At 37.8% G+C, this 260,335-nt stretch overlaps 56 protein-coding genes, 3 long non-coding RNA genes and 1 other non-coding gene across 94 annotated transcripts in view; 27 read left to right on the forward strand and 33 right to left on the reverse strand.

Annotated features, from left to right (window-relative positions):
* Positions 1–1,840, reverse strand: part of LOC111809146 (programmed cell death protein 2-like) — a 3,649-nt gene extending 1,809 nt beyond the window's left edge. The window contains exons 1-6 of one of the 3 annotated variants that reach the window (XM_023695510.1): positions 1,570–1,840; positions 1,359–1,460; positions 1,198–1,275; positions 979–1,076; positions 595–881; positions 1–14 (exon numbers count right to left, since the gene is read on the reverse strand). The exon at positions 1–14 is cut by the window's left edge and continues 218 nt beyond it. In XM_023695510.1, coding sequence (XP_023551278.1) covers positions 1–14; positions 595–881; positions 979–1,076; positions 1,198–1,275; positions 1,359–1,451 — 570 coding nt within the window. In that variant the 5' untranslated portion in view covers positions 1,452–1,460; positions 1,570–1,840. Of the gene's footprint in view, positions 15–594; positions 882–978; positions 1,077–1,197; positions 1,276–1,358; positions 1,487–1,569 lie in introns of all 3 variants that reach the window. The other 2 variants (XM_023695511.1, XM_023695512.1) reach the window with 2 other exon arrangements.
* An 825-nt stretch (positions 1,841–2,665) lies between these two features.
* On the forward strand, positions 2,666–7,299 carry LOC111808026 (protein ENHANCED DISEASE RESISTANCE 4-like). 5 transcript variants are annotated; one of them, XM_023693795.1, is made up of 5 exons: positions 2,666–2,867; positions 3,416–3,609; positions 4,270–5,334; positions 5,437–5,544; positions 5,674–7,299. In XM_023693795.1, the coding sequence occupies exons 2-5, from the start codon at positions 3,489–3,491 to the stop codon at positions 6,951–6,953; spliced, it is 2,574 nt and encodes an 857-aa protein (XP_023549563.1). In that variant the 5' UTR covers positions 2,666–2,867; positions 3,416–3,488; the 3' UTR covers positions 6,954–7,299. The 5 variants fall into 5 exon arrangements, with proteins under 5 accessions (XP_023549563.1, XP_023549561.1, XP_023549562.1 ...); XM_023693793.1 differs by having other exon boundaries at positions 4,270–5,544; positions 5,671–7,299; XM_023693794.1 differs by having other exon boundaries at positions 4,270–5,544.
* A 339-nt stretch (positions 7,300–7,638) lies between these two features.
* On the forward strand, positions 7,639–17,170 carry LOC111809230 (E3 ubiquitin-protein ligase SHPRH). Of its 10 annotated transcripts, none has more exons than XM_023695635.1 (20): positions 7,640–7,849; positions 8,258–9,088; positions 9,196–9,402; positions 9,524–9,585; positions 9,706–10,128; positions 10,539–10,725; positions 11,205–11,460; positions 11,700–11,940; positions 12,066–12,235; positions 12,311–12,898; positions 13,194–13,357; positions 13,459–13,675; positions 13,758–13,958; positions 14,151–14,267; positions 14,443–14,685; positions 14,851–15,055; positions 15,196–15,404; positions 15,893–16,044; positions 16,388–16,658; positions 16,769–17,170. In XM_023695635.1, exons 2-20 carry the CDS (start codon positions 8,265–8,267, stop codon positions 17,018–17,020), a joined length of 4,989 nt encoding a protein of 1,662 aa, XP_023551403.1. In that variant the 5' UTR covers positions 7,640–7,849; positions 8,258–8,264; the 3' UTR covers positions 17,021–17,170. The 10 variants fall into 10 exon arrangements, with proteins under 10 accessions (XP_023551405.1, XP_023551403.1, XP_023551406.1 ...); XM_023695634.1 differs by having other exon boundaries at positions 7,641–7,849; positions 9,706–10,189; positions 10,525–10,725; XM_023695636.1 differs by having other exon boundaries at positions 7,641–7,849; positions 8,258–9,041; positions 9,257–9,402; positions 9,706–10,189; positions 10,525–10,725.
* Positions 17,144–22,130, reverse strand: LOC111809231 (transcription elongation factor TFIIS-like). The gene is made up of 4 exons (XM_023695645.1): positions 21,933–22,130; positions 19,107–20,118; positions 18,697–18,894; positions 17,144–18,359 (listed from the first exon to the last, which is right to left on the reverse strand). Exons 3-4 carry the CDS (start codon positions 18,856–18,858, stop codon positions 17,391–17,393), a joined length of 1,131 nt encoding a protein of 376 aa, XP_023551413.1. The 5' UTR covers positions 18,859–18,894; positions 19,107–20,118; positions 21,933–22,130; the 3' UTR covers positions 17,144–17,390.
* Positions 22,131–25,390: 3,260 nt separating this feature from the next.
* Positions 25,391–29,065, forward strand: LOC111808797 (probable LRR receptor-like serine/threonine-protein kinase IRK). The gene is made up of 2 exons (XM_023694981.1): positions 25,391–27,246; positions 27,335–29,065. Exons 1-2 carry the CDS (start codon positions 25,802–25,804, stop codon positions 28,782–28,784), a joined length of 2,895 nt encoding a protein of 964 aa, XP_023550749.1. The 5' UTR covers positions 25,391–25,801; the 3' UTR covers positions 28,785–29,065.
* A 1,785-nt stretch (positions 29,066–30,850) lies between these two features.
* LOC111808188 lies at positions 30,851–34,628 on the reverse strand. The gene is made up of 4 exons (XM_023694027.1): positions 34,257–34,628; positions 33,954–34,149; positions 31,848–31,966; positions 30,851–31,680 (listed from the first exon to the last, which is right to left on the reverse strand). Exons 1-4 carry the CDS (start codon positions 34,386–34,388, stop codon positions 31,231–31,233), a joined length of 897 nt encoding a protein of 298 aa, XP_023549795.1. The 5' UTR covers positions 34,389–34,628; the 3' UTR covers positions 30,851–31,230.
* Positions 34,629–35,635: 1,007 nt separating this feature from the next.
* On the reverse strand, positions 35,636–37,114 carry LOC111808023. Its single transcript, XM_023693786.1, has one exon. It carries the CDS (start codon positions 36,398–36,400, stop codon positions 35,738–35,740), a length of 663 nt encoding a protein of 220 aa, XP_023549554.1. The 5' UTR covers positions 36,401–37,114; the 3' UTR covers positions 35,636–35,737.
* A 1,722-nt stretch (positions 37,115–38,836) lies between these two features.
* On the reverse strand, positions 38,837–40,757 carry LOC111808839 (RING-H2 finger protein ATL74-like). 2 transcript variants are annotated; one of them, XM_023695039.1, is made up of 2 exons: positions 39,670–40,757; positions 38,837–39,625 (listed from the first exon to the last, which is right to left on the reverse strand). In XM_023695039.1, the coding sequence occupies exon 2, from the start codon at positions 39,586–39,588 to the stop codon at positions 38,980–38,982; it is 609 nt and encodes a 202-aa protein (XP_023550807.1). In that variant the 5' UTR covers positions 39,589–39,625; positions 39,670–40,757; the 3' UTR covers positions 38,837–38,979. The 2 variants fall into 2 exon arrangements, with proteins under 2 accessions (XP_023550807.1, XP_023550808.1); XM_023695040.1 differs by having other exon boundaries at positions 38,837–39,636.
* Positions 40,758–46,575: 5,818 nt separating this feature from the next.
* On the forward strand, positions 46,576–47,934 carry LOC111808838 (expansin-A8-like). The gene is made up of 3 exons (XM_023695038.1): positions 46,576–46,772; positions 46,859–47,171; positions 47,316–47,934. Exons 1-3 carry the CDS (start codon positions 46,640–46,642, stop codon positions 47,617–47,619), a joined length of 750 nt encoding a protein of 249 aa, XP_023550806.1. The 5' UTR covers positions 46,576–46,639; the 3' UTR covers positions 47,620–47,934.
* Positions 47,935–48,698: 764 nt separating this feature from the next.
* LOC111808149 (reticulon-like protein B16) lies at positions 48,699–50,984 on the reverse strand. Its single transcript, XM_023693965.1, has 5 exons — positions 50,665–50,984; positions 50,059–50,239; positions 49,782–49,923; positions 49,441–49,510; positions 48,699–49,144 (listed from the first exon to the last, which is right to left on the reverse strand). Exons 1-5 carry the CDS (start codon positions 50,774–50,776, stop codon positions 48,978–48,980), a joined length of 672 nt encoding a protein of 223 aa, XP_023549733.1. The 5' UTR covers positions 50,777–50,984; the 3' UTR covers positions 48,699–48,977.
* Positions 50,985–51,924: 940 nt separating this feature from the next.
* LOC111808080 (40S ribosomal protein S26-3-like) lies at positions 51,925–53,703 on the forward strand. The gene is made up of 5 exons (XM_023693875.1): positions 51,925–52,064; positions 52,145–52,237; positions 52,582–52,666; positions 52,750–52,883; positions 53,418–53,703. Exons 1-5 carry the CDS (start codon positions 52,062–52,064, stop codon positions 53,493–53,495), a joined length of 393 nt encoding a protein of 130 aa, XP_023549643.1. The 5' UTR covers positions 51,925–52,061; the 3' UTR covers positions 53,496–53,703.
* Positions 53,704–56,124: 2,421 nt separating this feature from the next.
* LOC111809405 (mini-chromosome maintenance complex-binding protein-like) lies at positions 56,125–60,677 on the forward strand. Its single transcript, XM_023695856.1, has 15 exons — positions 56,125–56,357; positions 56,644–56,757; positions 56,846–56,953; positions 57,082–57,213; positions 57,716–57,760; positions 57,904–58,014; positions 58,121–58,279; positions 58,545–58,619; positions 58,750–58,863; positions 59,017–59,219; positions 59,344–59,479; positions 59,575–59,802; positions 59,907–59,974; positions 60,062–60,177; positions 60,267–60,677. The coding sequence occupies exons 1-14, from the start codon at positions 56,139–56,141 to the stop codon at positions 60,174–60,176; spliced, it is 1,827 nt and encodes a 608-aa protein (XP_023551624.1). The 5' UTR covers positions 56,125–56,138; the 3' UTR covers position 60,177; positions 60,267–60,677.
* A 653-nt stretch (positions 60,678–61,330) lies between these two features.
* Positions 61,331–63,339, reverse strand: LOC111808216 (adenine/guanine permease AZG1-like). The gene has a single exon (XM_023694062.1). It carries the CDS (start codon positions 63,250–63,252, stop codon positions 61,525–61,527), a length of 1,728 nt encoding a protein of 575 aa, XP_023549830.1. The 5' UTR covers positions 63,253–63,339; the 3' UTR covers positions 61,331–61,524.
* A 1,135-nt stretch (positions 63,340–64,474) lies between these two features.
* On the reverse strand, positions 64,475–66,806 carry LOC111809436 (WEB family protein At2g40480-like). Of its 2 annotated transcripts, none has more exons than XM_023695899.1 (2): positions 66,342–66,806; positions 64,475–66,054 (listed from the first exon to the last, which is right to left on the reverse strand). In XM_023695899.1, the coding sequence occupies exons 1-2, from the start codon at positions 66,573–66,575 to the stop codon at positions 64,675–64,677; spliced, it is 1,614 nt and encodes a 537-aa protein (XP_023551667.1). In that variant the 5' UTR covers positions 66,576–66,806; the 3' UTR covers positions 64,475–64,674. The 2 variants fall into 2 exon arrangements, with proteins under 2 accessions (XP_023551667.1, XP_023551666.1); XM_023695898.1 differs by having other exon boundaries at positions 64,475–66,057; positions 66,342–66,801.
* Positions 66,807–69,595: 2,789 nt separating this feature from the next.
* Positions 69,596–70,539, forward strand: LOC111809043 (putative protein TPRXL). The gene has a single exon (XM_023695367.1). The coding sequence runs from the start codon at positions 69,726–69,728 to the stop codon at positions 70,317–70,319; it is 594 nt and encodes a 197-aa protein (XP_023551135.1). The 5' UTR covers positions 69,596–69,725; the 3' UTR covers positions 70,320–70,539.
* Positions 70,540–73,583: 3,044 nt separating this feature from the next.
* On the forward strand, positions 73,584–75,953 carry LOC111809108 (LOB domain-containing protein 15-like). Its single transcript, XM_023695459.1, has 3 exons — positions 73,584–73,819; positions 73,889–74,138; positions 75,239–75,953. Exons 1-3 carry the CDS (start codon positions 73,806–73,808, stop codon positions 75,677–75,679), a joined length of 705 nt encoding a protein of 234 aa, XP_023551227.1. The 5' UTR covers positions 73,584–73,805; the 3' UTR covers positions 75,680–75,953.
* A 597-nt stretch (positions 75,954–76,550) lies between these two features.
* On the reverse strand, positions 76,551–78,569 carry LOC111809148 (peroxidase P7-like). Its single transcript, XM_023695514.1, has 4 exons — positions 77,914–78,569; positions 77,594–77,785; positions 77,362–77,527; positions 76,551–77,102 (listed from the first exon to the last, which is right to left on the reverse strand). The coding sequence occupies exons 1-4, from the start codon at positions 78,253–78,255 to the stop codon at positions 76,708–76,710; spliced, it is 1,095 nt and encodes a 364-aa protein (XP_023551282.1). The 5' UTR covers positions 78,256–78,569; the 3' UTR covers positions 76,551–76,707.
* Positions 78,570–79,012: 443 nt separating this feature from the next.
* LOC111809149 lies at positions 79,013–81,889 on the reverse strand. Its single transcript, XM_023695515.1, has 4 exons — positions 81,279–81,889; positions 80,809–80,932; positions 79,923–79,983; positions 79,013–79,310 (listed from the first exon to the last, which is right to left on the reverse strand). The coding sequence occupies exons 1-4, from the start codon at positions 81,652–81,654 to the stop codon at positions 79,170–79,172; spliced, it is 702 nt and encodes a 233-aa protein (XP_023551283.1). The 5' UTR covers positions 81,655–81,889; the 3' UTR covers positions 79,013–79,169.
* A 1,035-nt stretch (positions 81,890–82,924) lies between these two features.
* Positions 82,925–85,032, reverse strand: LOC111808161. 2 transcript variants are annotated; one of them, XR_002817037.1, is made up of 5 exons: positions 84,928–85,032; positions 84,720–84,821; positions 84,139–84,405; positions 83,050–83,448; positions 82,925–82,967 (listed from the first exon to the last, which is right to left on the reverse strand). It is a non-coding gene; the product is annotated as an uncharacterized LOC111808161 (long non-coding RNA). The 2 variants fall into 2 exon arrangements; XR_002817036.1 differs by lacking the exons at positions 82,925–82,967; positions 83,050–83,448 and having other exon boundaries at positions 83,965–84,405.
* LOC111808160 (BTB/POZ domain-containing protein At3g56230) lies at positions 84,187–85,424 on the forward strand. Of its 2 annotated transcripts, none has more exons than XM_023693981.1 (3): positions 84,187–84,412; positions 84,645–84,824; positions 84,897–85,424. In XM_023693981.1, exons 1-3 carry the CDS (start codon positions 84,245–84,247, stop codon positions 85,356–85,358), a joined length of 810 nt encoding a protein of 269 aa, XP_023549749.1. In that variant the 5' UTR covers positions 84,187–84,244; the 3' UTR covers positions 85,359–85,424. The 2 variants fall into 2 exon arrangements, with proteins under 2 accessions (XP_023549749.1, XP_023549750.1); XM_023693982.1 differs by having other exon boundaries at positions 84,229–84,386; positions 84,580–84,824.
* A 2,006-nt stretch (positions 85,425–87,430) lies between these two features.
* On the reverse strand, positions 87,431–88,495 carry LOC111809011. Of its 4 annotated transcripts, none has more exons than XM_023695311.1 (4): positions 88,312–88,495; positions 88,064–88,177; positions 87,809–87,976; positions 87,431–87,548 (listed from the first exon to the last, which is right to left on the reverse strand). In XM_023695311.1, the coding sequence occupies exons 1-4, from the start codon at positions 88,387–88,389 to the stop codon at positions 87,450–87,452; spliced, it is 459 nt and encodes a 152-aa protein (XP_023551079.1). In that variant the 5' UTR covers positions 88,390–88,495; the 3' UTR covers positions 87,431–87,449. The 4 variants fall into 4 exon arrangements, with proteins under 4 accessions (XP_023551079.1, XP_023551077.1, XP_023551078.1 ...); XM_023695309.1 differs by having other exon boundaries at positions 87,809–87,979; XM_023695310.1 differs by having other exon boundaries at positions 88,064–88,180.
* A 3,595-nt stretch (positions 88,496–92,090) lies between these two features.
* On the reverse strand, positions 92,091–95,085 carry LOC111808113 (pentatricopeptide repeat-containing protein At3g16610-like). Its single transcript, XM_023693924.1, has 2 exons — positions 94,908–95,085; positions 92,091–94,806 (listed from the first exon to the last, which is right to left on the reverse strand). Exons 1-2 carry the CDS (start codon positions 94,983–94,985, stop codon positions 92,593–92,595), a joined length of 2,292 nt encoding a protein of 763 aa, XP_023549692.1. The 5' UTR covers positions 94,986–95,085; the 3' UTR covers positions 92,091–92,592.
* A 246-nt stretch (positions 95,086–95,331) lies between these two features.
* Positions 95,332–99,812, forward strand: LOC111809262 (alpha-soluble NSF attachment protein 2-like). Its single transcript, XM_023695694.1, has 9 exons — positions 95,332–95,659; positions 96,716–96,765; positions 96,856–96,928; positions 97,811–97,890; positions 98,062–98,213; positions 98,594–98,753; positions 98,838–98,885; positions 99,213–99,293; positions 99,530–99,812. The coding sequence occupies exons 1-9, from the start codon at positions 95,515–95,517 to the stop codon at positions 99,608–99,610; spliced, it is 870 nt and encodes a 289-aa protein (XP_023551462.1). The 5' UTR covers positions 95,332–95,514; the 3' UTR covers positions 99,611–99,812.
* Positions 99,813–101,373: 1,561 nt separating this feature from the next.
* LOC111808936 lies at positions 101,374–103,712 on the forward strand. Its single transcript, XM_023695185.1, has 2 exons — positions 101,374–101,459; positions 101,836–103,712. The coding sequence occupies exons 1-2, from the start codon at positions 101,447–101,449 to the stop codon at positions 103,500–103,502; spliced, it is 1,680 nt and encodes a 559-aa protein (XP_023550953.1). The 5' UTR covers positions 101,374–101,446; the 3' UTR covers positions 103,503–103,712.
* Positions 103,713–107,211: 3,499 nt separating this feature from the next.
* On the forward strand, positions 107,212–108,088 carry LOC111808929 (wound-induced protein 1-like). Its single transcript, XM_023695178.1, has one exon. The coding sequence runs from the start codon at positions 107,483–107,485 to the stop codon at positions 107,807–107,809; it is 327 nt and encodes a 108-aa protein (XP_023550946.1). The 5' UTR covers positions 107,212–107,482; the 3' UTR covers positions 107,810–108,088.
* Positions 108,089–109,251: 1,163 nt separating this feature from the next.
* Positions 109,252–110,096, reverse strand: LOC111808930 (protein EARLY RESPONSIVE TO DEHYDRATION 15-like). The gene is made up of 2 exons (XM_023695179.1): positions 109,722–110,096; positions 109,252–109,638 (listed from the first exon to the last, which is right to left on the reverse strand). Exons 1-2 carry the CDS (start codon positions 109,981–109,983, stop codon positions 109,478–109,480), a joined length of 423 nt encoding a protein of 140 aa, XP_023550947.1. The 5' UTR covers positions 109,984–110,096; the 3' UTR covers positions 109,252–109,477.
* Positions 110,097–111,725: 1,629 nt separating this feature from the next.
* Positions 111,726–116,357, reverse strand: LOC111808032 (biotin carboxyl carrier protein of acetyl-CoA carboxylase-like). The gene is made up of 9 exons (XM_023693804.1): positions 116,149–116,357; positions 115,108–115,296; positions 114,288–114,355; positions 113,753–113,806; positions 113,179–113,433; positions 113,014–113,076; positions 112,376–112,444; positions 112,229–112,274; positions 111,726–111,977 (listed from the first exon to the last, which is right to left on the reverse strand). The coding sequence occupies exons 1-9, from the start codon at positions 116,180–116,182 to the stop codon at positions 111,913–111,915; spliced, it is 843 nt and encodes a 280-aa protein (XP_023549572.1). The 5' UTR covers positions 116,183–116,357; the 3' UTR covers positions 111,726–111,912.
* Positions 116,358–118,295: 1,938 nt separating this feature from the next.
* Positions 118,296–120,696, forward strand: LOC111809161 (laccase-12-like). Its single transcript, XM_023695537.1, has 6 exons — positions 118,296–118,440; positions 118,525–118,676; positions 118,751–118,843; positions 118,937–119,088; positions 119,161–119,289; positions 119,415–120,696. The coding sequence occupies exons 1-6, from the start codon at positions 118,333–118,335 to the stop codon at positions 120,506–120,508; spliced, it is 1,728 nt and encodes a 575-aa protein (XP_023551305.1). The 5' UTR covers positions 118,296–118,332; the 3' UTR covers positions 120,509–120,696.
* Positions 120,697–121,629: 933 nt separating this feature from the next.
* Positions 121,630–123,940, forward strand: LOC111808198 (dehydration-responsive element-binding protein 2C-like). 2 transcript variants are annotated; one of them, XM_023694041.1, is made up of 2 exons: positions 121,630–121,830; positions 122,348–123,940. In XM_023694041.1, exon 2 carries the CDS (start codon positions 122,366–122,368, stop codon positions 123,656–123,658), a length of 1,293 nt encoding a protein of 430 aa, XP_023549809.1. In that variant the 5' UTR covers positions 121,630–121,830; positions 122,348–122,365; the 3' UTR covers positions 123,659–123,940. The 2 variants fall into 2 exon arrangements, with proteins under 2 accessions (XP_023549809.1, XP_023549810.1); XM_023694042.1 differs by having other exon boundaries at positions 122,422–123,940.
* A 945-nt stretch (positions 123,941–124,885) lies between these two features.
* LOC111808212 (abscisic acid receptor PYL12-like) lies at positions 124,886–125,729 on the forward strand. Its single transcript, XM_023694057.1, has 2 exons — positions 124,886–124,967; positions 125,117–125,729. The coding sequence occupies exon 2, from the start codon at positions 125,127–125,129 to the stop codon at positions 125,727–125,729; it is 603 nt and encodes a 200-aa protein (XP_023549825.1). The 5' UTR covers positions 124,886–124,967; positions 125,117–125,126.
* Positions 125,730–126,206: 477 nt separating this feature from the next.
* LOC111808209 (UTP--glucose-1-phosphate uridylyltransferase 3, chloroplastic) lies at positions 126,207–133,214 on the forward strand. The gene is made up of 17 exons (XM_023694054.1): positions 126,207–127,166; positions 127,294–127,474; positions 127,548–127,697; positions 127,806–127,967; positions 128,080–128,252; positions 128,338–128,404; positions 129,070–129,236; positions 129,538–129,696; positions 129,844–129,935; positions 130,029–130,123; positions 130,392–130,469; positions 130,884–130,979; positions 131,263–131,337; positions 131,463–131,554; positions 131,632–131,794; positions 132,541–132,601; positions 132,728–133,214. The coding sequence occupies exons 1-17, from the start codon at positions 126,463–126,465 to the stop codon at positions 132,838–132,840; spliced, it is 2,628 nt and encodes an 875-aa protein (XP_023549822.1). The 5' UTR covers positions 126,207–126,462; the 3' UTR covers positions 132,841–133,214.
* On the reverse strand, positions 133,107–135,507 carry LOC111808210 (U-box domain-containing protein 1-like). Its single transcript, XM_023694055.1, has one exon. It carries the CDS (start codon positions 135,376–135,378, stop codon positions 133,279–133,281), a length of 2,100 nt encoding a protein of 699 aa, XP_023549823.1. The 5' UTR covers positions 135,379–135,507; the 3' UTR covers positions 133,107–133,278.
* Positions 135,508–136,374: 867 nt separating this feature from the next.
* LOC111808214 (LOB domain-containing protein 21-like) lies at positions 136,375–138,347 on the forward strand. Of its 2 annotated transcripts, XM_023694059.1 has the most exons (3): positions 136,375–136,787; positions 136,833–137,987; positions 138,090–138,347. In XM_023694059.1, the coding sequence occupies exons 1-2, from the start codon at positions 136,414–136,416 to the stop codon at positions 136,978–136,980; spliced, it is 522 nt and encodes a 173-aa protein (XP_023549827.1). In that variant the 5' UTR covers positions 136,375–136,413; the 3' UTR covers positions 136,981–137,987; positions 138,090–138,347. The 2 variants fall into 2 exon arrangements, with proteins under 2 accessions (XP_023549827.1, XP_023549826.1); XM_023694058.1 differs by having other exon boundaries at positions 136,375–137,987.
* An 883-nt stretch (positions 138,348–139,230) lies between these two features.
* LOC111808211 (transcription factor bHLH51-like) lies at positions 139,231–141,716 on the reverse strand. The gene is made up of 4 exons (XM_023694056.1): positions 141,611–141,716; positions 141,360–141,490; positions 140,334–140,871; positions 139,231–140,150 (listed from the first exon to the last, which is right to left on the reverse strand). The coding sequence occupies exons 2-4, from the start codon at positions 141,410–141,412 to the stop codon at positions 139,698–139,700; spliced, it is 1,044 nt and encodes a 347-aa protein (XP_023549824.1). The 5' UTR covers positions 141,413–141,490; positions 141,611–141,716; the 3' UTR covers positions 139,231–139,697.
* Positions 141,717–142,591: 875 nt separating this feature from the next.
* On the reverse strand, positions 142,592–155,468 carry LOC111809413 (clathrin heavy chain 1-like). Of its 2 annotated transcripts, XM_023695864.1 has the most exons (30): positions 155,168–155,466; positions 154,601–154,805; positions 153,901–153,989; positions 153,711–153,789; positions 153,478–153,605; positions 152,802–152,900; positions 152,613–152,721; positions 151,954–152,033; positions 151,607–151,834; positions 151,433–151,498; positions 150,743–150,859; positions 150,103–150,300; positions 149,895–150,011; positions 149,455–149,514; positions 149,014–149,100; positions 148,713–148,796; positions 148,492–148,626; positions 148,332–148,394; positions 148,149–148,253; positions 147,928–148,040; positions 147,582–147,834; positions 147,337–147,473; positions 146,953–147,231; positions 145,865–146,867; positions 145,146–145,631; positions 144,877–145,047; positions 144,621–144,806; positions 143,994–144,116; positions 143,221–143,331; positions 142,592–143,111 (listed from the first exon to the last, which is right to left on the reverse strand). In XM_023695864.1, the coding sequence occupies exons 1-30, from the start codon at positions 155,210–155,212 to the stop codon at positions 142,944–142,946; spliced, it is 5,124 nt and encodes a 1,707-aa protein (XP_023551632.1). In that variant the 5' UTR covers positions 155,213–155,466; the 3' UTR covers positions 142,592–142,943. The 2 variants fall into 2 exon arrangements, with proteins under 2 accessions (XP_023551632.1, XP_023551631.1); XM_023695863.1 differs by having other exon boundaries at positions 148,149–148,394; positions 155,168–155,468.
* A 1,465-nt stretch (positions 155,469–156,933) lies between these two features.
* Positions 156,934–159,556, reverse strand: LOC111808354 (protein ESKIMO 1-like). 2 transcript variants are annotated; one of them, XM_023694284.1, is made up of 6 exons: positions 159,301–159,556; positions 158,625–159,193; positions 158,381–158,552; positions 158,022–158,221; positions 157,691–157,849; positions 156,934–157,462 (listed from the first exon to the last, which is right to left on the reverse strand). In XM_023694284.1, the coding sequence occupies exons 2-6, from the start codon at positions 159,155–159,157 to the stop codon at positions 157,114–157,116; spliced, it is 1,413 nt and encodes a 470-aa protein (XP_023550052.1). In that variant the 5' UTR covers positions 159,158–159,193; positions 159,301–159,556; the 3' UTR covers positions 156,934–157,113. The 2 variants fall into 2 exon arrangements, with proteins under 2 accessions (XP_023550052.1, XP_023550051.1); XM_023694283.1 differs by lacking the exon at positions 159,301–159,556 and having other exon boundaries at positions 158,625–159,276.
* Positions 159,557–161,677: 2,121 nt separating this feature from the next.
* Positions 161,678–165,993, reverse strand: LOC111808380 (protein SMAX1-LIKE 7-like). Its single transcript, XM_023694312.1, has 4 exons — positions 165,919–165,993; positions 164,628–165,822; positions 163,957–164,200; positions 161,678–163,735 (listed from the first exon to the last, which is right to left on the reverse strand). Exons 2-4 carry the CDS (start codon positions 165,797–165,799, stop codon positions 161,810–161,812), a joined length of 3,342 nt encoding a protein of 1,113 aa, XP_023550080.1. The 5' UTR covers positions 165,800–165,822; positions 165,919–165,993; the 3' UTR covers positions 161,678–161,809.
* A 5,502-nt stretch (positions 165,994–171,495) lies between these two features.
* On the reverse strand, positions 171,496–172,898 carry LOC111808381. The gene is made up of 2 exons (XR_002817062.1): positions 172,729–172,898; positions 171,496–172,413 (listed from the first exon to the last, which is right to left on the reverse strand). It is a non-coding gene; the product is annotated as an uncharacterized LOC111808381 (long non-coding RNA).
* Positions 172,899–175,048: 2,150 nt separating this feature from the next.
* LOC111809063 (dual specificity tyrosine-phosphorylation-regulated kinase 4-like) lies at positions 175,049–178,214 on the forward strand. Of its 4 annotated transcripts, XM_023695393.1 has the most exons (8): positions 175,049–175,574; positions 175,810–176,266; positions 176,351–176,494; positions 176,710–176,989; positions 177,075–177,182; positions 177,265–177,543; positions 177,616–177,759; positions 177,835–178,214. In XM_023695393.1, exons 1-8 carry the CDS (start codon positions 175,271–175,273, stop codon positions 178,009–178,011), a joined length of 1,893 nt encoding a protein of 630 aa, XP_023551161.1. In that variant the 5' UTR covers positions 175,049–175,270; the 3' UTR covers positions 178,012–178,214. The 4 variants fall into 4 exon arrangements, with proteins under 4 accessions (XP_023551161.1, XP_023551160.1, XP_023551163.1 ...); XM_023695392.1 differs by having other exon boundaries at positions 175,810–176,494; XM_023695395.1 differs by lacking the exons at positions 175,049–175,574; positions 175,810–176,266 and having other exon boundaries at positions 176,367–176,494; positions 176,663–176,989.
* A 191-nt stretch (positions 178,215–178,405) lies between these two features.
* On the reverse strand, positions 178,406–183,133 carry LOC111808850 (NF-X1-type zinc finger protein NFXL2). Its single transcript, XM_023695052.1, has 13 exons — positions 181,912–183,133; positions 181,678–181,791; positions 181,546–181,601; positions 181,351–181,417; positions 180,776–180,868; positions 180,371–180,456; positions 180,122–180,284; positions 179,839–180,012; positions 179,536–179,726; positions 179,366–179,447; positions 179,065–179,271; positions 178,842–178,931; positions 178,406–178,754 (listed from the first exon to the last, which is right to left on the reverse strand). Exons 1-13 carry the CDS (start codon positions 183,040–183,042, stop codon positions 178,596–178,598), a joined length of 2,613 nt encoding a protein of 870 aa, XP_023550820.1. The 5' UTR covers positions 183,043–183,133; the 3' UTR covers positions 178,406–178,595.
* A 1,440-nt stretch (positions 183,134–184,573) lies between these two features.
* Positions 184,574–185,960, forward strand: LOC111808852. Its single transcript, XM_023695055.1, has 3 exons — positions 184,574–184,939; positions 185,019–185,284; positions 185,800–185,960. Exons 1-3 carry the CDS (start codon positions 184,663–184,665, stop codon positions 185,866–185,868), a joined length of 612 nt encoding a protein of 203 aa, XP_023550823.1. The 5' UTR covers positions 184,574–184,662; the 3' UTR covers positions 185,869–185,960.
* Positions 185,961–186,790: 830 nt separating this feature from the next.
* LOC111808851 (anthranilate synthase alpha subunit 1, chloroplastic-like) lies at positions 186,791–190,740 on the forward strand. 2 transcript variants are annotated; one of them, XM_023695053.1, is made up of 11 exons: positions 186,791–187,040; positions 187,260–187,432; positions 187,519–187,708; positions 188,508–188,659; positions 188,783–188,898; positions 188,975–189,221; positions 189,295–189,351; positions 189,431–189,583; positions 189,848–189,928; positions 190,016–190,102; positions 190,213–190,740. In XM_023695053.1, the coding sequence occupies exons 1-11, from the start codon at positions 186,824–186,826 to the stop codon at positions 190,534–190,536; spliced, it is 1,797 nt and encodes a 598-aa protein (XP_023550821.1). In that variant the 5' UTR covers positions 186,791–186,823; the 3' UTR covers positions 190,537–190,740. The 2 variants fall into 2 exon arrangements, with proteins under 2 accessions (XP_023550821.1, XP_023550822.1); XM_023695054.1 differs by lacking the exon at positions 189,848–189,928.
* Positions 190,741–190,970: 230 nt separating this feature from the next.
* On the reverse strand, positions 190,971–194,642 carry LOC111809031 (probable LRR receptor-like serine/threonine-protein kinase At3g47570). The gene is made up of 2 exons (XM_023695349.1): positions 191,734–194,642; positions 190,971–191,628 (listed from the first exon to the last, which is right to left on the reverse strand). Exons 1-2 carry the CDS (start codon positions 194,411–194,413, stop codon positions 191,171–191,173), a joined length of 3,138 nt encoding a protein of 1,045 aa, XP_023551117.1. The 5' UTR covers positions 194,414–194,642; the 3' UTR covers positions 190,971–191,170.
* Positions 194,643–195,758: 1,116 nt separating this feature from the next.
* On the reverse strand, positions 195,759–200,591 carry LOC111809032 (flocculation protein FLO11-like). The gene is made up of 5 exons (XM_023695350.1): positions 199,835–200,591; positions 199,638–199,755; positions 198,153–198,264; positions 196,539–197,594; positions 195,759–196,367 (listed from the first exon to the last, which is right to left on the reverse strand). The coding sequence occupies exons 1-5, from the start codon at positions 200,163–200,165 to the stop codon at positions 196,110–196,112; spliced, it is 1,875 nt and encodes a 624-aa protein (XP_023551118.1). The 5' UTR covers positions 200,166–200,591; the 3' UTR covers positions 195,759–196,109.
* A 330-nt stretch (positions 200,592–200,921) lies between these two features.
* On the forward strand, positions 200,922–204,939 carry LOC111809033 (arginyl-tRNA--protein transferase 2-like). 2 transcript variants are annotated; one of them, XM_023695351.1, is made up of 6 exons: positions 200,922–201,086; positions 201,403–201,611; positions 202,001–202,042; positions 202,294–202,444; positions 202,826–203,962; positions 204,266–204,939. In XM_023695351.1, exons 2-6 carry the CDS (start codon positions 201,470–201,472, stop codon positions 204,699–204,701), a joined length of 1,908 nt encoding a protein of 635 aa, XP_023551119.1. In that variant the 5' UTR covers positions 200,922–201,086; positions 201,403–201,469; the 3' UTR covers positions 204,702–204,939. The 2 variants fall into 2 exon arrangements, with proteins under 2 accessions (XP_023551119.1, XP_023551120.1); XM_023695352.1 differs by having other exon boundaries at positions 201,420–201,611.
* Positions 204,940–205,034: 95 nt separating this feature from the next.
* LOC111809037 (protein yippee-like) lies at positions 205,035–207,091 on the reverse strand. 2 transcript variants are annotated; one of them, XM_023695357.1, is made up of 6 exons: positions 206,834–207,091; positions 206,561–206,667; positions 206,150–206,193; positions 205,724–205,832; positions 205,579–205,634; positions 205,035–205,343 (listed from the first exon to the last, which is right to left on the reverse strand). In XM_023695357.1, the coding sequence occupies exons 2-6, from the start codon at positions 206,654–206,656 to the stop codon at positions 205,244–205,246; spliced, it is 405 nt and encodes a 134-aa protein (XP_023551125.1). In that variant the 5' UTR covers positions 206,657–206,667; positions 206,834–207,091; the 3' UTR covers positions 205,035–205,243. The 2 variants fall into 2 exon arrangements, with proteins under 2 accessions (XP_023551125.1, XP_023551124.1); XM_023695356.1 differs by having other exon boundaries at positions 206,561–206,658; positions 206,834–207,085.
* A 650-nt stretch (positions 207,092–207,741) lies between these two features.
* On the reverse strand, positions 207,742–211,757 carry LOC111809034 (probable zinc metalloprotease EGY2, chloroplastic). Its single transcript, XM_023695353.1, has 12 exons — positions 211,376–211,757; positions 211,212–211,296; positions 210,825–210,956; positions 210,318–210,368; positions 210,106–210,216; positions 209,637–209,711; positions 209,439–209,544; positions 209,250–209,343; positions 208,867–209,020; positions 208,499–208,706; positions 208,226–208,386; positions 207,742–208,119 (listed from the first exon to the last, which is right to left on the reverse strand). The coding sequence occupies exons 1-12, from the start codon at positions 211,528–211,530 to the stop codon at positions 207,871–207,873; spliced, it is 1,581 nt and encodes a 526-aa protein (XP_023551121.1). The 5' UTR covers positions 211,531–211,757; the 3' UTR covers positions 207,742–207,870.
* An 80-nt stretch (positions 211,758–211,837) lies between these two features.
* Positions 211,838–215,037, reverse strand: LOC111809036 (auxin transporter-like protein 1). 2 transcript variants are annotated; one of them, XM_023695354.1, is made up of 8 exons: positions 214,808–215,037; positions 214,551–214,736; positions 214,369–214,481; positions 214,099–214,282; positions 213,911–214,008; positions 213,248–213,455; positions 212,750–213,007; positions 211,838–212,323 (listed from the first exon to the last, which is right to left on the reverse strand). In XM_023695354.1, exons 1-8 carry the CDS (start codon positions 214,982–214,984, stop codon positions 212,114–212,116), a joined length of 1,434 nt encoding a protein of 477 aa, XP_023551122.1. In that variant the 5' UTR covers positions 214,985–215,037; the 3' UTR covers positions 211,838–212,113. The 2 variants fall into 2 exon arrangements, with proteins under 2 accessions (XP_023551122.1, XP_023551123.1); XM_023695355.1 differs by lacking the exon at positions 211,838–212,323 and adding an exon at positions 212,330–212,439.
* Positions 215,038–219,168: 4,131 nt separating this feature from the next.
* LOC111809400 (nematode resistance protein-like HSPRO2) lies at positions 219,169–221,024 on the forward strand. Its single transcript, XM_023695850.1, has one exon. The coding sequence runs from the start codon at positions 219,377–219,379 to the stop codon at positions 220,805–220,807; it is 1,431 nt and encodes a 476-aa protein (XP_023551618.1). The 5' UTR covers positions 219,169–219,376; the 3' UTR covers positions 220,808–221,024.
* Positions 221,025–221,275: 251 nt separating this feature from the next.
* TRNAK-CUU lies at positions 221,276–221,348 on the reverse strand. Its single transcript has one exon. It is a non-coding gene; the product is annotated as a tRNA-Lys (tRNA).
* Positions 221,349–221,468: 120 nt separating this feature from the next.
* On the forward strand, positions 221,469–224,413 carry LOC111809382 (eukaryotic translation initiation factor 3 subunit F-like). The gene is made up of 6 exons (XM_023695833.1): positions 221,469–221,791; positions 222,259–222,338; positions 222,900–223,129; positions 223,560–223,681; positions 223,753–223,866; positions 224,244–224,413. Exons 1-6 carry the CDS (start codon positions 221,570–221,572, stop codon positions 224,331–224,333), a joined length of 858 nt encoding a protein of 285 aa, XP_023551601.1. The 5' UTR covers positions 221,469–221,569; the 3' UTR covers positions 224,334–224,413.
* Positions 224,414–228,095: 3,682 nt separating this feature from the next.
* LOC111807987 (WUSCHEL-related homeobox 5-like) lies at positions 228,096–229,356 on the forward strand. Its single transcript, XM_023693739.1, has 2 exons — positions 228,096–228,799; positions 228,904–229,356. Exons 1-2 carry the CDS (start codon positions 228,370–228,372, stop codon positions 229,134–229,136), a joined length of 663 nt encoding a protein of 220 aa, XP_023549507.1. The 5' UTR covers positions 228,096–228,369; the 3' UTR covers positions 229,137–229,356.
* Positions 229,357–229,543: 187 nt separating this feature from the next.
* Positions 229,544–231,197, reverse strand: LOC111807988. The gene is made up of 2 exons (XM_023693740.1): positions 230,954–231,197; positions 229,544–230,574 (listed from the first exon to the last, which is right to left on the reverse strand). The coding sequence occupies exon 2, from the start codon at positions 230,386–230,388 to the stop codon at positions 229,795–229,797; it is 594 nt and encodes a 197-aa protein (XP_023549508.1). The 5' UTR covers positions 230,389–230,574; positions 230,954–231,197; the 3' UTR covers positions 229,544–229,794.
* A 1,064-nt stretch (positions 231,198–232,261) lies between these two features.
* Positions 232,262–234,119, reverse strand: LOC111808115 (BAHD acyltransferase DCR-like). Its single transcript, XM_023693927.1, has one exon. It carries the CDS (start codon positions 234,052–234,054, stop codon positions 232,558–232,560), a length of 1,497 nt encoding a protein of 498 aa, XP_023549695.1. The 5' UTR covers positions 234,055–234,119; the 3' UTR covers positions 232,262–232,557.
* Positions 234,120–239,998: 5,879 nt separating this feature from the next.
* Positions 239,999–245,144, forward strand: LOC111808350. 2 transcript variants are annotated; one of them, XM_023694274.1, is made up of 5 exons: positions 240,585–240,724; positions 240,839–240,881; positions 241,070–241,185; positions 243,098–243,338; positions 243,600–245,144. In XM_023694274.1, the coding sequence occupies exons 2-5, from the start codon at positions 240,864–240,866 to the stop codon at positions 244,926–244,928; spliced, it is 1,704 nt and encodes a 567-aa protein (XP_023550042.1). In that variant the 5' UTR covers positions 240,585–240,724; positions 240,839–240,863; the 3' UTR covers positions 244,929–245,144. The 2 variants fall into 2 exon arrangements, with proteins under 2 accessions (XP_023550041.1, XP_023550042.1); XM_023694273.1 differs by lacking the exon at positions 240,839–240,881 and having other exon boundaries at positions 239,999–240,724.
* Positions 245,145–246,207: 1,063 nt separating this feature from the next.
* On the forward strand, positions 246,208–248,801 carry LOC111808484 (LIM domain-containing protein WLIM2b). The gene is made up of 6 exons (XM_023694486.1): positions 246,208–246,398; positions 246,620–246,898; positions 247,033–247,132; positions 247,228–247,262; positions 247,349–247,438; positions 248,361–248,801. The coding sequence occupies exons 2-6, from the start codon at positions 246,764–246,766 to the stop codon at positions 248,568–248,570; spliced, it is 570 nt and encodes a 189-aa protein (XP_023550254.1). The 5' UTR covers positions 246,208–246,398; positions 246,620–246,763; the 3' UTR covers positions 248,571–248,801.
* A 543-nt stretch (positions 248,802–249,344) lies between these two features.
* Positions 249,345–251,709, reverse strand: LOC111808483 (probable sugar phosphate/phosphate translocator At3g11320). Its single transcript, XM_023694485.1, has 5 exons — positions 251,576–251,709; positions 250,882–251,453; positions 250,659–250,762; positions 250,323–250,551; positions 249,345–249,839 (listed from the first exon to the last, which is right to left on the reverse strand). The coding sequence occupies exons 2-5, from the start codon at positions 251,320–251,322 to the stop codon at positions 249,687–249,689; spliced, it is 927 nt and encodes a 308-aa protein (XP_023550253.1). The 5' UTR covers positions 251,323–251,453; positions 251,576–251,709; the 3' UTR covers positions 249,345–249,686.
* A 1,455-nt stretch (positions 251,710–253,164) lies between these two features.
* Positions 253,165–256,066, reverse strand: LOC111808482 (syntaxin-81-like). The gene is made up of 9 exons (XM_023694484.1): positions 255,895–256,066; positions 255,498–255,596; positions 255,285–255,378; positions 255,006–255,089; positions 254,779–254,883; positions 254,521–254,664; positions 253,829–254,071; positions 253,576–253,707; positions 253,165–253,404 (listed from the first exon to the last, which is right to left on the reverse strand). The coding sequence occupies exons 3-9, from the start codon at positions 255,360–255,362 to the stop codon at positions 253,261–253,263; spliced, it is 930 nt and encodes a 309-aa protein (XP_023550252.1). The 5' UTR covers positions 255,363–255,378; positions 255,498–255,596; positions 255,895–256,066; the 3' UTR covers positions 253,165–253,260.
* Positions 256,067–256,531: 465 nt separating this feature from the next.
* Positions 256,532–257,447, reverse strand: LOC111807992. Its single transcript, XR_002817013.1, has 2 exons — positions 257,360–257,447; positions 256,532–256,996 (listed from the first exon to the last, which is right to left on the reverse strand). It is a non-coding gene; the product is annotated as an uncharacterized LOC111807992 (long non-coding RNA).
* A 465-nt stretch (positions 257,448–257,912) lies between these two features.
* Positions 257,913–260,205, forward strand: LOC111808933. The gene is made up of 2 exons (XM_023695182.1): positions 257,913–258,661; positions 259,761–260,205. Exons 1-2 carry the CDS (start codon positions 258,273–258,275, stop codon positions 259,894–259,896), a joined length of 525 nt encoding a protein of 174 aa, XP_023550950.1. The 5' UTR covers positions 257,913–258,272; the 3' UTR covers positions 259,897–260,205.
* The last annotated feature ends 130 nt before the right edge of the window (positions 260,206–260,335 follow it).

Consider the following 260,335-nt stretch of genomic DNA (forward strand, 5'->3'; position numbering starts at 1 on the left):
AAAGCATGGTACCACTGCAAACAGACAGATTTGGTACAACATTAAAAGTGTTTCAAAATCCACAAATGAACCAAATAAATCGCCCGTAGATATTGTTCTCTTTGGGCTTTCCCTTCTGGACTTCACCTCAAGGTTTTTAAAACGCGCCTATTAGGGAAAGGTTTCCACACCCTTATAAGGAATGCTTCATTCCCCTCTCCAACCGATGTGGGATCTGATCTCACAATCCAACCCCCCTTGGCGGTTAGTGTCCTCATTGGCACAACGTTTAGTGTCTAACTCTGATACCACTTGTAACAACCCAAGCCCACCGCTAGAAGATATTGTCCGCTTCGGACTTCCCCTCAAGGTTATTATTCCTAGCTCAGTAACTTCCTTGCCTGATAAGGGATCTCTTATCCCTTCCTAGTATCTCCTTAAAATCGCTAATGTCTGACATTTCTTGGTTTCTATAAAAAAGAATTGGATAATCCAATTACACTATACTATCCTTGGTCACGTTTATGCTCTGCAACAAAACCAGTTCTAAAACCAACGAAATGAAACTAAGCGACGAAGTTTGTAGAGATTTTTCTTAGTGTCCAGACACCATACCTGGTGTTTTCACATCAACCACTCTTGCTGAGCTCAAATTCGAACTATTTGAGACAGTCTTCGAATGCGATTTACTAGGAGTTCGCTTGGCATGAGAAGGTTCAGTTGCAACCTCTGAAAATGCCCTTTCTAGCTCCTCTAAATCCACTTCTTCATCGTTTTCGTCATCCAGTTGCTCCCACCAGTTGGTCTTTGGAGCTGAAGTTGATGTTGTCAAAGGGCCAATTTCTTGAGAAACTTTCGAGAACTCCTGGTCGGGTACCTTTTGAACACGAAGAACTCGCCAACTGCACACCCCAAAAGAGGAAAGCCAAAAGGCATATTAGAGCTATAATAACTGATACTCCATCAGCCAAATAGATTCAGGGGAAAATTAACACTGACCCAAGTGAACTGCTCCCACATTCTGGAGTTAGACAACCAAAAACAAGGAGGAGACGCTCATCTATCCTTGTTCTTTCTATGGAAACTGGAGCATAAATCTTCAAGGAAGCACAACTACCATAACTATAACTACTTATATATGTATATATATGTGTGTGTGTGTGTGTGTGTAAGGGGAAAATATAAGTTACAAAATTTAAAAACATGAGATAAAAGCACCTGTAAAACAAGACATAATTTATTTCCACACTGAGAACAGTCTAGCAGAGTGGGATTGACATTTTGAAAAGGTAAGTCCTGTTGAAGCAATCATCAAATTTACCATTAAAAATATATATATACATCCATACTTAAGAATATCATGTACACCAGCAACTTACAGGAAGCCCCCCAACTTTTGTAGTATAATGATCAGAGGCCTCAAGATTATCATCAGCCCAAGGTCCTGGAAAGCCTAGAATCACTTCACCCATCGCTTACCTCTGCTAAACAATTAACAAAAAAAACTCTTTGCTTCTTGATTTTCTTCTTCGAAGGCGAACAGAATAACCAACGTAATACAAAAAAAGAAACAGAAGAAAAAATCAAAACCTCGGGTATCTAAAAGATGAGATGCGGCAGTGCTATCTCACCAACGGCGCGGGTTAGGGGGCTGAGCCACTATGTTTCTGAGAAAGAAAACGAAGATAAATAATTCTGATTGGTCGGAGAGGCGAGAGAATGTGAGAGGGAGGGAGCGGCGGCAATTTCGTCGGAAGGATGAGACTACGGCAGCAAAAATTGCAGCGACACGGCGTGCCGCGGAGCAGTGTGCAGCGGCTGGTAACAGAAGGGATGGGGCGGGTGAGAAGGGTTTAAGAGAAAAGGAAAGCTAGGATGGTTAAAATAATTTTAAAAAGAAATTAATTTAAGTTTAAATTTATTTTCAGATTCCATTTAATTTTTAACACAAAATTATTTAAATAAAATCGTTTTTCCTCGAAAATAGTATTAAACTTAACCCAAAAAATCACCTAATTTTTAAATAAATAGAGTAAAAAATAAAAAAATAGAGATGAAAAATGTATTGTATTTTTAGTTAGAAAGAATATCTGTAAATATTATTTTATTATTTTTATATTATTAATTTATTTAAATTTAAAGTCAACATTACAACAGCTGTGTAAATTTAATGTTTAATGTTTAATTTGATGAATTTAGAAGTAAAATTTAAAAATTCAAAATTATTAATTAAATTTATTTTATATCGATTTAATAGTCAATTTATTCCATTAATTTGGGTCCAAGGTTTTCATTTATTTATTTATTATTATTATTGAAGTAACAATAATTTAATTTTATCTCATGGCAAAATTTGTGGCTAAGCCACCAAGAATTCCAAACAATCGGTATCATTATTAAATAGCAACCGATTTTCCCCTCACAAGCTTATCAACAATTTTGGAAAACAACTAGGAGGTGGAGTGGTCCCCACGATGACGTCACCCATGTACAATCCCGAAAACACTTCATTTTGTAATATAATAATATTTTTTTAAGTCTACGAGGCAAATTTACTAATATCTTAGGCACGTGGCAGGAATCGATTGGATTCCCTGGGTCCAGTCAACCACGATATTTTTTCCCATTTTTTCCGTCTGAAAAGGAAAACGGCTCCGTCCTTTGACTTCAATCCCTCCCATAGAGCTTCTTCTTGTTCTTCTTTTGCTGCGGGATGGGCACTGTTTGTCTCTTTCTCGGAGGGAATGATGAACTCAGGGCCTCGACTTATCTCTCCTTGAGGAACTGCGAGGATTTTGGAAATTTCGTTTTGGTTCGTCTTGTTTTTATGCTTTGCGTATAAGAAGAGAGTTTCATGCAAAATTTATCGTGCGCTCTGTTGTCCACAGGTTCTTACCTCTCTCTCTCTCTCTCTCTCTCTGCGAAATCTTCCGTTAACTATATTGTTTTGTGTTGGTCTCATCTAGTGTACAGATTCCTGTTTGATTTTCCTCGATCTGGTCAATGTTCTTGGAGCGTGTTCTGTTTTTCAATTTCGGAATTGTTTGGATGGCGTGTTGTTTTCTGGTTTTATTTGCTCTTTTATTCTCATTTCTTTCTGAATTTTGTGGATTCTCTTCTGCCCTGCTCATGTGTTGGAAATGAATTCGTCGTTGTTTTAGTTGTTCTTGTCTCATTTTCTGAGGTAATGCTGTTTAATTCGAGAAGTAGGGATAATCTGATGGTTTATGAAATTAGTGCTTATGTTGTGTTAAGATTGAATTGGTTATTGAAGGTTTGACTTCTCTTTATGATTTCTGATAGATTGAAACTATCCTAAATTATCAAATATGAAATTGAACTTTTAGATTTGGTATGCGAAATGGTTTGGTGGTGATTTAAAACTTTTGTGTTCCTTTATAGTTAAGTAAATGTTTAAATGCTTATGTGACTGCAGATTTATGGAAAGTCTTCATTTATTGCTGAGGTGTGGGCATTAGGTGTTTGGAGTGACCAGTGTTTTGAGCATTATGGCCACTGGATTGACTGCTAAAATTCGATTGGTGAAGTGTCCTAGATGTCATCGGCTTCTTCCGGAGTTGCCTGATATTCCTGTTTACAAATGTGGTGGATGTGATGCAATTCTCGTAGGTAAATACTCCTCCGCATATCTAACAGCTTAGGTAGCTTTCAGGGGAACTAACTAAAGCCACTGACCTTTCATTTCCATTGTGCAAGTATGTTTCGGATTTTGATGCTTGAAGTTTGAAAGTTTTAGGATAAGGGGGGAAAACGACTTTGATATAGGGCATTTTGTATGAACACGTCTTGAGTTCTTATATCTTTTCTATCCTCTGCATTTTTGTGAGATCCCACATTAGATGGAGAGGGGAACGAAACATTTCTTATAAGTGTGTGGAAACCTCTTCCTCGTAGACGTTTTTTAAAAATCTTGAGGGGAAGCCCGAAAGGGAAAGCCCACAAAGGACAATATCTGCTAGCGAAGGGCTTGAGCTATTACATATGGTATCAGAGCCAGATACCGGGGGGCGTGCTAACAAAGACGTTGGGCCCCGAAGGAGGGGTGGATTGTGAGATCTTACATCGATTGGAGAGGGGAACAAAACATTCTTTATAAGGGTGTGGAAACCTCTCCCTTTTTTAAAAACCTTGAAGGGAAGTCCGGAAGGGAAAGTCTAAAGAGGACAATATCTGCTAGCGGTGGGCTTGGGTTGTTACAATTTTACCTACATGTGATAACTGTTATTCTTTTTTGAATCTCTTGTCGATTTACCTTGATCCTACTTGCAGCTAAAAGTCGAAGAGAGAGTTCTCACGACACGGAATTGGGCTCACAAAACAGGGATTCTGCCCAGAGGCGTGAAGTTGACCCCCTTTCTGTGGAGAGGCAGCCTAGCATTTCAAACCACGAAGCAATTATTCCACCCCATGACGAGTCTACTTCTGGCTTAAAGAATGGTAGAGATGCAAATGAATCTGGAGAAAGGAGTAACGAGGAGCTTGTTCATTCATCTTTGAGTGTGCAAAGGAATGCTAGAAATGATGATGGATCTCATCATGAGAATGACGAACTCTCTGATGGAGATCTCTTAAAAGCAGAGGTAGCTAGCATTTCTTCATCGAGTCATGAAGCAATTATTTCATCCTCTGGCGAGTATGTCGTAGATCCTGATGTTGAGGAGGTCCAAGATGAATCTGGAGATAGTTGCCTCGAGCAACTTGTTCATAGGAAGTTGGATGAACGCCAAAGCTATGCTGGAAACAACAATGAATCTCGTGCTGGTAATGGTGAGTTCCCATGCAGAGATGCTCCAGAACCAGAGGAATATAGCATTTCAAGTCATGAGGCAACTATCCCATCCTCGAGTGCGAAGGATTGGAAGGAATCTGCAGGTGTTAGTCAAGAGCAGCTGGCTCATATTAAGTCAAGTGAATGCCTAAAGAATGCTAGAAGCAATGGTGAATCTCAGGCTTGCCACGACGAGCAGCTGAGCTGCTCAAATCAATCCTATTCTAGAACTGAATTTGCTTCTCATGGGAATGATGAACTCTCAGGACCAGATCCTACAAAAGCAATAGAAACTAGCACTTCAAGTCATGAAGTAATAACCGTCCCATTCTCAGGCGAGTCTGTTTCGGATCCAAATGATGACAAAGATCAAAAGGAAGAAGAAGAAAACCACAGCGAGCAACTTGTTCAGGTATCTTTGAATGAAGGTGTTAATCGTGAAAATGACAAGCTCTCAAGTGGAGACCCTTCAGAAGATGAAAGGCTTGATGAGATCTTACTGTCAGGAGAAGGAAGTCCAGAAGCTGATGATAGGAAGGAGATTCATTCTAATTTAGAAACCTCAGGTATTTCGATTGCTGTAGCTACGAGTTCGATTATTTATCCCGATACAAAAGTAGGGACAAGTATTTCATCTAAGAATCTTTCTCCTCTTGCTGAACGAGCAGAGGCTCCTGAGGATACTATTAGCCATGATTTTGATCATCACATTCCTGTAGAAAATTTTGGATGTATGGAAGTGAATCAATGCTCTGAACCTAGTGGTGGCCTTCCTGGTATGGTCAAATCTTTAACAACCAAAAGTGACTTAGCATACGATGGAATGGATGATCGGTTTTCAGACCGTCATCGACGTTCATTACAGAACACTCATGAAGCTGTGAACTTTCTTTCCACTGTAGAAGGTCCAAGAAGGCAAGAGTCGTTGATGAAAAATAACGCAGTGGTGAGAGATTCTGACTTTCCAATTGAAGCAGGGAGTTCCCAGGAAATTTTGCCTCACGAAAAGCATTACGACGTAGCATACCTTGAAAGGAATCAAAACGATATGCTGCAACATAGAAGACATGGTATTTCAATGCAAAGTAGAAGCAGGTTAAGACGAGAGAAATACCAAAGTAAGTCGTTGTTGCTCAGAAGCAACCTCGAAGGTGACCGTGAAAATGGCAGTGCTTCGAATTCCACGATCAACGAGCTCCATGATTCAAGAATGCATTCATCAGAAAATTTTGTAGACCCTGATGAGGAAAAGGTTAGATTGTTGAGAATGGTTTATGAACTGCAGGATCGGCTAGAGAAAAGCTGCAATCTAAATACGAACACCAGTGGACGGGTATCCACGGGATCCGTGCAGAAGGATACATGGGCGCCAATGTACAACAATCAGCAGATTTCTCAGGAGGAAAGCTGGCATGAATCAGAACATCCTTATTACTTCCGAAGAAGTGGACCTCAAACTAATTATCCTGGACAACATTCTTTGTCACGGATGACTTCTGCTGCAAAGGCTGTCAGTGGTCCTCAAAATAATTGCTTCAGCATGGAACAGTTCCCTGACAACATCCCTCCCTCGATGCAGCGGCGTTCATCTGAAGTCTGGCATAATCGAGGGGCCCGTATGGCGCATATCGATCACGACTATTATAGTCAATACAACTCATGTGCATCTAGTCCCCAACATTTTCATTGCTCGCAGTTGCCTGCAAGGGGCATTCAAATGCAGTCTGATCAGTTGAGTCATGGAAATCTTGAGATGAATTATTCGAGAGAGAGAAGACATTTGGCCAAGCATCATCTACGGCCTATGGCTGGAGGCGCCCCTTTTATAACTTGTTACCACTGCTTGAAGTTACTGCAGATTCCTGCAGAATTTCTCTTGGTGAAAAGGCAATGCAATCGGCTCAAGTGCGGTCATTGCTCGAAGGTTCTCGAGTTTTCTCTTCGAAACCGAACGCATATTGTTCCATATATACAGAATGTTGCAGAACCCCCACCATATGAGGCTGAGGAACGCAATGACTATGCAGACAGACGTGATACAACATTAAAAGTGTATCAAGAAGAGACCGATAAGTTGTCGTCCAAGTCAGTTCCCCCTCTTCATCGGCTCATGGGGTATTCTTCTCCAAGCCAAGTCTTTAGAGGTTTAGATGCATCAAGAAGAAGCATGCAGAGGGAATACTAAGGTAGTGTTCGGTTGACAGATAAAATGAGAATGAAAGTATGAAAGGAATGGAATGGTAACTAGATATTAGAGCTGAGGAACTGATGAAGCTGAAACGATCGGGATCTGCTAACGTTACAATGCATCACGAGCTCGACAATGTTCTCCGCTCTCTCCCACGTAGAATAATGTATGTAAAAATCCATTACTGATATGAACTGAAGAGGGGTGTCAATATGTTCGTTAATAATAGAGACAGGAATCAGTTATGTAAAGGCTATGTATATTACATTCTTGTTCTTATGTAGAAGGGAAAAGACAATTGTATTTCACTAATTGAGCAATTTACTGGTTATTTATATGGGTTTATATGAAGAAAAAAATCATAGTTTTTATTTATGTTATAAGAAACTAATATTGCGAAAAAAAAACTACATATTATTTGAAACATTTTTAGAAAATAAGAAATTAATATCAGAATGGTTACTAAACATTTTTGTTGCAATATAATAATATCATAATTATAATCAATATTATGAAAATGCTAAANAAAAGAAATAAATTATTAAAAAAAAATAAAAAAAATAAAAAAAGAGCACTGAACCCTAAAAATAAGATTTAAAGAACCGGGTAGGGTCATTTTTGTAGTTATGTCGTGGAGGCCGAACCAAACCGACTCTGCGTCACTGTGGCGATCGCTTAAATGATAGATTGGTCGAAATCGAGTCGCTTACCCAAAACGACGTATCGAACAGTGAATCGTAGTTTAATTCATTGGTTTCCTGCGTCTCTTGTAACCCTGCAGTGTAGGCTTAATGTATTTTATCTGTAATTTTACATGAATATCCTCTCTCAACCGGAAGAATTGGGCATGTTCATCATGGTCGCCCGCCAATAATCAAACTCTTATCTTCCAGGTCCAGTTTTTCCTTTCCGACACTTTGTTCTAAATTTTTCTTGGTTTTATAGTTGTCGGACTTCATTTTCTGGTGATATCTTCTTCAATTGTATGGCTGTTTCCCAGGTTCAGGTTTTGTTTTATGTTCTTTTCTGACATCCTAGTCTAAATTTGTAGTATTTCTTGTTCCGGTGAAGTTCTGGTGAAGTTCTCTTGAATTCTATGATTCGGGTTTGGTGGCTGTTTATGGTGCAGATGCAACGCTTCTTTCTCTATATATGTCTGCATATTTTTGTTATGTATTTACGAATATACGTTTGCATATTTGATTTCAGTTTTCCAACTATATAGGATTTTGTATGTGTAACTTATTGGTTCCAAAATTACATATTGAAACCTTTAGTCCTCTCTATTTTTGTTAAAATAGTTATAGAATGGGTAGAAGGAAGCAAAAGCAACCTCATCGCTCTGGTGGAATAAGATTTGAAGATCCCGTGAATCCCAAGACACAGGTTGATATTCATGGGATTGTGGAAACTGTAGAATCATCCGACATCAAACTTGATGAGGTTAATGAGCCATTTTTTGTGGAAGTTGATCGAACTGGATGGCATTCCAATGAGCACCATGATATTTCTGAAGTTGTTCTAATGGATATAAGGTTAGAACACCCTTTTGTTGGTATACGATCGGAAGAAATTTTTTGTGAGAGCTCGAGATACTCGTTAAGGTTTCGTTTGTGCAATGACAATGGGTTTCTCCTTGATCGTATTAAGTTTGGTCATTGGCCGGTTTTATCTTCAAATGAAATATCGTTGGAACTAATTGAGAGACGCGTAGAGGAAGATATGAACGGTTGCTTGGTGGTGTTATCAGGTAGTTTTGATGGACCTGATGAGGCCATATCTGGCCTTGTTCATCTTGCAAATTTGAAGTTTGTGACATTGAGGCCAGTTATGGGTGTTTCCTTTTCCCAAAATATGGGATCTCTCCGGTTGAGGGTGGAAATATTATCGAGTGCTTTTGATGCCTGTGGGTCAATATTAGATAGTGGTCGGCAGCTGTGGAAAAAGAGTATGATGAATACCATTGCTTGGTTGCGTCCTGAAGTAGTATCATCAGAGGTCAAGTATGGAGTTGTTGAATCAACTAATATGGACGCTCATTTGCATCGTGAGACAGGGGATGATGCATCCAGCTCCAGGAAACATGTAAATTTTGATTCTGTTGCCTTTTATGATGCCATTAAGCCATCAAAGTGAGTATAATTAGTGCTCATGTACTTGTGTGTTCTGTTTCTACTTTATAGAACGTTTACATTTCCCCCCCCAGTTTGGCACTACTGATGACATAAGTTCATTGTAGAGATGATCCCATGCTTGATGAAGACATACCCAATTTGCTTCCAAAACTAAGACCTTATCAGCGTCGTGCAGCCTACTGGATGGTACAACGGGAGAAAGGATTTTCGAGAAATTTTGGTGTGGGAGAAAACGTGCAGCTTATTTCTCCCCTGTGTATGCCCCTGGAATGTCTTGATACTCGTTCGAGAATGTTCTACAATCCTTTCAGGTATCAACTTCTTTACTTTTGAGCATGGCTTTGTGAAGTGAATAAAGTGGAAAAATATGTGCTTGTCTATGTAGTTAGGAACACCTACTTCTCCTGTATTCTTACTTAAGTTTATCTCCAGTGGAGATCTTACTTGGAATGCAGAGCAAACTTTACCGCATGTTTACGGGGGCATTCTAGCTGGTAAATGCCACTAATTAGAAATCATTGCATTTTCCAAAACTAGGCATTTCAGCACTTAACACTGATGCAATTAGCTATTCTTATGGTCTTTATTTTGTCTGAATGATTCGATGTTTGCAGATGAAATGGGTCTGGGAAAAACTATTGAACTACTGGCTTGCATACTTTCTCATCCGATGTCAGTGTTCGAAGATGGAAAAGGTTTTGATGATGAAATGCAACAACTTGTTGGAGATCAGAGAACCAAATTTAAAAGATTAAAGAGGGAGCGTGTTGAGTGCGTGTGTGGAGCTGTTAGTGAAAATCACAGATACGAAGGGTTGTGGGTACAATGTGATATTTGTGACGCATGGCAACATGCTGACTGCGTTGGTTATTCACCTAAAGGAAGAGTTCTCGAACCCGTTGACACTAAGGATGGGAACTGTAGAAAGGACAAGAGAAATAAAAGGAATACAGTAAATGTAACTGTTAGAGATGAGGAACATGTTTGTATGCCATGCTTAGAGCTGATGCAGGCTACTGATTCCCCAATGACTACAGGTGCAACTCTAATTGTCTGTCCAGCTCCCATATTATTCCAGTGGCATGCCGAGATTTTACGGTATACTCTCATTTGACCGTATTTTTATTTATCTCATTTATGAGAGTGCCTTTGCATTTGATTTTTTGTACACCTGCAAGTATACCACCTCTATTAACTTAGAAATGTTGTGGCTATCATGTTCGATTAGTGATAATATACCTTTTTCTTCCAATAAGAAACACTGGATTTCTTAATAAATTATGGCTGCACCTGTTTTTGTTTCATATGCACGCATAATTCTTTGATCGGATGTCTTTGTAAAAATATTATCCATTTTGACATTAGTTCACTTGATAGTTCTTCATTTCCACTGGTAGTGCAAGCTGACTTTCAATTGTTATTTATCATCCCAGTCATACTCATCCAGGTTCAATAAAACTACTTGTATACGAGGGAGTGAGAGATACTTCTCTTTCAAACACATTGCCTGTGCAGATCAACGATATCATCAATTCTGATATAGTCTTAACATCATATGATGTGCTCAAAGAGGACCTATCCCATGATTATGATAGGCATGAAGGCGATCGACGCTTCATGAGATTCCAGAAGAGGTCTGTTCTTGCCTTGCTGAGGAATGATCCTTATATTTATGTAATTGCTTCTTTCTTACTTCATAATTAGTCCGTGAAGGATTTTTGGTCAAGGTGTACCATATTCTTTAACCAATTGCTTCTAGAGATGCTATCTTTTTATATCCTCGACATATGAATCTTTATGCCCTTAATATCTGTGTTTAAATGCATGCTAACAATTTGACTGTGTATTGGTATGCTTGTGTTTCTACTTTCAAGTTATCTTGAGTTTTTAACCTGGTCGGTCATTTTTTCGAAATAGCTTTTTTGTTTAATTCTTTTGGCAACCCGTTTTCGTACCTCTTAAATATGACCACGGTGCAACCTTTATTATGCTGTTTGATTTATTTTCATTCGGGGAGATTAGGGGAAATTTCTTAAGGAAATATTGACGTGTTCTCTTTGCATCTCATTTGAAATTGCGAAATTTGACTATGCATGTGGACTGTTCATTTTAGGTACCCTGTTGTCCCTACTCCTCTCACCAGGATCTTTTGGTGGAGGATTTGTTTGGATGAGGGACAAATGGTCGAGAGCAATGCTACTGCTGCTACTGAAATGGCTTCACGGCTTTATGCTAGTCACCGCTGGTGCATTACGGGGACTCCCATACAAAGGAAACTTGAAGATTTATTTGGATTACTGCGATTTGTGAAAGCGAGTCCATTTAACGTTCACAGATGGTGGGTTGAAGTTATAAGAGATCCATATGAGGTACGTGGCATTCAATGATTTGTTTAATCGTAGTTAGGGAGAAAGAGCAAAGAAAGAGAGACAAAATGCCACACAAAACCTTTGTTATCACAACTCATTCTTAGTTTTTTTGTACGTTCTCATTTATTACTTCTTCTTTAGGTACTCTTTTGGGATTGCTTCCTAGCTATTTTTTACGCACGTTATTGTTCATTTTTGACATATCGGGTTTCTTTATCTTTCACCGACGACTTTTGCAGAGAAGGGACCCTGGCGCTATGGAATTCACACACAAATTCTTTAAGCAAATAATGTGGCGTTCTTTAAAAGTACATGTTACAGATGAATTGCAGCTACCTCCTCAGGAGGAGCAAGTCACTTGGCTGACGTTTTCACCAATTGAAGAGAACTTCTACCAGAGGCAGCATGAAACTTGTGTGAGTTATGCCCGTGAAGTTATTCAAGGTTTGAAAGATGATTTTGTCAAAAGGAAAGTCCCAGGTTGTTAGTGGTTGATTATGACTTCATTCAAGAATCATATTTCTTTGTTCATCACTATGATCCACATCATAAGCGAAGAGGTGGTTATTATGACTTAACATTATTGTACTGCTAACTTTTTTCAGGATTTGTTTCTTCTGATGTTCCATCTGATATTCTTATCACCCATGCCGATGCTGGAAAGCTGCTGAACACACTTTTGAAACTTCGCCAAGCTTGCTGTCACCCGCAAGTAGGAAGTTCGGGACTTCGCTCATTGCAACAATCCCCAATGACAATGGAGGAAATCTTGATGGTATTCCTCAAGTGAAGATACGAGTTTTCACGAAATCTGGTGTAAAACTTTACTCTAAGTGGTTTCATTTCTCAGGTCCTTGTTAGTAAGACCAAGATAGAAGGAGAGGAAGCTCTGAGGAGGACAGTTGTTGCTTTAAATGCACTTGCTGGAATAGCTATAATCGAGAAGAAATTTTCTGAAGCCCTCTCACTGTATAAAGAAGCTCTGGAATTGGCAGAGGAAAACAATGAAGATTTTCGCGTAGATCCTTTGTTGAGCATTCACATCCATCACAATCTTGCTGAGATACTACCATTAGCCATGGACCAGATACAATCTCCTTTAAAAGACCAATTTTATCCAAGAACTTGTGAAGTGAAGGCCTCCAAGATGGATGATTCTGAAAAGTCCGATAATCATATCATAAAGAAACAAAAAGTCAACGGGACCCTGTATGTGCCTTGTAGTGATACGGAGAAGATCATCGACAGTCCTCTTGAGTTGACAGGACAAGATGAGAACGCCAAAAAGGAGGAGAATTACGAGCCTCATCGGTCAAGTAGTTACTTCAATGATAACTATTTAAGAAAAGCATGCGAGGCTATGAGGCAGAAATATCTAGCTGTCTTTTCCTCAAAGCTATCTATTGCCCAGCAAGAGTTCACAAAGTCCTACGTACAGGTATGTTTCTATGTCCTGCTAACTTACTCTAGGCTGTTACAATGTGCATCATCATTCATGATATAGTTTTTTGTAATATCTTTTTACAGTAAAAATTGATGGTATGCTACCATTATGTTCTACTATTGAGTTGCTTATTGATCCTTTTATTCTTTGGACACTTAAGATGTAGTTTATTTCTTTCCAATGGATAGATTTGGTGTATGTTTTATTAGCAGCTACCTTAGTTTGTTCAGCCATTTAGTGACGATATATCTCTAATTTCCATGCCTTATTTTTTCAATACAAAATGAAGGTCTGCAATGAACTCAAGAGCAGGGAAAATCTTAACGAAGTTTGGTGGTTACAAGCAGTTCACCATGCTGAACAGAACAAGGACTTCTCGCACGAGTTGATAAGAAAGATTGAAGAGGCTGTATCTGGAAACCTTAACAATTCGAAATCTAGAGTGGGATCTCGGTAAACGATTACAAACTCTATGCATTCTGTCATGAATACAAATTAATTTTTATGGTATGTATATTGCATGAATACTAATGAATCTTTTAGCTTGATAACAGTTTCCGCAGCATTGATGCTTTGAAGTATCATGTTCAGACTGGTTTGGACCTTTTGGAAGCTTCGAGAAAATTGGTGCTTGGTCGACTTTTAGAAATTGATCAGACCATGGAAAATCCAAAAGATGAAGATATTGAACGTGTTCGATACTGTCAAAATTGTCAGGCCGACAGTAATGGACCACCTTGTGTTCTTTGTGAACTAGACGAACTATTTCAGGTTCTTCTTCCTGATTAGACCAATTTCCTTGATGCTTGCTCTTTGACTTGCATTATGAATCTATGCTCTCTTCTCCTTGTAGGAATATGAGGCAAGACTTTTCCGGCTCAATACAGTACAGGGAGGAATGGTTACTTCTGTTGAAGAGGCAGTTGAAGCTCAGAAGAAGAAGTCTGCACTTAATCGTTTTTATTGGAGTCTATTGCAACAAAATAAAAACTTAAGTTCATCTAGAGATGGATATGAAGAATCTAACAAAAGAGATGCTGGAGAAAGAGTTGTGGTTTGTTTTTCTTCTTTCCTTACTTTTGTCTTAGAAGTGCCTCAGATTGGTCACATCTGCCTTATGATATGATAATTTAAAGTATCTCGTGATGGAAATCGTGAGCGGTTTGATTTCTTGGCACTTTTTCTTTTTAATATGGCTTATGATATGCAAGAAACCTTATTCAGACTTTGTTGTTCTGATTTTTAGGTGTCTAAGCATCCTTCTGAATTGGAGGTTGTTCTTGGTGTTATCAAGAACTTCTGTAAGACACAGCTAGGAAAAGAAAGTATAGCAGCAGCCAACAAACAGCTACACCTTCTGGAGGTATATATTGTGTGAGAAAAATGCCCTTTTAATGTCCTATGTCGATTCCTATATGCTCAATATAGGCGTAAATCATTTCAAAATTTAAGGATAATTCATGTTCTTGGATTTTTCGTGCATTGATATGAGAACCTACTGGATTTTTAACGTTGGCTTGATTGCTCAATTTGTCTAGTACATGCGAAAGGAGTATGGACATGCAAGGTCCTTAGCCATTGCTCAAGCTCAAGTTTTGAACGCTCACGACGAAATTAAGATGGCAACCACGAGATTATGCTTAAGGGGCAATGATGATGACGACTCAGCTTATGCTATTAGTGAGCATGAGCTTCCTGCAGCTAGTGTCCAATATTCTAGCGATAAGTTCGTGTCCTTGGCTATGTTATCGCGTGTCAAAGGGAAACTTCGTTATTTGAAGGTTAAAACGTTTACCGATTTGTTTACTGCATTGAAAGTTTCATATTTAGAATCGTTATGAGTACACCGTGCTTAGGCCTCTGATCCAGTCTTTTTTTTTTCTTGTTTTATTATCTTTCCATTCGTATTCTACATCGTTGTTACTCATAATTTCTATTGTTTCCAGGGTTTGGTGCAATCTAAGCAAAACATACCATTAGGTAGTTCTAGTAATCCAGCATCAACTCAAGTACCGGATATCACATCTACATCAGTGGAACAAAAAAGTGAGAACACATTGAAAGCTGATGAAGAATCATGCCCTGTTTGCCAAGAAGCACTAAGCAATCAAAAGATGGTTTTTCAATGTGGACACATGACATGCTGTAAATGTTAGTATTGATTTTTACATCAGTGCTTGTCTTTTGAGTATCCAGCACTAAATAAAGCACCATGCATACCTAAAAACCCCCTTTTCTGAATGCTTAGTACATTATATATTGCAACTTGTAATGGCATTTGTTTCCCACAGGTTTGTTTGCAATGACTGAAAAGAAATTGCGTGATAGTACAATTCAAACCAAATGGGTGATGTGCCCAACCTGTCGCCAACACACAGATTTCGGGAATATCGCTTACGCGGATGATAGTAAAAATGAAACACTCGATCCTTCAACTTTGCACAAAACTTCCAGGGAGGATGAAAGGTCCATTAGAGTTCAGGGTTCCTATGGAACGAAGGTTTGCAGTCCTACTTAACGCTTCTTAATTCAATTTACTTTAATTCACAGTTTGCCTGATGCCTAATCTGGTGCATGAACAATATTGGGGCAATTGTGTGAGATCCCACATCGGTTGGGAAGTGGAAACCTATCCCTAGCAGACGCATTTTAAAAACCTTGAGGGGAAGCCCGAAAGGGTAAGCCCAAAAAGGACAATATCTGCTAGCGCTGAGCTTGGGCTGTTACAAATTGTGTCCTTGTTTTGTTTATTGTCTTGCTTGCATGTTTCCCTTTAGATGTTCCCATCCTTATTCGGTTGAATTTGTTTCTTGTGTTTACTCGTTCACAGATGGCTCTCCATTTTTATGCTGTCACTTTTCGAGTTAAGGTCCTTCAAACAAAAAAAACAAAAATAAGATAGAAAAACTTCATCATATTAGTCTTTGTATCATTTGTCCAATTGTTTTTCTGTTAAAAATAATACTTGCTATCTACAACCTTCTGTAGATTGAAGCAGTTGTAAGGCGAATCTTGTGGATCAAGTATACAGATTCCGAGGCCAAAGTTCTCGTTTTCTCTAGTTGGAACGATGTTCTTGATGTTTTACAATATGCCTTTGCTGCCAACAACATTACCTTTGTCAGGATGAAAGGAGGCAGGTGAGATGATATCAGATGCAGTATGAAAATTGAATAGATCAAATTCAATTGTGTACCGTACCTTTTCTTTCCAAATTTCCACTCCCTTTGCATCATCTGCAGCGGGTTTTTTCTGGGGGCGGGGTGGGTTGTGGAGCTCCATAGCAGGTTAGTTTACTTTCAAAGCGGGTTAGTCCCCGAAAATGCTTGTTCCTCCGACGTTGGGACTGATAATTCACCTTGTGACTCATTCCTTTGGTCGAGCGTTCTTCAGATGTCGATCATTCTATTACAAGCCGCTCTGTCATTGTCTAATTTTTCAACGTTATGCTGTAATATTGACGATTGGATTTTGCAAATGCAGGAAATCTCATACAGCCATTAGTGAATTTAGAGGACAGAAGATCAATACAAAAGAAAATCACAAGAAACAGCCATTGGCAGAGGTTCCAGAATTAAGATCTGCTCAGGTTTTATTGCTCTTGATTCAGCATGGAGCTAATGGCCTGAACCTTTTAGAAGCTCAACATGTTATCCTTGTGGAGCCACTGCTCAATCCAGCTGCAGAAGCGCAAGCAATTAGCAGGGTACACCGAATTGGACAGCAAAACAAGACGTTTGTTCACCGCTTCATAGTATGTACACCTCCCTCTTTTTACAGTCCAATAGAGTTTTCACCAAAGCACACAGTTCAAATGGCAGACATATAATTAAGTTTTGGGTTCTCTTTTTGGGGTCATTATAGGTTAAAGACACAGTGGAAGAGAGCATACACAGGCTTAACCGAAGCAGAGAGAGTTCTTCCTTCATCACTGGAAATACAAAGAACCAAGATCAGCCCGTTTTTACGCTTAAAGAAGTCGAGTCTCTGTTTGCATCAAGACCATCACCATTGAGGGAAAGTGATGAGAAGGAAAGTGAAACGCTAAGGCATTTGGCTCCTTCCATGGCTGCTACTATTGCAGCTGAGAGGAGACTCAAAGAGCATACAACGTAGGATGTTTTATTAATGGATTCTAAATTATGTTCCTTCTTTCCCTCTCATCAAACATGGGAAGTCGCTAGAATGCCTTTCATTTGTAAACTATTAGGATCGTGTACATATTGGAAAACAGTTCAATGAAGACTAGAAACCGATTGATTCTCAGTAAATTAGCAAATACCAAAGGAAATAACAAATAAAACAAGTTAATACAATGGATTTCTCAGTAAATTAGCACTTGGAAATCCTATAGTAGAGAACCCTCTACGTAAATGTAACGACGTGGAGCGGGATTACAGACTGTAGCAACCAGTGTCGAGGCAAAACAACTCTAGCTGCTCGGTAAATTGTTCCAAACAATAACATTTTCGTCAGCTGAAGAGACTCAACAGAACTTCCAATGGTTATTGCAGTTTACACAAGTTACAAAGGTGGTCATAGGTTCATCAGCACTCCGCGTCTGCAATTGGTAGTAGGTTGTTTTTCGCTGACCGCATCGACCACACTTGAATTGATCGGTAGTAGCTTTTGGAGCTCCTGCACGCTCACAATCGAATAAGGCTTTCTGTTCAATCTCTTCATTTTCACGTTTTCTCTGGTCGCTTGCCATATCAGCTGTGCTCATATTGATCAGCCTATCTGGCTTTACAAGTCCAAGAAGAACTTTTCTTCGAAAGTCTGGGTTCTTCGGATCCTTGAGGTTAAACATTATAGATCTGTACTTGGTCTTCTGTGAGCCAGTAGAACCTCCCCAATTTTCAAACATCACGGATTCTACCGAAACAGCAACCCGAATCGGATCACTTGCATTTACTTCATCCATAACATCTTCATCAGCCTCACTAGGAACTTTGGAGAAAGCCTCAAAGAGAAGTTCTCTTATTTTGTCTCTAGCAGCATCTTTTGATTTAATCATGGAAGTAAGCTTTGGAGGTGCATCAGTGCCACTTGATGATGGTTTCTTTTCTATTGAGATTCTCTTCTCCTCTTTAACTATCCTTTCAACCTTGACCACTGAATCAGTTTTCTCAACCTTAACAGAGTTTTTCTCCGAGATGTCGCTTTCCGATCTGGAAAATTTTGCAGAGCTTGTGACACCATTTCCATTGAATTGCTCGACCCGGGAAACTCTCTCAACCTTCATGGAAGATGATTTTCTAAACTTCTCCACCTTAACGGACTCTGCACTGGGAGAACCAATTTTAGGCGACTCTTTACAGTCGATGTTCCCATTTTTCTTATTCTTGTTAGTCTCCTTGATTACTATTTCCTTCCATATCTCAATCAGGTCAGAAGCATAGTTCTGTATTTTCTTCTTGGGGTGCTTAGTGAGGTGCCGAAGGCGCTTCCCGACCTAAAGAAGACAAGATACAGGAGCTATCAACGCCGGCAAAGTGACCTCAATTTCACAGGAAAAGGTCATAGCAAGACATAAATTATCTCCCCAAAACTTAAAAGGGTCACAAGTTATAGATGGCTTCGTTATATGGATGTGAACAACTCAAAAAACAGATGAAATAGAGTGAACTCGCCTCGTCATGAAACCAATTCGTAAACGAGCAAACAATGAATTTAGGCTTAATTTATGATAGAAACCATGTATGATTTATGAACAAGTCGGCTGTTTACATTTTCACTATCCATCTACCATCAACAAAAGAAACGAATTTGGAGTCAAATGAGAAGAAAACCTGAGTGGAAACAAGGATTTGATAAGTAACAGGAAATTTCTTGAGCTGACGTAGGGCATCTAGGCAACGACTTTCTTCGGCTCCCCCATCATTCGATGGTGCTGCAGCGGCGTCTGCAGCCTTCTTCGCCGCTTCAAATAACTCCACCAGCTCATTCTCCATCGACTCACTGCCAACTTGGGATTTTTTTTATATTATCTATCCAACACATTCGAAGAAAAGAATAATCAGGTCCCAACAACGACAAGAAAACGGAAAGGTACAAACATATACGCATACAAAATCGGGTATTGCAACCAAACTCGCATTTGACCTCGTTTGTCAATGAACAAGCAAAAGAATAGCACGAATTAAAAGACATTCAACTGCCGATGGCAAAGAATCGATATCGAATGAGTATCATCACTTACAGAGAACTGAATCGCCAGCAGAAAACCGCTCGCAATCCCACAGTAAATCAAAGAAAACCAAAACAGAAAAGGGGAAACTCAACCACAATCGGCTACAGGAAAAACCCCCTTTTCAGCAGAGAGACGGCGGAGACAGCAGAGAAATAAAAATTAACCCTCGAGGAAGAAGTAGATGAGCTAGATCCGACGGCCACAGCCCAAAAACGTGGCGTACAGGATGATGGTAAGATCTACCCATTTATCCATAGACTGCGAGAGAAGAGGATGGGGTTTTCGGCAACGACGTCGTTTGTCGGATCATCTCTCGCCAATTCAAGGCACCGAGTTTTATCGCATCAAGATCATCGAACTTATTACATTTTTGACCTTTACAAATATGCCCTTTTTCTTTTATATATGCTTAAAAAATTATGTGGAGAAATGTATTAAAGAATTCAGCATCGATAAATTTAAAAGTAAAAAAAAATCAGCATCTAGTTTAGCTTAGCCAATCATATAATGACAATACTCTAGCAAATAATTAAACTTAACCATTACTTGATTCACCTATTCGATATGTTTAAACAAATTTGAATTTATTTCTGTTTTTTAAAAAATAAATACATCTCTCAAAAACTAGTCTCTACTCAGCAAAAATGGAATTTAAATTCTTAATTGTTCAACGAAATTCTTTTCCTAAAAAAATGTGGAAATTTTATTAAATTTTTAAAATTGTTTTTATAAAGTAGACAGAAGCTGTGGTCTCTAAGGCATGGGAAAAGGAAAAGGTCCTAGAAAATAGAAGCAAATAGGGATAAGAGAAAACATCAACCACACTTGAAAACGATAAAATTCCAACTCAGTTTAATGAAAAACAAAGTCTATTACAAAACATGTTATTCCAATGAACTCTGCAGTTTACCCATTTGCGGCAATCAACTGATACTTATTAACAAAAAGCTGGGTCGAGTCAAATAACAATTTATGCCTCTTGTGGCTTGTCGAAGAACGTTTTCTTGATCCAGTCGAATGGCTGCACAGGGTTTTTTCAAAAGAGAAAAGGGAATGGTTAGATTCAAAACATATTAATGGTACCAAGAAAGAGGAATGATTGTATACACTTAATTCTCTACAGATAGATATATAATGGTACTGAAATCTCCAGCATAACACAAAAAAGAAAAAAAAAAAACCCTTTTTATCAACAAAGAAAATAGCACGGTACAGAATCAATTGAAACCAACTGTTTGAACGAGAATGAATATTTCAAAACTCAAAACAATTTAGTTTGGTTGCAGCCTCTTGAGACAATTAGGAACAATGTACAGAATTATGTCTTTTTCTAGCACACAGCATAGCATTTCCAATTGAAATTGACATTAATTGTTAAAACTTAAATCCAATTGTATGGGCCCTATCAGCTTTGGCATGAGCCCTCCAATTTTGGGGATTCCTAGAGGAAATTAGAAAGTGGATAAAACATATGATTGGTTGATAGAAGGAAGATCAAATTTGAGTTTGATAATAGCAGAAATGCAGTGTGGTCTTTACCCTACGGAGAGGCTTATAAAGCTTCCTATGCTAGAAAGAAACATTGTAACATTGTGAGAGAAGGTGATTCGATAAAAAAATGAAATAGAAAGAACATGTTTTGAGCATGCCAATACTTAGATGCAAAATGAGTGCCAGATCCAAGGAGTGATTGATAGTCTTGATGGCAGTCAGGATTAGGATTTTGAACGGCAGAATCACTGGAAATTTGCACCAGTTACTGGAAAGTTCACTACTGGATTAAACCAAAGGTAGAAGCCAATTACAGTGATGAAACTATGGGACGAGGGAAGGACTGTAGAAACAGCAGGGGGGGGGTAGAGGATCAAGACTATTCCACAGGTAGGATCTTCAGCCTCCGTGAGCAGCTAAAAGCTCCATAACATTTTAGTTAATTGAACTTGGGACTGGATTCGGAAGTATACCACACTTTCAAATGTGGAACCAGAGAGTGTGATCATGGGGATGGCAAGACGTCAAGCCACAGATAATGACCTACTACAAATTTTTAGAAACACGAGAGATTCAAGGCCTAATATGGTGTTTTATATAAAGAGATACGACGTTACTTGAACAGGATCTATATTGAGACATTCAATGTAAAGCAACTACATCCAAATGTTGTCATTCTAGGAAAGGGCATGTCTTTGGCGGCATGGTTACTTCATTCTGATCCCATCGGAGAATGTTTTGAACTTGGAAGAGAAAATAAATCTCCTAATCTTTGTTTTCAATTTGCTTCATACTAGAGAGAAAAATAAGAAATGATTACCTAACACATAGATATACACACAAATATGCTTTTCGAAAACACGGTGTGAAGAAACCCTGAGAGGCTTGATAATTCAAAAAGAGTTCCGACAGGGCCAGTATAATCTTGTTCTCGATCAATGACAAAAGCGAAGAAAATAGTAAAAGAAAACAAATATAAATAAATAAATAGCTCTCTCAGATCCTCACGATACGTATTGCCCATAGACACCATAGATCATACGAATACATTTCTTCCAGATCTCAACTGCGAATGGCCAGCTGAAAATGATATCTAATCCCGTAACCAAAATTAACGCTGGTGGCAAAATAAGTCAAAGATGAATTGTGAACATAGAAATCACAAATACGCTACGGTAAATCGTCCAAGACTAGAAATAGAAATCGTTAACGGAATCAAGAATCAACTTTCAAGAAGATCGATGCATCCTTTATTCTAACATAGAGAGTCAAAAAATTCACTACATAAATCTCCGAAAACCAGAAATAATAGTACAGATCAATGAATTTAGGGAAGGAGAAAACCTGAACGACCCACAGAGCAGTTGTTGCAGCGGCGACACCCCAGCCGGCGGCGGCTTGGATGTCCGTGGATTGGAAACGGCGTCCCGGGCTCAAGAACTTGAACAAAGTCGATTCACCTGCCATTTTTTCTCTCTGAATTCCTCTTCCAATTCTAATGGTAAACCTAATACAAAAACCATGAAGTTTTTATAACAAGAATTCGGTTCTAGCCACCATATCAATCGGGAATCAATTTTCGACCGTCTGATTCTTCTGATGAGGTGGACTGCACCTTTTCCAAATCAGAATGCTCCACGTGTCATCGTGATTGATTGACAATATGCTCCTCCATTCTATTCTTTTTTCCTACATTGTAAGAGGGCAAAATAGTCATTTAACTTTTCAATATATATGAACAGATTCACAATGAAACATGGGATAATTAAGGTCGCTTGAATATATGGGCCTATAGCGGATCGCAACCCGAGCCCCAAATCCTAATCTCGGCCCATTTATCGTGCTTGAATATATGGGCCTATAGTGGATCGCAACCCGAGCCCCAGATCCTAATCTCGGCCCATTTATCTTGAGCGGCCCAACTATTTGAACCTCCAGGCTCGACATGGAAATACTACTTTTTGTAGCCATTTTCTTGGAACAGTTAAAGGTATACANAAAAAAAAAAAAAAAAAAAAAAAAAAAATCAATAATGTAATAAAATGATGTATTTTTAAATATTTTAGAACTTCGACACATGCAACAATATGGTATTGACCTAATCGTTAACGAGTTGAAAGACAAAAAAAATTGGATGCACGTGTTGGAACCCATCGTACGTAGGAACATAAAAATTCTATATGAACTTTTATATTTAAAATACGTGAAGTTGACTATTATCAATATAGTTCTGTCGATAAAAACATAATTTATATTTTAAAATGATTGAATTTATTTTGTGCATAAATACAAGAAATAAATTAATAATTCAATTATATACATGCCTAATAAATATTTATTCGTGATAATAATATTTTTATTAACAGGATTATATATTTTTGGATATTTTTTAGTAACAAAAAATGTAATATATTTTATTATATTAAATTTAGATGGGAGTGGGATATTATTGCTGGCACGTATTTTAACACGCCAATGGTAAGAAAAGTAAAGGCCAACCGTGAATTGGTTTGTCGTCTTGTTGTCCGGAGTTTTGCTGCCTCGTGAGAATATATAAGATTTTTAAATTATTTAAAAATTAAATTTTCTCTGTATTTACAGGAAATTTTATTTATTGAAAATATAAACATTTCTCACCACTTATTCGATTATGGGTATACCCATAGATTATCCAACTCGACCCGACCCGGCCCACTTACACATCACATTCTCCACATTCTGTTTCTGTTAGTCCTTGGAATTGGCATCCCCTTATCGGGGAACGCTGAACGGCGTACCAGGCTGTCGGCGTCAATTGCACGCCGTTTCCTCACGCCGTTCGAGTTCCCTTGGGCCCCACCACTTTAAATATTTCGCCTATTTTTGTTTTTTCCTTTTTTATGATTTAACTGCTCTGTTAACTTTGACTTTTCTTTATTATTAAAGTACGAGAATTTCGTTGGCATTTTTTTTTTCTCTTCTTTTTATTGACATTATATGATTTAAAAATGATCAAATTTGAATATTTTAAGAAAATTACACGTGTCATGTTTTAGAATTTTTAGACAAAAAAAAAAATGGCGGTAGTTTACAGTAGAGGAAAAAATAAAAAGAAAAAGGGGAAATGTTACCTTTTTTGCTCTTAAAGCATGCACTACATGTCGTTGGTCCCTCTGACACTGTCATCCGAGCGACCCAGTCGAGTTACGACATGTCGGTTACCAACCCAAGCGAGGATGAGAGAGAAGGCAGATAAGGGAAAAATGATGAGATCCAACTTCCATGAATGATTACATATGAGGGTTTAGATTAATATTGTACTAAAAGCTTTAGCTGACGTCATAAATACATAAATATTTTCATTGTATACCAATATACGAAAGTAATTGAAAGAAAGGGTAAGTTTAATAAATTTTTTTTTAGAATTGGAATAATAAATGCATTCTATAATGATTAATTAGAAGGAAATAAAAGATGGTTTAAATAAGAGGAAGCAAAAGGGAGAGAATGGAGGAGGCAGTAGGGTTTGGATAGGGGTGAGGTCCCCTCTGAGACTGACTGCCCTCTCCCCTGCCCTCCCTCTTTTAAGGGAAGCATTTAATTCAAAAGCTGCTCAAAGGACTCACCCACCTACAATTTTCCCCTTTTCTTTTTATTTTCTCATTTATTTTACCAACAAATTTCTATTTTAATTGCTAGATAAACTTTGGGCAAAACAACAAACTCCATATAATTTAAATGGATGTTTTGAAATAAGAAATTTGGGGCAATGGCCCGAAAGCTCACTTAGGTTAGGGCTTAGGTGGTTGAGAGCGAGGTGAGACCTTCACCTTCGGCTCTGGGTCTCACATATCTCAGTCCTAGAAGATCTAGGTTAACTCAATTCAACCTCTTTAGACCTGGTTCAGAAGGGAAGCATAAATTCTAGGTCAACACTCGTATAAATAAGTTTGTTAAGTTCTTTTCTTTATAGATCTTCGATAGACATTTAGACGGTATGACAAGCACCACACTTAGGTCCAAAGGCTACAAACCCTAAAGAAGAAATCCCTTCATATAAACTCAATAACTTTCTACAAAATCCCATCTTCACCGCCACTCTACTTTCTCCTTCCACTTTGCTTTTATTGCACTTATTTTCTAAATACCGTTTCTACCCCTCCCACCGCCCACTATTCCCACCAACCTGCTTTTATGGCTGCTTTCTTTCTTTTCCTTTGCTTTATTTTCATATCACCTAACTACACACACACCCAACTCCTTTTCCCTTCTCTACCTTTCACCTCCAAATTCGTCAATTTTACTTAAATTGCCACTGCTCCTTAATTATTATTAACTTCAAAATTAAATCATATCCGAAAGCAGACGAGATCATAATAGGACATGGATTTTATTTATTAAAAAAAAGAGTTAACTATTTAATTAAACCAATCAAGGTTGAATTAAATACTAATGTAATTATCATTAGACAATTCGGGAATTAATTGTTGTTAGTTTCTCGTTAATCTTTCCTTCTTAATTAGAATTTTGTGAGATGACAAGTCAGGTGGTAAAACGGTAATTATGTGAAAAAAAAGAAGGGTGCTTGCGTAGTTCGTCCATAATTGGCATTCCAAGTTCAGCTAATGAAGATGTGCCACGTGTACCACCATGTCAAAAGCCATTTTGGCTTAAAAAGACTACGTGTTTGCCACATCGGAGGCCTTACCACTCTGGCAGAACCACGTGTCCATAATCTGTATTGATTGAGACCTCGTCTCCCCCTCTGCGCCCCACTTCGCTTTTTTCCGTTGATAAAGAATAAAACTTCCATTTATTTTTCCCTTTCAGAAATGGATTACAGAGCGAACTAGAGAGAGAAAAGAGGAGAGAGAAAGAAAGTGTTAGTGAAGGAAATGTTTAGATGCTATATACTCTGGTTCGAGCTGAAGCAACTTATTTGAAGCTCTGAGTTAAAGGGCTTCTTTCTTCTTCGTTAACCAACTAGGGGGGTCTTTATATTTCTTCGTTCCTTTCTTTGCTTCTGTTCATGTGATTCTTCTTGCTAACTCTAAATCTAGCCGTTCGAACCAAATTTGTCGTTTCCTTTTTACATTTTTCTTTGTGGGACGGAAATTTTTGAGGTCTTGTAGCTGGGGATACTACTGATTTTTGGGTGCTCGGTAAGGTTTTGAGTTTTTGCCATGGCTCTGGGGTTTATTTGAAAGTAGCGCATAGTGGTGGCATTTTTGAAGATGAGAAGGCTACTGGGGCTGTTCGTCTTGTTCGTTGTGGCTCCGGTGTGGGTGAGATCTCTGAACCCACCTCTGAACGACGACGTTTTGGGGCTGATTGTGTTCAAGGCTGACATTGAAGACCCTAAGGGGAGACTCGCGTCGTGGAATGAAGATGACGATAACCCCTGTAATTGGGTTGGTGTAAAATGCAACCCCAGATCCAATAGAGTTGTTGAGCTCGATCTTGATGGCTTCTCTCTCAATGGAAGGCTTGGCCGTGGTCTTCTTCAGCTGCAGTTTCTTCGTAAACTATCTCTTTCCAACAACAATCTTACTGGAAATTTGAGTCCCAATAATGCTCGCTTTGAAAATCTGCGAGTGGTGGATTTAAGCGGCAACAGTTTTCATGGGATGATTCCGGACGATTTCTTCCGGCAATGTGGGTCGTTGAGAGTAATCTCTTTGGCTAAGAACAAACTTTCAGGGAAAATCCCCGAAAGTTTGGGCTCTTGCGTCAGTCTTGCTGCTGTTAATTTATCTTATAATCAGTTTTCTGGTTCATTACCTTCTGGGATTTGGTCCTTGACTGGGCTTCGGTCCTTGGATTTATCTGGTAATGTTTTGGAAGGTGAAATTCCACTGGAGGTGAAGAGTATGAATAATTTGCGAGCTATTAATTTGGGGAAGAATCGGTTTTCCGGACAGATCCCAGGTGGGATTGGGAGTTGTTTGCTCTTGAGGTCTGTTGATCTCAGTGAGAATTCTTTCTCCGGCGACATTCCGGCGACAATGCAGCGGCTTAGTTTATGCAGTACTCTTAACTTAAGAAGAAACCTATTTGAAGGGAAGGTTCCTGAATGGATTGGTGAAATGGAAGGCCTTGAAATCTTGGATCTTTCAGGGAATAGATTTTCTGGTCCGGTTCCAAGTTCATTCAGGAAACTTCAAAATCTGAAGGTTTTGAATCTTTCTGAGAATGGTTTAATTGGCAGCTTGGCAGGGTCCGTACTTCCTTCTCAAAACCTTTCAGCCATGGATCTCGGCCACAGCTCTCTCACCGGTGTGCTTCCGGCCTGGATTCTGAAGCTGGGTTCTCAAAATGTATTGCCTTCTGATGTCAAAAGAAGCTCTCTTTCTACACCTGTGGGAAAAGCTCTTGTTAATCTTCAAGTGTTGGATTTGTCTCACAATGCACTTTCTGGTGAAATTTCACCTGAGATTGGGATATTAAGTAACTTGCAGGTGTTGAACCTGTGTAAGAACTCATTTGCTGGGGCTATTCCAGAGAGTGTTGGAGGCATGAAGGGCTTGGTTTTTCTTGACTTGAGTGAGAACCAGTTGAATGGAAGCATTCCCGAAACGCTCGGCGGAGACGAATCATTGAAAGAATTGAGACTGGAGAAGAACTTGCTGGAGGGTGAAGTTCCAAATTCGATTGGGAACTGTTCTTCACTTGTAACTTTGTAAGTGGTCTTTGCTCTGATGTTTCATTTGATTGTCAAGAGGTACAATGTGAGAGTCTTGCTCTTAGATATGGGTTAAATTTTGCAGGGACATATCGGAAAACAGGTTAAGTGGCTCCATACCAGCAGCATTGTCTCAACTGACCAATCTTCAAGTTGTGGACTTATCAGCAAACAATCTCAGCGGTGCACTGCCAAAACAGTTAGCCAATCTTCCCAACCTTCTTTTATTCAACATTTCTCACAACAATCTGCAGGGAGAACTGCCGGCAGGTGGCTTTTTCAATACAATTTCCCCTTCCTCTGTGGCGGGAAATCCTTCTCTTTGTGGTTCTATTGTCAAAAAGTCTTGCCCTGGTGTCCTTCCAAAGCCTATTGTTCTAAACCCCAACTCATCTTCTGACTCCGGTTCTCCTTCATTACCTTCAACTCTTGGTCACAAAAGAATCATTCTCAGCATCTCTGCACTCATTGCCATTGGTGCAGCTGCTGTTATCCTTGTCGGTGTAGTTGCGATCACCGTCCTTAACTTCCATGTTCGGTCATCTGCAAATCGTCCAGAAGCAGCCATCACGTTTTCTGGGGGAGATGACTTCAGCAACTCTCCAACTACAGATGCCAATTCTGGCAAGCTGGTCATGTTCTCGGGAGATCCTGACTTCAGTACCGGTGCACATGCCCTCCTTAACAAGGATTGTGAGCTTGGCCGCGGAGGATTTGGAGCGGTTTACCAGACTGTTCTTCGTGATGGGCACCCGGTTGCAATAAAAAAGCTCACAGTTTCAAGTCTTGTCAAATCTCAAGAAGAGTTTGAAAGGGAGGTTAAGAAATTGGGGAAGGTTAGGCACCAAAATCTTGTGGCTCTAGAAGGTTATTACTGGACTCCATCTCTGCAGCTCCTCATATATGAATTTGTTTCTGGAGGGAGTTTGTATAAACAGCTTCATGAAGGATTGGGTGGAAACATCCTTTCATGGAATGAAAGATTTAACATAATCCTCAAAACCGCGAAAAGCTTGGCTCATTTGCACCAAATGAACATCATCCACTACAATATAAAATCAAGCAATGTTCTGATTGATGGTTCAGGGGAGCCTAAAGTTGGAGATTTTGGCCTAGCAAGGTTGTTGCCAATGCTTGATCGGTACGTGTTGAGCAGTAAGATACAGAGTGCACTTGGCTATATGGCACCCGAATTTGCCTGCAAAACAGTTAAGATAACAGAGAAATGTGATGTGTATGGATTTGGAGTTCTGGTTCTTGAGGTGGTAACGGGGAAGAGACCTGTAGAGTACATGGAAGACGATGTGGTGGTACTCTGCGACATGGTTCGACGAGCGCTGGAAGAAGGTGGGGTGGAGGAATGCATTGATGGGAGGCTCCAGAGAAATTTCCCATCTGAGGAGGCCATACCAGTAGTGAAACTAGGATTGATATGCACCTCACAGGTGCCATCAAACCGACCTGATATGACAGAGGTTGTTAATATATTAGAGCTTATCAGATGTCCATCAGAAGGCCAAGAAGAATTGGGATAAATCCAGTTTGGTTTCTTATTATAAATCTCAAGGGGATTCAACACAGGTCATTCGGCGAAGAAGAATCCGGTCTGTTCGGTCGATCTTAAGGTAGATGAAAAACATTAAAAAAAAAAAATGTTTGAGAGTTTTCTGTTTCTTTTTCTTTTGTTCTAGCTCTGTTAATTCCTGTTGTATTTAGTAGTTTTCTTCTGTATGTTTTGAGTTTTCCGGATTCCTCTTCACCGGCTTCCAATTCGGGTCCCTAATCGAAAATCTTAACTGTTCACTTATCTTTCATATCATCTATCCATTTCAAGATCTTGATAGGAGAAGCATCAGCTTGTACAATCTCCTTTGAAAGTTGTTAGATTGGTATAAACTCAGACATAATCTACATTTTGTTAGTTTTTTCCCTTTTAGAACAAAAAACAACTAATCTACATTTACATTTGGTTAGTACTTTTAGAGGGAGGAGAATATCTTAAAGATCAAACATCACATCTTTCTGCAACATTCTGCCTTTCCTGGAACGACTTTAACAGAAAAATGCAGAGAGATAACAGGCAATAAGAATATATAAACTGTGCTATGAGAAATTTTAGAAGATGCTGTCTTGCCTCAGCTCTTTACTTAACACATGAGATTGAATTCAATTCTCATTGTAATATAAACCCATATTCAAATTTTATCAACTGAGATCAGAAGTTGAACCAAATTTCAAATCTAGGGTGAATTATTTGTTCTGTTTTCTTGTATAATTATTTTAAACCAAGATCATAAGAACAGGGTGAAGCTTTTGTTTTGGTTTTTTTCATGAAGATCATGTGAGAGAGAGAAGAATAAGTAAAAGCAGGATGTAAAAAGGTCAAAAAGTGAAATGAGAGTGTAGGAAATGTCATAATTCTCAGCACCCACTTGGGACCAAAAGGGGTGTGAGTACTGAATGGAATAACCCAAAGTGCTCAGAAACCACAGTTTCTTGTAAACAGAGAAACCCTATTGCCACTGAAAAAGTTTCCCTATACAACACCACACATGAGAATCAAGATCTCTCTCCCATTATTCATGTTCTTCCTCGAGTATCTTTTTTGAAATCTTTTGGGTTTTTTTATTTATTTATTTATAATAAAGTTCTTCCATTATGTCATTGTGTCTGCCCCATAATCTCAGAATTTGAAGTTTAATAATGCTACTAATGCTTTTCTGTGTTATCAATGTATGGTTTTGGGGGGAAAGGCTGCCATTATCTTTAAAATTCTTCCTTGTTTTTACTTTTTGATGTCCCAATTCCAAAGCAAGACTCATTCCACTTTGGAGCAATCAATAAGGGGAAAGTATTTTAACAATTATCTTCCAATGCAATAATAATAATAATAATAAACTATAAGAAGGAATAATAAATAATGATGATATCATAGAAGGAAGGGATTAAATTGTTTCTTAATTTAATTTGAAGCATACATAAGACTGATGATGGCCATGTGCAGAGGCTGCACCATCAATGCGCTGTCCAAAAAAGTGAACTAAGACATGCAACTAAATAATTAAGTATTATGGGTCAAGCAAAACTTCACATTTTCATGCATTAACTAAGATGGCCTTTGGCACATGCTCTTATCATTTCTTTTTCAAGCTGAATTACCTTTATATCCCTTTTTTTGATGACATCAAATTTGATGGAGTTCTTGATTAAATGGGTAATAAATTCATAAACTTTTAATCAATTTTGTATCTAATCGTCCTAATAAAAAACTACCTTTAAAAGAAACAAGGATTTTGATTAAGAAGAATTCTTCATATGGTAGCTATTTCTGAGATGTCCAAGAATGTTTGTATCACCGAGGAGCCAATATGAGCATAGCTTAACTAACATAAAACATATATTTATCGATAAATATATCAGATACTTGAATTCTCCGCCTACTAGACTAGAAGGGTAAAGAGTTTATGAGATATTTGAATATTTGAATTCTCCCCCACTAAAGAAAAGAGTTGCATTGGAGAGAATATTTGAGGGATTGAGTATAACTTGATTGCTGAACAAACATGGAGCGGATGATGAGGAAGTGGGGAACAAAAAGAACTGCGCACTTCAAAACCTTTTCTCTTTAGGTTTGCACATTATTGAGGGGCCAAATGATACCCTCTTGATCTATGTAAGCACGCTAGCACTTAAGATTACAAAGCAAATAGTCTTATCATTGCAATGCTCTTTCTTAAAAACCTACATTATTGCTCTTTCCAAATTCCAATTTCCATCTCTACTAACAGGAAAACTGAGATCTATTCTGATAACCATACATTTTCTCTCTTGTAATTGAACAATAAAAAATTGGCTCACAGCTTTTTATCACATAGAATTTTCTTCTTTTCACTATCCTGTTGCTAAAAAATTTCTATTTTCACCAAGTTTACTGACCTTTCAACATTGAGGAGCACGTAGATTTTTTAGCTGTTTATTGCCTCAATCGTCCCAATCATTTCCCCATCCATTTCTCTCGGAAGTTCTTGAGTTAATACCATTTGATCCATTTCCCTTTATGTCAGAATTGGATTTATTTGCAGGCTTCGACTCGTCCCAGTCGTCGTCCCAGCCTTGATCCCAACCTTCTGCTGCTTCCAAATCGTTGGTTGGAGAAGAGTCATGCTCTGCCAATTCAAGCTCCTGATATGGGATTCCATTGGCATGGCGTTCCTTGGTTCTCATTTTGCAGCATGCCCAGACACCTCCAATGATCAAAATAATTGAAAATAGTAGGTAGGATCCGGATATGAGGTTTAAATGGGTTACATAGGAAGAGGTCTGCTTAACAATGCTGCCGTTTTTTGTTGGTGATCCTACGTGAATTACACACTTCCCATTTCCAGCATCTAATATAATCGTTGAAGTTTCTGGAATGTCTGAAACATTAACCTGAAATAGAATATGGAGCATAAATGAATCTTACACCCTCTAGGGTACGAGAAACCAAGACTTACAGAAACCATTGTGTTGCCTTGGGTAGCAAATTCCTGACTGTTATCCTAACTAAAAGAGAAGTTAACTATTCTCGTGAACATCCAACAAAGGTTAACGAGTACCTTTTTAGCATGATGCTCAGGAACTTGTACATCCTTGTATTTAGCATCGGAAACTATAACATTCACTTTCAGAGAAGTCTCTCCATCATTTTGGATCAGAAGATATTGTTCCACCATCGCTGTGAGAAAACAATCTTTTAGCAATACTGGCTTCGGAAGGCTAACATAAACTAAAGTTACACTGAATTTTAACTCCCCGAGGGGGGAAATTGTTTGAAACAGTCATCTCATCAACGTTTGAAAGACAGGTATGGCATGGAGGTGATGTTAAAAAGGGCTAAAGGGGGGGAAAGCACCAGTTAATGAAAACACGAACCTTGGTATAAAAGAACATTAGTATTAGTGTCAGGAGGTTTTCTGAGTATGGAGAAACAAGATTACGAAAACAATCAGTTTGAAGTAAAAGTATTAAGTGGTATAAGATAAAAGGACCAAACTAGCACATTAAGACTACTAGTACTTCTTTTAGGATACAAAGCTAGCAACTACTTGTTTCTGCCTCCAACACTTCATGGTCATGGTGTATTTTTTCCTTCACGCTTGACCTCCCACTTCCCAGCCGTTCAGCTTATTAGAACGCACGAAAGACATCACCTAAATTAAGTAATTTTGTGAGACTGCACATCATCTCACAAAATTACTCACATCCCCATTTGCAGCTAGATCAGAAAAATCTTGTTGAAAATGAAGGTCACTAATGAACTGCTCCTGAGCAAAGTTCTTGGCAAGCATGGTTGGTTATTTTGAATGAAAAACTCCCAAATATGTGAAAATTGTCATTATCAAGCTGCTTACAAGACTTCCAAATGATTAAAAAATCATCATCGTGACTCATGAGCATACAGTAGTTTTCAAACAAATCAAGAGCAATGCCTTCTCCTTTCAAAGTTAGCAATAAGATTATTTCCCGCATTTTCAAGTTATTGGCTCCAGATTGATGTTCGATCACAAATCTAATATATCCAAGAAAGCCTGTCCCTAGACCTTGGAATTTTGGAATCTTGGTGAAAAACATTGGACAAATGGGATTTAACTTACTTTTTGCATTAAATAACTTTCCCTTTCGTTGAATGCCTAACCTAGACCATACAACAGTTGATTGTAGGTGCTCTTGTCTGTTGCTCAGCTGCCCACATACAAATACCAGAAACCATCCTCTTGCAGTGAAAAGGTTGGCACTTGACCAAGTTCTAGCTAGGCCAAATAGATGGGTCAAAAACCCATGTCAAAACCAACAACCAACCAAAACTGAAAAACTAACAGAATTTCAGTTTGATTAGGTACCAATAAGGTTAGTTATAGTCGAATTTTAAAATAGAAAAGTCAAGTCAATTTCAGTTAGTTGGATTTTGGTCTGTTTAATTGGAATTACAACTTAGCTTTTAAAATTTTTATGCCATTATGGTTAGTTCAGCATTGCTTTTNAAAAAAAAAAAAAAAAAAAAAAAAAAAAAAAAAAAAAAAAAAAAACCTGAGGAATTGAACGAGCAATACCCTTAAGGCAAACCCATCAGCAACACCCTTAAGGCCTGTAACGATATTTATATTCAAACTCTAGCAGTTGCCTAAGTGCATACTTGCTAGGACCAATTCTTAAGAGAGGTGGCTTGGAAGCACTAAACCTGGCACCAAATCCATGAGATTTTTCATGTCTTGCAATTACGGCAGTCCATTTGGTATTTCTATAATGACATTCCAATATTTCCTTTCAACCAAGGTTTCCTTTTATCCTGCCAACCTCCAATACAATCTTTAAGGTTTGAAGTTTTTAACCACTATTCTAAGCTGATATTCGTTCCAAATTTCAGAAATCCTTGGCAGGAAACTATGCTTCACAACATAGCTATGATATTGGTAAATAAGGCCCTGCCCGCTAACTATCTATCCCTTCTGGATTTCCATTCTTACCCCTCCTGTCGTAGGCATATAGTGACACGGAAAAGGACATTCCATGGGTTTTTGTAGGGGAAAGTAATCAGCGGTGTGGAACTTTGGGGAAAATTGTCGCCTGGGAGGAGAGGAACCAACTCTCTCGAATAGGTTTAATTTATTTGCAGAGAAAAGCAACTCATGATAGAAGCTAAAAAGGAAGAAAAACGCAATTACCTTGTTCTGCGAACTGAAGGCATGCAGTCATTTTCTTAAGGTCGTGGCAAGTCTTGTTCCTGTCGCACTTCTCTAAGGTAAAACCATCAGTTGAACTGGGAAATGGAGGAATTGCAGGAGTTGGAGAACTTATCGGGACGCCCCCAATCAATTTGCCATTGATAACAGAGCTAGGACCAGGAGCTGGAGCTATACGCTAAAAAAAAAACGAAAAGGAGAAATATAAGTTTCAAAGTACAATCCAAAAGATGCATTAAAATCAATAGATGGAAAGAGGAGATCCAGAATCCAATTCAAACAGACCTCGGGAGAATCCTTCAAAAGCGAGAAGCGGAGATGAAGATTCCAAATACGGTCAGTGAGAGAAGCATCGGATCCAGGAGAGACGAGAATGAGAACAAAGAACACGATTACGAGCACGAAATCACGATTCATCGCCGCGAAAGATCTGCCGCCTTTCTACGACGGGCGAATCAAGCAGAACCGCGATAAACTCGAGATGGCGGAAACACACCACATTGTTGAAGATTTTGAATTCAACGAGGAAAGTACGTGGAAGGAGAAGTCGTCGATGGAAAAGTCAAATCAACGAAATATGGAAACGCGGGTACAGTCTCTTTCCTTCTTCCTCGTTACGTCCGGAGAGACGGCTAGGTCCGGTGAGGCTCCGTTTTAAAATTATTTATCACGAAAAAAAAAAAAAAAAAAAAAAAGTCAATCATCAAAATTAAAAAATAATAATAATAAAATAAAATTACATTTTTTGAGTTCGGAAATTCAAGAATTAAAAATGTAAAACTTGCCAATAAAATTGTTGAAAATTCAATAAATAAATTATTGAATTTGAAAATCCTTATCAGACGAACATTTACAATAGTATGATATTGTCTATTTTGAGTGTAAGCCTCCAAACGGCCTCAAACCAATATGATATTGTCTACTTTGAGTGTAAGCCTCCAAACGGCCTCAAACCAATGGAGAGGGTATTCTTTGAATAATTATTGAATTTGAAAATCCTTATTAGACGAACCTTTACAATAGTATGATATTGTCTACTTTACTTTGAGTGTAAGCCTCCAAACAGCCTCAAACCAATGGAGAAGGTATTCTTTAATTATAAACTCACGAACATTTCTAATTAGAGATCGGACTTTCATCGTCCAATATAATTATCTGAAAACATTATAATTTATCAAACATCTATTTAAGACCTTCAACCAAAAAAATATATTTAAAATTTGATTAAAATATTTATTTAATTAAAAAATTAAGATGGTGAAGGCCCAAATTAATGACTTTTATATTGGGTTGACCAAATTAATTAACTATTATGAATAAATAAAAGAATTAATTGAATCTAAACAGAACTATACACAATAATTCAATTTTATTATAAAAAAAACATATTTTTTTTTTAGATTATTTACTAAATACATTTAAAATTACAACTCAATATTTAGTTTGCTATTTGAGCTTATTACAAACGAAAAGCCAGCTTGGATGAGAAAATAAATAAGGTTGGAAATAACTAATTAGATATTAAAATTAGAGTAATTAACAATAAAAACTAGAAATAACTAATTCTCTCTCTCTCTCTCTCTCTCTCTCTCTCTCCCCTGCTTCCGTCTCCCATGAGAGAGAAGAAAATCTGGGGATTGCTTTTTCGATCGAAAGGGAGTAGGGAAATAAAAATTGTATGAACCATTATTACTTCACAAGTGTGTGTTATTACGTATTGAATTGAATTGGAATTATGAGTGTAGCAACCGCATCTGCTTCATCTCTTACTGATTCTGCACCAACCAACAATTCTGAAGCTGCGATTTGGTCGTCTCTCTGAAATTCTTAACCCTAACCAGACAGAAATGCGTGCACCACATCCCTAGCCCCGCCGCTCTACTCGTCTTCAACAGGTAACAAACCGGCGCACCACGTTCAACGCCTCTACCTTGTATTACAATCCCCCACGCTTTCGACTCGCCGTCCTCGTAATCCTCGTCTTCAAGCTCTTCAACGAACATGATGCCTTCCGGCGTCGGCGCCGATCCGCTTTTCCATTGCTTCTCTAAGATCGGCCAACGATCTTCCTCCACCGCCTTCTCCGTTTCGAATCTCGCCGCTTCGCCGTCCTCATCCGTCGTGTAAACTCGTAGAAACAGAGGCGCTTCTCGAAGATTTTTTACAATGTTAACTACCGATTCCTTCATCCATTCATCGAACTTATCGCGAGAAATCACCTCGTTGCTGTCTGTTCTCTCCTTCACATGGCGAATCACCGGCTGCAAACTCTTCATCGTAGAAACGGAACTGCTCGATTTCCTCAATCCTCCGGTGGAAACCGCCAAAGAACGAGGGCATGCTTTCTGATCACATCCGTCGTGAACATTCACATAACGACGGTCTAATACACCGCAATTTCCTCCACATCGAATTCCTAAAGAAGCCATTTGATATCTGGAACTCTGCAGCGGATTGGCAAAAACAATAAATTAGCAATTGGCCGATGGGGAAGACGATGGCCTTCCCTTCTTGGAATTGCTTTTCGATTGAAAACGATTGTGGTTGAAGCAGACGGCGTGGTGGAGGCAACGAGACTGGATAAATCGAAGGGATTAAATTCAGTTCCGAAAAGGATCAAACCAATCGCGCAACTCGAAAACGAAACTAGAAATTTGTTGGCATTTAAATGGTCAAGTTTGGTTTGCTTTTTTTGTTCTGATTTTGATCAGAGAGAAGTCCCGGTAGTCTTAAACTCGTCGGCTTCGGGTCTTCTTCCACCACTCGGAATTCCGACTTTGTTATGCTTCTCTGTAATACGCATCATTTTATTTCCGTGCAACCGCCTTCATTTCTCATTTCAAATGACGATCTTACCCTCACGTTGTCTTGGTGTCGAATGGGATTGGTGGAGTTCTGGTGATTACGGTGGAGTTTGATGTAGGGAATTCATGGCGTGTTCAGTGAGGAAACTGCCACGAGGTCCAGCAAAAAAGAACGTGGACTTGGGGGGGTTTCCACGAGTTTTACACGCGAAAATAAGGTGAATTAAAAGGAATTTAAAAGGGTAACACGCTGAGACTTTTGATCTTGGCCGTTGATTCATTAGCGATGAGTGGGTCCTACGTGGATGGGGATGAGTTGCTGACATGGCGCGTGGTGGCATGAGGAATATGCATGGAGTTCAAAAGCGCCCACGCTTCTTGGCCTCTGCCTTCGGTGAATTCTGACCAATCAAATCTGTTTTGAATCCACGTCGGCATATCCATGCTGACTCATCAGCAGTGATGGAGCTTGCACAGAAATAAAGATATCAATTTACGCTTTTAATTTTAAATTTAAAAAAAATATATCCGAATTTTAATCCATCTAAAAATTTATTGTTTCAATTATCAATAATTAATAACACTTATTTAATATTATCAAATTAATCTAATATTAAAATTAGTTCTTGAATTGGCAAAAAAAAAAATTGAAACTTATTTAAGGCCTTTTCAACGTGTGGGCTTTATGGAGTCTATGGGCCTGAGTGTGGACATATTTGAGTTGAGGATTATATATATATATATATTAATAATTATTATCCATTTTATTGTTCCTTTAATTTTGTAATTTGCTTTTGTCCTTTGGTTTAGGGTTTAGAGAAGGGTATGGTTGGAAATGGGTTTCTCAAATAAATCCCATCGATGGAATGGCATCCCATTTATGTTGTGTGGGCCCCGTGATGCCATTTTCTTTTTCCAATTTTTGTATTAATGGTTGTTAAATTTGAGCTTATGAAAGACACATTTCTACTCACCAAACTACATTAAATTCAATTAATTATACAACCCTATTCTACTTTAATTATGTTTATTTCATAAGGATGTGTCACAATTTTAAAATTCTTTCCCTCCCTCTCTAATTCGTCTAAAGGTTATGTCAATCTAACTATATATATATATATATAATAAATGTTTAGATTTATATCAACTTGAGTATAATTCAATTAGTTAACACATCATATACTCACTATCAAAAATGTTTGTAAGATCTCATATCAATTGGAGAAGAGAACAAAAATATTTCTTGTAAAGGTAGGGAAACCTTTCTCTGACATAGACATTTTAAAATCGTGGGGTGACGGCCAAACATTATGAGCCAAAGCAGATAAGATTTGTCAGAGATGGCATTGGACTGTTATAAATGGTATTAAAACTCGACATTGGACGTTGTGCCAGCCAAGACGTTGAACTTTTAAGGGTGGTAAATTGTGAGATCTCACATCAATTAGAGAGGATAATGAAACATTCGGGTATGGAAATCTCCCATACCAAAAACGTTTTAAAAACTTGAGAGAAAATTAAACATAAAAGTCTAAATATGACAATATTTACCAATGGAGTTATGAGATTAGAAAATTTAAACAATAATGAAATGGCATGTTCCTACGGTTCACTATTTATTTATTTATTTTATTATTATTATTATTATTATTATTATTTTTGTCTAAAGGAATCCACATTGGCCTTTTTCTCAATCCATGGTCAAATTTTCTTTAAAATAATTTTAAAAAATATTATAAAATAACAAAAAAAAAAACGGATTGAATATATACATATACACACTTTAATTTATATAACCACACATTGAACTTTATGAATTAAAATAATACCTTATTTTATATCGAAGTAGATTGTCGAATAATTATTTAATTGCTATTTGAAGTATTGAGCAAATATGCCAATTTCTCGGTCTCTTAAAACATTAAATTCAATTAAAAGCGTAAGATTTTTAAAATTACAATTTTATAAAAATGTCATTAAAATATAATGATTATATTAGAACATAGCAAGTAATTTAGAACGACAGATCGAATGAGTTTGAATAATCTAATTTTCTCAAAATTTGGAAATTATATTTATTGTTCACAAGGCAACCATCAATTATATTGATTATTGTATAATCCAGATTATTACCCAAAAGAAGAGGCTAAAAACTGCAAACAATTAAAGAATTTATGTGCAAATGGAAATGGCAGCCCTTGAAATCAGCTGATTTGATCTATGGGTATCGAGATCTCACCTTGGCCGCTAGCTGATGAATTTCCGGCGGGTCGGTTGCCGGCGTCGGCTTCCGTTGATTCAGAAGCTGACTGTTGTTCGAACAGCGATTGACGACACGTCGGACACGACGAGTGGGAAGCCAACCAGGTATCGATACATCGGACGTGAAATCCGTGGTTACATTTTGGAAGCACTTTAATTTTCTCTCCGGCGATGAAATCTCCCAGGCAGATAGGGCAATCCGTTTCTCGAATCCCTAGACCCGACTCCGACCCGTATACGGTGACCGGAAGTTTGCGTAATGCGCTTTTCTTCAGCCCTGTTGCGGCGAGGCGCGAGGCTGTGCCGCCGCCTGTCTCGAAGGAGAATCGCCGGCTGCAGCGAAGGGCACAGCGAACGATTGAGTTCAATCCTAGAGCGCAAATCAGTGCGCAGAGTAACGCAGCAAGGATTATCACCATGTTCGTGTCGAAATTGGCTTCGTTGGTATACGAATTTCGCGTTCTGCTTCCATTCGACGGCGCCTCCGTCGTATTGGCGTCGAGGAGGAGGCGGTGGGGACGGGGACGGTGGTGATCGGACACCATCGCCATAGGAGCAGCTAACAACTTCAAAACAACTTCAAAACAACTTCAAAACAACTTCAAAACAACTTCAAAACAACTTCAAAACAACAGCAGGACTGATGCTGCCAAAGGTAATTCTCTTTAGATCTTCAACCTGTTTGATGAAATTCCGCAGTGAAACTTGATAATTCAAAACCCCTTAGTTCTTTGATGAGCGAATCTAACAACAAGAGAGACTGAAAATAGAAAGTTCATATCACTCATGTGCCAATCAAACCCTTGTGTTCTCTGTTCCTGATCTGCCTTCAACTAGAAAGGACGATGAACAATGATCCTTTAAGAGCTAAATCAATCAATTCTTAGTATTCCAACGAAGTTTCAAAGCATCTTACAAGTCAGTGACCACTCAAAAAACCAATACACAAGAACATGCCAAACAATAGTATCCATGGCTGCAAAAAGCTCTACTTCCCATGGCAGACCTTCTCAAAGGAACAAATCAGGATAAACACCAAAAGAACTGAAAAAAACGCCCAAACAACCCCACTGTAAGAAACTAAGAACTCCCAGATAGAATTTTGCAGTGGCCAAAGAAGAGAGGAAGAGAAGAAAATCATAGAAATGAGGTGGGGGTATTTGAATAGAAGCAAAGGAGAGAGAGTTGAGTAGAATTGGGATATGGACAAGAAAATTAACAGCAAAAAAAAGGGTTTATTGTAGTGATACATAAAGGTAAAGGGGGTGAGATGGGGTAGGCAATAATTAGAAGAAAATGGAGGTTTCATTATTAATTGAGAAGAACAGAGACAAAAAAACTGGGCTGTAATGGGTACCCGATCCTCGATTAATCAAAAGATTAGACAGTATAAATAAATGCTGATTCTTAGCACAAAATCTTTCTCTTACTCTTCCTTTTTATTATCATCTTTTTGCTTTTAAACTTCAAAAAGTTGAAGTAAGCTGTCACTTTGGCTTGGAGCAGTGGCAAATGTTCCACCCAAACTCTCTGTCTGGGTAACATTTGATGTCCTACTAGGTTGTTTCTTTCTCTGGATCATATGGTTTTTACTTTAAGATTACATTGCCTTTCCTTTCCTTCCTTTCCCTTCTCTTACGAGACCCATATCAATTGAGCAGGAGAACGAATCTTTCCTTGTAAGAGTGTGAAAATCTCTTTTTAATATATGTGTTTTAAACGACGATACGTAAGGACCAAAACGGATAATATTTGCTAGCGGTGGGTTTGGATTGCTACAAATGGTATTAGAGCTAGTTAATGTACCGTACGAGACACTGCTCAGAATAGGGTATGACCCTCTTCATAGTATACGCGTTTTAATACGTGAGGCTGACAACAATACGTAACGGACCAAAACGAACGATACTTGTTAGCAGTGGGCTTGAATTGTCACATTCCTCCCGCATCCACATCTAACTTTGTATGGAAATAACATGTTTATGTGAGGAGAAAATGAAAAAGGCAAATTTGATAAGTATTTATGGGATGGAGTATTTTATTGATAAGGACTAATGTGAGAAAGGGAAGACATTTAGGAATCAAAGGGCAATTGATGAACGGCTGTGGGGCATTGTCGATGAAACGAAGCCAAAGAGGCACATGGGAGGTCACGTGGCTGAGGGAAGCTTTGTCCATGGCTCACTCAATATTCACTCGGATTTCCCACCCACTTAAAGGTAAATAAATCTCTAATTTAGTTTGACTNTATTTTTTTTTTTTTTTTTTTTTTTTTTTTTTTGCCCATTTGGAGTAATTTGATTGGCTTTCAATGAAATCGATCATGGTAATATACCAAGTTATTTGTGGATGTTGCGATATTTTGATAATTTGATGAGTGGGGATTAGGAACGTGTTGGAGTATTAATTTTTTAGTAGCCCGATGCAACACAATGTATGAAATTTTCTTTGCAGTCTTTGTGTGTTTTAGGGGCTACAAATTTCACTTATGACTTCGGGTGTGCATGCCTGCTTCATAATTGAATGTCAGTCTTTCACTGGGTCTCCAATGAGACAAGAGTTGAACCTAATTGTTAAGCTCGATGGTTGTGCATGTACCCTACTGGGTAGAACAAGGAATCGTAGTTAAACATACAAAGGAAAGGGATAGTTGTCTTCGGGTAGAGAGTCAACCTAGCTAACACGCCTACTATAACATTCAACCACCAAAATTCAGAAGAAGAAAAAAGAGAGGATCGAAGGCTCGTTTTATGACCAGATAGAGAAGACAAGTTAAAACATTCCAACATAAACAGTGCAGTCATATTTTGTAGTAGGAAANGTAGGGAAAAAAAAAAAAAAAAAAAAGTCGATCATCCTCATCTTTAAACACAACTAAGAGAAGGAATATGTTGACTAAGTCTACATTACTTTAAATATGATTTTGTAAGTTTATTTGATTTTTGGACAAAAACTCTATCATTCTATAAATTTTATGTATCACATCCATAAACAAATTGTTGAGTTTGAATTGAATTCAATTAATGGTGTGAACGTTCCTTCTACTATAATTTTAATCAAAACATAGGAATAGTAAGTAACTCTTCCAAAAAATATTAGGTACTACATTTAAGGATGTCACATTCTATCGCACTGTCTAACCAATCTCTTTCAAATAAAACGTTAAGCAAAAGAGTTAAATAAAGTTAAAGGTTCGAGTGATATTTTGTCTTGTCCATTTTTTTTTTTTTATAGATAAACGTTAAAAAAATATATATATGGAAAGTGAAAGATACAAGTGGATGAGGTTGTAAAAAAGATAAAGTGAAAGAATAAAGCGACAAAGAAGTGAATTTTATGAATTTCTTACCTCAAAATTATGATAAATTTAGACCGAATAATTTAATTACCAAACAAAATACAAAAGGGACCATTTTTAAAGGTTCCAGAAATCAATTGGAAGTAAAGGCATCTAAAATTGATGAATTATTTATTTATTATTTTTTATTTATAATTAGTTGGAATTGGAGTGGGTCCCTACAACCAACCTCTTGCCTGCGGAAGTGGGAAACTATAAACGACAATAGTTTCAATGTCATCATTTCTAATAGATGTTATCTTTACAAAATAATTTCTATAAATATTATTTGTTTTCTTTTCTATTTTAAAAGTACTTTATTTCTTAAAGGCAGTGTTGAATATATATACATATATATATATATATATATTATGTTTTTACTATAATTATTTCTTTGTTTGGTAAGACATTAAAATTTGGTTTTATTTGAATAATGATGGTGGTTAGCTTTTGTAATAAAATTTGTTATTATTTAAATTCGTTTAAATGTAGATTTATTGTGCATAAATTATTTAAAATAAAAATAACAAAAAAGGCTGTCGTTTCCTTTATTTTCATATAAAAACAAAATTTAAAATGAACTTCCTGCGTTGGCCGTTCTTTGAACTCCCCAACAAAGAAAGGGGTTAAATGGTAATTTCAATCTTGGTCCCCTTGATGGGCTCTATACAGAATGGGCTTTTCTACTTCTATATTGGGCTACATCATCTAGGCCCAAGTTTACTGGTGAAATGTAATGGGCTTCATACCCAAGACTGAGTTTGTGAACTGGAAGTAAAGATTCTTGTAGTTGCAGCTATAGGCCCAAGGTATCATTTTGGTCAAATTACCCATGCTTAGTCACTAAAATTTTCAACTATTTACTGTTAATTTTCTTGCTAATACGTTGCTGTAATTAATTTTAATCGACTTTCGTTAAAAATTATGTATATATATATATAACAGTCCAAGATCCAACATCGGTTGGAGAGGACAACAAATCATTTCCTATAAGAGTGCAGAAACTACTCTCTAGTAAACGCGTTATAAAATTATGAGGTTGACTGTGGTACGTAACGAGTCAAAACGGACAATATTTGCTAGTGATGGGCTTTGACTATTACAAATGGTATTAGAGCTAGACACCGAGTTGTGTGCCATAAATGACACTAGGCCTCCGAGGGGGTGGATTGTGAGGTCTCACAAATTCCTTATAAAAGTGTAGAAACCAATCGTGAGACTAACGACAATACGTAGCGAGCTAAAATCGACAATGTCTATTCGTGGTGGCCTCTTCCATTATTTAAAGGGTTGAAGTTTAAGAAAAGGAAGCAAAAATGGATTGGAAAATGAGAAGTGGGGGGGGGGGGGTAAGGGATGGTCCTAGAAAGGGTGAAGACCTAAGTGGCACAGAAATAAATGCACATGGGGTTGTAGGGCCGCATGCCCTTTTCCATGGCCCTCCCAAGATTGCCGTTGTCCCTCAACTGGGAGGAGTTGGTTAGTTTTGGTAGGCTGAGACAGCGTCCCTTCCCCGCTGACCGCTGTCTCTGTGAACCAAATCTCACTCGCCCAACTTGTTCCCAAATGGGTCACGTCCCTTTGCTTAGGCCACTTTCAAATCCCCTTTTCTTGTTGGATAAACATTGCCCCTTTCCCTCCCCACATGCCCTTCCTGTGGATCTCCTTTCTCTTCCTACTTCCATCACTATATTATTATTATTATTATTATTATTATTATTATTATTATTATTATTATTAAAGCTATATTTTAAATATATGTTACTTACACGAATCTTCCTTATTATTTTAAAATCTAACAGAAAGGGATTTCTCTTCGTAATAATTTTATTGCCTAATTTTAAAATATTTAAAGTTAATTTTGATTTATTAAAGTGCATTATTTAAGGAAAAGACTTACCATAAGAGTTTTTTACCATCAAAGTCAAAACATGTTTCATTTCACTTAAAACAGTAAAAACCAACAGACAGTTCGAAAAAGTTGGTCTCTCTTTGTCACATATGTTGTCTTCGTGTCTCCCCCCACATTCTTATTGCCATATATATATATATATATATATATTATGATGATTTCTTCACCTCCTCATGCACAAAGAGACACACTTTATGGAAGATTTTGTTTCTCGCCACCGATCTATTAATGTTCTTCCCACGTGTATTTTCATCTTTTTACAAAATCAATTTTACGTAACTCTCCATGCCTAAGATTTGAAACATAATTCAGAATTTGAATCCGTCACTTAATGATCCCGACATTCTCCTTCATCTCCTGCGACATGATTACGTTACCTACTCCTCGCTTTTTAAAAGTGAAGACTATCCTTATAGACCAACACGAATCTTCCCAACATGCTTTGTACTCACTCAGGTGCATCTCAATAAAATTCTTAAGAGATTACCTAACATAAAATTGATTCAAGTAAAACACATTTAATCATGAAATTCTTATGATGAGCCACAAAAAATGGAGGTTCACCTGGTTGGCATAGATAGTAACTTTCACCTCCTATCCTAGTGTCACTCTCTTTCGAAAGTTCACCTTTTTGCTCGTTCATACGATAGTTTTCGTTCTAATATACGAGGAAAATGTTTCAAGACACATCGAGCATATGAATTGACTACAACCTATCAACTTGAAATGAGCGTTTATCGACAAGTTTTATATAACGTCACATAAAAAAATCATTATAATATTACTTCCTCTTTAACTAACATTAAGTTAAACAATTCATCAACACCGTATTTTTCGTCTCTTTTACGGCATAACAAATGATTTGAAAACAGACTCTCATTCGTTAGATATAAGTGATCATCAAGATTTTATGATTGGCGTCGAGCTTATTCCATCTAATTCAACGGGCATTCTCAATATTAAACCAATATATAATTGAATTACATGAAGAGAGCGAGGCAAAAATAGAACCCAAAAAAAAAGTAAGAATATAAAAGGAGAAAAAAGGGGAAAAAATGACGTGGCAGGGGAAAACCTAGGAAAAAAGGGTTAGTGTTGATGTTGGTGGGGATTTAAAATTTATGTCACAACAAAAGTCGGTGTCCGACAATATATATGTTTTGATTTGTCTTTGAAATATGGGCGCTAATATCGCCCCTTCCATGTGCCTCCCTAACATGGTAGACCCCTTTATTCATATACCCCTTTCAATTCATTTTATTATTATTATTATTATTATTTTTATTTGAAAGCTCTTAAAATAAATTCCATAAATCAACTTCAACTATTAAAATTAATGAAATCATAAACTTATTTTTTTATAATCAAATGCATAAATATATAAATTTAGACTTTCGAGATCTAAAACGTGACAAATTTATGAAAATCATAAACTTAATTAATTAATTTTTTTATAAAAAAAGTCAAAATAAAAAAAAAATGTAAATATTTACGAGTTCACTCACGAGAAATAGCATCAAACTCATTGATCCTAGCAGGTCATCATTCCCACGGTACCCAAGTAATATTTTTTAGATTAACATCGAGGTGTGGGATTCGAACCTTAGAGTTTTTGGTCGATGATATATACTTTATGTTACTAACACAAGCTTCGAGCTGGTTGGGTGCTAACGTAAACGACCTTAATAGAGCCATCAACTTAATCAAACCCTCTATTTTAAAGTTGGAGTTAGTTGAATTAATTGAATTAAAGAATCAAATAAATATTCGTAATTAATTAAAATGAGATAATGGAAAAAAGTATAGGGGACCTAAATCAAGGGGCTTTTGTTGTATAATTCTAATAAATAATAATAATAATAATAATAATAAGCGCAATTTTAGGTATCCTAACGGCACAGATTCCAAACTGCCATTTCCCAACGAACAAATATGAGCCACGTGGAAATTACGTATTCCCCATCCAAGAAAAACAAAAAGCATGTGCATGTGGGCCCCACCTGTTTAAAGAGTTGGTACTCCATTTCAGACACCTCCCATGTGCCTTTCTTTCTTCCTCCTTCCCTACTCTTTTAATTATATTAAATTATCTTTATTATTATTCCTAAATTATAAGATTTTGTGTTTAATTAAAAAATTATAATTAATTAACGTTGTGGTTTTACGATTATACCCCTCATTTTAATTTCTTTATTTTTTTTTCGATTTTGTCCCAATCTCCACCACAATTATAGCCAACTTGTAATTTTCTCCAACTGCAAACCTTTTTCCCTCTATTTAAATAAACCCTTCGTCTATTTCCCACTCCACACTACAAGTTCATACAAACCTCATTCCTTTTCCCTCTCCTCCAATGGTTTCCTCACCAATCTCTGCTTTTTCTGTTCTTTTCCTACTTTTTATCCCTGCAATCTCCGCCGATTACGGCGGAGTGCAGTCCGGCCACGCTACCTTTTATGGCGGTGGAGACGCCTCCGGCACAATGGGTAAATAACTGATAATCGAGCATCTTCATTTTTTGTGTTTTGTGGGTTTTTGTGGTAATCGGGAAATGGGTATTTGTTTTTGTCAGGTGGGGCTTGTGGGTATGGGAATTTGTACAGTCAAGGATATGGGACGAACACGGCGGCGCTGAGTACGGCTCTGTTTAACAATGGGCTGAGCTGTGGGTCTTGCTATGAAATCACTTGTAGCAGTGATCCCAAATGGTGTCTTCCTGGAAAAATCATTGTCACTGCCACTAATTTCTGTCCCCCAAACTTGGCTCTCTCCAACAACAATGGCGGCTGGTGTAACCCTCCTCTGCAACACTTCGACTTGGCAGAGCCTGCTTTTCTACAAATCGCTCAGTACCATGCCGGGATTGTCCCTGTCTCCTTCCGAAGGTCTTACACCATTCTAACTAAAAACCAAATGATTCCATAAATAAAACATGCTCTGTTTTTTTTCTTCTGATGCTCTGTTTTTTTTCTCATGCTCTGTTTTTTTCTTTAAAGTCAGATTTTAATGAGTGGTTTGATGAATTACAGAGTACCATGCGTGAAGAAGGGAGGGATAAGGTTGACGATAAACGGCCATTCATACTTCAACTTGGTACTGATTACCAACGTGGGCGGCGCCGGCGACGTCCACTCGGTGTCAATCAAAGGGTCCAAAACTGGATGGCAAGCGATGTCCAGAAATTGGGGACAGAACTGGCAGAGCAACAATTACTTGAACGGACAGAGTCTCTCTTTCCAAATCACCACCAGCGACGGCCGCACTGTCACCAGCTACAACGCCGTTCCGGCCAACTGGCAGTTCGGCCAGACATTCGAGGCGGGCCAGTTCTGAAATAAACTTCACCCATAAATTGTGCTCGAGAGAGGGTAAGACAGGGTAGAGTAGGAAGATCTCCGGCACCGTCGCGACGGTGGCCGGCTATTGCAGTGGTGGTTGACTCGCACCCGCTAGCTCTTTGGGATATCAAAATACATATATAAATATATATATAGAAAAATACTGTGTGTAGTAAGAAAAAATAGTTAAGCAGTAAGTAGAAACGTGGCATATTCCCATTGGCTATTTTTAGCAGTGAATTGTTGACTTAGTCCTCCCAATTTATTAATATGAGGATATTGCATTACTGTCTTTTCCCCTTGGGAATCATGTTTAAATTCAAAACTTCTTTTACTTTTCATATCATTAAAGATAATTAATGAAAGTTTAACGTAATAAATGAGTTATAATCCATCTATTAATCAAGCTTAAGGACATAGTTACAACTTTTCATAAATATTTTAAAATTAACGACTAATTAAGGTATGTATGTTATTGATTGCACTTTAAAGTCTAGTTTTAATTCCCTTTCTACTTTTTCTAAGTTGAATTAATGTCGATGCTCATAGTTGCATGTTACGTACATCGTGGAGCTTATTTACTATGCCCAAAGTAACGATAATAAAGGCAAATTTGGAGAGATAGATGAACGGAAATGAAAGCAAGGAATACTAAGTTAGGATTTGAAATAAAATGAGGAAAAGGAATAAAGTTGGAAAGTTTGGTAGTTTGCATTTGGAAGTAGAATTTGGGATGCAAAGAATAGACAAATGAAAGAGTAAAAAGAAAGGTCGACATGAACACGACACTTAATGGACGAGACATAGATTATCATTTTATCTACTTAATGATTTGATTCTTAGTCCTGTTAAATCAGTAAAAGAAAAATAGAGATATCCATGTGGAGTGGCGGGGACGAGAAAACTTCACCATCTCCATTCTCGAGGAATGAAATTTAGAAAGTCTCTCCCCACTTCTTTCCTCATTCTTCGTTTAAATGGGAAATCCCGACCCCATTTAGGGCAGNAAAAAAAAAAAAAAAAAAAAAAAAAAAAAAAAAAAAAAAAAAGAGGGAGAGAAATGGAGAACAAATATGAACTAAATGATTTGGGGTTGAGTATTCAACAATGGGCCCTTTTGTGGGTTGGTCCATACTGGACCAAAAGGAATTCAACCTCAGGATTAGATCCAGACCAACCAGATTCAAAAGCTTGCCCCATTTACAAGTATTCATAAATATACAGAAATAAACATGTTCATAGGTATCCAATAACCTTCAAGAATCCAGTTAACCAGGCATTCATTTGTGATGAAACAGTAATACAATTATCCCGTGGTTTAGTACAACTGCAGAAAACTATAGGTAGCATTATTCATTGATGTTTATCCTTCGACAAACTACCAGGGAGTCTGCTGAAAACACTCTCATCCATCACTCTATAATGCTTTCTAAATTGTTGGCGGATCATTCCGCAGCATCTGTCAACGTGTTTATCGTATTTGCTGTACAAGGCGGGGACAGTTATCGAGATGATTGTTCCTGTCATCGAGTTAAATGAACAAAAAACAATATCACAGGTTGGGGGAGGGGAGTATAATTACATTTGCTAGATCGGTAAACTGAGTAAAAAGCATGAAAATGAAGGTCATGACAATGAGAGAGCATTAAAGAACATGGTGAATGGACCAGAAACAAACCAAATTCTTGAACGTTTACTCATTGACAAGGATCAAAAGTAAACTACAGGTGGAATGATTGCCATAATTTACCCACAAATGAAACTTATATGAACTAAAAATATGTCATACTAAGCGTTTTAGGATGTTCGTACGTACCGATATATGCAAAGGTGAAGAAAGAAAGGTAGCTACCAAGGACGGATAAAAGCCACAAACAGATCACCATCTGCAAAGGTGTTTGCAAGGTTAGCCAAAAACGAAGAACAGAAAAGCAACATTATCAGGTTGAAGTGAAGATCGAGTTTATGTATTCTTTAAACTGTCCTGTAAGCATTTGCTGCCTCAGGCTTGAGCAACACTTGGTTGCCAATCCAAATGGCGTCGATCGATGGGTGTATATCGATATCGATCTATTCTTTTCAGATGAAAAGTACTTAAAGCCAATGAATAATTTTCAGTTTTGCCCATATAATTCAAGTATCCAATAAACTACTAACCCTGAAAAAGAGTTTGAAATCATTGCCAAGTGTGATATCATGAGCTACAAGTAATGCATTATTGATTTTCGCCCGAAATGATGCAGCGACATTATCGACGAATTCCTCGGACAAGACCAGCTGTGGTAATGTTTGAAGCTGCCTGCACAGAAGGAAAATGAAGAAGATCCAACAGGAAAAACACATTATCTGCTGGAAAGAAGAAAAAGGTATTCTGTAAGAGATCGTAAGCAAGAACTTGAAAGTGAATCAGAACATAAGTCAGCGAAAGCCATACTTCTTTCGAAACGCAGCAAAGTTGGCACGAAGAAACAATAGGACGACCAAAACCAGCAAGACATCCGAACATGTTGTCAACAATGGCAATCCAGAGTGCTCAATTAGAAGCCAAAATACTGTAGCAACAACAACAATGCCGAAAGAAACATGCCGCTGTTTCCATAGTAGAATATCAGCCGCTAAGCAAAAGAAGGAAGAGTTAAATTCTTGATTATCCAAACAGAAAGGGGATGTCGTAATTTTTTGTTCCTTCTAAAACACAAAGAAAGAATCTGAAAAACTGGAATAGCTAATGTAGAATCTGATTCCCAAAGCAAGAGGTAACAAAAACTCCAAGTTTCAATCGGTCGAAGTCTTAATTCAAATGCAAAAAGGGAAACAGATAAATGAATAGAACATGGACGAATCTGGCAAACCATTTCAGAACATACTCGAAATCAAGCTTCATATTATCCTATGTTTCGTAAACAATCAAAACCCTCAACCATCACCGATTGCAACAAACAGATTCAACGCCGATTCTCGGAAGGGAAGCGAAGGAATATAATTCAGAAACACGAAATTGATCGAGAAACAGAAATTTAGCGGACGGAGAATTAAATACCTTTGCCGCCACCCATGGACTGGTGGAGTGAAGCTGGGCGGTCACATGAGGTGCAGGCTGTGTCTTTTCCGTCGGCGTCTACGTTGCCGGCGCTGTCGCAATTATCGACCATTGCACTTCCGAATTGTCCGGTCAGAAGATTCAGAGTCAAAATTGAAGGTTGAAAAGTTGTGAAGGTTTCGGTATGATCGAGAATTCCCAAGGCAAGGCTCGAAATGGAATTCACGCAACTCAAGAATTTTTTATTTCCATGTTCAAAGCCTTCCCTCTTTCTTCTGCCCTCCGACGCTGAAAATGAAAAAGTCGCTTTTTTTATTTATTTATTTATTTTATTTTATTTTTTTCCCTTTCTCCTTCCTTTTGGTAGAGGGGGTTTGGGTCTTCTTCTATTATTTTAATGCAAACCTTACAGCTGTTTTATGCTTATTATTATTTTCAAGATATATATATAGAACTCCAAATTTATGGAAATGTAACATAATTAAAAAAAAAAATTGAGGGACGACTATTTCTTATAGTTGGTCCGCATCTTTAGGAAAGGGCCCGAGTACATAGACGAGGCGGTCTTGATAATGGGAGGATGAACTTTCCCATTCGAACGGTATCTGCTCGAGGAGCCTATCCATGCCTGCTTATCCAAACCAAACAGTAACCTTTGGTCCTTCGACCTGAGGGTCAAGGTAGAAATCAAGGGTATGGATTGAAGCTGTTCTACTTATTGGGAATGAGATCGCACATGACAAATGAGACTTTATCAATGGCATTGCCCTAGACTTGTTCTAAAAAAACTCGAGGCATTGAGCAAGTGTCAACCCCCCTACATGGTCTTACGACTTTGCGGAAACTTATGTTTTTTGGCAAACAGTCGCTCGAGCTTAGTCACTGCGACCCCTATGTGAGGATGCTAGCTATATGCTTGCTAGCGCAAATGTATTAATATTAAATAATAGACGAAAATATCCGAAAAAGATTGTATAAATATTTTAGGAAAATTACAATTATAAAAAAGTTCATAAAAACGTCTAAAATAACTTTTATTAAATAAGTTAAATTTATTATTATTAATTTATTATTTTTTTATTTTTTTACAGCCCATTGGCCCATTTACTTCGGCCCATTTTCATGAGATGTATTTTTTAGGAATGGGCCAATGGGCTGTAAAAAAAGAAAAGGCAATGGGCCAAAGTGATGAACCCATGTTTCGGGGAAAAGAATGAAAAACAGAAGAACATTGGGGGTTATTTGCAAATATAAGAAATTAGGGATTTCATTTGCTAGGTCACCTTCTGCGTCCTCTTCATATAAAAGGATCACTACCACCAATTCATAAACCCTATTTCAGCCGACGAGCTCTCTGATTCTCTCTGGTTCGCTCGGTCATCTGAGACACTAGAGCTATGGTAACCTGATCTCTCACCACTCTGCTTCGATCCTTCGTTTTCGATTAATAATTTTCTTGACAATCTCTCTTTTGGTTCAGACTTTCAAGCGTAGGAATGGTGGACGCAACAAGCACGGACGCGGACACGTGAAATTTATCCGCTGCTCCAACTGCGGAAAATGCTGCCCCAAGGTACCTAGGGTTTTCTTTTTCCTCTTTCGATGTTCAATCTATTCGTATATGTTTAGCGTCGACGTTGCTCTCGTTTCTATCTATATCTGCTAAACAATATATAGCCATCTGAAATTCTTTCGCGACGCATTTACAATTTAGTAGCTACTGATTTCGTCACATCATTGAACTAAAAAGCGAGCAATTCACCGCCGGTTTTTTACTTTTCCTGTTTCGTTGTTGATATTCTTGGTCTATTTTGTGTTCTAAAGGTTGAGACTCATCAAATGCAATTATCTGTGGAATTTTTCTTCACTGTTTGGTACAGAATATCTAATTATGTTAACTCTTATTGGCTTGAATAGGACAAGGCCATCAAGAGGTTCCTTGTTAGGAACATCGTGGAGCAGGCAGCTGTTAGAGATGTTCAGGAAGCCTGTGTCTATGATCGTATGAGCCTTTTTCTTGATCGCATTCTTTCTTTGCCTTCCATTTTAACAATTCGTGTAATTTCGATATTTGTTTTGGTACAGAGTACACTCTTCCTAAGCTATATGCCAAGATGCAGTACTGTGTTTCTTGTGCTATCCACTCTCACGTTGTGAGGGTTCGATCACGCACTGACAGGAGGAAGCGTGATCCTCCACAGCGCTTCATTAGACGCAGGGTATATCTTCCTATCCACTCTCATTTTGCTAATGATTAATTATGCAAGTCCATATGGGATATTCATCTTTTCTAGCTTTTGCAGATGCATGATTAGCGTATCAACATTAATTTTTTGCAACATGAATGATGAGAATTGACTTTTGAGTTATGTAATAACTGTCCTTACCCAGAGTTATAGGTCGATTCATGAGACTACTGTTTATCATCGTGGTTATTGATAGCCACGATTAAGTAGCCTTGAATATTCATGGGTAACGATTTGTTATCTTGGTGTTTCAATAGTCTTGTCGGACACATGGCCCTTTTTAAAACAAAATCTCACACTTCAAAAATTTGAACATTGCTATTTTGTTTACATGGTAGTTAATAGTATTTGAGATGATAAGTTTGCTGTTTTTTTAGTTTGATATATGGATTATTTATGTTTGTGCGTAGCTGCTCACTAATTATGAATCCGTTTCTCTTGCTTCTCACGAGTACAAATCCATATTGTCTGTTCTTATTTGGTTGAATTCTGTCCATGTTTTCTCAGGAAGATGCACCAAAGCCTGGACAGCCAGGACAGGCTCCTCGCGTTGGAGCTGGCCCTGGAGCTCCACCCCGTGCTTGAAGGAACGTCTTACTTGCTATTTAATTTTCTCATGGTTTCCCAAATTTCGCGGACTTCAATTTTATTAGGTTTTTCAAAATAGTTTGAGGCTTTGTTTTGAGTATCAAATTATGTTCTACTGTTGAATTCTGATTAATTTTTGGTTGAACGGGGTCTACTTGAACATTTTCAATGTTTTTGTAATGGCTCAATTATCTATCATTCCTGTCTCGCATCTCTTTTTTACTTCTAACTCACAATTCTGAAGTTCATTCAGGGTTAGAGAAAAAAAAAATGAAAGTTCCAACGTGTATGTCGTAGCAATATCCAATGTTCAGATGGGTTCTTTGTGAGAGCTCCTCCCTTCGCATGATTTAAAGCTATCACTGAATCGTATGTTCAAATTTAAGTTCAAATAGTTCCGTCCATTAGGAATCCCGTGAAGGTTATTTTGATTTTATTTGAAGTTGTCTAGGAGGCTTTAAAGATTTGTACAATGCCTATCGTAGGATGAAGCTATCACAAATCTATGGTGGGTCGTTCCTTTCACAACACAAATTAACCAATTTTTATAGACCCATTTGTTGGAATCATATAAAACTATTTTTCATACCTTAGAGACTAAGCATATCAAAATAACTAATAGTGAACCACATGACCCAACTAGAAACTAACCCTATATACTTCAGGGAACATGGTTTATTGCTTGTTATTTAATTTAATTTTTTTTTCCAAAATTGACCATTGAGTTGCGAAATACAAAATTATGACTATATTTTGCAAAATTATAACATTTTAAAGAAAATAAAATGTTAAATGAACAATCAAAACAGTTATTTATAATATATATGAACTAAAATATATTACTCTTTTTGTAGTGAAAACAGACATTGATTAGCTAAGCATTTGACATTTGTTGGCAAAAGCATCACATTTTTGGTCATTAGAATTTGCATAAAGCAATGCGTTGAATTTGTATGTAGAACTTAAATGGGGTTGTCGTGGATCCAACGATTGAAAACGTTGTTGCTTAAATACTATATTTTATAAACATTTATACTGCTATTTTAATTTTATCAATGAAATACCTTAATCAATCAGTTATATTCAAATTAATTCTCAAATTCCGTGACAATTTTTTTATTTCCAGGGATCCAGAGCGGTGTATAGAACAACAAACACAGTAACTAACAGAAAACATAATAATCGAATGATTTAAGTTAATGAGTAAACGTTAATTAATAGTACAAATGATTTCATGATAATGAAATAATGAATGAAATATCAGACCTCTCCTTCTCTCGATCTACATCGCTTTTAAACGAGTATTTACATTTTACGTAAAAAACACCAACACAGATATCGAAAAAAATCCAACAAAAATTCTAAGTGTTGAAGTCGTTGGTCCCTTTGCTCGGTCCCGACGGCGGAATTCTCCCCTTCGGCAGAAACCCAAGAAGCAGAGGCCCATACTCCCTCGAAAGAGCCGCCGGGATATCAAGTTTCAACTCCGGCACGGCGGCGGAAAGAGATTGATCGCGCAACAATCTGGCTGAAGAAGAAGAAGCAGAGATGAAAAGAATCAGAGCAACAAGAAAGAACAATTTTGGGACTTTGAAGAGCTTCGCCATTGATGGATGAAGAGAGAAAAAATAAAAATAAAAATTGGAAAATTGGAAAATGTGAAGTGAATGTGGAGTTGGTTTGATTTATGAAGCGTAATGAAACAAAAAGGAGGCTATTTTTGTTGAAAAGGTCAAATGTTTGATTTTTATTAGTTTATTTATTTAATATTGTACCACACTCCCAAAACACGCGCCATTTTCCACGCTCCTGTGTTGGGGGGTTGAGAACACGTGTCAGACGGAGATTGGCGGGGGTTTGATTTATAATGTATTACCATTATATTTGGTACAAAAAGTCACCAATATTTATTTATTTATTTTCCAAAAGTCTTCTCTTTTTAACTTTTTTTCCTCATTTTCCTGTGACTAAAATTTTATTTGGAGGGTGAGGATTTAAAAGTGAATTTTAAGTGCTTAATCAACCGTTAAAATTATTATAAAAAATGAAATATAATATTATAATTTTTTTTTAAAAGGATGATATTTGAGAAAAAATGTTTAATATTTTTTTTTCATAAATTTAGCTAAGAATTTAAAATAGAGTGAGGAAAAGAAAATAAGTTGGTTGAGGTGGGATGTGAGAGAGACGCGCGAGAGCGTGAAAATTAGAGAGAGTGGAGAAGTTGGTTTGGTTTTGGCATAACAGCACACGTCATGTTGACTGGACAAATAGATGGGCCACAATTTGACCATTTCAGTCCACATGGGATTTTTAGTGCTGCGCTGTGACGGTGCTACGCGTTTTGAGCGTTGTGTAATGCTTTGGCAGCAAGTTAAAAAGGTATATTGCCGAGTCTAAGCCAAGTGGCAGCCACTAATCTGAATTAGCTTTGGGCTGAAAGTTGGGAGCCGGTGGCCCAATATCTGTTAAGGTAAGGCCCAATAAGAACACTAGGCCCAGGTAAGGCCCAATAAGAACACCAGGCCCAAATTTCAGTTACAGAGACGAGAAAAATGGCGGGAACTAAGAAGCGTAGCCTGTGCGATATGGCGGGAAATCTCTCTACCTGCTTCATTCTATTTAGGGCGCTAAGTTAAGATGGTGGACAGGAGAGAGATAGGGATAGAGAGACAGAGAGAGAACGCAGCCATGGTTGGACTACCGTACGATTTCCTTGTTAATCCACTTGGCGCTGTGAGATCCACCTTCGAGAAGGCGATAACATCGGGTTCTAATCCTGCGTCTTTTGATGGCAAGGACTGGGGCGCGCTCGAACCATTTCGCCACTTCCTTTTCGACCAAAATGGTCTATCTAAGGTTCAATTACTCCCAAATTGACTTATATCTGTTCTATGTAAGGAAATTTCTTTAGTTCTTGAGGCGATCGAGTTCTTCTCCGCTGTGTATTTGATGACTAGTTGATTTGCTTTCTTTAATTACACTGATGCTCTTGTTGTGTGGATGTATTTCAATTATCGCTTTTTTTGGTCTTCTGGAATAAATGTTATCGGAGAAATTTAGGTTTTATTTGGCATTGAGTAAGAATTAAGGGTTTAGTTTTATTAGTTTTTGGAATCAGTCGTTTGATGATAGCGTTCTGTAGGTTCCAATTCTTAACGCTTCTAGCGTTAGATGTGTTCAGACCAACACTCTTGTTCGGTTCCGGGGAATGATACAAGATATGCTGGGAAATGAGTTCTATGTTGGCGCTTACAAGGTTATTTTATTTATATTCTACTCACCAATTATTTGTTAAAGATGTTGCTGTTTTCATGTGTGTTAAGACTTTCTCTGGTATTGTGAAGGATGGCACCACTTGGAAAACCACCAAGTATACGGATTCGTTTCAATGTCCAACTGGAGTTTCACCAGATATGCGTATCTGGGAACGCCGTTTGCTATACTGTGTGCCTGTGAGTTCTCAATAGAAATCCGGTTTATAAGCTGTTATTGCAAAGTTTTCTACCTTTAAATTTGAGCATAAGCAAATCAAAATGCTTGATGACTTATTCTTTAGTTCTTTCTGTATCATTTTGTTCAGGTTCCAGGTCAAAATTCTTGGACGGAATCATCAAGTTTAGGAGAGATCAATCACAGTGCTGAGGGGACATCCGAAACCAGACAAAAGCGTTGCAGATTGGATGAAAATGCCGTTGATCATATGGACTTACATGTACTTTTTCCTCTATGACTTGCTCTTGTTTTATTTTAAACCTTAGGCTGTTCATTTCATCCTTACTGCATTTATTAGATTTATTCATGTGCCAGGGATGGGGCTGCATAAAAGTTCTGCCCCTCCCGCCCTAAATTTAATTCTTGGCATTGTCCCTGCTTGGAGCTATATGGAGTTATCGTTCTGATAGATTTCTGACATTTGGCCGGAAAGCTTGAATAGTTATAGGTACTTGGCTCTAAATGGAAAGGTCTCTAGTTGGAGTTTCCATCCTAGTCATTTAGCCTTTGAGAAAGTCTGCATGGTTCCAAACAAGACGAAAACAGAGTTATTCCTTGGAATTTTGATTTCATAGAGAATTTTTCATGGATTTTTGGTATTTAGTAGACTTTAATTCTGTCTCTAACTACAATTTAATGTGTGGATCAGTTACTTTACTTCTCTGTTTTATTATAAAAGGAATAGTACCCGCTGCTTTTCTGACATTCCATTTAAATCACAGGCTCCAAGTGATGAGCTTCAAAATTCTTCCAGTACAAAAAAGCTGGTGAGCATTTTTTTTTTCTAATACTAGTTAATTTTCTATTGCATGGGTGCAATCATGTATATTGGTTCACCTTATGCAGTTGTACCTGTCTCGGTTCATTCTAATTTGACTATTTATTCTGTTTTCGTCTCTTTCTTTCATAGAAAGACGAGCAACTTTCTCTGGGCTTACAGTCCCAGAATATTTCAACTGCGGCTACTTCTAGTCTAAGCACTCTTTGTGCTGAAAGGGATTTTCTTCCTTGTCTAGTTAAGGTAAGTACCCCACCTATCCCGTGTCAGGTTTTCATATAATTATTATCAATTGTGTAGTGGGGTTGGAAGTGTTTCTTAATTTTCAGAATATCTATTTATATTGCAGGTATATGATACAGTGGAGTCTGAGTTGAAGTTGAATGACGTTTTTGAGTTTATTGGAGTTATTACCCTGGGCACAGAGCAAAAAGCTGAAAAGGATGATCATGATGAGTTCTCAGATGGTTTAAGTGAGGACTTATCAGTTCAATTTCCTCCGGACATGGTATTGATGCATTTTGAACGTTTGCCATTTTCTTTTATCTAGTTGACTACCATTGGAAGTGACTGTTAACTAATTCTCATATACGAATTAAAGAGGTATAACACATAATGTTTACTCCTAATAATATAAGGTTCATTAGCGGTTTACTACTAAAATTTACAGCATGTTTTCCAGAATTATATAATGTCGAGTAAGCGGTAGTTGAAACAACTTTTAAGCTATTCTAGATTAATTGATGTAGCATCAATTTCCTATTGTGGTGTAGGTACCACGTCTTCATTGTGTTATTCACAGGAAACTTGCTGTTCATGACTTTCTCCGCACTAGCCATGTGTTAGAGGTACTCTATAACTACAAGTGATGTTTGATTTTATCCTCTTGATTTCTTTTATGCTGTCACCAGCGTTGTTTTTCTCTGCTTTTTCATTGTGTACTGCTTATGTATACAATCTTATATTCTTATCTAACAGCCCACAACCCATCGAATTAAAGAGATACGTGCAACTCTTCTGAATCACCTGACCGTTACTCTTGGCAATGATGGACTTGCAGCCCATTTTTTGTTGTTGCATCTTCTGTCCAAGGTTAGGGTTAATTCCATGGCGATAGTTTTTGGCGTTCTCTTAGCCTTCATAACCGTCATCTAATTCTATCATATATTAGTCGCGGTGCTAATTATTTTATCACCCTGTTTGCATGTGTGGCTTTAAATTTTGATGGACAAATTTCTTGAATAGGTACATGCCAGGGTGGATTCCATGGCAGTGGGCAAACTTTCACTAAACCTCACAGGTTTTAACAGAGAAAGTATGTCCATTTTTGGCAATCAACTCAGGCTTACCGTGAAGAGCCTTCTTCCATTCACGGAATATATACCTCTCACAGTGGAATATCTAAATACTGCCTCACTGGCACCGAAGAAGGATTATGAGATAAACAGGTAACTTAATGGTCAATGACTTTTTCTCTATCACATAAACAATGCTGAGAGTTGTTGGTTAATGCATGCTTCTCTGATTTCATTCAAATTGAAATAATTGGTGTGATATGTTGTCAAATTACAGACTGGTTCCTGGCGTACTTCAACTGGCAGAAGGCACACATTTGATGATTGATGAAACTCAATTAGAAGTAGGTACACTGAGTTCTCTTGGAGTTGAAAATGCAAGGTTACTGAAAAATCTAATGGAGTTGCAAAAGGTATTGTGTTAATGCAACTATTTGTACATACACGTTGATGAAATATTACCGGCTCCTCATCATTGTATTGATTAAATAAGCCTTTTCTCCTCCAGGTCGAATATGATTTCAAATACTACAAAATGGATATGGCAACCGATGTCCAATTGCTAATTTTGTCCGAGGGCAAATCAAACATTTTGCCAGCTGATTTGGTTGTGCCTTTCCAACCTTCATCAGTAGGTTCATCCGCAATTACTGACATAGATGCTTTAGAAGCATGGGGGTGGTACTTATCTAATGTAAGGTCATTGCCACATTCCATTGGGTCAGAAATGCAGCAGGTACATATTAGGTTAACTCGAATCTTGAAAGCGAGCTATGTCAAATTGCCAATTGTCCTCTTGCGCTTGAAAGTAATGTAATGTTGGGATCTACAACGTGACAGGTTGTAGAAAATGACTTGGTGGCAGTAAAGCAGGCAGATAGGAGCTTAGGCAGCCAAGACTTAAGCAGGCAAGCAGTACATGATTACTTGCTAGGTGTTCATTTCTGATTTTGTCATTTCCTCGTATTATTCTTAACCTCTGTAATTTTTGTCAGGTTGCTAACGATAGGACGCCTGGTATCTGCGAGTTATGGAGAAACCTCCCTGTCATTGGAACATTGGCAGATGGTGAAGGAACTAGAAAGGCTGAGAAGGGAGAGGCTCACATGAGGTAATCTTTACAACCCACTTGGCGCTTCATTGTATCCATTCCAGCCGATGGGAGGTTTTGACTTGTTTTATCGTAAATCATATGGTTAGCAATACACCAAACCACATGAAACAATTAGACAGCGTCTAATACTTTGCCAACAAGAGGAGTTAAGCGAATTTCCAACTTCCAAGTAGGAGAAATCCAATTCCCACATCTGTTCAGGATTTAACCTTTTGTCACCAGTAGTAGCCTCGGACACTTGTGTTGGAACTTACCGCACCAAATTCAACAACGGAAAATCCTGCCACTGTCATACTTTAGCGTGTGCTGCCCTAAAACACTTGTAATTGATATTTTTCTTTTTGGGGATTTTATTTATATGACTGACTTTTACCCCTTGCGGTAAATTTAATTGTTAAAACTAATGTAGAAATTTGGGATATTAAAGTAATCTATTTTGTTAACATAGATATGAGAACACAGATATTTGATCAGTGTAGGTGCGAGATTGTACAGAATTGTCCAAAAATATCTTTTAACTTGTGGCATAGTTTGGATTAAATTTCTGTCGCGTGAGATTGATTTGAAAAGACATCTGGCTGAGAGATGAGGCTGTATAGTTAACCCATTGGCTAAGTTGGTTGAGATTTTTATAAATGTAAGGGTGTCTGTGGCAGAGTAGGTAGCTTCGTGGTTACTTCCCTGTGGATTGTGGTGACAATATGCGACGCTTTCAAAAGTCCTTTGACTCGTGTTGTGGACCATGTCTTGTCTTGTCTTGTCCCCAATTGCCTCAAAAGCCATGTCGGTGTGGGTTCGGTTGGCCTTCGGGCACACATGAAAGTGAAGCGAAGAGGCATCACCCCATGCTTTTGGTGGCAATGCCTCATCTTGTTCCTTCCAATCCCCAAAGCCACCACACATTTATCATCTTATTCTTTATTTCCAGTATCATCTTTTTTTTCGATTTAAATACTACTTCGAGCTCTTGTTCATCTTCGTTCATGTACTTTCTGAACTTTCAAATGATATAGAAATGATGATACAATAACTAAATATTTCTAAAAGTACACGGCTCAAAATTGAATGTTACAAATGCAGGTGTATCCCATAATATGTTTTCTTGAAATTTTATTAACATACGAAGATACCTAAGGTCAAAACTGAAGAATGAGGCAACGAGCTGGCATTTTGATTTATTATCAATGAAAGTCAACCTTTTGACTGCAATATGTTGGCGCTGTGCCCGTGCCCTCTCATGTAGCTAAGCTATGCTAGCAATATGAATATGTAAAGTTGAATTAAAGTTAAATGATTTTAATTAAAAAAGTTATTACAACCATGGAATAATACTATATACTAATACTATACTTCGGGGTGTACGGTTTTCCGAAAAGGACCTTCTTCAGCCAGGAGCTGCCCGTTATACCCGCTGACCTCACTCCTGGATTTCAAAAGTCCACATTTTTTCAAACCAGCTGAAGCCCAATCCCATACATGCAGCACCATGTAAGTACCAATTCCACCAATCAAACCATACGCTATGGAATAAGTCAACGGCATCAAAAGCAACGTCATGAAGGCTGGAATTGCCTGCCGCATATCATCCCATTCAATATCTACAACCGCTTTCATCATCAAAACCCCCACCAGTATCAACGGCGGCCCAACCGCCCACGCCGGAATCGAGGCCAACAACGGCGTAAAGAAAAACGCCAGAAAGAAATAAACCGCCACTGTCAAAGCTGTCAGCCCCGTCCTGCCGCCCTCCCTTATCCCCGTCGACGACTCACAGAACACCGTCACCGGCGAAGTTCCCAACAAGGAGCCGACGACAATGGCCGTAGCATCAGACATAAAGGCATAATACTGACCCTCAAAATCTCCATTTTGATCAATAAATCCGGCAAATCGGGCCATTGAATAAAGGGTTCCAGTGGTATCTAAAATATCTACATATAAGAAAGTGACAATGGCCTCCCAAAGGTAAGGCTTCCCCAAATCCTTAAAGCTAAGTGCTCCAGCTGTGCTCTTAACTGTGTGTATGTCCACAACTTTCTTAAAGTAGTTGTACGCCGCCTCCCCTGACGGCGTTTCTGGAAACGCCGTCACACTCGTTTTCCGAATCCACGAAACCGCCGTCACGAATATGATCCCGTAAATCATAGCCCCTTTCACGTTTTTCACCAAGCAATACGCGATTATTACGAATCCCACTATTCCCAGCCACATCGTTGGGCTTTCCATTCGCCCGTTCAAACAGAGGAATTTGTCCGATGCCTTTCCTCCGGCCATTAGACCCACCGTTCCGTTCAGGTAAGTCACCAACGGCGCCACCGACACCCGGGAAGATTCCGGGCAGCCTCCGATTGTCAGTAACGTCGACGGGCTGAAGCCAATTAGACCAATTCCTTGGCTGCCCTGCAATCCGATGAAGGCTAAAAATAGCCCAATTCCGGCAGAGGAACTGATTCGGACCGGCTTTGGGATTAATTTGGCTAATCTTGCACGAAACCCAATTGCGGAAATTAGTAAAAAAATTAGCCCTTCCATTAGAACGGCGGCTAAGGCGCTCCGGTAGGATATATTACCGGAGCCATGAAATCCGACGACGGTGTAAGCGAAATAAGCATTAGTCCCCATTCCTGGCGCTAAAGCGAGAGGAAGGTTCGCAAAAACGCCCATTATAACAGAACCAATGAGCGACGAAACAATCGTCGCTACAATCAAGTCTCTACGGACCCGATCGAGGCAACCGGCGTAGCCGGGATTGACAGGGTCGAACTTGCAGGACTCGTCGGGTTGTATAACCCGGAGATCCAACCCAGTACAGTTAGAGATTGAAATTGAAGGGTCGGAACAGAGAGGGACACAGTCAGATTGGGAACACGTGGCGCCGGAGTCAGCAAGGATAGAGGCGTTGACAGCTAAGATATAGGCCATGGTTAAGAAGGTGGCAGTGCCAGCTCGGAGCTCGGTGGTGAAGTTGGAGTTCCTTTCGGTTAATTTGAACCGCTTTCCGATCCAGGTTTCGGCCACGGCGGAGTTCAGCCGGTTCAGACGTCCGGGTTGCGGCGTCGGTTCGACTTCCATGAATAAGGGAAATTTAGAGATGGGGAAGCTGTATGTACCTACGAACACATAATTGGTTCAGATATAAATAAATTTGAAAAAAGAAGAAGAAGAATAAGGAGATGCAGAGGAACACTAAATTAATATATATATATATATTTAAAAAAGAAAAATAATACGGAAAGTGGTTGAGTGAAGAAACAAATCACCAGTTTTATTATTATTATTTATTTGTTAAAAAAACATTTTTAAAACATTTTAAATTTCGCCTGTGTTGACTTAAATTCAAAACTTCCACTTATTTTATTCTTATTGAGAATATTATAACTTTTAATTGAGGGTAAGAATTTGATTTATTCTCTTTTGAATTCTATATTTACTTTCATCCTAACTACCGTCAGCGACCACCACCCGCCACCATCAGCCGCCAATACCCAATGGTCACCACCATTTGACTGTCAGTGCCCATCGCTGCTACCGCTGACCACCACCACCTTCATTAGCAATCGATCTCTAATTCTAATTGCTAGTTTATTAACCTTTGTTCCTTGTCATAAAGGATGGAGATCAACCACCACTGACCCATAGAACTAACTCTACCAACCACTCTCATTCGAAGTCCTCTCCTTTGATTCAATGTTCTTTGCAAAACCAGCTGCTGGCAGCTTCTTCCAAGAGCCCGTTTCAATGCTTGAACAAGATGACTGTCAGATTTCATATCGGTTGAGAAGGAAAACTAAACATTTCTTATATAGGTGTGGAAATACATTCCTAGTAGACGTATTTTAAAAATCTTGAGGGAAAGCCGAAAGAGGATAATATGTGCTAGTGGTGGGTTTGGGAGGTTACAAATGATATTAGAGCCAGACAACGGGAGATTTGCAGCGATGAGGCGGAGCTCCAAAGGGGTGGACACAAGGAAGTGTGCTTAAGCACACTGGGCCCCAAAGAGAGTGGATTGAGGGGTCCCACATTGATTGGAGAAGGGAACGAGTGTGAACAAGAACGTAGGACTCTAAAGGGGGTGGATTGTAAGATCCCACATCTGTTAGGTAGGAGAACGAAACATTCTTTATAAGTGTGTGGAAACCTCTCCCTAGTAGATACGTTTTAAAAACCTTGAGGAGAAGTCCGAAACAAAGACAATATCTAGTAGTGGGCTTGGACTTGGATTATGAGTATTAACAGAGCATATGGCATACAAAAAGGCTAAATTTTAGGGGGGGAAAACACAATTCCAACATAGATCACCTATCACGCATTATACTCATGGACCAGGAAATTTAAGCATCAACCAATCACTCTACAAAGCCTCAAACCTAAACATTAAACAACCAGTGATGAAGATCGCTGGAACTTATTGAATATCACAAATGTGTTATTACAACAACACATCACTCAGAACCGATACCCACTAATGAATGAATAAATATGTTAGATTGTTCATGATTGTGCCTTTTTCTTGCTCTGTTTCTTCATGGGGAGAGCTATGTGGATGAACCCAAACCTCTTTCTTTCCGTTGGCACATTCTTTGGCTCATCTCTTTCATTCTCTGTTCTTGAACCAAATCTTAGATCCTCTCTTAATGCATGCAGATGGAGCATTTGACTCAACCCAACCTTCTGCTTCTCAGACTGCCTATCCCTTTTGTCTCCAGATAAACCTTGCTTCCTGCTTAGCACATCTCGCATGGAAATGGTCGATCTTAGAACAGGTTTTGAGTCCTTATTTACTACACCATCTGCCCTACTCATGCTGTGCAGTGGAGAGCCTTGAGGGTGGAAATTGTTGAGGCCACTCGGGTAGTAAATGGCAGGCCCCTTATGATGTTCTGGTACCCATCTTCTAAGGCTCTCTTCAGCTACTAATTGCTTGCTATTTGCAAGTTCAACTCTGTTTAGAGCCTCCTCTAAGGCTTTCTTACCAAGATTAAGCTCTTCTTTTGCTTCCTTCAACTTCTTTTCGATGGTTGATTTCGAAGAATTCGCCTCGTCGAATCGATACTCTCCCGGTTTCAAGAAAGATTGCTGTTTGAAGTTAAATGCCACTGTCTCTGGGTCTTGCAAGGAAAACCCAGCTGAACTATCGATGCTACTTAGAGCTTCAACTTCAGCTAGAGCCACTGCCTCTGCTGCTCTTGCAGCTTCCTCCATCTTCCTGGCTGCAACCAACCTCAACTCTGCAGCCCTCAAACTAGCCCTTTTGTGCTCATTTGTGTTCTTGAGTTCTCCACCCTTTGGACTCAACTCAGGAGGTTCCCTCAATGAATTCTCAGACACATCTTTAAATTCAACATCGTTAGTCACTTGGGACTTGACTTGAGTTGGGTTGAGCTCCTCCTCGTCCAATGTCGATCGACCCGAAAACTTCGGCTTTAGCCCGACGTCATCTCGTCTCTTAGCCAGCAAGCTCTTCTCCCTTTTCATTTTCCTATTAAGAGATTCAACAGAAGTTTGAATGACACCCAGATCATTTATAGTCTTCCCAAGGTTCATTTTTGCTTGTTTCAACTCCATTAAGATGATATCAGGTGAAGGGCATGAATCTCCTAACACATGCTCGTGATTGTTAATGAGATCACCAAAACTTTCCTCAATTTCTTTGACATTAGGACTTGAAATCTGTTCCCCTGAATGGAAATTTGGAGCTGGAAAGCATTTCAATGCTTCGGTTCGAAGCTGCCTTTTTAAATCCTCCACCATTCTCTTTGTTGCACCAAGTTCTTCCAATACATCAAGTGTTTCTAATTCTTTAACTATCAGATCCTTCTCCAACTCAGCTGTCTGTTCTTCCATTCTCTTAATATCAAACTCCTCAATCCCCTGCTGCTTTGTTATGATAGTTCATACTGAATTAGAACTCATCATAGAAATAAACATGAACAAGCCATAACACAAGTAGGAAATGCAGCCTGGTAAACTGATTCTTGTAGTTATGTTCAAAAAATGAGACAAAACCAGGAATGGGACATAAGCCCATGTTTCCTCGACAGGTAAACGACAAGAAATCCAGAACGAAAAACGAAAACAGCATTATAAAAACTGTTCTAGAGCTGAAGCTCCAACCCAGAAAGAAAAAAGACAAAAATGTAGAAAAATACATCAGTTACCTTGCAAAAGGGTATCCATGGACCGCTTCCACCGAACCGGGTCACGGCCTCTTTGACTGACCCGAATGGCGGATTAGTGTCAATTACAGCCCTGAAATTCACCCGCCGAATCCCAGGCGCTGGAGTCGAAGCGCCACTTCCGGTGGGTCCGAGCCCAAATGGGTCAGAATCGGAGCCCATTTGGGGTCTGGTTTCAGTTAGTGCCTCGGAAGCCGGGTCCGGTGGTTCCGCCATTGAAGAAGAATGGGTTCTGGTTCAGGTTTCGATTGTGATTCGGGTTATGGGGATTTAAAGAGAATGTTGGGTTGGACTTTTTGGGGACGAGTCCATTGATGTGAAAGCGATCCTCGAAACTATAATGCTTCGTGGAGGATTAATGGAGGCAGAGATGATGATGATGATGATGTTTTGAGGAGACCGATTCCGCAACTCGTTCCGAAAAAGGCTTCACTGAGTTTCAATCCCGAGTTCGCTCAATCGGGTCCACAATAATTCCCCTCTTGAACACTCCGGCTTTTCCTCTCCTTTAGGGAAGTTCCTCTGCTTCTAAATCCACTGATAAAACCAACGTGGGCAATTTTGATTGGGTAAAGGAATCATAGTCAAAGTATTTGGTGGTTTGACCGTTGAAATTTGGACCTGAACGAATTCTGATTGGTAGGTTTAGAGAGTGATGTAGTGGATTAGAGTTGACCGATATTTTGATTCCGAGCGTGGATTGCGGTTAAAAGCGCTAATCAGTGGTTGGCGGTTACAATGGCCCATCGTCTTCAGATTGAATCCCGCCGACATGTCGTCCATAATTATTAATATTACATATTGTTCTTTATTTTCTAAATGCTAATTTGTCAATTATTATCAATTAAAATTAACTGTGATTTTTAATTTGAATATATTTTGAAATGGAAAAAGAATAATTAATATGAAAGTTTCTTTATTAAGCATATATTTTTTTCAATCTTAAACAAAAATAATGCAATTTCTTTTCACTTTATTATTTATTATTTATTGATTTTATATTTTTTTCCCTCTCAATTAGTGCTTTGGTTCTTTTCTTTTCTTCTTTTTGATACTTTTGTATTTTTCAAATTAAAAAAAAGCATAAAGTAAAAGATTTCTTTCAACAAAGAAGTTTCGAGGAGTGTGACAGTCTCTCCTACGTACAAAACTTTATAGCTCGCTTAATAATTAGTTCATTTCGCCATATTTAGCTATACGCCATAGTTTAAACAATAAGTAATAATTATTTTTATAAAACTTATATGTATTTAATTTTTTTTAAAAAGTTTGCTTTTGTAAATTAATTAATTAATTGATTATTCAACATCCATATAAAAAAAATTTTAAATTAGACTATATATAAATATAGATATATGATTATTTGGAAGAAAAGAAAAATAAAGGAAAGAAAAAGGCAATAGGAGAATGATTGCGGACAGTGCACCCCTTTTCCTTTTCCACAACCAACCAATTTCCTTTTTCTTACGACGTCGTATTCATCAACCATGTTTTTGTTGCAACAATTTTAATCCTTAAATCAAAGCTTGATTTATTTATTATTAGTATAGTTTAATTAAAATATTTAAAAATAAAATTAATTAATAAAAGCTATTTGGGCCGACATTTTCACGAGCCCAATTCGTCTTAACATTTTCATTTAGCCCATCATGTTTATAGCCCAACAATATGATGTATAGTCATTGGTACAACCAAATGTTTTTTTTTTTTTAATAATTAAAAAATAAATGTGACAGACTATATTAAAAAATAAATTACTCTCTAAAAATAAATGCCCTTTGACATCTTCATCGACCTTGGGTCTTGATAGTCAACGATCGTCTTCAATTCAATCTCACGAGTCGACATAGAGGCTCTTGTTTGTTTAAACATGTGGGTTTGAAGNAAAAAAAAAATCATTAAAGATGGAAATATAATTACAAACAGCTATTAAGAATGGTTTTCGAACTATTTTTAATATGATGAAATTATTTTTGTCGTTCCAAAAGCATATGACCTTAAATTGTACTGAACATTCATTCACCAACCTTATATGATGTTGTTCAGTTTTTTCGTAAAACTCCGAAAAATTTAATAGTATGTATCACACGAGGTTTTAATTGGAGCATTTCGTCCTGCCTTGGATTCAATAATTGTTACACTAATGTTTCTATCTACCTATGGACCCACCAATATTCTATCTCCCTCCCTCCTTTTTAAGCCCTATCCATCTTTCATCTCTACGTATATTTAAAAAGGCTAATTTTGACACATTTATATAATTTTTTACGTTTATCCTAAGATCTATAGATTACGAACAACATGTGAACTCAAATCATGTGATATTAAAACTTGTTCTCTTGTCATTTTCAACCGAAACAATCATCTATAGTGACATGTCATTAACAAGGAAGGACACGTCTCATCCTTCATGCCCCTTGTTTTTTTCTAAGATATTTAATAAATTAGTTATACGTCTCATCTATTTTTTAAAATTAATTTTTTTTTTGGGATAAATTAATAAAAATTTAAAATTTTCACACTATCTAAAAGGATCATATAATAAAAAAATATTTTATTTAATTTTCTTCACTTATATCAAATCAAACTATATAAAATATATCAATCACGAAATTAAATAATTTCAATATCTAGCAAATTAACAATCGCCACACAGACATGATATTTTGAGGGTTTTAATGATCTCTCAATGTCTCTCCAACCATCTTTCTTTTTTTTTAAAAAAAAAATCACATTAAAGTAGCAAGCTTTCTGGCACGAATCATATGGACCACGACCATCTCTCATTTATTACACCATCTTCACCCTCCTAAACCCACCTTTCTGGTTAAATTACAAGTTTAGTAGGTAAAAGAATTTCTATTTAATCTCTAAATTAATATTTTTAAAAATTTTAAATTATTAATTTTATATTTAATAAAAGGTTGATGAAATAATAATATTTTCCCTCTTCCTCTCAACTGTCTTTTAACATCATGCCCTCATTAATTTGTTGATTTGCAAAAGGGCCCATCTTCTCTCCCCATATTAAATTGGTACCCACGTATTGAACCAATAAACTCTAACTAATTATGACCCTTTTAATTAATTTACAACCAAATCACTAAATGGGGTTTGGTTAATTCTAATTATTTAATGATTACCATGTTAATTGCATTGATTCAAGCAATAAAGACAAATTCCTGATATCAATATTTATGTCTGTCAACTTCAATTTATTGCACCTTGTTGAGCTACACACAGCCTTAGCATTTAGACCCCAAAATCAAATGCCTTTCCCTTCGTATATATCAATCCAATTCAGCTGCTTTGGATCTTGAAATTCACCTCTCAGATCTGTTCAAACAAACCCTCAGAGATCTCGACATGGAAGCTGGAAACTACCACCAAATCTCTCTCAAGGAGGCTAACTCCGCCGCCAACTCCTCTTTTAGAGTCTATTACGGCGGCGCCACCGGTGCCATTCCGTTCAGATGGGAGTCACGCCCAGGCACTCCTAAGCATACTTATTCAGACACCTCTATCCCTCCTCTTACTCCTCCACCTTCTTACTATTCCTCTTCGCATTCTACTTCTAAAGCCTCTCCCAAGCCGACACGTTTCACTTCAATTTTTAGGAAATCTCGAACCGCCTCGTCTTTCTCCTTCTCCTCGTCCTCCTCTTCCTCGTCATGGTCTTCCTCTCGCTCGTCGCCGTCTGCTTTTGTTAGACCTAAATTCTTCAAACATCGTCGTTGCTTCTCGAATTCTCCAAGCTTGCCATTCGAGTGTAGCTTCGACGACAACGAGGGCGACGAGGCGGTGGGGAGCCCCGATTCTCCTACGTCGACTTTGTGCTTTGGTGGTGGTTCTTCTTCACGTAGAGCTTCATTATTCCGAGGTTGTTACCAGTTAGTGAGTGTGAAGAAGGCCTTGTTGTCCATTGTCGGACATGGATCTGCAAGCCGAGGTACTCATTAATAATTTGTTGAAATGTGCATGAAAATCAGTGAATTCCCATAAGCCGTTTGTTCTGTTTTGTCACTTTGTTGAGTATTTTGTTAGTGTATGTGTGTGTTTGGAGTGAAAAATGTTGTAATTTTATGGAACATATGGAACACAAATGTTGTTGAATTGGCATAGCTCATGTCAAGCTTCAACAAGATCAAATCTTTTTTAGCTCTCATGGTTACTTCTTCCATTAATATTCATTTATTTTGGTGTACTCTTTCAATCTTTCACCAAGCCATTTAATGACTGAAATACAATTCTTTTAAAAACCCTAAACCCTAAAAAAAATTTAATTTTTTTATATTCAAAATCATTTCGTAACATGTTTTTAACGAAACCCTTTTGATCTCAAACTTGTCGAGATGAAGTTGAATCTATAAATGAGAATATGAACCGAAAGGACAAGGTAGAGTAAGGAAGCTGCCGTGTGGTTGGAGGAAGCTGGGAAATTAATGTTACAACATTACTGATTGTCTAAAGAGGGTAGTGTCCAAAATACATCCTTTTTCACACGTTAAAACCAGTCTACTTTGAAATAACTGCCAATTTAAGTTATTTTTGGTTGCCCTTCACTGGCTAGAGATTTGTTCTCCTTCCCAACCAACGTGGGACATCACAGGTAAAGTGTTAAAAGTCTCCGTTTAGTAGATGCGTTTTAAAACCATGAGATTGATGGTGATATGTAATGGGTAAAAACGAAAGATTCCTTATCCACGAGGACACTGGACCTAAGGGGATGAATCGTGAGATCCTACTGTTAGAAAGGAAAACGAAATCTTCCTTATTAGTGAGGACGCTAGCTCTAAGGGAGATGGATTGTTGTAGAGGAGAACGAAATATTGATTATATAGGTGTGGAAACCTCTGTGTGAGGCTAACGACAATGCATAACGGACTAAAACAGATGATAAATGTTATTTATTATTACAATAAATAACTCAGCTTTCTTTATGCATTAATGGGAGACGGGAAGTGATGAGTACACAGTGGAAAGTTAAGAGTGTTTGAACTGTCCAATCCAAAGTCATCTAATGACATTTTCCCAGAACTTGCGCCAACTCAAACCATCAAATTAATAACTATGTCTTCCAATTAATAACTATGTCTTCCACGTGGATATCAAACTGCTCTGGATTCTGTTTTCCAACACAAAATTCAACATAAATATTTAAGATTTGACCAAAAATTAAAAGTTTATACAAAGACCTTGGAGTCCAAATGACGGTGCCTCATTTCTTAATTAATTATATTATCTTCATTCAAATATTCCTATTTCTATTATTAAAAATATTTAAAATAAGTCTAATTCACAATAATAGTATTCTTTCGAGCGAGACATTAATTTAGTGACACGTAATCAAAATAAGGAACTTTAGAATATGGCCCAAAAGTAGTCTCTCAGAGTAGTTAAAGGCCCAAAATTCATATGGCCCAAAAGGCCCAAAAGGTGGGCTAACATCATTAGGCTGAGGCCCATCTGCCAGTTTGCACTTATATGCACTAAACCGGCCTTAACGAGCTGACCCCTTTGGGTCGAGCCGGGCGGTTCGGTTCAAGGGCAGGTCAACCCTCGAAGAACACCAAACCGGCCTTAGGGTTTTCATATGGAATTCCAAGGATTTTGTTAGAAACCTAGATGAACACAACCTTCTAGGGTTAAGTCAAAAGTGTATTAATTTCATCGATTTTAGACGGTTTTTGTGTCACCATTATTACGACTCAAGCTCGCTCTAAATTGACTTGACGTGACACAAACTCAACCACTAACTAATGGGTACATAACAGATCTCGATGTCCTATCAATATATGTAAACGACAATAGAACGTGTAAATAAAAGTTTATGGACGGGTAGGTGTTCAGAATGCACATGATTGGAATTTATAATTAAAACCCAACAAAATTGAGAAGGAAAGAGTGTATTTATGGAAGCATCTAGGGTTTGGTATGAGGAGAGAGAAAGTTAGGTTTGGGGAATGAGGAGAGAGAAGAAGGTGGCGAATTGTGAGGCTGAAAAAAGGGGTCAAACAAGGAGGGATGGTGCTATGTTTGCTTGCAGTCTAAGGATACCATTTTATTTTATTCACACTCTTCTCTCCTAAGTCCTAATATGCATTTAGTATCAATAGTTTATGTAAGCTTTCCTCTTTCCCTCACTTTCACCACCCACTTTGACACAACCCTCCTCAAATTCACACACCCAACTAAATCAATCTCTTCCAATTCAAAGTTTAGCTATTCGAACCGATTAAGCGTACTGCTAGTAGATATTGTTGGCTTTGGCTTGATATGTATCGTTGTCAGCCTCAGTTTTAAAACGCGTCGGTTAGAAAGAGGTTTCTACTCTATTATAAGGAATGCTTCATTATCCTCTCCAACCGATATGAAATCCCATAATCCACTCCTTTGGTGCCTAATGTCATCGCTGGCACACTGCTTGATGACTGGCTCTGATACTATTTGTAACGTCCAAGCTCACTGCTAGAAGATACTGTATGTTTTGGCCCAATACGTATCATCGTCATTCTCATAGTTTTAAAACGCGTCTATTAAGGAGAGTCTTCAATACCCTTATAAGTAAAGTAATGTTTCATGAAATCTCATAATCCACTCCCTTGGGGGCCCAACGTCCTCGCTGGTACACTGCTCGATGTCTAGCTGTGTAACGACCCAAGCCCAAGCCCACCGCTAATAGATATTGTCCTCTTTTTGCACCATTCTAAAGGGGGTTTTGTTCTCCTCCTCAACCAATGTGGGACATCACAGGTTCTGATACCATTTGTAACCGTCCAAGCCCACTGGTAGCATATATTGTTCACTTTTGCCTAATACGTATCGTTTTCAGCCTCACAGTTTTAAAACACATCCGTTAGAGAGAAGTTTCTATAATTTTGTAAAGAATATTTCGTTCTCCTCTTCAATCCAACCAATGTAGGATCTGACACGTATCCATTACGAAGCAAAAGGGTGTTGAGTCATTTTCTGAGTGAGAAATGTTGAGTGTTTTAGTGAACGATGTGTTGTGGATAGTCACCAACAATCACAGCTACATCACTTACATTATTATTATCAAAACCTTGAAGGCAACCCATTTGTTGTAGGATTCTGATTTTGACATGAAACTACTACCAACCTAATTTCTACTCGGTTCGAAACCTTTCAAACTTGGATACAATTTACATTGTTTATACCATAAATCATCATTATAATTATACATATACATTGACATGTTTCCCAGCTATTATCTTCCAGAAACAAATCAAAAATAATGTTCACATGGATCCAAAGTCAAAATGCATTTAAGAACCCACACGTGAGGCTGCAGTCCTATCATATTTATAACTCACCCCCTCTTCTTCTTCTCCTTCTTCTCCTCAGCTAATTCTCTTTCCTTCCTTTTAAGCAAACCCTTGTTCTTGTTCTTGTTCTTCGATTCGGGTTCGATTCGGGTATGCCTGAATGTCAAGAGAAAGGTGAGTAAGTATGAAAATGATATGCCTAAATGCTTGTTTTTGTTAATGATTTGGGGTTTGTTTTGGCAGAGAATTGCAGGAGGTTGATGAGATAAAGAGGGAGGTGGTTGAAGGGTTTTATCCATTAATGGGAAGAAGGCAGATATTGAGTCAAGCTGGGGCGTTGAATACCATAACGCCATGTGCGGCCTGTAAGCTATTAAGAAGAAGGTGCGCTCAAGAATGCCCATTTTCTCCATATTTCTCTCCCCATGAACCCCACAAGTTTGCTTCGGTCCATAAGGTTTTTGGTGCCAGCAACGTGGCTAAGATGCTCATGGTAAGCATCAACCCTCACTCTTCATTTTTCTTGTTCAAAGGGATGTGCTTAGATCCATTGAGGCCTATATTAAATTAATAAAAATAGATCTCGGTTTTCAATTTCATATTAATTATATTTTTGTCTACCTAATATTATAAAATACATAAACACATATGGTACATCTCTAATTTTGTCTACCTAAGTTTACTACTATATTTTATAAATTTTTTAATCAACCCTCAATTATTGTATCTATTATTACCTTAGCTCAAATTAGAGATGTCCACTCCGCCGAGGAAGTGGACAGGGGCGGGGTGGGGGAAGCCTTCTCCGTCCCTATCCCAGTCACCTATTGTAACGACCCAGGCCTACCGCTAGCAAATATTGTCCTCTTTGGGCTTCTTCTTTCGGGCTTCCCCTCAAGGCTTTAAAACGCGTCTACTACGGGAAGGTTTCCACACCCTTGTAAATGGTGGTTTGTTCTCCTCCCCAACCAATGTAGGACATCACAATCCACCCCCTTCTGGGCCCCAGTGTCCTCGCTGGCACTCTTTCCTTCCTCCAATCGATGTGGGATCCCCCCCAAATCCACCCCCTTTGAGGCCAGCGTCCTTACTAGCACACCGTCTCGTGTCTACCCCCTTTCGGGGAACAGCGAGAAGACTGACACAGCGTTTTAAAGCCATGAGAGGAAGCCCGAAATGGAGGTTTCCCCTAGAGGACAATATCTACTAGCGGTGGGCCTAGGTCGTTACACCAATTTCATTTTCTATTCCCGCAAAATTTCTCAATTATTTTTGCGGGGACTGAGTCGGAGATTCCCCACGAAGAATTTGTTGGGAATGGAATTCCCTCTTAAGTCATTTATTATTCTTTTTAAAAATATATAATTATTTTAAAATTTTTATTCAAATAAATTAGGAAAGAATCCTAATAAATAGATATATTTGATAAGCAAACGCATGTATTTATATGACAATTAGGGTTTCAAAATTAACTAATATAACCGAAAATGTATTTATATGAGGTGGGTCGGTGAATTGAGCATAGATCGGGACAAAAAATATAATCTTGTCTGCACGGTTCGAATTTGATGTTGAATTTGTGAAAATTTGTAGGAAGTGCCGGAGAGTCAAAGAGCGGACGCCGCAAACAGCCTAGTGTATGAAGCCAATCTGAGGCTGAGGGATCCAGTGTACGGCTGCATGGGCGCCATTTCTGCTCTCCAACACCAACTTCAAACCTTACAAGCTGACCTCAACGCTATAAGAACTGAGATTTTGAAGTACAAATATAGAGAAGCCATCATCCCTTCTCCTTCCTCCTCTTCCTCTTCCCACATCGCTTTCATTTCCGCTACCGGGCTCGTATCCACCACCGCAACCCCGCCTACTGCCCCGCCAACTCCGCCGCCTTCTCAGCCACCTCCGCTCTCTCTTCCCCCGCCTCTTCCTCCCTCCTCCTCCTCCTCCTCCATCTTTTCTCCGCCCATCAGCACCACCACTGCCCCTCAACTAATTAACCCTATCTCAACCCAACATATTCCTTACTTTGGTTGAGCTTCACCACCTTTAGCTATTGGGAACTGATTTTTATGGCTTTTGGGCATTGCTTTTAGTGCAACTAATAATGTGTTGTTGGTTTGAGACGATTTTTGAACGAACGAACAAACAAACAAAAACAAAAGGGCTTTAATTTTATGTGAAAATAGTTAGTAAAAGCTTAGTAAATTTGTGTTGGCGTGCAGCCTTGTGCTACTAATCAGTGTTCCTCATTTGGGTTGACTTCATAAACAGTGAGTCGCACATGCATGGGGTTTAGTCGGTGTTTTGTTTAATATATATTACATCAATGAATGAATGAATGATTAATTAAATCATTTGTAAATGGGTTAATTGAATGAAGCCTGCTTTTTTTTCTTTGCTTCACACGCCTTCACATGCTCTTGTTGCGAGATAAGCTGGGTGTCACGATCATACTTGTCCGAGACTCAAACATACACTGACATTATCTATGAAGTTAGAATTTTTCACAGCTGACTTGTTGTTCCGCTGTTATAAAAGTGCGATTGTGAAATTGAATTTCATTTGGAGCTAAAATCAACTCAATCCAGCCTAAACGACCGGTCCCGTGACTATGCCAACTTTCAAGTTGAATTAAATGGCAATGAATGAGGTGGGAGACTTCATTGGAACCCTCTCTAATTAATGGGGAATTTGGTATAGTGTCATGGATTGCTTAAAGCTGTGGCATCTTCTCATATGTATGGGTTTTGTCTTGTTCTTATTTTTTGCTAAGTTTTTTTTTCATTGGTTGGAGATGGGACAAGGAGTTCGTAAGTACGATATTAATTGGAGTTAATGATGTTTGGTTCCACAAAATGTCAAATTATCAAGAAATCTCACGTGAAAGAAGGGTTTAGTAATAAAGTTCCAAGCAAACAGCCAACAGAATATTAGTATTAAAGTTCTTTAATCATCACAAACCTCTTGTAGACGCAAAACCCATATCGAAAAACGCTTCAAATTTAAATCTTTGACAAAAGTTATTCTTTCTTCAAGCAAGAACATAAACAGAGCAACATTGGTTAATTAACCTTCCGGCAGTTCTTCCTAATTTCGCCATTGGAGCCAGTAAGAGGACTGATGTCGCTCATCCGGACCATGGCGGCAGCAAAATCAGAGAAGAAACGGGCAGGGGCCTTGGCGTAGTTTTGGACAGTGGAGTCTGTTGATCCGCCATTGAAGAGAACTTGATCTGATTGTAAGAGGCCCTTGTTCTGAAGAAGGTTCTTGAAGTAGTTGTTGTCAAAAGAGTTTGGAGTTAGTAAATCCAGAGGAGCCAAATTGTTGTCGCCGGAGCCTGAGGCACTGGGGCAATTGCCTTGCCTTGTTGTTGCAAATGAACTGTCTATGTTTGTGGCATTGCTATAGATTCTACCCCTGAATGTTGTGCACCTTGCTTGTCCGATCGTGTGCCCGCCTGTAAAAAGTTATTCAGTGTGACCGTCATAAGATAATTGATATCAAATTCAGATTGTTAGGAATCATAGATTTCTACAACGGTATGATATTGTCCACATTGAGCACAAGCTCTAGTGGCTTTGCTTTGGACTCCCCAAAAAACCTCATTACCATTGGAGATAGTATTCCTCACTTATAAACCCATGATCTTCAACTAAATTAGATAGCGTGGGACTCTTTCCAAGCCATCCTCAACACAGGTATAAGGAGATATGAACCTGAAAGGGCGACCAAGTCTGTGTTGGAGAGGCCGAGAGCGCTGAATCTAGAGGTGAGTTGGCTAAGAGTTGAAGTTGGCCCGGGGATGTCGCTGTTGGCTTGGGACTGGCTCGCAGTTTTGGCGTCTCTTCTACCCAACTTCACATTCCAGCTTGGCCCTCCTAGCTACAAACGTCATGTATGCTCAATAACCAAATTAAGTCCAATTAGACTAAAGTTGTAAGGACTTACAAGAACAACAGAGTCACGAGCAGCAATGGCGAGGATATCAGCACAAGAAACAACGCCAGGGCAAGCATTCTCAACAGCGGTTTTGATGTTATCAATGACATCGAAGCCTCTAGCAGAGTTTCGGTTCGGATTAGCATTTTTCTCTCCAGTGAAGCTCGACGTATCGTCCAACAGAATTGACCCATCGCATCCCTAATCTCCAAGCAAAACAGAACAAAAGCATATAATCATTGAAAAAAAGAAAAGCATCCTTTAGAACTTAATAGTTAGAAACAAAAGAAAACGAAAAGGGGTTTGAAAGAGGAATGGGAGAAAAGTACATTGACGAAACAGTCGTGAAAAAACAAGCGAAGAATGGAAGACCCCATGCGAGCCTCTTTGGAGACAGCAGATCGAACAGAGGTTTTGACAGTGGACAACAAATTTGGACAAGAAGAAGAGTAAAAACCAGTAGAGAGTTGAGCTGAGGCAGTGCCCAAAAAGAGCATAAACAAACCCAAACCCAAGCTCTGTAACAATCCTGAATCAGCCATTGCTAAGAACCCACAAGCTCTGTAACAATTTTCCGAGTAGTGTTGATGAAGAAGGAGGGAGTGTGGGGGGGTTCTTATAAAGTCGATGGCTTTGGCAGGTGAACCTAACTCATAGAAATGGAATTGCATGGGGGAGCCAATTTTTTCAAAGTTTCAACACTTGGAATAAGTAACAAAAACCAGAAAGGCAGAGAGGGGAGATGGAGGTAAATTAAGAGGTTTGAATGAAGAAGAACGGTGCTTTTGATTTGGAAGATGTTTTTTTGTCAAAGAACACTGCCAGTTTTAGTATAATGGGAATGGTAAAGTCAAAAGGAAGAGGTCCCATCAGGCATTTGCATGGGAATAATGTTCATAAACTGCAAGGAAACTTCAAAGATAGGGCTGTGTTGAAAAATGGAAGAGATGCCCAATTATTTTTCTAGACACTTAAAAGTGATTGATTAGAGAAGTAGAAAACTGAGGGAATCAAGGCTTTTACTTTTGAATGGATGCATGCGTTGATTGTGTCATGATTAAATATTTGATTCTCACTTGTTTTTAAATGAATGGGATCATTTCAAACTACTTTTACTTCCAGAAAGGTCTGCACCAATTCATTAAGAAAACAGTAGCGTCTAAAGAAAGGAGATGTGATGGGCAATGGATAAAGGGCTGAAAAAGAAGAACGTAGGCATGCAGGTTTATACTTTTCTGAGCCGATAAAATGGAAAAGAGAGAGGGATTAGGTAAGAAATATAATCTTCCAATAATTAAAGTTTAACAGCCTGCAGAATAGATTAATAGTTAATCAGATAAAGATTACAAAGTCAAAAGATGATGAAGTTTAATTTTTGTGTAGCCCTTAAATGCTATTATTGATTAATTTTTAGACTTGACAAAACTATTGATAAAACTTTATGGCGTTAGTTTCATGCTTCCAAAATTACACTGTATATTAAATGAATGACAGAACAGAGCAAACCGTTTCTATGAGTAATGAACAAGAACTTAAACAATACAGACTACTAACTTGAATGGTTATAACTATAAAAAACCGTCGTCTACTCCGAGTCGGATGATTTAGCCTCCTCTGGTAGTTCAAACGCATCTACTTCTGAAAAATATGCCTTCTTCTGTTCAACAAATTCCCGTGGAAGCTCAACATTGGACTCATCTTCCCCATACATTATGGCACACTGCCTCTGAAAAAAAATAATAGCTACTCATCATTAGATAATTTTGTTGAGGTAATGATTTCAAACTTCCAGTAGCCGACTGCTAACAAACAGTTATTGGCCAGTGGTAAACAAGAGAAACTTTTCTCTGTACAATTAGTCAATTACCATACCATAGGTAAACTCATATTGGCCAAAGTGAAAGAGAAGGAGATGCGGTGATCTTAACAGTTAAGCTACTGAAAGGGACTCTTGTTTCATAACAAGTATTTACTATTCTTTAAGAAGTAGAAAAAAAAAAAAAAAAAAAGTCAGCCTCTATCTAGCTAGTTAAATATCCCGTGGATATAGATAAATAGAAGTTGGTGAAATATTGCCTAAGCCATGACTAGGGTTAACCTAACATTCATACAATGGGACCAATTAATCAGGAACAGAGCTCATTAATTGTGGTACAGATAAGTACAGATAACATCACATTTTTGAGAGAAAGGTCAGAACTCCTATTTTGCTACCATAAAGAATAAGCATCAAATTAAAGCCTAAACAAGCAAGGAGCAAAGATAAGGATAAAAGTGTACCATAATTTTAGATTGACAGATAAAAGAAAATGGGCAGTACTATTATTTTCAGACGGACCTTGTTATAAGGAACGGTTCTTGCTTTGGATGTGCTACTGTATCCATCTCTTCTTTCACCCCTGCATAAAAGCAGGGAACAATTCACAAACAAATGAGTAATAAAGAGTAAATGAGAAATTAGGTGTAACAACTCTTTGTATGTAAGGGCTTAAACCCACCGCAAGTAGATATTATCCTCTTTGAGAACCCTTTTGGGTTTCCCCTCAAGGTTTTACAACGCGTCCACTAGGGAGAGGTTTCCACACACTTATAAGAAATAGTTCATTGCTCTCTCCAACCAATGTGGGATCTCATATTAGGAGACATATTTCTTGTATCATTAATCCATATGTTTAGAAGAAAAACAATGTCGTAGTAGTACTGTCAACATTCGTGCCCACTATCTTAAGTTTACTTTTCCATCAAATCAAATTATAAAATAGTAACAAAAAATAAAGCTTCATATCTAAGGCAGTCAAACAATTGAGGCTCGACAAATCTATCACAAAAAATAAAAAAACAAAAAAATAAAAAGTTGACAAACACGGTTTTAGGTGGCTGCAATTTTTCCTCATTGTAGATAAAGTAAGAGTAATACCAGATTAACCCAGACCAGTAATTGTTAGAACACTAAAAAATTTCCAAAAACAGGACCAGAGAACCGTTTAATTTTTCCAAAAAGTAGGGCAGGGGCCGCCCAGGTTGATAATTATTGCAGATAGAAGGCAACTTTCTCCTATGAAACTTAACAACCATCGGATTCCCAATAGCATCGTAACACCATCATTAGGCATTGTAAACCCACAATTAAATCCCTCTGGTTGAATCCACTAAGCACATAAGAGATTTAATTGCGAGAGGAGATTTTGTCTCAAATATGGGGAAAAGTGCAAAGAGCTTCATACCCAGTTTGGATTTTCGATGCGGTAGAGAAAATAAATGGTGGAACTGCTATCTCAACGCTCTTCCTTTTATTCGTAGGGCGCCTTCGACTGTAGAAGGACTGGGACTCCGGAACGCGATCGGTTCCTGACGTCAAAGCGTAATATAAAAAATTGAAGATAAAATCGAAGATAAAAAATCCCAAATATTGAATTTCCTAGTACATATAACCATACGTATCAGAAGAATACTCTTTCACAAGCAGAAATTTCAACACCGCACACAAGAAGCATAACAGTAAAACAACAAATCTCCTCTACCTAATATTTCTAACAATCCCAAAATAGCTTGTAATCCTTAATTCCAACGTAGTATTTCAAGTAAACTGAACTATTTTGAGAAATAGGGAATAACAGTTGCTGAAACTAAACCGACCAAAAGAATCAAGGACCAAACAACGATAGCGACGAATACCAGAAAGTACAACCATTACCTGAACTAGACGACAAATCAGTACGCCGCGAAGGAGTGGAGGCTTCCGTAGGAAGACGGCGAGAACTAGGTTCTGGAGGAAGAGAATCAGAAGTAGGGCTTGTTTCTGCAGGATTAAAATCAGAGCTAGGTTCTGTAGGAAGAAAATCAGAACTAGGGTTCGAAACTCGCAAATTAAGGGATGTAGATTCAGACGCAAAACTTGGCTCGCATTTCTTCTGAATGTTGACAACATCTTTAACCGCAGACTTAATTACACGCTTGCGCGGTTTGATCGGAGCGGAGAAATTGGAAGCCGACGATTGCGAGGAGATGATGGTATTGGTACAATCCGAGAAGGGTTTTCGAGCACTGAGATTTTGTTTCTGGGATTCCATCTCTAGTCCTTCACATTTCACAGGGGGAGAAGGAAGTGTTCAATAATCTTCATGGTGAAGAAGATGCGCTGAAGAACTTGAGCGGAGGAAGATCGAAGTGACAGTGGCGGGAAAATGCTATTGAAATTGAAAGTTGGACGAGAAGAATTGCGAGGGTGAGTGTAGTCGGGCGCGAAATGAACTTAGCGCTTCTGCCTTCTGGCCTGAGAGGAATCTTATGTTCGTCATCCGATGGGCCAATATTATGGGCCTTAACGTACGTTTTGGGCTTAACCATTTTGTCCAAAGCCTGGGCCTCACTATTAACTTTGTATGAATTTCAAAAAATCTAATAATTCATTTCTACCTTTAAAATATATATATATATATATCTCTTACATTTAATTTTAAATAGAAATAGTTAATATTTTATTTTTAAAATACATTTAAACTAAGTTTCAAAAACATATTAAAGTTTGATAATACCTAAAACATTTTAAAAACTTCAAAAAAAAAAAAAAAAAAAAAAAATAAAAAAAAAAAAAAAAAAAAAAAAACTGTTTAAATTTTTTAAAAAGTTCATAAATACTCTTAAAATTAGTATATGAACGAAACTAAGTTAAAAAAAATACTCATAAACTTTTGAATGTACTATTAATATCCGTTAACTAACAAATAAATAAAAAAATTCACCATTAATATCCTTAAAACGGAGGTGGGAGATGATCTATGAGATATAAATATATGATTTTTGTCAATATATTGACGGGAATAACTTTTAAATATTTTTTTTATAAAAAGTTAAAAATGTTGGTATTACTCCTTCAAATTTATGAGTATTTTTTAAATAGGGATATGACTCTAAATAATTTTTAAAAAATTTATATATAAAAAAAAAAGAAGAATATGAATAAAAAAATTAAATAATTAAAATTGTATTTGAAATAATACTAACCATTTTAATCTAAAATTAATGGATAATAAAAAATTTAAAAGTTTTTTTTATTTTATTTTATTTTTTTATAATTATTGTAGCCTTGCATTTATCCGCGGATGAGATAAAAAAAATTATTTATTTATTTAAAAAAGAAAAAGAAAAATGTAGAAAAGGTAGCCTGGATTGGCAGAAACCATGGTTTGGAGGAGCATCCAAGGGCTGAGAGTGGGATATGAAAGTGGTAAAGCCTCTTGTTTCCAAGAAAAACAGAGGAATCTCTGTAAAACCAAGGGGCTGGGGCCGCACCCCTCAATCTCTCTCTCTCTTTATATATATATATATATATATATATAATATAATCTTCTTCTCTTCCTGCTTCAGTGCTGCTCACTGCAACCTGCACACACATCTGAGTTTAAGACAACAAAAACAACAACAATGGAAGCTATTCAAGCCTGGGTTTCCCAACACAAACTCACCAGCATTGGTAACTCTTCAATACCATCTTTAGCCTTATTCTAGGTCCCAAAATACTCCTTTTCATTCAATCCCTCTCTGTTTTTTCTTACAGGAGCACTGTGGGCATCTGGGATCGGAGCATCCCTCGCCTATACCCGATCAGCAACTCCCCTCAAGCCAAGCCTCCGACTAATCCACGCTAGGTAACATCCCCCCCCCCAAATCTCTCCTTTCTTTAAAAAGAAAAAACGTTTAATCGGAATCTTTGTTTTGTAGGATGCATGCTCAGGCATTGACGTTGGCGGTTCTTTCCGGCGCCGCCGTCTACCACTACTACGAGAACAAATCCGCCGGCGTCCGATCTGAAGCTCCAACGTCCGCCGTCGTACCGGGAGGACAATGAAGTGGATAAGCCGAGACTGGATTTCCAAGGGATGAATCATTTATTGTAAATCAAATGAAGAATATTAGATTCCATCCTTTTAATTAACGAGGATTACAGAGTTTGAATTAAAATCTGAACGGTTTTATAATTTATTGTTAGAACTCGGACATATATAGTAATAATAATAAGATTCATATCCATAAATTAAAATCACATAACTAATTATGTATTTTTTTTAATCCCTTATTGCTTTAATTAAAATAGAAAGTTACTTACATTAATTTTAGATTTTATTATTCTTTAAACCATAAATAATATAAAAATAGTTAAGAAAATAAAAATAAAAAAATAAAAATAAAAAAATAAAAAAAGAGGAAAAGACGTGTTTGCCTCAAAGGTATTGGCTGTGGTGAGGTTGGAAAGTCCTTTTCCATTTCCAACCCTTTTGTTTATTCCGCTTCTTTAAAGCGCACTCAATCACCCAACAAGTTTGAAGGGCAGGATGGCCATTTCACTAAAATTAAAAATTTAAAAAACATATGGAACCCAATTAAGTCAATCATTAAATTAGATTCTTCTTTATAATTACAGGATAAACCAACAAACATTATTCAATTTCCATTTGTTCAACAATTTATTTATTTTTATGCCTTTAAGTTGAGAGCACCAACTAAATAAAATAAAATAAATAAATAAATAAAAAAGGACGGAGATAGACAACCACCTTATTCCTGTTTCTTTAAACCCAAGACATCGGGTTTCAAATTCAACCCTCTTCTGGTTGCTGCTGATTTGGAAAATTCTCTCCGTAGAAGAAGGAGGAGGGGAATATGGACTGCTCAATCTGCAGCTCCTTGCCGGTGATATTGCGGCCGCCGCGGAATACCATTTGTGGGTCGTGCTACGACGGAGCTAAGTGTCTGATCAATCTCATAAACAAGCTTCAATCTGATAAACCAGCGAATAAAGCTACCATTAATGTTGCCTCCTCCTGCAAGGCAAGTTCTTCCCTTCTCAATTTTGTTCTTAATTGAGTTCATCACAAGTATGATATATATGGGCTTTTCTTTAAGGCCCAGTTTTTGTTAAATGGGCCGATGTTGTTTCATTTTAATAGAGAAATTAATTCTAAAAAATATTAAATATCTCACGAATTTAAAAAAATAAAATAATTGGAATTCAAAAATTAATAATAATGGTTTTCTACGTTTGTTTGATCTTCTTCTGCAGACGCTCATGAATGCTTCAAAATGGATAATAGATTTGAAGAACAGAGAAGAAGAATTAGAAGAAAAAATCGTTTACCTCGGCGAGTTTTCGGCTGCTTTCCGCCACCGGATTCACACCGATATTGAACTCAAATCCGGCTTCGCCGCGTCCCCTTCCGTTTCCGCTCACAGAGCCCTACTGGTAATTGAATCCTCTTATCCATCAATCCGATCCAAATCCTTAATAATCGCTAAGAAATCGCTACAATTACAGGCGACAAGATCAGAAATCTTCAAAAACTTACTCGAATCGGACGGTTGCAAAGCGGCTCCAATGGAAGCCATTACGCTGCCGGAGTTAAGCCACGAGGAGGTGGAATCGCTTCTCGAGTTCCTCTACGGTGGCGATTTGGCGGAAGAAAAACTGGAGAAACACGTTTATTCATTGGCTCTAGCCGCCGATAAGTACGATATTCCATATTTGCAGAAGTTTTGCAAGCGGTACATGTTGAGATCGATGAACTGCGACAACGCTCTGGATGTGTTGGAAATTGCAGAAGTTTGCTCGTGCAGAGCGTTGAAGGAAAACGCCTTGGATTTCATTGTTAGAAACATGGACGAAATCGTGTTCTCCTCTGGATTTGAGGCCTTCGCCCTCAAGAATCCCCATCTTTCCGTCCAGGTTACAAGAGCTTCATTAATGGACGCCAAGAAAAACAGACCCAATTCCGCTTGAATTCAATAGGTTTCTTTTTCTTGATCCAAATTTTTAGGGTTTTTTTTTTTTTTTTTTTTCCATATATTTTATAAATTCTAAATATCATTTTCTAATTAATAATAATAATAATAAGACGCGCTTTTGCACAGCTGTCCTTGGTGTGGTGACAATTGCAAAAAATACCTTTTATTTTTGTATAATTAATTAAAAGTCACATGTGTGGATCATTCTCATAACCTATTTTTTAATTTTGTAATCATTTAATAATACATTGATTACTAGACCATATAAGTAAATTTAGTGATTTGTCCAGTGAATCATGTCATCGTGAAATAATCAAATACTAACCTAGTATAAGATTCAAATGAATTAAATACTAACTCGATATAAGATTTAATTATGTTATTATTATTGATGAACGCAATGTTCAAGATTTTGCACCGACCACGCAATCGTTTACCGTCCCTAATCTCATTCTTATAGGCTTAATAGGGTTTGTTCAGAAGCTTAATAATTTAATTACGTTCCACTGTCCTTTTCAATATGGGATTCCTTACCCATATAAAATTCTATTAATTTATATATAGTATAAAGTAGAACAATTTCCATGTTTCCTGGAGATGAACTCACTCTCATATGCATATGTTGTATATAATTTCCGTACTTAAATAATTACTCATATTAATTCTTTTTAATTATCAAATAATTATATATTAACGATGGAATAACCGGCAATGCTTTACGGCATTCACGACGGTTACTTATGATCTCGTTAATCCATTAATCTGGTATAAAACACGTTTGGTAGAAACAAATTTCCATACTTGTTATAAAGAATGCGGGTTCTCTTTTTCAACCGACGTGGGATCTCACAATCCAATCCTCTCTGCCACACTGCACGGTGTCAGCTCTGACACCATTTCAAACAGTTCGGTACACTGACTTGGGAGAGGTTTCCGCACTCTTACAAGGAACATGGGTTCCCTTCTCGAACCAACGTGGGATCTCATACTCCAATCCTCGCTAACACAACTGCATGGTGTCTAACTCTAATACCATTTGTAACAGTCAGACACACCGATTAGGGAGAGGTTTTCACACCTTTATAAGGAATGCGGATTCCTCTCTCTAACCGATGTGGGATGTGGGATCTCACAATCTAATCCTCGTTGGCACACTGCACGGTATCTGACTCTGATACTATTTATAACAGTCTTAGTGCCGGACTCTGATACCATTTGTAACCGTCTATAAGTCCATCACTATCGGATATTGTCCTCTTTTTCCTTTCTAAGGCTTCCACTCAAGATTTTAAAACGCGTCTTTTGGGGAAGGTTTTCACACTGTTGTAATAAATGTTTTGTTCTTCTCTTCAATCGAGGTGGGATCTCACATAAGCTTTCATAGCTTCGTTTTTGGTTTACTAAAAAAGTTTCGTGCCAATGAAGATAGTATTTCTTACTAATATACCTAGGATAATTTCTTAACCAGCGAACTCGAACGACAAACATATGATATGAGAGAGATAGGAGAAGATGTCAGAAAATGGTAGCCAAAATGAAATTTGTCGTGAATGCATACTCATTTCACGTGAAATGCCTTTTTGATGTTCAGAAAGCATGGCAATGAAAAAAACCAGTCTCTTCTTCTGCTTCGACCNAAAAAAAAAAAAAAAAAAAAAAAAAAAAAAAACATGAACAGTAAAATTATACCCACAATTCTTGGAAACATCCCCATTTCTTCATGATTCAAACCCTTTCTTTCTCTCTTTATTTCTACGTACCCTTTAATGATGAAATGATATCAGTTCTATAATGATGAAAAAGCTCCCACCTTTACAAACCCAAAACCAAAAATCATAACAAAAATGGTTCCTTTTCGTACTTCATCTCCAAAAATGACACCTTTCATGATTTTCAACAACCCATGCGCATGAATCTTATAGTGGGAGTTACCATGTTCATATCAATATTTTAGATTAAGCAATCGGTTGTTCCATTGATCACTTTTTACTGCATTACAATCACACACAGGTAAGAACAAAACCAAAAAAAACAGCCGCAATTGGAACAAATTGGAGNTTTTTTTTTTTTTTTTTTTTTTTTTTTTTTAATCTTGTTCACCGCTTTGGCTCCAGATCTTTATAGCTTGAACTACTGCTTCTTTCACAGCTTGAGCATCAATGGCTTCTTCTCCTTGTTCCTCAATCTATAAAATTACAAACACCCATTTTAATCCACACATTAAANATAATTGAGTGAAAAGAAAATAAAAAAATAAATATGGCGGTGTGAAAACGTATGATTAGATGGAAAATTCCATTACTTTAGGTAAATATTCTTGTTAAAATGAATGAATGATTGATTTGACTTTCTTGACCATGGAATAATAATAATAAATATATGTTTTTATAATGATGATGATTTATATGCATAATTATAGAAAGATGGAAGCTTGGAGTATCTTACTTCTGCAATAGCTTGTAATTGGAAACTATCTGTACAAGAAACCCTAGCTTCAAGAACATTCAGCCCCAGCTCTTCAAAGGCTTCTAATATCGACACGAGCAGGCCTTGGCAGCTCTTTTCTGAAAATACATTAATGGAAAATCCCTTTGCTAGGCTTTCCACTGTCACCTGCTATAATGAACAAATGGGTATGTTTTTTTTTGGTTGTTCTTGAATAATTCAAAGGAAAAAGTTGTTGTTGATTGAAGAAAATACCATGGGATGGATTGAAGTTTGAACCGTTGAGATATCTTGATTCAATCTTTCTACTTTTTGTTTAAGCTCCTCGATGTATTTTGATGCATCCACTATAATCGAGGCCTTGTTGAGCTGCTACACACATAAAAATCATAACTTTTCACGAATGAATTGAGAATCGATTCGAAAAACACGAAGAACACAAAGAACGCGAAGAACGCGAAGAACGCGAAGAACAAAATGAAGAGAAAAGAGAGGGAAATTACAGCATGAGAATTGGTAATAGAGCGAAGTAATTGGAGGTTGTGATGAAGAGATGCGTTGTTGTGCTCTCTAGAAACCATGGATGGATTGTAGCTTTTTTGTTTGTGTGTTATATGTTTCTTTTTCTTGTGTGTGTTTTTATAAGGGCATGGTGAGGCCTCAAATCTATACCAACTTGTGTTGGGTAGCTTCCTCTACAACCATATATATATATATATATATATATATATATATATATATATATATATATATATATAAAAGACATGATTTGAATTATACGTATAAGCTTCCTATTATTCGAGCAATAATGTTAAAAATGAGTATATAAAAGATGTGGGGGCAGAAATGAAAAGGGGCTCGTGATGGGAGTGAAAAAAATGGGCATCGAAAGAAGCAACCAAAAGGATGTTTAGTTGTGGGTTTTGAATGCCTCCAAACACTCCTCACGGGGGAGTTTTCATTTTGAATTCTCTTCATATTTCTTCTTCCTCTCTCTACACGTGCCCCTCCCTTCTGCGTTTCTTCCTTTACCTTCATACTTCTTACGATCATCATACCCTTCTTCTTCAATCTTCTTCCTAATTCATATCATTAATCTCCTCATCCATACGTTCGTTTCGAAGTTAAGTAATCTGCGTTTAGGAACTTAGAAAGAACGTAATTGAAGAAGAAAAGGAAACAATACTACGAGATCCCAGAGAATGAAGCACCTCTCCCTAATAGACACGTTTTAAAACCTTAAAGGAAGCCCAAAAGGGAAAGCCCAAACTAAGGGTAGACCGAGGCTATTACAACCCTAGTATACGCGTTTTAGCTATTACAACCCTAGCAAACGCGTTTTAAAAACTTTGAGGGGAGCTCGAAAGGGAAAGTTCTTGAGAGAAACCCATAAGGGAAAGCCAAAAGAGGACAATATCTACTAAGGGTAGACGCTCGAGAGGGAAAGTTCTCGAGGGAAGCCCATAAGGGAAAGTCGAAAGGGAGGGAAGCCCAAAGAGGACAATATCTACCAAGGGTAGACTCAGGCTATTACAACCCCTTGGTAGATGCGTTTTAGCTCTTACAACCATAGTAAATGCATTTTAAAAACTCTAAGGGCTCTTACAACCATAGTAAATGCATTTTAAAAACTCGGAAGCTCGAAAGGGAAAGTTCAAAGAAGACAATATCTGGAGTGTGGGCTTAGGCTGTTGTTATAAATACACTTGAGGTATCTATTCTCTATTCACATGTGTGCCCTTTAATCATTACAACAAAACAATACACACGACACACCAACCTCTTGTACTTCTACAAAATTTGTGGTACAATCCAACTCGATCTATAAAGTAAAATAATATATCATTTAACGACGTAAAAACGAGGGTTTCGATGTTCATATCAGGCTCTCTCAATCAATTTTAACCACGATATTGATTGGATTGAGCGTGACGGGATACTTATCGATATATATATGATGAATTATGGAAAAAGAGGAAGGCAACAAAATGAACACAGATAAGCTCTTTGTCTGCACTTGTTTCGATAATAACACTAACGCCTATTATCATGACTGTTTCTTCAACAACAAAACAAACCCAGCTTGGAATTATAATTTTTAAAACTGCTCTTTTGTTTTTCCTTTGATTTGATTTTTCACATGCCTGCTTTGTTCTACAGTCGTCGACCCAGACACGATCCCCCCCGCCCCCGCCCCCGCCCCCCTCAATAATGCACGCCCCCAGACACTCCCCTTTTGATCATCATCTGCTTTGCTTTACTGGGTGGCTGGATTCAAGGATGTTCATACTGTAAAATGACACTAAATTTGTCACAATATAAGATTGAAACAAACAAAAGATACCCTTTAATTCTAATCTTGACATAAACCTTAAAAAGCTTTCAAAGAAAAGGTCAACAATACAACACTTTACAACTTTACAACTCAACTTTCGATGTTAATCTCACATTCTAATCAGTTTTCATTATCAAAATACGTGCTTAATTAGCATTAAATTATTTAGATTTACCTTTTCTTCCACCCCACCTTCTATGTTCCTCCGTTGCAATAAAGTGGGAGAGACCCTCGTGGAATGAAACACATTGTACTTGACGGTGGGTGATGTAATTGAGAGTGGAACTGTAACAGCTTAAGCCCACCGTTAACAAATATCATCCGTTTTGTTCCGTTACGTATCACCATCAACCTCACGGTTTTAAAACATGTCTGCTCGAGAGAGGTTTCCACACCCTTTATAAGAAATGTTTCGTTCTCTTCTCCAATCAATGTAGGATCTCACTGAAAGATACATTAAAGTTAACATGTAATTTTGTCTGAATACTACGAACGCACTGAATAAACTCCTCGATGTTGATGATATATAACTTAACCACATCCGATTCTATTTTCAAATATTCAAATTTTCAAATTTCTATGTGTGTGAGTGTATATAAAATTATAAAGTTATCCGTTTTTGTGGAACAAAGTTATAGGATTCTTGTGACTTGCTACAAAAGCTCACGTGAGTTGCTCTTCGGGAAAGTACATTCACATGCAAATGTACAATGGAAACAAAAGTTAATAAAAGTATAAAGTTAGTGATAAGTGCCTCTCTTGTTCACTTTGGTTGGCAAGAATCTCTACAAGGATAATATAAACAACAAAGACAAGCAGCAGTTTGGTTGGGTCACACAGCATGCTAAGAACATCATATGGTATACATAATGAACACTTGATGACCTTATTCTAAACCCAGATGGGTCATTAAATATCAGGAGAAAATGTGGGAAAGGAGAGATTTGAAAAGGGTCGCTCTCAAAGAGCCGTCAGTCTTAGAATTGTAGCAGCTACTCTGCTATCGTCATGAACATATGACAGCTATATAAGTTTTGTCTTGTATGTTCAAACCCAGCATCTTTTTTTTTTTCTTTCTTTTTCTTCCTAAATGTATAAATAAATGTATCTATTTAGATGGAAACAGGAATTAGGGTGGCCCAAGCAGCAAATAACTCTGTATAAGTAGCAACAAAATGCATAGCATTGAGTTAGGAGACGTACCTTATTGTTGCTATCCTCCACTGATGTTGACAGAAAGATTTCAACATTTCAGGTCACGGGGGCGGTTTGTAGGCTTGGAGATGCATACATTTTCAGTACATATATACATACATACATGCGCACTGGAAGTCGCTTGTCCCATCTTCTTCTTCACATGTTGAGGAACCTGCATATAAATCCAGCAAAGGACCACATATAATGGCACAACAAGCTAACACACCCATACCCACAACACATTTCATATAACAGCCTTTGTTTTTTTGGATAGCCTCTCTAAGGCACACATTAACTCACTAAATGCATTATCTAAGAACAGACCCTGTTTTTGCACTCTTTTTCTTTTACTTATATGCGAGCATGCGAGCCTCTTGGAGGGAGTCCCACATTGGCTAATTTAGGGAATGATCGTGGGTTTATAAGTAAGGAATACATCATACCATCCACGGATATGAGGTCTTTTGGAGAAACTCAAAGCAAAGCACAATATCATATCATTGTGGAGATCCGTGATTCCTAACATAATTTACCTTCTGGGACAGTAATTAAAACACAATCGAATTCTTCTTATGGTAAAAAGGAAAAAGCAATAATCATAATAATATAGAACAGTGAACTCATTTCAGCTAATTCACGGGAGAAATAGTAAACAGATCCTTGGCATGATAAATAGAACAACTAGGCCACGTTTCCAAGGAAAAAAAGGAAGGATAAAAGACAAATTTAGAGAGTTAAAACAAAAATAAATCAGAGGGAGAAATTTTTCCCCAAACTTATTCATGTAATGTAATAATAATTTTTGCTACTTTCGAGTACGACGAGTTCGGTAGACCCCAGTAAGATCATAAGCAGAAAGGCTCTATGATTCCATATTAGAACACCATAACAATGTATTACTATAGAAGAGGTCAAACTTCTGAAGCCTTCACCCAATAAAGCAATCATATTGTCAAAAAGTAAAAGATCTTCATAGAACCAAGCATGGTCTGTGGCGCTTTTCGTCATTCCCCTAATCCTAATGCTGTACATCATCATACATATTTCAGAACCTGCAGGAGATGAATAATGCAGACAATCATATCTGTAAGTCCCATATACTTTAGCCCCAAATTTAGTTCTTAAGCACTCATTTGCCTTCACTGTTTAATTTGATATCTTTGGCTGATGCGTTTATTTTTCTCCATAGAGATTTGGTCGAGAGGACCGGGGCTTCCATCCGTACCCGTATGACTTAACCGAGGTCCACGTCTTACAGCTCGTAACTCAAATCTGGTACATCATCCGAAGAATTGACCTTCAACCTCAACTCTTCTAGCTTTGCATAAATTTTATCTTTTTCTGGATGTTGTTGATCACCTGCGTAAAATTTATGTAAAGTACCATTCACAGCGATCCAACTACATCCTGGTTCCTTTTTTACGCCCTGCTCTTTCATCACATTCCGCAAACTAAGTCCGTCTTTGTAACTCCCTGATTCGATATAGGTGTTGGATAAAAGAACATAGGTGGCGGAGTTTTCGGCTTTGAAAGAACGTATCTTCCGAGCAGCAAGCTCTCCCAATTCAACATTACCATGGACCCTGCATGCCCCCAACAAGGTCTGCCAAACCATTTCATTCGGCTCTATGGGCATCTTACTTATAAATTCCATTGCATCATTTAGACGTCCCACACGACTTAAGAGATCGACAATACAGGAATAATGCTCCATCCCTGGGACCAAACCATAGGTTTCCTTCATTAGCTTGAAGTACTGTAGGCCTTCCTCTACCAGACCTCCATGGCTACAAGCAAATAGAACACACAAAAAAGTAACAGCATTGGGCTCCACACCTAACTGATCCATCCTCCTAAAGAGTTGAAGGGCGTCATCGACCATACCGTGTTGAGCATGACCTGCTATTATAGCAGTCCATGAAATTGTATCAGCATCAGAGATTTTATCGAAAACCTTCTTCGCCTCAGCCAGACTGCCACATTTGGCATACATGTCAATCAGAGCACTTTGTATGCATTTGTCCATATCCAAGCCAACCTTGCAAATGACCCCATGGACTTGCTGACCGTACTCGAGTAAGCAAAGGCTAGCACATGAAACAAGCACGCTAGAAAAGGCAAATTGATTGGGTGCAAAACCTTCTTCTCTCATATTTGAGAAGATCTCTATTGCTTTGTCCCATTCAGAACATTGAGAGTAAGCAGTCACTAGGGTGGTCCAAGATACTAAATCTCTTTCTTCCATACTGTAAAAGACCTTCCTTAAATCCTCCAGCGATCCACATTTAGCATAAGCATTAGCCACTGCATTGGAAATACTTATATTATTCACTTCCAATCCTGATTTTATAGCCCTGGCATGAACCTTCTTTCCCAACGACAAACACTTCAAAGCAGCTATAGCATTAAATACACTACAGTAGGTGTAACGGTCCAAGTGTACGTTGTTTAGACACATTTTGGCAAACAATTCCAAGGCTTTTTCATTAAACTCACTCTGTAAATACCCCGAAATCATAGCATTCCACGGTCCATTAACTCGACAATTGGTGAAATGTGAGTCAAAGATAGATCTTGCCTCTTGCAAAGATCCACATTTAGAATGCATATCAATAAGGCCAGTACCCACAAGAGTATTAGAGTCCATACCCAACTCAGAAGCATAACGGCTAATTTCTTTCGCCTTGTTCACATCTCGTAACATACCGATAGCTTTTGCAATGCTGATAAATGTTTGAGCATCGGGTGTTACTCCTTCTCCTTTCATTCTGAGAAAATGATCAAAAGCATCTGAGTAAAGACCATTTGATGTGAACCCTGAGATCATGGCATTCCACGAGACTACATTGACTTCAGTCATGGTGTTAAACACCTCGTATGAATCATCAATCTTTTGTAACTTTGCATACATATTAAGAAGAGCAGTAGACACGAAAGTATGAGATGCAAAGCCTCTAATAACAATCTGGGCATGAACCATTTTGCCCAATTCAATGGACTCCAGGCCAATGCATATCTGTAAGACACCAGAATAAGCAAACTGATCAGGGAAAATATCCTGACTCTGCATTTCACAGAAGAACTCAAACCCATCGTGGAACAAACCATTCTTAGCCAATCCAGCAATTATGACAGTCCATGAAAATATGTTTCTCTGGGACATTTTATCAAACAGGCGACAGGCAGCATCGATATCGGAGCATTTCGAATAAGCGTCAGCAACATGATTAAGCAAAACCAGAGAATCGTGGTTTGAAAATTTTGATTTTAACAAAAACCCATGTACAGTCTTTGCTTGTTTCAGAAACCTTGCATCCACACAACCACGCAGAAGATCAACAAGCGGCTGAATTTCAAGACGGGAATTACTTTTATCAACTGAAACCGAATTGGGAATTTTGATACCGGGGGTTGTAATAGCTTTTTGGGTAGCAGAATGCGTTGTTGTTAAAGATGAATTCCTTATCTGCCAAGATTTTCAGCCATTACCAAAATAAATCTCAATTCTGGAAGAAAAAGAAGAAAAAGAAGAAGAAGCGAAATTGCTTGAGGGAATGAGAGACTAGCCTGGCCATTGGGCGTTCGTGAAGGAAAGACAATGGATTGAACGGGTTGGGCGACCACAAAATTGATGGATAAACTCATAATCGTGTTCTAGTGGAGCTTTAGCTTGTGCAAGCAGCCCCGTTGCCGCCTTCGAATTAGTGGTTCGTTCTGGTTTCAAGTTCATCACTTGGATATATCCAGAAATTTCACTCAAATATTTCAAATTATGTTTAGATTATTTTAATGTGACGATTTTTCATTAATAAAAAAAAAGTATTATTTTAAAAATTAATAAAAGGTTAAAAGGAGAAAAAATCCATCCATTTAAACGACGCCGCTTCCTTATCATTCCAATGCTTATTTACGACATGTCGTTTTGTGAGGCCGACTAATCGTAAACCCAGGTGGCCGCTAGTTTCGGCATTTCAACCCGCGGGTTTCTGACGGCGCGCACAAGCTTAGGCAGGTCGACGGGACAAAGGCTATTCTCAAAGGAAAGTCTTTAACCTTCCTTGGACCAACAAAGCCCATAGTTTGACCGTACTAGTTTCCCCTTAATTTCTCTCCCTGTTTATACTCCTCGTTTAATTCCTCAAGCTCGAAGCAAACTCGAGGATTCTGTTTAAAGATGGCCGATCAGCTTGCTAAGGGAGAGGAATTCGAGAAGAAAGCGGAGAAGAAGCTTAATGGTTGGGGATTATTCGGTTCCAAGTACGAAGATGCCGCTGATCTCTTCGATAAGGCTGCTAACTCTTACAAGCTTGCTAAATCATGTAATTCGCCAAATCATTCTCTGCCAGTACTTTTTTTTTTTTTTTGGGAGTCCTCTAGATCTTTGTGCGATGCGACTGATTCAATTTTTCATGCCCCAACGCATCAACTTGGACTCAACTTTATTGTCTGTTGCTTGAATCAAAAAGGAATTTAAGAGCTGCATACTGATTCTTTTGTTGGAATTTGACCTACAATATTTCTTATACTGAAATTTGAATTTATTTGTTGATTCTGCTTGCAAGGTATGCACCTGCTTTGAACTTGGAGGGTTAAGATTAATGATCTGAAGAATAAATAAGATACTTTTTTGGCAATAAATGCATTTATTTATAGTCAGTTTATGGATGCAACTGCGTTTCCCGTGAGAAAATATGAACTGTTGTCTAGGAATGATGGACGGACACTGGATAAAAAGATTTGGATGTGTTAGCTATCTCAATATCGAATTTGGAGAGGATTGTTTGGGAATGAGTTACAAAAACTGAAAACTATAAGCAGAAGTTCATTAATGGTATAGCCATCCAGTGAGCGAAGGACATAGTTAAAATTAAATGAAGTGAAATTGTTCTTCATATGTTAGTTAAAGTCTCCATATGGATGATGAGATATTGACATCGACGAATTAGATATTCTGAATTCTGTTTTTGGATTTTTCTTAATATTTTAAGGGATTTGCCTGTCGACCCATTAGAGGATATATATATTCGTAATCCCTGGGATCTCTTCAGATTTGCTTTTATACAATACTGTCAAAACCAGGCATGAATTTCTTTGGTTCCCTACGTAGAAGCCTGCTGAACCATCAAAGATTTTTTGAACTAGTTGATCAACACTACTCATTTTAGTATATATTTGAATTCCTCTCTCTTTGATTCCTTCTAATTCTATTTTAGCGGCATTAATCCCTTTGCCCTGTGCATTAGAAAGAGTCTCAAAACAGTCATGGTCTCCTAATTTTGTAGTCTAATGATTTTGTTCTCATTCACAATTACCTTACCTTTTCTCACTATGATACCTGTTATGTGGCTTTAATCTCTATGCATGCCGTGTTTTAGGGGATAAAGCTGGGTCAACATACATAAAATTAGCAAGTTGCTATTTGAAGGTAAATGCTTCAAGTGTGTGATAATGCCTATTCCTCATATCTTACCTTCTCCATCGTATTTCTAAAAATGATTTTTTTTTTTTTTTATAGGTGGAAAGTAAGCATGAAGCTGCTCAAGCTTATACGGATGCTGCCAATGCCTATAAGAAGACATCTATAAAGGGTAAGTCTAAATTTATAATATATCTTGATTGTAGCATGTCATGGGATTATTAAGCCTACATTGTTGATTCATTATATTTCTACTAGATGACATTACACTGGTAGAATTCCTCATCTTACACAGTCCATCTTCATCTGAACATTCACATTCACAACTTTATCTATGGCATTCCAATATTTTCTGTTCTCAAATACTTAATAACGAAAATCACTTCTCAATTACTCATAGAAGAGGGTTGATTAGTTTTCCCAACTCTTGGTTTTTTTGTGACACGTACACTATTCAACTATGTGACCAACTCCACTTGCCTTTTACCTTCTATGTTTTTCTAATGCTCCCTGCTTTCTTCATTAACTTGTTTGCTTATTTTTCAAATAAAAGAGATTGGGATGACTCATGATGCTCTTTAACACCAATTTCAGGTTCTGTTGGAATTGGACCTCCTTTATATGAAAAATCAATATTTTATAGCATGAATAGAAAACCAAATGGAGAGAATAAAAAACTAACATAACACTACCTCCACATGTTAGATGGTTTGTTAGAATCGGTTTGTTAGAATTGGCTTTTCTTTTAGTTTTATTTCTCTGTCCAATTATTCTTGCTCATGAGTGGATCTTTTGAAAATTGTCTTATTTTATTTTAATTTTCTTTACCTGATATTAGTTCTCTCTGTTAATATAAGTTGGCAACTCAGCAGGACTCAAGAAATAGCTCTCAGGTTCTCATATTTTCTCGTCAATAATGTAAATCCAGATATATTTTTGTTTTGGCTTAACTTGTTTAAAATTTATATCATCTGCTATAATATAACCATGTTATTCACCATTATGTTGGAAGTCTAAAAATTTGTTGAAGCTAATTTTTTTTGTTGTATTGTAGAGGCCATTTCATGCATGGAGCAGGCAGTAAATCTGTTTTGTGATATTGGAAGGCTCAGTATGGCTGCAAGATATTTGAAGGTGCATGCTTATGATACTTAAACTCAGCTCTTTAGCTTGGCAGAATCGTTTAGGAAACTAATTACTCAATAGTGCCTTTGGCTTTCTTTTTCTAGGTCCCCTTTCTTTTGCTTCTGTCTCTACTTTGCCTGTAAGGGATTGTTCAGGTTGTAATTATCGTTAGTTATGTAGGAAATTGCTGAACTATATGAATCAGACCAGAACATTGAACTTGCTATTGGTTACTTTGAGAAAGCTGCTGACTTTTTCCAAAACGAGGAAGTAACAACATCTGCGAACCAGTGCAAGCAGAAAGTGGCGCAGTTTGCTGCTCAATTAGAACAGTAAGCATTTCTACTTATACTATTTTTGTACACTTTCTATTTATTAATCATTACTCCTGAGTGGTCATGGATTGGTTAAGTTCTCAATCATATTTTGATGTTTTTGACAGCAATTTAAGTGGCTATTAATGTATACCTTGTGGTTAAACTCATGTACAAGGAAAAACTATTACACAATATCCTTAGTGTTTTTCTTAATAATATTTGTATTTCAGTGGGAAATATATCTAACAGTAACGTAAACAGAAATGATTTATATACTAAGGAAATTTATTTTTTGAATTCTAAGCTTCAATAGTGCACATGAAGCCTGTGTCCATGGTGTGGCTTCTATCTTTTAGTCGTGAGGTAGTTGGTAATCAACTGTGAATTTTCTGTAGATACGAAAAGGCAATTAAAATATATGAAGAGATTGCTCGACATTCACTCAAAAGTAACTTGCTAAAATATGGAGTGAAAGGACATCTTCTGAATGCTGGCTTATGTCAACTCTGCAAAGGCGATATTGTAGCCATCACTAAAGCATTGGAGGAATATCAGGTTCAATTCTCAGCCTTCAATCTTCATGGTGTATATGTACCTTATTGCAACTCTCATTTAAGTGTTCTGCATGTTGTTTTACAGGATTTAGATCCAACTTTTTCTGGCACACGCGAATGTAGACTTTTAGCTGTAAGTTGTTTAGATCTTCAATTGACGTTTTATTTACTGCTTCCATTCTCGTCAATATGCATTGTTTCGTAAATTTCATGATTGAGGCAGATAATTATCATCTCTTTTCATTTAGTTTGATTGCAAGTTCAGCTACTTCGACATTTCCACTTGGATTTTTATTTCATTCTTGCATGTTATGTGTGGCTGTCTTCAGATTATTACGATTTCAATTAGATACTTCCTTGCATTTTGCTATCACTTTNCTTTTTTTTTTTTCCTTTTTTTTTTTTTTTGGATTTTCAATCATTGTTCTCTCTTGAGCTGAAAAAGTGCTTTATCTGTCAGGATATTGCTAGTGCAATTGATGAAGAAGATGTTACGAAGTTTACTGACGTGGTTAAGGAGTTCGATAGCATGACCCCACTGGTGAGTATTTGTGACGTTACATTGCATTATAAACTCTGAAGTATCCAATTTGGTTGATAGAAATTGATAATACCGAGCGATCCTCATGCTGAAAACTTCTTGAGTGTTGCATAGACTAAGGTTTCTGCACTTTTAGCATAAGCCTTCACGGCTTTACTTTTGTAGTAGAAAAGGCATCGAATGAAGATAATTATTATTACTTATATACCTTTATGATATTACGCTTGGTTTACCAGGACCCATGGAAGACAACTCTGCTGTTGAGAGTGAAGGAAAAGCTGAAAGCCAAGGAGATGGAGGAGGATGACCTTACCTAAATTTCTCTATTATAAATTGTTTTGTTGTGTCACGGTTTGTTGATTGCAGCACTATATATGATGAGATTTATGTAAATTTTCACCACATTTGTAATGCCTGAGATTCTAAAAAATTACCTTGTTTCGGGTTCAGTTTGCCTGAGATTCAGTTTGCGTGCATGAGTTTGTGAAGTTTTCTATTCGAAACTATGCTTTCCTTTGACTTTGCTTGAATACCAATTTGAGATAATTGACAAATCCTAGCGTTAATTTTACTCCTTCCCTTCTTACTTTGACTTTTATGGGGGTTAGACCGGTTTTTTTTTTTAGTTTTTTCTTCCAGGTTTAAAACCGGTTCCTAGTGAGATGTTTTTACACCCTTATAGAAAATGTTTCGTTGCCTTCTCCAATTGATGTAGGATCTCACAATCCACTCCCCTTTGGCCCAACGTCCTTGCTGGCATTCCACTTGGTGTCCCACCCCTACCCTCCTTCAAAGCTTAACCTCTTCATTGACACATTGCCCGGTTCTGAAACCATTTGTAACCATTCAAGCCCACTATTAGCAAATATTTTCCTTTGGATTTTTTTTTCCTGACTTTTCATCAGAATTTTAAAACACGTCTGTTATGAAAATATTTTCATACCCTTATAAAGGTACGTTCCACTCCACAATCGATATGGAATCCCTTCTATGACTTAAATTCCTACTCTCTTCCCAAATTGATATTCAATTTGTCTTTACAAGTGGTGGGGGCAAGGAAGCCAACCAGCTAACCAAAGCTGCACCATGATTTAATTGGCATCTATTATGAAAGTCGTCTTTTAAATCAATAATTATTGTCAGAAGTTTAATTTGGATTCCATTATTGAACCAGAAAAAAGAACCATAACCACTTGAGTTACCAATTTTTTCTTAATTTTTGTAGTATTACGATTGTTCTGTTGGAAATAGAAATATAAAAGGTATGAGAGAAGATGTCCTTTTTCTTTCTTTTATCTCTCATCTCAATCTTTTGAAAATTAAAGTGGGGAGGAATCTCCCTTACTAAAGTTCTTTTGATTATATTTTCTCCTTTAATCCTAATAAGAAGGATGGGTATTACATAAAGTAGACATTTTCCCTTCTCCAGCTCCACGGTGCAAAAACAAAAACAAAAACAAAAAGTTGGAAGTTCTTGCCTTTCTTCCAAGGAGACCCTCATCCATCAAGAGTTGATTCATATGTAGATATCTACATAACTGGGAGAGAAGCATCAGCATTTGAATACAGCCACTAATTATGAAGAATACATATTATAAATGACTCATCTTCATGTCACCAAACCCATAATTTAAACCATTTATTGTAAAGTGTGAAACAAAGCCAACAGCCTACGTTTGGTATATCAATAATNAAAAAAAAAAAAAAAAAAAGAGAACCGGAAAAGGCAACTTGTTCTCTGGCTGCAACTTCCAGATGCCTCCCTTTGAAAGGCCGTGGGGTCAATGGATGCCTAGCTTGTAAGCTTGTAGCGACGTCGTTCGTTGCGGAGGGAAGGCCAAATTCTACCGGCACCCACCATCGCAACTCGCTTTCTGGTTTGACCATTGCCCTTCTCTCTTTTGACTCTTAGTTTATCGAGGAAGTTGGGTCCTTACAATGCCCTTTTTTGCAGTATGTGGTGGTGAACAGGTCATTCTGCTTTAACCTTCAATAATTTTTATTGAAATCGGATAGCTGAGCTCCTCTGTTCTCGGAAGAATCCTCGTGGAATCCGCTAATTTTCAGTTTTTAGGTAAGTTTTATTGGCCCTGACTCGTAAATTTCCCATTCAGTTTGTGGGTTGTTCTACTTCTTCAGGAGACGAACTGGTTATGCTGAACTTTGGTAAGGCGTAAGTAAACTTGTATGGTTTGGGGGAATTAGTGAATTGGGTATCTCAATCATTCTGTTTATGGTGTTGGTTTCATAGCTTTGGGGATGGTTTGATTTATCTTTCTGGGTTAGCTTTTGTTTGGACTGTTCATTTCATTCGCCAACACAACAGCTTGCTATATTATTGATTCTTTCTACTTTAGCGTGGCATGATGATTCTCATCATAAAACTGGATTATTCTTGGGGATTTTCTTGAGCTTCCATGTTTCTAGTTTCTTGGGCTTAATGGATTGCTGGTTGTAATGAGTTCATACACAAAGGCTTCTCTCTTACGATCCATTTGATGGATATGTGAACTGATGCAGCATTTTTTGGTACTGTTTGTAGCAATGGCCTCAACCAACGATAGAAATGGCAATGGTGAAATAGAAGTATCTAATAGCAAAGAAGGAGAAGCTCAAAATGCTTTCAACTTCTCTACATCTCAAAAAGTCCTATTGCATGATGAAGTCACACAAAGACGATCCCCTATCTCCATTACTGTGGTGACTCCTATTAAGAAAAGTTTCTTCAAATTTGGTTCAGCATCTGCTAGGTTCCAGCAGATTGCCAAGGAGAAGGACGACATGTCACGTTCTGTGCGTTTTTCAAGTGGTCATCATTTCCGAGAACGTCTAAGTGAAGTACTCTCTAAGAAAATTGATTGGGATTCACTCCTGAACATGAGCAAGACATGGATCAGAGACCCATTGAACATAGCTCTTTTCATTTGGATAATTGGTGTTGCTGTGTCTGGTGCAATCCTGTTCCTTGTCATGACCGGGATGTTAAACGCTGCATTGCCGAAAAAATCCGTAAGAGATGTTTGGTTTGAAGTCAATAATCAAATTCTGAATGCATTGTTTACACTTATGTGTCTGTACCAACATCCAAAACGGATCTACCATCTCATACTTTTATCTCGATGGAAACGCGAAGATGTTACTAAACTTAGAAAGCTTTACTGCAAGGATGGGACTTACAAGCCTCATGAATGGACGCATATGTTGGTGGTTATAATTCTCCTCAACGTGAACTGTTTTGCTCAGTATGCACTTTGTGGTCTGAATTTGGGTTACAGGAGATCTCAGCGTCCAGCCATAGGAGTAGGAATATGCATATCTGTTGCAATTGCTGCACCAGCCATCGCTGGTGTCTACACTATAATTAGCCCCTTGGGGAAGGATTATGATTCTGAAATCGACGAGGAAGCGCAGCTTCCAAATCAGACGGTTAATGGTGATCAACAGCAACCGTCTAGGTCGAAATCACTAGAGAGAAGATATTCGCTTGCAACAAGAGATGAGCACAGAATTATCGAGACGAGTCCACAGTGGAGTGGTGGAATACTCGACTTTTGGGATGATATATCTCTAGCATACCTTTCCCTTTTCTGTAGCTTTTGTGTATTTGGTTGGAATATGGAGAGACTAGGCTTTGGAAATATGTATGTCCATATTGCAACATTCATTCTGTTCTGTATGGCTCCTTTCTGGATTTTTCTCTTAGCTGCTGTAAACATTGATAACGAAACTGTTCGGACGCTTATGGCGGTCACCGGGATTGTTCTTTGTGTATTTGGTTTACTCTATGGCGGTTTTTGGCGGATACAGATGAGAAAGAGATACAATTTGCCAGCATATAGCTTTTGTTTTGGCAAGTCTGCTGTGGCTGACTGCACTCTATGGCTCTTCTGTTGTTGGTGCACTCTGGCACAAGAGGCACGCACTGGAAATTCATATGACATAGTACAAGAGAAGTTTTGCAGAAAACAAACAGAAGCATGGGGGAGTAAGCAGGTCCATGGTGAAGATAACAAATCCATTTCAGGTTCTCCACAGGCAAACATCTCCAGCCCATCTAAGATTATTGCAGGAGGGTCTCCTGTTCCCATCTCAAAGGGCTATGACAGTCCACAAAGGGCTTTTACTTCAGTGAAAGAGGAACTTGAAGAAGGTGCAGATAAAACTATGATGCCTCCTTCGCCTCCTTTGATTCAGAGAGAAGCGACGTAACTCGGTTGAGGTAAAGGCTTGCATTTGTGGTATATGGCTGGATTTAGTGTTTTTTTGTACTATTTTTGTGTGTTTATAATGAATTGGAATTGCCTCCTTATTCTTGAATGTCTTTTACACGTAGAGAGCTCCTACTGAAAGCCTGAAGTTTGTATCATACTGATATGATTTTGAGTTTTATTCAAATATCCACTTTGGCCTTTTTTTGCATATTGTGTACTATGATGATCGTTTTTGCTGGTAACATGGTTTTTTTGTAACAGCCTAAGCCTATTGCTAGTAGATATTATCCTCTATCTTTAAGCCCACCGCTAGTAGATATTGTCCTCTTTAGACTTTCCCTTATGGGTTTCCCCTAAAGGTTTTTAAACGCGTTTGTTTGGGAGAGATTTTCATACCCTTGTAAGGAATGTTTCGATCTCTTCTCCCACTGATGTGGGATCTCACAATCCACCTCCCTTGGAGGACCAACGTTCTCGTTGGCACACCACCCGGTGTTTGGCTCTGATAGAATTTGTAATAGCCGAAGCCCACCGCTAGCAAATATTGTACTCTTTCGGCTTTCCCTTCTGGGCTTCGCCTCAAGGTTTTAAAACGCGTTTGGTAGGAAGAGATTTCCATACTCTTACAAGGAATGTTTCATTGTACTCTCCTACCGATATGGGATCTCACAATCCACCCCCTCCATATAATTCTTCGTTTCCCTCTCTAACCGACATGGGATCTCACAATCCACCTCCCTTGAGGGTCCAGCGTCCTTTCTAGCACAACCGTCTGGTGTCTAGCTCTAATACCATTTGTAACTGCTTAAGCCCATCGCTAGCAAATATTGTTCTCTTTGGGTTTTCCCTTCTGGGCTTCCATTCAAGGATTTAAAACGTGTCTGCTAGGGAAGTTCCCACCCTTATAAGAAATGTTTCGTTTCACTCTCCAACCGACGTGGGATCTCACACTTTCCCAATTCAAGCAAAGAGCCAACAACTGAGGGGTTAAAAAACTGCTTACCAGACTCCAGAGGAGCTATGGTGAAGCCTCACAGATAGCAGATTTGGTTATATAGCAACCATATATTCTTGAAAACCCGTATTATTCTTCTGTCAACATCAACATCAAACAAAATTTAAGGATTAGAAAGAACTGTGCAAAATTTATACCCTTGTCAGTGACTTCTGCATGTATTTCATCTCCTCAGCCCTTTAACCAAGAGACTATCCGGCAAAATGAGCCCACCGTTGGTCAATATTGTCTTCTTTGAGCTTTTCCTTTCGAACTTCCGCTCAAGATTTTAAAATGCGTCTACTAGGGAGAGGTCTTTACACTCTTGTAAAGAATGTTTCGTTCTCACTCCAACTGATGTTGGATTTCACACATTTAAAAAGTCTAAAAATGGGCTCCACATACTGTTACAACCATAGGTCATTTAAGCTTAGACCCGCTTAAATTTACTTCAAATGACTCGAGAACCTTAAATTAATAGATATTGTCCTTACTCCAAGTGTTTGCTGTCGGAGAAGCGCCCTTACAACACTGTCCCACACGCTGTTCAAAGAATTTAGCCACACCCCTCCTCCCATTGAATATGATTCTTATGAACTGTTCATGTTGGCTCATTGCAATCAGCATCACACAATATATGCTCTGCTAACACTTGTGTTGAAGTAAATAGTTTGTATCATCAGTTATTGCAAGTGCTGTTCTTTCTCTGAAAAGAAAAATATCATGAACACTGTTACTGCTGTGCATCTGTCCATTGATTTGTATCTGCATTGGCAAGCATGGAAAGGAAACAGTGTTTGTCCATTGATTTGTTGGTATTGTCTGTATCCCAACGACAGATTAGTTTCGAGGTCAGTGATGGGTCGTTTTCATGGCCATAATTGGTGGAGCTGTCGTATGAAATGTCTGTAATGGAGCTGGATTTAGTGGCCATCGTAAAAGCTGTAACATCACCCATTTGCTGATCGTTCACATTCAAAATCTGCCATTATTCCTCACAAATTGGGTTTATGAGACAGTCTAGTGTGTGGGATATGCGCATACCATAATGTTCATTATTTGTTTTTTTCTCTCCCTCTCTCACTTCCTGCTGTTCATTTTAGACCATTTTCCCTTCAAACTTCTACTGCTCACACGGTCTAAACTTCTACTCTGTCTTCAGGACCACCTAGTTTTCGCCGCCTTAACTTTCAACCGTCGATCTGGTCCCTCACATTTGGATATAGATATCCATTTTATCCATAGGAGTCCACCCCGAACGGGAGGAAATCTCCTGTTTTGACCGAAAATGGAGGAGAGAATGGGAAACATTTTCACCCGTTGGATAAATGAGATGGGGATGAGATTATATTTCTCGTCCCCACCCAATTCACTGTCCCACCATGCATAATATATATATATATATACCATGTTTGGGTTTAATTTTAAAATCCATCTGATGAAGATCATGTGGTCCAGAATCGGCCGTGATGGCCCTATCAGTGACAGATGAACATGGGGTGTACTGTATGAAGCAATTTTATATTCACACAAATAATTCATTTGGCTTTATTTAATTATGAAATGCTCTATTTTTCTTCCATTATTTACCAAACTGCTTCATTATTGAGTTTGGTCGGTTTGTTGCATAATTACTCCTTTTTTACTTTTTTGTTTTGTTTATTTTATTTTTTAAATTTATTTTAAAAAATAATAAAAATTGTAAATTCACAGACATGGGAAATTATTATTAAGTTTTAGAGATTAATTATATGAAAAAGAAATAGAGATATTGGAACGGTCCTTTTCCTGTGGAGAAGTCAAAAAGGAAGCCGCCCCTCAAATCGCTCATCTTTTTTTAAATTAATAAATAATTTTTTATTTATTTAAAAAAAAAAATGAGAAAAATACATCTCCCCCTCTACTTTATATTAGTAATTAATTTTTTTTAAAAAAGAACAAAATCCATGCTTAATATCCTATCAAGTTGTCCACCAACTTATACGAAAGCTGTAATTAAATAGTAACATATGTGTCGGAAACTTCATGAGGGACGGGCTCACATAAGTAATTTGACCCACCATCGACAGAACCCATGAACCTATGAACCTATTGATTTTGGAAGGTTTCATATGCCCATAACAACTAAGGGTATATCCTATGCTCCCTTTCAACATGTATTACAAAAATGGATAGGAGAATAGGGTATCCATACTATACCCATTCCCACCCAACAACAAGCCTAACTTCAATCCTATTTGGATTTCTTTTTAATGCTCGTTTATTTATTTATTCTAAGTCTATGCAAATAATAACGACCCAAAATTTAGAATTTTTAATATCAATAGCTTCGTAGTGTATTTGAAATGACTTTATAAACGCTAAATATATTAATAAAATAAAAGTGTGACTCCTAGTAGAGAGTGTAAAGTAGGGCTTAGGGTAATCTTATAAACCTTCTTTTTTTTTTTTTTTTTCTGGTCAACTGGAGTTGGCTTGACCATTCTCCATTTTCGTTTCCCTGCATCGCGCTTCATAAAGCAAACCAATGTCCACTAATCAGAACACGCCACGTTTCCACTTAATTTAGCGGAAATTACCAAAATGGACGAATGTATTCGCCGTGCGTTTTGATTGGCCACGTGTAAATCTCCAAAATAGATGAGGATGTAGAGAATTCTTTGCCCAGATATGCTCGTCCCTATAAATACCCTTTCCTCCCCGTGAAAGCCTCACCGGTTCTCTTCTGGTTGTGAACACAGTGTTGTTAATCTTCTCCACCGTCGTTTATCAAAATCTTGGGAGTCCGAGGCTTAGGCTAAGGCAAGCTTCTGCAAGAACTGGCTAACTCTCAGGGAATTCTGGAGGAAGAAGATTCCAGTAATCAAAGGGTGGTTCTTGCCCTATATGAGGCCTTGAGCTCTCGAAACGTGAACACCGTTCACCAAATCCTCGCCCCTGATCTCGAGTGGTGGTTCCACGGTCCGCCATCGCACCAATTTCTGATGCGCCTTCTCACTGGAGCCTCATCCGACGGCCAATCCTTTCAGTTCGTTCCTCAATCAATCACATCCTTCGGCCCTACCGTCCTCGTCGAAGGCTGCGATCCTAGCCGTTCCATCTCCTGGATCCACGCTTGGACCGTCACGAATGGGATAATCACACAGGTTCGCGAGTATTTCAATTCCTCCCTCACTGTTACTCGTCTCGGAGATCCAACCGACTCACCGTCGTCCTCTGCCTCTTCGTTGTACCATTGCCCTTCCATTTGGGAAAGTAGTCTGTCCAATCAGGTCGGGAAATCGGTGCCTGGCCTCGTCTTGGCCATTTAATCAAATACCGATCTCTCTGGTTTCTATCCCAACAAAATAAATCTGAAAAAGCTCCAGAGAGATGTAAGAAACATAGGGTGTGTGCGTGTGTGCTTTGTTTGGATCGTCCCGCCGCGTCGATTGCTTTGCTGTTTACAATTTCTGTTCTGTGAGTTTTTATATACTTGTCTGTGTGGTGATTGGGTAAACGCCATGGAAATGACATCCAATTGGCTAATTCCCGACGTATTTGTAATCTTTTCAATAAGGACACGTTCCAATGTTTGTCTTCAAAAAGCCTCTCATATTCTCAATCTTTTTCCCTTCCTACTTTCCTTCTGTATTGTGAATAACGTAAACTCTGGTTCGGTGGGTGTCTACGGCCATGGATTCTGGCTCAAAGGAACTAAAAAATTTGCAGAATTTAAGAGGGGAGGATAAATGGGTATTATGTTTTATGCGAATCTGTGCAAAACGTAAATGAAACGTGAAGAAAATATGCCGATTTTTTTTTGGATAACGTCGAAAAACAGCCTTCCCAATAGAAAGGAAGGAGGAGACTAACTAATGTGTTTTGCCTGCCACGTGTACGGATGGATGTGATTTGAGATCCAGAAGGTTCTCGGACGGCCCATCAGCGGCGTGAGGGCTTTTTTTTAACCACTTGCTTGGGATGGGATATGACAAGTAGGATGTCTGATCTTCGAGATCAGACGGTCCATATGGGGCCCTCTTGCTGTGATTCAACTGCATCTCAATCACTCTTGACCGTCTGATCTTTATGTTTATTTAAGCTTTGACTAAAGAAATGTTTGCTGACTCATCCAGCACTTGGATTAATTTGTATTTTATTTTATTTAGTAACATTGTAGTAGAAACCTTTTTAAGATTCTTACACCGACCGTCATTTATGAGTGTTGTAAAACGAATAATGAAAAGGTAAGAAATGAAGCAAGATATTTGCAGGGAAAGTAGACCATGTTCACGACAAAACTTGAAAAGTGTACCAAGGGGACAGAATTCAGAAATGGCCCTGCCTGCCACAAAGCCACCTCTCACTCAAATGATATTATTTCCAGATTCTTCTCCACCTCGCTCAAAGAATCTCTGCTTTTCTGAGCTCAAATGAATGAATCCAATTCCTACTATTCCTCAGATTCATGCATTTGGATCAGGAATTGATCAGAATGGCTAATGCAAGCATTTCAGAACGAGAAATTCTTGGAATCGGAGGATTTCATAATGCTAATGGGTCTTGGTTTTCTGGCTATATGTGGTGGAATTGAAGGTCTGTTTACATTGTCAGGAGTGGAGTGCATCAAGAAAACCTAAGCTCTGTGTTCGATGTCTTATCAAATGGTTCAAGTTTTCATAATGCTCAAGGCAATGAGGCCCCCTTTAGGGTTGTTCTTTGTTCTCAAAGTTCTTCAGAAAATTAGCATAATTGCAATTCTATGGCAAGGTTATGAAGTCAACAACATTAATAACTAGATTCTTTTGGAAACGAAAGTGAGACTAGGTACAAATTTACATCAACTAAACACAGACAAACAGAGCTAAATTTGAACAGATCAAGTTCTAGCCTCTGTACATAAACGATGTGGAAAACCTAGATCAACAACAATTTAAAATGGTTCCTGAGTTCTGATGAAGAAACGTACTCGATGAGTTGGAGATTCCTCGGCGAGTCTATCGCGGTTGGTGAATCGTCCTCGGAGTTACTTTCACGTTCACGATTTTGGGGGCCTTTTGAGCATACCTAGGAACCTCCGCTCCAGTTCGAGCCTTATGCCATTGGAACGCTCCCATTGGAACCAAATCCTTGGAAAACTCCAATTCCTCCTCTTCCTCTGCAGAAGAAATCAGAAGAAAACAACATATTAGTGAGCTCGATTAAGAGACGGGAAAAACTTGACTCGATTTGAGATCTTACGTTGACAAGCGAAGTCCTCGAGGAAATTCTCGAGATCCGGAAGGACAATTTCATCATTTTCTGGAAATGAAAGATCGTTTTGAGGATCTTGAAAGCGCTCTTGAAGCCAGTACTCACGAAACCACGGCGACGACTGGATGAGATCCCACCACTGGTCGGAGAAATCCTCCACCGTCCTGTAGGCCATCGGAACGAACAATGGAGCGTTAGGATTCAACATGGAAACGGAAGACGACGAATTTGTTAGAGCAACCACATCCATAGCCACTGCTTGCTTAAGCTCTGTGGAGAACTGAATAGAAGCTTGAAGTTGAAGACGAAGGTTTATCCAAAGCGTGGGATGAAATATATAAAAAAGAAAAAGTGAATAGCACTCAGGGTTTAGTTTTATTACGAAAATGACACTGTTTAAGTGCAAAATAAAATAAATAAATAAATAAGAAATTGTAACATCATTTTATAATATTAAATTATATAACAAATTGAAAATTGAAAATTAAAAATAGATCTTAAATAAGAAAACTAAAAGTTTATGTCATTAATGAGAGAGAGAAAGAGGTAGTTTTTTAATATTATTTTAATAAATTGATTCCAAGAATTTACTCCGGGGTTTCGTGCTGATCCATAAACCCTAGCACTATCCACAACGAACACTCCACGTCATTGTTCTTATCCTAAAGGGACTGTACCCGTTGCCCTTTTTGCTCTCTTTTTCACCCACTAGGCCCCACCGCCCACCGCCCACCTCACGCAACTGCACAAATTTTGATAAATAGTGCGGGTGGACATGATGGACTAGAATCAACCTCAAAAATGTTGAAAAGCAACCTTGTTTTTAAAAAATAATTAAAGAAATAACGGGAAAATCAATTTCTTCTGTTATTTAAACTTCTTACATGAAATTTATTCAATTAAAATGTTGAAAAAAAAAAACCCTTTTAATTCCTAAATTAGTTTTTATTAAGTCATTATATTTCAAAAATCTTCTTTTTATTCGTGAGATTTGCATTTAGTTTTTTATTTGATTTTTTTAATTTTTTTAATTTTCAAGTTTGAATTTTCTTTCTGTTTAATCTTAAATTTTAATTTTTAGGTATTTCACTATAACTATATAACTATATCCGATCATTAGTGTTAATGTCTATTAGTTAATTTAAAAGAGTTTATTCAATTATGATTATATAATTTTTTTTACTAATTTTTCAAAACTATTAAAATTAATTTAAAATTTTCACAAACTAATTATCTCTCAAGATTTATTTTTAAAAAATCGGTACAACTGATAATAGAGATAAAAGTATAAAACATTGAACCTTAAGAAATAAAAACTTAGCTCAAAACTAAAAAGCAATAGACATGTTTACAAGAAAGTAAAATGATATTTTAAACGATAAACAAATATAGTTTTATAGAAAAAAAACAATGTTATAATAAAATGAAAAACTAAAACCTAAAATTAAAATAAAAATAAAAAATAAAAAACTTTAAACGATGAATATTGAAAAATAACAATTATCAAATAATCCATTTGTTCAAAATTTATGAAACATCTACCCAACTTTCTCTCTCTCCATGGTGGGAAACTTTTCTCAATCTTGATGTTTTTCCTTCCCTCGATTTTAAAGAAGTAAATATTATCAAACCTATTTTGCTTTTTATACATTGAATACAAAGGTTATTATCAAACACGTTTAATTTTTGTTTGGGAAAAAAAAAAAAAAAGCAAAACTAGGTAAAAAAAGAAAGAAAAAAAAAAGCATTATCAAATGGGCCAAGATAAACAAATATTAAAGATCATCAGCCTCCTTTTCAATCCTAAATGATCTACCTTGCCTTCTAATGAGGATTTGTTCAAATTAGATAGTGAGAAAGCCCTACCAATTCAATATATCAATTCGAGCTCCGACTTTTTGTTTCCTGAGAATGAGGCAGTCGCTGGCAATCTCTCTATCAGTAGGTCTATCACACGAATAATTATATTATAACAAAAGAGGAGAGAGGGAATAATAAAAGGAACTAATCCACAAATAGTATACGTAGGTTGATTAAATCTTCGTTGTAACAAAACTCATAAACCTACACAAATTACGTATCAGCAATCTGACGGGGAAATTACGTAACAAAACTCAAAAAAATAATGATCGAAATCAGAAATCTGCAAACCACCTTAGAATGTTTGACGGGGGGATCATCATAACCTGATTCCATGGAACGCTGGCAAGACAGCAATGAGGGGGTCGCCATAGCCAACAGCTTCTGTAAACCACAATAAAATAGAATTAAGAGGAACTCTCAGTGAACTTCAGGTTCAACCTTAGTTCAGAATTTTGAGGATTGCATAGATATAGCAAGATTTCAACACTTCCACAATTTAAAATAATAATAATAATAATAATCAGAGCACATTAAAGCAACCATGGTCCATGGAAGGGACCATAAAATTTATTTTCAATACTGAGATGTCTCGTAGCACTTCTCAACTGTTTGAATAAACAGGATAATCGTACCTCCTTCCCTGAAGAGAACCTTCAATACTTCGCCAGCCACATCTGTCTGCTCAACAAAGAATTGAGGATGAAAATTAGCATCAATGGATACTTCTGCTGCTATAGAGGTCTTGCACAAAAATATTGCATTGAAACGTTCACATGTACCTTTACAGGAAGTTCAGTGCCAAACTGATCCACGTATCCAATTACTTGTCCTTCTTTTATCATGTCATTCTGTGCATGAAAGAAGCCGCCATATCATGAAATACGTGGTTTTTTTGCTAAATTTGACAAAAATGTTATCTAAAATTGCACAAGGTTCTTGGAAAGTCGTAAACATGTTAGCATGACCGAGGATAGTAAGAATTAATGTTCTATAGCTTCGTTGTAGGGTGAGATGATTATTCATACATCCCTATCAATTCAACGATATNAGAAAAAAAAAAAAAAAAAAAAAAAGCAGCTCTAATTGAAGCAGGTTGATCATTCATAGAACAGATCATTTGTTCTAATGATTGATTGTACTTTTAAAGCACTCATCACTAAATAATAGGTTCACGCTTCCACCCTCCACTTGGCTGTATATATAGGCACTTTTACTGTCAAGTATTTTATTGGGCCAGGTTGTTCCAGTTAATCTGAAGAATAAGCAGATAAAAGTTTTTTTTTTCTTCCAAAGAAAAAGAAGATCCGAGCTATCCAAAGTTTTCCAGTTGAAGTGACAGGATCCTCTCCCTTGATTTAACAATTTGAAAGTTAAATAACTTATTGAAAGTAAAAAAAATTAGGCTTGAAAGCAATACCTCTTTGCAGATAGGAGGCTGCTGCTTTCCCTTAATTGTTCTGCCCCTTCGGAAAGATCCAACCTAGTGAAAGCAGAAGCAAAATTTCAATTTATAGGATTTCTCAGATTTTACTATTCTTTCTTTCGGACGAAACAGAACCTGACACATTAATGCATTACATACCGTAGGAGAAGATACCAGAACGTATCCTTTTGATCCAGATGCCTCCAAAGCTGCTATCTTTGACGACTTCTCTAAGGGAACATTGGTAAAAGGAGTTGTTTTCTCTGGCAAATTATTTGGAGGTGCTGATGCAGTAGGAGCTGACTCAATCATGGGTTTTGATGGAATTGGCGGAGGTATTGTCGGAGAAATGGCAGACAGAGGAGCTCTTACCACTCCAATATTCCGCTTCAAATGCATTTCAAACTCGCCAACCTGTAATAGATAACAGAGTGAAGGTCAATACAAGTGTAAATTGACTCAACTACATCTTTATGTCCCTGAAACTTACTCCTAGGCTAAAGAAAAGAGAATTAAAGAAATTTTAAATGCAGCATCTGTTTTTTCATTGATTGAACAACCATGTGCTGTATATCATTATAAGAGTCTCTCGTACAATGTTCTTTTCATTCTCAATAAAATCATGATATTAGGTAAAGGATAAACCGAAAAAAAAAAAAAGAAAAAGACTCTCAACCCCGTGTGGCTGTTCGAATATAAAAAAGCATTATACAAAATTGGAGTTTCAGTAGACCTTTAGCTTTAGTTCAGCAATCTCTGTTTCATCACAAACCTCCAACACCAAAGCCTGATGATTTGAAACAGTAGGTACGTCAGTTCATGTCAGAAGGATAGAACGTAAATGTTCAAAAAGGTACAGACAAGACAATATTACAATTATAATTAGGTTTAAAGTGCAACATCCAACTTCTCAACTGTAAGAGAATAATATGAACTTCAGCAAGACATTATGAATAAACAGGGCACAAGACCTACGGTTGTCCTTTGTAAAGGACTGAATAAAGCAGTAAGCAAGTTACAAAAAAAATTACAGAAAGAAAAATGATAAAAGCTTTTTTTATATAATGGGATCATTCCAAGGCACTCTAATTCAGTACCAATTGCAAGGTCCATCATATGCACATATAGTCCATAAAGGAGAAGCTCATAACATATGAATTCAGTAAGTCCGGTCATACGAATTTCAGATGAAGTTATAATGTTCTAATGAAGAGGGATGCCCAAAATTAGGGAAAAAAACCGGAACAGAAGATCAAATTTAAACTCACTTCAAATCCATTAGGAAAAGTTGCATTAGCTGCAGGCTTCTTCAGTACTGAACCGTCAAGTACGCTGTCTGCCAATATCAAGTTGAAGGTACAAAAGTCATTAAATATGTAACTGGACAGCTGAATCAATGCATATCTATATTTTCAGAGCAAAATGTAAAGAACCATCACTATTAAGAGAAACAAAAGAGTAAAGTTACGCCTGAGAAACCAAAATAGTTCACCATGGATGAAATACTTTAACTACTCATGCATAATTAAGCCATCTTTGACAGGGGTATGATTTCATTCTACTCGAGTAGAATGCACATAAATATTTTCTTGGGCCACTTGTATTTTGGAGGGACAATTTTGAAATTTCCTGCATAGGTTTCTTAGAATGGGACCGATAGCCCTACAATAAGGAGCACTTTGAGGCGGAGAGAGAATTACCGTACAAGAGGGGAGATAAGCGACAAAGATTGGTAGGGAAAATTAAGTCCTGGATGTGGGAGACAGCATGACTTGAATTTCTTATCAATACGTGTCCTTAAACCAGATTGTACCTCTAGCTTTCTTCTTAATTTAGCAGAAATATAGAAATTATTTTCCCCAACCGAGCCTAAAGGTATGAGTTTATAAATTATCCAATATGATGCATATAATGATCAAACAAATTGCCACATCAGTAGCTAGCATTAGAAAGCATAATATTTATAATCACATTATAGTTACTATTCTTTTTCATGCTTCCTACTACAATGGATAAGAACAGCTAGGAAGAACAGAATTTAATCACAGAACTCAACCATACAGAAAATTCCACTTCAATAAAGCTTACCATTGGGTTTAGCAGTTTCAGTAACTTTGGGCACCTTTGTGCACGATAAACCTGTTCTCTTCTGGTTTGTTGGAACATGGATGGGCTTACCAAAATTTGATAATCCTTGAATGCACGACTTATTAGTATTAGACATATAAATTTTACTTGGTTTCTCAATTAACTGCATACGTGAACCACCTGAAAAATCTGGAATGGCAAAGAATAACATACACATTTTAGATGCATATGGTGAGCGATTCCTTAAACTAATTTTTTACAAATAAAATGAAGAGAAAGAATAGAGGTTTGATGTAATTCCAAAGAAACAATGCATCCTATTCCTATCTTTGGGTTATATATCCCGGCAACAAATGGTGACAACTGAAGATGAAGGCAGCAATCGTCGTTGTTTCTTTTAAAAAAATAATATATATATATATATATATATAGGAACCGTGAAAATGTTAGAATTTCAAGAACCTCATTGAAATGTAATAGCGAACCTTTTTTTAAATCTTTCACCCTCGTGTTGTTCATAATCAAAGGCCGAACTGAAAGCATTATTGATAAGTCAACAAAACTAATTTGTTAAATAAGGTGTGCTGCCTGATAGGCTGTTACCATGCCAACGCTACCTAAACTAAAGAGAATCAAGATAGGCACATCCTCTTATTTAAGAAATCATAAAGAAATTCGTTCAGAACACAAAGAACCGCACGAACGAACAAAATCCTATGCCATCGATTATCGTAGCTCAAAATAACTAAACAATCAAACGAATCGCACACTAGATCCGGAAACGCTACACTACATTCCATTTTCGAAATGCAAATTCACGATCGAAGAAGCTCGGCTCACTCATAATTCTACAATGCGAACTTACACTTACATTTCAAACAATCTTCTCAATCAACATCAATAATAGCATCGGCATTCGAATTACAATTACAGAATATGAGGGAAACTTCGAAAGCCTACATCATTGTGCACCGCAACACGACAAGTGAAATGAATGAAAATTGCATACAAGCAGAGAGGTAGCGGGAGAGAAAGACTTACAATGAAAGGATCGAAGCGTAGCGGAGGACTCCATAGAGGAGAGCGAAAGTGAACTCGAACGCAGCGGAGGAGGCGAAAGAAAATCGAGCAAAAAAGAGCCTGGAAGTTATGCGAAGATATGGAGGCAAAATCGAGAGAGAAGAAAGGAGTTATGCTATACTATCCAGTTGTGAGTTGAATTTGTCTCCGTTTGAAGATGTGAAGCTTTGAAAACTCCGCCCATACTCATAGTTGCTCTGAGCTTCTTCCCTCGGTTAGTTGGGTTATTATCACATGAATGCTGTCCCACAGTTTTCAATATGCAACCGCAGGCGGCAACTGAGATCCGACCCGGCCTGTCTCGTATTTTAAGAGCCCATTCAAACCATTGGGCTTACGATGAAACTCGAACAGATCCACAAAACCCATAATAATTGATTTTTTATTTATAAAATTAATTAACAAATGTTGGTTTCTAGTTTTATTCTAGTTTATGAAGTCCACTTTCTTTTTAGTGGTTAGTGGTTAATGTCCTTGTTGGAGCGAGCGGTCCAGTGTATGCCTCTCATACCATTTACAACAGCGCCCACTACTAGTTATCTTTTTTTACTTTTTTTTTCTTCCGAATTTTTCTTTAAGATTATAAAACGCGTCTGTTAAGAAAATGTTTTCACACACTTAGAATACTTTGTTCCTCTCTTCAACTAACATGGGAAAAAAGATGCATGTCTATCAAACGAGCATAATTATTAAAAATAAAGTTGTAATTCACTAGTTACTTCAAATGCTCGCCACATCTTAAAAAAACCCGAGGTTATTTGTATTCCTCGAAAATCCTCGCCTACATCACCATTCAATATTTCTTGGCCCACTATTGGTCAAACCACCTGGGCACTAAGGCCAATGTGAGTAGGATCTCCTAGCCATGCTTCATAATGGGAAAAACGAGCACCGTAGAAATACATCTCACTTGGAATGTTGCCAAAATATCAGTATTTTTGGTTTCATATTTAAGAGTATAATAAGTCAAGTTATTATCTTTAACACTCTAAATTCAACACTTGCTTTAGTCTCTATTTCTGGTGACATAAGTCCCTCCCTACGACTCGCAACAACAAGGTCTACTCGTGAAAAATGCTCAACCATGATTCGTAAATATTTAAAATGAAATATTGAAACATATAAAATATAGAAAGGGGTTGAAATAATAATAATTTCTAAAGTTGATGAACATTGTTAGATATGGTGGAAGGTTGAGGAAAATAATAATGAAAGAGAAAAATAGAGAATAAAAGCGGTGGGGTTCTCAACTAACCATAACAACCAACGAAAATGAAGCTTTGAAGAAGCACAAAAATCAAACAACGTGGTGTAAATTAATTGTATAAACATAACATGTTTTTTCAAAATTTCCTAAATGAATCTGAAAAACGTAAGAAAAGGAATGAAGCTTCTGTTATTTGACGTTGACATAATGTATACTAGGCAGTTCAGCACAGGTTCGTTACGGTCCTTTGACTTTATAAATCTGTAACCATCAATTCCAATTCCTTCCCCTCTTCTCCAACACTTCTTGGTTACCTAATCAACAGTTTTATTTATTTTTTATTTTTTTTAATCTTTCATGTCATTACCTTTCAATGGTTTGAAATTGAAATGGTAACATGTATCGAAAGAAATTGCTTCTAACCATCTAACCAACGTGGGATCTCACAGTACATCTATTTGGGTCCAGTGTTCTCGCTCCACTTATTTCTCTCTTCAATCAAGGTGGGGTTTCACATCCACATTGACTAATCAAAAGGAAGATCGTGAGTTACAGTGATCTCTTTGATCACCGTCAATACACCCATGTCCTCGCTCGCTGCACTGTTGATACACACAATCAATAGGTGCTGCCAACAAATATACACAATTTAAACCCAACTCTTGGTGAAGCAAGCGTTTCAATATGAAATCCACTCTCAAATTCAAACACTCCAGTGGGTGCAACCACTTTTCAATTATGTTGAACTCTGTGTTTTGCCTTCTTAATCTGAATCTTTCCCTTTTGTTCAATATCAATACCTAATCCGCCAAACTCAAACAACTTCATTTTCTTTTTTTCCTATATAAACTCAACTCCCCACCCTTCTCTTCCAATCCATCGCTGCTTTTTTCTTCTTAATTACGATAATAACACATTGGGGTTTGTGCTGATCAGCTATGGCGGCTGGACCATCGCTCACTCCCAATTGGCTTGCCGTTTTGCTTCTGTTTGCTTCGGCGGCCTTGTCCTTGGCCCACCCACAAACACATCGCCATCAATTTGTTGTATGTTTTTCTTTCCTTCATTTGGGTTCTGCTCCTTTACTTTCTTCCATTGCTGTTTTTAATATTAAGAACTAAACAATGCAGATTCAAGCCACGCCAGTGAAGAGGCTGTGCAAAACCCACAATGCCATTACCGTGAACGGGCAGTTCCCGGGGCCGACATTGGAGGTCAATAATGGCGATACTCTCATCGTCAATGTCATCAACAAGGCCAAATACAACGTCACAATTCACTGGTAACTCCTTCAACAGATTTGTTTTAATATATTCGTTTCGACTAAGATAATAATCGTTGTTGTTGCAATTGTAGGCATGGGATTAGGCAGCTTAGAACTGGGTGGGCGGATGGACCTGAATTCGTGACTCAGTGCCCAATCCGACCCGGAGGAAGCTATACTTACAGGTAGAGATAACTCGAAATAATATAATATAAGACTTAGCTTAACTTATAACTAAAAAGATTTAATTTTTGTAACATTATGAATGAATAATGCAGATTTACGGTACAAGGACAAGAAGGGACTCTATGGTGGCATGCTCATAGCTCATGGCTTCGGGCCACTGTTTATGGCGCCTTGATCATCCGCCCTAGACGTGGAGATTCCTTCCCTTTCCCCAAACCGAACCGCGAAGCAATACTTCTAATGGGTAATTAATCACTTTTATTATTTCCTAATTGGTCTTAATCTTTATTATAATCTCTCTTTTGGCGATGATTAGGCGAATGGTGGGATGCAAACCCCATTGACGTGGTGCGACAGGCCACAAGAACAGGAGCAGCTCCTAATGTCTCCGATGCTTACACTTTCAATGGTCAACCCGGTGACTTTTACAACTGCTCTAGCAAAGGTAGAACAATTTTCAGTTGGGTCGGTTAGGAATCACAAACATATTGTACTCTTTGAACATAAATTAGTCAACGGCAATCCTCGGCAGAGTCATGACCGATGACACTCTGTTTAATGATTATGCAGATACCGTAGTCGTGAATATAGACTCTGGCGAGACCAATCTGCTCAGGGTGGTGAACTCTGCCCTGAACCAGGCGCTATTTTTTACGGTGGCTAACCACAAGCTGACGGTGGTCGGAGCCGACGCCTCGTACACGAAGCCCTTCACCACCTCTGTTCTGATGCTGGGCCCGGGCCAAACCACTGACGTTTTAATCTCCGGCAACCAGGTCCCCAACCGGTACTACATAGCGGCACGTGCGTACCAAAGCGCCCAAAACGCACCATTTGGCAATACCACCACCACGGCCATTCTCAGCTACAAATCTGCCCCTTGCGCCGCCAAGAAAGGGTGCGCGTCGATCAAACCAATCATGCCATCCCTCCCTGCATACAACGACACCGCCACCGTCACTGCCTTCAGCAAGAAATTCCGCAGCCCAAGACCGGTCCCAGTCCCGACCAAAATCGACGAGAGTCTGTTCTTCACCATCGGTTTAGGACTCAACAATTGCCCACGTAATTTCAAATCGAGCCAATGCCAAGGCCCCAACGGTACTCGTTTCACGGCCAGTATGAACAACGTGTCCTTTGTTCTTCCTTCGAATATCTCAATTCTTCAAGCCTTCCAACAGAGGATTCCGGGCGTAGTCACCCCTGATTTTCCAGCTAACCCACCGGTGAAATTCGATTACACCGGTAACGTCAGCCAGTCACTTTTTCAACCGGTTCCCGGTACTAAAGGGTACAGATTGAAATACGGGTCGAGAGTACAAGTTGTGTTGCAAGACACTAGTATCGTAACCCCCGAAAATCACCCGATCCATCTCCATGGCTACGATTTTTACATCATCGCCGAGGGATTCGGAAATTTCAACCCGAAAACCGATACTAAAAAATTCAACCTCGTTGACCCTCCTCTTAGAAACACGGTGGCCGTCCCCACCAATGGCTGGGCCGTCATCCGATTCGTCGCCGACAATCCAGGTGCTTGGATAATGCACTGTCACTTCGACGTGCATATCACGTGGGGACTGGCAATGGTGTTTCTGGTGGATAACGGCGTCGGACAGTTGCAGTCGATAGAAGCTCCCCCGCCGGATCTCCCGATATGCTAAGCTCACCAAAGCACCAATTTTTGCATACCCATTTAAAGGGCTTTCCTTTTATTATTATAATAATCCTTTAAATTCGAATTAGTTTGTGAATTCTGGGCATAGCATATGCTCTGTTTCACTGTTCTCTTGTATTTTTCTCATAAGATATAGTTTGAAATTCAAATTGATATTCGATATGGAATCAATCTATGAACGAAAGTATATGAAATTCCAATATTTAGCAAAAATATCTGAAATTAAACTATGATTTCTCTAATTAAATGCGGCTGCCGAAATGGCGGAAGTTTAAGCACTTCCCAACGTAGTTCAATTCGCCACACCATCGATGACATAAAAGAAAATGCTATATTTACACATCAACCTTCGGAAATGTCATGTAATAGCTTGACGTGGCATTGACTGAACTATACAACGTGGTCCAATAAATTAGCGCAACGTGGCACGAAATATAATACAGCTAAAAAATAAGGGCATCATGTTCTGTTGCTAATGGGAGACTATCGCATACACGTACCACCCCACGTGCCGGATGTCGAGAGCATAAGCCTACTTTTATGGGAAAGCTAAACCTTTATATAATAGATTAATATTAGATTATAAGTTTTTGTTTATTTGTTTATTTGTGAAAGTATTTAATAAGTTTTAAAATTTTAAATTTTGTAATCTTTCGTATTATTTAGATTTTATCAAATTAATTTATCTATTACATAATTTAAAACTTAATAAACTCTTTTACTTAATAATAAATACATTAAAAAAGGCAAATTTAAACTTTTGTTGAGATTATACGTATGATTAGAAAAACAAAAAATAAAAATAAAAATAAAAACGGATGATCATTTAACGTTATATGTACCCGTCCAACGCGTGTACGGGTACTTAAAATTTTATTTTCCGTTTCATTTTACGCATTCCCGTTAAGTATACAATTACTCGGCAAGGAAGAGAGAGACCCTTGAGGTCGGGAAACTTCTGGTGCCACGTGCCAGCTGTCAAGATTTATAAAGAGCCACGAAGCGACTAGGAAATTGCCACGTGGTCATTATTTTATTAATCCTGAGGCTGAGGATAAATATCAGAAGCATCTAGAGAAGGCTATAAATACCTTTCTCCTCCATTTTCAAGGGAGATTTTAATACTTGTGGATTCCTAAAACAAAAAATCTTCTTCGTTCAGAACAATTTTGAGCAGCGAAACCAGTGTTAACAAAAGAGGAAAAGGAAAAAGGAAAAAGGTTGAGAGAATTTGAAGAAAAGAAGAGAAGAAATTGCGTGCTTCGAGAGGTGTTCTTCATCTCGTATGACACCAGAGACGATCGAGAGGTTGGTTTCTTCAAATTTCCTTTTCATTATTTGTAAATATTCGTGTTCTTCTTCTTCTTCCAGTGTGGAATTTATACTTGATTTGCTGCTTTCCTGCATCGAATTTCAATCTCGAATTCTGATTTTGAGTCCTTGAGATTGTTTTTTGGGGTTTATCAATTTGGACGCGGAGTTGCTTAGAAATTAGGTTTCCGGCTTATTCTGGGAGTTTCTTTCTTTCTTCCTCCTCATGAAGATGTTTATTCTACAAAATGTGTAGATTTCAGGAACATTTATTTCCCTTCGCTTTCCTTGTTTTAATATTGTTTCAATACTTGGGGCTCAAGGAATCTGTGGGTTTTATTTTACTTTTTTTTTCGCCTGATTACCTGGGGCTCAAGAAATTCGAGGGTTTTAATTACACAAAACGCTCTACTTACTTTTTTCATTTCTAGGAAGTTGCAATTGTTTGGGGGCGAACTAATATTTTCACTTGCTAAGCAATCGGCACACTGTTCTCTGATTTCTTCGATTTCAGTTGAAAGTTGTCAAGAAAATGGGTCTCAGTGATCAATATTCTGATGCAATTTCTTTACCTACCAATTCCATTAGGAAGAGGAAGTCACGGAGTAGACGGGATCGATCGACCGTGGCTGAGACGCTCGCTAAGTGGAAAGCTTATAACGAATGTGCTGATTCTTGTAATGATGAAGACAAGCCAATTCGTAAAGCTCCAGCAAAAGGGTCTAAGAAGGGATGTATGAAAGGCAAAGGGGGACCCTTAAATTCACAATGCAAATATAGAGGTGTGAGGCAGAGGACATGGGGCAAATGGGTTGCAGAGATCCGTGAACCTAACAGAGGGAGTAGGCTGTGGCTTGGTACCTTCCCGACAGCCATTGAAGCTGCTCTTGCCTACGACGAGGCTGCAAGGACGATGTACGGCGAGACAGCTCGTTTAAACCTTCCCAACATTAAAAACAGAGGGCAGCTACAGGGGATTCTTTTGGAGGATTACTTGGGGCTGCGGAACTCCGATTCTTCAACCGCTACTTCCACATGTTCTGGATCGACAATCACGACGTCGAACCAATCTGAGGTCTGTGTGCCTGAGGAGTTCACACTGAGGCTACCCTCAAACGTTAAGATTGAAGATGGAGAAGGTGAGTCGAGGACCTGGGATCACTCCGGTCACATTCCGACTACGATGTGCTTAGAGAATCCAGTGAAACATGAAGATGTGGAAGCTAAATATCTCGAGCATCACAATAATCAAACAGTTCTACCGGATACTGAGTTACCTAGTTGGGATCAGCTGCAGAACTTTCAAATGGACGTGATGTTTGAGCCGAGAATCGGGGATCAGGCCGATGACACTGCGAAGCCGATGAGCGTGGAGAAGAAGCAAGTGAAAAATGAAGATAACGATGCTAAACATCTGGATCAGGGAAATGATCAAACAGTCTCCGCAGGAACCAAGATTCCTAGTGTGGATGACTTGCAAAACTTCCAAATGGACGAAATGTTTGATGTGGACGAGCTTCTAGGCCTAATAAATAGTGATTGCTTGTATGATCCAAGCATCTTGCAGGGCAATGTAGATGGTTTTAACAGCACAGCGCCTTCCCAAGTCGGCGATCACGGGTCTGAGAAGCCATCAAGTTTGTCATATCAGTTCCAAAACCCCGACGCGAAGCTGCTTGGAAGCCTCCAACACATGGAGCAATCTCCGGCGGATGTCGACTACAGATTTGATTTCTTGAAGCAGGGGAGGGAGGAGGATATGAATGCCGCAGCAGATGAGTACATAAGATACCTGAATTATGAGATGGATGATATGGGATTTTGAAGGGAGGTTGTGACAGATTAGGAGTTAGAAAAAAGAAAAAGAACAAACTTGCTGACCGCTTTGTATCTTTGTTGTGTAAAATATGTTTAGTATTTGAAGCTGACAGATTCTCCATAGGTTTTAGTTTGGAGAATATGCAATTCCCTTCTGATCTGGGAATCCGTCACTGAGATCTTCATTTAGATCTAACTAGCTTATTTCAACGAGTTCAATAAAATTTTGGCTGCATGGCAGTTCGTCGATTCCAAATTATGTTGTCCTGGTTTTCCCCTTGGTTCTGTATTTAGTTCTTCATCCCACATCGAATTTGGTTCTGGTTTTCCTCTTTTTTCTGATCTAAATAAAAGAAAGACAAGTTGTCGGACAACTTGGACATAGGATGCACCGCGAGGCTACCTTTTTCTAACACTTTTTTTTTTTTTAATTTAATTTTACCGTATATAAATCATCGGTTTAGCTTCAACTCTTAGGCAACCAACTATAAACATATAATAGCCGCCGTTTGATTTCATTTGTTGGCACAAAAAAGAAAAAATAAAATAAATAAATAATCCCATTTGCATTGATTAATAATGTTCACTGATTAAACAAATTGAATTTTATTTTGTTCAGAAACATATTGAATTTGAAAAATAATTAATGGATTAAATACTTCTTTACATGTTGGAATGTTAGGGGTTAGGTGGAGGCCGAGCTCATCTTCTTTATTTTCACAAATTTAAGACAGCTTCTATGGGAAGGTTTTCACACTCTACTTTGTTTTCACTGTCATCTTAAAACAATCTCTGGAATAGAGATGTTTCTACGCTCTGTCTCATTCCTCAAACACTATCGAATATATCTAATTAGTTAAGATCCAATTTTATATTTTATATGGTATTTTCTTAATTTAGTGGAGAAAGAAAAAGGGAAGATGTGCCTGCATTTCTTTATTAATTAATTGCTTATTGTCATTATAAATACGGAAACTATTATCTAATAATGAAGATAATTTTAATATGAGGGTATCTTTCTTATAAAAACGTCATTAATTAATATCCAATGCTTATTTACATATTATTTTAATTTCTCTAAATTTTAAACTTCCATAATTGGTGCTTATATTCAACATTTAAATATATGATATATGATTTGGTCATATTGTATACTATTTTTTGAAATAAAAAAGATAATAAGTGGAGGGAAATGGGGATGGCAAAGTTGAAGTTTGAATTAGAACTATGGTGGATTTAATTGCAGACGGAGTCCAAACAAGGGCTTGCAAGTTGCCCATCCCACTTGCAATTCCACGCAACGGCAGCAGCTAAAAGTAGGTTGCTAATAACAGCAAATTTCCTCCCAACTGGATCTCATCAATTCTATTTTACATTTAAATGCCGCTAAACCGAACCCATTATACATTATATATCACCTCTTTCTTCTCTAATTATGTTTATTTCTGAATCCTTGACCTCTCAGACGATTGAACATGCCGTCGTCTCTTCAATTCTACCGCCGCACCGCCACTTTCAATTGTCATCACGCATCCATTAACCCAAAACCCCACTTCGTTCTGCCGCCGTGCACGGTTGCCGACCACAACCATGCGGTGGCGTCCCACCAGTGTGGTTCCGTCGTGGTGCAGACCATCGACGCTCCGGTGGCTGTCGTTTGGTCGTTGGTTCGGCGGTTTGACAACCCACAAACGTACAAGCAGTTTCTAAAGAGCTGCCGAATCATCGAGGGGGACGGCGAAACGGTTGGAACGGTCCGTGAAGTGCATGTGGTGTCGGGTCTGCCAGCGCTGTCGAGTAAAGAGCGGTTGGAGATTATAGACCACGAAAACCACGTGCTGAGCTTCAGCATCGTGGGAGGTGACCACCGGTTGAAAAACTACCGGTCGGTGACGAGCCTACACGTGTCAGCGGGAGGCGGAGGAACGGTGGTGGTGGAGTCGTACGTGGTGGATGTGCCGCCTGGAAATACAGAGGAGGAAACTTGCGTGTTCGTGAATACGATTGTGCGGTGCAATTTACAGTCGTTGGCTCAATTATCAGAGAAAATTACCAAAACAAAAACGAAAAACCTATAAAATAGGCATTATAATTCTTAATTTGTTTTTTTTTTGTTCTTTACTTTTTGAAATTTATGGAAAAAAAATGAGACCCTTCTTTTTGTTTTGTGTTGGATGATGAAAGTCTCACTTCCCTTCATTTAGATAATGACCATGATTTTATAAACAAAAAAATACTTAATTGGTGTGAGGTCTAGTAGAGAAGCCAAAAGCAAAGTCATGAAAGCTTATGTTCGTCTAACCTCTCGTTTTTACCGCTAAAAATGAAAATAGAATGTGAAAATAGGAATAAATATAGAAATAAATGAAGTGAAATAATATGAATAAATATAGAAATAAATGAAGTGAAATAATTAAGGGTAAAAAAAAAAAAAAAACCAATAAATTTGGGTTTGAAGTAATTGGAATTTTGATTAAAAATTGATAATTTATTTATTTTCGATGATCCCGAAAACGTGGACGGAGGGATCTAGAGGGAAGATATTGAGTAGGACCATTGCTGCCCCAGCTGCGGAGCTCAATTGGTGTTCTTCACTCACTACCCAACCAGATATTCAGGCGGTTAACGGCCCCTCTTCTCTCTTAAATTCTTTATACTCTTTTTTTTCCCGATGTTCTTGAAGCCAAGCATATGCTTCCGGAATCTTTTCCTTATCCTTTTTCCAATTTCAATTTCGAATTTTCATTTTAATTTCGTAAGCCTCTGAAAATTCTCGCTCGCCCCCCTTCTTCTCTATTCCTGCTGTCAACAATGGCGCAGGCACAGCCTGTGCTTCACCATAACCACCATTTCCCCTTCTCTTTGACTTCCAAAACCTTGCATTTTTCACTTCGCTTTGCAAGACCTCCTCTCACTCTCGTTTCTTCTTCTTCTTCGTCTTCGTCTTTGTCGTCGTCGTCTTCTTCTTCTTCTTCTTCTTCTTCTGGTTATGTACATTTACCACGGGTTTCTACAGCTCCGGTTGATTACGCGCCACCAGCTCCCGAATACGACTTTGAACAGGAGATTGTTAGGCTGAGAGGTCTTTGTACTAAGCTCTCTAAAAGGAAGAGCATCAAGGAGAAGTTGAAAGTGATTGACCGTGATTACAGAGTCAAACAATTCTTCAATTCTCGACGAAACTGGTTCTGTAGGGTTTTGCCTGCGCTCAATTTGGATCCCTACGACTGCTTCTTGCTCAAGTGCTTGGTTGCGGCAGGGCAAGAACATGTTCTTAGTTTAGGGATTGAGTCAGTGGAGGGTGAATTTGAGACTGCAAGGGGTTTGGTGAAGCACGCGCTTTTTTCGCTTGTGGAAATGATTGAGAAGTTTGATGTAAATGGTAATGGTGGTCGTGAGGGATTTGGGAAGGGGGGAATGGTTCTGGAGAAGGAAGAGCTTGGTGACTTGAAAAAGCTCTTAACCAATTTAGGAGAGATTGAACAATTTTACGATTGCATTGGAGGAATCATCGGGTGAGTTCTCTATGTTCATGTGTTGATATTTTCCGATTCTCCAATGATTTTCGAATTACTGTTTGTAATATCAAAATAACATGGCAGATAAAAATTACTATTTTGAGAATGCACGTTTGTTTTGCAGGTATCAGATTAAAGTACTGGAGCTTCTTGCCAGTTCAAAACCTGAAAGATACTCCAAGAATTGGTCTGGCCAAATGAAGCAGGCAATGGATTGTGAATTTTTGAAGATTCATGCACCCAATGGTCCTGATCTTTCTAAAAATATAGAATACGCATCTCAAGCAGCACTGTGGGGAATTGAGGTTAGTATTCTAACACATGAATGATTAAATAAATATATTGAACTGTGATTGATAATATTTGATTCCCTTTTAGGGTTTACCTGAGTTGGGTGAAATTTATCCTTTGGGAGGCGCTGCTGATAGGCTTGGTTTGGTAGATCCTGATACAGGAGAGTGCCTTCCAGCAGCAATGCTTTCTTATTGTGGCAGGACTTTATTGGAAGGTCTTATAAGAGATCTTCAGGTATATATAACATGTGATCTGATTGATAAAATAATTAGTTCGCATTTAATAATTGGTTGGATATGATAGGTCTCACATGTGTTTAATTTCAACTTTTTTTATCCGAAGGCTAGAGAATTCTTGTACAACAAGATCTATGGGAAACAATGCATTACACCTGTTGCAATTATGACAAGTTCAGCTAAGAATAATCACAAAAGGATTGTGTCTCTTTGTGAAAGATTTGGATGGTTTGGAAGGGGTCGGTCGAACTTCCAACTCTTTGAGCAGGTTTATCCATCGAAAATTTCAGATATGAAAAGACAATATTTCTCAGTTGAATCTTTTTTTTTTTTTTTTCTGGAATTCTAAAGATCTGTAAATCTTAATACATGTATTTCAGCCTCTGGTTCCAGCCATTGGTGCAGATGATGGATTGTGGTTAGTTACAAAATCTTTCACTCCTTTATGCAAGCCTGGTGGTCATGGTGTTATATGGAAGCTTGCACATGACAAAGGTATCTTTAAGTGGTTTTATGACCATGGAAGAAAAGGTGCAACGGTTAGACAAGTCAGGTAAGATATAGCTATCATAAGTTGAATTATTTAATTTCTTATAACTGGAGGCTTATACTCGATGTAGACTCTAATGACCTTGTAGTAATGTTGCGGCAGCTACAGATCTGACCCTATTGGCCTTGTCAGGAATTGGTTTGCGCAAAAAAAAGGTAAGCTTGAAGCATGAAAAACAAATATACTTTTTATTCCAGTATTGCAAATAGTAATCAACCGTATTTGATGTTGGGTTATGATCATGTCCCACAATGTGTTACTTGCTGAAGGATTAACTTCAACTTCTGGCTCAAAATTTCAATTCTACAGAAGATGGTGCTGTTTATCGGTCTATTCAAGCCTGTGGTAGCTTGTGATGTCAGTTAATAGCATAAGTCGTATGGACAATATGGTGCAATTTGCACAGTTGGATTCAGTATATATGTTCGATTATCCTTGGTAGTGGGTGTGTGATTGTGAGTACACTAACGAGACCTGCATTAACACGCCCACAAATCTAATTTTTTATTAGTTTCCAGTTATCATCCTCATGCATGTTAGAATATGTTGTTGATTATATGACATTAAGCAGTATGCACAATGCAGTCATTTATCTGTAAGTGATGTATGGTTACCATTAATCTACGATGCACAGAAGGAATGGAAGGGATGTCTTCTAATATCTCAAAAGATGATTCATGAATTTGTACATTTTTCTCCCCTAGACTTATTGATTATTTACTTCTTGGAAAATTGTACCCTTGATTTGATTGAACTCGTACTGATTTGAGACGTAGTCTACTTCTTCATATCTTCATCATCAGAATTGTATGGGTTGCAGAAACTAGGCTTTGCATCTTGTAAGAGGACCACAGGCGCTACAGAAGGAATGAATGTTTTGATTGAGAGGAAGAATCTTGATGGGATGTGGGAATACGGTCTGTCATGCATTGAGTACACCGAATTTGAGAAGTATGGGATCACAGAAGGATCTCATTCTCCAGTCAGGTGGACGACATCTATCTGTTCAATTTTTTTTTTTGATCCATTAGTCATTCAATTTTAGTAATTTGACCTTTTGTGGAGGGTAGACGTGAGACTGCAATCCTCGTAACCGTGTATGTCCTTGTATGTCTCAAATATGCATGAAAGCTTATATGTATATATATCCACATTTTGGCAGTCATGTTCGATGTCGGTTTTTGCACTTGATATCAGTTCTTTGGTAATCTCAGAAAAAGGGAAAGATTTTTTTTTTTTTTTTTTTTTTGATAGGTTTGAATAAGCTAACCTTGTTTATTTGTTGTAGTCTGCAGGAGTCGTTCCCTGCTAACACAAACATCTTATATGTGGATTTGCATTCTGTGGAGTCGGTGATGTCAAGTAATAGTGAAAAGAGTTTGCCAGGAATGGTGCTAAACTTAAAAAAGCCTGTTGCATATTTTGACCAGTTTGGAAGAAAGCATAGGTATATAATTCAACAAATAGCTGGTGCTTCATATACTTTACTTGATCAAATATAAAGTGTTGAGTTCTAATGTCAAAATTACTTCATCCAACGGATGCATCTCTCCATCTTCCTGATAAAAACTAATTTTTCTTCATGCACTGTTAGTGTTTCTGGAGGTCGACTAGAATGCACCATGCAGAACATTGCAGACAGCTTCTTTAATACAAGTTCATCTCAATGTTATAATGATGTAGAAGGTATCAATGCTACTTTTTTGTACAATTGTAAATGCAAACATCATTACCTTCCATCTGTCATTTTCCGTGATATCGAACTACATATATCACCAGACATACTGGATACTTTCATTGTGTACAATGAGCGAAGAAGGGTCACATCTTCTGCTAAAAGGACAAGAAAGCATGCTAGTGAGTCCTTACATCAGGTAATGCTTTTTAGTTGATTGCTTATGTGATGGATGATTTTTTAGTGTAGAAATTAGATTAAACAATTCCTGTTAGATGATTGTATTTCTTCATGGCAATAGTGTAGACCTGGACAAAAGTTTTTGTCCTAATCCGTATAACCAAGTTCTGAATTTCCTGGGGGGGGATTGTGGCATGAAGTATGTTCGAACCTCCCCATGAGATTTAATGATTGAACCTGAATAGCAGTTGATAAATATATATTTTTTAATATTTAAATTTGTGCAGACTCCAGATGGTGCACTTTTGGATATCTTGCGAAATGCACATGATCTTCTTTCACGGTGTAATATTGAAGTTCCTGTGGTACGTAATGTTAATCTTCAATCTGTGGAATGTATCGTANCAATTTTTTTTTTTTTTTTTTTTTTCCTTCTAATTTTTGTAGATTATCCTTTTAAAAAAATTTCGAAGTCTAAAACCTGTTTAAGAAGATATTTTCTATCTCCTGTCTTCATTTATTAGTTTACAGACATAACACATTTGAATCAAGTTATACTTGGAAAAGAAACAGTTAATGATTATATAATAACAATAATATTTAAAATAAACATGAAGGCTGTTCTAGGAGCTGATTACACAAATTATCTTACTTTTAAACATGTCTTCTAAACAGACCCCAAAATTGCTTTACTCGTTCTTTCTGCTTGGAAGCTATGACTTCATAATGGAATATCTTGTTCATTTCCGTTCATGCTTAACTAATCCTTCCTATGACAGGTTGAAAGTAATGACATGTATGTTGATTCTGGACCACCATATCTCATACTTCTACATCCAGCACTGGGCCCGCTTTGGGAGGTTGCTAGACAGAAGGTAAGAGTTTCAGTATCTGATTATCGAAAACATCATTTTTTTGGAATGTGCCCCAATTCTCTGTGCCTCTGCCTCTCCCTCTCTCTGAAATAGTATTGGCTACGCATTCCTTCCCCTCTGTAATTTTGAGGCTTGACTGCAGTTCTAAGTGTAGTTTTGTGTTTCTGAAGTAAACGACACTTTTGAGATATGTAAATGATCTGACCTGGTTTGAGTAGATATAGTTTTTCAGCTGTATATTTCACTGATGATTGTAACCCTATTTGGATATATCATATCTCAGTTCTCTGGTGGTTCGATATCAAAGGGCTCTGAGTTGCAAGTTGAGGTTGCAGAGTTCTTGTGGAGGAATGTTCAGGTACGATGCCCGATTCTAGCTGGGAATAGATTGCCCTTACACAAGTCTCTCACATATTCTTGCACACCAAGGACATACACTAGTGAAGTGAATTCATGAAGCTGATCTAGTTCTTCCGATTCCAGCTTGATGGGAGTTTGATTGTATTGTCTGAAAATGTTATGGGCTCAATGAAGATCGATGAAAATGGTGAATCATTAATCCGCTATGGACAAAGGTCTTTATAATTTTTGCGTTATAATTCTTTTTGTTTGAGAATTATTGTTTTGGTTCTGAGCAAGTTCATCTGGTTAGGTGTGGAAGATGTAAATTGGAGAATGTCAAGGTGCTGAATAAGGGAATTGACTGGAATGCTGAAGACAATATTTACTGGAAGCTTGAGGTGCAGCGGCATGAAGGATGCAAGATCATTTTGCATGGAAATGCTGAATTTGAGGCAACGAATGTTGTTTTACAGGTTTGTTCATATATGAATACAGTATTCAGCTTCCATAAACCGTACGGACTGACACATTTACTTATTGGAGGAACTGGGCGTTGAATAAGACCTAATTACAAACTTGTAATACCCCAAACCTACCGCTAGCAAATATTGTCCTCTTTGGACTTATCCTTTTGGGCTTTCCCTCGGACCCTTTCGGGCTTTCCCTCAAGGTTTTTAAAACGCGTCTACTAGGCAGAGGTTTCTACACCCTTATAAACAATGTTTCGTTTTCCTCCCCAACCGATGTGGGATCTCTCAATACACCTTCCTTCGGAGCCAGCGTCCTCGCTAGCACTCGTTCTCTTCTCCAATCGATGTGGGACCTCCCAATCCACCCCCTTCGGGACCCAGTGTCCTTGCTGGCACACCACCTCGTTCCACCCCCTTCGGAGTTCAACCTCCTCGCTGGCATATCGGCCGGTGTTTGGCTCTGATCCCATTTGTAATAAGCCCAAGCCCACCACTAGCAGAGATTGTCCTCTTTGGGCCTTCCCTTTCGGACTTCCCCTCAAGGTTTTTAAAACGCGTCTACTAGAGAGAAGTTTCCACACCTTTATAAACAATGCTTCATTCTCCTCCCCAACCAACGTGGAATCTCACAAAACCCATACACATACAAGATTTATCGATAGCTATCTACAGACTGAAGAATTATCTGCTTTATTGGTGTCAAACGTAATTATCTGACCATTGAAAATATAATTGCTCGTGCTCTGCAGGGTAATCATGTATTTGAAGTCCCAGATGGCTACAAATTGATAATTGCACCAGGAACTTCAGGTAGATTCTACATCTTTTCTATTTTGGGGGAAACTGTATTTTTTCTGTTTCACATTAGAGTTGAACATTTCCAAAAGTTGGGAATATGCAATATCTCCCTCATCTTTTTATCTTCCAAATTCTCAGGTTTCGAAGCTCAATTAGATCCGATCGAGCTTGATAAGCAGGATACTGGAAGTTGGTGCTGGAACTACAAAATAGAAGGTTCTCATATCAAGCTGGAGTATGTGGAGCTGTAGGTTGCCTACGAAATAACTCAACACCATGCCCCTTTGTGAATGATGGTTCACTGATGGTCTTCTTCATAATAATGTAGCGGAACAGATCAGTTTGGTTAAACAGAACTTAACCACTCTCATCTACCCACCCCTCACCCCTCACCCCTCAACACACAAAAAAATAAAGAAAAAAATATAAAAAAATCCTGCAATTTTTTGCATTAATCCTGTAAATCAAATGTAAGAAGTGGACGCCGAGCCAATGGAATTGTGTGCAGTGGATTACATTAGCAAATAGAAAGCTCCATTCTATTAAGTATTCTTTATTGTTGAACAGTTAAACAAAACTGTGATCGCAAACTATTAATTATATAACTTTAAGTTCAATTGAAAAACTCACCATTTCCACGAGTTTGCACAAATATATACTTCTGCAAGATTATCTATACATTCTGCATTTCAACATGGCTGAGATTGAAAGCAGCAACTGTTTAGCAGTCTGAGCAATGCATCAGCTTTTCTTCTGGCCTTCAATGATCCATCTGCGGCCAAGCTTTGTAGAGAAGGGATACTTCGAGGATTTAGCATCAAGCGCCTTGCAACTTCCTCTCCTCCATCCTTGCACAGCCCCAATAACAGTGTAATTGAACTCTCTTTCCCTTTTGGAGAACCAAATCTTAAAAGATCAATGAGCGAAGGCACTAAAACTCTACTGTTTCTTATCTCCTGCAGCCCTTCTGAGCAACCCATAACCAGGGAGAGCGCCTGCAAGGCTTCATCTGTTATGCCTGCCTTGTCATCTGTTAGCAAGTCAATCAGCAATGGCACTGCCCCAGCAACTACGATACAAGTTTTGTTGGCACTGTAAAGTGCTAGATTGCAAAGTGCAGTGGCGGCATCTCGCTTCCCGACTGGATTGCCTTCCTTCAGGAGCCTCACCAATGCCGGTATGGCTTTCGGACTCGCCCCTATTGTTATTTTGAACTCGTCTACCATGGTTAGGCTAAATAATGTTGCTGCAGCATTTTCTCTTGCTTCCATTGTTTTCCCTGATTCTAAGATGTGTGTTATGTTGTCTATCGCCCCTGCTGCCACTATCAGGATCTTGTTGTTGTTGAAGATTGCAAGGTTGAACAATGCAGTCACTGCATTTTCTTCAATCCTTGGATCACCGGATTTCAACAGCGTCACCAGAAACGGTATCGCTCCTGCTTCGGCAATCATCCTTCGGTTATCCATTCCACTTTTTGCTAGTAACCGGAGCTCATATGCAGCTTGTCTTTGAATATCTGGTGACCCTGTTGCAAGTTTTCCCACCAGAAACTCGGCTGTCATTTTGACAGTGTCGGAAGCTGCTTTGGATGCAGAAATGTGATCGATCGGTTCATCAGAAGGGTAACTTTTTCTGTTGCTTCTCTCCAACTCGTAGGAAGAATATGGTTTTGTAGGTTCATTCATACTAATGTTGTTTTCTTGGCACCACTGTTGCATCAAACTCTTGAGTGCATAATTTGGTATGAGGGCCATATGAATTAGCCTCTGATTACTCTTGGGACATACATGATGCCCTGAGTCAATCCATTGGGCTATTGAATAACGATCGTAAGTATGTCCGGACGATACAATTACAGGGTCTCTCATGAAATCTAGTGAAATGGGGCAGCGAAAATCGTCTGGAATTGGAACCATTGATTTAGAAGAAGATGAATGATCTAAATGCTTGTTTGAGTGTTGAAACTGTAAGTTGAATGTTTCCTCAGCATTCTCATTTTCTTTCGTACTGAAGATCACTGTTTTGGAATGCATAACAAGAGAGATGAGATTGTTTATGTTAGAAACCACAGTTATTCCACCTGCTCCTGCTTGTTTAAAGGCTTCTGCCTCTAGTTTTGATATTTCTTCATCACAATCCATCAGGCTTCTCAGCCCAACACTACTGAAAATCTCTTCGACTTTTCCCACTTCTGCCAAACTTTTGTTCTTGTAGTTCCTCTCCTTGTTTTTGCTCACTAGTTGAAGAAGCTCATCTCTTCTTTGAATCTCTCGAGCATTGGCTGAAAACTCCAATCGCTTAGCTTGCCTGTGAAGAAGCTCCACTTGTTCTCTCGTATCATCTGTTAATTTAAGCAAGCTGAGAGGTAAAATATCAAGTACCCTCCCAATCTCCTTCACTAGCTGATAAAACTGATTGGAAATCGTCTCAGTCTGTAGTAAGCTCCATAGACAGCTTCCTTCCTCGCAGCTTTGAATCAGAATCTTAACTCTTCGGATTACAGAAAAGAGTTCAGTGAGACAAAGAATGGAAGATAGAGGAAGAGCACAATTTGATTCTTGAACCTCTTCAAATAAGAAAGCAAGGAGCTTGATTCTTCTTCTCATGGTTGAGATAGTCCTAGCCTGCACAAAAGGAGAGTTCTCCTCAAAGGCAACTTCATTGGATAGAAGAATTAGTGATTGCAGCAGAGACCCAGAAGGCAAAAGGCCTGAAGAAGCTGCCATCATTGGGGAAAGAGCAACATCCATGGCCGTTCTCACTCCATGAATAGACTCTCTATTCATAGAGTTTATCAAGATTACATTATGTCAGACATAGATTCCTAGGAGGAAAGCTTCAAAACTCCTTCAAACCTGAAAATGATTAAATTCATTGGAAGAGTTTTGTGTTTTGGCAGTCTCTGTTTGTTTGGCTGACTGTATGGACAATAGGAGAACTTCTGGGTAGCTGCCATTTGGAGCAATTTCCTGCCTCCTCAAAATAGTCAGATCCCCAACCAATTTTATATCTTCAAAACCATGCATTACTTGCACCACACTAACTTTGTCAAACTATATGCAGGTGGGTTGACTTTTCTAAAGTGGGCTTCAAGAGAAAAGCCCAATGATAAAGCCCAACTTCACTTGTCTCTTCATTATATGGGTCCTACAGAAATGTTGAGTCGTACAAACGCAGTCCAAAGCAAGGGGGCCTACGCAAATTAGTGGAAGAGGAGGAAAGCAGCATAAAGAAGAGTTACAGTAAACCACACCAAACAGAGACCGCAAATTCAACATCCCCCAACCATGCTCTGTTTTTCCATTGCCCAAACAAGCCATTTCTCTCTGTTTTTTGAAACTCTGCTTTGGGGAAAACGACGACCATTCTTTAACAAGTGGGTTCTGGGAATTCCATTATCGTCCTTGTCCAACACTTTGTTTGATGGGACTGTTTGTATCCCTTCAGCACTTCCTTTCACTCGAGCAAGCACCCCTGTTCCTGTATTGTACCAGTCTTTTGGCAGCTACACCGACCACAAAAATGATGTCTCATCCTAAGTTAGGAGCACAAATAATGGCACCCCCCATGTTCTTTAATTCCCACTTCTCATAAAACTATTTAAAGTGTTTCTTCTTTTTCCTTGAATACTCTCTTTCAAGCTTTCAATCCTGCATTTACTCTTCAAACCCCACAACCAATTCAGGCCCCACCCCCTCTATCGCCTCATTTTTCACTTACTCCCCAACCAATCCTTTATATGTATATAAATACACATCCTCTGTTGCAAAGAATATGAATATGATATTCTTTTTTATTGACATGATGAAGAAGGAGCAGCCATGAGAGGTTGCCATGAGACTCGCTCTTCTTCTTCTTGTGCAGCCTGCAAATTGCTCAAGAGAAGATGCACTCCCACTTGTATATTTGCGCCTTATTTTCGGTCTGATGAGCCTAAGAAGTTTGCCAAAGTTCATAAGGTTTTTGGGGCCAGTAATGTGAGCAAGATTCTGACTGAGGTGCCTGAGGAGCAGAGAGAGGACACTGTGAACTCTTTGGCTTATGAGGCTGAGGCCAGGCTGAGGGACCCTGTTTATGGCTGCATCGGTGCCATAGCTCTGTTGCAGACTAAAATGGTGGAGCTTCAACATGATCTTGCCATTGCCAAAGCTCGCCTTGCTCGTTATGCTGATTCTGATCATAATTATAACTCCTTTTCTTCTTCTTCTTCTTCTTCTTCTTCTTCTTCTTCTTCTCCTTCTTCTTCTTCTTTGGGTGTTTTGGAAAATTGTGTTGTTAATATGCCTTATGGTGGATTGAGCATCGCTGCAGGGCAGAGCTCTTCCGCAATCACCCAATATGGATATTTATGTGACTTCACCCACTTTCCTTATCCATTTAAAGCTTGAAACTTTGAGCTCTGTCTCTCTGTCTCTCTGTCTCTATCATCACAACTTGATTGTAGTTGAGAATTTCTTGTTATGATATTCGATTGTACGAGCATATAAGTAGAGTAAGCAGTTCATGATATGGTTATAATTCTCATAAAAAGGAGAAAGAAGCATTCATGAAGGGCATCCATGGGATGGGATGGGATGGGATGGAATTGCTGGTTGCAGGTTCAATGGAAGAGGAGCTTTGAAATTGTAAAAGATTGGGACTCGTGGTCGTGGTCTGAAACTATCATGATTGGGCCAAGAAAAATGAGACTGGGCCCGAAAACCTGTTGGGCCCTCCAAGCCCAGATCTTATCTTCTCAGTTCCCATTCATTGAACCGGACAAGATTGATTTGAAAGGAAAACAAAGAATTAAGATAAGCACATTAACTAGGATCGACAACAATACAAGATAAGCACTTTCGTTACCGCGATTCGTGAGCCCCGTAAGCGCCCCCGCAAGAGCCTCCGTACTTCCTCCACCGCTGAAGACGCCGCCCATGCCTACGGACCGTGCCGCCACCATCCTCTACAGTTACCGAGCACAACTCAGTCTTCTCCTTCTCCTCCATGGCCTCCTCTCTCCCCGTTGTGCCCTCTCCGCAATCCTCTTCCTCTTCTAATTATTAAGTATTGTTTTCTTAGACATAAAAATTTAGTGTAACCAATTTAAAACATAATACTAAATTAAATTAACAAAAATACGTATATTTTAGTTTTTAAAAAATAATTTAAATTACAAAATTCGGTTTCTAGGCATGTATTTTGTAGTATTGGGCCATTTCGATGAGTTACAAGGCCCAAAAACGGCCCGAAGTGGCCCATTAAAATTCAACTTTAAATTAGGGTTTTGTTCATGTGTATATAAATCCGAAGCCGTAGCATCCAGAACGTAGTCGATCCTGTCACTCGCCTCGTTTGCGGGACCAGTGTTGTTTCTTGGCTGATCGGTTAGCAGGTCTTCAACATGAGGGCTAAGGTAAGTTTCCAAGTATTGGAATGAAGGATTTTTTTTACTCGTATTGCTTGGTTCCACGATAAATATTTCTTGTTGTTTTGTTTTTTTTCTTTCGATTATCAGTGGAAGAAGAAGAGAATGAGGAGATTGAAGAGGAAGCGTCGAAAGATGAGGCAAAGATCTAAGTAGTTTGTGTCTGTTTTAAATAAAAAGAGAATCGTTCTTTTAGTCGTTACTGATATAGGACGAGTAATAGTTGAATTCTTGTGTTTCTGTTGGATTTTTATCGAGTTTTTTTTTTATAGTTTCAATGTGCAATTTTGTTCGACTTAATCACTCTGAGATCTACATTATTGAATTCACTGTCTGGAGTTTTTTAAACGTCGGTTGAATGGTATGCTTGTTTTCCCCATTCATTTCTATAGTTTTTCTTCGTGATCCAATCATGAAACCGCAACCTAAATTGCTTGTCAACATGAACGGTATTAGCAGTGACCTGTTCTGGCATTCCATTGCTGCAAGCATGTAAACGCCTTAATTAATCGCGTTTAAGATTGGAGTCGATCCTTCCTGCTTTGTTACCCTTAGAATATACTGATCGATGTCAAAATAGCTTCTGTGTAGTGTCCCGAAGATAGTGTTCAAATCAAACGATTAGTTTCAAATGAGTTCATGCACTCGGCAGAAGATTACTTTGGGCCAATACTCCCCTCCATTATTTTATCTTTAGACGTATTCTGATGTTTTGAACTTTCTAAATCTTCTGCTTTACATGAACTGATTAATTGGGTTTTAGTTGCCTGTGTTGGATTTAATCTCAGTTTTATCAGTGACGGCGGATTAATTTTATATATTTGTTAAGTGTATAATTAATCTTTGAAGTGGAAATGCCGAGGACTATGTTTTGTAACAGAGTGTTCATATTAGAAAGGAATACAAGGTTGGACAGGATCAAGCTAGTATGGCATAAGGATGAATAACAATGTTTTCATTCAACGCCTTATAATTGCAACTCTCTGGTCATTCAGATTAGAGCCTTTTTTTTAGCACTGGCAAATGAGATGATGCCATTATTTATTCATGTATGCATGTTTGTCCAACTTGGGATAGCCGATTGCTTCCCTGTTTTCTATTTGGTTAGATTCAGTTTTGGGAGTGAAGGAAAAATTCATATCTTATACGTTTGTAAGCATAACAAGTGAGACAAAGCGTGGTATGCTGATCTCCTTTCTACCATTTTTTATCAGATGATAAAGACATGAACTTAGTTTCAATTTTAAATTTTATAGTGATGTTCAATCCAAATGTAACGTTTTCTTTACCGATCATCTACGTACACATCTCAGTTTCGATCAAAGTAGAGTTTTGGATTTGTTTACCGGTATGTCCTCAAGAAATAGCTATCTGCATTGCTACAAGAAAAAATGAACTCGATGAGACTGAGAATGTGCTATATCGGCGACTGACCCAGGACGTGTTCATATGGATTTCACCCTATCTACTTTTTTCCAACTATGAGTCCAACTGCAAAGCTCCCTCTTTTCACGTGAGAGACGGTTGTTGCTGTGCTTCCACAGCTTCAATTCTCCATAATCTTTCTTCACGAGGCTCTGGTTTTTACTCTCTTAATCTTTTGTTCAATCCATTGTGATTGTATTATTGTAGCATCAGTGTCACTCAACAGAGCCGGTGTGGGGTGTTCCCAACTAAATTATTGAAGAAGAAGAAAGATTACTGGGAATAATGAGAAGGGAGGAAGAACCTCTGTCGTTTACTTCTAATACGATAGGTTGAAGCACTCGACGACGATGACAATCGACTTAAAACTAATTTAAGAGACTGCTGAACAGTGTTTAAGCAGACACTTTTTTCACCATCTTTATTGCCAAGGACAAGTATGCTTTTAATGCGGCCACCAACACTAGCCATATCAGCCCTTATTGTGGTGAGCCTCAGCCCCTTGATCACTTGGATGAGCTCTGTGAACAGTTCTGGTCGATCGTCGCAGCTCACTGATACCTTAATCTCAATATTGTTCCTGCTGTGGTCTTCAACCATGGTGGAGTCAATAGTTACTTCATCCATGTCTGTTGGGACTGTCATGTTCTTGCTGGCTTCCATTGCTTTTCGCTTCAGATCTTTCACTTGATCGATCGCGCTTCCCAACAGAGCTGCCTTATCCATCTGCCATACAAACAAACAAAGAAGATGAGTCTCTGAGCATGGGATCTGTTATCAACTAGGAGAATGGAAAAGTAGATGCTTTTTGCTATGTTCAGTGTTTCTGGTCATCCCAGTTAGAAAGAGAAAGGTAGAGAGAGAGAGAGAGAGAGAGAGAGAGAGAGAGAGAGAGAGAGACAAGATTACCTTATCAGATTTGGGAATGAGTTTCCGAAGGGTTGCAAGCTGAGCATTGATTCTGTCCCTACGCCTCTTTTCCGCTTGGCTATGGCTCTTGGAAGCAGAAGCTGCTCTGTCTTCACCAATAATTCCTTCTACTGGAGTCGAAAACGAAGGGAACCCATCAATCCGAAGCTCTGTTGAGCTTGAAGGCTGAGGATTAATCATCCATGGAAGACGCAGAGAAGGTTCAGGGCTTGAATCTAGCCCCTCAGGCTTATCCCAGTTATCCTCCATAACTGATGCAGAAGGGGAGGCAGGGCCAGTCTTCTTAAATCCGTCTCGAAGTTTAGTTTTTATGGTTGCATCTGGAGAGCTACTGTTGATTGCACTAATAACAACAATAATAATAATAATGTGTGTGATCTTTATATCTTGATGGTGATTGGTGTGATGTCCAATAGCCTTTAATTCGTCAAACCGAAAATCATTTTTGGCTGTGTATGGCTGTCGTTTCAGTTTGAAGTTTCCGTTTTTCCCTCTGATAAAGCTAAGCCTCCACGATCTGATCAATTAAAGATTGTCCTTATGTAAAACCATTACCCACCAAATTTAAATCATTGTTTTCAGCAAAGAAAAAAAAAATGAAACATAGCCATAAACAGAGCACACCAAGGAACTCGACTAATTGTTGGATCTAACGAGATCCCAATCCCATATTGCCCTGGAAACAGAGGCAGATCCAAAGGATCTTTGATTTTGGGATGAACTATCACAGAAAATTTCCATCTCCATACAGAATCAACTCCGACCCATTTGGACTTATGGCAAGTTCTTTTATGGGTTTGCGTCAAAAAACCTTCTTTCCCTTACAATCCCATCTATACACTATCAGTTTAGTACTCTAAAATTCCCAGTACTGTGTCTTTAAACATAGGATCTATTTTTCTCTTCCCCTTCCAAGATAAGGTCATACAGATTTATTATGAAAAGAATATCTCGAGACATAAAAATAGAAAAACAACCAAGACTGAGAGTTTCAGGATATAATACTGAATATTTCCATTATGGAGGCTGAAAATGGAGCCCAGCACTTTACACTCCATACCAACAGGTCCTCCATGTTTCCAAGTAACTTATGCATCTTTTTGTAGGCGACTTTTCATGTAGCTTTGTGGATGTGCCTGTTAACAGTTACAGTAGTGTAAAAGATTAGAAAGAGGGAAAGAAGAAACCCTCAAACAACTTTACCAACTAAAGCATCTTCTCTTGAATAGGATTCCCAGAGAGAGAGAGAGCCTGACCTTAGCGGCTTGTTCAGAAAGAATCGGTGGTCTTTGTTGACAGAAGAAGGAAACAACAAAGCTTGAACTGCAATGCAAAAAGGGGGGCCATAATGTAGGGCCCCGTTTTGCACAAACCATGTAATTGAATGTATTAAAGATTGATACGACTTCTGATCAACTACTCGAAATTGCAAAAGTCCCATCTCAAAATCATGTGGGGGCCATAATTTCCCGTCTTTTTGCACTAATTTGAAGAGAAGACGAGTGTGGGGGGTTGCTTCAGGTAGATGAGAAGAGAGTGTGGTGTGTGGATGGGGATTGGGTTGAGACGAATAATTTCGTCGGCAACAGACATACGAGAAAAATGTGCCAAATCATAATAATAATAATATAACTCCATCAACGTGCTCCTGTCCACCATATAATTGACATCTCCTTCGCAGCCGCAACTATATACAACTTATGTGAACCATACGACTCTCTCTCTCTCTCTCTCTCTCTCATAAGTTTAGATTATCAAAAAGTTCTACCAATTCAGAACAATTCACTGTTTGTTCCTAGACGTACACAATCGGGTTATAAACTTAGAAGTTAGTGGACCCTGGTCTACTTGCAACTACCCGCATGTGCATCTATTTAAAGGCGAGAACACTGGCTAAACTAAAATTTCCAAGAAAACGTCCATACAGTAGTGCTAAGGCATAATGATGTTAACTACAACTGAATTCGGAGACATCCAAAAGAAGATGGTAGTTGCAAAACTCAAATTACATCACCTCCATAGATTCAATCATAAAGCAGAATCTTCAAACGGATACAGCTCGGAAGAACCTTGAGTTATAATAAACTCATAATTTTCAAAGTTGATTGAAAGAATTATTCACAGCAGAAGTGGTACGAAATGAAAAGCATCACTCAAAGAAGACCGATGAAACACGGTAACCAAACAAGAACTAAGCATATCCATCAGCAATAGAGGGGCGGGGGAAGGAACCGAAGGAAAAACGAAAATCTATGAATCTGGTTTTTATCATCATTTAAAGCAGCATTTCCTAATGAAAGGCCAGGCTACAATGGAGGAGAAAAAAAAAATCTTAAAATACAGAACCCTCAGGTTGCTGCCCAGCATCCAAAAAAATGCCTGCACTAACAAAAGAATATTACAAGACAAGTCCACAACACTATAACACAGGAACAGAACGACAAAAATTCGAGAATTATTCACCCGTAGAAGAAGTGGGGGAGAAGCATAAAATTAAAGTAAGAAAAGCCCCCCATTTGTTGCAGGGTTCAACTCTCCCCAGAATCTATGGTCGATTCCCGCATTTTTTTACTAGGGTTTTCTATTTTTTTAATAGCTGCTACCCATCGGTGGCATGCCGAAAGGTGGCATTGGTGGCATTCCCAATCCACCCATTGGTGGTGGTGGAGGCGCAAAGCCTGGCATTCCTGGTCCCCCTCCCATACCAGGCATTGGCGGTGCAGGCAAAGCAAGAGGCAGCAACTGAGCATACATGTTCTGCGGTTGAAGCTCACAATCAGAACACAGAAAGAAACATTGAACAGCTGGGATGATGCAAAGGGGCAACAAATTGATAAGAGCCTGACACAAAAACTGAGGGATTTACCTGCTGAGCAATAACGTCCTTCTCTTCCTTCTCTTTGGCCTTGACTTCTTTCTGAGCCTCAATCTTGTCCTTCACAAGTTCATCAACCTTTCCGGTATATTCTCTGATAAACTGCAATATAAAGAAAAAATTTCAGCAGGTCACATACTACTATGTTATGTAGATAATCATATTTTTCTTAACAATGAAGACTAACCGATGACAAAGGCCACAAGAAATCTGTAAGATCAAACTTAACTTAGCTGAGCAACAAGCATTTGTAGATAGTTTCCAAAGGTATGTTAGGTCAAGGTTCTAAATAAGCCTCAATTTTTTAAGCTTGGTGTTGGAAAGTCTAGGTTTGTGTCATTTATGTTAAAAGATTGTGCAATAGAATGAGTTAGAAACTAGGGTTTGGTGTGTCTGTATTTGTATTTGATTTATGTGTTTATGATCAATTTTGTTAATGAGTTTTTTCTAATAAAAAAACAATTTCATTGATGAAAGTTATAATATGAGGTATAATAAGAGGTAAATTTCCCATGTATAGTTTTCTAACTTGGAATACTATTAAGTTTAGAATGTGAGATTTGTAAGCTCATAGGCCAGAATATGAAAACTTCCTATCCAAACATGCTAGGAAGACAGCTAACGGCTTAACTTGGAAGATCAATTTCATCAGAACCAAAACCCAAGTTCCCAGAAAACATTGGTGGAAACCAAAGAATCTTCAGATTTAAAGTCCTACCAATAAACCTGGATAATAAAAAGTGGTATGAGTTAAGAGAAGTCACCTGCAACAGGTATGGGAAAGCAAAGTCGATCATGTTGTTGACCCAGGCAAGTTCAAGAGCAACATCTGCCCGAACCAAGTCATAACAAACAAAGAGGCATGAAGCAAAGCATTCCTTCTTTCCCTGCACAGAAACCATTTATAAAAAGATCAATACTAATTTCATTTGCCGACTTTCTGAGTATAGAAAATGCTACATACACAGCAGAGCTAAAAAGCAAGAAATCATATATGAGATCAAGGCCACCTCAACCAAAAGCACCAAGCAACCCATGTTCACACAAGAAATAAAGGAAATGCTTTTACCCGCATCCCAGATACAAGAATTTGATCTATTTGACCCAATTGTAAAAATTGGATTTTCTGTTATTCAAACTGTGGATCTTGTAGTGAAAATTTTAGATCCAGGTAAGTCAAAAAATAATAATAATAAAATAAAATAATAAAGAGCTTTGTTTCACATCCAGCGAGAACAATTGAACGCTGACACAGTTTTCAATTATTGGATCTGCAGTTACTTTAACCTTGTGGCTCCATCACTCTTAGCAATTTAACATTCAATATTTCAAAATTTTGCGTCAAAATGCATGAGCATGCTTGTTTAAACAACAAAAAATATCAAACATACTTGTTCGATGAAGTAAACAAGCAACTCCTCGGCAAGTTCACGGTCACCAGATTGGGATGCTGTCTCCATTGCATCCTTGTAGAGATTGTCTTTCTTTGACAAGGCAATGGATTGCTTCCATCTTCCGGCTTTTTTGTATATGTAGGCTGCAACACGTCTCATTTCAAGTAACTCATGCTTTTCGATCTGCACAAAAGCACATCATTAAATTTTTGCAACAAGATTTATTACTCATCCAACTGGAAACATCACTCACCTTCTGTGCAAGACCTATTTGATCAAAATTATCGTGCAAATCAGTTGATTCGCGCAATCTATCATAGTCTTCCTCCTCAACATATATTCCATTCAAGGCCTCATTCACAGCAGACACATTGTTGCTCTGAACTGCAATCATGTATGGCTTCACAAGCAACAAGTGACCAGCCTAATATCCAAGAGAAAGGAACACTCAGCATCAAGAGCCAAGACGACTACCAAAGTAAGGAATCAGTGTAAGAAAAAAAAAGGGCCCCGAAGTATAACCTTCCTCATAATATCAACAACTCGTGTGTGGTCTACACGAAGTGCAAGCACATTAAGAAGATCGTTAATAAGATCAGGATGCTCTTGCAAGTAGAAATGCACAGCCTTGTAATACAATTCCACATTAGCAACTTTGACAGCAACATCTTTAAACTGCATGTGATCCCATGCTTCGGGAGAATGATTCATGATGGTAGTTGCAGCATTATCAAATTCATCATACTGGATATACAAATAGGTAAGTTCCTTCCAATGCTGCTGTTCATCACAAGCTCGTATAAGCTTGGGAATATTCAGCCGGGTTGAGAAAAGTTTGATATGCTCCATAAGCTTCTCGTGGCGGTATCTAGCATACAAAACTCCCAACTCAGTGAAGATACCCATATGAGCACGCTCAAGCCCCAGTCCACTCTCCATTAGAGAGATTAATTCATTGAAACATCCTCTATTCTGATAATATTCACTGACCTCCTCCAGATCATCCACCTATTCATTGAGGCACCACAGGATGGTTAATCAATTACCAAGTCACATCACACATCACAATACAGTAAGGGGGAAACATAAGCATATAAAAAACAGCATCCCTAGGAATTCAAAATAGATATTGGTTTTTACATCTTTGTACACAGGCACATCCTAAGAGGTAAAAGTAAAATAAAATGAGGAGATAAGAGATAGCAAAAATTAAGCAGGTTGAATTTGATTGTAATGCTCACCTGGATAATAATGTTAAGACCACATATTTGTGCCAAGCGGAATTCTTCAGCATCAACACAAGAAAAGCACACTTCCTTCCATGTCTTTGCACTGTTTGCTTTTCGTGCTGCATCAACAGCACCTTGGAACTGTTTCAGTTTTACAAGAGTGACAGCCAACTTGGCCCAGTTAGATATGAAGCCAAATATAATTTTAGCAGCCTCATATAAGGCTTCATCATACAACCGATCGCCAACATTTTGAAGATTAGCCACATTTGGCATGAGAATAAATTCTTCAATCTCAGTCAACCGATCAATTTTAGCATAGGCATATATGAGCTCACTGTCCACCTTGGGTTCTTTAGACTTCTCCCTAACCATCAAAAGGTACCTAACTAGGTCATGATACACATTTGCATCCTCAGCGGCACGAATGACTTCCAGAAATTGAGTGGCATCATCTGCACGGATAAAAGACTCAATAGCATCGCTCACCAATCCTTCCCTTAGTTGAGCCTTTGCAACCTGGCTCCAAACTGCATCTTCTTCAACCCGGAATGCAAACTCTACAGCTCTTTCAATACTTTGAATGTTATCCAACAAGACATTGACAGCTTGAACATTCAAGTTGAACTTCTTGAAAATTGCAAATGCCTCTTCATACAGCTGTGCCTCCACAGCCACTTCACCGACTGCAGGTCCATCAAAATTATCCAGTCTGTTAATGTAGTCCATAACTCTGGAAGGATCTGCCTTGATGGCTGTCAATATAAGCAGATTTTGCAGATTAAAGTTTCCACTAAATGCAGAGTTTTGAAGGACAATCTTTTCGAGAAGTTCAATTAACTCGTGTGGCAGGTCTGCTGTCATAAAAGCCTTAACAGCAGCTGAAACTTGCTCTGGACTCTTGCTTTCTGGCAAGGCTGTTGATACAACTTGATCAATGAGCTGCCTTCTATATTCATTTTCAGGGTTAAGAACATTCTCCCAGAGATCACCATCCATCCTCTCAACCACATATCTGCACAACAGTTCGGGGTAAATCATAGTGCTGATAATGCATCTAACCTAGATAAACAATTAAAATTTTCTAATATATCACTAACCTTGCTTGCAGTTTGAACAATGAGTTCTTGTTTGTAACATTAATAAGCTCATCATCACATTGTCCACGTCGATAGGCCACAACAGCTAAAGTGGGATCACGTTTTTCACAATATTTACCCACAACACGGGAATCATAGTACGGATTGGTGGTGAGGAAGTGCTCTGGATTATTGTTGCTATCAATAATTATTTTACCCAGAGCATTATGCACATGGACATCCTGACTTCCCTCACTCACCAGATGCTCCAAAAATTGAGTAAGTAACCGCAACCGATTTCTGAATCAAATAAATTAATCAGATCTCGTGATTGTATATGACCCATACAGAGAAAAAATCTATTAAGAGACATGTAAATAAGGAAAAAGGCATCGGAAACACCACCTTTTTTCACATTCATCCACTAGGGGCTCCACAGGAAGCAAAGATCTTACTGAGAGAATTAATCCTTTAATGAAATCTTCAGGACACTCATCATCCAGCAGCTGGCCCACAACTAAAGGTGCATTCCCAGGGTTCACCTATCAAATTATGCCATCAAATTTGATTTACACAGCAATAACCTTGATATAATTATTTTAATCAAAATGGAAAGATGGAAAATGAACCAAACTAAAAATGATACATACCTTTTGAACATAGCCTTCAATGTACCGGAGCATGTTATTGGTGTAAAGGTAATGTGTGAGATCTGGAACAAATCCAAACCGGTCACACACATTAATTAAAGGACGTGCATCAGGAAGCTTAGCTTCCATTAAAAAGTTCTTGGTTTTCTCTGCATCATAGAAGTTTGATTCTCTTGTTACACGTTCGACCTCCTTAATCTGTCCTGTTTTTGCAGCAGCCTCAATGTACTTGAAGTGAATGTCAGGATCCTCACTGTACCAGAAAATTTTAAAAAGAAAAATTTAAAATTAAATCATAAAACCATAAACAACCTCCCATAGTATTATTTCTAACTAGAAAAATTACCTCGAACTCAAATATGACCCCAAGAAAAAGTACAAGCCCTCATATGACTTAAATTGTTCAAAAAGTTTTATGCACGCATCAACCCCCAACTGTTCACAATATTCCTTTGCAACCTGTACAAATAAACATCAGAATCTTAACTGTTAATTTTGCTTTGCTATGCTAACACCCCCTTAAATTAAACAAACATTAGAAAAGAAATGGAAAGATTGCTAGTTTACCTGCACAATAATCTGAAGGTTGCCTCTGAGATTGACAAGCAAAAGGTCCTTCATACACTCCAAAGCCCACTCACGAGACAAGGTACCAAAAAATTCTACAAGTGACTGCAGATAACCAAATGTAAGATCGAATATACATACTCCTGGTAGTAGATAAGAGATACAACAAATAACTAGACAAACCTGTGGCTCAATAGCATGTGTGTTCACAATGATTCGTTTAATATCTGGTAGCTCTGTATAATGCTGCAAGCAGGTAGAATTAACAATAAACCCAAGTCCATAAAGATTATAGCGGTATAATAGATTGGAAAAGAGATTGCATTGCTAAAAGTAGTCCTACCTGCAAAGCTCGCACGTAAAGCCCAGCCTTTTCACAAAGTTGGGCAATTCGAGGTCTATCATAATGACTAAACATTCCGTTAGCCAATATGGCATCAGCTACATTTGGAAAAGTTACAAGATTGATCTCTAGGACCTGTGCAACAAAAATCAATAGACAGTTTTAATAATGCCATCAGCAGGTATAAGTGGTTGTTAATTAAGAAAGGTGAGGGAAAAAACCTTTGTCTGGAGGAAAGCATGCTCAGGTAGATTTGGCTTCAAAACATCTAACAGGAAAGCAGTAGCCTCACGAATCAAATTCCTCTGGGAAAAATCAAAGCAGGAACCTTATTGTAAGAATTATAAGAATCACATGTAACGACCCATTCATACAAATAGTTGTAATACAACAAAATGTAAAGCTAAAAAAATACTCGGCATTTTTTAATGATGCACGAAAAAAAAAAAAGATGAGAAACATGGTAGCACTATCAATCACAATTAAAATTCCTAGCTAAAACATTGCGAAGATATAACAAACCTGAAGAAAAAGATCAGTTATTGTGTTGTAGTCAACAGGGCAACCTCCTTCCATTTGTGACATCATCAATGCAAAGTTAACTGCTCCCTACAAATCAGGAAAATAAATTCTCAAGTCTCCCAAAACAAATGGGAGGAGGGAACATCCATACTAATTCATGACAGTTTTTTTTTTTTTTTTAATTTCTCATTTGCCTGATAACTAAGCCTTGCTCTCCAATAACTAGGAGCACCTGCTCCAGCTCCAGGCTCCGCACGGTTTTTGGTATTAAGCTCACCCGAAGGTTTGAGTTTGAGACCTCTAAGCCCGTCGACCAAGAGACCTCAATCCCTTGCCGACATGGCTGCCCCTGGAGGTCGTTTTTTTTTCCCCTTTTTCTATAGGACCAGATATCAATTAAATATACGAGTTAACAAGGGTTTTAACTATGAATCTGCATACCTGGGGATCCGTTCGGAGAATTGTTTGCAAAAGGAATAAGTAGTCCGGTGTGTATCCAACCTATAACAAAGAAAAACTTCCATAACAATTCTTGCAAGAACTACATGTGGAAAATCTAATGATAAGAGAAGTATGGTTTATTGTTCAAAACAGTCATGGTCCAAATACCTTCAGAAGAATAATTAAATAAATAACACTATAGAACAGAACTGTAGTAAAGAAAGTTTTAAAAACATAATTGCCATCATTACTAATGTAGAGAGAGAGAGAAACAGAGAGCGCAACTATAATGGTAAGATACTCGACTAATTTTCGATAAACAGAACAAAGAGCAATAATAAAGATAAATCAGAATAGGACTAACTTTAGGAATTAATGAAATTCTGAAGAATGATAAGGGATAATTCTGTATATTAAACTGAGAAAAGACCTTTCTTTACCTGTTTCGAATATATAAGGATCTTGTCAAATTCCCTCCGCTCAGCAAAGGCAGCAACTACCTTTGGCGTCGCTCTGGCTTTGATATAGATTTTCAAAGCCAGGTCATTGTCCACAGTCTACACAACACATGAATTAATAAGCAAGAGTAGTTAATTTTTAACCCTGAAAAAAGAAAAAAGAGACTTCAATAAAATGAGGACATCAAACCTTCACAAGATCTCCTAGTTCCTCACTGCATTCCAACTTGTCATCAGCCAACCAATTTTCCAAGAGGTTCTTCTTGTTCTGGTTTACAACTAAACGAGATAGTTCCAATGACTCAAATGCATTCAGCTTCCCTCTCGTTAATAAAGTTCCAAAATACTGCAGTAGAGGTGGTGTTTGACCAGTTTGCACCGGCACACTCTGCATCATTTAATTAATACAATAATTAATACAAGCCAATGGTATAGTTCAGAAATGAAAAAGAAACTTCCTCAAGGTGTCCCCACAACCATCATCATGGATACAATTTTTCTTGTTACAGTGTCTTCCAAATCTAGTTTCATACAAGGGGAAAAGATACTCCAATTACTAACATTGATTTTCACCAATACTATGCTATACTAACTGTTTAGCAATTTAATACCTCAAAGAAAAGGAGAGGAAAAAAACACCATCGCCCATGGAGAAAGATAGGAAGTAAAGAAAGCAAATAGAAATATAGATATATGCGAAAGAGAAAGTGCAAGTTGCTCTCAGATATCAAAACCAAATAAAATAGGGAAAGACAAACAGCATAACATGACACCTACAAAGGTCATAATCATGACCAACCTGGAAGAAAAGAGAAGGGAAAGAAAAATGCCTGAAATTTTGCAACAGTATCTGGTGTACGGAGGATCCCTTGAGGAGATTCAGCAGCCAATTCGGCTGCTTCTTTGTACTTTGTTTGAGCAAAAAGTTCTTGGAAACGCTGGACAACCTGTGAAAGTTGTGGAAGAATGTATCAACCACCCAAAAGTTTTTAAGAGTGGCATGAATGGTAATCAAAGGCATAGATTATAAATGTGAAGCAAAATAAGAACAAAGCAAAGTTTAGACGAAAAATTTTCAACTCTTTCACATGACAAAACAAGTTAATCTATTCTAGTAGATTATTTCAAAGCAAATATATAAAATATATAAATAAATAAAATTGACACCTGATTGACATATATCATCTTATTTAGATACATACTTAAAATTTTAAAATCACTTCTAGTCTACCTTCTAATTCTAGAAATTAGCATTTCATGAAATACTAATGCTCATTTCAACACTCTAAATTGATTATTTGTAAATTTTTGTACGTAGGAATAAAATAAAAAGAGGTACCAAGTAACCAACCTCTGTCAAACAAGTTCCAACTATTTGAACCCAACACCGCCACTTTATGCTGTTTGGTTTTATTGGATTCTCCAAGGTTCTTTTAACCACCCCCAACTTTCCTATTTGACTAATGGATAGACTAACCGATGGTGGGTTCAAAAGAACTATGCTTATACAGCAAGCTTACCAGATTTTCAGCACCAGGAAGATTTCCTCTTTTAGCAAGATTGACAGCAAGCTCTAAATTGTTCAACTGTCATAGACAACAAAAAAATTCATTAGTCTCAATTATATAATACAGAATAAAAAAAACAAAAAAAACATAATTCCAAAAGAGAAGGAAATTCTGGCATGATCATACCTGGCCACTGACGAATGAGATAATTGTTTGTTCATTGACAGTAGCCAGTAACACCTGACCCCTCCTGTTTATAGCATAAAATCCTCCCACTGAAGAAGCCTCTGCAGTCAAAAATATAGGATCTGGGCTGATCCTATTTCTATATACAGCAGCAGCTGTCTCCAAGTCGTATACAAATAACAGCCCAAGCTTGGTGATCACATAGATCAAATTATATTTGTGTGAGATCTGTAAATAAATAAATAAAATTTAAAATTTAAAAATATATTTAGAAAAAATATCACTAAAATAATACAAAAAAGGGTTACTAGAATCTTGCAAAAACCAAGTGAGTAACTTTTTAATACCTGCATTGCCACAGGAAAGTCATCAGCAAAATCAGGGGGAAAGAAGAGATCTGCTTGCTTCTTTGTAAATGATGGTTTTCCTGTGAATATTAAATTTAGAAAATGTATTATAACAACTATGTTCGCAAAAGTCTAAGAACGTCACTACGCGAGGCTTCATAGAACTACTTCAACATGCTTTTGTTCTTCAGTACTATCCTCAGACACTTCCAAGGTTTTTGTTTGATGATTTCTTACAATCTCTCGCTCAAAGACTCAATAGTATGGATCAATTTTCAAGATAGGATTGTGCATGAATAATCATTCAGGCCAGTAACAGCATTACATATCCAAACTCATTTAAGAAAACAAATCAAATCACAGTCTACCAGGCACATGACAGATTTGAAAGATGAGATTACAATAAGGATATTTTACATCTGACATGATGAGAACCGGGAATGGGGATTATATCTACAGACAGCCATAAAGACACTTTAGCAAAACAAATTGCAACACGAAAAATTGTGAACACAACAAAAAAACGATGACGTGCTGTCAGAGAATAGCCAAACCTAATATTTTTAGGTCAAATGTTAACTTGACCCTGCAATCCATAATACTACACAACAAATTAATCCAAGAAAACAACAAAATGGGATAAATAAGAGCAAGCTAACCTGGCTGGGCACCAAGTTCAATGACATGTAACTTGGAAGTGATCTGTCCAGCATTGAGTGTCTTTGTGGCAAAGGATATAAGAGTAGAAGGGTTCTCATTTCCAGGAAGCTGTTAAAAAAAAAAAAAAAACAGATAAAGCAAAATAATAATCATAGAATACATAAGTACATGACCAAAAAGCCTCTTACTTTAAATTGAGCAAATGATGCAGCATGTGCTTCAAGAGCTTGACTTCTCTGCTGCTCCACAGAGAAAAGTTGCATATTCCCTTTCACAAGTTGTGGCCTCTATTTAAATAGAAAAATGAAAATCGGAAACCTATCAACCCTAGAGTTGTAAAAGCATCATAATTTCTACATATTACAATAAATGTAAGCAGTATAAAATTTCAGCACACCATATATGCATATATATGTTCAAGAAGAAGGCAAAAGGGCTAAGGTGTGGGTCAACCAGCCAAGTAGGAAATTGGAGTGGCAACCACAACCAATAAGTTCTAAGGTCGAAAACACTTGGAATGGTCTTCAAATTCGCTTCTGGAAGAAGCACAGCTTGGAAACTATTATACAATGAAGCCTAAGCCATAAACAGAGTTGGTATTGCTTTAGTCCCACAACTACACCACTGTATATTACATATCCTTACAAATCCTGATTCTAAAATCAGACCTAACCAGTACCAGCAAAATGTGTTGCATCCAGCATTTTTGTCCGTGTCATTTTTCCTTCATGTGTGGAAGAAAAAAGAACTTCTCCATTCGCATTTTGATCATTCAGAAATTTTTTGTATGTACAAATTTGTATTAAAAAAAAAAGAAGTTCCATCTACATGGAGAACAGGAATTTTAAGAAAATGATAACATACCTCAGGTGAACCAGGTGCAATCCCAATCAAAACCAACCACTTTTCAGAAGGATCACACCGATAGTTTATAATCTGATTGTTAGCCAGATTGGCTGTTCTCTCAAACACTTTCACAGGTTCAGAATCACCTACAAGAAACAAGGGTGAAGACAAATAGGAGTGAACAATCCATGACACAGATTGTTTAATATCCGAGATGATTACTTGAAAAGAAAATAGAAAATGTTCCCAACCTTCAATGGACCAATGGTATACTGCAGTTTGTGTGACCAAGCCCAATATCTTAGGGGTTATCCATTTCCAAAAGACAACCTATAAACAAAGAAAACTCATGAGTGCCACGTACTGTGAATCTCAATGAGAAAATCATGCTCTGGAACAATCTCAAAGTTCCAATTTGAAATTACAGATTGGAATTCCAACCTGCTCAGGCATCAAATGTGATTTCATTTTTGCCTTCATCTCAATGTTGAATATTTGTAGGTGGTCTTGAGTTGATCCCTGGACTTGAGCTACATGATGGTGCAAAACAGACACGTAAGGTCCAACAAAGGTGACAGAAAATGCAAAGAAACATAAACGCAGACTAATGGTAGAAACCTTATATCAAAAAATGAGCCACATGAGTCAGAGAAGAGGATTTCTGTTTTCACAAACATAAAGCTGGCATGGAGTGAGTTCAATTCAAGTGGTTCAGCATATTTCAAATAGAAATGGTTGTTTGAATCTTGTCTTTCCAGACGAACGAGACTGTGTATAAGGATGCTTATTCCTCACAATATATAACATTTTATAAACACTGCTTTTGAAACTCCTTTTAAGGCATGTATGACAGTTGAACTCAAAAACCTAGAAAGTTGAGCACGTAAAATGATCTTCTCGTGCATATTTTAGGTCAAGCAAACCCAATTTAGACAGAATTTGAATTAAATCTCACTAGCTTGGCCATCATTAAGCAATGGAATGTTGTAGAAAATCATTGGCGGAAATCTTCCTAGATGACAAAGGATTCGAAATTAAATCATCTATTCAAAATCTAAAACCTATATTTCTTATATTCGAATTTCTACAACAACAATAATTGAAAACAGAAAATTATTAACTCAGCATAATTATACAACACCTTTCAAAGCCAATATTCTAGAATTAGGATTCATAAGTGCTGAGTCCGCAGTTATAGGCCTCCTCAATGGCTGCATTGGCATGTTCATATCAATGATAACAACACTGTTCTGCGGTGCTGTTTCTCGGACGCAAATATATTTATCTGATTCCATTGTCACGTGCGTGAACGTGATGAATTGCGGATTAATTCCAATGCTCGGAAGCTGAAAGGTCATCAGATCACACAACCCGATCAGTTAGTATACAATCCATCTCGCGGCCGGAATAAAATTAGCGCACTCAATAGACGAAAAGTAAAAGCCAGAAATGAATAACCAAATGCAAGATAGACCACAAAGTTGCAGATCTAAACAGAACCAGTATCGGATCTGAGCCAACTACAACAAGAGATAAACAATCAAAACAACTTAAATCGAAAAATCAAGCAGGCAGCAAAGGATGCGAACACGGAACAAAATTGAGCAATCAAAGATCCATCGACATCGACTAAAACACAATTACCATTTCTAATTAAGCTTACTGAGTGTATAATTCAAAATTTAAGAAAAGTTAAGAGGAAACACACCGTCATGGCTTCCTTCATAGTGATCGGAGCGCTGGCAGCCGCCATGATGGCTCGATAACAAAAACACACGCGGATCTAACAAGACAGCAGAGGAAAGACAGAGAGAAGAAGAGAGATACGGGACGCCTATAAGCAGAAGTCGAGGCAAGGCGAGATCTGAGGCAACGACGAAACCCTCGGACCCTCGGAACAACGACAGAGGGAACAGAGAGACCTACAGAGGAGAGAAATAGGGAGCGAAAGAGAGAGAGAAGAAGACGAAGAAAAGGGAGGGAGTGGGAATATATAGTCTGGCTTAACTATATTAAAAGGAAGTGATTTTTCTAGTCGGAATGAAATGGAAAGAAATTTCAATGTATGAATAATATATAAAATATAAATAACATATTAAAATTTGTGAACTATGCCAGGCTTGTATTTCGGTACGTGTCCCGAGGCATAATTGAATAAATACAGGTTCGGAAGCCAACCCCATTTTTATTTATTTATTTTTCCTTTCCTATTTTCTTCTTAAAATAATTATAATTGGGATGGGGAAATTCAAATTTTTATTTTTAATCATTTTTAAGTGCTCGAGGTATTTTTAATAATTTAAATATTATTTTTGTTAATTTGTTTTAATTACTAGGCTTTCATTATCATACAAAATGAGGTAAAAACAGTATTTAATCAGTAATTATCCACATAATTGTTAAATTAAAGAAGATATAACTTATGATAATTCTAACTCTGGTTTAATTTTTATTTGTTTAAAATTTTAAAAATAAAGTTGTGTGTTTTATTAGTTTTCTTAGATTAAAACAAAGGTAATAAATTTAAGTGGAGAAAATGTACGCGATGGGCTGATGTGTCATACTCTAACTCAACTACTCATTGTGTGGTCCTAGTCAGCGGGTGGCAAAAGGGAAGTGATGCATCTGGCACTCCAAATGGATATTTTTTTAAGGGGTAAAGAGATGGGCCGAACGTTAAACATATAGCCCGGCCCATCTTTCCATTTGGGCCTGTCACTTAAATAGCCACGTCATGCTGGTGGGCTGAACTTATAACGCTTTTTTTTTTCTTTTTTTTTTAATTTGTCTCTATATATTGCATAAATTCTATAAATTATTGTATTTTTTCAATACCAACATCCTAGGGAAGGACAAATGTGAATCTTACAACAATATAAGATAATTTTACCCTTAGAATTGAGTTTGTATATTAGCTAACTAGTTCATTAATCTCATGAATTATTTTCGTAACTAACCAAGTAATGATCATCCTACACACAATATAATCATGCTTTCATTGAATATGGATGGCTGAGCGGATCTCCTAATCTTAAGAGGCTTTGACTCCCAAACATCTCCCACACTCAACTATGTCATCATAGTTGCAATGGACGTCTTACTCAAACCACTACGTTGTTCATATTTTGACTCATTTTTATGTTTCAAAAGTCCTTGCTAAAGAATGATTCGAATCTAAATAATGGTTGATTTTATTCTTTTGTTTCAGTATGTTAGAATCATACCCTAAACTTAGTCGTGTTGAACAAATAACTCCAAAAGAAAAGGAGTCAAGGCTCCTCGAAGGCAGTCAAAAAATGACTAAGACTCCAAAGGAGTCGAGCCTCGATTAAGGGGAGGCGCACTTTGTTGAAGGGGAGGTGTTGGATGATGGAAGTCCCACATCGACTAATTTAGGGAATGATCGTGGGTTTACAAGTGAGGAATACTAACTCCATTGGATAGAAACCCGATTCAATAACCTTCTCTCATAGATTCTCTTCACTTGGAGATACCAATTTATCATTTTTCTCGAAAAAACGGGTTAATCATGAACAGAAAACCCAAGAAAACTTTCGTATGAAGAAGAAGAAGAAGAAATTTATACAAAAATCTTTTAGAACAAAGACTAAGAACCAAAAAAGGTTGAGGGTGTGTAATGGTATGGTGGAGTTGTTAGGAGGCGGAAATGATGCGTGTGTAAATGAACTCATTCCACGTGTCGGGCAAGCCAGGCAGGCACCAATGGATGCAATCGGCGTAGGTGGCGGGGTCAGCCTGCTGCTCCGCAGTCAGCATTTTGCCCTGACGAATGGTATAAACGGAGGTATGTGCGTCTTTGCGGTACTCAGAGAGGGCGGTGATATTGAGGAAATGGACCGGCACTTTTATTGTCTGCGCTACGTTCATCGCGATGTAGAACAGCCGACGGTCCGTCCCCACTTCCAGCGGCGTCGTCATGTTCAGTACTGGCATTGTCTCTTTGGCGCATTTTATCCCCTCTGGATTGTTCCAATCCAAGCTCCTATTGTAAAAAATAAAATTTAAATACGACATCGAAATCAGACCCTACAAAATTGATTATTCCGCGGAGCTATATCCGCCTTTTTTCTTTTTTTTTTTTTTTAAATTAAAGTTTGTCTTTTTAAAGTAATTTTTGGCATGATTTACGTGATATTTACATGGGCTCCACAGGAAAATGAAAACAATTGATCATCAATAAAATAAAAAGAATTAAAGACAGAAAAATTACTTGATATGAAGAGGAGACATGCTGCTAAAAAAGACCATGGTTCGGTTAGGGTTCACATTTTCTTCCACCCATTTCATCCACGTGTTCAACACTCTTCCATAAACAACGGGTCGTTCGATTTCATCGTACTCCGTTGATCCTTCATCAAATGATCCTCGCCTATTTAAATCAAGATGCAAATAATTATTGGTAGATAAACACAACTCTCCACAATTGTATGATATTGTCTTATAAACATAATGGTTGGTACTTTCATCCAACAATTATGTTTATTGTTGTCGTCATTCATTTTAAATTTTTACATTTGAAAAAAAAAAAAAAAAAAACTTACAGAACTTTCATGGTGACGGTATTCATCCACCAAATGTAGGTATTGAAGACGAGATAGTCCACGTCTTTCCAGTTCTCTCCATGCTTATTGATGGACTCAGGGATGATGATCCGGTTCAAAATGCTGTGCATCCTTGGATCATCAGAATTTGACTCTACTAAGAATGGGGCCCAGTAGAATTCCACTGTAGCATTATAGTCCTGCACGCATACGATCATTCCCCCGTTAATTTTTACAAAAGTAATTGAACCGGCCACCGACGATTACGGGCCGACCGGAAAACTTTACCCATTACAAAAAAAATGAAGCTTTAGATTGAAGTAATGGACAAAAGCAATTTGTAGGGAAAGAATTTATACGTGAAGTTTAAAGATGGCGAGTGAACCAATCTTTTCCAAGCTTTTTCTGGCCGGAGGAACCGCCGATTGAACCAAACAAACCATGGATTCCCACTGGTTTCTGTTCAATGAATCTCCCACGAACATCAGCCTCTTTCCCCTCAGTTTCTCCAGAAGCAATTTAGCTTTGAATCTTAAAGAAAAAACCCATAAATTTAGTGATTGAATTGCAAAATCTTTGGAAAAAACTGGAGATTTAGCTTACTTGGGCAAGGAACAATCTGTGGGTTGCCACCTCCAATTCTGAAAAACAGAGTCTTTTCTTCCGTTTCTCAAGCAAGTTACTTGCGATGTTAGAAATTCACATTCATCTTCTTTATACAAAGGATATGAAGTGTTGTCGAAAACCCATTTCCCATTATACAGATCGCATTCTTCAGGGGGCAATTCAACATCGTCGTCGTCATTTTCTTCTTGTTCCACGTTCTGATTGCTCTGTTCTTCGTCCTCCTTGGTAGTAGCGATCGTTTTGTGATTAACGGATTCATGTGTTTCTGATTGTTCCGAGTTCATCTGTGTTCTTGAATCCACAGAAGCGTCAGTTTGGAGGGGGTTAAGAACAGGGGAGCTCTGTTTCTGGCTCTGTTCTTTGAGCTCCTCTGTTTTGGAGCGGGAGAATGGAAACTCGGCAATTGACTTGATGTCTTCATTGTAGATGAAAAACCCAAATAGGAAAACGGAGAAAACGACTGCAAATATGGAGAGATTACTATTCTTTCGAGGCTTCATTGCCGCCATTTGTGAAGAGGAGAGAGAGAGCTTGCGGCGAGATGGCTGCATCCGAGAAGAAGAAAATTAGGAGAGAGAGAGAGAAGAGAAGGGAGTAGAAATATAACGACGACATGAAAGGGGGTTTAGAGAGAGAAAGGGAGAAACTTTACGTTGAGAATTAGGTTTTTGTTAGTGAAATTGAGGTTGGGTGAGATGGGTTTGTCCGTGAAGAAAGAAGAAACGCCTCTTTTCCGGTTCTGGTAGGCAGAGGAGATGTCTTTGTCAGTATGTTCATCTGGGCTAACTGCTTTAGATCATCTTCTCTGTAAAAAGTCAAGAACATGGAAGGACTCTGTAATTGAGCTGGTTTCATCGGACGGTCATGCTCCACCCCATCTCTGGTCGGGTGGAGTGGAGCCTTTCAAGATGGGGTGGGTCTCCAAATGGGTATGATCTATAATGTTAAATAGATGGTTAGTTTAATGAAGATAAATGTGAAGAATAATGCGTGGATTAAAATTAGAAAGAGAGAAAAGAAGGTTCTTTATTGGGTAATAGGGTGATGTTTTTGTTTTTGACCTCAACAACAGCCTTTGATGCATAATTAAGACTCATACATCATAATTATCTATTTTTGTATTAATTTTCATTCCCAAATTATTGGAAACTTTATTTCTCAGAGAAGTAAATGCTAAGGAAAGCATCACTTGTTTCCAAGCTAAGGCAGCTTTGGAATGGCCTTCTATACTCATGTGGGAACTATGATCATCAATTCCAGTCTCCATCAAACCCCAAAAAGATACTATTCTTCCCTTTTCTTTTTTTTTTCTTTTTTTTTGTTGAATTTTTAGCGGAGATTGTACATCCATTGGAGCGTGAAACAAATCATTTCTTATAAAAATGTTTAAAACCTTGACATATGAGCTTAGGTTATAGCAGATGGTATCATAGCCAAACACTAAGAGGTATACCAGCGAGGACGCTAAGGAGCTTGAGCTGTTGTAAATAGTATCAGAGCTTAGATATCGAGTGGTATGCGAGCAAGGACGTTAGAGGCTTGGCCTATCGCAAATAGTATTAGAATCAGTACTGGACAGTGTGTTAGTGAGGACATTGGGCTCTAAGAGGGGTAGACAACAAGAGAAAGCTGGAGAAGGAAAACAAAATTTGCTAACAATATGATTAAAGCCATTGTAAATAGTTTTTTTTTTTTCCTTTTTTTCTTTTTAAATTTAAGTTTAAAGAATTATTAAACATTATTAAATAGAATACTCTACATTAAAAACGGGGCTAAAATAAATATTTTCTCATCTTTTTAGTCATATTCTTTAACTTTTAACTTTATACAACTTTTTAAGATTCGAGATTAAAAAAATATTTTTCCCTTGTCTTCTTAGTCATGCTTTTAACTTTTATCTTTATATAACTTTAACACGTAAAACGAAAATTTAAATTCAAAGTAACCAAATATAAAATTAAATAAACTAAAATAAAATTGGGTCAAATTTAAGAACACTTTTTTCTTTTTGTTTGTTTGTTGAAATCAATAAAAATTGGTGATTTTTTTATTGTACTTTGGGGGAGAAATGTGTGTGATTATTGTTAACAATTGATTTGGTGGTATTTCGTTTTCTCATTACTTGTTTCCCATATTCTATTCTTCATTTTTTTTATAAAAAAAGAAAGACCACAACACATTGTGTAGCCTATCCACCTTCCTTCTTTGCTCCCCCCTTTATGGCTTCCAATTAATAACTTAATTTTAATGTTTTCATTTTATTTTCAATTATATTTCTATAATTTTGTGATAGAAAATACGTCACCACATCAATTAAAAAAAGTGGCATGAATTTAGCATTCAATACGGAATATTGACTTTTAATTATAGCTAAAATAGCTGAGATGATGATCCATGTTAATTAGTTTTTTTAAATAAAAAATAAATTTTCTTTATTTTTCTCTCTCTCTCTTATCCCATTTATGACTACTCTTGTCTATGCTTACCCATCAATATATTAGATGAAATCGTTGGGGTTGTTGGGTCCTTCTCGTGTCTCCTTTTATCAAATAAGATGCATGTTAGGAATCACGACTCTCCACAATGGTATGATATTGTCCACTTTGAGCATAACGTGACTTTGCTTTGAGCTTCCCGAAAAGGCTTCGTACCAATGGAGATAGTATTCGTAGCTCAATTGATATTTGAGGATTCTATTGACATGACTAAGTTTAGGGCATGACTATGATATTATGTTAGGAATCATGATTCACTCTCCCAACCATCTTGAACAATGCAGACCTCATTACCATCTTAGAAATGAGTTGCAATAGTTTTGGGAAGCAAAATAGGGTGCCCCTACTCAAATTGAGCCTAGAGTTAATGGACTCTAACGAACTCGGTCCCTTCGCTTTCGATCATCGATGCTCTCTGCAACTGCGACGCCACTTTTGGAATGCATAAGTCCATTCATAGATTTGCTGCAAATCCTTGATGAATTCGATGAAGTCCAAAGATGAAGCTGAGGAATGGCTTATAACTTGCTGAACTTAATCACGCAACTAAATATCATATCATATCATAAAGAGATCATAACCTGGAAAAAGAAAACCCAGCAAAATTATGGGATTCACAGGCTAAGCAAGGTTTTACAAGATTACACTGACACTATATTTTACATCTTAGCTACAACAAGACTTTTGATCTAAAACGATTCTCCGGGGAAGACAGACTTCTGCTGTTTTCTCCTCCGACGAAAGCTCCTGATCACATGTAGAGAGTTTGACAATGGAATGAGTAGAAAGGATGTGTATTCTTTTGAGTTCTAAGAATTTCCTGCTTAGGACTTGCTCCATCCAATCATCTACTTCTCTGTTCCCAAATGAAATGTAAGCAGCTGCAAGCAATTGTTCCATCACCTTTGGGTCAATCTCAAGTATGCATTCTGGCCCAAACACACTGTGGAAGATCTTCTTAATGTCCTTTACAATTTTCTCAGCTAGAGCATCGAAATCAAATGGCTTGAAAACTACTACTTGATCAATGTAGGTACAAAAATCTTGTAACCATGTTTTGGAGTTCTCAGAATTGGAATCATTATCGCAATTGCCATCAATATCGTGCTCGGAATTCTCTTCCACAGGGCGATTCAAATCCAAGTATTTGATTGACGTTGACGTCTTGTTACTCCGTTTCGTCGTTTCAGATATTTCATGCTGATCTGAAGATTCATCAATGACATTGAGCTTCCTTTTGCTCATAAAGAAGGGGCTAAGGATACTATTTCTCTCTGTATCAGAGACTGTTCTGCTTCGGTTTGCTTGGTCTCTAAAGCTAGAAGCAACTTCTATGCGCAACGGCCAACTTTTAGCCTTCAAGAGTGTTTCTTCAGAATACTTGGACGATACTTGCTTGTCGAGGGAAGTTATTCGTGACGTTGACGTCATCATGAATATTGCATTTGTAATGCTGACTTCTCTTCCTTGCAGATCCGAGAGTTTACCAGTTTGAATAGCTTGTGACAATCTATTTTGATCAAGAAGTTCAGCCTTGTCGACATTTTCAAGCATAACAATGGATAAAGGTTGCTTTCCCAACTCAGCAGCAACGAAATCCAGAACGGTTTTCCCTCTGAATTCTGCATGGTAACTTCTCAGTTGCGAATGTCCAAGATGAAGCATATCAGGATTGATCACCCCATCTTGGGAACTCAAATCGACACAGACGAACTGATCCTTATTGCCATACAATATCTCAGCAAGACCAAGTGCAACTCTTCTTTTCCCAAACTTATCAGAACCAACAAAGTTGAACCATATGTCCCCCCTTGAATTAGATCCATGGCGTTTATCGCTTCTTGTTTGGCGTTGGGATATTGTTTGACTTATGATGCTCACAGCCTGATCTTGCCAGAAAACTCTTTCCTTGAGCAATCGAAATAGTGTCTTGACATCCATCGCATTCATCTGTCCTTGGCGTTCCGGGCTGGAAAAGGATGAAGATGGAGTGAAAGCATTACAGACTCTACCATTAACTAAATCAACATTTGTTGAGCAGCAACCAGACAAGTCAGATGGAAAATCTGCGCCATTAGGTTTTAATGGTTTCTTCAGCTTATAACTGGTAGGTAAAGAAACTATCCCCAACCCTAAATCTGTGGTCACAGAACCCGCAGATGGGGATGATGTTCGATTTTCATCGTCCACACTGGAAATGGACAGGCTGAAAGGAGAGTTGCGACCCCCTAACTCAAGATCTTCAGTTTTAGATGTTTCTTCCTGCAGTTTGGATAGCAAATTCTTGTCACTCCCCTTGGCAGAAAAAGGAAAGGTGTTCGATCTCGAGAGAGAAATCTTTGGCAAATCCATGAAATTTCTGGGGTTCAAATCTGCGGATGAATCATTGTGTGATGAAACACAAGCACTACTACTGCAGTTGTTGACAGCAGCATCTTCCCTTCTATCTTCAGTGACTTGGAAGCCCACAACAGTCGGAAACATGGGCGCTTCTTTTAATGGCTGACCGTGATGAAGACGCTGGCATATATTGTCCCATTTATTTTGGAACCCTGCAATTTTGGCACTCAGTACCAGTCCATCATCTCTGGTCTGCACTGAAGACGTATGAACTAGCTTTTACACAAGAAATGCAGAGGATTCTCTAAAGTAAACTACATATCAGTCCTCACAACCGTAAGATTGTTATCAAAATCCTTAATTACCAAATATATAGATAAGTGCATAGCTTCTATCTGAAACAAACATATCGTAGAACATGAAAAGCACAGCCATAGACATGTATGGAATTGAATTTGAAAGCAAACACTCACCTTGGCATCGAAAGCATCAAAGTTGCCAAGCTCAGTCATTTGCATCCAAGAAGGCAGGCTAGATTGATACTGCTCGGAAACAGGGGGAGTGAAAACACCCTTTGAAGCAGCAATTACTTCATCTTCACAGTTTTTGTCACATTGAAGACATCGGGAAGGATGTTGGCAGGAACCACTCAAAGGGATACTTGCATCAGAAGGCGTGGAAAAGAATCCACCAAGTGGTACAAATGATCCCATCATACTGCACCGATAATAGGATATTTTATTCAAACTCTTATTATCAACATTTCTATGATATTTTATTTTTTATTTTTAAAAAAAAGAAGAAGCCTCCTGAGAGATTATGAGACAATTCAACTTTAGATGTCATCAGCGATCTTGTTTTGGGTCAATTTAAGTACATAACAAAACATATTAATTAGTAAATAATCAAATTTCGCTATGAAAAGTCGAGAATTTCTATGTGCAACGCAGATTTGATCTCAAAAGAGAAAAAGACAGTGATCCAAAATGAGACAACTAACCTCCTCCTCCAGGTGTTATCATATTTGAACTACCACCAGTACTCACTTTTCAGAAACAATAAAATAAACCCAATCCTTAAAATTCATGAACTAAGCCTTTATGAACATTTTAAAGTAAATTCCAAGAAAGATTGGGAGACTAACCTGGACCTGGGGTATGATTCGGGTCTAAGAGAAGTGATCGGCAACAGATGCAAATCCCAGTCCTTCCCAATCGAAGGAAATTTAGTCGCGAATCTTAAGTAAGTTTCATAGCTGGAAGCTGCGCCGATCAGCCAGACTTTACCGCCATGGACGTCGACCAGAGTTTTCAATTGGCCAACAACACGGCTTGCTCGATCATCGGAAGTATTATCGCCGACAAATGCCTTCAAGTCTCCGAAATTCACTATCAATCCAGGCTCCGGCGACTGCTCCACCGTCTGGACAACTTCCACAAATCTCATATTCAAAGACCCCATTTCGGAATTCTCAGACAAAAAGCTAGAGATATCGTTCTCGAGGCAAATGTTTCTCACACCGGCCAATTCCTCCGGCAAGAAGTTGTCGTTACGTTTCTCAATGGCCTCCGTGAAACCCTTGAGCGCAACGTTAGCAGATACTCCAACGAGCAGCGGATTCCTTCCCCTGTTTTTCCCCAAAACCTCCCCGATCCTGCGATTATTTTCGTTATCGTCCCCATCATGAAATCCGGAGAGGGGAAGCAAGAAACCCCGACGATTGGGATCAGGACAGTCCATCAAATTACATAGGAACAAAGGGGGCACTCTAGCGCGAGAGCTGTAGCGAAGAAGCTGAGGAAAAGGGCGAATAATAGCAAACTTGATTTCAGAGCTCCGAAATCCGGCCTCGCCAAAAACCCTACTGACGACAGGATCGTCAAGAATGGAGAGAAGAAAATGCTGGAGCTCCACTTTGACGCAAGCAATGGAGGACTGGTGAGAGAGCTGGTGGTACAAATGGAAATTCTCCGGCTGGCGGCGCTGGTTGGCCTGAGAGCGCTTAATGGCGGCCATAAGGGAGTTGGAGACTGGAGGGTCATCGGAAAGTTGAGTGGAGGGGACTCGGTCGAGAGAGACGCTGAGACAGAGCTCGAGTGCTTTGAATTGAAGACGAGGAGAATAGGCAGTGGTTTTACGGGCGCGTGCACAGGCGTCGCGAAGGGCGGAGGAGGGGAGAGCGAGAAGAGCGGATATAGCATGAAGCGACGTCGTCTGAGCGTGTCCACGGCGGCGCGCCACTGCCACCGCCTCGTCCAGCGCGTGTGCTGCATCTGGTGCTAAGCATTGCCGAGCTAAACTTACCGCCGTAGGCATCCCCGCCGAGCATACGAAAACCACTTCAAATTTAGAATATCAAATTTTTTTAATTTTTTTAATTTTTTTACAAATAATCTACAAAAAAAAAAAGAAAATTATAAAAAGAAAAAACAAACCTCTCTCTCAATCTCTCGCACCGAGTCTCTTTTATAATTCACAAAATATGGGAAAAAGGAAAAGAAAATGATACGAAATTCTAAGAATAAGAGACTTCGAAATATAAATGAAATATATATATATATATATAAAATAAATAAACGGAAAAAGAAAGGAAGGGTGACGTGGCAAGAGGTATGACAATGGTGGTGAAAAGTGGGTCCCAGCAATAAGTGTGGGCCGTCCTATTGAGAAGGCATTTTACTACAACAACAACAAGAGTAATTGAAGATGTGGTATAGATTAGATTCTAAATATCTTAGGGCAACATCTTTCCTTGTCTTACACTTTATTTTGCTTGAATTTTTTTTTTTTTTCCTAAGGCGTGAATTTTGATTTAACGTAGCTTGTAGCTTTAAATGGTTATTAGACGTTGGAGAGGAAAACAAATCATTTCTTACAAAATTGAGAGACTGACGACGACGACGATATGTAATGAGCCTAACAGTGAGTTGAACGAGGCCCGAATGGTAGAAGGTAGGTTGAATAGAAGTAGGTGGTGGTGAGGGGAAAATATGAAGAGGGAGGAGAGAGATGGTGGTGGGGTGATTCTCAATCAAGGAAATAGAATAGTGTTGAAAGGAAAGATGGTGAAATGTATTGAATCCAATCCACCAACTTGGGGGTGGGACTGGGGGCCAACAGGACACACCATTGGTGAGTCACACTCAGTGATTGCTTAGGCTCTCATATAATCTTTTTTACACTTTTGTGATGTTTTACTATTACTATTACTATTACTATGTTCAATGAGTTGAGTCACCAACAACTTGCAGGCAACTCGGTATTCCTTTCCTCCTCCATATTCCTTCCTTTTCACTCCCAACCTCCATGCAATTATACATCCCAAAAGGTTGAAAGTGACCCAAAAGAGAAACTATGACTCCCAACTCCAACCACCACCATACACATTCCATTCATATGCATATGCAAACAACGCAGGTATAATTCACAATTGAAACCTCCACTTTTGGAATATGGAGTCCCCCCCCTTCCTTTTCTTCTTACGACCAGACCAACTCAAAACATTTTAAGTTCTAACTTCTTTATTATTTGAAAAAATTAAATGAAAAAATCTTTGGTTACTTTCAGATAAAGCAGCGAAGGAATTTTCCCTTTTCTTTCCTTCTTTTCTCACTTCGTCCTTCTCCTTCATCGACCCAAGAATTAGAGAAAATCAGAGAGCAACACGCAGATGATAGCGATAGGAATGGGAGGAGGAGTTAAAGCTTATAAAGGTGTTTGATTTGATGTGTTTTTTGTTCCTACCTGCTTTCCTATGCTTTTATGACTCTTTTTTTTTCTTTCACAAAACCTTTTCAGTTCCTTTTTTCCTCTCAATACACCAAGCAACCTCTTCTTAGATATGAACTTTTTCAGCCGAACTCCCAACACTTCCATCTCTATCTTTGCTCTACCCACCTTCATCATTTAATAACTTATACAGATTTGACACAACCACTCAAATTCTACAATACATTATATACATCTACTTTTTTCATCATCACAAACAGTCTTTTCCATGACCTGTGCTTCTAAATGTTAAACCTATCACAACCTATTCCTTCCTCCTCCCCAAGATGATATCACAATTTAAAACCTCAAAAGGTTTACCTATCAAGAATTGTTAGACTTCAACAGTTCCCGACTATCGAGGATAGCTTTCAGGCTATTTCAACGGGTTTTCACTGTCAAAATATGTTTCCAAGCTTTTGTAATATATAATACACACACAAATAGACCACTATACATAAATTCTCAAAACAAGACAGCAGACATACAAATCAAGCTCCCTTTAAGCAAAAAACTAAGCAAAAATGGACGGATCCTTATCCCATTAATTGAAATATCTGATCAAATATATGTATCTTAAACAAACAATTGATTGTAGTTCACACTTGCAATACAAAGCAAAAGCCAATCTCAAGCAGTCCACATGCATCCTTTGCCTACTGATGTTTGAGTTGTTAAAGAGGTAGGCCCAATCAAAACAATTATCTCTCTGCCAACAACTCATCACCAAACTCTCAGTCTACAGAAACTCATATCATAAAGAGGGGGGGAAATCCTAAGCATATAATTTCTGCAATAACAAAGGGTATAAAGTATTTTTCCACTTTTGAAGCAGTGTTCATTTATTCTCAATAGAAGCTAACGAAATATAAATTCATAGGTTCTCTGCTCCCACTAAAGCAATTGGAGAGAAGAAAGGGTGTGCGGAACTAATCAGCCTGCGACAAAGATGGGAAAAAGAGAGATTCTAGGAGTAGAGGATCCACAAGACTTTGCATTATTTTCTGCAAAAAAGCATTTGCCTTTTAGCTACACGTTGGTTTCTTTTTCTTTTTCCCCTCTCTTTCCTGTTTTGCTTCTACCTTGTATCTATGTGCATAATTATCAGGTGAAAATAATTGAGCGACAAACATTTTTCCTGCTTAACCCAACAAGGGAGTGAGGTTCATTTTATTTCGCACACTTCATTAAAGGAACAATTCTTTGAAATAAATTTGTGAATTATTTGATTTTTAGAAGTGGCACCTACGAACGGCGTTCATACACGAGCAGCAGAACCAGATCTACCGCACCCACTAAGAGGATGAAAAAGAAATCCAAACGAGATCTTCAGTACCATAATTTTAGGCATATAAGTAAGATAAATAGAAAGAGACAAATATATATAGCTTTGTAAAGTCTCACAACACAAATACCTACACAATCTGCTCTGGATTCTTGTTGCTGACAATATGTTAATTCATTAGAAAGTTTGGTCATTTCTCACTGTCCATTCACAAGAAAAGAAATGAAAAGGTTGATCAGGTGGATTTAACCTGAAGGTTTTACTTATTTAATTCTCTTGATCTATACCTCATAAGAAAGCTATGAACTCCCCCATATGAAAACCATATTCTTTGTACATCTATAGACAACAGTGGTGGAGGAGAAAGGACTGAATGAAATGCTTAAAAGAAGTTTGAGGCTGAAAAGTGGTGGGAGAGGGGGGTCTATGCATATCTCCAGCAGTAGCTGTCATTCATGACAATATTCAATAATTCCATGTTAAAGGAGATCAAGTGGGGCTGTGAAAATAAATACATAAATATATTATAGAAGACAGAAACTTAAATGGGGAAAATCCAACAAACACATTTGGATGAACTGTCTAATATCGAACCTCAACTTCATTACCTATATATGGAGCTGTTAGCTTTTACACATCTTAGCTGTTTATGTTATTCTTCTAAATGTTTTCTCTTCTATAGATAAAAACATACATACATATATATTCAAGTAAATTGGGTTACATTCTTTCATATGTAGTTAAGGGCATATTTCCGAAGTTCTATCAATTAGATCTTTAACAAAAGAGCATCAGAAATTCTTGAACTCAATCCTTCCTATCTCAAGTAACAGTTCTTTATGCGTCTTTGAACAAATGACATCTTTAACAAGAAACTGTAAGAGCTAGACAATAATTTGAGGGAAATAAAGTCCTACAATTAAGAGAGGGATCAGTTGCTTCTTTAGGAGACCAGAAACACTGAAGAAATTGCTTTTCAATTAGTTTCCACTGAAAAAACAAATTAAGAAGGAGAAGATAATAAAGCCTCAAAACATTTTGGGAAGATATTCAACCTTCCTCTCACTCTTGCAGTTGAACTACTTAACATCATTGCTGAAAAAGCTTTTTCAAATTAAGAGTGATGGGATTTGACTTTCGTCCACTAATGCACAAATATTATATTCCTCGCTCTCATACGTATCTGCTTTCTCATTAAAGTTCCAAGTGGGCAATCTCCAATTAGTTATGTTGTTGAATCAGGCTGCCAACTACTAAACGCCTAATTGGTCAATTGAAAAAATAAGAACAGAACTAGAAAGTAATACAAGGTGCATATCTTGTAGTAAATGGACCATTAACAGATGGGGTGGGCAATTATTCGTGCTTATCACAACTTTCATTTCTCCATCATCCTTACTTTCCATAAATGAAACTCGAAATTACAGAATTATAGTTCCTATCAGCCCATTGGCAATCGTTGAACAGTAAGGTTAGTGCTGATCACACATGTCTATATGCTTTTCCACTCACTAAGGTTAATTTTAGGAGAAATAGAAGTTCAAATGTGTCAAACGAACAAGCAGTTTTAGCCTTTCAGTGGGAAAAGATTCATAAAAAACAGTGCTCGTGCAGAAAAGGTGCCAATGCTTAAATGAACCAAAAAGAGAGAAATATGATATGATGAGAAAAAGGTAGAGGTGAAATGCCTTTCATATTGAAGTGCACGCTCAGGATTTATGAAATTAAGTGTGACAATGAAGAGGAACAAAGGTCTGTCCATTAAGAGACCCAGGATATATGCCTTGTAAAAGGGAAGTTCCTAGGAGTAATTCTACAGAACAAAAAAGAATAAATAAAAACAAAATATTATTCTAAGTGGTGAGTATACACCAATACAAATTAAACAAAACGAGTTGATACTCGTACTGTTCCCTACTTTATTGGATAAACTTGGTCCATAAATTAATTTATCCAAGATTATGCAGTATGTTTTGTCATAATTTTTAGCTAATTGTGAGTTTTGGTCAAAGTGGCCACAAATATATTCAAATCCGTATCATCTGAAATTATGCAATCCCAGCACCACGATTTAACGTTCTTGTCGCGTAATGGGTGGTGGATATGACTTCACTCTTCATTTCTCTTTATATTTTTTGACACTTGCAGAATTTCTTTGGTTCTGTAGTAATTGTTTTGATTCATAATGCGTTAGGAAAAGGTTTTCATAGTTGAGATATCCATCGTTGCTATAAATGGATGTTCTATTTATGACATGACACCAACGACTACAAGTTTTATGAACTTTTGAACAGAATAGCCCCCTAGGCAATAATGACCAAGCTACAATCTACGCATCAACACAAAATATTTAAAGCATTTGGGGAAAAGTAAGCTTCGTAGTTTCTGGTAAGAAGGGTAATTAAATGCTAGTTCCACCCCGTAGTAATTTCTAACACAGCGCATATGAATGCCAAAAGAGGGATAGCCACTACGCCTTTATCAACATTACTTAAGCATACAAAAACCAAAATAAATGGAGAGTGATGAGTGGCATGGAAATATAGCATAGGAAATATGGCATCAACAAGCTTGGCCATTGCATTTAAATAAAAAGACTTAGCCTATGACAGGATGAATTTGTTCAATGGATTAAATAGCCGTCGTGCCATCAAGCTGGAGAGATAGTTAAACCTTGTCTAAGGTAAAAAATTATCCAGAATCTAGTTTATAAAAATATTGAAAGCAAGAAAAAGAAACCATAGTTATATTTCACAAATCACAGCTAGTTTAACTTTTAAGCGTTTAAATTTGAATTCATCAACTAATATCTCATTTTGACTTGAGATAGTTTCGTTTAATAAAAGAATCCGAAAAATAAAAAATAAACAAAGAACACAGAACACAGAAAACCAAATCTTTATGCTTTCTAAACTCGTCATACTTTCTGAGATAGATTCTGAAAGAATTCAATGCTTGAATCAAACACACTTTTCTCAATTCATTCTATGCCATGTTTCTGAAAACAAATATATGCATATATTTGAACAATCAAACAAAAGCTTAACCATCACTCCTACTAAAACCTGCATAAGATATATTTGTCTTTTAGTAACTATACTCGTAAATAATTTCACCCACATAGACACCCCTACCGAAAGAAAAGAAAGAATGAAAGAAAGAAAGAAAGAGTGGCAGAAAAAACAAAAGGTGAAGTAATAAAGTATATTCCACAAAGCAAATAATTTAAGGGTAGAATTGATTAACCGCACTAAGGCCTAGCCTAATCTCAACACAGAACAGTGGAAGAACCTCCTCCCACTGGTATCTTCTTTTCTAAATTAGTACAGAAATATGCTGGTAGTCTGCTTTTTGGCCCACCCATGTCCCATATGCTTTATAATGCTTCAATCACTACAAAAGTCTAGCAAAATACTCAATAATATCCCCCCAAGAAAAAGAAACAGGAATTTCAATTATGTGATTATGAATGTGGGGATGCCTATTCCTCAGTAGGAGATGCGTATGGCTCTGTCCAAGCACAGGAAGCGATCCCTGGACTATGGAAAAAGTTTTTTTCTTTTTTTTTTTTTTCTTTTTTCTTTTCCACGTAAAGAAGAAATCATAAAGCTGTTGAAACTATGGAAGGAAAATTGTATGAGAAAGAAAGAAAATAAAATTATGAAGGGAAACAAGAGGGGATATTGGGGTGGGGTTGGTGGGTGTCTGAGTGGACTACATTGTCTTGGCCTTTGGGTTTTACCATAAATAGTAAATCTGAGTGTATGCTATGTGCTTAGTGGGGAACCTGGTTCTTACTCCATTACCTTTCCTGATTGCGACACATTTTCACTTTCACTTTCACTTCATACTCCATTTTTAACACCAAATTCTTCTTCTGTTTTCAAAATTCAACAAAATGGCATCATTTTGAGTCTCGGATGCAGCAAGATAACTCCAACTTTACTTTTCAACTTTCGAAGTGGTAAAGTGAGACAAAAAACAAAAAGACAAAAAAACGAATCGAATAATAACTTCGATAGAAAAATCCTCCGATTCTAGGGCTACATATTTTCCTTCAAGATTCGCACATCAAAATTCAATTCAATGTTGCAGAGATTTCCAATATTTGTATCAGTTAACATCCTTCACGCAGCAAAAACTCTAACCTCCAATTAGATTACCATAAAAACATACACAAAAACACACTAACCTTCTTGCTCCTTCGGTCTCCATTCCGTCCTCTAAAATCTCTAACCAACGCAGCTCCTCCACCAATTTGAGAAATCAATTCGCACAATTTTTCTGTTCAATGGCTCATGGAATGAGTAAACGAGTGATTATAATCTATTATGGCGCGTATCTCGTAAAAAATTCGCGGAAAAATTGTCACGCCTTGTAAATTTAAATGAATATTATTAATCTCACTTTTCTCAAAATTTAGAACATTTCTATTATCATTAAAAAAAAAAGTAAAAAAAAATATTTATTTTCATCCAATAATTAAAAAGTCACTGCAAGTTTTACCGAGGTTGAAATTGAAGGGGTAGAATATATCTTGGGCCAGAGAGACTCATAAAAAATTGGGCCGTACAAGAAAATAAATTTAATTATGAAAGCCCAGCCCAATCTCAAGCCCAATATTGGGCTGTGTATCCAAAATCATTGTTTTTTTCTTTCGAAAAAATACAAATAAAAGAGCATAATCTAAATAAATTCTAATAATATCTTACCCTATTAAATTACCTTCCATAAATACTTTAAAATATAAACATATTATAAAGTTAGACAAAAAATTAGGATCTGCGACACTAACCCAAAATGAAAATTGAAATCGAAACATTATTACATAATTCTAAGTTGCTGCTGCTGTATATATTATAAATTAAGAGTAATATTACAAAATTTAAAGAAAATAATAATATATGAAAAAAAAAAAAAAAAAAAGTGAGGGAGATGGCATGATTAAGAGGCCCACGTGGGGTGAAGAGTCAAATCAATGCTCAAGGTTAGCTGATAATGAAGATTGGTGTTCATGTTGGTGTTGTTGGTGATGGAATTCCACGTGAAATGTTCTACTTCTGTTCCTACACGATTTGTTAATTTATAATTATTTTTTTAATTATTATTATCAATTTTCCCATAATTTTTATTTTTCTTACCAAATATATTTAAATTTTTAGAAGATAAAACTTCCAAACAAATAAATAATAAAAAATATAATAATATAATGTTTGAAATTTATCATATATATATATATTAAATCAACGTCAACTATGCATTATTTTTCATTAAATTCAAAACTATTTATAGTCTAAAATAATAAACTATCGTGCATTATAATTCACAAACATTGACTTTCATACCTTATGTTTCTATCATATAATTAGTTAACGTTACTCTTTATTAAATTATTATTTTTTTTAGTTCTCAACAAATTCAATATCGAACTATAATAATTAATATTTTATCATATTCCTCTCGCTACCTATTCTATACTATAATATTAAAAGATTTATTTAATAAATGTTTTTAAAATAGCAAAATAAATAAAAAAAGGAAGAAAATAATTAATCCTCAACACATAATCACATGGAGAAAGAAATAGAAAGAAAAAGGGGTTGGTGCAATTGGTTCATCACACCCACCCCCAAAGGTCGGTTGCACCTGCAAAATTATTTCTCCATTAATTATTATTTATTCATATTTTTAATTATTTTTACATAAAATTAAATATTGCCCAATTCCAATCTATTTTCTATGTTTAAAGTATTTTTAAGCTTCAAAAATAAAAATAAAATAGTAAGTTTATAAAACTTATTTTTTATATTTAAATATTTAATTATCTATTTTTAAGCTTCAAAAATTTAAAAATAGTAATTTTATAAAACTTATTTTTTATATTTAAATATTTAATCGATGAATAGACCAATGATTGAATGAGTTGTAATTTCATCGTCATTAGGTAAAAGGAGCATATGGATCTTTGTTAGTGAGAGTGAACGAGTTGCTCTGCTCGCTCATCCATATGCCTTCTAGAAATAGAAAATGACATTACAACCTTAAACTCCAGAAGTTTCTATTATAAATCAAATCACTAAAATATTTTATTATATGATTATACGTAACGGATTAAAACGGCTACTAGCGTTAGATTTGGAGTGTTACATGTTGATATAAAGTTCAAAAGTTGGTATCTCTCGCTTAATTTTTTATTTTTTTATTTATACCAATCAGAAAAGGTGAGAAAAATTTGAAAGACGTTGAATAAAGAAGCTTCTATGAAAATAAATAAATATTTTTAGAGAGGAATAATAAAGAGGGAGTGGAAAAGTTGAAATGAAGTCGGTCCCCAACGACTACTAAATCTTGTCGAGGAATTAAAAAAATAGAGAACAATCATGACACGTGTAAGGGTGAAGTTTACCGACGTGGAAAATCGAACGACTCATAATGAATTGGACCCACCAATCAAAATCCGTACAAAACCGAGGCTATGTTGGCACTGTGTAAACCAGCGTCGCGCTTGGATCGCTTCAGTTTCACAGAACATTGTAAAGGAAAAAGAAAAGAGAGAGAGAAACGGAGAGTGAAGAAGAGAGGTAGAGAGAGAAAATTCTCTCAAGCATGCAAACGCCGAGTCGACCCAAAACAAGTTCCAATATTAACAATCCAAATCTTCTCAATTACCATTTTGAGTCGTTTCTCTAACACCCCATCAATCAATTTCTCTCCAATTTTGAGCTTCTTCATCCATGGCGGTTTCCGACGTGGAAGCAGTGCTCGAATTTCTTAACAAAAATGGGTTTTCAGAGGCAGAGTCGGCTCTCAAAAGGGATGTCGTCGACAAATCCGATTTGGGTTCTTTTGATTTTGAAAAATTCTTCTTTCCGATGCTCCCTGCTCCACCTCCGGTCAGAATTCCGTCCACTTCCCGGCAATTCGCCGCTCTTTCTGGCGGCGACGGCGACGGCGAGGATCGTTTTGGATCGAACTCTGTTTCCTCTGATGATGAGTTTGTAAGCTTGAGGTCTTCTACTTCTGACGTTTGCTCTTCTGGTAATGGGTTAGATTTGAAGTTCCAATTCATAAGATTCATTGCTTGTTTATGAAATTCGGAATACTCTCTTCAACTTGTCTTAATCGTACTGGGTTGAAGTAGAAACAGTATCCTTACTTTGATTTCCCCTGTTCTTAGATCCATAATGTTCTTTCTTTTTTGAAAACCCCATGTTCTTATATTTTACAAACTCAAACTGGATATTGAAATTGGGATCTTTGTGTTCTGTTGCAGAATTCATCAATCCTTACGGTGTTTCATCAGAATCTTCTTCAGATATCGCCTCTCAGTTCGACACAGCGCGTGATTACCACGAATTCGATTTGCAGAATGATCTCCTTTGGTATGATGAGAAAGAGGATGTGAATTTCTTTGGCTGCCCAAGTGAGGATAAGTTTATAATGACTACTGAGAGAACCGAGCAGTTTAGTAGTTTGTCAGCTCCCGAGAAGTCGATTCTTTGTCGTACAGCTCGCTCGAGTGACGAACGTTTGATCGAGATCACAAATCATCCTTATAAGCAAGGCTTAGAGGGGCTGCCTGAGGGTTGCCTTCCTTTTTGCAAATGTTGTGTTGCCAATGGAGAGTTTTATAGCCACAAGAGTGATTCCCAGTTGAAAGTAGTTAAAGACATTGCCACTAACTGTGATTCCTCGACCGAAATATATTGTTCTTCGAACTTCGTCCACGGGTTTGAAAATCACAACGACTCCCTAAGTAAAGTTCTTGAAAAAAGTTATATACATAATGCAGCCGATGGCTATAACGTCGATAGTCGTGGAGAAGTAGAGGAGGAAGCCGATGAATCTGAACCAGTTGCAGATGGAGATGGTGTTGCTGCTGACGAGCTCCCGATGTATGGTATCAACGACGATGAATTTGAAGTATTTGATCTGAGAATTATACATAGAAAGAACAGGTGAGCTACCAACGATGTCTAGAAACCATGTTTAAACGACTAGGCACTCGATCGCTCTTACGGTTTAGCTATCTATAGATGTTTAATTCAAGTGAAGTGACATTTGTTGAAAAGATCTTCACTTTCTGCTCTCTGCTTTGATAGATATTTAAAGCTTGTGTGTTGCAGGTTGATATGTAGCAATGAGTTGTTCTCATGTATTATGCAATATACAGGACTGGATTTGAAGAGAGCAAGGATTTTCCTATTGTGCTAAATACCGTCCTTGCAGGCCGATACTATGTGACCGAGTACCTCGGATCGGCCGCTTTTAGTAAAGTTATTCGAGCACACGATCTACAGACGGGCATAGATGTTTGCCTAAAGATCATAAAAAACGACAAAGATTTCTTCGATCAGAGCTTAGACGAGATCAAACTTCTAAAGCTTGTCAACAAACACGACCCTGCAGATCGGTGTCACATTTTACGGCTTTACGACTACTTTTATCATCAGGTTGGTTTTATCTGTCTCTCCTTTGTTTGAACTTTTGAGTATACTTTAGCTCGACTCACTCGTTCGTGTAATGCAAATTTGACAGGAACATCTCTTCATTGTTTGTGAACTACTTCGAGCGAACTTGTACGAGTTTCAAAAATTCAATCAAGAGTCTGGTGGAGATGCTTATTTTACATTTCGTAGATTGCAGGTATGTTCGTTTATATTAGGACAGCGGAGTGGTTTCTCGAGTTAAAAACTTAGATTAAAGTATATCGATTTTGTTTCAACAGTTTATTACGCGTCAGTGTTTGGAGGCATTGGAGTTCTTGCATCATTTGGGAATCATTCACTGTGATCTAAAGCCAGAAAACATTCTTCTTAAAAGTTACAAACGATGCGAGATTAAGGTTATCGACCTTGGAAGCAGTTGCTTTCAATCAGATAACTTGTGCCTATACGTGCAGTCTCGATCGTATAGAGCTCCCGAAGTAATTCTAGGCCTCCCGTATGATCCGAAGATCGACTTGTGGTCTCTTGGTTGTATCTTGGCTGAGCTATGGTCTGGAGAAGTAAGCTTTTCTTTCTCATCTAGATAAAACTCCGCTTTGAGCAAAACTGATCGAGCTGCTATGCCTTCTCAGGTATTGTTTCCGAACGATGCAGTTGTAATGATCCTTGCCCGCATGATCGGGTTGTTCGGTCCCATCGACCTGGAGATGCTCCTAAAAGGACAGGAGACACACAAATACTTCACTAAGGAATATGATCTGTTTTATATGAATGAGGTTGGTTTCAGATTCCCTAGGGAAATGTTGAGCATAATGTTCTCTTTTAAGAACGTTTGAGAATTTTCATTTCAGGAAAATGATCAAATGGAGTTCATCATCCCTGAAGAGTCCTCCTTGGAGAATCATTTGCAGGTTTTCGACTCTGTGTTCATCGATTTCCTTTCGAACTTACTCGAGATCAATCCAGAAAGACGACCAACTGCAAAGGAAGCTCTCGCACATCCGTGGCTGTCGCAGTCGTACCAGTAAACATTCTCATCAATTTTTTTGAAGAAATATCAAATAAATTAAAGAAAGTAATAAGAAGAGGGAAAAAGATAAAAAGAATTGGCTTCTGGTTTTGCTCTTTTTTGTAAATGTCTGAAGAAAAAGAAACTTTGTAGAATTGATTCAATGAATTAGAAACTTATCAATTTTGTGATATGAGAAATGAAAGTTTTGGTTTTTGTTTACATTTTGAGTCTTAATTTCAATAAATTTATGCAGAGAGTTGTATATATTAAAAATAAGCCTTTTAATTTGAAATGAATGTACGTTTCACACGTGCACGTGATGAAATTTTAATAACATTTCTCGTACAACAAGCATCATAAACAGAACCTTAAACCAAAGTTTACCGAGTTACCTTAAACAAACTCCGAGATGTGATGAACAGGGCAAAAATTACATTATTATATCTCAAATCAAAGTTTACAGAGTGCCATTAGTGAATTCATAGAAACACCAAGATGAATGAGACTTATAGAAAAGAAATCATGTGCTAATAATATCTATTTTTACAAAACTCAAATATGTAAGTTCCTGTGATGCTAATTAGGAAGGAGGTTGAAACATTAGATTCGAGGGTATCTCCTTCTTGGTCTTTGCTTTTCAGCTTCGTTCATCCAGTCATTCAGCCATAATAGGCCCTTGTAACCATACAAGGATATCAAGACCACAGCAATCATGATGACCATTATTACAAGAGTATACTTCAATGCTCCAAACAGTTTCTGTCCACAGGGATTTTAGTTCAACCAAGTAAGAATACAAACTACAGATGTTGCTTATTTTGTACAGAACTAGCTCAAAGAGAGTACCTGTAGTCTCGAGATCGGTTTAACCTCTTGTATCGTGTCACGCCTTCTCTTTCGCTTTGATACTTGCTTCTTGGTATCAGCCTCCTTTACCTTTACCCCCAAGCAATTGATCATTTTAAAATTGAAATCAGTAATGGGCCATTGCATTTACTAAAAACTGAAACTGAAACATTCGTTTAGTATTCAAATACAGATTTCTGTAGTGCAGTATGAAATACGTTACCCCGGCGACTTCAGGTTTCCGTTGAGATAATTCTGACTCAACAACCTGTACTTTACGTTTGCAATCAGAACCACAAGGTAAAAGGCCATACCCAAATTGGGTTTTCGGTATGTCTTTTGGGTCACGATCCGTTTTGCTATAAGCTGCTTGTACGTCCTTGCACAACCACTCCTTTTTCAAGGTTTGGCATCCACAACGAACCGTAACCTTGGAAATTTTCAAATACAATCATAAAATATTTGCAGAAACAAATCCCTGTTATTAGTGTTCAAGAAACTATGGAAGATAACCGAGGAGGTACCTTTTTCGAACAATTTTCGGGTGACGGGCATTTCCCAGGATGACAAGTTTCAGAACACAGATGTGTGCAGTGGGGCAACTTTCTGCAATGACAAACACCTCCAATGTGGTTTAAGCTTTGTTTTCTATTAAGAAAAAGTATCACCAACAAGTAATAATATCTTTGACTACCTGTGGCAAGGTCCACCGCAGGACAATACAGCCATTTGCTCCTTTGGAGGCAGAGTAATGTAGTACATACACTCGAAAACATGGACCATTGTACCGCAGTGACACGAACGTTTTAAAAGCACTTTGCAGGGAGGACAATCTCCAGGATGGCATTTTACGGGACATGGATGTGCACATTTTGGCTTCCTCTCCTAGGAAAAAGAAAAAACTATTTATTCTCAGACTGGAGATGACTTCCACATCAAAGATGAACAAAGGGAAAAACAGAAAATCACATGATATACCAAAAGTGAAGATGCCAACCTTTTCACAAGGAAGATTACACTTTTCGCAAGACTCGCTCAAGTCTTTTCGGGATGATGATGGAGGTTGGCTCTTGAGCGTGTGACAAAGTTTGGTACAATAATGATTGGTACAGGGAAGAGGATTTCCGCATAAATTATCACAAGAAAATTGTGTAATATTTGAGCAAACCATCTGAGAAAAAACAATGGGATGACCAAAAACAAGCCTCAGATAACTCAAAGGGAACTTGCAATGAAGTGTTCAAGTTAAAATCCAAGACTGCTTGAAACCTACAACTAACCATTCTCTCAGCACCAATGTGTTGACCCAAACACGGTCGCCACACTAATTCTGGGCACGGAGGACACAGACAACCAGGAGTAGGTTCCTCTGGATGAAACGCTTTCTTTTTCCTTGGTTTCAATGTGAACTCTGGTTTAGGAGGAGGCTTGGGACCATGGCATCTAAATAAAGGAAAGGAGATGAAAAGGTCAAGAAGGATAAAAGAAGATTTAAACTCCAATCATTGTCATCAAAAGGTTTTGCTAACCTCAATTGGCATTTATGCCCACATGCATATTCTTCTTCACAAATTCTGCGACATGGGGGACAAGCTCCATAATGGCATTTGTGTGGCTGAATAAAAACATGTCAATGGTCAAGAAAACCAAATCACCTCTTTATAGATATGGGAGCTAACTGACGCTTCATGCATTCGTAAAAGTTGTCATTTTTCAAAAAGGAAAAAAATGCAAATTATATCGATATGGATTTGAACCCGAACCAGTTATTCAACCATGCAGAGTGCATCTCAGTTCTAAAATATAGAAGTCAAGTAAAATGTTAAAAAGAGGAAGAAATTATTGGGTGAGTTATTGATATTCTAATGAGATTTCAAAAGTAAAGATATAATCACACATAAATAGCAAGAAACCAAGTCATGGCACAAAACTACCTTTAGACTTAATCTATGGCTGCATAGAGGTGGGACAGGACATCGTTTAGGACATTTTGGAGGCTTCTGATCCATCTCAGTGCCACAAGGAACCTAATTTAGTTCGCAGCACAAATAAAAGATTCAGAATACAAATATCAGAACACGCACATATATCTACTACAGATCTAAAAAAAAATACTTTTATTTGTGTTGTTCTGTAAAGCCTAACAATATGAAAGTAAATTATCATCATATAGTAAATGAAAATCAAGCACACAGACACAATAGGACCCGTAATACTTACCGAAGTCTAGCGCTCAAGCCTTACGCCCTTTAACCTCAAGAAACCAGACCACCATTATGTTTAAAGTCCAAGTGATAAGTACACAATGTTTAGCCACAAATTACAGAAATGCAACGTATTCAAGTTATTAATTGGAGAGAATTTTGAAATTTTGAAAATCATGCACAAACTTAGATTTCATTTCTTCAGCTCCAAGTTTAACATAATTCGCCCAAGCAGATAACAATATGGTATAAAATGAAATAGGATGTCTTGTACAACTATGAAAATTAAAAAGCCAACGTTTCACCTCAAAGTGTGTCTCGCCACATGCACATGATATCGTTACCATCACTGGACAAGGAGCACAAGGACCTCTGCAATACCAAATTGATTGTTTGCATTAATTCATTAATATCATTCAAATACAGCTCAATCTAATTAATATACAGCAGAAGAATCATTAAAAATAGCAATGATCAATCTAATTAATATAATGACATACCTATGACATGGGGATGGACATTTGTGGTTTTTACATCGCAACCTCCTGCCACAAATCTAAAATTTTGAAAAGTTAATAATCCTCCGGAGACATACAGAACTGAATGTAACAACTTAAGAGAGCAATAGAAACCTCTGAGCAGGGCGGGCAGTCACCGTCACAGCAGCGGCGTCTACAAGCATGGCGTCCACAGTCTCGCATTCTCTGGCACTTCCTCTCACATGCCAAGTCTTGATAACAAGGAATCTACTCTAGACTTAGTTACATTTTACCATCTCTAAACTCATTGATAATTGAACTTCTTTTCTATTTCATTCATTTCCAAAGCATTAAAAATAAACAGAGAATATTGAAAAGAAAAAGTACCTCTTTCCTCAAGCTTCCACACCTGCAGGACTTGAAGACAACAGTTCTGCAAGTTCCAATACATGGGCCGCGGTGACATCGCTCTGGACACCTATGATAGCCACAGGGAAGCATCTTTTCACATGTAGCCCCACAAAGTGATACAGCAACATCACAAGGTATTCCTTCATACGCCTTTTTCCCACAAGGGCATGTTCGTTTCCCCTTAAACGGACACTGGCCACACTCTCCAGAGTGACACCCTTCATTGCATGAATGTTTCCCACAACCCAACAGTTTATTACACTCGATCTCACACCGAAAATTCCGATCCCAGCATTCCCTTTTCTCCACAGTCTTCCCACATTGACATTTAAATACACCTTGAATACGACACGGCGGACAAGAACCCTCATGGCAAATCTCCGCGCACTTGTGCCTACTGCAATCCAACACTTTGGAGCAGACATTGTTACAAGAAAAATTCTTAAACCCACATCGTCGAGCGTCCCGAACGGACCCACAATAGCAACTAGCCTGCACTATCTTTGGACATGAGGGGCAAGGACCGGGGTGGCACAAGAGCAAGCAATGATGACCACAGTTGTGTTTCAATGGCCTGCCGCATACCTCACCACATGAATGGGGTAAAATCCAAGGATCATCGCTTGGTGGGTTTTCCAATTTCCCACAGAAACAAAAGTACTTCTTAGGAATTGAAGATTTGGAATACTCAACTCTACATTTGGGGCAGTTCCACCCAGAGTGCTCATCAGGCTTATCGGGGGAGACAAGAGAGCGTGTGGCAGCTCGCGCAGCGGCCAAATCCGAAGCCTGGCGAGCCCAACTCTGAATACAGAAGAGATGAAAAACGTCAAAACATAGAGAATAACAGGACCATGTGGGGTCCGTGAGGCGGATGCGTTCGAGGCATATCAAACAAGACAATGCGCCGGAGGAGGAGGAGGTGAGGAAGGATTGGATCTTAGATAAGTCAGCGGTAGTGGTAGATCGGCCGGTGAATTCGAAATAGGCTTTGAAAACGGAATCAGAGAGATCAAGATGACGGAGGGATTGAGATCCGGTGTTGTCATCGTCGGAATTAGAATCGGAGTCAGATATGGTCCGTCGATGGTCGTGGGTTGAGATCATGGCTGAACTGCGGAGGAAGAGGGCACAATGAACTTTGGACTCTTTTATTAATTTGGTGAATACTTATGGGCCTGCTCTCTCCTTCTAATCTCAATCCCATTTTTACAAATTCTTTTGGGAGATATTCTTCTCTTCCAATTAACATCCTCAATAAATGGTATTTATTCTGTGAAAATAGCACTCGTTGTCTAACTCTCGTACCCACTCGTTGTCTAACTCTTATACCCTTTGTAATAGTTCAAGCCACGTAGATATTGTCATTCTTTAGCTTTCCCTCTAAATTTTTTAAAACACGTGTGTTAGAGAGAGGTTTCCACGTTCTTATAAAAAATGTTTCGTTTTCGTTCCCTTTTTCAACCAATACGAGATCTCACAATACACGAGCCTAGTGTGTTTGTTGACGCATTGTCTAGTGTCTAATTCTGATACCATTTATAACCATCCAATTAAATAATGATTTGTTCCTCTTTGTCTCAGATCTCACATTTTAGTATCCATTTAATCCATCTCCTTTCTTAAATAATACACGCTTAGGAAAAAATACACTAATTTCGGTTAAATTAATTCACTTAATTGTATATTAAACTTGCAAAAAAATAATAATAATAACTTTGTTGTTTTTTTTTTTTTTTTGTTTTTTTTAATGACGGTTGAATTAGTATAAATTGAAATGAAGATAAAAAATTATTCTTTTTCTAGTAATTTATTTTTATTTTCAGGCAATTATATCCCGGAATCTTAGATCAAATGGCGCGTTAAGGGCTTGAAATGGACAACTATTTATAATTTGTGATATATTACATACTATATTTATATTTTATGCAATATTGAGCACTGCCACGTCATGTATTGTCGAGTACAAAAATAAATAGTTAATATTTTATTTTTTAACCGTCAAACATAACTATCTATTTAAATTCAAAATAATGATCGCAATCAATTACGATTCTAAAACAAAGTTATAGATCGTCGTTTTTGTCAGCTGTGGGTGACGTGTACTAAAAACTTTCTTCTAGAAGGTTTTATCATTATTATTATTATATATATATTTTTTAAATTACAAAGGATTTATTTTTTGTAAGTTTATTTAAAAATAAATAAAATATTAATCTCAAATTTCTTAACACTAGACAAACGATACCTAACAAACCAAAATAAACCATATATGCCAACAAGACTTGGACTATTACAAATGATATGAGAGTCAGACACTGAGAGTTATACCAGTAAAGATGCTACCCCTCTCCTCCAAGAGGGCGGTTGGAGAGGATAATGAAGTCAGCCTCACGATTTTATATCTACTCCCGATAAATTTGGACTCAAAGTTTTATATATAACTATGGAAAGAAATTAAAAATGTTTTGTTGGTCAAACAAATGATTAAAAAAAAGATAAAAATCAACGTTAATTTGGAAGAGAAAAGAATCATAAGGACATTTGAGTGTAGCCGTTAACATTTTTTTAATGTGTATTTGATGACCGTTGAATTTTCCCCAATTCACCACATTTCAAAGTCGTCTCTTCCTCTTCCTCTTTCCCCATCCATCACTCAATTTCAAACTCTGCAAAATTCCATCTTCTCCGACATCGAAAACCCACATAGCAATCGCAAAATTGGAGATGGGTTTTCAAAAAGAAGAGAAATCAGTGAGGATTTTGAGGGCTTTGAAGACCCTCTTCTTCTTAATCACCATGTTCATGTCTCTGCTTTTCTTCTCAGCTCCAATTCTTCTCGCCATTGCCGATGCGCTTCTTCCTTCTCTTCTTCTCTCCGCCCTCCTCTTCCCCGATTCTCTCTCCTTCAAATCTCTCTCTTCCCATCTCCAAACCTACGATTTTGGTTCATCCCTTGTTGATATTCCGCTCATCTCCATTTCCAGATCCGCCATCATCATCTGTAAGCCATTTCTCTTGCAAACACACACACATGAAATTGAAGTTGTGTTTATGGATATGGGTTTTGTTTTGTTTTGTAGGTTTTTACAGTTTGTGCGATGGGCCGAAGCTATCTCGAGGGCCATACTTAGCGGCGGCAATGGCTTGTTCTTCGACATCTCTGGTTTTTGTTTCGGTGAAAGCCTTGTTCATGTTTGGTGAGATGAGGATTGAGCAAGCAGGGGCCATGGAAATGGCTCTGTTTGGTTGCTCTCTGGTTTTGGCTGTCGGCCACATCGCTGTGGCCTACAGAACCAGCTGCCGACAAAGAAGGAAGCTTCGGGTTTTCCAAATCGACATTGAAGCTGTAAGAATTTCCATCTCTTGCTTCCAATTTCCTCTAATTTTCAGGTTAAATAAAGGAACAAAATTTAAAGAATATTATTTTGGTTCATGAAGTTAATTTAATTAAATGATAATAACAATTTTATAATTTTATAAATAAAATGTTAATACATGCTACTTTCCAATTAAATTTAAGATTTATTTAAAGTAAATAAACTAAATTTAAAAATTGAAAGTAAACTGAGACAAAAATAAATAATATTTTGATTTAATTTAGTTTCCTTAAAAGAAAATTAAAAAAATAAATATATAATATTAAGATAATATATACATACATATATCTTAATATTATTTTATCATTATTTGATTTATAATATATTTTATTTTATTCACAATATTTAATTAATTTATATTTTTTTACTCGTAAGTATTAGTTGCTAGCTTGTATTTTATTTAAAATTTATGAATATTAATGAAAATACGCTCTTTTCATTCTAATTCTATTTCTATTTTACATTCTTAACCGTTCTTCCTTAGGTTGCAGCCTGCCATAAAGGGTTTCCAGAGTTGAAAAATAGCATTTTGGAAGGTAAAGCTGTAGAGTAATTCATGGAAGGCATGTTAGGTTGCAGACGACATGTCGGATTGGCTAGGAGCAGATAAATCGGATAAGTTAAGGATGTGTATATATGGAGTTTCCCAAAAAAAATAACCATAATATATAAACAATGCATGAGAATGGATTGGGTGGAATTTTTCTTTTATTGTTTTCTTTTAAATTGTAAACATAGGAGATATTATATATTATAGAAACATATTAAAATTTTCTTAAACACACAGGTTAATAACTTCAATTTTGAAGTTAATAATAATTTATAAATGTTTGATATTTAAATTTTATGATATTTTAGTTATTATTATAAATATATATGTTTTTTTTAATAATTTAAAAAATAATTACCTAGCTAGTTGAATGATGAAATCTATTCAAATTGTTGATGTTATCCATTAAATTAATTTAATTTTTTTGAATTAATACAAAAGATTTTTTCAATCCAACCCGCTTCACTAGAACGTTACATTGAATAATTCTCATGATTTTTTTTTTTTACTATTTATTGTATTTTCTAGGTGTACATTTTGAGCAATTTATTTTAGCAGTGGACCCTTTCAATAATTCTATCAAATAATTAAAAAATAATTTTAGTATTACGTCCAGAAAGATTAATTATATATATATATATATATATATATTTTTTCATTACTCTTCATTTTTTATTTATTTCATAGCAGACTCCAACCAATTAATATTATATCGTAAAAGAACCATTTTTATTCACTTATTCTATATTCTAATTAACTAAATATTTTATATGGTCTATCGATAATCAATGGAAATCTGAAAAACAATAAAAAATGGCGGTGAAATTTCACAATAGTCTGAACCGTTGCATGCAGCTCGCGTGCAATGGGAATGGGAATATAGTGGTATATATAAACAGGGACCCCGGAAACATATTTTCTGAGAGTTCAAAGGTTGTCCTACTTCCGTTGTCGGAAAATGCAATCTCTTACTCACGACAGCTTTCTCCTCCCCTACGCCCTCCGGCGCCGCCGTCCTGATTCTGTCCACGGCAGTTCCAGCCAGAGAGCTGGTAGCTTCTTTCCATGCCGTCGAGGTTCAGATTCTCAATTGTCGCTTTTCCGGTCAACCTCCGACAAGTGTGTCCCGGCCTTGAGGTCTTCCGCTCTCCCGGCCCCAAGTTCTAACTCTTTAGGTAACCAATCTTGGTTGATTGTTTTTTTGTTAAATTACAAATTTAGTAACTTAATTGGCAAACTATGTATTTTATTCCCTAACATTTGAATTAATATTTTCAAATTTAAAATATTTTTTAAATAATAAAATTGAATTTAGGGAGGAATTCAAGTTAATTTTGATGAATATTTTAATTATGATGTGTTAAGTTGGATTAATATGTTTAATTTTGATTTAGGTGTTGATGCAGCAGAGTTTATAGAAGCATCGAAACATGGAAATCTGGTGCCACTTTGTGTGTGCATTTTTGGGGATAAACTGGACCCAATTCTGGCATATCGGTGTCTGGTGAAGGAAAATGATTGGAATGCTCCCAGCTTCATTTTGGAGTCGGTGGAGTCCAATTCTCAGGTTCATTTCTACTTTAATGGTGCTTTTGGATTAATTCCCTTTTGCATCTTAACTTCTATGAATTCTCATACATTTTTTCATCACAGGGTCGTTATAGTGTAGTGGGAGCTCAGCCAACTCTGGAAATAGTGGCGAAGGAGAATAAAATCACTGTTTTGGATCATAAGGAAGGCCGATTTACTGAAGAATTTGTTCATGATCCCTTCACTATTCCTATGAAGATCTCAGAGAAATGGAAACCTAAATCAATTGGTGGACTTCCAGACACGTTTTGTGGTAAAATTCCACGAACCCTTCTTTATAAAGGTGTAGAAATCTCTCCTAGCAGACACTTTTTAAAATTATTGAGGGGAAGTGTGAAAGGGAAAGCTACAATATCTGCTAGCGGTGAGTTTGAGCTGTTACAAATGGTATCAGAGCCGGACACCGGGCGATGTGCTAACGAGGAAGTTGAGCCCCGAAGGGAGTGGACACAAGGCGGTGTGCCAGCAAGAACATTGGGCCCTGAAGGAGGGTGGATTTGGGGGTCCACATCGATTGAAGAAGGGAACGAGTTGGGCCCCGAAGTGGGGTAGACGGTGTGCCAACAAAAACACTGGGCCCTGAAGGAGGGTATGGGGTCTCATATTGATTGGAGAAAGGAACGAGTGCCAGCGAGGACACTGGACCCTGAAGAGGAGTGGGCAGTGTGCCAGCAAGAACACTGAGCCCCGAAGGAGGGTGGATTGAGGGGTCCCACATCGATTGCAGAAAGGAACAAGTGCCAACGAAGACGTTGGGCCTCGAAGGGAGGTGGATTGTGAGATCCCACATCGGCTGGGGAGGAGTCGAAACATTATTTATAAGGGTGTGAAAACCTCTCCCTAGTCGACACGTTTTAAAAATCTTGAGTGAAAGTCCGAATGAAAAAGTCGAAATAGGACATGTGGAATTTTGGCTAAAAATGTATATGTTAGTGTAATGCAGTCATATTTTAAGTATGGTTTGAGGTGTTTGTTTTATTAAGCTGATGGGTTATGAATATTTGATTATTTTGTTGATAGCGTGTGACACTTGTGGTATTGGTAACGAATAGGTGGATGGGTAGGCTATTTCTCGTACGACACAATGCGATATGTCGAGAACAAAAAGCTACCCTTCTCAAGAGCTCCAAAGGACGACAGAAATCTTGCTGACTTTCATCTAGGCCTCTATGACGAGGTTGTCGTGTTTGATCATGTTGAAAAGGTGCTCATTTCCAGCATAACTCAACTACTTAACTGACATAAAACATGCTTTGTTTGTCTGTTATTTATTTCAATGAAGTTGCTCTACTCTATAGCTTAGCTGATTTGAAGTTTTGAACATCAGAAAGTGTACATAACTGTTTGGGTGGTGCTGGATGCATATTTGTCAGTGGAGAAAGCTTATGAAGATGGAGTAAAACGTTTGGACATTCTGGCAAAGAGATTTCAAGATGATGAACGGTGAGTATATGCTGTTCTTTCATGAGATGACTGTGCTGAAACATTTACATCAATTTATTTGAATTTTGATTGTCAGTCCAAGGTTGAGTTCGGGTATTGTCGATTTGAATACTCGCCGTTTCGGTCCATCCTTACAGAAATCAAACATGACTAGTGACTCTTACAAAGAGGCTGTGCTTCAGGCAAAAGAACATATTCTTGCAGGAGACATTTTCCAGATAGTTCTAAGCCAGCGTTTCGAGTATCGAACTTTTGCCAATCCGTTCGAGATTTATAGAGCATTGAGAATTGTCAACCCGAGTCCGTATATGGCTTACTTGCAAGTAATGTTGTCTTAAACAGTCTACAAATTTTCAACTCAAACATGTTCTTACTAAGCTATACATTCTTGTCCAGGCTCGAGGTTGCACGTTGGTTGGTTCTAGTCCTGAAATTCTTACTCGTGTCAAAAAGGTAACAAATTGTTATGTTTTTTGTTCTTACTAAGCTGTTTAGTATGTAAAATTATAACCACAAAGTATGGTTTCAATAGAATAAGATTGTAAATCGCCCATTGGCTGGAACTGTTCGAAGAGGGAGGACAGAAAAAGAAGATGAAATGTTGGAGAAGCAGTTACTGAATGATGCAAAACAGTGTGCAGAACACATTATGCTCGTTGATTTGGCTCGGAACGACGTTGGAAAGGTTTCATTTCACTTCTTTTGCCTCGCTTCTCGATTCAAAAACGAGGTGATATGAACCAAGGAAGAAGAAAAAAAGTTATGTTTTTGTTAGATCCCACATCAGTTGGACAGGGGAACAAAGCATTCTTTATAAGGGTGTGGAAACCTCTCCTTAGTAGACGCATTTTAAAAACCTTAAAGGAAAGCCTAAAAAGGATAATATCTGCTAGCGGTGGACTTCATCATTGTGTATTTCATTACATTAACTTCGGTGATGGTTATGTAGGTTTCGAAAAATAGCTCGGTGAAGGTAGAAGAACTTATGAATATTGAGCGATATTCGCACGTAATGCACATAAGCTCAACGGTAAAAATGCAGTACCTTTCATGTAGATAAAAGAAAGGAACAACAAATTGTACATTAAAGTGATGCAGCTATGATTCCTTTGTGTAGGTAACAGGAGAGTTGCTTGACCATCTAAGTAGCTGGGATGCCCTGCAAGCTGCATTACCTGTTGGAACTGTTAGCGGAGCACCCAAGGTTGCTTGATTGTTCTCTCCCAAGAACTGTTTCATTTCTAATAGTCATTGAGCCAAAGAAAAAAACAAGGAGCTTAGCGAGAATGAGTTCGAACTATCGTTGTTTTGCAGGTAAAGGCCATGGAGTTGATCGATGAATTGGAGACAACAAGACGAGGTCCATATGGTGGTGGATTCGGTACCGTCGCTTTTAATGGTGATATGGACATAGCACTCGCTCTTAGAACGATCGTATTTCCGACGTCATCTCATTACGACACAATGTACTCGTACAAGGGTGTGAACCAGCGCCAGGAATGGGTTGCTCATCTACAAGCTGGAGCTGGTATAGTGGCTGATAGTAGTCCTGATGATGAACACCAAGAATGCCAAAACAAAGCTGCTGATCTTGCTCGTGCCATTGCCTTGGCAGAGTCCGCTTTTGTTAACAAGTAATCTTCCGCACCTGGCTCTCTTCAAATTACTGAAAGAATTTCGTTCTATATGCAACAAAGCCATAATCATAATTTATATACTACCAATCTCAACCTCTGTACAACTATTCAAACAATTATAAGGAAGATCAAGCCTGTTCAGTTCATAATATCTGCATTTCTTTCTCTTCACCAAAACATATATAATAAACATACACAATTTTGTTTAGTCTATGTGTAGAAACCTTGAGGGAAAACCCAAAGAGGACAATATCTGTTAATAGTGGACTTGAACGGTTACAAATAGTTTTAGAGCCAAACATCGGGCAGTGTGCCGGCGAGGACGTTGGGCCCCTAAGGGGAGTGGATTGTGAGATCTCACATTGGTTGGAGAGGGAAACGAATTATTTCTTATAAGGGTGTGGAAACCTATCCCTAGTAGATGCGTTTTAAAACTGTGAGGCTGACAACGATATGTAACGGACCAAAGTAGACAATATCTGCTAGCGGTGGGCTTGGGCTGTTACAACTGATGTGACCAACTTCAGAACAAAATTGTAACAGGGTTTTATGTTTCTGCATAACTTTCCATCTTCCTAGCAAAATACAATCTTAGTGAAGCTTGACAGCTTGCTCATCTGTGCCGAGGTCTTATGCTAAAACCCCTTAAAGTTTTCTCTTGCAAGGCATAGTTGGGCAACAACATCACGGATATTCATTCTCTGAGTAGGCATTTGGGAAGAACATACAACTCCTATGTTGAAAATGGAAAACAAGCACTCTTTGGTTCTGAGACATTGATTATCCTGAAACATAAGATTTTTGTTTTCTGTTCCCTCCAGTTCTTGAAGGCTCAATGTTGGCTCTGCTATTTGCTCTACCCGGTCGGGTGAAGCCTCAAGAACATGGTTGGTCTTAAGTTCTTGGAGTCCCATTGTTTGGTCTGCTATTTGTTCCACCCTTTCAGGTAAGGCTGTAAGAACATAGCTGTTCAAGGTTAAGTCGTCATTGAATATATCATCAGTTGGCCTCTTTCCAGTGAACATCTCCAACAATAGGATGCCATAACTGTACACATCGCCATATGTCGAAACCTCGCTTCCCATGGCATACTCTACATTTGTTCAGGAACAGTTGAAGAAAGCGTCAATAAAACAGTTTTGAGCAAGGAACCATGAAAGCAAGAAGAGCTAAAAGGATGAAAAGAAATCAAAGGCACCTGGAGGAGCATATCCAATGGTGCCTCGAAAACCAATGGATTCGGTTTCGGTTGATCTGTTCTGGGAGGAAGCTCCAGCCATAAACTTTGCCAATCCAAAATCTCCAACGTGAGCAGTCATGTTAGCATCCAAAAGAATATTGCTAGGCTTTAAGTCACAGTGAGCTATTGGCATGGGGCTGCCATTATGCAGATAATCCAGAGCACTAGCCACATCAATGGCAATATCTAGCCTTTGCATGATATTCAAATACCTCTGCTCTCCTTCCTGGTTTAAGATATCAACTGGATGCAGCCAATTCTCTAGGCTCCCATTAACCATGAAATCAAAAACCAATGCCATAAAATCGTTCCCTTGAAAATCGACTCCCGAGCAAGCAGATCGAATTTGGACAAGATTGCGATGTCTAATGTTCTTAAGGGCTTCACATTCTGCCAGAAAACTCTTTGAAGCTCCCCTATGTTGAAGGTTGAACACTTTAACTGCAACAACACTTCCATCCTGACTGAGAGTTCCTTTATAGACAGACCCATAACCACCAACTCCAATTAGATTGTTGGGAGAAAATTCATCAGTGGCCTTAAGAAGATCATTATAAGATATAACAAAATAAGAAACTCTCAGTGATGGACTTAAATCCGCCTTATTTCTTTTCTTCCTTGGCCACAGGAAGAACAGAGAACAGATGACCAGAAGGCTTCCCACCAATCCACCAGCAACTGAGATAATAACTTTCAATGTGGTACTCAAGTTCTTCTTTCTGGTATTATGCAAGCTGCATCTTGGTAGATTTAATTCATGTATACCATTGCAAAGCTGCTTATTTCCAAGAACTGAAAACGCAGTTACATTTTTGAACACTCCTTGAGTGGGAACTTCACCTTCCAAATTGTTGAAAGATAAATTCAAATACCCCAGAAATTCAAACTCCTGCAAATAAGATGGAATTCGGCCAGTCAAATTGTTGCGAGACAGGTCGAGTTCTTCAATACCTCTTAAAGAACTCAAAGACTGAGGTATAGGGCCTTCTAGGAAATTCCCATCCAAATGTAAATCTTCTAAGCTTGTGCAAGCACTGAGAGTAGAGGGAATAGTTCCAGTTAACATGTTGGCAGACATATGCAAATAGCCGAGGTTAACCAACTTGCCCACTTCCAATGGAATCGAACCAGTCAAATGATTATCAGACAGATCCAAAGCAATTGATAAAGATGATATACTCAACAATTCTTTTGGTATTGTACCAGTTAGATGGTTCTGGGACAGAGCCAGAGACAGCAATTTTTGGTTTCTTCCTAGACTTGATGGTATGGCTCCAGTTAAGTTGTTTAACCTCAGATTACATCTCCCAAGTTCAGACAAGTTTCCAAGAGAGTGGGGGATTGTCCCTGAGAGCTGGTTTCCATTTAAATAGAAATCATTTAGTTTTTTCAGCTTGCCCAGTGAGCTTGGTATAGAACCAGTCAACTGGTTTGTTTCCAGTCCTAAAGCTACCAATTGGACGAGATTGCCAATCTCAGTAGGAATGGTTCCACGAATATGATTCCTACCAAATCCTATAATCCTGAGCTTTGTAGAGAAGTTGCTTATGAACTCCGGTAGCGCGCCACCGAAATTGTTGTCGCTGATGACTACAGAGCTCAAATTGGTGCAGTTAACAAAAGGAAACAGGAAGTTCAAGTCATCAAAATTCCCATGTCCAAGATTGTTTTCACCTATTCCAAAAGCCTCTAGATGTGTCGTGCTTGACAAACTAGGCACCTTTCCAGAAAACATGTTTTTTGAGATGACAAATTCCACTAGTTTTGAAGCATTGGATAGTGTAACAGGAATTGCTCCACTGAACTGATTGGTGTGGATTTTAAGAACCTGAAGGTTTGGGAACATGAAGCCTAAATCTGTGGGAAGCCTACCCTCAAGCTGGTTCACAGGGAGTGAAAAGATTCTCATAGATGAAATATTGTAGATTGAGGAAGGGATAGTACCTGTCAGCTTGTTTGCCCCAATAACAAGATCTCTCAAATTCTTCAACTGCCCAAAACTCCTTGGAATACTGCCATGGAAGTTATTCAGAGTAGCCCAGAAGCCCCTGAGAGATGACAGATTTCCAAGTGATTCAGGCATTTCACCAAACAGTTCATTGTCAGACAATTGAAATACTTCAAGCTTGGTTAACAACCCAAGCTCCTTTGGCAGCATGCCTGTTAGATTATTGCTGAGAAATCCAATGTATTGAAGCTCTGAACAGTTTGATAAGGCGATGGGAATCTCCCCTACAAAGTAATTGTTTTTAAAGTCCAATACTTGCAGGCGGCTCAAACTGCCTATCTCTTGTGGAATTCTTCCTCCAAAGCTATTGTTTTGAAGATTTAAGGTCGTAAGGAAGCTCAAATTCCCTATAGAAGGCGATACCTGACCGACGAATCGATACGAGGGAAGATTCAACTCAGTGACCCTCTGCTGTGGGCTGCATTTGACGCCTACCCAGTTGCAGAAATGGACAGACTCATTCCAGGAGATGAACAGGCCAAATGGGTCGAGAGATATCTCAGATTTGAAAGATAGCAATGCAAGCATGTCTGTGTCGTTTCCTCCAAGAGCTGCTGAGGGTAAAGGAAGGCTGAGTAGAAGAACAGACATTAAAAACAACCCAAATTGGGGACTGCTTCCACACTCCATAATAAGGATTAAGATTCTGTGAGTGATGTTCAAGAGAGTGATTGCAATTTAGCAGAGGTAGCAACAATCTGGTGGTCTGAAAATTGTGGGATTGGCCTTTTCTTGCCTTGGATGTCAAGTTCTGTTTGCCCCATTTATCAAGAACAGAAAACAAGAACCAATGGCTTTGAGGATCGATCGCGTTGAATTCAAGCCCAAAAATTTGAATTTATGATGAGCAAAAGGGATTAGGTTGAAGACTAAGTAAGATTATTGAAGGTTTAGACAAAAGATATCATGACAGGTTGGAGGATTGTAATAATTAATAGCAGCAAACAATGAGTCACCGTATGAACATAATAGGAATATAATTCAACGTCTAAAATATCAATTATTCTTTCAAACGTAGGATAGTATAATCTTACGAGCATAACTCAATTGCAATTGACATATATTTCTTTTTTTCAAATTAATAAACTATTTATTTAAAATAATATTTTTCTTGAAAAATGCTTTGAGCATGATTTTATAGTTTTTTAATTTTATTTCATCGGAAGGAATTAGGAAAGATTGTAATCTACACAATTATTCATGATGATATAGTTGCATATCATGTCACGTTCAATTGATGTATATATATATGATTGTTGACTTTTATGATAAATAATAAATATGGATGACTATTTTTTTTTAAAAAAAATTGTATTTAAAAAAATGGTACATTATTATTAGGATATGATGCATGAAACTTCTTCTTTGTTCTTAACGTTCTTTGGAGTGATCTTCAGTGTGAGATCTCACATCGGTTGGAGAGGTGATGAAACATTTCTTATAAAGGTGTAGAAATCTCTCCCTAGTAGAAGCGCTCTAAAACCGTGAGGTTGATGACAATACGTAACGGGTTAAAGAGGATAATATCTACTAGCGGTGGAGTTTAGCTACTACAAATAGTATTAGAGCTAGACATCCGAGATGTTCCAGCAAGGACACTGGGCTCCAAGGGGTGGATTATGAGATCCCACGTTTCCCTTATAAGAGTATTTCGTGTTGGGTTGTTCGATTCAGGCATNTTTTTTTTTTTTTTTTTTTTTTTTTTTTTTTTTTTTTTTTTTTTTTTTTTTTAATAATTTATTATTATAATGCTCTATCATTCAATTAAATCTTTTAAAATGTTCAAATTTTATCATCTTCTTTAACGTAACATACATGACAACCAGATTATGAAAACTAGTAGATGCAAAAAAAATAAAGCATTTATGGTGCCCTCATTGACCCGCCGTCAACTTTGAGAGTATATTCCAGACAAAGATGCCTAAGCGGCAAGCAATTGAGTTCAGTGTCAATAGGAGAACATGCCAAAAAATGAGTTCTGAAATTGGTAGAATGTTCACTTTAAATTTATATTGGGTCCGGAATTGAATACATTGTCAATCGTTAACGGTCACAACAGTTGAATATATTAAGCAACTACAAAATATCTCAACCGTGTAGAAAATGCGTAAGAACATAGTTCAGCATATAACTTGTTCCTCTACCCATACAAAGCTCTGGAATTACATAAATACAACAATCGACCACTTAATGAACTTTACATTAGTCCTAAACACATGATTTGGTTATCACTTCCACGATTATCATCTTCGTATCATCATGAAAGTTGTTCATGATGTCCAAAAAGAACCATATGATTGATCAGAATTCAAATGAGCCATCAGCTTCACCTAGGGTACATGGTGCGGGGTGAGCGACCTCCTCTTTCGCTGCCAATTTCGTCGTCAATTTCATGTGCATCTAAACAGAGACCATTATTGTTGACACTCCTTTCGGAACTGGCATTGCTGCTCGTTGCAAGAGGGGAGTCCGAAACACTGACAGTTCGGCTTCGAGATGGCCCAGATCGTACACTATACATTGAAGAAGCTGGAATATTTGTCATCAAGGGGCGTAAGTTACCTGGAATGCTTCGCCTTATATCCTGCTCAAGTAAAGTGTGGAATGTTAAACAAGAATATGCATTGAAAAGAAGTTCGTGCAGAAGTGTGACACTGCTTTGCGCTTGCGAAGTTTATACCAGAATGACGTTGTTAGAAAGGAAAGATAAAAATTTAATTCCACAACAAAAATCCCTTGAAAATAGATGGCATACCATGTGTCTTATGGCCATATCCAGAGACTTCTTAGACAGTGTTCTCCCAAAGCCCAAGCTATCTGGCGACGAGGACTTCCCAGACAGATTCCCACGAGGTGAATGCCTGTCATCTTGCTTGGGAGGCGCCAATTTGCGCATGCTTATTACCCTTTCAACCATTTTTGTCCCTACTAATACAGGACTTATGTTGTCATTAGCTTTAGCATGCATTCGGTTAATTGCAGGGACAGAGCCCCCACTAAAATGAATATTTCCATTAGGTGCACGTCCTCGAGACGGAGAGCATGATTGCCGTCTTGGCCTACTATTTGGAAGAGGTTCAACAGAAGAAGACCGTGCACTAGGTGCTCCAGGCCGACCCCTTGTGGCAGAAAGTGGTCTTTCAGGAAGTGATGTCCTTAAATTTGGTGGAGCATCGAGAGAGAAACCTGGCATCTCTGAAGGATTCCATGGTCTGGATTTTACTGTTGGGGAAGTTCCTCTTGATGGTACTTGATTCCTTGACGGAGTTGGAGATGGCTTTGAAATTGATGATGAAGACCTGACTAAGGAAACAGGTGCACTTGATGCACTTGATGCACTAGATGGTGTGGAAGGTCGACGAGTAGGAGTTGAGGCCCTTGATGTGGGCTTAGGTGGAGGTATAGTAGCTCTGGAAGACGGCGTCGGCGTTGATGATCTTGCTGTTGTTCTTGTTGGAGTGGAAGATCTTGCGGGAACTGACTTAGCAGAGGAAACAGTGGGCTTAGTCTTAGTAACTGGCTTGGCTGACGCAGCTGGCAGCTTATTTGAAGCTGCTGCAATCTTAGTCGAGGAAACTACTGGTTTATTGGAAGGCAAAATCGCACGGGAAGTAGGTGTTGAGGATCTGGAAGTTCTAGCTGTTGTGGTTAATGTAGGACGTCCAGTTGGGGTAGCAGGTCTCGATCCAGGGCCTCCGGATGATGAAGGCCGACGTATCCCTACACTTGAAGAGTTCAATGCTGGAGAAGAAGCTGGTTGTTTTGAGACCAAGTTGCTCCTCGTAGTAGGTTCTTGTTGGAGATTTGCGAGCTGAACCCAGAAAAGGAAAATAACTTAACAACTTGTTCAAAAACAGAAAAAATAATAACACAACATTAATACCTGTTACTGAAATGCGTGAGAAATGTTAAAAAGAATATCAGTTACGAGCATAAGATTGAAAATTCACTAGGTGCCATTCTATGTGTCATATGCCAAGCAAATAAAGAATTTAGGTCAGTAAATTTTTCCTTGGCCTATAAACGAAGAATCTAGATGACTTGCTCCGATTGTGAACAAACTATGACATTGACATAGACATCTTGGGAAAAAAAACATCAAATCTTCCTATTATCATCTCCAATGGAAGAAAAAATAAATACCCCGTTGCCTATCTTGAGTCATTTAATTTCCTAATGAGCGAAAGTTCCGGATTCCAGCTTTGTCCTCACTGGACTTCCCAAGAACCAGAGTTTCCAAAATGAAAGCAGCTTGGAAGGCTGAAATAACTATTTATCATGTACCACAACATCTATGTTTTTAAGAATCAAAGATGTCAAATCTCAATATATTCAACTTATTGAGCTTGACACTTGGGAAAGAACTTACTCTAGATTTCAGCACATTGGGACGACCCATTGGAGTAGTATGGCTCATTAAGACCCTTTCTGACTCCGTTTCCAAAGATGGAAAAAGAGGAGTTCCAGGAGGAGTTATAAGCCTGAAAACAGATCAAGCTCTGGTTAATTTAACTGGTTCAATTTGCACAAAGTAAAAGTCATAACCAATCATAAAACTACTAGGAAATAGGCATGAACCGTTTCTGAACCCACAAGAATATTTGCAGTAGGCATTCCATTCCTGGAAAATATACTCTTCACTATCGACATGTAAATGAAAACAGCCATGTCCAGACAGAAGCAAAAGGTACTTTCTTGATAACCTCGCTGCAACTACCAACCCCATTCCTTTCCCCACATATGAACATAAAGTTTCAAACAGTAATAAATCTAGCCGACAGGGAGAGTTTCTTCGGGGATCCCTATGATTATAAAGTTTCAATGACCCAAAACCTCATAGTCTGTGGCAAGTGGTAATCAACATAAATATTATTCTCTCGTGTCCGATATGTTGACAATGAAATCAACAGTTAAGCAAAATATTTGTTGTTTAAGAAGATTTTTTTTTTATATATAGTTGTGGTTAACCAGTGGTTGAATAGACTAACTCACACTCCTGGACTAATCCAATACTATTTAATTTGCTAGATAAATGGCAACCATACATTTGAGAACCTGTGACCTCAAAAACAACCAAATCCATAGATTGAGACGGCCACCACCAATCAAAGTGGCTTGTTCCAGAAATGAAATTGATCATAAATTTTAGGAATTCTAATTCTGAATCAAGGGTTGAGGTCGTGCAGTATGAAATTGAAACCCAAATTAACATCACAACTTGAGACGGAAGAGCCTCCTTTTCTTTCCATCCCCACCTATTCTAGACATGCCATTGTCATCCTCATCAATAAGCAAGAGCCAAAGGAATGGACCTCATCCATGCAGCGTATTATCATTCATATCACAAAGCACGTGATGCACAGTCAATAGACCAGAAAGCTTAGATAGGATTGTGTTGTAACAACTAAATGATAGCTAAACTAGAGCAGATATTGTCTGTTAACAAGAGGGTTTCTTGAAATTTTTCTACCCACGTCTTCAGAAACTTCTAAATGCCTATTTCATCGCACAACGTAAAAGAAACTCCTTTATTAACAAGGGTGTAAATCAGTAATGATCAAGTAGAAGTAAAGAGACCCAACAAAATTGCCATTGCAGAAAAATTAACAAATTGGAGACCCTCAACAGATTGGTCCATTCATATATCTCTCAGATTATAAAAATAACTCGTCAGGGCCACACTCTTTTCACCATGGTTCCATTTGGGAACACTCTCAAGTCAATTACTGATACTGTGATATTGAGTTTTTCTCAAAACTACCAATGATCAGTTAATCAAGGATAAAAACAGCAATCTTCTATGCAGAAATTTATTCAATAAACTAAAATGAGAAGTGAAAGGTGATAGCTTTACCAATCATAATCATTTTTATCATTATCAGAATTAAGAAAATCATCAGCACCAGTCTTGCGAGTAGGGGCAGGGGTCGCTGATGCGATATTAAAAATTGGAGACGTTCCTGGTTTTGTTCCTGCACAAAACAGAAAATTAAATGCGATAAAACGTAATTTCAGTAGAATTAGCAAAAGCATACGTCACAGTGGCTATACCTAAAGGCGCATCAAACTCTTCCGCGTGGTTCGATAAAAGATCATTCCTCTCCTTCTCACGCTTTCTCATTTCTAAGAACAACGCAAGCTCCTCCTCCTTATCTTTCCTCACCGACGCCCTTAGTCCTCCAACTTGCTGCTGCCGCTGCTTTACCGGCGCTTGCATTTGTGATTCCAAAGCCCTAAAACTACGATTCATTTTAAAATCCCCCAAGCTTCGTTGTCCAAAAATTTCAAAAATCACAAGCTGCAACACCGAGAGTACTTCGAAGCCAAAAACAAATAAACCACGCAGTTCGTTCACGTTTTCATCTCCCAGAATAACACCCATACCAAAGCATCGCGTCGACAGTACAACACCAAAATGCAAAACCACTTAGATCTGCAACAAAGCTCCCCGACCACAACACTTGAAAGCACAACCTAGTAGGTCAGTATTCCGCATCTAAATTCTCTTCTCCCACCGGAAGACTCTCTTAACTCCAAAACTCCAAAAAAAAAAAGAAGAAGTAGCTGTAGAAAGAAAGAGAAACAAAGAGGCGTCGAACTCAGAGAAGCAAGAATCAAGAGGAAGTGCTTGCGAAATCCGCCATTGTCGGTCGTGGATCAAGCTGAGAAAATCGAAAGAGGTGAAATTCAGAGGTGGAACGATGCCGTATGGAGTGCGAAACGGGGAAAACACGAGTGAGCTTATGAACCATGCTTTCTTTTCTCTCGCGCTGCTGTGATTCCTCTCACTTCAAGTCTACGTTTTGGTGTTGGGCCTTCTTTTAGGTGGGTCAATATTACACTGGATAATCACGATTTTACCCTTCCTTTTTCTTGCAGATATACCCCTGCATTTCGGCATTTTTCTCTTTTTCCCCTTTTCTTTTCGTATTTACAATTGAAACCAAAAACAAAGATTCTGAATAGGGTATTGTTTGGGGTCTGGTGTCGTGCACCAATCATTCCTTTGGCAATAATATATATATATATATATATATATATATATATATGGTTTGGTTGAAATTATGTTGTTATATTAAATTTTAATTTTTTTTAAAATGGGTTAATTTTATTAGGATAGAAAATGGTTTTTAAATAAAATGAGAAATAAAAGAAAATTTCCCCGCAAATTCTCGAAATTGAAAGGTTTTAGTTGTGCAGGGAAAATGGATGAAATCTGGACGATCACCATTGTAGGGTTTGCAGTAAAAAAGTGTGGTTTTTTTGTGAAGCACTTGAGGTTTGATCGCCCGCTTACTTCGAGGTAACCATTTTTCTTTTTCGACGGAGTTTTGGGGACTGCAAATTAAGTAGCAAAGAAGATGATGATTGTCTTCCTTAAAGCAATTACGTAGGAAATTCCGCTTTCAGGATCATTCTAAGGAATATGAATCAACCCGACCCCTCGCCAAAAACATGGATCAATTATATAACTTCGAATAAACAAACCCTTTATTGTGTTTTTTTGACCAATTGAGCTGTAGCCGTCACGATATTAGTTTTCAAATTCTATTTTCAATAGTTTAAGACAATTCTTGTACGAATTCGGAGTCTGAATATATGGTACTCTACCATTTCAGACCTTAGATTGATGCAGAAAGCGTCTAGAGACGATAGGTAATATTGGCGTTGCGACGGATATCGGAAATGGCCGGAAAGACGATGAGCGATGCGAGCAGTAGCAATTTTGGTGGCGCGGAGAGAGGGGAAAGTGTTGTTTATGACTGTAGAAGACGAAAATCCTCGTGTGGTTACTGCAAATCTGGCTCTCATGGGAGCATCACTCACGGTTCGATTGATTTTAATTATTTGTTGGGTTTTCTTTGGTACAAATTGCTTATTGTTTTCTGGTTTTTTCTGATTCTGATCTCCGTTTTGACGTATTTCTACTGCTTTTCTTTTGTACTGTGGGCTGTGATAGAATTACAAGTTCTGAATTGAACTACCAGTTGCTTTACTCTACAATTTTTGTTTTTCTTTTGTGCATCTTTACTCTGAATGATACACGAATTGTAGTTTTGCATGAGAGGAATCCACATTAAGTATATAATTTTCTGTGCTGCAATTCCGAAATTTAGAAGCTGAAAATCATTATTTTGTTGTCATTGTCGCAGGCCATAAGTGTTCCTGATTGGCTCTTATGTTGCCTTTTATCATCTTGCGTTTTTTTCATGGCAGGTTTATGGGCTCCAGATAATCTTACTGTTGATGACTACCAAGGTTTGTATTACTGTCTTTTCTTTCAGTCTTTTTAGGATCTCCTTTCTCGCTGCCATCACAGTTCATGCTGCATTGTAGATTTTGTCTGCAAAATATTCATCATGTTTTCATATTATCAATGTATTTTAGTATGGATGCTCGATCAGTTTCTGGTGATATTGTAATATAGGCTCTACAATTTTTCTTTAACCTATGCTCAACTTAAAGGTTCATAACTATTGTTTACTAAAATATTTTTACTTGTTCAACAGATCTCCTTGATCGTGGCTGGAGAAGATCTGGTTGTTATCTCTACAAACCTGAGATGGAAAGGACATGTTGCCCTTCTTATACAATCCGTTTGAAGGCATCTAACTTTGTTCCTTCTAAAGATCAACTACGAGTTTCTAGACGGTTTCAAAGGTGTGATCCTAAAGAATTCTGCTCTTTCAACATAGTGTTTGAGGTGGAAGATGTTGTCATTATTCACATTTAAAAATATTTGATTACTTGAGCAAATTGATCGCGGGGGGTGGGGTTGGTGAGTTAACGAGTAGCAGTTATAGAAATGAAAGCGTGTTCTATACTTTTTGTTGAATTCGACCTTTAGTGAGGGAAGACAATTTCTTTACCTTATTTCAGCGATTTATAATTAGTTTATAAGATCTGCTCTCTGTTTATAGTTAGTTTATAAGATCTGGTCTCAGTTTGGCTTGGTACATTTTATGCTCTTTTTCAATGTCGGTTTTTGAAATCTAGTTGGATGTGTTCCTATTTAGCATCTGATGAGTTTTTTTGTTTTAGATTTTTAGATGGTGAATTGGAGCATGATAAACCTGTGGAGATCACAGAAGTTTCAAGTGCTTCCGAGGGCAGTAGCTATGCACTTAATGGCAAATCTCACTCAGTAGAAAAGAACTCATTGTCCTTTAAAAATAACGAAAAGGAGGAAGATCGCTTTATGCTGCATCTGTCTGATAAGGTCAATGATGCCATAAGTTTATACACCAAAAGCAGCGATCTTCCCCGTAACATACAATTTCCAAGAGCTTCTGTCAAAAGGGTTTCCCATGCAAAGAAGAAAGTGCTGGTTCAAGGATCAAAGGATCTTGTATACTCCAGCAATGTTGCATTCCAATTGTCTGCCAGCATAAGGCGTGCCCAAGTTGGTGAGATGAAAGATGGTAACTTATCCTCATCAGAGAGTAATACAGCAGAAAATGAGTTCATTCCTAAAATAATTGCTGAAAAGCTGGTAAGTTATTTGAGCCAGGTCAATGAGGTATCCGGTTTCTCAATCAAAGCATGCAATGGACATATCAATTTTTATTCTGATAAAGGAGAAGCTTTCCTTCCGAAGAGTTCTGATAAGGCTACCATTTCTCAAGAAACTGCTAAAGCCAGAAGTAAAGATTCCAGTAGGGACAAGAACCCGAAATGTTCTTTGCAGAAGAGACGGAAGTTTGAGATACGCCTGAAACGGTCCAGTTTTGATCCAGTAGAATACGCTTTGTATAAAAGTTATCAGCTTCTTGTGCACAAAGATAGCCCAGATCGTATATCAGAAGCCTCATATCGAAACTTCCTAGTCGACACCCCCCTCAACTTTGTTCCCTCAACTGGTGATGGCACAGTTCCTCCCTGCGGTTTTGGTTCTTTTCACCAGCAATATTTGATTGATGGGAAGCTAGTTGCAGTTGGCGTTGTAGACATCCTTCCAAGGTGTTTATCGAGTAAATATTTATTCTGGGACCCTGACTATGCTTTCCTATCTCTGGGGAAGTATTCGGCCCTACAAGAAATAGAGTGGGTAAAACAGAATCAAGCACACTGTGCCAGTCTTCAATATTATTATCTTGGCTATTATATTCACAACTGTGGAAAGATGAAATACAAGGCAACATATTGCCCATCAGAGCTTCTTTGTCCACTTCGTTACACGTAAGTTTTTCTCTGTTCGTGGGGGATTATTGAGGCTGATTTGTTTACTTAAAAGGGTGAGGATAAAATTAATGTCTTGTTCTTCCCGGGTAGCTTGAGTCAGTTTGGGGGTTTTAGTTAGTAATTCCTTAATTTCCATGGCTATTGACATTAGACAAACACCAAGAGTAATAGAAGCTAAGTCAACAAATGTGGTCTAGAATTAGGAGCCATTGAGTAACTAGAAATTTGTTCGGTCATAAGTAACTCATTACTACCGATTAGTCATTTCAAATTTGACCCATGAGCTCTGTATCTCCTCAGGTGGGTTCCATTTCATGCTGCGAAGCCATTGCTTGATCAAAAATCTTATGTAGTCCTATCAGATTTTTCACTCCAACAAAATGGGGAATCGTCAGCACTTGACCAGGTACCGAACGATATGGAACTTGAACACGATACCGATTACCTGGAAGAACCAGATAATGATAATATGGACGAGGATGGGGAGATGGCTGAGGATTACTCGGACGAATCTGATGAGGACTTGGGCTCAGAAAGCCGTAGCCTGGCCTCTGAAATGGAAGATGGAGATGTAACAAATATCTTAATCGGCATAGGCAACTCCCGTATGAGATACAAGGACATAAAAGAAGCCATCTTCCCCTCTAGAAGAAGCTACGTAGAAAATCAGTTGGTTAGATACAAAAGAGTGGTTGGTAAAGAGCTCTCGGAAAGGATAGTTTATACACTCCAGTGACCGTCAATGCAACACTGCAGATTTCAATTCCTGAAGCTGTCTGAGAGCTGTCTCTGTTCATTGTTTATATGTTTACTTTGTCAGCTGTATTTGAACTTTCATTACAGACTGCTGAGGCATTTGAGTCTTCCATTTTCATTTTCCATTTGTCCATGTCAATGAGGAATCTTTTCTAGAGTTATGTTTGTGTTTTTACAATGTGTTCATGAATGTTTTCATGTGAAACACATTTTTTTTACGACAACTTCGGGTAAATGTTGATTAAATGTTTCTTTACGAACACTAACTTTTATATTTAACCAAAAGAAGGCCACAGATTTGACGACGAACATATCATGGGGTATTGCAAAGTAATAATCAGTAACATGAAGTTACAGAAGAATCAGAGTCAAATGATTCCTGTTCTGTTACAAACAGCAAGTTAGCTGCTGAAATGAGAAATGACAGATGAAGAACCAGTGAGTTGAAGCATATGAACATTGGAAGTGTGGAATGTACAGTTGGAATAATATGATTCACCATCTTCATCTTCTTCATCATCATCAAACTTCATCTGCATCACTTCCTCCACCATGAGCTGTTTCATGGCCATGAGCATGACTGACCCAGTAACTGGTTCCTCCAGGCCCTGAAACCTTGGACCTGTTCATCAAACAAAAAATGCATACATTCATAACTACTTCATAAAACCATGTAAGCATTTTTCATACTTCAAGGGTTAAACCATATGAACCAAATAACATCATTTTCTTAACTATGATCAAGATAGATGTTCTTCCCAGAATGTACATTTCAGAGCAGCTTCAAAACTCAAAGTAATGATTCAAAGCAAATATCTGTAGAATATTTTAGTCTAATCTGATGTACATTTACTTACCGCTCAAGTACCGACTTCCCTTCTTTGTACTTCTGGCTCTTTTCAAAGGCAGTTTCCTGAAGTGAATGATCAAAGATCACCAAAAGAAGTTAGCACAAATAAAAACATAACAGCATAGGACTTCTAGGTTCTTCTGATATCTTACATATGTCCATCCCACAATTGATCCACACCCAACACAGAAGATATCAGCAACGGTATGCATCCCTGTCATCATCATTCTCGTTTCTTTCACTCCAATAGAAACATTCACTCTGTTAAAAGGGAAAAAAGTGAAGATTAGTTTAAATTCTTATGCATATAGAGGATGATGAACCTTCACTACTAAAATGACAACACATTTACTTGAAATTGCGAGGGAAGAGCAGCAGCATATACAAAAGTTATGAATCCCAAAACTACATATTAAGAGCAGTTGATAAAAAATGTAAAATAAAAGGGGGATTGAACAAGTTAGGATTTGATCTCTATCCCCATTCTTTTAGTTAGTCATCGGGAAGAAACAAACAAGATTTGGGATCTTTAATGGAAACATTTGGCCAAATTACCACTGTGATCCAGGAAAACTTACACTTTACTGAAGAGGTAAGCTTTCCCATGTCTGGATTGGAAAGACTGAATAATAGAAACACAGGAAAAAATAAGTCAGAACACTTTCTCCAATGACATTCCCCAATATCTTTTAATCTGAAAATGAATACTCAAAGGGTAGACCCAACAAAGGGCATCAACAGAGCCAACAAATATACTCAATCAAAATCTTAACCAAATTTATAGATCATCAAGTTAAGAAAATGCCCCAAGAAGAAGCCTGGGGATGGGAGCTGATCCTTCTAATAACAACTTTTACAATTAAAACAGTCACACACCATAGTTTTCTTATCAAATTAAAGGATCGATCAATATCGTCAACGCATCAGAAACGTAATCTAAAGAAAAAATCAGATCAGAAATCAGAAATGAACAGTTAGTGTATCAAAACCTTGGAAACGATGTCCTCATAAAGAGCAAGATGGGTTCGGCAGTGCTTGCAGCTATAGATCCTTCCTTCAAGGTTCACCACGAACAACCTCCCCATGGCTTTGAAATCTCATACAAAATTGAAAAGGGGAAATGGGTTATCAGAAATTGAGTTGCTCAAGAAATCAGAACCAACAGAAAGAAGAAGAGGAAGAATCGAGTGGGAAACAAGGAAGAAATCGAAGAAAAAAAGGGAAATGAAAAGAAAGGGAAGAGAATGAGAAGGGAAGCTTACCTATGTTCTTGTGGGTAGTCGCAAGTTACAAGAAATGTGGACAGAGAAGTTTGGTTACGTCTCGCCAATTATAAATACCACTTTCTCTGTAAAAGACGGTCCCTTTACCCAATACGACGTGGATGCTAATGCAATCAACTGTTCGGCTTCATTTTTCCACTTGGATTTTTTTTATATATTTATATTATTTTCTCCTTAGCTTTTTGGGTTCATTTCTAAATTCCACTCAACCCCTCCATTCCATGTCGTTTCCCAATTCTCAGACAGAAACAGTGATTTCCATCGATCACTGCAAGCCCATTGCTAGTACGACCATGGAGCTGACTGGTGTCGGCGGCAGGCGGCGCGGACTGTGAGCTGTTGATAAAATTGGAGGGGTAAAGCCATCGTCGTGTTCAGCGAAGTCAGCAATGGGCGAAGGATTCGTGTCCTCTCTTCTCTCTCTCCAAAAAAGGAACAACAAAATCTAGAATGTGTTTTTTCGGTAAGTTGAACAGATCCGAATCTTCGACTTTAGAAAAAAAGCAGCCTTATCCATCTGCTCTTTCCAACTTCATAATTCTGGTTTTATCTATAAAGAAACAATTCGGAATTTATAGAAGTTAGAGATGAATTATTCATTTAACATTGTTAAATTTTAAATCAAAATTCATAATTAATAATTAAAAATCTATATTAGTAAACTGTTTAACTTATTAATCATTTACTTTAACCTTAAGGGTTCCCAACCAATGGTTAAGCCATCTTCAAATTAATTTCTTGGCATCCAAATCTTGCACAGTTGATGTCCCAGAGATTAGTTAAAGGTGTGTGCAAACTGGCTCGGACACATCCAAATGTTACATAGTCAAGTTGTTTGTCCCCGAGATTAGTCCGATGTGCGCAAACTGGCTCGGAAACCCATAAAATAAAATAAAGGTATTGAATATTGATCTGAATCAAGAGGAATATAGTGAATTGGTGTATCAGAATAGAGTAAGGTAAAAGGGTATAGGAGGACTCTTTTCTGAAGCTATAAATAAAGAAGGATTGTAGCATTAAAAATTTGAGATGGTTTCTTGTGTAAAGGGGAAGGGGTATGGTAGGCAGACCAGCAAACCTAAAAGCAAAACTAGAATTCCGAGACCAACATACTTCGAGTCGGGATCGGTGATTTCCTCAGAAAGTGGAGCGATTGGACCTCTCTGTAAGAAGAATATCAAAGCCACCCAATAAAATGCTACATCACTAAACAGTGAGCCTAGTCCTAGAAGAACAATCGAAACGCCTGTGATTCGAGCAGATGCCTGTTTAGAATGAGAACTTGATCAACAAGAATAAACTTTTCAGCTATAAATCAACTTGATCAACAGGGTTGATTTCAGGTGGCCAAGATGGAAAAGTTAACCATACCTTTCTTCCCCATATGGAGAAGGCAATTCTCCCACCATCAAGCTCTCCAGCAGGGATGCTGTTGATGGCATTGATGAGAAGTCCAGCCCAAGCCCATATTACAAGAGGGTTCACGGATATAGAAGTTCCTTCCTTCAGGGCATCGCCCAAAATTAGCTTTGCTGAGAAACACAAAGGATACCATAGATGTTAAATGTCTGCTACATGAACTTGGAAGACTGTGAAAGCATTAACTTAGTAAAGATCCAAACGCATGAGAAAAATTATGATTACCAAGACCACCGGCAAGAAATGACTCATGAAACACGGAAGCATCAACGACAACTCCAATGCCATCACTAGGTGGCAAGATGAAACCTAGAATGTAAAGAAGGAAGCCCACGGAAAACCCAGCTAACGGTCCTGCTAATGCCACTTTGAGCAGATCTTCACGCTTGGGTACAATATTAATGATCCTTGTGATTGCACCAAAGGCGCCTATCTGCAACCAAAACAGTTCACTAGATTCATAAATATATTTGGACAGCATTCTACACAAGTTGGCAGTCATTGAACGGAGAAAAAACAGCTGAAATCCGCTAGGAATATATTGATGAATTGTTCTATGATCAAAGAATACTTGCGGGAAAACTGTATATCACCTGCCAACTAGGAACAAAGTATGGAATCCCAAACTTAATTCCTGCTTCTCTTGCAACTAATATATGGCCAAGTTCATGTACTCCCAAAACAAGTGCAGTTACAAAAGCACCAGATATTCCATCTTTAAGCAACTCAAGGTTGTCAAAAGTCGATCTGCCACAAAAATAATGCATCTAAAAATTCAAATGAGGTCATGAAGCAGCAACAAAGACCTTCCCCAGTAGATAAAAATTCTCTTAATGACGACACGTAAAAAAACATTGTACAATAGGAGCAGCAGATTTACATAAAAAGAAATGGGAAAAACTTATAACTAAAAAATTCAATTATTGAACAGAAGATAATACTAAAAGTGCAAGTGCTTATAGGACATTTTTCATACAGTAAGTTGGATTGTAATGCAGGCACATTTCGAAGAAGTAGGGTAAATACAGTAACCAGTCCAAAAGCGGCAGCAGCAAACCATTCTGGGACAGCTGCAAATTTTTAACTTTAATGTGAATGTCCTTATTCTCTCTAACTCGCAACTCCCACAAGGGTAAATAGCATCAATCACAAACTCAATGCTCACCTGTTGTCTCGGGTTGCAGGGTCTTTCGTGGGACAACAACAGCTACAGGTTTATCATCCTCTGGATTAACTAAAAGAAAAAGCTTATATACATCCCCAAATTTATCCTGTACAGTTCCCGGAATATTAAGTAAGCGACTAATTACTTAGTGATATTTAAGAATCAGTAACATAAAGACAAATGCAGACATAGAGATACCTCCATTCTCCTCCTTATCTTTTCGTAGCTCTTAGCAGCCTCTCCTCGCAAATTTCCTTTAAACAAGACTCCACCCTAGCAGAAGATACCACAAAAAAAAAAAAAAAAAAAAAAAAAAAAAAAAATACATGCTTGGTTAGGATATTCATATTCGGCCATCCAGGTCGTTTTGTCCACTCTATATTAAGTAGTTTCAAACATCTCTTCTTTTACTTATTCACATATTATATACAATTCACACGATATCAGTTGCAAGTTTTATTAGAAGTTAAATTTGTGTATGGAATTTTCACGTGTTAAAAAACTTATTTGAGAGAGAGTAGGTAAACTAGTACTAGATTATGTTAGTGGCTAACATATATAGCTCCATTCCAGCCCAACCCCTACTTTCATATTAATTATAAAAATTCAAAGAAAAGTAGAAAATCACGAGGCATAAATAAGAAGATTAGATATATAATCAACTCACCTCATATGGATCCTGACTTGTCACAAAGAAAGTATCAAATCCAAATACTTGGTTCTTAAGAATTTCAATTGTTTCTCGGGGAATTCTGAACGATTCATCCAGTTGTTGTGGCTGTTGGCAATTTTATCAAACGAATAACAGGTGAGGTATGGAGCATGAAAACTTTCCTTTTAGAGTGTTACAAGAAAAATACAGCAACAAACTATAAGTACCTTTAGTCCTGGAAGTGGAGATCCACTAGCAACTTCTACATTATCAATATCCTGTTTCAAAGTTTAAAAGCACTTCAAACACATTGAGGACACAGACTAAGTTTGTAATCACCCCTTCTCTGACACTTCAAGAAGATTTGATTTATAAAATGAAGTGGTGACTCATAAGCCGGATTCTGATGGTGAGATTAAGATAAGACCTCCTATGTTTTATTAATTACAACAACTGAATTATATACCCTTGCTGGATCAGTATTTATACCGAGTATAGGACTTGGTGTACACTCAAGTGCACCATGCAATAAAGATTTACAGGCTTCTGTTGGAAGAAGACAAAACTCTGACTTATATTCTATAAAAAAGCATCATTTAGAACTCATTTCCGGACAAAGCACGAATGTCTATTTCAGTCGGCAGTAGCTTCTCGAGAACACTTTCTAGCCAGAAACTGATTTCCAAGCTAGTTTCATTACGTATAAGGGTTGCAAATGGCTAGAAATACCATACCTGGATGTCACCTTGGTCCTTGTTTTCAACATTATTGACTCCATCAACCGCCTGAGGATCAAGCTGAAATTTATCTTCTGTGAAGGAGTCGGAGAAAGATGGCTGATCCCGACCTTCAGAACCATCTTCTTCCTACAAATTGAGGTATAGTCTAATTAACCCGTTTAACCATTTACAAGAATGAGTGAAATATAGGTAAATGTCACTAGACAAGTAAAACATCTACTTCCAATTGCAAATACACACTCCCTTCAAGCATCCAACGCCAATTGTGGAAATAATTTCTACGTTACAAATAAACATGTAGTTTAAGAAGACTGACCATGACAAACAGAAAAATATGTCACTAAACAAGTAAAAAGGATTCAGCTGCAAAGTTACGAATACCTTATCATTATTGCCATCTGGTTCAGTCTGCGTTTCGGTAACTCTACAAGAAACCCCTCGCTTCGCACGGCTATCAGTAACAACACTACAAACAGAAGAACAACGAATTTAATACCCTTACAGCCCTGCATTACGAGCCTCCAATTAGAAACTAAGCAAGTTACCTGGAGACCTGATAGAGCTTGAGGCTGTAATGACGAATCCGTTGCTCCCTGAAGCCAGTAAACGAAGGCAAACAAGGATTGAAACGAACGTAACAGCAAGAGCTGCACTGAGACAGGGGGAAGGAATTCCCACGAAAAGTTGCAGGAAAATTCATTTAAGAAAGTACCCGCGAAACTACTGAAGCTAACCCAGTAGATTAAATAGCTCCATTGATTAGAAAAATAGCTCCCAGCGATTGTGAGCTGTTTGACTGAAAATTTCGCGGGGATTCGATGACCCAGTGGGATGAGGAAGATTCTGTCTTGGGGTGCTAGTCTTATCCGTGAGAGAAACGAGGAGATAAATTGCAAAATGAATTATCCGGAAAAACGAAAACCGAATCGAAATGGGCATATTCGTAAAATATGTATGAATTCCAACATCAATACTTCAATCCTCGCACACGATAAGACTTTTGAAAGTGTATTAATTTTCACTTTTAACTTTCGAGATTATGAAATCAACTCTTGGTAGAAACACATTGTAATTATCTATTTTCTAAAAATCTCAAATAACACAATGGTTATTCTTGAAACTAAAACCTATTCAAGTTAATGTAAATATCGAAATACTCATCCAATGTAAAAAACACAAAGATGAAAGAGACAAGATTTGGCTGATTAATATGTGCACATCAGGAGGGGAAGTCTGATGCTCTTCTGTGTACGCCTTCGATATTTATACAGTAGAGAGACAATTCAATGATGGGCAGTTGTTGGGGCCTTGGGTGGACACTGGTAGCACTCCGCAAAAACCCCAAAAGTGTCGACTTGCTTGATGAAGTTGGCTATGCTAGCCCACCCTCCAAATCCAAACCCAACGACCAGGACCCAGACCACTATAAAACTGTTCACCACATACATGGCTACCCAGCTAGGGAGGAAGAAGGGAAGTTTCTCTGCAGCATTCTGCACCCAAAGTAGATTCTACTATCACCATCTTCATCCATCTAAATTTATACAGGGGTTTACGACTATGGTAACTTCTTGGTTCGCTTCATTAGAATTCTACATATCATTAAAGGCTGAATCACAGGTAACAAACAGAATATTCAACCAGTTTGCATTAAATAAGGAATGTTCTGAACAAAGCACATGGTAAAAACAGCTCAAGACTATGTAAGGAATGTTCTGAACTCTTAACCAAGTTTGCATTAAATTTTCAATGATTCAACTATTAGCTTAGATTGCAAAATTATTGGAAATTTAGACCAAATCAAACTATGACCCAGTAAATGATATGGTCAAGAAGTGATGGGAGATTGAATACATAAGTATTATGTAAAATGTAATTGAAGAAATGAAATAGAAGGATAAAGAGACAAAGGCATTTACCTGTCGGGCAGAGGCAGATCTGAAAGTGAGCATGTGTGCTAAAGAAGGGATGATGTAGACGGTGAAGCTAACCAGAAGCGCCCCCACCGCAGAGTTGATGGGTCCGAAAAAGGGGAAAATAATGGCCAAAAACCAAATGGGTATCACAACCGGTAATCGGGCAAGCGCCCTCAGACACATGCTCTTTGAATCATGCATTCCAATCACTTTCTCCCACACGAAATACAACGGCGTACAAGCAAACCCAAATGTTACAAACTGCACACCAACCGTTCGATCAAATGCATAAACAAAAAAAAAATAGTGAGAAAATCAAAATTCGCAATGAGGAGTAAGAACTATGGAACTGAAAGACAATGCTCTTGTTTTCATGCATTCCAATCACTTTCTACCACACAAAACAAAACGGGATGCAAGCAATCCCATATGTTATGAACTGCACCCAACCGTTTGACGTCAAATCAAATTTGCAATGAAATTTAGGTAGTATAAACAAACCTGATGAATGAGCATGAAAACGACGGCGGCGGTACGCCATCCGCTGACGGGAAGAAGAGAGAAGGCGTTGGAGTGAGCAAGGAGTTGGTCGCCGAAAGCCCAGTAGACAGCGGCAGCGGAGGGGATGGTTAAAGTGAAGACGTAAAGAGTGGCAGTGAAATAAATAGTCTTGAATTTTCGAGGCTTCCACATGGCGTCCATTATTTCCCTAACGCGCCAAATTTCCCTTTTCAGATTTTTCTTTTTCTCGTATCAAATTTGAAATTTAATAAAATTAAAAAAAAATAAATACTTTTGGCCCAAAATTCACAATATTTTAATAAAAAAAACTATATCTTTTTTAATTTTAACTACTCTTATTAAAAAATTCATTTATATTTTTTTAATTTTAACTACTCTTATTAAAAAATTCATTTATAACCGTGAGATCCCACAACAGTTGAAGAGTGGAACTAATGTCAACAACAGGCTAAGCCTCCAAAAGGGGTGGATTGTGATATCACACCTATGTGTGTAGAAGGAAATGAAACAGTTTTTATAGAGGCGTGTAAAATACCCATTTTAAAATTTTAAGAGGAAGTTCAAAAATGAAAGCTTAAAGAGTGTCATATACGCCAACGGTGGGGCTAACGGTGGGGCTAACGGTGGGCTTGAGCTGCTTACACAGTGATGGCGTGGCCACCAAAAGTGTAGAGTATGTTGGTTGCACCAGTGAAGTAGAGCACCATTTTGGTTGGACCTGAATGTTTGACCCCTTCCACCTTCAAAACATTCAAAAAAGAACTAAAAAAACCATCATAAAATCCAAAAAAGGCATAAAAAAGGAGCATTGATTGGATGAGTGAAGAGACCTGGCGATGAAGAAGAGCTGCAATGGTCAAATACCAAGCAGTGTAAGTGGTCATTCCAAGGCCAAGGAAAGACGCTATTCTATAGTTGTGATAAGATGGCACAAACACAGTCGTGGCACAGCACGCTCCAAATATGTAAGTCCATGTCCTCTTCTCCAGCTTGTCATTTATGTAATATATGTTGCTGCCAATGCCATTCACAAACACACGCATTACAGTTCAAACCCAACAGAGAACAGGCGCTATGGAGGTGTGGAGTGGTGTATGCACCTTGCACAAGCTATTAGCTGAATGACAGCGCCAAAGAGGAGGAAGGTACAGCTGAAAGCCAGGCCAGCAGCCTTCCAGTATGGACCCAACAGCCCATCCAGCACTTCAAACCACTGAATTAACAAATAAATTCATCAAGAAAATGCACAAAAGTTCCCAATTTGCTGGTGGGATGTTCTAACCTGAATGACATGGTTCTTGAAGCTAACATTCTCCTTTTCCTTTCGTGTTCGATACTCAACGTACAGAATGCTAATCAAATATGCAGTCCAGCTTCCCATAATGCCGTAAAATACTTGAAATATGATGCCTGAGAGCATTCCCAGTTGAGAGAAAGAGTATGGCAGAGATAACAGCACCTGAGCGACCTGTAAAAAGAAAAGACTTGAACAAAAGTGATGGGTTTTTGTGGGATTGGTAAGTTTTGAAGCTTTGGGACCTGATTTGATGCACAATTGAACCAGGCGTCATAAACAGAGCCTCCATGCCAGAGGAGGCTTTTGAAGCTAAATGGTAATTCATTCGCCTTATCTTCTCCATCGCTCTCATTTGATTCAACCATGGTTTGATTCTGCCCTGAGAAACTGGCTTCTTCAACCTGTTTGGATATTGTCATGTTCTTGATGAATCTAGACAGAGAGGACCATAAAAATCGAGCAAAAATTTAAACTTTTGATGACCCGAATAGGGGAAGGAAAGGAGAGTTGACGAATTAAAGGAAAATACGCAGCCAAAAAGGGAAAAGAAACAGAGTGCATTACAAAGACGCCTGCTGCCATATCTGAGTATCAATCCCGATATTAATTGCTAGCCGCCGCCGGCCAACGCAGACCGGCGGCATGCACCGGTAATCAAAATGGCTTTCCATATCATGAAGTTTAGTTAATTAAACGGATAATAAGGTCGCGTTTGGGGCACACGCGACATAATTTCATTTTCTGGGCCAGCTGGGATTGCGGTTGAATTGAGTTGGGCCGTTTCATGGGCTTTGTCACAACGTTTGTTCACTAAAGCCCAATCAAACTACGATACAGTGTTATTTAAAAATAATATATATATTTTTTAAATCTTTATTTTTCTAGGGATCTAAATGGAATTTTTATGACAAAAATAATTTATAAAAACAATTTAGTTTCATATAAAGTATGTGACGTGGAAAATACGTAGAGTACCAAACATATGACATGGTTGCACAGTAGTATGTCGTATGGTTGTGGTTTCCATACGAGCCTCTAACTTCAAATACGATAGTACATATCAATTATCGTAAAGCATTATTCAGACGTATAGATGAACATAAAAATTTGAATATCTAACCTCAAATGAATATAACATATGATAATTATCTTTTATTTTAATTTTTAAATACTGTCAAAAGAACGATGCATCGAATTCGAAAGAGTTAATTTTGGGTTTTTATGACCAGTAAGTAAGAAATTAGTATATATTCCATACGCTCTTTTCATTCCAACCACTCCCCAATAAATGGCTTAGGCTTCAAGGAATTTCACCTTCTAATTCACTCAACAACCTCCCCTTCATCCAAATTGCTATGCCATTTTGGGTACCATTTTATCTCCAGCTACACGAATATTTAAGATCATTGACTGATTTTTTTGCAGTTTATTTTTACTTCGTTTGAATTTTATTTAAATCTTTCAACTTTTAAAATTATTCCATTTTAATAGCTGGGATTCGAATCTTTAAAGATTTTATTTTAATTTATGGTGACTTTGATTATTTATTTATTTAATTCAGATATGGAACGTCCATGAGGTAAAATAATAGTTATAAATATTCCTTTTAACAATTAATTTACAATTACCATCGAATTAACCACTAAATATATTTATTTATTTATTTTTGCTAATTTAGTCATATAGAATTAAAATTTAATGCCCCATTTTCAGGCGCAACATGTGTTCGGCTGTTTTGAATCATCTCTAAAGTCAACAAAACTACACGCCGCATGTTCCACAGCCCCCAACATTTTTTTCACAATTGTTTTTTTTTTTAATTTGTATAATATATATAATAAAGTACGTGGCATAAGTTGCCCGTGATTAGATACTTGATATCGATTAATGGGGATTTATGGGATAAGTTGGTCAGCTTTAAGGCCTGTATAATGACGCTATTAAATAAATTAAAATAGCTTATGAGTTGATTACTGTTTAATATTAATTTTGACTGGTACCTTTACAAGACGTGTAAGCCAACATGCCATTTCTAAATCCAACTGTACAGCCACGTGGGACAATGGGCGTGGCCTTTTTGGCACCGCCTGTGCAGTCAGATATGTCCGCGTGTGATCCGACAGCTGGAATTGATTATCAGTTGGCGGAACACGTGATCGCCATACCACGTGTCGGCAACCGAACATGCGTGATTTGTGATTGTGATTACTTAGTTGGCGGGAGAGGGAGGAAAGGAAAAAGAAAGCGATCCGAGTCAGACACCAATTGGGAAAGCTTGAAGTGGGTGGCTGGTATCCGAGTCAGTAGGTTCAGCGAGTAGTAGTTTGACACGTGGTACTGGTGTAATTTGATTGGAATGGGCGGTAATGGAAACGCAGAAAAGCACGTCGTTTTGAAATCCATTTTTAATTTTATTTATTTGAATGGGAACCCATTGTCCATTATTTCACTTCTTTCTCAATACCATTTGCATATTTTCAATATTGGATATGTTTCAGCACATTTGTCCCATTAAAAAAATAATTATTTATTATTATTTAAATCTTTAATTTCTCATATTTTGTATAAAAAAAAATGGATTGTGGCTGGAATTTTATTATATTTTATGAATATAAATAATAAATAAAGAATACGTGTGTTTTTTGTGAAATCAAATTATTTAGTTTTGCAAATAAAAAATTAAATATTTTTTTCATCCCAAATATATTATTTTGTGGCATAAAGTTTTGGGTATTGGAGCTCACATCCAATCCGTTCAGCTATAGTTATCCAAAGGAATTTTTGGTGGATAAGAAAATAATTGAAAAGACTTAATTATTTATTGTTAACAACTGGCAAACAATGGTAATGGAATAAAAAAAAACATGTGAAAGTTTAAAAATCAATTTTATGCTTAAATTAAAAAGGAACGATAATTACCGGTTATTATTGATTCAAGCACGGAGGCACATACATGAAACATACAAAAACTTAAAAAATAAGACTAATGACACAGGTAAGAAAGCTAGAGCTCATAATCTAGATGGTCAACTTGTGTGAGTCGCCTAAGTTTTAAAAAGCTAACCTCACGTGGGGTCGACCATGACCAATGATATTGCCTTTGGTTGACCCCATGTGAGGTCGACTCTTTTTGTTGTAGCCCAATCGAAATTGTTTCCTTTATTCATTCAATGTATAACAGTTGAGAGGTTTGTTGGATTATTGGACTACATTAACGAGATTAAAATTTCATTACGTAATTCTAACTTAACCCCCAAAGCGCGTGTCGACTTGACACCAAGTCGATATCGATTCTTTTTGACTTATGTACATAACATCGTTTTATTCATGTATACACAAATTTAATTTTTTAAAAAGTAACAATAATAATAAATTAGTAAATGGGATAAAACTAGTAAGCAATATATTATTATTTAAAAGGAAATGGTCGTGTCAAACAAGTTTAAATTATTTAATTTTAATTATTTGTAAAATATAAAAGTCAAGGTATTTTTGATCATATCCATATATTTTCCAGAGTGGATGGTTTTTATTTAATTTGATTTTAATTTTGTTTAAAGAAGCTTGCCGTTGATATGTGCATTAGGTATTCCGGCAAAAGGCGAGAAGGCCACCGCCACACCAACTCGCCCATATAAAATACCAAAACTAAACCATTTCATCCTAATTACAACAACATCACTACAAAACATTATGTCAATTCATTTTTTTATGATAAGTTTGAGTCAATTTTACCAAACTTATTCATATTTATACAAAATCAAAGAAGAATATCCAGCAAAGTTTTTTTTTTTTCTTTTCTTTTTTAAAGTGTGGATTAAAAGGATAAGATAAGAGAGAAAAAAAAGAGAGGCGTATATGTTTTTTTTTTCTTTTGTTTCGGGAGCATAATACAAAGGCAGTTTGGAGAAGCAAAGGATAATTGCAGGGATAGGTATTATATTCTAAATCTAAATTTGACGGACCAAAATGTGAGATTCCACATCGGTCCATGAAGGTAATTATAGATTATTTATAAGACTGATAGCTATATATAACGAGTCAAAGCTGACAATATAATTGTTTATAAAAATTATTTGGATACCTTTTTTTCTTTCTAAAAAGATAATAGTTTGTGGACTTGGGCGTGTTTTACTTTTTGGCCTTTACACTTTTTTATTATTATTTGGAGTTTCCTTAAAATCAAAAAATAAAAATAATTAAAATGTGATTTAAAAAATTAAAGAATTTGGTTTGGATGGGTCAACTCAACTATGTAGTTGGGTAACGTGGAGGCATATGTGAGGAATAAACCGTCAACTAAAACGCGATGGTGACAGGTGGCGAGAGGTGAGTGGGTGGGGGGTTACAAAATGCAGAAATGAAATGGGGGCAAGGGGATGAATGGGCTTCCATTTCATTGCCATTTCCACGCGGTACATTCAACCAAACCCAACCGGGTCCAATTTCAACCATTTCCATCCCCCCTGGAAATTTCCTCTTATTTATTTATTTATTTATTTATTTTTTTAAATTTATTTGTGTTTTGAATTCCCCCGTTCGCTGGGATTCTGGATAAGCTTCACAACTTCTTCCACAATTTGCATTTTTTTTTCCTTAAATTATTATTCTTTTAATATTTATTATATAAAAATGAAAACCATTCCAAACACGACTTTGTGTCGTTCAAATTTATACTGCCACCTATAAATATCCATCTTCTTCCTCCATTCCTTCTCCATAATCAAATTCTTCAGCAACTTCCACAATAGCGAAAATTCAGTTCAAATTTGTAGTAACCGTTCTTTCTTTCTTTCCTTTTCGTTTCAGAGATGGTCGATTTGGGTTGGAAGGCCAACATGGTTTCCTCTGACAAGACCACCACCACTAAATCCCCAAAGCTCATCCCCACCGCCAATCTCAGTCTATCTCTTCCTCTTTCATTTCGTTCTTCAGACATCTCCACTGCCTCGCCTTCCTCTTGTTCTTCCTACGACTACTACCTTCGCCTCAACGATCTCAGGAAGCTATGGAGTTCTAAGGAGTTTCCGGAATGGACAAGTGAGTCGGTTTTGAAGCCGGGATTGCAAGCTTTGGAGATTACTTTCCGCTTCATTTCGATCGTCTTGTCCGATCCCCGGCCGTATGTTAACCGCTGGGAGTGGAAGAGGAAGCTTGAGTCTCTCACCACGAGTCAGATCCAACTCATTGCTATGATTTTTGAAGACGATGAAGAGGACGACGAAGCGCGCGGCAGAGTTCCGATCGTTGATCTCAGTTCATCCAACGGCGTCATAACTCGCGAGGGAAGCTCGGCGGAGGTCTGGAAGATTCGCGGAGAAGCTACCGTTGTAAGCAGAACAAGTGAATTGAGTCTTCTTCCTCGACTTGCGTCGTGGCAGAGCTCTGAAGACATCGCGCAGATGATTCAGTACTCCGTTGAGTGCGAGATGAGGAGATGTCCGTACACGCTAGGGTTAGGGGAGCCAAATTTGGCCGGCAAGCCGAATATCGACTACGACCAAATTTGCAGGCCAAACGAGCTTCATTCTCTGAGAAAGAGTCCGTACGATCAAATTGAAAATTACGAGAATCAAACGGTCTATACAACGCACCAGATCCTGGAGTCGTGGATTTACGCCGCGCATGAGCTTCTGAAACGAATTGCAGAGAGAATCGAGATGAAAAATTTCGCCAGAGCCGCGAAGGATTGCTATCTGATGGAGCGCATCTGGAAGCTTCTACAGGAGATTGAAGATCTTCACCTTCTGATGGATCCGGATGATTTCCTAAAGCTGAAGAATCAATTAGCGATCAAATCGCTGCAGGAATCGGAGGCATTTTGCTTCAGATCGACGACGCTGGTGGAGATTACGAAGCAGTGCAAGGATCTGAAGCACAAGGTGCCGTTCATCTTGGATGTGGAGGTGGATCCAATGGGCGGACCAAGGATTCAAGAGGCGGCGATGAGATTGTACAGCGAGAAGCGAGAGATCGAGAAGATTCATCTGCTTCAAGCCCTGCAATCGATCGAATCGGCGATAAAGAAGTTTTTCTTCGCCTACAAGCAAGTTCTGGTAATGGTGATGGGAAGCCTAGAGGCGAAGGGGAACCGAGTCGTGGTGAGTTCAAACTCGGACGACTCGCTGAGTCAAATATTTCTGGAATCCACTTATTTCCCGAGTTTGGATGCTGCCAAGACGTTTCTCGGCGATATGCACAGTGTTTACGGGTCGGATAGGAGGACCCGGATGAAGCTTTAGGACTGATTCTGACTCGGGTTGACCGAGTTACAACAAAGATTGGACTTTGGTTCTAAATTTATTATACAAAATAGGTCTGGATGGACCCCAGGGATGGAAAATACAGCAAATTTAATTAATTATTTTTTAAAAAAGAATGTAAAATCTTGCATTGCTTGTATAATGACATGTTTAAAGTTTTGCCTCATTTTATTGATTAAACACTTGTTTGGATGAAGCCATATATTTACTCAAATGTTGAATTATAAATAGATTTAGTTCTTAAATTCTAAAATTATAAAACAAATCATAATCTTTTTAAATATGGATTTACATCGGTAAAGCGATTGAGTTTTTTTTTTTAAGTCGAATTTGTCAATGATACTATAAGTTTATTTAATATGTTTTTAACTTAATATATATAAGAGAAATTGAAAATTCAGAAAAAAAAAAGAACGAACGTTTATTTAACAAGATATACAAAAAAATCGCCCACCGTGGGGTTCGAACCCACGACCACAAGGTTAAGAGCCTTGCGCTCTACCAACTGAGCTAGACGGGCTTCTTGTTTGTAATACTACATTTTAAATATATTTAATAATGAATATAATGATAGGGCCGAATTCATTAGGCCCAATAAGGTGCGTATTCAACGACCCAATTGTTATGTGTCCTCTTCCAAAAATTGGAGGTAGAACAGAAACCCTAGCATCCGCTCCTGCTCCTTCGTCGTCTCTCTCGGCCTCCATTTTTACGGAGATAGGTTAATTCGAACTTCAAGCAATGGCAACGACGGAGAGCACGGTCTTGCAATTTTCGCAGTCTTCTAACACGTTATCTGCGAAGGTTCACCCTCTGGTTATCTTCAACATTTGTGATTGCTATGTGAGGCGTCCTGACCAGGCCGATCGAGTAATCGGTACTCTTCTTGGCTCGGTTTTACCTGATGGAACCGTTGATATTCGCAACTCTTATGCTGTTCCTCATAACGAGTTCTCGGATCAGGTCCTCCTTACTCTTTATTAGTCTCATCTCTGTTGTTTCCTCGATGTAATTGTTTCGGTTGCCACTTATTCGTTCTTATTGATTTTTGGGTGATAATTAAAGCCCTTGTTTCTATATTTTTCCTTGACTAATTTATTTCGTCCTCTGTCCCGTTGGGAAAATTAGGGTTCCCTGTCTTCCCTCTACTCCTTTTTTCAATTTGGTTTTCGATTATATCTTACTTCGTAAAATTCCTTAATAATTCATGTAAATTACTTATACAAGAGAATCGTGAACATTTAAATTATGGTTGCAGATGGACCTTTATGATTTTATACGTTCTTTGTTTCATTGAATTCAAATGATATTTTAGGTTAGACTTGCTAGTAACTGTCATGTTTGTTCAACCATTTTGCAAAAAAATTGTATATTCCAAATTCCCTATTTCACTCTTTCGTACTTTATTTTCACTCTTTTCATCATAACAGGTTGCGCTGGATATTGACTATCATCACAATATGTTAAGTTCCCACCAAAAAGTTAATCCAAAGGAGGTTATCGTTGGATGGTAAAGCCGATCCTTCTTTACTATGTTTATCAGCTATAGTTGAAGTGCCATTTCTTGTTGGGTAAGGGACTGGATATCATTAAGGCAGAAGTTGAACAAAAGTTGCGGAGTTACAAATTAAACGATTTAGTACAAGATCCCAACAAGAGAAATGCAATATCATCCAACATATGTCCTTTGAATTCTCCTCATCTTTATCAAGTCTAGTTAAATTCCTTTAGTTTATTTCCACAGTTTGTTTTTGCAACTATTGTCTGTTGCCCCTTTGGTTTTGCCCATTTGCCTCTGCATATTTCTTATTTTTCCGGATGAAATTGGTTTCTCATTAGAAGGAATTTGGCTGCTAACTTTTTTTTTTTTTTGTTTCATACCTATTGAAAGACCACAAATTCACTATATTATTTTAGTTACATATATACTACCCTAGGTCAAAAATTTTAAATGGATGCTTTGCTCGTAATGTTGCTACATAGTCCACCCAAAGTTCTGTGATACTCTCTTCGAAGTCATAGTGATAGACACATTTTCTTATAGTGCCTAATACACCACAAATACTGACAGGTACTCAACTGGTACGGGTGTTACGGGTGGCAGTGCATTGATACACGAATTTTATTCTAGAGAAGTTGCAAACCCTATTCATCTGACCGTTGATACTGGATTTAACAATGGCGAAGGAACAATAAAAGCCTATATCTCTGTCAATTTGTCCCTCGGAGATAGACAACTTGCTGCTCAGTTTCAAGAAATTCCTTTAGATCTTCGAATGGTCGAAGCTGAGAGACTTGGATGTATGAACTTATTCCACGCTCATGTTTTACTTTCATTATTGAAGTGTCTAAGCTGCATAATCTATGTCATACACATATCCGCACATCCATTTTTCATTGACATAAATGCATGCACAAAAGTTTAGGTTGCCTCATTGACAGCTGTATGAAATATTTGATCCTTAAACCTTTTGAATATCCCCGACATATGTTAGAATAACATTAGCTTGGTATGATACGGATGTAAATATTCCTATTTTGTAGCTTTGCTGGTTTTTTTCACATATGAACATAGATTGTGAATTTTTTTCCCTTAAGCCTTATGGCAGTTATTAATGTATCGAGATGGAGATGCGTCTTTGTTGTTTATTTTATGAGTGTGGTTGTGTTTGTTTGTTAATCCTGTCCAATCAATTTCAAAACTTTCTTCAAGTCAGTTTTCTGTTAACAGTTGATATACTGAAGACAACTTCTGTTGATAAACTGCCAAATGATTTGGAAGGAATGGAAGCTTCAATGGAGAGATTGCTTGCCTTAATCGACGATATTTACAAATATGTTGATAACGTTGTGGTGAGTGACGTTTGGGTCTCCTACTTTTTTTAGAATTAGTCTTTTGTTTGCTTATGTTACTACTCTCTCAGGAAGGGCATGTTGAGGCAGACAACACGATAGGGAGATTTCTTGCTGACACTGTAGCCTCTCTTCCAAAACTGTCGCCAGCTGCTTTCGATAAGCTGATGAATGACAACGTGCAGGTATGATTATTTTATCGTAGCTTATATATTTTGATTCCCTGAAGTAGAGGCTGCAATATTAGTTGAATATTAAGGCCCCATTTGGTAGCTCTTTGGTTTTTGAAACTTAAGCTTATAAACACCACATACACCTATTGATTTCTTTGTTTTGTCATTACCCCTTAGGAGTGTTTTTAAAATCTTAGTTATGTTTTGAAAACTAAAAAAGAACATGATTTTATTTTTGCAAATTGTGGGGAGAGAAATCCAATTTTCAAGAACTTAAAATAAAAAATACCAAATTGTTATCAGTGGGTGGTTCAATTATGAGTTATTATTGGAGTTTGGTGTCTCGTTAATGGATTCTCCATTTATCTCCCATTCTCACTTCTTCCCAGGACCATTTGCTGTTGCTGTATTTATCAAGTATCACCAGAACACAGCTGAGCTTGGCTGAAAAGTTGAATACGGCTGCTCAGATTCTGTAACTTCTTCAACCGATTTTGCGTGTTATTTATTTGGTGATTGACCAAAAATCTAAGAATTCGGGTACTTAGTCCTACGAAATGCTNGAAAAACTTTTTTTTTTTTTTTTTTTTTTTTAAATGTTGAGTTCATTGTCAGATTCTCTTATACTGCGCTGCTTTGTGGAATATATTGCCTAGTTTAACGGACGAGGGTTGTACTACCATTATTACCATCAAGAATATTGTCCAGATGCCCAATTTTCTCCCCATACTCTGGAGTATAATTGGTCGTTTAAAGGCAACAATATGATCCACTTTCAATTTTCTATGAGATGAGATACTATTCCCGTTGGGGTTATAAACAAAGGGCAACAATATGATCCACTTTCAATTTTCTATGAGATGAGATACTATTCCCGTTGGGGTTATAAACAAAGGGCAACAATATGATCCACTTTCAATTTTCTATGAGATGAGATACTATTCCCGTTGGGGTTATAAACAAAGGGCAACAATATGATCCACTTTCAATTTTCTATGAGATGAGATACTATTCCCGTTGGGGTTATAAACAAAGGGCAACAATGTGATCCACTTTCAATTTTCTATGAGATGAGATACTATTCCCGTTGGGGTTATAAACAAAGCGCAACAAAGCGCAACAATGTTTTTATCGATTGAGTAAACAAAATTTCAGTGTTTGGTTTATAAGATGTGTTAAGATTCTTGTAGTAAACCAAAATTTAAAGGGTTTATACTGTTGAGAAGCAATTCTATAAAGCAAACGAAAATATGAAGCAGGAGAAATGAAATGAAGAAGTGAATATAATATTGTATAAGGTGGTTTGGGATGTGAGGAAGTGAGACGTGGAGGTGGATGATTGAATGATTGTGGGGTTCCATCGCATCGCATTGCATTGCATTGCGCCCCCAAAAGTAAATAATAATTAATGGAAGGGAAGGGAAGGGAATGTGGATTATAGGTTTGGCTTTTCCTGATCTGATTATACGTTGTCGATGTTGATGTCGATGTGGGGATGTGGGGATGTGGATGTGGTGTTCAAAAATAATTACTCCGATAGTGCGTTTGTTTCCCTCTTTTTGTGTCCCCCTAATTTACACTTCTTTCTTCATGGAAAAAGGGAAGAAGAGAAGAAGGGGTAGGCAGTAGTGGGGGCCAAACTAAAGGTAACGAAGCGTGCCCTAATTTCCAGCTTAACCCTTTCTCGATTCTCACTGATTAACATTATCTCTCTCTTAACCATTTCCACTCTCCTCTTTCTTCCACTTTTATTACTATTATTTCCTTTTACATTCTTCATACAAAAAGAACGTCCCTCTTACCATTTTCTTCTTCTTTTTTTTGTTTAATGCAAACATCCACATATATGTACACTCATATCTTACCCGACCTAGTTCTTATCTTTTTGTAAGATCTGTCGTTTGATTCTCGTCCCACTTTCACAAACTGAAACAAAATATAAAAAGAAAGAATAAGGTTAGATGGAAAGAAATTTGAAATTCATATTTATTTAGTTCATAAAATGATTATCAAACGAGATGATAACATTAAGGATTATAAGTTGCCTCCTGGCATGCAACAAATTTATGTTCCATATTTTAGGTGATCACTTTTACTTTTACGGGAATCTTACTTATGTTTTTGATTTACTAAAGAAAAAAAAGGACAAAATTTTTGTTTAAGGGTTTTGTATGGTTTATTGTAGACAAGAAGATAGGACCATTTAAATGGCACTTTTAGCGATGTGTGGATGATTTTGTTGTCACATCTTTGATTTGGAATGCTCTCTCTCTCTCTCTCTCTCTCTCTCTCTCTCTCTGTTCATTCTTTTTGTTGCTTTTCAAATGCATAAATCCGTTCCTCTCGCCCTCTGGAAGACTGTGTTTTCTTTTCTTTTCTTAATATTTTATTTTCAAATTCTCATGTTCTTCCAAATCGCTGTTCTATATCTTTAGAAACCCAAAACACTCTGCTTAGAATCATTGTTAGTTTAAACACACAATAACAACAATGTTTTGATTTTTCCTTTTGTTTTTTTGATGTGTGTGTTCTTGTAGGGTGTGTCTCTATGCCATTCATTTACTATTACTTATGATTTCTTTCAAACTACCATCTTTAGTTCCTTACACAAAAAATGGTAATTTGGCTCGCTACTGTTGTTTTTCAACTAATTATATTAATCGGAGACATATGTTCGTACATAACTATAGATTTCACGTGCAACTTGTTGAAGATAGTTAAAAACAAAGAGCATAAAAACAATTAGTTCTCATAGAAGTGCTGTAATTTGTAATAAATTTAGTGAAAATAAAGACAAGACTTTGAAGACAAAGGTATGTTCATAAAAATTTGAAGTTTGTGGAACAAAGTGTCCTTAGAGTTAAGACAAGAGGCTTATGACAAGGTAAAATCCAAAGCTATGCTCCCACTTTTGGCTGCTNTCTCTCTCTCTCTCTCTCTCTCTCTCTCTCTCTCTCTCTCTCTCTCTCTCTCTCTCTTCTATAAAAAAAAGAAAACATTGGTGGCTTTTGTTGTCTCTATGCTTGTGTTCCCACTCTTAACTCTCCTTTTCTCATAAATTTAAAATCCCAAACCCAAATTTGATCCTTTTGGCCAACCTTCCACTTTTGGTCAATTTAGTATCTCTGTCAGTCTCTTTTAATCACAACCCTCCAACACACATTCAGACAATCCCCTAATTCACTTTGACTTTTCATTCCACATTCCCTCAAATCCTCTCCCCCAACCTTGTCTTACCCATATTTACATTTTTTCTTCAACGATCACCGACCGAACCGAACCATCCCATCTCATATGAGTTAGAAGTAAGTAGCGTCCATTTAAAGCTTAAAAGTTATATCATAGTTACTATGGTCGGTACTGTATTAATGTGTTCACCAAACCAATTGAGATATTTAGATTCAAACCTTATTTGGGATTCGAGAAGATGAGAGAACTCTCTTTTTGTCCAATTCTTTTTGGACAGAGTAAGTGCATGCTTTACTGAAAAACACCAAACCCATTAAAAAAATGGAACTTTGATCCATGAGACTCAAAATCACAATTATTTTAATGTTATTGACAATCAATGAAACTTGCATCTTTGTCTCCTCGGGCGACCGAAATTTTTCTCCAGTGGCAGCTTTTGCGCATGTCCCTCCATATTCCTAATTTCCATCTCTCTCTCACTCTCTCTCTCTATGCACAAAAAACCAGGCCACAAATTTTAAAACCTCATCAAATGGGTGTTGTTCATCTTCAATCCAATCTTTTGTTTCCCTAAAATCGAAGCACCTTATTCATAAACAAAAGGGTAATCCTACAAACACATTTTATAAAAACACCTTCTTACTCTTTCTTGGACCGAATAGAAAGCACCTCCTTCTGCTTTCTTTAACTCATCAAACTATCGATCTTTAAGATGATAACGGGTATTTATCTACGAAGCTATCTTATAATTGACTCATTTCAATCACTTTGTCTAGAAGTAGACTAACAAAACTACATTTTCAAAGTACTTACGTGGTGTGAATCTATGATATCAAGAAAGAAGGAAAGAAGTACATGTACTCTATAGCATTTACACACGAGGATTAAAATAAAAAAAAAAATCATTTTTTTTAAAAGAAGGAATCGAATTTCTAATGAAATTTCCATTATATATGAGAACAAGACCTATCTATGTACCTGTAGGCAGAAACGCTTGGAACCCTTGCTTACTTTCCATTATGACGTATTTTTATTGGAAAAAAGAATTTATAATGAAATCTACACCTAATCTATTAAATGCAATAATAGTAAAAATAGTGTCACATGAGAAGAAAGTGAATAGAATTATAAACTATCTCCAACTCTTATATATACTATTCTTATGTAAAGAGAGAGAGAGAGAGAGAGAGAGAATAGAAGAGGGAGCACAGTGCACTTTTTCTGACTTCCTCAACCTTTCTTTCTGAGAGAAGAAGTTTCAGTTTCAGTTTCAGTTTCAGTTTCAGGGGGCGGAAGCTTAGTTGGTCGTCTCTCTGTCTGTGTTGGATGAGCCGGAAGAGTATTAATATGGAGGATGGGGTTTGTTCTAGAATTTACGTAAAAGGGGGCGGATGCGGCGGAGAGGGTGGCGGTGGCGGAGGTGGAAAGGGAAGTGGGAGTAGTAAATGTGGGAGATGGAATCCAACTGCAGAACAAGTAAAGGTGCTGACAGAGCTGTTCAGGTCAGGGCTTAGAACTCCGAGTAGTGATCAGATTCAGAAAATCTCTCATCAGCTCAGCTTTTACGGCAAGATCGAGAGCAAGAATGTGTTCTACTGGTTTCAGAATCATAAAGCTCGTGAGAGACAAAAGCGTCGCAAAGTTTCTCTTTCTCTTGATCACTCTCACCAACAGCAGCATTTCCTTCATCCTCTTCATCTCTCTAATGACCACAACAACAACAACAACAACAACAACATTATTCCACCCACTAACCGTATGTTTCTCACCTCCTTTCTATCCATTTCTGGTTCTAAAAACACGAATCTGGGTTGAGTTTTGTTTCATGGTTTTGTGTTGTTTTCTTTCTGGTTTGAGCAGATTTTGCAGATCAGTCGAGCACAAATAAGGGTATAATGGAGTTGGAGCCAGAAAGAATGATGAAAACGCTTCAACTTTTTCCACTAAACTCCATTGATGAAACACAAGGATCAGATGATTATCATCAGTTTAGAGTAGATGGGAAGCACTACGAGGACGCAACATCTTTCACCTACAAAATAGAGACAAAAATGGATCATCCGCCATTGGATCTTCGTTTAAGCTTTCTGTAGATCAGATTCATCAGTATCCAAAACTTACGGTGTTTGTCAATGAGTTCTAAGGCTGTAGTGTAGTTAGGGTTTTAATTTCTTTAAATTTTCCCTTCAACCTCTATGCGCTTTGATGGGTGGAGGGATTTTGGTTATTATTTTTCCTATTTTAGGGGGGAATTTGCAAGAAAGGCTTCGACATTCTCAAGTGCATGCTCGAGACTCGTAGATGAGGTTGAATGAGTGAGGCGTTGGATTTACTGTTAATCAGCGAATGTTGGAAATTGGGAAATTAAAATGGGGTTTATCACGAGAAACCAATGTGTGGATTCAATGCTTCGGAGTTCATAAAAACTATTTTTATCCAAATATATGTCATTCCTTGGTTTTGCTTCCCCAATATTCAATTCAACAATTCCCCATCTCAATATTGCTCATGGAATGGGCCATCATCCTCACATTGTAAGTTATGAACCAAGTTGTAAGCAAGAAGTTAACAAGTATATCGACACCAAAATCATAGCCAACTGATCAAATGGCTAACATCTAGGCCTTGAAACCATTGAAAACTTCGTAAATCTAAAAGGAGAGGAATCTATTGACCAAGATGTTACTATGGAAGCTAACGGTTTGGAATGTATGGTTAAAAAAGAAAAGCTAACAGCTGCTTTTCACCGGTTCAATCTTCACTGTCATCAGGCTTTACTGATTGCTCAAACGCAGCATCCATTATAACGCCATCCATTATATGCACAAGAACATCCTTCTTCTTTACATCCACCATTTCAGACCTCACACGGTTAACAATCAGCATCCCATCTTTGTCCTTGGAAATGTTCAATGTGAATCCAGAAACAGCATCATATGAAATCTCATTCCCGTAATCAACCGAAGTCGAGTACATAGTTCGAGGAACAGCGGAGAAACCTAATATTCTTGAAATCACGGCGTATGTGTCGTCCAATTTCTCAGTCGTCAAACTTTCATTTACTCGTAAACTCAATTCGCGCTCGAAAGCCTTCTCTGAAGGGATAAAGACAGTAAAAGCAAGATCCTTAGGCAACATTTTGATCATCATCTCTCCAAACTTGCCCAACTTATGATCTTTGGGGACCTTTCTGATCACTGAAATCTGATTACTGGCAACAGCCTTATCTCCTACAGTTAGCTCTGGAAGCCTTAGCGTTGTGATGAGTACAATAAGTATGCAACAAAGAGATAGAATCATAAATACGAAGGCAATTGGGTTCTTTAAAATGAAGCTCCTCTTCATCTTCTGTTCAGTAAGCTGCAACCATCTTTATTGCTTCTCTTTCACAGTGTGCAGAGTTAAAAAGAACTCAAAGTTCATCTTTCAAACCAACCTTCTTGATTAACTAACAGTACCTTCACATCAGTCGAACAACTTTCCAAACACTAGATAATCCCATACTTCAATTGATTATATCTATCATGGAACCTGAAAAATTAAAGCCTCCAACTCTAAGTATCGCATAAACTTAAATCATGAATCATTACAACCAAAACACGAGCAGAATCATGAACCATCCTCTGAAATTTCTTTTCCAAGAAACCGTTCTAGACTACTTTCTGCATATAAACCTCAACTAACAGAATTCATTGATCTAGGTTGAAAACAATGTTTCACGTGAATTGCAATTTGTTCAAGCTCCTAACATTAATTTCATAAGATGACTAAATGCATGTTCTCTCTCTCTCTCTCTCTCCCTCACACACACACACACACTCATCAGCCACCGCATACTCAGATCCAAACAATCCAAGCAAATAATAAGAGAATCAAATGGTAGAAAGAAGACGGAACGGAATGAAATTACCTGAAGCGGAGTTATGAGAAGGACGAAATTCCGATTCGAACAGCCAGTCTGAGCCGGATCTACTCTCCTCCATCATAAAAAATTAATCCGTCTCTGATCACGATGAGATCCACAGGATCCAAAGCTTCACCGCCGTTGATCAGCGAAGAAATCAATGGAAAGACGAGCTTCAAATCGCTGCACCACCAAGAAGTTTTCAAGGTCCTACGATACCCGAAATGGAACCGATGCCCGATGATCTCCGAACCGAATCCGTTGTGGGCTTCGGCCACATAAATGGGCCATTAGCCCAGTTATCAATTACGGTTAGCCCAATACAACCTAATTAGCATGCAGATATTGTTAAATTTTAAAAAAGGGCTAATAATCTAAATTTATACGACTCTATACAAAGTCAACCATGTTAACATAAGAAAAAATAAATAAAATTCAAACAATACACGTGAAATATAATGATACAATTATTATTAATAACATTATAATATTATAGATAAATAAAGAATTAACTAACATACATAACCTTCCGCAAAGTAAGCATCATTGTGCTTCCGAAAATATTTGAATACATCAAGCTCTAACTCATTTCCAGATCAAATGGTCAATGCCTAGGTTTGACTCTTCAATACTTCATACCTCATTTTCTAAATTCAAATATTATATAATTAAAAAAAGATAATAATAAGGATAATATTTGAATTTTATTATTTATCACTACTTATATTGGATAGGTTCGATCCTCAACTAGACATTGAATCATCTATAATTGGTTTAGTAACGCGAATTTGTTCCTTCCTAGCTTATTTTAACAATATAATTCGATTAATGTGTGGTAATCATCCATTGGTTGAGATTCTAACAAAGTCACTTTTTCAATAATTGTTCTTATTTTCTGAAGATAAGATTTAAAGCATATAATAGAATCCTTATCTAAGTTACTTTGATCGACCACTAAACTTTGTTCTTCTTGTAACGCATATCCATGGAAAAATTGGCACCAACTTTTCAGCAAACAAATTCCCCTACAACTTGATGAACTAGTCTCGATTTCATTGTATGTTCATTGTTAGACGAACACGACTATCCACAATGGTATGATATTGTCCCCTTTGAGCATAAGCTCCTATGGCTTTGTTTTGGGCTTCCCCAAAATGCCTCATTTCAATGGAGAGAGTATTCTCTATTTATAAATCCATGATCATTCCCTAAATTAGCTGGAACTTCTATCATCCAACATTCATAAGCTTAACAAGTCTAAGAAGAAAGTTCAAATTTCTGGAAAAGGGTGACCAGAGAATTCTACAATCTTGATTTGATCAAACAAGACTAGAATTTATTCCTGAAAATTAAAATGATGATGGATTGCTCATAATCGAACAGGAACACGTTCTTCATGATAAATCAGATCATAAGATTTCAATATTTCTACGAAAATCAACTTATAATTTCTCTCCATCTCGCTATTTCATTTTCAACAGCACCATGTATATATAATTATAAATATATATATATCATCATCGCCATCCGTTTCCCCACCCTAATTAGACTACACTACCATGTAGCCATGGATGGCTGAAATTTGCAGGTACTTTCCAGTACTTTACCTTTTAGTTCGGCGCCGACACGTACTGCATGAATTCCGAATCGGACTCAATCCCGGCCATGGTTTCCGGCGCCAAAACCACCTCCAAATCAATACTTCCACTGCCCTCTCTGCTTGGAAACGCCGATATCTTCCCGTCGAACTTATTCGCTCGCCCACTCCTCACCGCCAACGGCCGTCCCCATCCGAAATCGTTCTCGTACATCGGAAATCTCGGCGAACTCCCCATCGTAACCGACGCACCATCAGCGTTCCCCAACGGAAACATCCCCGGATTCGCCTCCCAATCCTCTACAAATCGGCGCACCATTCCGTTGTCGTGAGCAATCACGTTCTCGTTCAACTTCTCGGCACACCAACGCAGATCCCGAGACAGAACGTCGCCGGCGGAAGCATATGTCGGAATGCTCTGAATGGCGTTACCGAAGTAGTACGGATCCAGCTTCGGCTCTAGCCGGTGTCTGCAGTTCACCGCCATACGAAACGTTGTCGTCTTATTCGGAGGGAGTTTTCTCGCTCGCGTCACTGACCTCCATAATAAGGCGCAAAGAGACTGAAACGATGATATTGTTGTCATTGAGATCGCCTCGCTATCCGCGTGTTGTTTTGTAACGGTGTCGTTTTTGTACCAGCTGTCCAAAATGGACCCTACTTTGCCGTTGTTCTGACAATACATATCATTACTCTGCTTCCCCATGATCTCCACTGCCGTTACCGTTAAGTCTCCGTTATCGACTAATTTCTTTTCGTTCGCCTTAGCTTTCAGTTTCAAAATTGATTCTCTACTAAAACTGAATATTCTCTCCCGTAACGGTACGTCGTTGGAGAAGGTGACTTTGGGACCACTTGGCGGCAGACGGAGAACGGCCGGAGAAACCAGAACGGAGTCACGGCGGAAGTCTGGTGTAGGAGTGATAGTGATCGTTTTAGTCGTCGTTGTGGATTTTGCGGCTTTACACTCCTCGGCAAAGGTGTTGAAGAAGTTCCAAAACGAGGTGCCGTCAGTGACGGCGTGGTTGACGGAGCATCCGATGAAAATGCCATCAGCGAGGAAGGTGATCTGGACGGCCATGATTGGGCTAAAATGACCAGCGAAACTAACCATTCGATCGAAAGCGAAAAACTCCTTGAAGCCCTCGGGGAGATCGCCGGGAACGAGAAGGTTACGGACGAAGAAGTCGCAGGCATTGGCGTGGATAAATTCGACGCCAGCATCATTACATTTGATATAGACGTAACCGTCATCGTCGGTGACCAAACGGCCGGCAAGCGGCGGAAAACGAGAGAGCGCTCTTGAAAGACCGGATTTAAGAAGATCGAGGAGAGAAATTTGGTCGAGATTAGTGGAAGTGAATAGGCAGCCTTTCTGGATGTAGTGACAAGAGAGCATTGGGAGGTCAGAGACGGAAAGCTTCAAGTCGGCGACGGAGGAAGGTTGATCGGGGAAGACAATGCATTTTGAGAGAAGAATTGGAGAAGATGAGGGAGTGGGGATTGTCATTTTTGAGGTTTAGAGAGAATATAAGCTCTGAAGTATGAAGTGATTTTGTGAGTGTGGAGAAAAATAAACGGCGGAAGGGGGTATTTATAGGAGAGGCGGAAAAGGGTGGGATTTTTGGTTCATGAACTTCCGGTTTTGTTATCTGTGTCGTTAAGGGACCTTTTCTTTATTTTTTTCTTTTTTAGTTATAGTGATTTCGCTGTCGTATATTTATTATATTTATTATTATTATTATTTTCGGCTTACCTTTATTCCTTATTTTATTTTATTTATTTAATGCTTGATTCCAGTTTTTGCGGATGAATTTGCATATGTTATATATATATTTAAAAAAATTATAGAATTGTTTTGAGCAAGAGAGTTTTAAATTATTACTGCAGTAAATACTTTTGGTATGAACGTATGATTTGGATGAGCGCGGAGTATGATTAGATCTAAACACGAAAAGGATAGGATTGGATTGGATATAGAATCGTAGAGATATGGGGCAGGAAAATATTTGGATATGGAGAAGATCTGGAAGAGATTTTTGGTTGAAATATGAGGGAGTATCTTTGTAGAGAGGCAACCTTGGAGTTCACAATAATCTGTATTACTACATCCAAAGATCCAGTTTTGGGTCCTAAACTTTGTTATATACATACATAATCCCTTGATATCAAATTCCAGATCTTTTGATATAGCTACCCAGCACAAGAATCAAATCATTCTTACCCTCAACTTACATTTCCATCAAAATCTTATAAATTAATTCCATTTAATGCATGCATTTTATATATAATTTTATTTTTTTTAATTCAAAGTTCGCATTATAATCAAGAATTAATAAGTGCCGCCGGCTATTTACTCCTCTGTAAGTTGGCTGTCACTCCCCAAATCCCCAGATGAGGAAAGGGTTTTAATAATTAATTATTAAAGAACTTGAGGAGGGTTCATTCATTCATTTTAGATAATTAATTATTATGTACAACCCAAGCTCCAAGCTCCAAGTTCATATAATAAGTAATTAATTATTATGTACAACCCAAGCTCCAAGTTCATATAATAAGGAATATAAAATAAGGGATGCTCAAGATTAATACAATTTATAACATGGTCGGTTCATTAGATCAATGATTCATCCCTGCAAAACCGGCCTCTGATTGGTCGGTTCTCTGCCAGTGCTACAACTTGAATGTATATGCCAAGAACTACACAAGTATATTATTAAATTTGGACTTGGACCTTCAAATGATATGGGTTTTAATATATAGTTCAATATGGTTTGACTTGTGGAGGAAGGAAGCCTGTGTATTCCTATGGATATAATATATAGTTTAATACAGTGTAGGGGAGGGTGCTGTAATGTTATGTAACGTAATTTATAATTTTGATGTGCAATTTGAAGATAAAAATTTGAAATTATCTTAAGTATTGGAAATAAAAGGTTATTAATAGGCATACGTAAGTGGGTATGATGCCATTGATTAAATGGTTTAAGTTTTAAATTAAAGAATTAACGAACACCTAGTGTAAATTTAAGTTTGTTAATCATATAATAAACTTTATCGAGTGTATGGTTACAGTCAAATATATCCAATGAGGACCCAAATCCTTAGATAACTACGTATTGACACGTGGCGTAAATCACGAACTTTTTAAAAAATAAAAAAAAACAAAATTCACAAAAAACGACATGCCGTTGGGTGTGTGTCAAGTCTAAAAATTACACTATATATTTGCATGTCTTATTCTCTCTTAGGGACGCTGACGGGGATTATTCTCTTTATAAAAGACAACTTCCTATGTCTATTTTAAATCATTTTGTGTTCTTGTAGGAATTCATGAGTTATATATATATATATATATATTCAAATAAGACGGGTAGCAGTTCTTTTCGTGTTTTGGCGTATAACCATTTGTTATAGATATATTCGTTAGAATATAACTATATTTTATGAGAAGAGCGGGATGTGGAAATATAAACCCTAAACCCTAGAAAGCATCACTTTTTATGGCTATTAATAAGTATGACCAAGATTATTCTTTTCAATGGGTCATTTTTCAACTGACGTGACTATTTTATGAAAGAACAAATACCTTTATATGTATATACATATACGATGTATCGTATTTTTAATATGAATATATAAGCATATTCTAATGGGTTCAATCTTTTGGTCTAATTAGACCAAGTATTAATTTTGGACGAAGGTTGAAATAGGAAGATCGATAATATAAAAATATAAGAAGGATAGAGTTAGGGGCATGGGAGATGAGGTTTACTACCTCAAGATGGCGACGCGAGCAATGAATCTTGTACAAAGACAAAGAAAACAACAAGACAAACCACCTTTTAATTCTTATTATTATATCTCTATAGTCTTCGTTTGGCCTCAAAATAATATACGACATGATTTCATCTTTTGTTTTCTTAGTAATTATATACATTTCTCCTATCTCATTCAAACGGTACGTAACGTGTTCATTTGTCTACTAATTCTCTTATAAAAATGATAAGTGTGAGGCCCCACGTCGATTGGAGAGGGGAACAAAACATTTCGTATAAAGGTGTAGAAACATCTCCCTAATAGATGTACTTTAAAACAGCGAACCTGACAACAATACGTAACAAGCCCAAGTGAACAATATCTGCTAGCAGTGAGCTTGGGCTGTTACAAATGATATTAGGGTGTGCCAACGAGGATGCTATGACTGAAATTAGGCCGTGTGCAAACTAGAAACTCTAACAAAAACATTTTATAACCATGAAAGTTGATGGTGATATTTTAAAGACATTGCCTTGGGCTGTTACAAACCGTGAAGCTAACGACAATATGTAATAGACCAAAACAGACAATACTTATAGCAGAAGACATGGACTATTATAGTAAGGGTGTAATGTTTGATTAGGTTCATCGTTCTTGAGTTGGATACCAATTCTTGACCGAATACCCGTTTAGATTTTACGAGCTCAAATACTATATATATATATATATATATATATATATATATATATATAAAAGTTTAGAATAGGTAGAAAGAGGGGATATATTCGTTGTTATGTTCTTTGAATTGGGGCGCTTGGGATGACTTCCTTGGGCCCAGCCCTTTTTTTCCTCCATTTCTTAGATAGGTTCAGTTTACCAAACTACTTTTCGTTAATAAATTATATCCTTAAATTTTAAAGTAATTTCATACATTAATAATACCTAATAAATATTTTGAAATTCAATTATTTATTAAAACATTTGAGCTATTATCAAAATTATATTTAAAATATTAGTCGCAATATTATAGTTATAAAATAGAAAATAAAAAAAAAAAAAAAAAAGGGGGAAAGGAATATATAGGTCGTTAGGTAGTTAGGGCGGAAAAAATAAAAATGTTGGGCACAAAAGGCCATAAGGGATGGCTATCCATTTTCAAAATTATTTCAATCTCAATTTAGTTGCTAATTGGAGCCCTCTGCTCCCCACGCTCCTAACCAACTTCAACGCTGTCGTTTCATGTCCTTTTCCTCCTTTTTTTTTTTTTTTTTAATTTTAATTTTAATTTTTTCCTTTTTGCAAATTAATTTTATTTCTTTTCTCCAACCCTTTAGGTCTAGAATCTGCCGACTGTTACCTACCCAGTACGGCTTACATTTCTTTTTTTTAATTTTGTCTTTTAATTGTTTTATTTTTTATTCATTAATTACTTTTCTTTCACTTAATTTTGATTGTAAAATAGTAAATTGTCTGAACCTTGTTTTGATCTTCAAGCAAGGAAGAACACAAGGGACCAACACGATCACAAAATTGATTTAATTTAGCTCGAAATTGACGCTTAATTTTGATAAGTCAAGTCAAGTCGAACCTATGATATGGTTGAAGGTTGAAATTAAAGAAGATATAATAGCCAACCAATTAGAATAAGAGAAAAAGAGAGTGATTTGGTGAAATTTTGCACAATAATAATGGTGGAGGAGGAAGGTGGGCACTCTATTGAAAGGATTTGGTTATCTGCATCTTTTTTATTGTCCATTCTTCTTAATTCTCATCTCCTTCCTCTCAAATGTCAAATCAATGTCCAATTTTGATTAAAAAACGCTTAAAAAGTGATTTATACATTGAAGGGCGTTGAAGCATTTCACAATCATATTAATCGGTGTTAAATAGCATTGTAATCTGAATAAATAAGATTTGAAAAAGGTGTTGATCGAGAGGAAAAGGACATTAAATTGAATTGAAGTGAGGGGGAGATTGTGGTGTGGGGTTACTTTTATAGGACAAAACAATGAATCTTTTTTGAGGGACAAGGGGCAATGGACTCTCTCCAACCCATTCATTCATATCTACTACTCAAAACAAAAGGGGGCCTCCACATATATATATATATATATGTAATGAATGCCTACGTGGACCTCCATTATTGTTTGAAGGGGGAGGGGACACATTTGATTTTTGTTTCCATTCATACCTGGTTCTTAATCTAAATTCAAATTATTAAATCCAAAAACTTAGACATACATTGTGTGACTGCTAAAATCATAGACTTTATAAACAGAATAAAAATGTGAATTGATAACCCATATGAAATAACAGCCTTTGCTATCCACAAAAATAATCAACTTTTAAATATATTTTAAATGATTTTAAATTAATTGCTTCAAAATTACTTTCAAACTTAAATTTGAAATATTCATGAAAGGACAAATGTACTGCAAGCAAAAGCATCCACTTTTTTATTTTTATTTTTATTTTATTTTTTAGTCCTTGTAAATGGATTATTACTATTTCTTGAAAATGGGTTGTCTATATTCTATGAACTAAATTTTACTATTGTCCACCACCATTAATCAAATACATATTTAGAGGTTCATCCAAGGAAGATATTGAGTACAAGAGGATTAAAACAGAGTTAAAAAAAATGAAAGTTACTACCTATATTAACCATGTATATATATATATATTTTTTGTCTAAATCATAGGAACTTCGTAGTTAAACATATTTTACTTGAAACAATTCTATGTTTGGTGACCTCGTATAAATTTTCTTTGATACAGGTGAGTGAGGACAAAACATGCCAGCCAGAAAGAAAGATTTATGTTGGTACGTGGGGATAATTTTAGTCTCAAGAAGCGAGCAATAGGTAAGAAGCATAGGGGCAAAACCATGGCACCAAGCCCGAGGCCCAAACCCAAATGTTTGTTTCGAAAAGAATTTGGAGCTTTTATAATGGGCCACGGGATGTATGGGCTTTAATTGGTTATTAATCGTGGGCTGTCTTCGATGCAATTGGGTTCAGGCCCTGCCCGGGAAGGAGGGAATTCGGTGAGAGGACGTCCAGCCATTATTGGAAAAAACTAAAAATTCTTTTGGTACAGTCTTCTGTATTTCTTTCCACTTCTTTTCCTCTCAAATGTTGTATTTCGGAGCATTTGAAGTTTTTCTATTTTAAGTGTTGAAATTAATGGACTAATTAGATGCAAAATTTAAATTTAGGGTTAGAATGAATTTATAGAGAATATCTTTTAGTATGGGACCCACATTTGGAATTTTTGTAAATTTAATTATACCCAAAAGGAATCTAATTGCCGTGTATATTTTTCGATTGTTTATTTATTTATTTATTTTCATGAAAGCAATAATTTAAATCCTTAATTATTGGGGAAGCAAAAAAAAAAACAAAGAAGGGCAATATAAAATTGTTGTTGCTTCGTCACTCTCTCGTGGCCTCTCTAGAAATGGGCCTTTGCTACTTTCCCGGATAAGAAATGACGTGGCAGGTGGGGCCAGACGAAAACGCTGGATGGATTTTGGATGGCCGTAGGACGAAAACCCTACAATTCTGTGGGACCCGGCTCTGACGTGGCCTATGTGAAACACCCAACGGATCTTAAACCGACTTTATATTCTCCATTTTATATCACCCTTCAAGTCCGTGAGGCAGGTCCGTTTACTTCTCTCACACCACCAAAATATCTAATCCTTTCTATATATGTCGGTCATTGCCTCGTCTCTTCTCTTCTTCGTTTCACTCCTCCCTCTGCGATTGTAATTGCGATTCCTTGCATCGTTTCGTTTCCAACTGCTTTGTCTATTGTGGTTTACGATCGATCCGTCTTCTCATCGCAAAATTCTCTCGGATTTCTGTTTCTTCTCTTTGAGCTTCTTTTCCGTTTTGTTTCGTGGTGTTTGAGGCGTCAGGGTTGATTTGGAAGTGAATTTCGGTGCGAGGAGGAGTTCGAAATTTTAAATCTACCTGCGATATTCTTGATTTTTGTTTTATATACTCTCATTCGTCGAAGGTTTTTTTATCGGTTTTTCGATGTCGAACCCTAGAAAAGAAGGCTCGATCGCCAGCAACGCTAATGGTGATGCTGATCGTGATAACGTTGAGGAATTCGGGGAGTCGTCACGAGTTGGCGGTGTCTCTTCGAATGTTGTTGAGGTTTCTGGTGGTCCGCATGCTTCGACGAGGGATATTAACCTTACGGAGCGGCTGACTGATATTCTTGTTGACGAAGGAGATGGCGATCTGTTGCTTCAGCAGAGCGATCGGGAAGATAGGGTTATACGGTGGCTTCAGGCGCTAGATATGCAAGTCATGGGCGCTTGTCGGGCGGACGAAAGGTTGAAGCCGTTGTTGAAGATGACTACGTCCAACGACATAGCGGAAGATCGCCTTCTTGCTCAATTGAGTCAGGTTTGTGCTAAAATATGTTTTGATTGATCTATCAAATTTTAATGTATAACAGATTTTTAACTGTACGATAATTCACTGCTTTATATTCCATGCTCGTTCTGCGGTTCTACATAGGACTCCTGGTGCCGATGGAGATGGCATGGAATCTGTATTTGGCGTGAGTAAAAAAGAATGAACGATTTTTTTCCATTTTTATTTTCGTCGCTTCAATTTGGTGGTCTTCCCCCGTCGTTCTAGATTCCATCTTTAACGTGCTTTTGTGATTGTTATGAGGTTTTGCATTGGTTCTGCGTCTTTCATTTATCCTTTTTGCTGATCTGATCCATCTCTGTTTCTGTAACTCAGCATTTTGAGCCGGTTGAAGTTGGCATTCTAGCGAGGTGTTTCTGTATACCTCTCGTCTCCATTCGCGTTGGAAAAATTGACAAGCAAGGAACACTCCTATGCCCTACGACCACTAGGTAATATGGCGAGCGATCTTTTTTTTTTCTTGCCTATTCTTTTATCTTTGAATGATATGTAAACGCCACTCTGTTCGGAAGCAAATAACTAAGAAATGGGTGCATATATTAACTTATTTGGTTGTTTTTATCTGTATATTTTGACTCGTTTATTATGTTAGGTTGAGAACCCTCTAATATTGTAATAGGGCGAGGGGATAAGATTTTTTTTTTTTTTAGGCCACTTGACTCTGGCAATGTTTTGATTCCTTAGATTCAGTTGAAGGTGAATTGTATTTAGTTTATCTAAAATGCAACTTAAGAATGCTCTAATTTGCCTATAATCTATTTCTTGGATTATCTCTTGATATGAAATATTAGAAGGCTTGGCACCGTCATTTCTATTTTGTTAGTGAGTAGTTGGACTCTGAGTTCCTTGTCCCTGTTTTGATGTAAAATATATTTGTTTCCTTCTTGACTTTGTATGACTTTGGTGCTTTACTAATATCATTTGACTAGGTTATACTTAGGGCAGTCTTATGTAGGTTTTTGTTCGAAGATCGCTCATTTTCTTCTACTTGTATAAGGAATTATGAGTGCTAACATTGTCATAATTGTGTACTTTCACATTACAGCGCATCTTTGTTTACTTCATATGGATAACTACCACACCTAAACATGTAGGATGGGTACCTATGCTGCCCGGGGGTAGCTTTTGTGCTGATTTTATCTTCTCATGTATAGTCATGTCTGCTTGTGGCTATTTCTACATCTGGTCTACTGATCATTTTTAGATGGTGGGGTTTAACTAGGATTTTAATTAGCAGTGCTTTTAGTTCTATGGTATAGCCGTATAATATTGCTTGAAAGTGTGTAATCAGTGATAGATTATAGATTTAGGACTCTACATGCTAGCTTATTAATGGTAACAATATTCATTCTTCCAAATAAATATATCTTTTGGTTTGTAGGTAAAGTGGGCGTTTTCTATTATGATCTCTGAATTATGAGGAAGTAAAGGTAGTTTCATGCTCACCATAACAGCTTGCTCCATTTTTTTTTTAGTTGTGTAGGGTTGCAACTTAATTAAAATAGGATTGTTTGGTATGGGTGTTTCGTTTGCCAAATTTTTGTAGTAACTGTTCAGAACAACTTGTATTTCAAACGTATGTTGAATCCTTTTCTATTGACCATAGTGTTAGAAGCCTAACTGTTGTGAGAAAATGTAATGATTTTGTTCTTCTTGAAGATATATATATATTTTTTGTTTTTTGTTTTGTTTTAATTTTTTGTTATTGGATGCTGTTTTATTTTTGTATTTAGTTTATTGTCATGTTAACTCTAAGAAATGATGGTGTAGGGAGATCTTGTGATTGCTTGAATTGTTAGAGTTAAGTTTAAATCAAGGTTTTGATTTAAAGTGAATCATTCATCATTTAAGGTTTAACCATGGATCCTTGACCTTTTAGTATTAAACCTATCCTGTATGTCAAGAATGTCCTGAGTACTTCTCTACTGATTTTTTAGGTGATTAATTGCTTTTCTCTGATAGTCGGTTGAAAATCTCCAGTTCTTTATGAATTGTGCTTATAATGATGGAGTATGTAGCGGTGTACTAGCAGTTCAGTATAAAGTCATTTCTATTCATTAATTGATTGTAGATGATGAGGAAATTCTAAACATTGTTGAGGATCTGGTTGCAAATGAATAGATGAACATTGGATAACAAGTCTCACCATCTAAATCTCTCTTCTAGGAAATTTATGAATGTGTTGGTTTTTTGTATTCCACACTTTTGTTCTCTCATTTTTGTTTTTCTGATATCCCTCACTGTTATCTAGATTTTGATGTTAAGATTTTGATTGGTTACGTAGATATTGGATTCTTTTTTATGCTTCTAAAAGATCTTCTATATATCCCCAAATTGTCACAGGGGAAACTTAAATCTAATGGTTCTTCCATCATCGGACTTTCGACTCTCATTCATTGGGGATAATGGCCATGTAGAGAGACTATTCACTCTGAGTAACAGACCATCGAGTGCTGCCATTACAATCGATGAGATTGCATCCGATTGTTCTGGCCGTTCATTTGTTGTTAAAGCAAATGATCAAAATACCTATTTTTGGTGCTCAGAGAAATCAAAGCTTTTGGGAACAGAACTACTTTTGAAGGTATTTGTACTTCTTGTATGGAGTCTAATGATTAGTAGTTCTTTTGTTTGAATTACAGCTTCTAAAAGTAATCTATGTTACAGACATTTTCTTATGCTCTTCATTCATGAGAAGATCATGTTGGAAGGGGAAACATGTGAAGCTTTCATGAATTGATACTATTTATTTTGATGGACTCCTAATGTTATAAATGGTTACATATTTAGAACAATTTTGTGTATTGGGGTTTGCATATCTTCTCATGTCACTTCTGTATCGCAGATGAAAGATTTACTGCTGAGGAGGCCCTCTATTGCTGGATTAACTGGAATCAGTGAATCACGTCTTGGTTGCTTTGCAACACGCCTTCGTGCCTATCTTGTGGAGTCAACTGTTGCTAATCACCATCCAGCAAGTTCTGCAGACTCACACTCTTCAGTAGAAACCACTAGAGAACTATCTCATTCATCTCATTTTGGTCAATCATCAAAATCTATGCGGTCAAGAAATTATGGTAGTCCAGCAGTTAAAGCAAATTCTGCACATCAGGGTAGTCTTAGCCCCAGGTTGAATTCCTTTAAAGAAGGCCTTCCTAAGACGCTGCTTTCTCTGAGAGATGCTGCTAGGGAAAAATTCAGGAGGCGTGGAGACAACTTGGCTTTAGACAACCATATTGCTACTTCACCGATTTCCAATGACGTTAATTCTGAAACTCAAACAGCTGATTTAAGTTGCCCATTATCTCCATCGAACTTCCTGAAATCATTGGGAAAATTAGCTGCCCCAACTCCTGCAAATTCTTCTCATGCTCCTTGTGTGGTTTCACCTCTCTTTACACCTTACTATTGCTGGTGTCCTGGATCATCATCAATTCTGCAGCGAAGGGAAGAACCTTCTCAACTCCCCATCCCATCCTTCGGTGCATCTTCTCTACCTCCATTTCCTTCGCTGTTCCCAGCTTCTGCACCTTCAAACTTGTCCGTTCCAGTATCACCCTTAAATTTAGTTGATTCTCCGTCACTGGATTTCCCTGCTCTATTTCCAGACCCACTCGTCCGTTTGCCTTTGAAAACCTCTCAGCAGATCCCGACCTTCACACCGTTGTTCTGTGATCCAATTGTTCATGTTCCTGTGATTGATGTTTGCTCTTCGGGTCCAGGCTATCTTGTTAGTGCAGGCCCCACCATTACAACCTCCATTCCACCACTGCATCCTAATCTCGTGAATCCAATGCTACCTGCTACGGATGTGGAAAAGGATGCTAGGGAGACGCTGCGTCTGCTCATCAGTGGTTCAAGCCAGGGTAACCCTCAATTGATGAACGTACTCCCTGTTGTTCTAACAGACTCAGAAGCAAATCGAAGTTTATTTTTAACTGGTAGCCATGGTCTGTACAGTAATACTCGAGACATTGATGCTATTGCTAACAGCATTGCTTCTCTGGGTATTGCGTCACTTTCAGGGAAATCCACAAGTGAGCATGTAGGGAAGAGATTTAACCTTGATGGTTTAAATGGCCACCCAGATGACAGCAGTGATTCAGAAAGCTCCTGTTCGGAAGGCGAGGATGTGTTTTCCCAGTCTCACTTTGAGGAAAGCAAGTTTGGTTGATAGAAAATTTTCCTACATACATTCATTTCTTCTTTGTAGATCTTGGTCGCCTCTATTTCGGTTTGCTAATGTGTAGATATGTTGCCTTGGTTGTTGAGTTATAATTAGCGTAGTGTTGTTCACCATGAGAGGTTGGTGACTTTTACTGCCTTATTAGTCTATGTTCATGTTATATTCCCGTAAATGCCTAAAGATTACGTACTGCGTTGGGTTACACTCTTTATGGGTGCATGGTATTCTGTTTGTTCACAATTAAGAATTCACTTTGTATTCCGTGTGGGAGGAATACGCATTGTAATTAGAAGCAGCGAAGTTCATTAATTAGTTCACTACGTGCTCATCAAGAGATTCCAGAATTTCATCCTAGTGAATTCTTACCTACCGTATGCCAATTAATCAAGGAAAAAGAATCCCGAAATAATAAAAACAATAACAATAGCAATAAGAGCGCGCCTAAATCTCTTCAATTCAGTACTGAATAGGGCTTGTTACAGTCGAGAAGAGGGAGGGTTGGTCTTCCTCTTCCATGCCGATGTCACATAAATCATTTGTCAAAGAAGCTGCAAATGGCAGTGAAGGAAAGTTGGGTGTGCCTTTACCTTGTGCCATGGGTCCAGAGTTTCAAATGCTAAGTTCAAATCTCTTAAAACTGTTATGCTGGGAATGGAATGATATTATAGAGACGAGCCAAACATGGTCTCAAGCACGTCTGCGTCGCATATAATATTAACAATCTATGAAATAAAAGCTACTCAAATTCTTCATATCTTATTTCTTCCATTAATTTTAATCCCACTCAATAGCTTTTAAATTATTTTGATTCCCCAACTACTACTATATAATAATATTCTGATTCCTTCATAATATACAAATATAAGGTGATCAAAGTAGTAGTATTAAGAAACAGATTCGGTAGATTCTTAAATTATTTTCTTCTGTTTCAGAGCTGGAAAAAGAATAAAAAAGGAGAGGAAAATCAAGAAATGAAAGAACATATATACATAATGTTGTATGATATGGATGTGGATGGGGTCCAGTTGGGGAGGGTCAACGGTTGATTGTTTTTGGGGTTACAACCAGAGGCGACAGGCATGGGTATGGCGTCTGGAGGAGGCGCGTTGTAACAGCTAACTCGGTGGTTGAAGAAGCCAAATTAATGGTGGGTCACAATTGCTGCCCACCTGATCTTTATCTTTTACGTTCTTTTTCTTTTCCTTTTAATTATTTCTAATGCGTTGTAATCACACACATTAAACAATAATTCCTTCTTAATTTTTCTCTTTATTGTTATTGTAACAATTCTTTATCCCAAATTCCAACATAAAACTCCCACCGCGCTGCGCCAAAACGGGCTCCATTCCAATCCCTCTCCTTATTCTTCACCTCTTCCCTTCTCCCCCCTCGAACATCTCTGACGATTCCGCTTTGTTTGGTTTACAGATCCACCATTTTCCCAGTCTCTAATCTCAGGTATGTGATTTTAACTCGATTTAGTTCACATTTCCCAGCTCCCAACTCCCAGATCACGATCAATTTTTCGTGTTTAAGATCTTTGTTGTTAAAACAGTCGTGGGGTTTTGGGTTTATGTTTGTTCGTTGCAATTTTACAATCTAAACTTGAATGGGTTTGGGAGTTTGAAGTTAATCTCTCTCACTCGAAATACTTTTGCATTTTCTTCTACGCCAAACAGAATTTGATTCGAGGAGCGTCTACGTTCAGTCCGATTGTGGTCTAACAAGACAGAGAAGGGAAGTTAGCTTGGAGAGTTGGGGATTGGTTGTCATCTTGGTCGGTTGGGTGAAAAAGGCTCAGATCTAACTCCAAGGGCTTAGCTATGTCTTTCATTGGCACCCAACAAAAGTGCAAGGCCTGCGAGAAGACTGTGTACCCTGTGGAGCAGCTCTCTGTTGATGGAGTTTCCTACCACAAATCTTGCTTCAAATGCACCCACTGCAAAGGGACTCTAAAGGTATTGCACTGTGTGTTTTCAGCATAATGGCGTTTAACAGTGAGTAGGAGCTAAAATATGACCACTCCTGATCTTGATTTGAACAATAACAAGAGATTTTACTGTTTATAACCCTGGTCTCTGCTTGCCTTCAGCTGAGCAATTATTCATCAATGGAAGGTGTTCTGTACTGTAAGCCTCATTTTGAGCAGCTCTTCAAAGAGAGTGGCAACTTCAACAAGAACTTTCAATCACGTACGTTTTGATTTTGTTTCAGATAACTTTTTGTTTCACTTCCTAGAAATTTTACTTTCGCATGTTTAATTGTGTTTGAGTTTTACTCTCTACAGCTGCCAAGTCAGCTGAGAAGTTAACTCCAGAGCTGGTAATTTCCTGTCGTAATCAATTGTAATTTTTTGCTTCAAGGAGATAAAATTATGCTGATTCTTGTAAGCACTTTACTGGTTTCAGACAAGGTCACCTAGCAAAGCTGCTGGCATGTTTTCTGGTACTCAAGACAAATGTGCTACTTGCGGTAAAACTGTTTATCCACTAGAGAAGGTAACTCACCTACTGACATCTCCATAGATTATTCATTATTGGAGCGTTCAATCTACGATGCATTAATGCATGAATGAACATCTGTTGAAGCTGGCCAATTAGTTTGGGTACGATGCTATTATATTAATAAGATTTGCTATAGAACTATACTCGTATTCTTTCAAAAGTTGCTATACTACCTTGACCGTTCAGAAACGTTTCAAAGCTACTATTGGTGTAGAGAGTTATTGAAATATTGGATGAAAATTAGGACTTGTTGCGTCTATGTACGTAAGCCCCTTCTCTGTTACTTCCTTCGGGTCGACCTTCCTTTGAATGGCTGATAGGATTTCAAGCGTACCCATTTTGGGGTTGTCTTGGTCTTCCCTTTTGTCTGTCGCTGGCTCGACTCGTGTCATTGCTCTCTTGTATGGACACTTGGAGTGCACTGAGGGATGCTCGATGAGGTTAGTAGAACAGTTTGTGGGGGCTTTTACACAACAAGCACTGTAAAGGCGTCATCGGATAGTTCTTTTGAGGGTAGGATCCTCGAGATGACCCAACGTTGGTATTCTTAGGAGGTCTATCCGTTCCCCCATTTGGTCTGTCATTACTTTCGTTTGGCCTACTGGGACCTTCATTCTGTTGACCTGACGGCTTGTACGATTTGCCCCCAACACTGGAGTTTATGTATTCTTCCTTTTAGAAACGTTTCAAAACCACCATTTCAGTTCACTGTCATTCATTCCAAGTCCAAATTTTCAACCAAATTTCCCGAAGGGTGAAACTTTTGAAAGAGTACGAGTTCTTTTTAAACGATCGGTTAACTTTGGGAGTATTTTGATCAACTCCATGGATATTGGTTTACAAATTTGAGAATTGTCCGAAACCAAACCAAGGTTTATAGAGTATGATATGAATGTGTTATTACAAATACTTGCAGGTAACAGTGGAAAGCCAATCGTATCACAAGTCCTGTTTTAAGTGCTCTCATGGAGGGTGTTCCATATCCCCATCAAACTATGCAGCGCTAGAGGGTATTCTATATTGCAAACACCATTTCTCCCAGCTTTTCAAGGAAAAGGGAAGCTATAACCACCTCATCAAGTCTGCATCCATGAAGCGTCCCGCTGCCTCCGTTCCCGAAGCTTGAAGTTCTTATTATCGCATCGTCATTCACGGTTTTGGACCTAACTCTCTGTTTACCTGAATGTGTTTGACTTTAAAAACTTATGGGTTTTGAGATGGGAAAAGGAAAAATATATATGTTAACCATCATTTCGGCTCGGTTCGTGTGTTTATTTGGACAAACCGTTGAATTCGATCGATATTTGAGGTGCAAACCTTATATATGGTTTCCAGGATTTGCATATTTTGAGAATTATGCGTCGTGTTCTCGTGCATAAACAAGCATTCTGGAATTATTATCTTTTCAATTTGATATTACTATGAAAACCAACATATGATCATTATATCAAAGAAAACCTACGAGAGAATACATTAGTCTTCAATTTTTTTTAAAAAAAAAAAAAAAAATCTAAATAGTTCATACTTCCAGATGCCCCTCTGATATCTTCTTTTTCTTTCCAAAGTTTCCTCTCCTGTTACTGTGATGTGATGAACGTCTGAGGGTGACCATTGAAATAGAGTTTAAAACACGTCCATTAAGAAGAGATTTATACACTCTTATAAGGAATGTTGATGACGATGTGGGGTTTCATAATCCACCCTCTTGAGGGCCAGTGTCCTCGATATCTAGCTCTGATACTATTTGTAACAGATCAAGCCCATCAACGACGAGACTAACTATACAACAATGGGAAACCTCTCCCTAATAGACTAACTAACGGGTCAAAGCGGTAAATATTTGTTAGTGATGGACTTGGAAAGTTACAGAGTGAGCGTAAAACATTGGTAAGAGGGACAATGATGTTAAAGAGGAGCTATGAATGATTGTGATCAAGTAAAGATATAACAAAAGTGTAGCCGCCCAATTATACAACAATGGGTTCTCCTGATCCTGAAAGAATGAGAATATTCCTCCATAGCTAAGCTCAAGCTGAGTTACTGAGTTACTGAGTTATGTTGTGTCACTTATTTCTATTCCTAAACTATTCCCCCCCTTTTGTTGCTGATACAATAGAAGAAGAAGCCGGTGTTGTATGCTTCTGAGACAAAAACAAAGTGCAAAAATTTTATGGCACCATCTGCTAAGCATGCAGCCACTGCTACTTTAGATTTCTCATTCATTGAGGAGCTTCCCCCATGCTTAACTCTTATTTGTTCGTTTCTTTGCTTGGCTGTAGAGGATGACTCCCATTACTGTCATCGTATAACCCAACATTCCAGTAACAGACACAGGGTTTCTAAAGATTAAAATGGAGACAACGACAGCCACTGCCCCTTTGGCATTTCCTAGTACCTGAAACACAGACACAGACAACAATTGAGAATTCTTAAGAAGGGTACGTGTGCGTATGAACACTGTGGAGACAGAAACATAGGAAACACAATAAGATTGGAATTTTCAAGCATGACAGCCTGAAACCAGACATCGACAACGCTACAAACATATCTTCTCGTGTTCGATATTAGAATATGGGTGTTGAGAATATGTCAAGGCCTCTACAACTACAGCCCCTAACAATATAGTCACGAACTAAAGAATGAAACTTGAATCCATGAAACCTGACATTGACAAAGCTACAAAGATATCTTCTCGATTCGCATGAAACTCGAATGCAATTATATTTTTTTGTCAATCTTGAATAAACCAAGAACACATAAAGCTCGGGCTGAAACTAGTTCCATCGCTTGTGAAGATATGATTCTAAATAAACTAGCTTAAATCCAGGCATGTTATGAACAGTAGCAAGCATCAGCACACAACAAAATGGAAATATACCTGAAGGGTGAGCGCACTGGTGTGTTTTGTGACGAGAAAATTGGAAAGATTTACGAAATATGCTAGTGACGAATTGAAAAGAAGGTACCAGATGATCTTGATATCATCTATAGCAAGTGCTCGTGTGATACCAATCACATTATCTTCCAAAAAAAGTGTTGCAGGAAGCAAGAACACAACAGCCATTGGGGCCATATACAAAAGGAGATTCATGGAATTCAGCTTCTCTCTGTATAAGATTAAAGGCCGAACAGGAACATATTAGATGTTTGAAATTTGAGGTTAAAAAACGTACAATGATATTAGATAGAAGAGTAATTTAAGAAATAGCCTCACCCATCTGCAGAAAGCAAAATTCCTTGAAGTACTGATTTGAGAGCTCTTGCAGCGGTGGCTGCGACACATATCAGAAACCCAAATAGATGGAAACTGGGTTCGCCCTGTTGCCATGATAGAAAACCGCATTAAATGTTGAATTTTGCATAAAGAAAGGACAGTAATTGGGAGCCGAAGTAACAAAGAAATTAGAGGGAAAAATGTAGAAACGAAGAGTTGATACCCCGCTGGCAATGATAACTCCGGTGACGACAGGAATGAGAGTAACATAAGTGAGCCAAGCCTCCCTCTTCAAGGTCATCAGATAGGCAAAAACGGCGGTGAAAAAGGGCGTGGTTGCTCCGACAGCCTGGTTGAAAGAGACGGGAAGATAGCGAAGGGAAATGTTGCCGAACACAACGGAGATGCAGAAGATAAAGCTGAGGGCGGAGATCTTAAAGAATTGGAGGCGAGATCGAAGTGTTTGCAGAGGAACTGCCTTGAACCAAGCAATTGCGAGGTAGCTGAACAAAGAACAAGCGGTCATGTGGCACATGGTGAGGAAGATGGGGTACTTGAAACCGTAGTTGCTGAGCAAATACTTGTTGAGCAAGAGAACCCCAATGTTGGAGGAGTACCAGGAGGCAACGAGGCCGATCGTGAAGAAACGACTCGTACCCTTCATGTTGGGAGGTGGGTTTTGATCAAAAAACAAAAAGCTGTGATTTTTGATACAGAAATGAAGGGTTGAGTTAAGTGGAGCAGTGGGAGGAAGCAGAAGGACATGAATCTGTGATCTTCCGGTGGAGCAGCGATCTGGGTATTGGAATGTATAGCAATGAGATTAGAGAGAAATGAAGGAATGGGATGATAGAGAGAAAGAATGGAGAAATTAAAGAGAAAGAGAGCGTTACAGAGGGAGAGAGAAAGAAACAGACCAAAAAGAGATGAAAGAAAGCTGCGTTAAATTGTTGGAGGTCGAGTTTTGAGGACGACGGATCAGGAATGTTCCTCCTGCAAATCACACACAAAAACAGGGGAGACAACGAAAATGCGTTGAGATTCAATCGTAACTTACTGCTTTTGTAGTTTTAAGAGGCGCATAAGTGGGAAAATCCCCTCATTTACTTCGTTGCTTGTGGGTGTGGTTATACTATTCATTACTTTGCTTTAATGAGCATCAATACTCATTTATGTTACGTAAACTTCTCTTTTTAACTCAAACTTCAAAAGGTAATTGCAGACTTAGTTCAAGCCTAATTCTAGATTTTCTAAACCCACATTTGCTTCCAGATTTGAACACCCACCACACATGTTGTCTTCAACAACAAATGACCAAACAGGGAGTAATAACCAACAATCACCATGTATGATAATGAAACAGAGGATCGACACCCTATGGCTTCATCTCAATTTTCCTTCAGATCACAGATCCTTTTGAAGGTCATTATCGTTAGCATTATCAATTTTGTCCTCGTATTCATTGCTTACTATTGTGAATGCAATTAGGAGTTGATTAGCATCACTAAAAGAGTTCAATTTAGGTAATAGTTTCACATTTTTGTTGTGACTCGAGGATAAAACAACTCCATTCCATTTCACCATCAACCATCAAAGAACATCGTATAAGCAACCAAGATGGGTTCTCCCAAAGTTCGATATGTTCCAAATAGCGAATATATTGGATTGCAGATACGAAAAGGACATGCTAGCGCAGCCACAACCTTAATGAAGAGCTCATGAGCCTAAGGCTTAACGTTAGACACTGGAAGGAAAAAGACATAAAGCTGTTCAAGGTCACAGGAGATGTAAGGGTGTCGGGAAACCATCAGTCCTGACAAGTACAGAGATATAGATAGATAAAAAGTCGGAAACTTTTCCCAACGAAGTTCGAATATGGCAGGAAGACTCGAAGCCTAAAACCTTCAATTAACTAAATCCCATCAATTGAGCCATTACTCTGTTACTAGTGGTTGATTGTCCGGCGTGAGTATTTACTCATTACTAGTAGCTGATAGTCAGACAAATGAGTTTTTAAAGATTTGATGGGTCTCAAGCTTTTAAAAAGAACATGTCAGCTACAGAATCTAAAGTCTACTGAGTGAAAATAATCTCAACTCGTGGAAACTACAATGAAAAATGAATTAGAAAAGAGTTTCTCTCAATCTGACGCTATCATCTACTTTCAGGACAAATTTTGTGAATTGGATACGATTGGACAGAGGAGTCCCAAGCTGGGAAGAGTTTTCTCCTAAAGTTACTGAATCACATAAAGAGAGAATGTGGTTACCATATCCCATCAGATGTCTACGCTAATCCTTAACCCGGTTGCATCTGCCACAAGTCTGATGGCGAAAGCATAGCTCGAAGAAGGGTAGTAAGTCTTTTGGCTGCAAAATCACATGGTCATATAAAGAGGCCATGGTTAGGTGCACCTGGGTCAGGAAAACCTCATGCTTCAGCAGCAAAAAATGAATGCAGGGAACTTCGAGAAATTGAGTCTGCATATTAAAGAAAATACTTGCAGTAACAAAAATGTGGTCTAAATTTCCATTGGTGATTTCATCTTTTTCTTGCTTCTATATGAATGTATAACATAAATGTGGTACAACACCCAATCCCATCAGCTATACCAATCAAGAAAGATAATTGAAAAGGTGAGCACAAACAGAAATAGAAGAAGGAAGGTTCTGCTGCTGCTATTCCGCTGAATTGCTTGGGAAAGTTCTTTATTACCAAGCTCGACGTTCTTCGTAGCTTCAACAGCCTAATTTGTAGTTTAAGAAAAGAAAGCAAATAGGAAATTTAGTACTTATAAGAACCGAGAAATACTTAATTTGATTCTGAGAGATATTAAAAAGGAAGGTGCAATTGTAATTAGCCGTTGAGAGTTGAGAGATACTGTGATGAGAAAACGAACTGAGTTAGAACTGCTGACCTGTTCATAAAGAAATTCAATTTGTTGTGCTTGCTGCAAAACGTGTGTAGACATAAGGTGATTTAAAGCAGACATCTCTACCATCTTAGTTTCTGTTTCCTGGACTGCGTCAAGAAGACTAGTCAACTCAACCTACAAATTTGGAAGAAAACAGCCAAGTTCTCAACTTTTACACGTCAAGCAGAAAGCTCGATTCAATCAACAAATGATCGAACTCTCATCAAATTCTGTTTCCCTTCCATATCTTGATTACCTGAAGTGCACGAGTTTCATCATCCAACAGTTGCTGTTGGGCTCGGACAGGTTGATGCTCAAAATTATCAGGTTCCCTCAGCTCTGTACCATTATAGGCAAAGGTATTGGCAGAGCGTGGTTTATTTATTTGGTTTGGTTTTCTTCGTGGTACTGCTTTGCTTATGATATCTTGAAACCGAATGGCTCTTAGCTTATCAAATTGTGATGTTACCGAATGAAGTTTCTCACTCAAAATTAGGACCTGCATTTAAAAGAATGGAACAATTACTATTGGTGGGAGTGTGGGAAGAATATCAGCACACAAAAGTAGGGAAAGTACTATCTTTCATAATAATAATAATAATAATAATAATAAATAAATAAATAAATAAATAAATAAATAAAAAGTATGCAAAATCTTTTACTAAAACGAATGATGAAAACTGATAATTTTTTTTTAAAGAGATGACAATCCGACCAACAGTGACAACCTTGAAGGAAGCCAGGACTTGAGAATTGATAAGAAAATTGGAGAATACCAATGCTAAAGAATAAGAGCGCAGAGAATGTGATGGGTAGCAATTTCAAATTAATTTTAACAGTAGACAGGGCAACATCATTCAGTGACTCAATTGTTCTTCCTCAAGGAAGGGTAAGTAAGAGTTTGTAGAAGTGTGAAAGCTAGCACAAATAAAATAAACAAGAACTCACCACCCCATGTTTGTGTGCAATAGTATCAGCATTAGAATCATCAGTCCTAGAACCAAGCCATCCCTTTGAGTGAGCATCACCCTCATTTATGTTGTTTTTTAGGATATCAAGTTGTTCTTGGCATGCTTTGATGAAGGCAGTTACCTGCGTACAGTACAGTTATTAGCCACAAGTTCTATCAAGCAATCTTATTATTTCCATATAGACTAGTATTTTTATATTGTACTAAGCGATTTCCCAAGTAGTTGGATGGGTCACCTCGTGTTCAATATTGTCTCTCTCTTGATCTGTCGTACGATACATATCCACATAGTCCTTTTGATGTTTCAACATAAACTCTTCAAGAGCACCAATGCTTTCAAGCTGATTCAAGACGAGTAAAGAAGTCAAACATGATTGTTGCGCATTGCATATAGATACACATTTTCAGTTTCACAAGTGTTTGAGTAAATCTTTTTCAAACATTTCAATATTGGTAGTCCTACCGTTTTTAGGGCAGCTTTGATAAAAGGTGACCTTTGCCGAGGTTTTTGAATGATGAAAGATGCCATAATTGCCGCCAACTTGGACTGCAAAAACATTGTACAAAAACAACGCTCATGCTTGCTACTGGTAAGAGAACATCTTCAATCAACTTGAAGAACACAGAAAATTTTCAGAAGACCAAACAATTGTCATAAACGAGCTAAAATCTTTCACCAGAAAAAGAGAGTCCAAATTTCACATCAACAAGCAACTTTATACTTCGATAAAAGCATACAAACCTCGTTATACTCTAAAGAAATAGCACAGTGCCGCACAACATCTTTAAAATCTTCAGTCCTATCCCTGAACTTCGCCATTCCCTTCTCAACGATGCTGAAAACGTATTAAGAAGTGAAAACCCCATAAATGACTTGAATGAATTATGGAATATAAAAGAGTTTGTAAGAACTGCTAAACGAAAGAACAAAGTAAGCACCTCACTTTGCACCCACCTCAATTATGTTCGAGTCAGTAATGGAAATATGGTTATTTATCTCTATATCTTCCCGCCCAGAAGAGCGCACCAGAATTAATATCAGAAGTCGGAATTTCTACACAAAGCAGGAAACAAAGGATAATCAGATAGAATTCAAAATAATAGTCCAAAGATCACTATTCAACTCCCTTCCAACCCTAAGGCGTCAAAATTTTACTCATTGAGAAACGCGATTACGTAAAGAATCTAGAGATACCTACAAAATGGAAGCTGAAAAAGAAAAACATGAACACATTGATATGCTACAGCACTGAATAAATTCCGGCAACAAATTCTCACAATTTGATCCATTAAACTAAAAACGCAGAATCAATAGCGTGCATTAGCCGAAGGATCAGGATACTGGATCTTACATTGTCGGTCCCCACGGAGGGAAAATTGTAGAAAAAGGAACGCTGAAAGTATAGCAAATTTTAGTATGGGAAGTGCTGATCGAATAGGAGACTGAAGATTGAAATTGCTTAGACAGCCGCGATCTGAGAGGGAGTTCAATCCATCTCTCTCAGATCGTGGAAAACAAAGGGGGAACAGTTCTTCTCAAGAAGTCTTGGTCCGGTCCGGTTTGGACGAAACTTATGACCCGAACCGATTAATTTTAAAGGGTTTCAATTTTCAAACCGAGGAAACCCCAAGAGCAAGCTACCAGGATCAGCATAAACGCGAGCTTGATGAACCAGAACGTGTGGGTGCGAGAGGGAGACAGGCGGCGGCGGCGGCGGCGGTAGCGATAACGAGGGGGAAGAGGTGGAAAATGGAGAGAATGAGAGCGTGAAAGATTATAGCGTTAGAAAATCGGGTTTAGGACGGCGTCGATTCCTTGTTTGTGATAAAAACAAGATAGGAATGCTGTCTACTTTCCGACACATTTCTTCTTCGGAGATACTATAAATACTATAAATTTCTTGATTGATTTTGGTTGCTTTTAATATATGTATGAACATCCTATTATTATAAACATGAATACTAATTAATCCCTAATTAGAAGTGTTGAATTTCAATGTTTGAAAGTTTTTCATTTCTGAACGCATTCAAGTATGAATCAATGCAGCTAATTTTTGGATAGCTGCAGGCAGGGGCACCTTCCGTTCCATGAACTGGATAACAATCTCCCAAAAACCTTCCTCGTAATTGCCCACATGAACAGCACCAAAAACGCCATTAACGCACCGCACCCAGTTGCAAAGATCAGCCCAGCAAAAATGGTTAGAGGCCGAAGATGATCCTGTTTGTCCGAATGCCGCCGTGGATCCACCGGCAACGAATGCATCCATTTGGGGACATTTCTCAGACCAAACCGCCACGAAAACACACTGCTCCACTCAGTTGACTTGCTAGTCCACGAGCTTAATCCAACAAATACCTCCCTCCCTCCGCATTTAATCGGCAGATCAAATGGGTATGCCAATAAGGGATTTGCTAATTTGGGCGATTTTACCACGTCTCGTCATTGACCCACTGTCGTCGTAAAACTCTTCAGCTTAACACAAATCCTCAGAGAAAACAACAAAATTTCCATTTTCTTTTGTTAAATATTACTATTTTAGTGGTTTGATTTCAGCACGTTTTATCAGATTCCTAAAATCTAGACTAAACCGCAATTTTGTACCATCAAATTGAAATCACACAGACATTGTTCCTTAAATTTCTAAAAAATTCTGTTTTCTTCTTGTCCACAAATGACAAGAAATAAATCTCGAGGAATGCATTAAAGATAAATCAAAATTGGTTTGGATTATATTTAAAATAAACCCAAGTGTATGCTATAAATAAAAACATCACAAATAAATACGAAAAAAAGGATGAATGCAAGAAACTTACTGATATAAACGGAAGAAGGGGGGGTCCGGTGAATCTCCGGCACGGCGGCGACAATGGCGAGATAAGAAAAGCTACACTGCAGGAGAAATCCAAAGAGATGGCATGATCCAAATTCCGTAAAAATGGTGGGAAGTAGGATCAATGCGATCCCTTTGGATGCTTCCTGAAGTTGCACTAAATAAATTAGTTGAAGCCCATATTGGTTCTGGATTGGGCTCTGAGCGTTTCAGTTGGAGATAAATTAGCCCACACAACCTCAATCCAACCCCATTTTCGGCGTATTGACAGCTCCTCTAATATATTTTGAGATTTAACTTTATTTATTAAAAGAAAGGAGAAAGGGGACCCTTGTGGTTGTGGTGGGGCTTGGATGGCAGGGCCCAAAAGCAGAAGAATATGGAGAAAAGGAAAAGAATGGGTTATGAATATGATGGTGATGGTGATGGTGATGCCTCTGCTTCTCACACTCTTTAGGCTTCTGCCTTCAGCATCTCAAGTTATGTATAAGTTTAAATCAATTAAGATTCAATGATGTTGATTGGACTAAAGTTGTTCCAAAATTGAACATACTCCCATTTCATACAAACTTTAATTAGGCGTATTAGTTTAATCCATACGAACGCCCTGAATTATGTAATGATGTCTTCGAAATATTTCTTCGTCTTTTTCCCCTCTGCAACTCTGCGACTGTTATAGCCTGCACGTCGCCACTGACACCCAACAAAGCAGCTGAAATAGGGACACCCACCGCAGTTGCTTCTACTTCTCACGCCATTACTGATTATCACAGCAAAATCCACCCTAAACCGAATTTCTACTCTTTTGCTTGATGGGAGTCTCTTTTGTTTGTGGGTATTCACGGTTCTGGCCTCACAGAGCCATTACATGAGGTTTCTCTTTCTGGGTCTTTGCGATGACGACCACCCAAAACTCCCACGTTGTCGCAATGGAGGTAGGAGAAGTAGAACAGCCACGCCGGACTTCAGCCGCCGGCGCTGACGCCTTACTAGCCTCCGATGATGTGCGGAAGTCGAGGGCTGAGATTGTGGGGGCGGCGGCGGAGAAAAGAAGGGGATCCTCTGTGTCGGAGTGCTCTGTAGAGATGGATCTGGAATGTGGGTTGGCTGAGATTAAGGTACATTTGACGAAAATGGAGAGGGATTGTCGGATTTGCCACCTGAGTTTGGATGCTTCTAATCAGGAATCTGGAATCCCCATTGAGTTGGGTTGTTCTTGCAAGGATGATTTGGCTGCTGCTCACAAGCACTGTGCTGAAGCTTGGTTCAAGATCAAGGGCGACATGTAAGTTCCTCCAAATTGAATAACGCCTAATTTTTCTTAGGAATCTGTAGTAATCTTGATTTTTGCTTCTGCTTTGTGGAAATAGTGGCCGCCATTACAAATCCCATCAGCGTTTTCTTAGGATCCATGTTTTTGTTTCCTGCTAAAGAACAAAGCCAAAATGAAATGTGGTTCTTTGTCAAAACGAACAGAAGTTTGATTTTCCCTAGTAGATGCAAATGCTTTAGTCTGATGTAGTATTGATTAGAGCTCATTTCTTAGCTTTCTTTGAGGTTTTACTGATATTGACATCTCCACAAGTTCCGGCATAGCTATCAATTTCAACTTCATCTACTAGTTCAAAATGTATTAAACTAGATTCTCATTTCATTTCACCACTTATATGGTCAAAAGGGTTTGTTAGAAGTTAAGAACTATCTTCACTATATCTTCTGCATAAGTTGAAAATGAGCATATCTAAAGAATTGAATTATTATAGTTGGATCTGTCAAGAACTTTGATTGCTTTTGGCCCTGCTACCAAACCATGTGTAATTTGGCCAGGAATGTTTTTCATTACTTGTGTGAGATCCCACATCGATTGGAGAGGGGAACGAGTCATTTTTTATAAGGGTCTGAAAACCTCTCCCTTGTAGACGCGTTTTAAAAACCTTGAGAGAAGCCCGAAAGAGAAAGTCCAAAGAGAACAATATCTTCTAGCGATGGGTTTGACCTGTTACAAATGGAATCAGAGCTAGACACTAGGTGGTATGCCAGCGAGGATGCTGGGCCTTAAAAGGGGTGGATTATGAGATCCCACATCAATTGAAGCGGAGAATGAGTGCCAGCGTGGACGCTGACATCAAAGGGGGGTGGAATGTTAGGTCTCACATCAGTTGGAGAGAGGAATAAAGCATTCTCTATAAGAGTGTGGAAACCTCTCCCTATCCGTGATTCATGTTGTTCTGTTAGATATGAGAGTGGTGTTTGAAGTAATTTGGGAGATATGTTTTCTGGAAGAAGATGAGTGAAAAAGCAGATACTGTTCAAACTGGGAAGAACTAAATATGTACCTTGCATGTCTGCTTGGCTTGCACTTACCCATCTGCAATTTGTTACAGCACATGTGAGATCTGTGGATCAATTGCACACAATGTTACTGCTACTTATGAACCTGATTCAACAGAGCAACGCAACGACTCAAACGACGCAACGACAGCAACCGCAGCAGCAGCAGCAGCTGTGGTAGTGCCATAGGTTCGGAACTTCTGGCAGGGCCATAGGTTCCTGAATTTCTTACTCGCCTGCATGGTTTTTGCCTTTGTCATATCATGGCTGTTTCACTTCAAAATACCCTCATAGTGAAAAGCTTCAGCTATCTCTTCATTCTGCAACAGCTCGAAAGCTCCCTGAAATGGATGCATCTGTAAGTTTGTATATTGTTATTAAGGTTGTTGTGTATTTTCTTAAAATAGCATACTGAAGACAGACAGACAGGTTGGATTGTTGGATGATGAATTTCACAATCAGTTAATGTTCGAAAAGATGCCGGAACCACTCATCCTAGCTGGATAATTCCCTGTTTAGATTCCGACATGTAGTTCCTTCCTTACCAACAAAATCGGATTTCTGGTTTCAGCAGACAGACAAAAATTAATTTATGTCATAACAGAAACCTTTGATCAAATCAATTACA

The sequence above is a fragment of the Cucurbita pepo genome, chromosome LG13, assembly GCF_002806865.2.
Source record: "Cucurbita pepo subsp. pepo cultivar mu-cu-16 chromosome LG13, ASM280686v2, whole genome shotgun sequence".
In the NCBI taxonomy this organism is placed as follows: Eukaryota; Viridiplantae; Streptophyta; class Magnoliopsida; order Cucurbitales; family Cucurbitaceae; genus Cucurbita; species Cucurbita pepo.

What these genes read in the sequence shown, in the direction of transcription:
- LOC111809036 (XM_023695354.1), bottom strand. Translation starts at nt 214,984, where the DNA reads ATGACAATATCCAAACAGGTTGAAGAAGCCAGTTTCTCAGGGCAGAAT. An exon ending in GGTGGCCACGCCATCACTGT is followed by an intron (nt 213,456 to 213,910) that starts GTAAGCAGCTCA and finishes TTGGCGCGTTAG; the next exon opens with GGAAATAATGGACGCCATGT. An exon ending in GATCTGCCTCTGCCCGACAG is followed by an intron (nt 212,324 to 212,749) that starts GTAAATGCCTTT and finishes CTTTGGGTGCAG; the next exon opens with AATGCTGCAGAGAAACTTCC.
- LOC111809043 (XM_023695367.1), top strand. Translation starts at nt 69,726, where the DNA reads ATGGAAGCTGGAAACTACCACCAAATCTCTCTCAAGGAGGCTAACTCC.
- LOC111808212 (XM_023694057.1), top strand. Translation starts at nt 125,127, where the DNA reads ATGCCGTCGTCTCTTCAATTCTACCGCCGCACCGCCACTTTCAATTGT.
- LOC111809400 (XM_023695850.1), top strand. Translation starts at nt 219,377, where the DNA reads ATGGTCGATTTGGGTTGGAAGGCCAACATGGTTTCCTCTGACAAGACC.
- LOC111809034 (XM_023695353.1), bottom strand. Translation starts at nt 211,530, where the DNA reads ATGAATTTTCCTGCAACTTTTCGTGGGAATTCCTTCCCCCTGTCTCAG. An exon ending in CAAGTCAGGATCCATATGAG is followed by an intron (nt 209,712 to 210,105) that starts GTGAGTTGATTA and finishes ATCTTCTGCTAG; the next exon opens with GGTGGAGTCTTGTTTAAAGG. An exon ending in GCATTACAATCCAACTTACT is followed by an intron (nt 209,021 to 209,249) that starts GTATGAAAAATG and finishes TTTTTGTGGCAG; the next exon opens with ATCGACTTTTGACAACCTTG.
- LOC111807988 (XM_023693740.1), bottom strand. Translation starts at nt 230,388, where the DNA reads ATGAAGAGGAGCTTCATTTTAAAGAACCCAATTGCCTTCGTATTTATG.
- LOC111808080 (XM_023693875.1), top strand. An exon ending in GCGGAAAATGCTGCCCCAAG is followed by an intron (nt 52,238 to 52,581) that starts GTACCTAGGGTT and finishes TGGCTTGAATAG; the next exon opens with GACAAGGCCATCAAGAGGTT. An exon ending in AGCGCTTCATTAGACGCAGG is followed by an intron (nt 52,884 to 53,417) that starts GTATATCTTCCT and finishes ATGTTTTCTCAG; the next exon opens with GAAGATGCACCAAAGCCTGG.
- LOC111809436 (XM_023695898.1), bottom strand. Translation starts at nt 66,575, where the DNA reads ATGGCGGAACCACCGGACCCGGCTTCCGAGGCACTAACTGAAACCAGA. An exon ending in CATGGATACCCTTTTGCAAG is followed by an intron (nt 66,058 to 66,341) that starts GTAACTGATGTA and finishes ATAACAAAGCAG; the next exon opens with CAGGGGATTGAGGAGTTTGA.
- LOC111808211 (XM_023694056.1), bottom strand. Translation starts at nt 141,412, where the DNA reads ATGGAGTGTAAAGTGCTGGGCTCCATTTTCAGCCTCCATAATGGAAAT. An exon ending in CTCCATAATGGAAATATTCA is followed by an intron (nt 140,872 to 141,359) that starts GTATTATATCCT and finishes TTAATTGATCAG; the next exon opens with ATCGTGGAGGCTTAGCTTTA. An exon ending in TCATTCCCAAATCTGATAAG is followed by an intron (nt 140,151 to 140,333) that starts GTAATCTTGTCT and finishes TTTGTATGGCAG; the next exon opens with ATGGATAAGGCAGCTCTGTT.
- LOC111808149 (XM_023693965.1), bottom strand. Translation starts at nt 50,776, where the DNA reads ATGGTCGATAATTGCGACAGCGCCGGCAACGTAGACGCCGACGGAAAA. An exon ending in TTTGCTGCGTTTCGAAAGAA is followed by an intron (nt 49,924 to 50,058) that starts GTATGGCTTTCG and finishes CCTTCTGTGCAG; the next exon opens with GCAGCTTCAAACATTACCAC. An exon ending in CTTCACCTTTGCATATATCG is followed by an intron (nt 49,145 to 49,440) that starts GTACGTACGAAC and finishes ACTCGATGACAG; the next exon opens with GAACAATCATCTCGATAACT.
- LOC111809262 (XM_023695694.1), top strand. Translation starts at nt 95,515, where the DNA reads ATGGCCGATCAGCTTGCTAAGGGAGAGGAATTCGAGAAGAAAGCGGAG. An exon ending in TTTGCTGCTCAATTAGAACA is followed by an intron (nt 98,214 to 98,593) that starts GTAAGCATTTCT and finishes AATTTTCTGTAG; the next exon opens with ATACGAAAAGGCAATTAAAA. An exon ending in GCGAATGTAGACTTTTAGCT is followed by an intron (nt 98,886 to 99,212) that starts GTAAGTTGTTTA and finishes TTTATCTGTCAG; the next exon opens with GATATTGCTAGTGCAATTGA.
- LOC111808484 (XM_023694486.1), top strand. Translation starts at nt 246,764, where the DNA reads ATGTCTTTCATTGGCACCCAACAAAAGTGCAAGGCCTGCGAGAAGACT. An exon ending in ACTGCAAAGGGACTCTAAAG is followed by an intron (nt 246,899 to 247,032) that starts GTATTGCACTGT and finishes GCTTGCCTTCAG; the next exon opens with CTGAGCAATTATTCATCAAT. An exon ending in AGAAGTTAACTCCAGAGCTG is followed by an intron (nt 247,263 to 247,348) that starts GTAATTTCCTGT and finishes TACTGGTTTCAG; the next exon opens with ACAAGGTCACCTAGCAAAGC.
- LOC111808838 (XM_023695038.1), top strand. Translation starts at nt 46,640, where the DNA reads ATGGTTTCCTCACCAATCTCTGCTTTTTCTGTTCTTTTCCTACTTTTT. An exon ending in AGACGCCTCCGGCACAATGG is followed by an intron (nt 46,773 to 46,858) that starts GTAAATAACTGA and finishes TGTTTTTGTCAG; the next exon opens with GTGGGGCTTGTGGGTATGGG. An exon ending in GTCCCTGTCTCCTTCCGAAG is followed by an intron (nt 47,172 to 47,315) that starts GTCTTACACCAT and finishes GATGAATTACAG; the next exon opens with AGTACCATGCGTGAAGAAGG.
- LOC111809413 (XM_023695863.1), bottom strand. Translation starts at nt 155,212, where the DNA reads ATGGCGGCTGCCAGCGCTCCGATCACTATGAAGGAAGCCATGACG. An exon ending in TGAACTTGGTGCCCAGCCAG is followed by an intron (nt 152,034 to 152,612) that starts GTTAGCTTGCTC and finishes TAATATTCACAG; the next exon opens with GAAAACCATCATTTACAAAG. An exon ending in TTGAAGGCTATGTTCAAAAG is followed by an intron (nt 147,474 to 147,581) that starts GTATGTATCATT and finishes ATAATTTGATAG; the next exon opens with GTGAACCCTGGGAATGCACC.
- LOC111808198 (XM_023694041.1), top strand. Translation starts at nt 122,366, where the DNA reads ATGGGTCTCAGTGATCAATATTCTGATGCAATTTCTTTACCTACCAAT.
- LOC111808026 (XM_023693790.1), top strand. Translation starts at nt 3,489, where the DNA reads ATGGCCACTGGATTGACTGCTAAAATTCGATTGGTGAAGTGTCCTAGA. An exon ending in ATGTGATGCAATTCTCGTAG is followed by an intron (nt 3,610 to 4,269) that starts GTAAATACTCCT and finishes TCCTACTTGCAG; the next exon opens with CTAAAAGTCGAAGAGAGAGT.
- LOC111808797 (XM_023694981.1), top strand. Translation starts at nt 25,802, where the DNA reads ATGAGAAGGCTACTGGGGCTGTTCGTCTTGTTCGTTGTGGCTCCGGTG. An exon ending in TGTTCTTCACTTGTAACTTT is followed by an intron (nt 27,247 to 27,334) that starts GTAAGTGGTCTT and finishes TAAATTTTGCAG; the next exon opens with GGACATATCGGAAAACAGGT.
- LOC111808929 (XM_023695178.1), top strand. Translation starts at nt 107,483, where the DNA reads ATGCGCCTTCTCACTGGAGCCTCATCCGACGGCCAATCCTTTCAGTTC.
- LOC111809031 (XM_023695349.1), bottom strand. Translation starts at nt 194,413, where the DNA reads ATGGAGTGTGGAAGCAGTCCCCAATTTGGGTTGTTTTTAATGTCTGTT. An exon ending in CATTGGATATGCTCCTCCAG is followed by an intron (nt 191,629 to 191,733) that starts GTGCCTTTGATT and finishes GAACAAATGTAG; the next exon opens with AGTATGCCATGGGAAGCGAG.
- LOC111808930 (XM_023695179.1), bottom strand. Translation starts at nt 109,983, where the DNA reads ATGGATGTGGTTGCTCTAACAAATTCGTCGTCTTCCGTTTCCATGTTG. An exon ending in CGAGGACTTCGCTTGTCAAC is followed by an intron (nt 109,639 to 109,721) that starts GTAAGATCTCAA and finishes TTTCTTCTGCAG; the next exon opens with AGGAAGAGGAGGAATTGGAG.
- LOC111808210 (XM_023694055.1), bottom strand. Translation starts at nt 135,378, where the DNA reads ATGAATAGAGAGTCTATTCATGGAGTGAGAACGGCCATGGATGTTGCT.
- LOC111808354 (XM_023694283.1), bottom strand. Translation starts at nt 159,199, where the DNA reads ATGCAGCCATCTCGCCGCAAGCTCTCTCTCTCCTCTTCACAAATGGCG. An exon ending in TCGCCATCTTTAAACTTCAC is followed by an intron (nt 158,222 to 158,380) that starts GTATAAATTCTT and finishes GTATGCGTGCAG; the next exon opens with GACTATAATGCTACAGTGGA. An exon ending in ATGTCTCCTCTTCATATCAA is followed by an intron (nt 157,463 to 157,690) that starts GTAATTTTTCTG and finishes TTTTTACAATAG; the next exon opens with GAGCTTGGATTGGAACAATC.
- LOC111808482 (XM_023694484.1), bottom strand. Translation starts at nt 255,362, where the DNA reads ATGGCGAAGTTCAGGGATAGGACTGAAGATTTTAAAGATGTTGTGCGG. An exon ending in TCAAAGCTGCCCTAAAAACG is followed by an intron (nt 254,884 to 255,005) that starts GTAGGACTACCA and finishes GTCTTGAATCAG; the next exon opens with CTTGAAAGCATTGGTGCTCT. An exon ending in TTGCACACAAACATGGGGTG is followed by an intron (nt 254,072 to 254,520) that starts GTGAGTTCTTGT and finishes TTTTAAATGCAG; the next exon opens with GTCCTAATTTTGAGTGAGAA.
- LOC111807987 (XM_023693739.1), top strand. Translation starts at nt 228,370, where the DNA reads ATGAGCCGGAAGAGTATTAATATGGAGGATGGGGTTTGTTCTAGAATT. An exon ending in CATTATTCCACCCACTAACC is followed by an intron (nt 228,800 to 228,903) that starts GTATGTTTCTCA and finishes TGGTTTGAGCAG; the next exon opens with ATTTTGCAGATCAGTCGAGC.
- LOC111808852 (XM_023695055.1), top strand. Translation starts at nt 184,663, where the DNA reads ATGGGTTTTCAAAAAGAAGAGAAATCAGTGAGGATTTTGAGGGCTTTG. An exon ending in CAGATCCGCCATCATCATCT is followed by an intron (nt 184,940 to 185,018) that starts GTAAGCCATTTC and finishes TTTGTTTTGTAG; the next exon opens with GTTTTTACAGTTTGTGCGAT. An exon ending in TCCAAATCGACATTGAAGCT is followed by an intron (nt 185,285 to 185,799) that starts GTAAGAATTTCC and finishes GTTCTTCCTTAG; the next exon opens with GTTGCAGCCTGCCATAAAGG.
- LOC111808380 (XM_023694312.1), bottom strand. Translation starts at nt 165,799, where the DNA reads ATGCCTACGGCGGTAAGTTTAGCTCGGCAATGCTTAGCACCAGATGCA. An exon ending in GAATCATACCCCAGGTCCAG is followed by an intron (nt 164,201 to 164,627) that starts GTTAGTCTCCCA and finishes TTATCGGTGCAG; the next exon opens with TATGATGGGATCATTTGTAC. An exon ending in TTGATGCTTTCGATGCCAAG is followed by an intron (nt 163,736 to 163,956) that starts GTGAGTGTTTGC and finishes TCTTCAGTGCAG; the next exon opens with ACCAGAGATGATGGACTGGT.
- LOC111808216 (XM_023694062.1), bottom strand. Translation starts at nt 63,252, where the DNA reads ATGGAAGTCGAACCGACGCCGCAACCCGGACGTCTGAACCGGCTGAAC.
- LOC111809382 (XM_023695833.1), top strand. Translation starts at nt 221,570, where the DNA reads ATGGCAACGACGGAGAGCACGGTCTTGCAATTTTCGCAGTCTTCTAAC. An exon ending in AAGGAGGTTATCGTTGGATG is followed by an intron (nt 222,339 to 222,899) that starts GTAAAGCCGATC and finishes AAATACTGACAG; the next exon opens with GTACTCAACTGGTACGGGTG. An exon ending in AATATGTTGATAACGTTGTG is followed by an intron (nt 223,682 to 223,752) that starts GTGAGTGACGTT and finishes CTACTCTCTCAG; the next exon opens with GAAGGGCATGTTGAGGCAGA.
- LOC111809063 (XM_023695392.1), top strand. Translation starts at nt 175,271, where the DNA reads ATGGCGGTTTCCGACGTGGAAGCAGTGCTCGAATTTCTTAACAAAAAT. An exon ending in TTACATTTCGTAGATTGCAG is followed by an intron (nt 177,183 to 177,264) that starts GTATGTTCGTTT and finishes TTGTTTCAACAG; the next exon opens with TTTATTACGCGTCAGTGTTT. An exon ending in ATCTGTTTTATATGAATGAG is followed by an intron (nt 177,760 to 177,834) that starts GTTGGTTTCAGA and finishes TTTTCATTTCAG; the next exon opens with GAAAATGATCAAATGGAGTT.
- LOC111808160 (XM_023693982.1), top strand. Translation starts at nt 84,245, where the DNA reads ATGGACTGCTCAATCTGCAGCTCCTTGCCGGTGATATTGCGGCCGCCG. An exon ending in TAAACCAGCGAATAAAGCTA is followed by an intron (nt 84,387 to 84,579) that starts CCATTAATGTTG and finishes ATTTAAAAAAAT; the next exon opens with AAAATAATTGGAATTCAAAA. An exon ending in CCGCTCACAGAGCCCTACTG is followed by an intron (nt 84,825 to 84,896) that starts GTAATTGAATCC and finishes CTACAATTACAG; the next exon opens with GCGACAAGATCAGAAATCTT.
- LOC111808839 (XM_023695039.1), bottom strand. Translation starts at nt 39,588, where the DNA reads ATGGCGATGGTGTCCGATCACCACCGTCCCCGTCCCCACCGCCTCCTC.
- LOC111808032 (XM_023693804.1), bottom strand. Translation starts at nt 116,182, where the DNA reads ATGGAGTCCTCCGCTACGCTTCGATCCTTTCATT. An exon ending in TGAAACTGCTAAACCCAATG is followed by an intron (nt 114,356 to 115,107) that starts GTAAGCTTTATT and finishes TGATATTGGCAG; the next exon opens with ACAGCGTACTTGACGGTTCA. An exon ending in TTGCTGAACTAAAGCTAAAG is followed by an intron (nt 113,434 to 113,752) that starts GTCTACTGAAAC and finishes TATCTATTACAG; the next exon opens with GTTGGCGAGTTTGAAATGCA.
- LOC111808209 (XM_023694054.1), top strand. Translation starts at nt 126,463, where the DNA reads ATGGCGCAGGCACAGCCTGTGCTTCACCATAACCACCATTTCCCCTTC. An exon ending in GGATCTCATTCTCCAGTCAG is followed by an intron (nt 129,237 to 129,537) that starts GTGGACGACATC and finishes TATTTGTTGTAG; the next exon opens with TCTGCAGGAGTCGTTCCCTG. An exon ending in TCTTGTGGAGGAATGTTCAG is followed by an intron (nt 131,338 to 131,462) that starts GTACGATGCCCG and finishes TTCCGATTCCAG; the next exon opens with CTTGATGGGAGTTTGATTGT.
- LOC111808850 (XM_023695052.1), bottom strand. Translation starts at nt 183,042, where the DNA reads ATGATCTCAACCCACGACCATCGACGGACCATATCTGACTCCGATTCT. An exon ending in GCCATAGATTAAGTCTAAAG is followed by an intron (nt 180,457 to 180,775) that starts GTAGTTTTGTGC and finishes GTTTTTATTCAG; the next exon opens with CCACACAAATGCCATTATGG. An exon ending in ACATTGGTGCTGAGAGAATG is followed by an intron (nt 180,013 to 180,121) that starts GTTAGTTGTAGG and finishes GTTTTTTCTCAG; the next exon opens with ATGGTTTGCTCAAATATTAC.
- LOC111809231 (XM_023695645.1), bottom strand. Translation starts at nt 18,858, where the DNA reads ATGGAGAATGAGCTGGTGGAGTTATTTGAAGCGGCGAAGAAGGCTGCA. An exon ending in AAATCCTTGTTTCCACTCAG is followed by an intron (nt 18,360 to 18,696) that starts GTTTTCTTCTCA and finishes TGTCTTCTTTAG; the next exon opens with GTCGGGAAGCGCCTTCGGCA.
- LOC111809033 (XM_023695351.1), top strand. Translation starts at nt 201,470, where the DNA reads ATGGCCGGAAAGACGATGAGCGATGCGAGCAGTAGCAATTTTGGTGGC. An exon ending in TACTGTTGATGACTACCAAG is followed by an intron (nt 202,043 to 202,293) that starts GTTTGTATTACT and finishes CTTGTTCAACAG; the next exon opens with ATCTCCTTGATCGTGGCTGG. An exon ending in GTTTCTAGACGGTTTCAAAG is followed by an intron (nt 202,445 to 202,825) that starts GTGTGATCCTAA and finishes TTTTTGTTTTAG; the next exon opens with ATTTTTAGATGGTGAATTGG.
- LOC111809011 (XM_023695308.1), bottom strand. Translation starts at nt 88,389, where the DNA reads ATGGTTTCTAGAGAGCACAACAACGCATCTCTTCATCACAACCTCCAA. An exon ending in CTATTACCAATTCTCATGCT is followed by an intron (nt 88,181 to 88,311) that starts GTAATTTCCCTC and finishes TTATGTGTGTAG; the next exon opens with CAGCTCAACAAGGCCTCGAT. An exon ending in AATTACAAGCTATTGCAGAA is followed by an intron (nt 87,549 to 87,808) that starts GTAAGATACTCC and finishes GTAATTTTATAG; the next exon opens with ATTGAGGAACAAGGAGAAGA.
- LOC111808350 (XM_023694273.1), top strand. Translation starts at nt 240,347, where the DNA reads ATGTCGAACCCTAGAAAAGAAGGCTCGATCGCCAGCAACGCTAATGGT. An exon ending in TTCTTGCTCAATTGAGTCAG is followed by an intron (nt 240,725 to 241,069) that starts GTTTGTGCTAAA and finishes TCTGTAACTCAG; the next exon opens with CATTTTGAGCCGGTTGAAGT. An exon ending in CTATGCCCTACGACCACTAG is followed by an intron (nt 241,186 to 243,097) that starts GTAATATGGCGA and finishes AAATTGTCACAG; the next exon opens with GGGAAACTTAAATCTAATGG.
- LOC111809037 (XM_023695357.1), bottom strand. Translation starts at nt 206,656, where the DNA reads ATGGGGAGGTTGTTCGTGGTGAACCTTGAAGGAAGGATCTATAGCTGC. An exon ending in ATGAGGACATCGTTTCCAAG is followed by an intron (nt 206,194 to 206,560) that starts GTTTTGATACAC and finishes TCTATTATTCAG; the next exon opens with TCTTTCCAATCCAGACATGG. An exon ending in GCTTACCTCTTCAGTAAAGT is followed by an intron (nt 205,833 to 206,149) that starts GTAAGTTTTCCT and finishes CCCTTTTAACAG; the next exon opens with AGTGAATGTTTCTATTGGAG.
- LOC111809148 (XM_023695514.1), bottom strand. Translation starts at nt 78,255, where the DNA reads ATGCAATTCCATTTCTATGAGTTAGGTTCACCTGCCAAAGCCATCGAC. An exon ending in CTCGTGACTCTGTTGTTCTT is followed by an intron (nt 77,528 to 77,593) that starts GTAAGTCCTTAC and finishes TGACGTTTGTAG; the next exon opens with CTAGGAGGGCCAAGCTGGAA. An exon ending in AGACTTGGTCGCCCTTTCAG is followed by an intron (nt 77,103 to 77,361) that starts GTTCATATCTCC and finishes AACTTTTTACAG; the next exon opens with GCGGGCACACGATCGGACAA.
- LOC111808933 (XM_023695182.1), top strand. Translation starts at nt 258,273, where the DNA reads ATGACGACCACCCAAAACTCCCACGTTGTCGCAATGGAGGTAGGAGAA. An exon ending in TTCAAGATCAAGGGCGACAT is followed by an intron (nt 258,662 to 259,760) that starts GTAAGTTCCTCC and finishes AATTTGTTACAG; the next exon opens with CACATGTGAGATCTGTGGAT.
- LOC111808851 (XM_023695053.1), top strand. Translation starts at nt 186,824, where the DNA reads ATGCAATCTCTTACTCACGACAGCTTTCTCCTCCCCTACGCCCTCCGG. An exon ending in CGGTGGAGTCCAATTCTCAG is followed by an intron (nt 187,433 to 187,518) that starts GTTCATTTCTAC and finishes TTTTCATCACAG; the next exon opens with GGTCGTTATAGTGTAGTGGG. An exon ending in TAATGCACATAAGCTCAACG is followed by an intron (nt 189,929 to 190,015) that starts GTAAAAATGCAG and finishes TCCTTTGTGTAG; the next exon opens with GTAACAGGAGAGTTGCTTGA.
- LOC111809161 (XM_023695537.1), top strand. Translation starts at nt 118,333, where the DNA reads ATGGCGGCTGGACCATCGCTCACTCCCAATTGGCTTGCCGTTTTGCTT. An exon ending in CACATCGCCATCAATTTGTT is followed by an intron (nt 118,441 to 118,524) that starts GTATGTTTTTCT and finishes TAAACAATGCAG; the next exon opens with ATTCAAGCCACGCCAGTGAA. An exon ending in GGAGGAAGCTATACTTACAG is followed by an intron (nt 118,844 to 118,936) that starts GTAGAGATAACT and finishes TGAATAATGCAG; the next exon opens with ATTTACGGTACAAGGACAAG.
- LOC111808023 (XM_023693786.1), bottom strand. Translation starts at nt 36,400, where the DNA reads ATGGCTTCTTTAGGAATTCGATGTGGAGGAAATTGCGGTGTATTAGAC.
- LOC111808483 (XM_023694485.1), bottom strand. Translation starts at nt 251,322, where the DNA reads ATGAAGGGTACGAGTCGTTTCTTCACGATCGGCCTCGTTGCCTCCTGG. An exon ending in GAGTTATCATTGCCAGCGGG is followed by an intron (nt 250,763 to 250,881) that starts GTATCAACTCTT and finishes TCATGGCAACAG; the next exon opens with GGCGAACCCAGTTTCCATCT. An exon ending in CCAGTGCGCTCACCCTTCAG is followed by an intron (nt 249,840 to 250,322) that starts GTATATTTCCAT and finishes TCTGTGTTTCAG; the next exon opens with GTACTAGGAAATGCCAAAGG.
- LOC111808188 (XM_023694027.1), bottom strand. Translation starts at nt 34,388, where the DNA reads ATGAATCGTGATTTCGTGCTCGTAATCGTGTTCTTTGTTCTCATTCTC. An exon ending in TTTTGAAGGATTCTCCCGAG is followed by an intron (nt 34,150 to 34,256) that starts GTCTGTTTGAAT and finishes TTTTTTTTTTAG; the next exon opens with CGTATAGCTCCAGCTCCTGG. An exon ending in CTGAGCATCATGCTAAAAAG is followed by an intron (nt 31,681 to 31,847) that starts GTACTCGTTAAC and finishes ATTCTATTTCAG; the next exon opens with GTTAATGTTTCAGACATTCC.
- LOC111808115 (XM_023693927.1), bottom strand. Translation starts at nt 234,054, where the DNA reads ATGACAATCCCCACTCCCTCATCTTCTCCAATTCTTCTCTCAAAATGC.
- LOC111808113 (XM_023693924.1), bottom strand. Translation starts at nt 94,985, where the DNA reads ATGAGTTTATCCATCAATTTTGTGGTCGCCCAACCCGTTCAATCCATT. An exon ending in CACGAACGCCCAATGGCCAG is followed by an intron (nt 94,807 to 94,907) that starts GCTAGTCTCTCA and finishes AAATCTTGGCAG; the next exon opens with ATAAGGAATTCATCTTTAAC.
- LOC111809149 (XM_023695515.1), bottom strand. Translation starts at nt 81,654, where the DNA reads ATGGAATCCCAGAAACAAAATCTCAGTGCTCGAAAACCCTTCTCGGAT. An exon ending in TGATTTGTCGTCTAGTTCAG is followed by an intron (nt 80,933 to 81,278) that starts GTAATGGTTGTA and finishes CTTTGACGTCAG; the next exon opens with GAACCGATCGCGTTCCGGAG. An exon ending in GCATCGAAAATCCAAACTGG is followed by an intron (nt 79,984 to 80,808) that starts GTATGAAGCTCT and finishes GCTTTTATGCAG; the next exon opens with GGGTGAAAGAAGAGATGGAT.
- LOC111809405 (XM_023695856.1), top strand. Translation starts at nt 56,139, where the DNA reads ATGGTGGACAGGAGAGAGATAGGGATAGAGAGACAGAGAGAGAACGCA. An exon ending in ATCTAATGGAGTTGCAAAAG is followed by an intron (nt 59,480 to 59,574) that starts GTATTGTGTTAA and finishes TTTCTCCTCCAG; the next exon opens with GTCGAATATGATTTCAAATA. An exon ending in TTGGGTCAGAAATGCAGCAG is followed by an intron (nt 59,803 to 59,906) that starts GTACATATTAGG and finishes ACAACGTGACAG; the next exon opens with GTTGTAGAAAATGACTTGGT.
- LOC111808214 (XM_023694058.1), top strand. Translation starts at nt 136,414, where the DNA reads ATGAGAGGTTGCCATGAGACTCGCTCTTCTTCTTCTTGTGCAGCCTGC.
- LOC111809108 (XM_023695459.1), top strand. An exon ending in ACGTGGCTAAGATGCTCATG is followed by an intron (nt 74,139 to 75,238) that starts GTAAGCATCAAC and finishes GAAAATTTGTAG; the next exon opens with GAAGTGCCGGAGAGTCAAAG.
- LOC111809230 (XM_023695634.1), top strand. Translation starts at nt 8,265, where the DNA reads ATGGGTAGAAGGAAGCAAAAGCAACCTCATCGCTCTGGTGGAATAAGA. An exon ending in ATGTTCTACAATCCTTTCAG is followed by an intron (nt 9,403 to 9,523) that starts GTATCAACTTCT and finishes GTTTATCTCCAG; the next exon opens with TGGAGATCTTACTTGGAATG. An exon ending in TTATAAGAGATCCATATGAG is followed by an intron (nt 11,461 to 11,699) that starts GTACGTGGCATT and finishes CGACTTTTGCAG; the next exon opens with AGAAGGGACCCTGGCGCTAT.
- LOC111809032 (XM_023695350.1), bottom strand. Translation starts at nt 200,165, where the DNA reads ATGGGTGTTATTCTGGGAGATGAAAACGTGAACGAACTGCGTGGTTTA. An exon ending in AGAGTTTGATGCGCCTTTAG is followed by an intron (nt 199,756 to 199,834) that starts GTATAGCCACTG and finishes TGTTTTGTGCAG; the next exon opens with GAACAAAACCAGGAACGTCT. An exon ending in CCAATGTGCTGAAATCTAGA is followed by an intron (nt 197,595 to 198,152) that starts GTAAGTTCTTTC and finishes TTCTGGGTTCAG; the next exon opens with CTCGCAAATCTCCAACAAGA.